Genomic DNA, 213,450 nt, shown 5'->3' with positions numbered 1-213,450 from the left:
TGTGATCGTCTGCAAAGGATTCACATAAAGCGGGGTTAATGTTGTCAGCCTTCATGCCACGTTTGCAGACATCTTTGTGATGCAGAGTTTTTCTGCCAAGAGGCCTAGTGCCTGAAGTTAGCTCCACATAGAACCCATTGGAGTTTCTGCTATCTTCTATTCTAGCCTTCCTACCCGCATCTGGGTCCTTGTTCCTAGTACAATCCTTGACGAGGTCAGCACAAGCATAAGGCTGATGATGACCCCCTCCTTGACTATTGGCAGCCTCTTAGGGAAATTTTAAAAACATGGTCTCATTCTGACCTCACTTAGGGCCTCACTGAGGGTTACCAGTGTAGCAGAATAGTAGAATACCTATGTTATGGTTCTTTGTTATTGGCCCTGGCCAAAGATTCAGATGTGAGTATCTGGGATCTGTAGAAAAAGATTTCCAGTGAAGGTTTGTATAAATTAATACTTTAATACTAAACTGTCTTTCACCTCCTAAGGTGCACTCCTCCATTGTTTCCTGAGACAGATGGATGCTAACAACAAATATATGATACCGTCAGTGCAAATCTGGTTTTAATTTTGCCACCCAGTTGGTTGTATTCCCCTGCATTGTGAGTAACCTCAATAGGGATGCATCAGTGCAAACCATAACGTAGAACACCAAACCAACAACAACTACTTTTTTATATGCCGCCCATCTGACTGGGCTACCCCGGCCACTCTGGGTGGGGTCCAACAAATTAAAACACTACTCTGTTGCACCCACTTAATGTATCTATGATAGGTTTTCTACCCCACCCTTCAAGCGAATTATCAGACTGGCTTCCACCAGATATTATACTAGTATATTAACAAATTACTATGATATACTGGTGGCCCGGGGCGGGGCAGGTGGGTAGCAGTACAGTCCTCAATGCGTTTACTCAGAAGTAGCCTCTGATGTAAACACAACACAGTCTAAGGCACTGCTTTCAGTTTATGCAACTGGATATTTTAGAAGACAGCAAAAGCCACCTCAAACCTAGGCAACATTGATATGCAATAATTGTTTAGGATGGCGACTGCCTTGAGGACCATAAGGATTGGGAAATTGTGCTTCTAAAACACGAGTGGGTGATGGGGTTTAAAAAAATAGTTTTTAAATCATTATTTCATTCTATATGTATACACAACAGAGATGACAATTAGATAAAACTTTAAAAATGAGAAACAAAATTATATAATAGGTAGAATGAATAGTTTACACATGAGTTTAAACAAGTACAGACTATCAACTGTATCAGATCATTAATTATATCTCCAGATTTGCCAGGCTTGTCTTGAAAGCAGGAGCGGTTTGTCCTGTTTTCCCCACTAGCTTTCACAGCGCACGACATGCCTGCCTATTGCAAAACTACCAGCTTTGTTGCTGATACAGGTGAACACATGTAAAAGGCTGACCTACAAACAGGTGTCAGCGAAGGCGGCCTCTCCGGCTGACAGCAAAACGCGCCGGCCCTTCACCCGCCCCCTCTTCCCTTTCAATGAGCTCGCCCGGTGGCTCCGGCCTTGTAGTTTTTCGGAGCCCAGGCTCCCCTACAGATCCCGAGGCTTTGGCATCCGCGAGAAAACTACAAGTCCCAGCATCCCCGGCAGGGGAAAGCCTGTACTACGTGCGGGAAGCAGGGGGTGGGGAAGAGAGGGGAGGAACCTTGGATTCCGCCGAATAAAAGCGTTCCTGTGCCCAGAAAGCCGGTAAGTGTGGAGAGCGGCGCTGTCCTTGTTGGCTGTGGCTGGACGGCCAGATCAGGGGGACAGGGACGGGGCGGGCAGAGGGTCCCCTTTGGAGCATTCCGGCGGAGGGACAAACCTTTGTGGAATCTAGAACGTCGAGTAATGAATGAGAAGACAGCAGGGGGTTCGAAGGGGCCGAAATGGGACGCACGTCCCCGTAGCCCAGTCACGAAAGTAAATTTAGGGTCCTTCCGTATCAAATGTTTCCACCTCACCTATGCGCTGCATTCCTCCCTAGCCCCACTTATGGGGCCGGCTTCTTTCAACGCTCATTTCAGTGTGTCGATCTGCCCAGTAGCACCGTGTCCTGACCTTTTAGTTTTTCCCAGATGTGCTCTCAGCCCCGCTTTATCTTCGTGCCCCCTTTTTACTACCGTATCCAGTCCCCGGCTCGCTTTACGTAAGAACTCGGCCGTTCATTCACCTGCCACCCACTCTCGCCCCACCCACAACAGCCCGCCTGAAATTTCCCTGCTTGTAGGTTGGGGGAAGCAAGATCGGGTGATTTGTCAACAGCTTCAGGTAGTGCTGGCCATGCTGCTCCCATAGTGTCTCCGTCGGAAGGATCTTTGGGAAAAAGAAAGTTTTGCACTGAAGGCAGAGGCCAATTTAGTGAGCGCTGTTTGCTTAACTGGAAAATGTTGATCTTCCTTAAGGATGAACACATTTAGGTTGCAGTCCTGTGCCCACTTACCTGGAAGTAAGCCCCACTGAACTCAATGAAACTTATTTCTGAGTAGGTATGTATTTTGTTGACTATATCTCTTAACCAACGTTCCTAGCATAGCGTATCCAATGCACAGAGATTATGGGAATTGTAATTCAACACCTGGTGGACCACAGGTTAGCCACCCCTTTGTTAGATGAAATGAGGCACAAAGTTCTTCTTGTATGCCTTTAGATGGGCTTGCCACTTGGGCATCCAGCCAGTTGAAAAGTGTATATGGAAAGCCTGTGTTGATGTCTCTATGCCCTTTTTGAAAACTTTTGGCCTTTTTTATTAACAAAAGTTGGCCCAATTCTCCTCCCCAATATTTGTGTTTTTACTTTAAAAAGTATTTCTATACAGCCATATCAGAAAATATCAGGGCGTTGTGCAACAATAAAACATAAAACACCATTAAAAAACATTGCAAATAATAATTAAAGTGACTGGTTAAACAGCTGCAAAGGCCAGTCAGCACAGAAATATCTTCAAGAGACCCCTGAAAGTCAAAAGCGAGGATACCTGTGTACCTTTTGCTGGAAGAGTGTTCCACAGCATGGGAACAGCAGTGCTAAATGCCTTACTTGTAGCTGAGGCCTGTTGGGTGCCCTTAGCGAACACATTTAAATGGTAAGGATTTTGATCATGCTGATATCGTTGCAGGATGGATCTCTGTTATTCTCGCTTCCTACAATTACATGATTTAAATGGTAGAGATAGGCTGCATCATCGTGACTGCAATTGAAACATCTATGCTAGGAGCCCCTTGCTACAGTGGTGCCTTGCTAGACAAAATTAATCCGTTCCGCGAGTCTCTTCGTCTAGCGGTTTTTTCGTCTTTTGAAGCAACCCTATTAGCGGCTTAGCGCTATTAGCGGTTTAGCGGCTATTAAAGGCTTAGCGGCTTAGAAAAAGGGGGGGGGAGCAAAAAAAATCGCAAGACTCGCAATACTTTTTCGTTTTGCGAAGCAAGCCCATAGGGAAATTCGTCTTGCGAAGCGCATCGAAAAACGGAAAACCCTTTCGTCTAGCGGGTTTTTCATCTTGCGAGGCATTCGTCTTGCGGGGCACCACTGTATTTGTCTTTCCTTGCCTTTCTACTGGAAATTAAAGGGCCACCAACGTGGATGGTTTAAAAAAAGGATTGGACAAATGCATGGAGGACACAGCTGTCAACAACTACACACCACAGTGTGTCTCTGAAGACCGGTTGCTGGGAGTTGCAGGTGGGCAGAGTACAGCTGTGCACATGTCCAGCTTGCAGGCCCTCCAAGGGCATCTGGCTGACGACTGTGATAACAGGATGCTGGAATCGATGGGCCATTGGCAGGATCCAGCAGGCTCCTTTTATGTTCCTATGACTCAACAACGTTGGACCTGCTTTCTAAAAGTGTTTTGCTGCAGGTGCTACATAGCATCATATGTGAGTCTGTGGAAACAAGGACTGGAACAATCCTAAACACCTAGCAGAAAACTTCTAGTGCACAAAGTCACTAATTGACACCAACAGTCTTAATAATGAAATGAACTTACACTGGCACTCTGGTTCTCACATCTTTTGCAACAGCAAAGCTTCAGTAGGATTTCTGCTGTTGAGAATCGGGGTGTTAAAAACATACATACATTTACGATTCCCTCCAGGGATGTCATAGTCGCTCGTTTACATGCGAGAAGCACACTGATGCCTTGTGGAAAATTTCCAAAGCAATTTATTCTAACTGTTGTTTTCACCTTATATATTTTTAATAACTCCATTTTTATTGCAAAGAGAAGTTAGCACAAAACCAGGTGTCTTTGTTGCTTAAAAGCTCAGCTGCCACTCTGCACCCCCCCGAAGCCGCCATCCTGTGGTAGGTGTTGCAATTAGTGGAGATGGCAATAGTCGTGATGACACAAATGGCACAATATGGCTTCAGGTGAGAATAAACAATGGTAGCAGATGGAGTTTTCAGGCACAGGTTCTTAAAAAATAATAAAAGGAAGGAGGTGGGGGAAAGAGCTGAAAAGGAAGGTGGATTTCTTTAAAAGCAATTGCTGCCAAAAAAACCTAGGCTTCAACAGCTACTATAAAAGGAAAGCAATAGGAATCAAAATGTTATTCGTTAAAGAAAAATATGGTTTTGAAGGTCCCCACCTACTGAGTGCAAACCTAAAATGGAAGATTCTGTGACCATCCTGGCTAACTTACTTGGTGGTTGCTATAGTTAAGAAAGACTTTGCTGTAAAGTTTAGCCTAGATATGAACAGAGGAGCTTGTCTTGTACTCACTGAGCCTGAGATCATTGATTCATCAAACACAGCATAGGCGCCGACTCCATGGGGCTTGAGGGGGCCCGAGCCCCCTCAAAAATTCGTTTGGGGGGGGCTCAGCCCCCCCAATAATCTCGGGCGGCGGTGGGCGCGTCCGCGGCTTTTATAGGGCGCCCGGCGCGCACCAGCTCGATAACGGGCACCGGCGCGGCGGGGGGCGCCGGGCCGGGGGAGGAGGGCGGCCGGCCTGTCTCCTTGGCAACCCCATTGAGCAGCGCCGGCTCCCCCGGGAGGGCCATCCCCCCGCGCCGCCGATCGCCAACACCGCCGACGCTGTGGCTGCCCGAGCCCGAGCCCGAGCCTGAGCCCGACCCGGAGCCTGAGCCCGAGCCCGAGCCCGAGCCCGAGCCCGACCCGGAGCCTGAGCCCGAGCCCAAGCCCGTCAGTCAGTCAGTCAGGAAGGAAGGAGAAATGGGGAGGGAGACGAGGGAGGAAAATTGCGCGCAGGGTGAAGAAAGGAGAAGGGCGAACGAGACGAGCTTCCAACCCAAAAAAGGGCTGGAAGACTGGGAGGATGCAGGATCGGGAAAGAAAGCGACGCCTTCCCCGCCCGCGACGTCGCCCGCTTGTCATTGGCAGCGCAGCGGGCGCCCAGAGGGGCTGGGCACCGGCGCAGGGCCGCTCCGCAGCCGCGGAGGACAGCTGCGCGGCTAGCAAGGTGTGCCGCGTAGAGCGCGGCCCTTGTGTGGCCCGGTGGCCAGGCAAGCTTGGGCGGGGACCCCCATGCAAATCTAAGACGGGAGAAGAGGGCAGAGCAAAGGGGGTCCCTTCCCCAACCTCCGGCTCTGAGACTTCCCTGAGCCCCAGAAAAGCGAAAGGATTTTCTCTTCTTCTTTTTTTATAAATATTTTATTAAGTTTTCAAATACAAAGTTAGAAATATACACTGAAGAAAAAAGTAAAAGAACAAGAAAAAGAAAAAAAGAAAAAGAAGAAAAGAAAACCAACCATTCAACACATTTTTTATATAACTAACTGGACTTCCTCGCATCTCCCTTACCCTGCATTCTTTATAATAAAGATATCAGCAAATTATTACCTTGTTTCGTACCTTATTTTGTACTTTTCAAATACTATACCTCTAAATTTAACATACTTTTCATCAGTTACTTATATCTTAAATTAAACATAGTATTACCTTAGATTTTGACCTTTCCTTACTTAAAATATAATTTCCTGTTTCCCAAATCTAATTGCTGAAGCTATAGTTTCCGAATCGTGTAAATTTTTAACATTCATACAACTTATATTGTTTTTGTAAATAGTCCTTAAATTTTTCCCAGTCCTCTTCCGTTGTTTCTTCTCCCAAATCTCGGATTCTGCCAGTCATTTCAGCCAGTTCCATGTAGTCCATCAATTGCGTCTGCCACTCTTCCAGTGTGGGCAAATCTTGTGTCTTCCAATATTTTGCGATAAGTATTCTTGCTGCTGTAGTTGCATACATAAAGAAAGTTCTATCCTTCTTTAACACTTTCTGGCCAACAATGCCCAAGAGGAAGGCCTCTGGTTTCTTGGGAAAGGTATACTTAAATACCTTTTTTAACTCATTATAGATCATTTCCCAGAAGGCCTTCACTTTTGGACAAGTCCACCAGAGGTGAAAGAATGTCCCTTCAGCCTCCTTACATTTCCAACATTTATTATCAGACAGGTGATATATTTTTGCAAGCTTGACTGGGGTCATGTACCACCTATAAATCATTTTCATAATATTTTCCTTCAAGGCATTACATGCCGTGAATTTCATTCCGGTGGTCCATAACCTTTCCCAGTCCTCAAACATGATGTTATACCCAATATCCTGAGACCATTTTATCATGGCTGATTTGACTGTCTCATCCTGAGTGATTTTCTCTTCAACCTGCCCTCCATCCTCTTGCAGAAAACTCTTTGCCTGCCCTGCCCGTATCTCGTTTTTGCTTTTTAATTCCACACACGCACCCTTCGGACTTCGTGGCAATCGGGCGCGCGGGTGCGTTTCCTAAGAGAGTGAGGACCCCCGCCTCCTCCCCACCTGCTCCCTCGCCAGCCAGCCAGCCGCGCGCCCTAGCCGGAGAGCCCCGGCCGTCCCCGTCGCGCAATCGGCTGGATCTCCCTTCAGCAGGCCATGCTCACAACTCGGCCCAGGGACCCCCCAGCAGCGGATCTCCGGCCCAGCTGAAGAATCCGGCAACAAGCCCCCTCCTCCCCAATCGCTCCGCCGAAATACGCTCCAAAACCCCCCAGATAGGCTGCCGGCCGCCAAGTCTAGTGGCGCCCTGAGCGAGGGTCTCTCCCCAACACCGCCACCTCGAACTGCGTTCTCCCGGCTACCCGAGCGAACCAGCGGCAGGACCCCGGTATGGGCCCCCCCAATATTTTTTATAAGTTGGCGCCCCTGAAACACAGAACTGCTTCCTTTGATTTGTAATGACTCTCCAAGGTCTCAAGCGGAGATGTGCTACATGAAATCACTTTAACTGGAGATGCAAGGTCTTTAACCTGGTTCCTTCTGCACACAAAGGAAAATTTGACATTGTAATGGGAATGTCTGGGATTCCCAGTCTCCATAGCCAGGCCCATGCACCCTCCATTTCTCTTGTAATTCTCATTCTGCCAACTCATTTGAGAATCTCTCTCACATCTACCCCATCGAGTCATGACTCTTGCTTTATTTCTCCTCAGTGTTTGCTGCCATGGCCAGAAGGGCTTTAAAACTCGCATCGTTGGCCACTGCAGCAGCAGCCACCACTGGGTTTTACCTGTATGGCAACAAGCACCTGGATCCCAACGATTTTGGAGTTGTTCGAGTAGGCAGAGCATTTGCCACAGTAAGTTTCAATCTGGCATCTTGTGTGAGGGAAAGCATAAAGTCATCTTGAAATCCACAGGACTTATATGTCACCATGTAATAAACCTGGTTTGAATATTTCTGGTTTACAGCGGGTGTTTTTCATCAGGAATCCATATTTTAGAGCACTTGTGTTGCGACATTTGATGAAAAAGGGAAACTCGTAAAAGGAATATAGAAGAAATCTATGGAAAAGCTGATATAAAATATGACAGAAATCGTGCAGGAAGTGGGTATCAACATTATTTTAATCGAAAGTACAAAAATCAGTACGCCGGGACCTAGAGATTTCTATTAAAGGAATGCTGTTACCCAATTTACTGAGCACTTCTGTCCTTCCCTACCCACCCCACGCAACAGAGCAGGGATGGGGAGCCTGTGGGTCTCCAGATGTTGCTAAACTACAACACCCATCATTCCTGACCGTCGGTAATGCTGACTGGGGTTGATGGGAACTGGAGTCCAACAACATCTGGAGGGCCACAGGCTCCCTAACTCTGATAGAAGGATATAAGTGTTATTGCTTCTTGAGATGATTGGATGGATTGGTTTAGGTCCACCGTTCTCAAGGTGGAGGGCTATCTTAAGCAAATGTTACAGGTACATTGTGAACACCATTCCTTCTGCTTCCATTCTCCCACAAACCGCCTCTCTAAGTATAAGCTCAGATTTGCATCAGATCCCTCCCCGCCAGCTCACTGGATCTCCAGTAGTCTGGTGTTGCTCTAATTTACATTTGCCACCTTTCTGTTTTCTGAGAGATGGTACGTATGTGCCTTCAAAAGCTGTCAGAGATACATCAGCTGCAGTTTTCCTCGTCTTCGCAGCTCTGTAGGAGAAACATTACCTGCTGCACTTCTGCCCATTGTAAAGTTGTTAAAGGCACAAAACCTGTGTCAGGAATAGGGTGGAAAAGCAATTAGATTGCATAACCTTACAGAGACGAAGCAGTGAAATGATCTAGCAAAGGGGACAATTCAGAAAAGACAGTTTTCTGTCTCCTGAACCATCTGGACTTATGCTTTTGGTGTGTGATAGGATCATTATTTGTTGTCTTGGTATCCAAGCTGCTAAGGCCTAATATTTAGTCACTATGACAACAGGTATGATGTCACTATAGTAGATTGTGATGCCACCATCTTTAGGCTGCTTTCTGTCAGGACTGTTGAGTCCCTTTTTGATGAACGTCCAACAGGCTAGGGCAGACCATGATTTCCACTGAGTTCCTGACTTCAGGTTCTGCATGTCTGAATTAGAAAACCCCTGATCTATTTGTTAGAAAGGTTGTACTATTAAGATTATTCCCTAAAATGTAGTGTTAAAAAAAAAATTTTTTTTTTACACTTGCTCTATATATTTTTAGGTTTGGATGGGCAGAAATTAGATAGGGATCTACTGGTAGATCTCTGGGTGGCTTGTAGGCGATCAGGAAGGGTTTTTGACTCACAACTCTTTGACAAAATGACATTTTCAATTCAGCTGCTGTAATGGAGAAAAGGCTGAAACCTGGAAGGGACTTTTTGGTAAAATCATTTTAAGTTTAGTGAAAACAAATTCCCAGGATGAGAATGTGCTCAGAGACAATCTGACCATTCTGAAGCCTGGCCACTCCTGTTTTATTCAGGTAAACCTGAATTTGGAAACGAGTTCTAAACAAAGTGCCAAAGGTTTTAGGAGGAAGGTGATGACCCAGTGTGCTTGGGGTGCTCTGGTAGCTTTCTGAACTGAGGATGCATTTCTAGACGGGTAGAAGTGGGAGCAGTGAAGCCCAATGGCTTAAGAAAGGACCATACTTCTGGATCAACCACAAACTCATTTTAGTAAGAGCCATAAGATACTTTGCTTATGCTGTTGTTTCTGATTTGTTTTGCAGACAGCAGTTATTACCTTTGACTACCTCACTTCTCTCCGGAGTGTTTCACGTGGGACAGAAGAATATGAGTCTGTCAAATCACAGGTAAAGGGCCAACAGGAGGGGGAGAATACCTTACTAAAGGCCATTTTCAAAGCAAGCCCACCTCATTGCTGACTTTGCAGTCTTAAGGGCTGGAGAAGAAATGGGTTTTACTTCCCACAGCCTGGAATGATGCATAGAGTTGGTAATTCAGCTAGTGCAGATGTGAAAACACAGATTACTTGATAAGGTTAGCAGGAATCCTTGGGTAGAAGGCAGTGGCTACAGGGAAGATCAAATGTGTGTGTGAAAGAGTTGGATTGGGGCATGGGTGGGCAAACTAAGGCCTGGGGGCCAGATTCAGCCCAATCGGCTTCTAAATCCGGCCCACGGATGGTCCGGGAATCAGCGTGTTTTTACATGAGTAGAATGTGTGCTTTTATTTAAAATGCATCTCTGGGTTATTTGTGGGGCATAGGAATTTGTTCATTCCCGCCCCCCCCCCAATATAGTCCGGCCCTCCACAAGGTTTGAGGGACAGTGGACTGGCCCCCTGTTGAAAAAGTTTGCTGACCCCTGGTCATTGGGAGAATGAAAAGGAAAGTTATGTGGATCCAGCTTCCTGAAGAAACGAGAAACGACAAAGCAAACGAAGGACAGCATCTGACGGAGTTGTTTGGATGTTCCTGAGTAGTGCGATTTAAAAACAGAACCTGACACATTATCCATTAAGGATAAAAATTACGATATTTCTCCTGATGCCTTACATTTCTTATCCGGAGTTGCTTCTGTTCCTGGAGCCTCTTGTTGAAGACTTAATGGTGGCAGCTTTGTTCTTTTGTTGGTTTAGATTTCATGCCTGTCCTTCAGCACAAGATTCCCAGGTGGGTTGCAACCATATAATCGTAGAATGTTAACACTGAATAAAATTATTTAGGAAAGCAGCCAATATAAAAGGTGTGCTCACATAAAACTTAACCATTAAGGGCCAAGGGAAGGAGGTGTGTCTTCAGCAAAACTCCAGAAGCTACATAATGGAGATGCTTGATACACTTGCAGGGGGAGGGAGTTCCATTGTTTGGATGCTGCTGCAGAGAATGCCCTCTCTGGGGCCACCATCCGCCCATGTTTTTGAGTGCGGGGGAACTTCCAAGAGAGCACCTTGGAACACCAGAGAGGATCTGTGGGAAGACTTTAAATATTTATTTTAAATATTTTTTAGTCTCCTTTTAGGGTAGCTACTCCCCTGAGGTGGCTTCCATTCAGTATAAAAATACAAACCCAAAATAACAATTGCTGAAGCCATCGTACAATGCTAAAAAATAAAACCGCAAGTTAAACCATGGGGAGATATCCAATGAAGTAATAATCAAGAGTAGACCTATTAACATTGGTGGCTCTACTCTGAGTATGACCTTCTTAATGGGTGGGGAAACTGCATCTGGCCAGTGGTCTTGATCCTTTGATTATTGGGTGGGGCTGGCCACCTGACATCACAATGATGTTTTGTGAGAAGACACTTTGGACTTCAAAGTACAGTGCAGGGCTCTTTGCATGTCTAGGACTGTGGCAGGCAGGGGGTTAATGCTTTCCTCCCCTTTTGTGGACCTGATGCACAATAGCTTAGCTGATGGTGCTATTTGCCCTGGGGAAAAAGGTCCCACTGATGCTAATTGGAGCTTTCTTCCTAAAGCAAATAGTAGCTTTAGAGAAGCAAATTCTATTCGGAATCCCAGTAGTGATGTATGGAAGTGAGAGCTGGACCATAAAGAAGGCTGATCGCTGAAGAATTGATGCTTTTGAATTATGGTGCTGGAGGAGACTCTTGAGAGTCCCATGGACTGCAAGAAGATCAAACCTATCCATTCTTAAGGAAATCAGCCCTGAGTGCTCACTGGAAGGACAGATCCTGAAGCTGAGGCTCCAATACTTTGGCCATCTCATGAGAAGAGAAGACTCCCTGGAAAAAACCCTGGTATTGGGAAAGATTGAGGGCACAAGGTGAAGGGGACAACAGAGGACAGGATGGTTAGACAGTGTTCTTGAAGCTACCAACATGAGTCTGACCAAACTGCGGGAGGCAGTGGAAGACAGGAGTGCCTGGCATGCTCTGGTCCATGGGGTCATGAAGAGTCGGACATGACTAAACGACTAAACAAAACAAGCAGGGGAGGAAAGTGTTAACCCCCGCCACCCGCGTGCAATGATGCCAAGAATTATCTGTTCCCAGCCTTTCTCCATGGTGGCTGCTACTTGCATCATTTAAAAAGTGCACGGTAAATGCAAAGATGCATTTAATGCCATGCCTACTTTGTGCCTGAGAAGATGCTAAGGTAATATACATATTATATTGCCACCTAAGCAACTATCTGGAAAGTTAAACTGAGAGCATCCCAAAAGAGTGATGAAAAAGAAAGAAATGATGGTCAGATTTAGTTATGCTGTATGCAGTTCAGAAGACACCAGGGGGAAGTTGGTTGGACAACTGCTGCCCATCTCACACTGCAGAAAGAAGTGGAAAATCAGTAGAAGTAGCAGCAACAGCAACTAGAGAGTTTTGCAGTAATACATGATTTGCACCCAGATTCATTGGCAACGTGACGTGTGTGTGTGTGTGTGTGTGTGTGTGTATTCTCTTTCTTTCTGGAGGCAGGGGGAGGCAGAGGGCGTGGCGTCCACAGCTCTTGCTCCATTATCCAAATGTGCACACAGTCCTGAGAAGGCTGGTGGCCCTTGCTGTTAAGGGATTCAGATTTCTGAAAAATCTGAAGCTTCTAGACTGCAATCCAGCCGTTCTGGAATCTTCCTTGGCCCTAGTGCAATTGATTAGGAGCAATAATGACCTTGACACCTTTACCTACAGAAGAGTTGATTGTGGTTTCCTTCTGTGCTGCATGCAGCTTGTGGTTGGATGGTTGTTGCCAATAGCCTCCCCCGAAGCTTTGACCCTTGGCCTTGTGTCTCCATGGCCTCATTAACCTCTGTCAGGTGCCGGCTGATGTTTTTTTGGTTAATGTATGGGGGAAAGGCTCAGTTCATCTCAGCCGCATCCTTCTTACTTGGCAGCCTAGTTGTCCGTGATTCAGCATTCAAGCCTTGCCAAGGTTAGTGGTTAGTTAGTACAATGCGTTTCAATAAGATTTTTACTGTGCTCTCTCTGTGTGCCTTGAAACCTGTAGCTTTGAAGCCCCCAGGCTGGCAGTGCTCTCTGTAAAAAATAAAAAATAAAAAATACTTAATTGAAATCCACTTCACTCTCTGGTGGACAGTGTTCAATCAAACCTGTAATCACTACTGGACTTCCTTAAGAAGCTGAACTCTCTTTTTAACCGTAGCAGTATGGCTTCCAAGTCATGGTGAAGGAGAAAAAAAAGGCTGTGCAGAGTTGGAGTATTTGCTTTGTTCCACTTCCGTAAAGAAGCTGCCTTAAACCAGCTTCCTGGTTTTCTTTTCTTTTGTTCTGCCCTGATAATTCCCTCCCCCCAGCCCCCCGTTTATACTGACTGCCTGTTTCTCCTTAGCATTCCCTTAGTTTAGCAATGCTGCCCAAACCCTTTCCCTCTTGAATTGAAATAAAATAGTCCCAATAAACTGGTTCTATGAATCTTCTAATACAGTGGTACCTCAGGTTACAGACGCTTCAGGTTACAGACTCTGCTAACCCAGAAATATTTCCTTGGGTTAAGAACTTTGCTTCAGGATGAGAACAGAAATCGCGCTCTGGCGGTGCGGCGGGAGCAGTGGGAGGCCCCATTAGCTAAAGTGGTACCTCAGGTTAAGAACAGTTTCAGGTTAAGAACGGACTTCCGGAACAAATTAAGTACTTAACCCGAGGTACCACTGTATAATCAATATCTATCGCCCAATGCATCACTGAAGATTTTAACTGCTCATCCTTTGTCTCTCATTCCAGTAATATACGAATTAAGTTCTTAATCTGAGGTACCACTGTACTGGAGTTTCGTATAGGGCTGTAATACGTCTAGGTTTTCCTGGGCACATCTGGGAATCAGGCAGCAAAATGTTGTCCGGGCTGATTTTCGCTAAATCGGCAAAATGTCTGGGAAAAAAATTCTTCTTCCAAAAAATGCTTTTAAAAAATCAAAGAAAAGCCCCCAAATGTTGTTGGGGGAGATGTTCCCAAAAGAAGTTCAACAACTTTGACCCAAAAACAAAGGAAAAAAAGGGGGGGGGACAACTTTGTCCTGATTTTCACTTCTGGGAATACGGCACCCCTAGTTTTGTATGTGCTTCCTTCCAAAACTTGTTTTGTGGTACAGAATATTATTTCGGTGTGCGAGAGATGGAAATCTCTGAGTCGCCATATGAGAGACTTTGCTCTCATGCTTTTAACTAGTACAGGTACACTCTGTTTTTCACTTCTCACCTTGTAGCTGTTGCTTTACCCCTGGAGATGGTGTCTGCTGTGATTGTGGACAATGCCCTGTAATTAATAGTCTGTGCTGCTTAATAGAACAGGCATAAATGGTAGTTGGGAGATAGGAAACCTCAGTGCCAGGCCCGGTCCCTGAGCCTGCTGGGGCCAAACAAGGACATCGTCATTAGGAAACAATTACACAGAAAGAAGATTAAGCAGGGAATGGGCTCCCCATGGGCACCTAGCAGGCTCCTATTTAGCTTCAAGGAAACATCATCAGTTCCTCTCTGTTTTCCTTTCATGTGTGAGCTGCTCTTGCTGCTAATTCTCACAGCCGGGCAGTTCCTAGCATCGCTTTATGGGCAGCAAATTGGGGGACTATTTACTTCTTTCTGTAGGGAAATGAAACCAAACCTGCTTGCTTGGATTCTCCAGAAATATTAAGCAAGCATCTTTCTCCCAGTCAACTCTTTTGGCTTCAGAACTGCTGTGTCAGGGCCATTTGGGAAGGTTAATTATCTCTTTTATTTTGGCGAGCAGAACTGGGATATTCTGTGCTTCTGAGGTACTGGGTTTTTTTGAGCTGAAGTTATCTGAGCAATTTGTTCTGATGCCGTGTGAGGAGCTGCAGCGGGAATTTTTTTATGATGTCAGGAGAATGCTAGGCTGATCCTGCTGAGTTTTTTTGTCTCCTCAACTCAAACTAGGATTTAACTGCTAACAGTACAAATGTACTAAGAATTGGAGGAGACTGAACCTCAGCCAGTCCCTAAAACTGGGAGCACTGCTAACACCAGTAAACCTTTTGATTATTTCTTAGGCAAAACCTGAAGTTTATATATTTATTCATTTGTATGCCGCCCATCTGACTGGGTTGCCCCTGCCACTCTGGGGCAAAGTGGGTCACAGCAACCATATATACATGTGAGAAGCACATAGAAATTTAAAATTGGATCACCTACTATCATAGAAAGATAATTTCTTGATTGCCTGAATAAGCTTGGTGGCACAGAAAAGTTTCCAGCAGACGTTTAAAGGTTAAAACAGAGCATCCCACAGAACTGGGCTGAGGACTCTGGAGGCTCGGTTTTGTGTCACTGTCAGATGAGCCTCACCAACTTGGGGAATGAGCCTCAGATAATTTCAGTGATTGAGCTGGAATATAAAGGTTCATTCAGTCCTAAGGTACCCTGAACGTAAGCTGTGTGGGGCTTTGTAAAAGAATACAATGTCTCCAATAACTTCAACAACCATTCCTCCATATTAAACAATAATAAGTTTTTCCATCTTTGTCCACACAAGAGTTTATCAGCTATGATAATTCATTAAAATAACATTCCATAGTTCTTTACTTATTATGTATTTATTAGTTTGTACCTGGTTCCATATCTTCTGTTCCCATTTCCTGTAGTATTTGCCGTAGTTTTCCATTTTGATTTTTAAAAAATAGTCCATCCATTTACGCTTCTATCCCCCCCCCCCAAGAAAAGTGACAGAGGTTGGATAGCTTTATCAACCGAATTGATTCCAAGTTGTACAGAGAGACCTTTCACTCTCAACGCTATCACTGCCAGCTCAGGATGTCTCTTCATCTCTTCATCCATGACTCCATTCCACTCCTTCAACTTCCCAACTCTGCCATTTGGTTGTTTCATTTCTCTAGTCTAGGCACCTATATGAAGGACTTCTCCATTTCACCATCTGTTGCCTCCAACTTCACCACCTCACCCTCCTGTTCTGGCAGTCCTTCATCCATATTGTTCTCTGAAGTCTCTGTGTCCTCTTTAATTCCACTTTCTATTTCATCTTCCTCTAGTCCGCTTTCATTCACCATTTCACCAATCTCAACCCTAATCGCTTTTATCTGCTTCTCAAACAATTGCTGAATGATGCCAACAGTCAATGGGAATGTCCAACAATGTATTAGCCATACTGTATGTTTTTGATCTTATTAACAATTCATATTCCTTTATGCCACAGGCACGGCAAGGACCTTAATTGCCAGAAATTGGAAAAAAGAATTTGTGCCAACAAAAACGGAATGGCAAGATAAATTACTAAATTATATCGAATTGGCTAGATTAACAGAGGCAATTAGGGGACTCCCCAGACAAGAATTTCAAAAAGAATGGGGGAAATGTAAAGAATACTTTAAAAAACAGTGCCCTAAAATACACACCTGGACTTGTTTCGATTAATGTCTGCAGGAGACTTGGTGGGCTTTTTTTAAAAAGTCATAATTTGAAAAAAATATCACAATAATAATTAATAAAGGAAACAGTTTATAATAATAATTTGTTATTATATATATTTATAATAATAATTCCTCGACAGGGACTCAGGGCGGCTTACAGATAAAATAAGAACAGCTTGAAATATAGGGGGAAATAATTAAAAAACAATTAAATATTAATACACACATATATAAAATTTATTAAAAACATACAATCACAACAAAAACAGCAAGGCACCAGCCCCCTCATTAAAAGCAATCAGTTACCAAATCTGGCGGAAGGACAACAAGGAAGGAGCCACTCTAACTTCTCTAGGGATGGAGTTCCAAAGTCTGGGAGCAGCCGCCAAGAAAGCCCCTCCTGCTTCCCCACCAAATGTGCGTGTGAGGGTGTTGGTATTGGAAGAAAGTCTCAGAACCAGGGCAGGTTCATTTGAGGGAATCTGATTTTTCACATAGCTTCATCATCATCTTCCACAGGCATCCCAAGGCAATGTACAAAATCCACTTCAAATGTGCAAACCTAGATTTCCAGTGTTGCGCTTGTATCCATTCTACAAAATGGTGACCGTCCTGGAGGTGACCATGTCTGTTTGGTTAAAGGGTACAGTTTCAGCCTTTTGAGAGGCTTCTTTTTTTAAAAAAAAAGCAGGGGACATGTTCACTGTGACTTTTAATAGGTACACTTTGGATAAAATTACGCAAATGGTGCCTTGTTGGGCCAGCACCTTTCACTTCAGTCGGCGTTGCTCTTCATTGCCTTCCATCCTGTTAATAGAACAGTTATTTAAACCATATCTGGTTTAATTCCCAAGATAGGATTGAGCTGTATGCCACTCACAAAGAAGATACTTCTCTCTGGTTTGCAGGCCTGCACTTGGTTCTATTTATTTATTTTATTTTATTTAAATAAATAAATAAAATTCTGCTTTCCCTGATTTATTCCCATATGTCACCTCCAGGTGGGGCTGTTCCTTTGTTGTTGGATCAAAGATAGGCCTAATAGATTTATCACCTTAAAGGACTTCGGCCCTTTCCATGACAATTAAAAACAAAGCAAAACTGGTTTTCCATCCTTGGGGCTCTTTTCATGTTTGTCCCAGTTCACTGCCAGCATTGTGATGTCCCCTTCTCTTGGACTGGATTGTGAAGTGGCAGTGGTGGGGATATATCTTTGCCGTGGTGACAGTTTCTCTCTCTTGTTTTTAATCTGGAGAGTTTTGGGGACACGTGGCTTTCAAAGAGGTGTACAAAAATCAATAGCCTACAACAATGCCATATAGTTTTCTATTCAATAAAGATTTCACTGATAATGAGCGCCATGTGTACATTAAAAGAGGTGCGAAGGCATATTTGCAATTTGCCAGTCAGGAGAGCATCAGTTAATCATCTGCCCTGTTAATTCTAGTTTCCTCAATTTTACCCCAATGGAAAATTTTGCATTGTAGGGTGACTCTGGGAAAGTGGTTTTGCCTTGTCTTGAAATCAACCGTAAATGTAAACTGCTCTTTTGCAAAAGGAAGCCATTCGAATGAAGGCCCCAGATCTACCCAAGCCTATAGTTTGATACTACTCTCCCAAATAATAGGGTCTTTGTCCAATAAATGCAGTGATATTACTCATTTGTAGTATAGGATCCAGATTATTGCCTCCACTCCCACTCAACACTTTTTGTGAGATACCAGCACTCAAACTAGAAAAATGTGATTCTGCTCCCAAGCCAGTTAAGGCTATATTAAGCCCAAGTTGTACATAATGGTAAGACAAAGTCCAAACAAGCAATGCCTGACCATTCATAAGCAGTTCACCCACCCTGCTTCTCCCTCTTATGTGCCAAGAGGAAACAAATCACAGTGCTGGCTTAGCAAACCAGCACTCATGGTTTGTTTCTCTCCAAGCAAACCATGACAAGTAAACCAACAACAAAGCAAAGGCTTCCACCAGTGCTAACCCAGTGCTGTGATTTCTTGCCTCCCTGCACAGCAAAAGCTGGGGTGGGCACAGTATGAGCAGCACTCACCAGCGTGCTTCTCATCCCCAGTAAACCATGGTTTGTTTGGACTATGTTAACAAGTGAACTGCACCACTTTGTGGGCTCACCTGCATTACCATTCAAAGGCAGGAGTACAGATCAATTTCTGCACTGTTGGATGCCTCACGGTAGGCTTCCGCTCAGCTTCCCTCCGTGGTTGTGTATCCTCTTCTGTGCTGAAGGGCACAAATGGTTATTAAAAGGGCTGTGTGTGTGTGTGTGTGTGTGTGTGTACAGCAGCACAGTGTTTTTAGCTGTCTGAGTACCAAATGGATTTTTTCAGGCCACAGGAAACATCTCAGATTGCAAAGCAAAGGTCACTGTGCTCTTGTTAGGTGACATTGTACGGATTGTTGTTGATATCTGGACCTCTTGTAGGAGAAAAACTGGTCAGGGACCATAATAAATTTCTATCTATCTTGTAGGAGAAGTCATCCTAGATTCTGAACATCACTTGGGGAGGGGTGAAAGAAGAAAGCAATTCTTAACCCAAAGGGATGGCTCCTAGTGTGTGTGTTTTTAAAGGCAGTGCAATTTATTTAAGAAAACGTACCATGTAGCCCTCCCTACCAGTGTAGTCACAGTGACTCTAACCTCTTTAACTGTCTATGGTTTCTGACAGAAATCTCCGTTTCCAAATAACTATCATAACTTTACTTGGAAAAATAAAACTTCGCAAAAATGAGCAGCTCAGGGCGATGCTCATGCAACAGTTAGTGTTGCCAGATACAACATAGGACAGGGCTCCTAGGCCTCTTATAGTTGTGTAGAACTGGGAATTTCAGCATGTGTAGACTTCATGCCATACTTGCGGAAATTCCCTCTTCTCCACAGCTGTTAAAAGGGTAGGATCCTTGTACCCATTTGTATTGGGCCACCATAGCAGCTGATAAGGGTGTCCATTCAAACATGGGGATGTGCCATAGCTCACAAGCTGTTTGCCAATGCCTTGAGCTATAACTCAGTACCTGGGGTCCTTTAGACATGGTACAAAACTTTCTAAGAAAGCAAAAGTGATAAGTTGTTCTATTTATTATTAGCTATAAAAAGGAATATAAGTTCTCCATCTGTAAACAAAAGTCACTTGCTTTGTAGCCTTGCTTTGAGGAAGGATGAAGGAAGGCATATTTTTTAATTAAAAAATTTCAATATGCTAAAATGAAGATCACCGTTTCATTTTGAGATACAGTGGTACCTTGGGTTAATAACTTAATTCGTTCTGGAGGTCCGTTCTTAACCTGAAACTGTTCCTAACTTGAGGTACCACTTTAGCTAATGGGGCCTCCCACTGCTGCTGTGCCGCCGCCATGCGATTTCTGTTGTCATCCTGAAGCAAAGTTCTTAACCCGAGGTACTATTTCTGGGTTAGCGGAGTCTGTAACCTGAAGCGTCTGTAACCCGAGGTACCACTGTATTTGCACATGCTCAGTGAATTGTTGGTTCAGGAAAGCATTGATGAATTTATACACAGACTATGAGAGAAGAAGAGGAACAGGACTAAATTGTTTCCCCCTGGTACCCTTACCATATAGAAAAGATGTTGGACTGCTGGTATTAGTTAGACCTGTTGTAGCAAGTTAGCCACTGGATCATGTAAAGGATTTTTGCAAGGATTGAATAGCAGACTTAGCATAAATTCTGTGGGCTTCTTCTGCTAAACCAGTGACCTTATCAAAATCTCCCTAAAGTGTATCAGATGAAGGAAGGTGCTTCAGGCTAACACACAATTAGCTTACCTGTCAAGCCAACGTCTTCATTTTACCCTGCTCCGTCAGTGCCAAGGGGATAACTGAAATTGGTATTGGCTTGTAGATGCTTCTCCAAATTAGGAAAGGATCTTAAGGGTGATTCGCACAACCATTGGGTTGATTCATATGTTCGCTGCTTTGAAGCCCTTCTGGTGGAAAGGCTTGACATAGTAAGCTAAATAAATAAATTTAAAAATCGGGTGCCCACTCCTTGCCCGTTGCCAGCTGCTTGTGTGCAGCTGCTGCCACATGCACGCTTAAGCTTTGTATGTGTTACTGCAAATGCTGGGAAACTCAGTTTTCAAGTGTTGTGCAAAAGGCTTAGTTTCACACATGGCAGCAACTGCGTGTGGTTGACTGACAACTAGGGGTGAGCTGACATGGGCAGCTTTTGGAGTGGTTACCCTTCCTGGTTGTGTGAATCAGCCTTCAAGGGTCCACCTAAATGTTGGCAGCTAATCTAAGACCTTGGTTAACCTGCTTAGATGAAAGGTGCACCCTCCCCCCACCCCCAAGCTGCAGCAACTGCGGATTTAATTTGGAAACAATAAAACGGAACTCTGTGTCTGTAGCCTTTGCCTGAATAACTGAATTGTCCGGGTGATTGATCCAGTAAGATGGGTAAGAATGAGTGTGTTTGCTTCTAAATCTAGGCAATCATCTTCGAACAAGGCTATATTGAACTATACTTGGGAGATGGTTACAGGATCATAGTTGCAGCATACAGTACTCTTGAAGGGCACATATGTTAAAAGAGTGGGTAGGTGAGCTAGGCAGTGGCATAAAAATCCTAAAACTGACATTTCCCACCTTCTTCTTCTTCTTCTTCTTCTTCTTCTTCTTCTTCTTCTTCTGCTGTCTTTCATGAACATGGTCCCAACAGTGAGTCTGTAAGTGAGTGTTCTCCAATTGGGGCGCTCACAGGCCACTGTTCTCCAGTTGTCAGTGTTTATACTACATTTTTAAAGATTTGCCTTGAGAGAGTCTTTAAACCTCTTGTTGACCACCAGCATTACGCTTTTCATGCATTATATAGCCAACATGTTTAAAGTACGTTTCCGAGCACAATTCAAAGTGTTGGTGCTGACCTTTAAAGCCTAAATGGCCTCGGCCCTGTATACCTGAAGGAGCGTCTCCACCCCCATCATTCAGCCCGGACACTGAGTTCCAGCTCCAAGGGCCTTCTGGCAGTTCCCTCATTGTGAGAAGTGAGGTTACAGGGAACCAGACAGAGGGCTTTCTCGGTAGTGGCGCCCACCCTGTGGAAAGCCCGCCCATCAGATGTCAAGGAAATAAGGAGCTATCCTATTTTTAAAAGACATCTGAAGGCCGCCCTGTTTAGGGAAGTTTTTAATATTTAATGCTGTATTGTTTTTAACACTCGACTGGGAGCCGCCTAGAGTGGTTGGGGAAACTCAGCCAGATGGGCGGGGTATAAATAATAAATTATTATTATTATTAAAGTCAAAGCTAGATATATCCCTGTGTCTGCATAGAGCAGGGATGGGGGGACTTTTTCAGCCTGAGAGCTCATCCCCTCATCTTATGGAGGCCGTGTGCCATTGGCAGACAAACCTAGAGGTAAAAATGGATGAAGCAATGGATGTGACCCTAAACTTTGTGCAGTAAGGCTACATTCCATCCATGCAAATGCCACAGGTTTCTATACATATACACACACTCTTACACGCATTTTGCCTCCTAGGCAAACAGGAAACAGTTGTTGAGGGAGTACACGGAGCATGTCCAGTGAAGGACGTGGTCTGGCATACAGGTGTAGCTTGAGGAAAGTCCCAGGGGTGGGATAGTGAGGCACGGAGGGCCATATTTAACCCTCAGGGCTGAGGCTTCTTGCACTGGTGTACAGTAGATGGATAACTTAATATATTACATACACTGATGGCAGCAGAAAGCAGTTGTTGTTATTGTTGTTGTTGTTAAAAAACAGTCCAGGACAAACTGGGATCTTTACTTTAAAATAAATTATGTGAGAGCAGTGTTTTTTATCTGCTCCTTACAATTTACCAGGCTTCAGACAGCAGTTGCTGTTTCTTCATCACACGCCAGAAGGAGAGTGAATCTGTTCCCTGTTTGGGGGAAAGTTGAAATGGTGATAACATGCTCATAATGAAGACCAGAATGGCTGTACTCTCCTCTTTACGTCACTGCAGATTTATTTTTTTAAGTGTGGAGTTAGCAACTCAAAGGGGAGGCTTTGGGATGTCTGCTGCTATATTCTGCAAGAGTTAAATCTTCCAAACTGTCGCCAAAGCAGCCCTGCAAAGTTACATTTTATTTCAGAATGTACCCTTAGCTTTGTTTGCTGAGTTCTGGAAGGCTTTGCACAATACAGATGGTCAAGCTATGGCATGGCTTCAGTGGCAGTCATTTGCAAAACCCATGTATGATGATTTGTGGGATTTTAAATAAATCCAAGCCCACAACCTCGCCTTGTAGCAAGTGTGTGCCTTCCCTCTCTGTGTTTTATCTTATCTATCCCACCTTAACTTGCTTGAGATTGAGTAATTGTGGAACATATGTGCAATTAATGGATGTTTCTTAAATATATAAATAAACTGTTGACTGCTTGTAAATTGTGGGACATATGTGTAGTTAATTAAAGAAGAAGAGAGGCATAGATTAGGCCACTACTGCAACAACCTGCCCCCTCCTGCCATTCCCCAGTGACAGATGCCCCCCCCCAAACCTGCAATGCTTTTAAAAAAATGTTTATATTCAGTTGGAAAATGTCGTTTCAATCACAACATGCCCCGTAATTAATTGCATAGCAATTCCAGTGTGCAGCTCTGTCACCCATGATAGGGACAGGGGAATGGGGGAAGGTGTTGATATTTTTGTTGATGGTTGAACATTTGTTTTCCTCATCATTTTGACATCAGAGGTAATTGCCATCCCTGAAATATTTTTCTTGCCGCTATTACAAGGGAACTGTTACGGACAAATTAATTATGAAGTCTCTTGCTATGGCAGATTAATAGGCCGATGGAAGAGATTTCTTCCTGTCTTCTGCAACTTTTGGCTGGCAGGGTGTTGGGCATTTGTGTACTAAAATGTCAGGTTTTTCTCAGACACATGATATAAAGCATGTTATCTATATACAGCAGCAAACTAGCATATCAGTTTGTTGCCGAGGGCAAATTGAAAAATTAAGAATAACAATCTTAATGGGCCCAACCTGACGGTAAACAGAACCTTTCCACTGCAAGCCACTTCCGTTCTTTTTAAAAGCGCTTGTGTCTGCCAGGTTCTTTTTGCAGAAGTAGGTTCTATAAGGCACCACCATTGTGCGTGGTGCTTTACAGAGTACAAAGGGATTGATCCCTGCCCTGAGGGGCTTACAAACCAAAATTTGAGATGGGGAGGGAGGGAACTGGAGTCATGGTGCTAAACTAGGGAAGAATATGCAGGCATTCCTGTTACCTGTACTTAGGCTTAATTTGGAGAGGGAGGATGAGTTAAAGGACCACTTTATCCCCCTAGAATAGGGTTGATCTTCTCAAAATGTTCTTGTTGCATGTTCAAATTCAGTAGGGAAGTCTCTGTCGAGAGAGGAGGTTGATTATGTGATGGAGAAGACAGATACTTTCTGTACCACCAAGGCCTTTCTGATCAGATATTGCCCACACATTTCTTAAAGGTCCCCCTCCGCCCATATTTACAAGAGTTAGAAACCTGCCCTGTTGAAGGAAAACATTATTTAGGCTTCCATGGCAACTGCCAGATTTGGAATCAGGTGCCGCCATGGAGACCAGGCTAGCGTATTCAGTAATATTTCAGACTGTGACTTATAAATGGTATTGAGAAGCAAATTGGCTATTAGCACCAATTTTGCTATTGTTGTTAAACGGAATAGGTTACATCCCCCCCAATTGCTAGATCTTTAATGCAGACAAGTGGGTAGCTGCAATATGAGCCAGGGCATAGTTAAGCTGCTATTCTCCATGCCAGCTTTCCCTAACCTGGTGCCATTTGGGTGTTTTGCACTAGAAATCGCATCCGCCTCAGCCAGTGCACCCAGTGGGAATTGTAGTCCAAAACACCTCGGGGGCATTGGGATTGAGGAAGGCCGCTCCGTGTCAACACTTGACATAATTACATTTTACCCCATTAACCTGATACTTAACCATAGAAGCAAACTTGGAATAGACAGTCTTATTTTTAATTAACCCACGGTAGAACTTATGTATGCTTAAACAGCAGAAGCGCGATTGGGTTAGCAATTAAGGATTTGATAGCTTATTGATTGCTAAAGGAAAGAAACCCTAATAAGCTTTAGTAAACATGCAGATTAGTCTAGCAATCTGCCTTTTCACTGATGCAGCAAGCATAGCAGAACAGAGACATGCTTTGAATGTGGCCAAACCCTTGGCCAAGCAGGGTATTAAGAAATAACAAATTAAACAGTTCATTTAAACAAAGAACAGCAAATTTAGGAACGCTGGAAGCTGCCTTATATTCAGTTGGACCATTGGTTTGTCTAACCCAGTATCGTCCCCGCTGACTGGCAGTGACTCTCTGTGGTTAAAGTGGGATCAAAATGCTTTAAATATATAGTGTGGATAAGCCCATGCTCCCATGGGGCTACCCTACTCATTCTGTACTATACTGTACTATAATTTACTTGGTTCTGGAAAGCAGAATGAGCCATGCAATCAATTAATGCTACAGCCTGACGACAATTGCTGAATATTTAGTGGTGGTCTTTGCATCTGGGGTTTTTCCTGTTATTATTCTGCCTCTCACAGCTACAATAAACCTATCATTAAAATTATGGACTGGTCATTTCTTCGTCAGAGGGCAAACGGGCAAATTTAGCAGGGGATCAAATACTTTCCCCCCTCACTGTACCTGACTTTTTACCATAAGTGGAGCTTCAGGTCAAAGCAGAAGCCCTTTAAAGGAAGTCTATTCTCTCACATGCCGAAAAGAAGTCGTGTAGAGTCTTTAAAAATACCCAGCTGCCCAAGAGTTATTCAGAGTTCTAGGTAAAGCCAGTTTTTTGGTGATTAGACATCTGTGTTCATTGATGCACCACAATCCATCCCATTTCTCCCTCTTACTTCATTAGCATATTAAATGCCACCAAAATACTGACAAATCTGAGGACATTCAAAGGAGAGCAACATAAAATGATCAGGCAGCTGGAGGGATTGATCAGTAGAAAATGGAGTTTAAAACATGGAGGGGGGTAGGTCAGGGGCGGCTAACCTGCGGCTAGAGATGAATGAATCTGTCAGTTACAGTTTTTCTCAGTTTTTCATTTTTCCCCCCCAATCTTCAGGTCAGTTCCTTATATTGACTTGTGATCTTGTTAAAAGCCCACATGAATATTCACCTGTATTTTAATGTGAATTTCTCCTACTTTACACATTTTTGCCCAGTGTGCACATTTTCCCCCTGAAGTAATTTCCTCTCATATAATATGTGTGTTTTAACACACCCTTTTGGTATATATTACCTGGTTGGAGAGTTGCATTGCAAAATTCAGAGAAGTATGAACTTCAAAGGATTTGTGTTTCACAGTTTGCTTATTGCTTCCGATAGTGCAAATTAAGTTGGCACGCCTTTAAATGTGAACCAGACTGCATGTCTCCTTCCTACCTGCAACCTTCCAGATATTGCTGGCCTCTCAAATCCTGTCAGCCTGAACCTGCATCACCAGTAGCAAGGGATGATGGGCTTTGTAGTCAAACAACGTATGAGGAGCTAGAGGTGTCCCCCCCCCGGTGTAGGTCTTGTTTAATGCAGCGTGTGTGTATGTTATTAAAGCTAGTGAACTTACGAATGCAAAGCAGGGTCAGAGCAATGCTCTACTCAGCTTTCCGTTGAAGGGTCAGAGCTTGAACTCCTTGCCTGATTTTTACTGAGGCCCAACTCCCACTGACTCTGACTGAATTTGCACGTAAGTATGGTCTGTTGTGTCTGTTTCTGAATAAGCAGCCGCCTTAAGGAGAGAAAGTAAAAAGCCACTGAGGTGAAGGTAGTTGGTGAGGTTGTTTCTTTGTGTTTTCATGAAAAAGGATTGTGCCAGCAGTTCTCTTCAAAATTTCTGAAGAAGCAAAAGGTCGCCTTCAGTCTCAGTATTTTGCATGTACTGGAAATTTAGGTTTGCACAATTAAGTGGATTAAAGTGTACTGTTGCCCTCCTAACAAATCCACTTAAACAAAACAGCAACATACATTTTGCAGTTAGGAAAGTGATGAGGAAATGCACTGAAAAGTGTGGAATGAATATGCAGTTTGGGATGAATATGCAGTTTGCATTTTTTCTTGCATGTGATAAACTTGACTTTGTTGGGTGCCCAGTTTTAGGAATTACTTTTGCTAATGTTCTTGGTTTTGCACGTTCCTTATTCCTCATTTTCATGGCCATGATTTAAAGGGAACTGTGTCTAATGTATTATTGTTTACAACTGCCTTGAACTGAAAGCTATAGTCACACAGGATCCAGTTGCCTGAAATGCTTTGTATGGTTTTGCTGCGGCTCTTCTGCCTTTCCATATCATCTGTGATGTACACTTGTTCACATTTTAATTTGGCAAAGCAGCACGCACACATTCAAATAAAATGCTTCCACAGCCATGAGGCGGTTGGAGAACCAAACACCGTCCTCTGGACACTTCATTGCTAGACTCGTCAATCAGCATTATTGGCTTCCTCCTAATATGAGGTAATGTCATCCCATTTTTGGAAATCCATTTTGGTTCATGGGTTGCCCTTAATTGGAGAGATTGTGCAAATGACCCTCTGTTCTGTCCTCTAACCTTTCAGCCCCATTAATTTTAGCTGAGCTTGGACCAGTTGGTGGTTTCATGACGACAGATCCTCTGTCTAGAGAACAGGGGAGGTCAAATGTTCCCACCCTTTATGCCTTTCTGAGAGGAGGACGGCAATAAAAATAATAGGCTTTGAAGGCAAGTCCCATGCATGCCAGCTGAAGTATGGTAGGTAGGCTAAGATTTGGAAGATTCAGGGTTGCCAGAGGTCGGAATATTTGAAAGGTTACCATAAAAGAGAGGGAGAGAACAAATGTTCTCAATTACCAATGCAGGCAAGACCTGGGAAGTATCTGCTGGTGGATTTGCAGGAGTCTGATGCATCAAAATATGTGGTGTCTGCTTTCACAGGCAACTCTTCCCACCAGGGATCTACAGACCTGGGACAGTGGCAGCACTGTTTGCTCCATGGACATAACCTAGCCTTTCCCTTTCTTTTGCACGTTGAACCTCTGTCACATCTACATCATATGTTCAAAGCACATGGCTCCCTGTAAGGAACTGTAGTTTACTCACCACAGAGCTCTGAGCACCCTTAAACTACAGTTCCCACAATGCTTTGTGGGGGGGGAGCCATGTTCATTAAATGTGCTTGAAATGTTTTGTATGGATGGGATCTAGACTGGAGTGCAGGAGAGCTGCAGTGGGATTTAGAAGGTGGTGGTTTTTAATTCAGAAGCTTTTCAGTCAGCTTCTCATGTGGTGGCCATTATGTAAAAAAATGTGGTTCACAAGACAATCACATTGCAAGAATGATTGAGGGCTGAGCAAGATGTGATGTAGAGAGAAGAGATCCATGATTAGGATTTCTTGCAGTTTTTGTTTTGCTAATTAGCCGTGTCTTTGGGAGAGGGTGCTCAAGCCTTCTCTCCTATGCCCTTTCTGCAATGTATATATCTCACACTCTTGAAATGCTGTTACCTCCAGAAGAGAAAAGGAAGAGAGGAAGAGCATTGCCAACCTCCTGCATCATATCTGGCTTGACCCTAGTAGAAAGGAAATGATGTTGTATGAATTCAGTTTTAGAGACACAACAGAGACCATAATTCTAAACAAATGCCTTTTATAAATGAGAAAGTTTTACTTGCTGGTTTCTCTGCATAGGAAAAACGAACTGTTCAAGACCAGGATTTAATCCAAACTCTCTAAGCCCGAATCTAGAGTTCTAGTGCAGAGGTGGCTATCCTGTTGCTGCCAAGATGTTGCTGGGCTCCAATGCCTTTCATACTTGACCTTGGCCATGCTGCCTGGGGGCTGATGGGAGATGAAATCCAACATGATCTGGACAGCCACAGGCCAGCCACCCCTGTTCTGAAGACTGGGCTACACTGATAGATGCAGAGATGTTAGGTGGGCTGAAGTCACATGGCTTCCCCAAGGAATCCTGGGAAATGTAGTTTGTCAAGGGTTCTGGGAATCATATCTTTGTGAAGAGGTAAACCATAATTCCCAGGATTCTTTGAGGGAAGCCTCATTCCCTGAATATGTAGAAGTGACCTTTAGCTTGGGTAACTCTGGAATTGGATTACAATCTCTGCCTCCACCCAGTCCGTGTGTCTGAGAATACCATGGGCCGGATAATTGTGAAATGGGCAGAAGCAGCTCAAGAGCACAGTGGTGGACCATGACTTGGTGTCCTGCTTTGTTCTTGAGCAGTTCCCATTTGTTTCACTGAGTCTTGCGCTCGTGAACTGCCCAGTGTGTTATGTTCTTGGGTATGATTTTTTTTTTTAAAAAAAGGCTGGCTTCCAAGATTTTCTAAAGAGGCCTTGTAAGAAGGGTTCAATTGTTGCCTCATTGGGATGTAGATGGGGAACAGCTGCTCCCTATACACATTTCGCCCCTCCCCCTTAACAACCCCTATTGATAACTAATCGCAGCCCAGACGTTTCTATTAGCTATTTACCCAAAATCGAGTTGGCTAATGAAAATGTTTCTAATTAATACGAGGCAGATTAAAACTCATTACAGCAAGGTCGTTGGTAATGAGAGATAATCAGAGCGCAAATGACCGAGCTTGGAGCAAAATGAAGATGGAGCGCGAGCCAGGAAATCGGCACCAGCTGTGTGTGCCTCCAACGGCAAGGGAGGAAGGGAACAGGGCAAAGGGGCCAGAGGATTTGTGCAAGCATTGCTGCAAGCTCGGACGGGCGGTGGCTTAGTCTCTCTCTCCAGGTTCCATGGCCCATTTGGGTTGGGCATGTGCCTAAGGTGCTGTGGGAGTGCAAAGGTTTGCAATAGCAGTGGTGACTTTGGAGAGTCAGGATGGGCTTTTCTCTCTCACACACCCCACCTAAAGGTGACCTGAAGTCCTTCTTAAAAGGCCTCCTTTCTAAGAGAATGGGGGATGACCACTGCAGGAGTTCCATTTCTACGTGTTCCCCATCTGAGGTTGCCTAGATAACAAGCTGCTTTAAGAGCAAAGAAAAGGATTGCTAGAGTGAAACGGCTATGAGTTAGCTGTGCAACCTTTTTCCTACATGAAGATAAATCTCAGTATAAAAACCCCAAAACAAAACAAAATCCATGAGCAGTTTGAAGACAATGCCAAAATTTATTTTGTCACCATCAAGTATTTTGCTGTGGAGTAACTTCCATAGACGTGGCAGTTTTTCAATATAAATAGGAACACTTTTTTCCAGACATGGTGATGTATGAGGTTTTCTACGGGGAGCTTATTTTGTGTAGGAAAAAGAAATCACATTTAAAGCAATTCTTGGGACACATTTATACTACAGAGAAACTTGTCTTATAGTCATTACCTTTCCACAGAGAACTGTGGCTGTATTTGGGGATCTAGGGATTTCTAACAGAATCTGCAGTGTCCTTGCCAAACTACAGTTCCCAAGATCATTTCAGGGAAGCCATTACAGTTACATTGGTGTAAAGCTAATATTAGCTTAAAGCTTATATGACACTAGGCACAAGATTCTTGCACAATCTTAGACCAGTAGTTCAGAAATGTATAGCCCCATCTCCTGTTTTGAGACAGAAACCTTTGTATTTATACTCCCTGAGAAGGTTAGTGAACCCATATAATCACAATTACGTTGTGCTTCATAGAATCATAGAATTGTAGAGTTGGAAGGGACCATGAGGGTCATCTAGTCCAACCCCCTGCAATTCAGAAATCTTTTTGGCTAATGTGGTACTTGAATCCATGACCCTGAAATTAAGAGTTTTGTGCTCTACCAACTGAGCTATCCCACAGGCTCAAATATGTGCTCTGCCAACACATAAGTGCCAACTTCAGTGCCATGTCAGAGGTGCTTATAGTAGGGTTGCTGAGTTGAACAACTTTGAACAATGAATTATTATTTTTTTGCTATTTTTAAGGAAATTTACCAAAAATTCAACACTTCTGTCATGATTTCCATACGCCTGGGTTTCCCCAGACAATTTTAACAATTTTCGTAAATTCTGTCCTAACGCTGTTTCCGATGGACAGATCCCAGGTATGTCTGGGAAATCCTGGATGTATGACAGCCCTAGCTTATGGGGCAAAAAGGTGTAAACTTATTTGACTTTTTTGGGTTTTATTTTGTGTGCTTGTGGGCTCGCGCACCCACCCCCACCCCCACCCCCATATAAAGCAGTGGCTCCTTCAGTGATGTAATTTACTTCTTTTAAACCAAACATTTATTTTTAAAAATAGAATTTGTGGGGGAAAGCTTAATAACTCAAGCCCAGTAAATCCTCAGAGCCCAGAAACCAGAAGGCAAACAAAAGCAACCCAATCCAACATACACCTTGCCTTTTTTGTTGTACCACAAAAGTTACAATTCGTATGTCAATCATGTGATTTCTTGGGCTTGACTAATGCTTTCTATTATTTTGACTCTGACATGGGTGGCACAGTCTCATTTTTCAGTGTCATTGTCCTCGTAATCTATTCTACGTTTTCATTTCTGTCCTTTTGTTTTAATGCACCCAAGCACCCTGTTGCTGCTCCAGCGGCTGCTGTGTTATAAAGAAACATCTTTACTGATCTGAATTCCATCTGCCATGGGGCTGCCAGCTCTCCTAGTGTGTTTGACTCCATCTGGAATTTGCCATAATCTTTTCAAAGTCCAATGTAATGCAGATATATAGGCTCACATTGCAGCTTTAACCAGCCACAACCATGTTGTACTACCTAGTTCTGAGGGCAGAACCACATGTTACAAAAAAAAAAAAGGCACGCATCCCCAAACCTAATAATAATAATAATAATAATAATAATAATAATAATAATAATAATTTATTATTTATACCACGCCCATCTGGCTGAGTTTCCCCAGCCACTCTGGGCGGCTTCCAATCAAGTGTTAAAAACAGTACAGCGTTAAATATTAAAAACTTCCCTTATACTACTGTAACAATATTATGATGGAATAACAGACTACAAAAACATGTGGAACTTGAGATGATGCTCAGATCTGTTGATGTGAAGGCTGTAAGGTAGAGGAGAAGACCCTTAATTTATTTTGTGTTGAAGCCAAGATAAAACTGCATTATCTAGACCAGGACTGGCTCACCTTGTTTGGACTGAGGGTATTTTCCTTAAAACAAAAAAGCCTTTCCCAGCCTGGTGCCTTTTGCAGGTTGTTGAACACCTACTTTCACCAGCAACAGTCAGTACAGTGGTGCCTCGCAAGACGAACGCCTCGCAAAACGAAAAACTTGCAAGACGAAAGAGTTTTCCATTTTTGAGTCGTTCCGCAAGACGAATTTCCCTATGGGCTTGCTTCGCAAGAAGAAAGCCCATAGGGAAATCTCCGGGGACCTCTTTTAAAATGCTGGCGGTCGGGAGCAAAGACTTTCGCCCACCGCTGGCCTTCAGAAGAGGTCCTGGACCTCTTCTGAAGGCCGGCGGGGGGCAAATGTCTTTGCTCCCCCCCCCGCCTGCCTTCCCGGGACAGCGGAGACTTCTCCGCTGTCCCGGGCGATCTTAAAATGCTGGCGGGCGGCATCGAAACCTTCGCTGCCGCCCGCCAGCATTTTAAAATCGCCCCAGGACAGCGGGGGCTTTTAAAATGCTGGCGGTCGGCAGCAAAGTGCTCCTGTCCCCGGAGCTTGCGGGGCGGGAGGTGGGGAGAAGGGCTTTTCTTCCCACCACCAGCCTTCAGAACAGACTTCTGAAGGCTGGCGGTGGGAAGAAAAGCCCTTGTCCCCCCCCCCCGCCTTCAGAAGAGGTCGGGTGACAGACTGTCCCCAGACCTGGTCTGAAGGCGGTTTCCATAGGAACGCATTGATTGATTTTCAATGCATTCCTATGGGAAACCGTGCTTCGCAAGACGAAAAAACTTGCGGAACGAATTAATTTCGCCTTGCGAGGCACCACTGTATACCCAATGGCAGGGATTTGGGAATTTGTAGTCCATTAACACTTGTAGAGCACCAGATTGGGATGGATGTTTCAGATAATGCACAGGTGTTGGCGGGTTGCAGGCATGGTTTTAGAAGAGTCATTCCTCCCAGTGTGAGAGAAACAGAGGAATACCTCGTTTAAAAATAACCAGGGCTCACCAGCCTTTTTTGGATCGTGGGTGCCAGTCAAAGAATGGCTGCCGCGGCATGTTTAACATAATGCAAAATGGCTACCTCATTTAAAAGAGCAGAGAGAGAGAGAGAGAGACCATCAGCACCTCCTGTCAGTGGGTAAAACCACCAACAGGCTCATTTCCATGGAAAAGCTCTTCAAATCTTTGCTCTGTTCAGAATGGAAAGGAGGTTGGGTGTCCAATCCTGGCATCTAGTAAAATGTGACTGTTCAGTGTAGGAGAGGCCAAGCCTCCCTCCTCCTGGCTTCTCTCTGCCCTGCCTAGAGGAGGAAGGGGGCTGGGCTTTGTTGATGCCAGCCCCTCTCCAGAGCCCTTTTGTGCGCCGCTCATCGTTCTGCTGCTGCTCACAAGACACAGGAGCTGTGGTTGGCTGAGCGCCCCTCTTGAGTTGCCGCCATTTAAAGCAGCGCTTCTTCGGAGCCCCTTTGTGCGCCGCTCATTGTCCCTCCTCTGCCTCCCCCCCCCATATAGTCCAGCCGCCCACAAGGTCTGAGGGACAGTGGACCGGCACCCTGCTGAAAAAGTTTGAGGACCCCTGGCTTATGCTGTAGTCTGACCTGCTTGGAGCCTGCCTCTCTCTACCTGGCCCAGGGTGTGGCCTGACAGGCTTCATAAGAACTGCTGTTGTTGCTGCTGCCACTGCCCAACAAGGACTGGGGTATTCGTGAGGAAGTTTTGTCGGGAGTTTTTGCTGTTATTGCTATTAATTATTTGTATCTTTATTTTTATGTGGAAACTGTTCAGTTCGGTTATGTAGTTTTCGTTGTGTTTTATTTATTTTTATGACTACTCTGCTATGTTTGTAACCATGTAAATCTTTTCGTATTGTAAGCTGCCTGGAGCATTGTTTTAACTGTGAAAAGGCGACATACAAATAAAATGATAGTGATGATGATGATGTAGAGTTTATTTGATATACCACTTGATTGTAAAAAAAAAATAAAAATCCATTGAAACAGTTTACAAGAGGAATAAAGCAAAAAAATTACCAGCAATCTCAGTTAAAAACAGCTATTTAAAACATCCAAAAATGATGAAAATTTGCAATAAGTTACAGAGATCAAAACACATGTAAACATTCTACTTATCTGAGTAGGTTTATCTTAACATAAATGCTTTTAGCAGGCACTGAAAAGAACAAAGTGAAGGCATGTGCATGATGTCAATAGGCAGTTCTGAAGAGTGGGAGCTGCCACACTAAAACTCTCATCATCCCTGGGAGTCCAGCAACAGCTGGATGGCCACAGATTCCTCACCCCTGGCATAAGGCAACGTCATATTTTGAACATAGAGCTAGTTTAAAGTGGGGCTGGCAAACCCCCAAGACTGGCACATCTTGCCACAACTTCTAAGCTAAAGCACATCAAGTTTGAATGTGGCAAACATATTTTTGCAAGCAGACATATCAGATAGGTACACCCCCCCGGGGAGCTGGGATTGGTTGCATCTCCCTTTTAAGGAGAGACTGGTTTATGCTGAGACTAACTACAGACACGTTTGCTGTTCTTATAAACCACATTTCTGCATCCTTCTAAGCACGCTTGAGTATCTGTGCTACTATTTGATTGACTGGCTGATTTTGACTGATTGATTTCTACCCCACCCTTCACAGAAAAAGATTTGCCAGGGCACGGTGACTCAGGCAGGTTCGCAGCGCTCTGTGCAGAAATGCTTACAATGAAATTGGCTTTTGTGAATTTCATTCAATGAAAAGGTCAACTTGTATTAAGAGTGAAAGTCAAGAAAATCCCCTGGGCTAAATGCGGTTGGAGATCTAGTGAAGTGCAGGGCTGGCTTTGGATATGAGGGACTCTGGTTCAAATACAATCAAACCTTGGAAGTCGAATGCCTTGCGACTTGAATGTTTTGGTTCCCGAACGCCACAAACCCCAAAGTGAGTGTTCCGGTTTATGAACGTTCTTTGGAACTGGAATGGCTGACAGAAGTTCCCTGGCTTCCGATTGGCTGCAGGAGCTTTCTGCAGCCAGTTGGAAGCCGTGCCTTGGTTTCCAAACATTTTGGAAGTCGAACGGACTTCCAAAATGGATTCCATTCAATTTCTGAGGTCCGACTGTACTTGTGTGAGTGCTGTATGGTTCCTCCTGTTTTTCTAAATAAAATAGCCCAGGTTGTTTCAGTATCTCTTCCTTTGCTAACCTTTATTCCTGGCCTGTTTTCTATTGCTTTTCCTCGAGGCAGGATAGCCATAAGTGACTGCAAATATACCATCAATTTAGGTGACGACACTGATGGTATTTCTTGTGATAGCAGTCATATCTCAGAGGGGAGGGAACTTCATAATTGAGGTGTCACCACTGAGAAGGCTCTCATGTTACAGCATAGCATGTATCAGAATGTTGCAGGGCTTCTCTCATAGATCTTAACAGGGACAGGCCTGGGCAACTCACTGTCTCTCACCCTCACAAGTAAAATGGGAAAGTAAAAGGCCTACAGGTTTGATGCAAGAATAAACAGGGTTATGTTTGCAAAATATTTTTTTAAAATTAAAACAAGCTATATCAGACAATTAATAGTAACGATAGTTCAATCATCACTACTTATTTTATTCCGCCGCTATATTGTGTCAGTCAGGGCATGACAAATGTTTTCCAATATGTTGGGTTTTGACGCTAGTGTAGGCTTCTCATTTCTCAGTGTCACTCCAATTTTAATAAAGCAACTGGCATTATATCATTGGTGCTATCTGGTGCCTTTCATAGTGGCTCACAGTGCCAAAATAAACTGCAATATGGCTTCAAAAATCTTGTTACCCCCTAGAAGTTCCACATCTGCTTTCTGAGCTGAATCTGAATCTAGTGCATTGGCAGATGGTTGGGTATGACATTGTTAAGGTGATCCTGGGCATGCCTACAAGCCGAGCTGGCACAATGAAATCCCATTAATCCTCTGTTGCTCATCCAGTTCAGAAATCCCATCAGGCCCTCAAGACCACCCAGCAGACCCAGGTAACCCACCTCAACTCCTCTGTTTTACAGCATCAGGAATCAATTCGGGCATTTCGGGCCCTGCCCAGTCTATACATGGAAGGAGTAATGACACCTCCTTCCTCTTCAGACTTCAGTTCCAGGCCCTTTTTAATGTGTAGGGCACAGGAGCCAGCCTCTAGGGGCTGAGGGGTCTTTGCCCCCCAATAAAATATTTGAGGAGCTGTGGCTCCCCAAAGTTGATGGGCATTGCCATTCAAATGGTGCGCGCGCACTGCGTCATATGATTGATTATGTGGGGGAGGTCTTACCTGGGCCCCCCAATAATTTATCACCCTTGGGGTGCTAAGCAGAGTTCTTTCCATTTCTTTCTCGTCATGCTGATGACATCTCAATTCACTCCAGTTCTAGTAATAACTATTGGGCATTTGAGTGGAATTCAACTTGGAAGTCAAGTACAGTGGAACCTTGGTTCTCAAACGTCTCCGTTGATGAATGTTTCAGAACCTGAATGCCAAAAACCTGGAAGTAAATGCTTCCGTTTTTGAACATGCCTTGGAAGTTGAACGGCTTCCGCTGCGTGTTTTTCGATTTTCACCATTGAAATTGAGATTCTCCCTTCGCGCCTGGGTTGTCAAATGTTTCAGAAGTTGAATGGTCTTCTGGAACAGATTATGTTCGACAACCGAGGTTCCATTGTACTGGAAAAGTTTAGCGAGTGTCTGATCATTGGCCATGTTTTTGCATCTCATTTACTGATTATTTTCTAACTGTGTGTAGGGGATTTTACCAAAGTCCACTTGAAAATATTCTGCTTAAAAAATCTTCTCTTTTCTCACTGTCTCTAGAATGTTCACAAACTAATAAATTGGAGAGGAAATGGTTTTCCCCTCTCCTTTGGCAAAAGCTATGCTGGTTTGTCATGTATCATATTCAGTGAGGTGATTTATAGCTCTGTCATTAATTATTGTTTCGGCTTGTTTATTTGCTGCTGAAGTAACTGAGAGCCCTGGGATGGTTCTGTAGCTAAAGGATAAAAGGAAAAAAAAAAGGAAAAAGAGGAAACCAAAGTAAAGCATAAAACAGTTCAGGGTCAGGAGATCTAGGTTCAACAACAGATCAACCATCAACTTACAGTGTGACTTTGTGGACAGAAATACAGCGTTCAATAGACTGGTGACTGGGAGTGGCCACTGAGACCATATAATACCGGTCCTGAAAGACCTACATTGGCTCCCAGTACATTTCTGAGCACAATTCAGAGTGTTGGTGCTGACCTTTAAAGCCCTAAATGGCCTCAGCCCAGGATACCTGAAGGAGCGTCTCCACCCCCATCGTTCAGCCCAGACACTGAGGTCCAGCTCCGAGGGCCTTCTGGCGGTTCCCTCTCTGTGAGAAGTGAGGTTACAGGGAATCAGGCAGAGGGCTTTCTCAGTAGTGACACCCACTCTGTAGAACGCTCTCCCATCAGATGTCAAGGAATTAAACAACTATCTGACTTTTAGAAGACATCTGAAGGCAGCCCTGTTTAGGGAAGTTTTTAATGTTTGCTGTTTTTATCAGGTTTTTAATACAGTGGAACCTTGGGTTGCGAACGTGATCCGTGTGGGAGGCGCGTTCGCAACCCGCAGCACCACGTCTGCGCACACGTGTGACACGATTCGGTGCTTCTGTGCATGTGCGAGTGCTGAAACCCGGAAGTACTTCTGGGTTCGGTGTGTCCGTAACCCGAAAATGCGCAACCCGCAGCGTTTGCAACCTGAGGTATGACTGTATTCTGTTGGGAACAGCCCAGAGTGGTTGGGGAAACCCAGCCAAATGGGCAGGGTATAAATAAGAAATTATTATTATTATTATTATCATTATTATTATTATTATTATTATTATTATTATTATTATTATTATTATCACTTGGTTTTCTGGACTGATGAACAGTAGTGTCCTCTGTGTCCATTATCTAGGTGGTGTTGCTACTCAGCAGAGATCAAGCAAATAATTCTTTCAGACTGTGAGCTGCCCTTGATGGTGTTTTAACTCTACTGCCAGAGTCCCTAGTCTGAGTCCCTTGGCATCTTAGATTGTGTTGTTTCAGATCCATCCCAATCTGATGACTTGTTACATTTTAATTGGTCAATTTACCCTAGGCAGTTCTGTGCTCTTGCAGCTTAAACTCTATTATATTTTTTAAGTTGCTGGAGTGAACAGTTCATCTTCTTTATCCCCCATCCTTTCAGATATTTCAAGGCTATCATCCCTTCATATTGGTTTCTCTAAACAAGGCATGGCTGGTTTTTTCTGTCTTTTCGTTAATTCATTACAGAAGCTAGAAGTAACTTGAGCAATAGGAGCAACTTCCAGGGCATTTTCAGAATGAATTGTTTGAGTGTCATTTCAGTGCGCCAGACACTTGCATGCTACATAGGATAGAACTGTGTTAATCTCATTGCTGAATGTTCCTAGTATAACCAACAGGCTGGGAATCAGTAGGATCAGCAGAGTTGGCAATTGCCACCTTTATCCTGCTTTTCTTAGAAGATTCATTGAGGGTTCCTTAACTTACGTCACTCTTGAAATACCATTCTCTGTATTTCCAGTTTAGGGCTACACCAATGCATAGGTTGTACAAGGAAACTCTAGTTAGAACGTAGCCTTAGGGGTTGAAGTAGACAAGATGCCATACACACAATTAGAAATTACATTAATGCCTTAAAAAAAATGAGGTATGGTGGTCCATTTGGGAATCTGGTAGGGGTGATAGTCGATAAGGGGGCTTTAAACCTTTGCTCTCCACTGTACATGATATAAATTCCCTCCATTGCAAAGAAGAGGTGAAGCAGGCCTTGATTTGAATTGGGACCACCACGAGGGGCAGAAAGGTTAGAGCTCTTTCATCCTCACCCTACCCCCGCCAGGGTTTCAGTCTGGATTGGGGCCCCTGCTGCGACCACTCTTTACTGTTTTAAAAGCCATGCAATAGATAATTGTGTGAATGGCATCTTGCTGAGCTTGACTTTTAGTCTCTCTTTAATTCAGTCACGATAATAATAGTAATAATAATAATAATAATAATAATAATAATAATAATAATAAAGTACATAATGCAATCATTGAATAATGTGTAGGATGTTTGTTTTGTTAAGTAGCATTAAATATTATCTGTTCAGTAAATGCTTTGGAAATGGCAAGAAACAAACTTTCCCCCTCAAGTTATTTATTGCATTACTTGCTGGACAGGTTGAAAAAAAGCTAGTAGTTTGAATTGTATTTTGCAGCGTCATGGCCAGGGATGGTTAATTACCACGTCAAGTACACACAATGAACTGCAAATGGCGTTCAAAATCTTCTTTTCCTTGTTTGGCTGGAGTACCTGGCCTTACAACGTCTTTTGTTGACATGGCTGCCATCTGTTCTGTGGCCTGTTCTTCAACCCGAACATTTAAAGGAGGGAAAATGCTCTTCCAGTACCTATTTCCATGTTGGTGACCAGTGTTATAAATCCGCAGGAATCCCAGTGGGACTTGCTCACATGAACTTCCTCGTCTCTGGATTGAGGCAGAATCGCCATATGGTAGAACCATGCTTCTTTTGCAGTGACACTTTGGCTGCAAGGCAATCGGGATGCTTGCTAGTAACTGGCAGTTAAAAAAGATTTTGAGCTTACATTTTAGGAGGTGAATCAACACTGGGGTCAGATGTCTCTTTTGCTCCCTTGGCTCAATCTGGTGCGCTCCCATGCGGGCCTAATTGTGTGTTTGCTTTGTGTGTGGAGTTGGGTGGGTGTTCCCAGTAGCCCTGACACTCTGTACAGTTCCTGAAATTTTGTTGTTGCTGCTGCTGCTTTCTCACCACGAGCAATATCTGGGTTGAAGTGGCATTTCCCCCCTCAAGTGTGTCCAGCCTGCCCTTCCTTTCTCTGAAATGCAAGTTAATTCCGGACAGCTATAGATAGCCCCTCCCTGCTTTTGCTGCTGATCCCCCTCCCCCCGCTTTCTCCTCTGTTGGAGACAGTGTCGAGGACAATTATCCAAGCTGCATAAAAGCTGTTTCCCTGTAATGGGCTGAACTCCCTGTACTGTGACAAACTGCCCAGCTGCTCTGGCTCCATCCCTCTCTCCCCCTCCCTCTTCACTCCCCCCGCCCTGTCTGCACCCTTTCATTTCCAATCCATTCCAAGCTTTCTTTCTCTCTTGATATCTCTGTCACTCCAAACAACCACATCAAGGGAGCAATGTAAAAATGCCCCCTTTTCTAAGGCATGCTGCATATAGCTACTGTACTCATGACCACACATTTCCATGGCAGAAGCTTCCTGCTCCTTGCAAGAGTGTTATTTTTGAGCTGAAAGCTGCCTTTTTGCACACCGTTGCCCAACCGCTGCAAGGGGTTTGCAGAGGCAGGTGCAATGGCAGCTTCTGCTTTCAGCAGCCCAGTGTAAGGAAGTGGTGAGCACCAGGCTTTTGAGCAACTGGAATCCAGATATCTCGCCTGCATGTTTGTGTACCTCTTGAAGGCGGAGGTACACAACTTTCTTCAACCTGAGGTCCACATTCCCTTCTGGGGAGCACATGACGGTGGTGGATGGAGTCAGAGTCAAAAGTAGGTGGAGCAAATTGGGGGCATCATAGAATTGTAGAGTTGGAAGGGACCACGAGGGTCTTCTAGTCCAAGGAATCTTTTGCCCAACATGGGGCTTGAACCCACGAGCTTGAGATTAAGAGTCTCATGCTCTACTGACTGAACTATCTCAAATCAATTATTTTTCCTTTGTACAGTAGGCTAGTTTCTACACACACACACACAATTCCCCTCTGTTCCCCATCAGGGTTCAAGGATGTTGTCAGGGAACTGACATCGGAGCTAGAGGCGGAGGGAAGGCTCTCAAATGATGCTGGAGAAGGGCCCAGCAGGGAGAGAGGCAGCTCAACAGATGGGGAAGCAAATCAGCGCAACACCAGGGATAAAGGGGGGCAGATGGGGGAATCGGCGAGAGGGCTCCAGGACTCTTCACCGGACACCAGCGGGGAGAGCACGGGTCCTCCGCTACCCACGCCCTCCCTGCGCAGAAGACTTCCGCGCAGGGAGAGTAGGAGGAGACTTGGCGTCAAACAACTTTTATGTTGGAAAAGGTTTAAGAAACGCCCACTGACGGATTCTGCTAGCGACTGAGGCAGCCACGAAGTGAAGGGCTGTCCAGATAGAAAGGTTTAACCAGGCAACATAGCCAGGAGAGGCGGCAACTTACGCACGAGCAACCCATACTCATTACAGATGTATTCCAGTAAGGCAAAAATATTTGGGGGGGGGGTTGAAGCAAGGCCACTGAAAGGGGAGGGTGTGTGGCCTGGGGAAGTCTCAAGGGATAGTCAGACCCAGAGAGCTGCATTCAGACCCTGGACCTGAGGTTCCCCACCCTACCTTAAAGCACTGTCTGCATGGTGCTTATTGAGGAGACTAGATGTGGTCATGTAGAACTTCTAATGCCTGCAGTCTACATATGCTTGTAGGTACTGGCCCACATCAAGCCCTGGTCTGCAATTGCAGGGACATCCCAGAGAAAACAGTGTCTGTTTTCCCCAAAGATGTGTCCTGTCCTAATGGTAAACACAGGGAGCCTTATGGTAACACACACCCAGAACAAGCAAAATGGCAGCCTGGGAAGAGAAGATACGGAAATAGGTAGCGTATGGTTTGGAGAAAGGGATTCAGTCAAAGTTTTGGATGTTTATGAGTCTTTCAACCTCCCTCCCTCTCTCCCCCCCTCTGTAGGTGCATCTGCGCTCTGCAGAACGTCTCCGAGACCTGTGTTGTGCCAACCGGGGCACCTTCATCAAAGTGGGGCAGCACCTGGGGGCTCTCGACTATCTCTTGCCTGAGGAATACACTCGCACACTCAAGGTGCTGCACAGCCAAGCCCCTCAGAGCAGCAGGCAGGAGATTGAGCAAGTGATCTTGGAGGACCTGGGCAAAGGGGTATGTGTGACAACAGGCATGTGTTGACTTGTCCGCCAAGCACGAGCAATAGGAACATAAGTATAGCCCTGCTGAATCAGGCCAATGGCCTGTCTAGTCCAGCATCGCACAGGGCTCATCCACACTGCTCCATGCTTTTCAGGCACAGGTCTGGCCTTTCCAGGTTTTGCTGCTTGCTGCATTTCCGCGGTAAAACGCGGGTTTTCCTGAGGAAAGTGCTGGGATCAAAAAAAAGACCTGCTTGGATGCTGATCTGAAAAGCCTGGACTTGCACCTAGAAACATGGCACAAAAGGAAGTGTGGACGAGCCCACAGTGTGTAACCAGATGCCTTTGTAAAACCTGATAGCTGGGCAGGGGAAGAAACCAAGAATTCAATATAAGTTATTAACAGATATTAAAGAAAGAGGGAGCTTCGCCCTGCCAGACTTGAAACTGTACTATGAAGCATCTTGACTTTGTTGGTTAAAGGAATGGATGTTGTTAAAAAATACAGATTTGTTGGATTTGGAAGGTTATGATAATAGATTTGGTTGGCACGCATATTTATTGTATAATAAGACAAAAGTCCATAAATGAGTTGGAAACCATATATTCCGAAGATCTCTATTTGAAATATGGGATAGGTATAAAAACCTGTTAGAACATTAAACACCGCAGTGGCTGTCTCCATTAGAAGCGATGAGTGTAAAAAAGATGAATATGAGTAAAAATTGGGTTACATATGAAAAATTAATACAAAAGGAAGTAAATGGAAAATGAAATCTTATGAAGAGGTTAAAGGATATGTGAATGACTGGCTGCACTATCGCCAAGTCAATGAAATGTTTAAACAGGATTTGAGAGAAAAAGGATTTGATGATAATAAATCAAAATTTGAAATAGAGGTATTGAATAATAAGTACAAAATTTTGTCTAAAATGTATAAATTGCTGCTTGAATGGCATTTGAAAGATGAGGAGGTAAAGTCGGTGATGATACACTGGGCCAAAGATTTTGGGTATAATATACAGTTAAAAGACTGGGAAAAACTGTGGAAAGAAGTATTAAAATTTACTGCATGCAATGCTTTCAAAGAAAATGTGATGAAAATGATGTATAGGTGGTATATTACACCTGTGAAATTAGCTAAAATGTATAAAACAAGTAACAAATCTTGGAAATGTAAAGAAAAGGAAGGAACTTTTTATCACATGTGGTGGGAATGTAAAAAAGTGAAAAACTTCTGGGAAATGATATATAATGAAAAGAAAAAGATGTTGAAATATACATCTATTAAGAAACCAGAAGCATTTTTACTTGGCATTGTAGGAGATGATATTAATAGACAGGATTGTAAGTTGTTTTTATACGCAATGACGGCAGCAAGAATATTATTACACAAAAATGGAAGCAAGAAGAATTACCGACGAAAGAAGAATGGAGGATGAAATTGATGGACTATGCAGAACTAGATAAATTAACAGGAAGGATTCAAAACCTGCAGGATCAAAGATTTTTAGAAGACTGGAGTAAATATATGAACTATTTGAAAAGTAATTGTAATGAACAGATTACGCTAGTAGGACTGCAAGAAGTTTTGTAAGGAGGATTATCTGAAATATTGCAAGAAAGACTATGAGGAGAATTATTAGTTAATGACAATTAAGAGTAATAAAGAAATTAAGAAATGCAGAATAAGTGATAATGGAAAATCATCAAAGGTGTTGATGGAAGTCTAAAACATTGTATAAGAAGTTATGTTATATGACTGTTGGAAATGATATGTTAAAAAACCCAATAAAAATGTACATATATAAAAAAGTAAAACCTGCTAGCTGAACAAGTGTGCAGCAGCCACTCGCAATTCCCAGCCACTTGTATTCAGGTGCAAAATGCCTCTGATTGGGGAGATAGCACATAGTCATCATGGCTAGTAGCCATTGATAGCCTTGCCTTCTATGAATTTGTCTAATTTTGGGTAGTAGAGTGAACTGAAAGCACTAAACAGTGGTTTGTTGCTGCTTTCTGGTAATAATGCACATCCGCTTGTTGCTAAGGATACAGGCATTGTTGGTTGACCACAAACTTGACATGAGCCAACAGTGTGACGCAGCAGCTAAAAAAGCCATTCTGGGCTGCATCAATAGGAGTATAGCATCTAGATCAAGGGAAGTAATAGTGCCACTGTATTCTGCTCTGGTCAGACCTCACCTGGAGTACTGTGTCCAGTTCTGGGCACCACAGTTCAAGAAGGACACTGACAAACTGGAACGTGTCCAGAGGAGGGCAACCAAAATGGTCAAAGGCCTGGAAACGATGCCTTATGAGGAACGGCTAAGGGAGCTGGGCATGTTTAGCCTGGAGAAGAGGAGGTTAAGGGGTGATATGATAGCCATGTTCAAATATATAAAAGGATGTCACATAGAGGAGGGAGAAAGGTTGTTTTCTGCTGCTCCAGAGAAGCGGACACGGAGCAATGGATCCAAACTACAAGAAAGAAGATTCCACCTAAACATTAGGAAGAACTTCCTGACAGTAAGAGCTGTTCGACAGTGGAATTTGCTGCCAAGGAGTGTGGTGGAGTCTCCTACTTTGGAGGTCTTTAAGCAGAGGCTTGACAACCATATGTCAGGAGTGCTCTGATAATGTTTCCTGCTTGGCAGGGGGTTGGACTCGATGGCCCTTGTTGTCTATTCCAACTCTATGATTCTATGATTCTCAACATAGTGCTTCTGTTGCAGAAATACCGCATTTTTGCAGTGCTGAAACTGGAGTATTTTGTCACTGCGAAAATGCAGATTCTTTCCCCTAGCTCTCACAGCTGTTACTGTTGAGATTGCTGTGTGCTATGTGCAGCATAATGTGATTGTCACAGACCTCTGTTGGTTATTGAGTGCACCATTGCTAGCAGTGAGTTATACCTGCCCTTGCTGTAAACGTGCATCACACTTTATAACACAGAGGTGGCTAATCTGTGATTCTTTAGATGTTGCTGAACACCTAACCATCCCTGACCATAGGCCAAGCTTGGCCTATCACTCAACATCCAAAAAACCAAAGTGCTGCTCCAACAAGTACAAAATAACCCCTCTGCAGCCCCACGAATCCAACTCAATGGTGTAACATTGGAAAATGTCGATCACTTCTCCTACCTGGGGAGTTGTCTTTCCACAAGGGCCGACATTGGTGCCAAAATCCAGCATCGCCTGAGCTCTGCGAGTGCGGCTTTCTCCCAATTGAAATGCAGAGTATTTGAGAACCGGAACATTCACAGGGAAACCAAAATGCTTGTTTACAAAGCTATTGTACTACTAACCTTACTGTATGCTTGTGAAACATGGACCACTTATAAACCCCATCTCCAACTCCTTGAAAGATTACATCAACGGTGTCTCTGAAAATTTTTACACATCACTTGGGAAGACAGGTGAACTAATACCAATGTACTGGAAGAAGCAAAGATCACCAGTGTTGAAGCAGTGATTCTTTAACATCAACTTCGTTGGACTGGTCATGTTGTGCAGATGCCTGATTATCGTCTTCCAAAGCAACTACTGTATTCCGAACTTAAAAATGGAAAGCGTAATGCTGGTGGTCAACAAAAGAAGTTTAAAGACTGTCTCAAAGCAATTTTTTAAAAATGTAGTATAAACACCAACAATTGGGAAACACTTGCCTGTGAGCGCTCCAATTGGAAAACAGCCTTTACCAAAGGTGTCATGGGCTTTGAAGACACTCGAACTCAGGACGCAAGGGAGAAACATGCTAAGAGAAAGGCACGTTTGGCAAATCCACACTGTGATCAGAAGCCAATGTCCCCACTGTGGAAGGACGTGTGGATCCAGAAGTGGCCTCCACAGTCACTTATGGACTCAGTGTTAAAACCTTGCTGCAAGATAGACCCAAAAGAGAAAACAATAGAATACCACTAGTAATCACATACAGCTCTCAAGTTAAAACAGTTCAACGCATCATCAGAGATTTACAACATCTCTTAGATTAATCATAGAATCATAGACAGCTCTATGATAGAATCATAGAATCAATGACAGCTCTTTTTCAAAAGCTCTGGAAGGAAAACCTTTCATTGCCTGCAGAAAGCCACCTAATCTTAAACAGCACCTCACACACAATAATACAACAACCAGACCTAACATGGACACTGGCACAAGAGCCTGCAATGAATCTAGATGCCAACTTTGTTGCCACATACACCCGGACAGCATCATTATTGGCCCCAATAACATCAAACATACCATTTCAGGCATATTTAATTGTTCACCTTCCAACATTATATATGCTATCAAATGCCAACAGTACCCTTCAGCTCTCTATATTGGACAAACAGGACAAACTTTACGCCAAAGGATAAATGGGCATAAATCTGACACCAGGAATAATAAAACAGAGAAACCAATAGGAGAACACTTCAATCTCCCAGGACATTCTGTGCAGGATCTTAGAGTGGCTGTCTTTAGTGGCGGAGAGCAGACGGGGGCATGACTGGCGCGAGTTCTGGGGGATGTGGCGCGTGTCCCGGGGGCATGGTGTGCTGCCTGTAGGGGCGTGGCGCACATCCTGGGGGTGTGATGCACGTACTGGGGGCATGGCACGCCGCTCACAGGGGCATGGCATGTGTCCTCGGGGTGTGACGCTCAGCACAGTGGGGGGAGGGCCACAATGGCACCCCACCGGGATCATGGTGCCGGGGGCGGTCACTCCCCCGCCCCCCTCTTCCTCTGCCAGTGGCTGTCTTATTACAAAAGAATTTTAGAAATAAACTTGAAAGAGAAGTTGCTGAATTACAACTCATTACCAAACTAAAAACTATGGAGAGACCTGGTGTGAATAGATATATTGGATTCATGTCCCATTATACATACTAAAGCTAATTTTGGTCACCTATCCCTTTAAAAAGCCATTGCCCTTCCCTGAGGAACCAATTGCCATAACAGTCATCAACAGTTATAAGGTTGAAGCGACCTCGGCTTCAGCATATCTGACAAAGTGTGTATTACACACGAAAGCTCATACCTTGAAAGCTTATATTTAGTTGATCTTTATGGTGCCACTGGAATTATTAAAAAAGATTTTTTCATCTTTCATCCTGTTAGTTATAATTTCATCTTGTTATTATCAACACGGCTATCCACCTGAATCTGTTAAAAACATGTTTATGGAAGACAATCTTACTTGGCTACAAGTGATTGCCAAAGAAGAGAAGAAGAAGAAGAAGGAGAAGAAGAAGGAGGAGAAGAAGAAGGAGAAGACGACGACGACTAGCTAGGACTGATGGGAGATAGAGCCCAACAAAATCTGGAGAGCCCATAGGTTAACCTGCTTTGTTTTAACATCTAATACAGAGCTAGATCTTGGGAGTGTAGCTTGTAAGATGCAGCTGTGGGAGTCTGCTGTTCTTAGCAACTGGAGACAGACAATACTTGCTGCATAGAGTTTCAGAGTGTATTCATGTCTTCTACCTTATTGAGAACGCCCAGTTAGCGAAAAATGGGCTAGGTGTGAATTGTTGAGCCTGGGCTACAGAACAGATACGAGTGGCACAAGTAGAACAAAAATGGAAACCCCTCTCGGGAGCCCATTCACTGGACAAGAATAATGGGGGTCAGTTAAATCTACAATATTCATCTGATTGCCAGCAAACTCAGCAGCTGCATCACTAATGTATCAGTGGGGCTGAGCAGTGTTCATGAGCTAAGGAGTTTGTCTAAAGTGGGTACAGAACAGTTAAATGGGTCGGGTCAGATAAAGAGGCATAGATGGGGCAGTGAGAGACAGTTGGTTAGATGATGTCAGACAGGAGATAGAAGACAATTTGGCAGGCTGCATTGCAGTAAAAATGTCTGAGACAGTATTGATCCAAACCAGCAAATCACTGACGGCCTTCTACCTTATTACCATATGAATGTTTGTGGGCCAGAGTTCATTGACATGTTACCACTGAGCTGCTGAGCCCTGTTTTGCTAGAGTGGGTCCCTTTAAAATTTGCTGCCTTGTAGCTAAGGCTTGGCCACTCCATAGGCGTGCCAGTTTTGCTCAGGCCATTGTCAAAGCAACATCTGTCTTTTGTGGGCGATCTTTTGGGTCTTGCAGATCCTTCCTTTGGTATCTGGAACTTGATATCTGCTTTGTGCTGCTAGAGTGTCTCCTTCAGACCTTGGTGATCATCCTATAGGTCAGGAAACAAGACCCCATGGCTTCCTCTACATAGTGCCCTTTTTGTGAAATAGCCACAGGGTGTTCACTCACCTTTTAATGGGCATCTGCATGATGTCATGTAATGAACAAAAATGTTTATGTTTTCCCTGTTCAGCTTCTGTTTCATGCCTCTCACCGACCTCAGGTGATCCAGCTCCCCCCAAATAATTAACCCCCCCCCAGTTATGGTCTTTATAATTTTCCTTCTCTGTGGTCCAACTCTATGAGTTAACACTGTCACCTTAACCCTTCCCTTTCCAGAGAACATAACCTTTATATCAGTTTTATCCCATCCCTCCCTGCAGTGAGGGAGAGGAAGCAACAATAATTAGCAGTGTAGTGAGGGGAGAAGGAAGTATTTAACACTTTCTGATATATTATTTCGATTCCAGAAGTCTGGAAGCAGGGCTGCTATTCTCCTTCCAGCTTAACACTGAATAGCAGTGACTGGGTGCTGCAAAAATTCCACATCTGGAAGCACCCATTGACAATGGAAGTTGTTAATTCTAAGTGTGCTGCAGAGAGCAAAGTAGGGATGGGCAGATCTGTCAATTTCTATTTCACTCAGTTTCTCTTTTTCCCCGTCTTAAGTTTGGTTCTCCAGATTTCCACATCATTTATCAGCATCTTAATGCAAATTTATCCTAGTATACACATTTTGGTATGCAATTTTACCTAATAAGCACATTTTAAAAAACAACAACAATCTGCCTCAATATATTTTTTAAAATGTTGTTTTCACAAACTTATGCATACTTTACCCTAGCATAGACATTTTTGTACACAATGTTTGGTTAAGAGATGCATTGCAAAATTCAGAAAAGTGCAACTTTTGGAAGATGCCTTTATTTCAGTTTGCAGCTTGTTTCAGAAAGTGCGAATTAGGTAAGTTCGCATTCAAAGGTGAACTGAATTGAATTTCTCTCTCATCCCTAGAGCAAGGGTAGGCATAGAAATGGAACATCAGAGGCAATATAGATGACCTGTGGCAGAACCATGGAACCAGGGCCAGTCTTAACATTAGATGGCTGCCTTAGGTGAGAGGCTGCTGGAGAGAGGCTGGAAGGGACAGCAAGGTGCTGGAGGACACAGCCTGTCCTGCCCCGCTAAGCTAGACTTCAACCCTCACATGTGGTGGAGGATGCTGTCCCACGAACAGTTTTGAACTGAGGTACCATACATTTAAAGCTGTATCCTACCACTTTAAACAGTCATGGTTTTCCTCAGAGAGCCTTGGGAACTATTGTTTGCTAAGGTTGCAAAGAGATCCCTATTCACAATGACAGAGCTACAGTTCCCACAGTAGTTTAATAATTCCTCTTTCCAGGGCAGTGTTGGAATTATAGTTCCGTCAGGGGAATAGGGCGTGTCCTATCAAGTTACAGCACCCATAGCAAACTACACTTCCCAAGATTCTTTGGGGGAAGCCATGATTGTTCAAAGTGGTAGGAGGCAGCTTTAAGTGTATAGTGCAGTTGGCGTCTAAGACTCACCTGCCAATCCAGTCAGCTTCTGTATATGGAATGGAAAGAGACGCCATTTTCCCTCAGTTAAGAACATGTATTGGGGCTGCCCTTAGTAGAATGGCAGGCGCTGTTAAAATGAACTGCAAGCTTTTTTTAAAAAAGTTTTTTATTAAGTTTTAACAACGCAAAGTATAAAAGAAAAAATACAGGGACAAAGACAAGAAAAATATAGAGACACCAAATACATACTACAACATACAACAATACAAACATTAAGCACAAAAATACAAAAATACATACATTAAAAACTAATAATAAAAAGAAAAAACACATATAGGAAAAACACAAAAATTCCCTCTTTCTTAGTTTTATATCTTAAATTCACATATTTTCCTGACTTCCTCACGTCCCCCGTTCTTGTATCCCTTTTAAAAGTTGGTTCAGCAAATTCATAGCCCATTAATTTATCTGTTGTTGGTTTAATCTTAAATTTTACCTTATTGCTAGAACCTAAAATGAACTGCAAGCTTGCGCTTGGTAAAATGCTACACGTGGGCAAGCTGTGCTGGCCTTTTGCTGCACTATAACCATTTCCAGACAGCACTGTCAGCCCTTCCTTTTCGAAAGCCCCCTAATTAACCCCGAATGAAAAACAAATAAATCCCCGTAATAACCACATAAATAGCTGTTGCCGTTTACACCAAGGCCATGGGGTGGCAAGGAAGGCTATGTCAACCATGAGCGCTTTATGGCTGGTAAATCAGATTACTTTTCCCCAACTTCATTTGTGATCATACTTCAAGTCTCTAGGGTGGATTGAGAAGGGTCAGCGATGAAGAATGGGGATGCAGGGTGTGTTGGCGTTTGGAGGTGGTGAGTGGGGTAGACCTACCTGTAATGTAGCGCAGGGTGAAATGCAGTCAGTGCAGCAGGATTGGAACATCTAGTAAATCTGGGGCTGTTTGTTTGTGGTGCAGGAGTGCATATAAAGGAACATGCTGTCATAGGTTCACCTTGTGGAGAGTGAATGATGTTGCCATAGATTGTGTAGTTCAGATAGGCAAGGGCACATCTGAGTAGTGGGCAAGCCCTCAAATAGCCTTTTGTTGGTAATGTGGGTAAAGGTTGGGGGTTGTGGGGTATAGGGAGATAGGCCTTTTCCCAGCCAAGGCCACATTATTCTGCCCAAGGTGTAGCCTGACCCTTACTGAACTGTGACATCATAATTCAATTTATGACCACTACTGGGACTTGCTGTTGAAATAATCCTGCCTGCTTTCTGAACAGTGTTGTGTATGAAGCTGCCTGGTGCTGTGTCAGACCACTGGTACATCAATATTGTCCTCACTGAATTGACTAGCAATGGCTCTCCAGAATTTCGCAGGGGAAATTCACAGCCGGGATTGACTTTGGAACCTTTTGCATTCGAAGGAGATGCTCTTCCACTGAGCCACACCCTTCTACCATTTTAATCAGAGATACTGTGGATTGAGCTTGGGAATTTTTGTCTTCAAGGTGTGTGCTTTGTCATGAAGCCCAGCAGGCAAATATTTGTGCTTTTTAAGTGTCTGATTTGGCTGTGGGTGGGAAGCAACAATAAGTTTTAGAAAGAATGACTAATATTCCAGTTAAAACCATATAAACCAGATAACTCTGCTAAGACCTTTGCCTGCTACCACCTCAGTTCCAGCTGCCAGTAGCTAACACAAATGAAATGTGATTACAGTGGTACCTTGGGCTAAGTACTTAATTCGTTCCGGAGGTCCGTTCTTAACCTGAAACTGTTCTTAACCTGAAGCACCACTTTAGCTAAGGGGGCCTCCTGCTGCCGCCGCGCCGCCACTGCACGATTTCTGTTCTCATCCTGGGTTAGCGGAGTCTGTAACCTGAAGCGTATGTAACCTGAAGCGTATGTAACCCGAGGTACCACTGTATTGCTCCTGGAAGGTGCTCATTTTTGAACCTTGGTGGGTCTGTAAGGGAAGAGAGAATAGTAATAATAATAATAATAATAATAATAATTTAATATTTATACCCCGCCCATCTGGCTGAGTCTCCCCAGCCACTCTGGGCAGGGGAGTGTTAAAACCAGAACAGCGTTAAATATTAAAAACTTCCCTGAACAGGGCTGCCAGAACCTGTGGCAACCCCCTCCCCAATGCTGCTGGACTACATCTCCCATCAATGCCCATACTGGCTGCGGTGGATGTGAGTTGTAGTCCAACAACACACATGGAGGGCCAAAAATCTTTCACCCCTGGGCTGCAGGTAGCCAGCACAGACACTGGCCATTGGAAGCCTCTTAGGAGTACATTGAGTTTGGTTGCGTTTACCCAGAAGAGGAAGAATGTGTATTGTTACTCGATATGTCTTTGATGAATTGATAAACGTATTCGATGAATCTATTCCCTGGTGAGCCCTGCCATACATTAAGTCCTCTCAGTATTATTCATGGCCTCCCCAAAATTGTTTTTCCCCTCACTCGGAACTCTGGGGAGAGATACAAAGGCAATATATTAAAATACGGCACGTGATTTTCTCTCGCTCTGCTTTGGCTGTGTGTGGCTTCTGCGACGGGCCTTTTCTTCTCTCTTGAATACGTTTTCAGCCGCTACTGATCCGCCCCGGTTCCTTTCAGCATTTCAGGCGCTAGACAGAGCCTTCTATGCCTCATTGATTCCCAGCGAGGCAGCTCGAATCCCCGCTCAGCTGCAGACTTTCCTTTCAGCGTTACTTTACCCGCATGGGCAGAGCCAGGGTGATATTTAATTTTAAAGAGACAGAGAGAAAATGACAAGTGTGTGTGTGTGTGTGTGTGTGAGAGAGAGAGAGAGAGAGAGAGAGAAAGGGAGATAGGGAGAGAAATAATAAATGAGAATAGTTAGAAAGATATAATGCAGGAGGGGTATGGGTTATGGTACTGGGTAAGTGGTGTGAGCTGTTAGCTTTGAGGAGTGATTTATATTGGAATGTGGAAACGGTGCTGGGAACCTCCTCTCTGTTGATGGTTTAGGATGGGACAACTGTCTTGGGGCAACATACCAGGGATGGGCAGGGCCAGAGGCAAACACATGCACCACCAGAGGCAAAACTGGGCCAAATAACGAATGTGAATTTTACCTTTGTACAATAAGGCTCATTTCTACACCCGTCCGCACAGTTCTCTCTGGCAATCAAGTGGCATTGTTAGAACTGAAGGCACCTTCTAGTCAGGCAAAAACACTCACAGAGTGAATGAAGCTGAGTCTGAGGTGCCTGGGCCGGTGAGGGTTGTGTGGCCTGGGGAGAGTCCCAATGGCCAGATGCAGAGGATTGGAAGGCCACATTTGGCCCTCAGGTCTGAGGTTCCCTACCCCTACCTTGGGAGTTCTTAACGGTTTTCATTATTTATTTAACAGTGCCATTATATTGCCTGCTATTGGAAAGAAATATTGAAAGCCGTTTCCAGAGATAAAATATACATTAAAACAATTTTAAACAGGGAAACAAAACAAAACAATTTCACAGATATTAGAGAAATTCAGGGCAGAAGGATCCAGTGGTGGTGGCTGGCCGCTAGTGAAAGCCTGAGGAAACAGATGGTTTTTTGGGAGCTCCCAACAGTCAGTTTTGATATTATTTATTTCTTATATTTGTAATACTGCATGTATTATTAAAGCCCTCTTTGCTCAAGCTCCCAGTTCCTGGTCTTCACAAGCAGCAACTATTGGACCTAGATGAGGATTCACACCACCCCCCCAAGTGCCCTTGATTGCCAGAAGGTGCTTCTGGCAAGCCCAGTAAGGCCTGGATGAGCGCTACAGAGCACATGACGGATCTAGAAAAATCTAGAGCCTCATTCCACTCATTTTAGTTGTGCATCACACGGATCACTCTTATTAGATGAAGCCAACACTCTTGGGTGGAAGTCCATTCAATTACTGCTGGGATAAATTTAGCCCATGCACACATTTGCTTGGCTATTGGTTATGTTTTTATATTTCAGAGATGTATTTTTAGATCTTTGAGCGATTGTAATACTGTTTTTTCATGATGCTGGGATCCTATAGGAGGAAGAGAAGGGAAGAAATACACATGACAACAGCAGCAGCAATATTCCGTACTAATATTCAGCATTGTGCTATGGTGAATGTTCCACCTGCACAAGCACTGGAGCTTGCCAGAAGGAATGACCCTTCTCTTCTCCCCTTGTTCACTGTACTGAGGGTTCTCCCAACCCCCTGAGCTAATTTTTTGGGGGGTGCAGGAGTCACGGGGGGGGGGAGAGGGGAAAGCCATGCTGCATATTCAGAAATCCTTGCATAGTGCTTCTGACAGGCCTGCCTAGGTGAATCCCACCCTCTATTTCTAAAATTAATACTCTTATTAATATGGGGGGGGAGAGTTCTACAAACATAGAGGATTAAATGCTTTGCTACATCAACATTTAAAAGCTAAGATGCACTCTAAGGGACACTGATTATGTTTTGTAGTCCTTTAATGATCTGGAGTTAGAGACATCTGGCAATTCAAAAACCAAGGATTTAAAAATACTTATTATCCTGCTGTTCTGAGAAGCTAGCGTGGAAGCCTGGTGGTGCCCAACAACTATGAAAATCAGTATATCTGAAGAATATAATTGATCCTGTAGGAGGTCAAAAAACCAATAAGCAATGGCCGGTCCATTGCCTTTTTTGTCCTGTTGCTTTGACCTGCTGTAAAAATTAGTGTCCAAACTTTTGGCTGTTGTTTAAAAGAATATATTTACAAATGTCCTTTTCATAGTGTATTTTAGAATATATTTACTTAAGTGAAAGAGAAAAAGATTTGCAAATGTTAACATGGAGTTTTACAAGGTCAAATTTGACAATGGGTAGTGAAAATATCAGAAACGCTGTTGTTTTGTGCTGGATAAATAAATTTTGGTAATACTCAAAAGACAGTACAAAAGTATGTGATTAAATTTTAGAGGCCATTTACAAAACGTCTTCAGGTTGAGTGTTTCAGGGTTGACCTCATTTTCAAAGAGTGAAGATTTTATCCCTTATCTGTAGCCCAGCTGTGATGCAAACTGGCCATCTGAGCCAGAGATCCACAGGATCCTAATTCACTGGTGGAACTTGAATTTGGACTGTCCTCTTAGATACCAAGGTGACCTTGCTGATGACAGAAGAAAGTATCGCATGTGAAAAAAACAGAAGCAAGATGACTGTTTGAAAAGTGACCTGTTGTATGGTGCAGTGTGAGCTAGATCTGTCTTCTCCAACATGTTGTTGTTGTTGTTGTTTAGTCGTTTAGTCGTGTCCGACTCTTCGTGACCCCATGGACCAGAGCACGCCAGGCACTTCTGTCCTCCACTGCCTCCCGCAGTTTGATCAAACTCATGCTAGTAGCTTCAAGGACACCATCCAACCATCTCATTCTCTGTCGTCCCCTTCTCCTTGTGCCCTCCATCTTTCCCAACATCAGGGTCTTTTCCAGGGAGTCTTCTCTTCTCATGAGGTGGCCAAAGTATTGGAGCCTCAGCTTCACGATCTGTCCTTCCAGTGAGCGCTCAGGGCTGATTTCCTTCAGAATGGAGAGGTTTGATCTTCTTGCAGTCCATGGGACTCTCAAGAGTCTCCTCCAGCACCATAATTCAAAAGCATCAATTCTTCGGCGATCAGCCTTCTTTATGGTCCAGCTTTCACTTCCATACATCACTACTGGGAAAACCATGGCTTTTACTATACGGACCTTTGTTGGCAAGGTGATGTCTCTGCTTTTTAAGATGTTGTCTAGGTTTGCCATCGCCTTTCTCCCAAGGAGCAGGCGTCTTTTAATTTCGTGACTGCTGTCACCATCTGCACTGATCATGGAGCCCAAGAAAGTAAAATCTCTCACTGCCTCCATTTCTTCCCCATCTATTTGCCAGGAGGTGATGGGCCCAGTGGCCATGATCTTCGTTTTTTTGATGTTGAGCTTCAGACCATATTTTGCGCTCTCCTCTTTCACCCTCATTAAAAGGTTCTTTAATTCCTCTTCACTTTCTGCCATCAAGGTTGTGTCATCTGCATATCTGAGGTTGTTGATATTTCTTCCGGCAATCTTAATTCCGGCTTGGGATTCATCCAGCCCAGCCTTTCGCATGATGAATTCTGCATATAAGTTAAATAAGCAGGGAGACAATATACAGCCTTGCCGTACTCCTTTCCCAATTTGGAACCAATCAGTTGTTCCATATCCAGTTCTAACTGTAGCTTCTTGTCCCACATAGAGATTTCGCAGGAGACAGATGAGGTGATCAGGCACTCCCATTTCTTTAAGAACTTGCCATAGTTTGCTGTGGTCAACACAGTCAAAGGCTTTTGCATAGTCAATGAAGCAGAAGTAGATGTCTTTCTGGAACTCTCTAGCTTTCTCCATAATCCAGCGCATGTTTGCAATTTGGTCTCTGGTTCCTCTGCCTCTTCTAAATCCAGCTTGCACTTCTGGGAGTTCTCGGTCCACATACTGCTTGAGCCTTCCTTGTAGAATTTTAAGCATAACCTTGCTAGCATGTGAAATGAGTGAAATTGTGCGGTAGTTGGAGCATTCTTTGGCACTGCCTTTCTTTGGGATTGGAATGTAGACTGATCTTCTCCAATCCTCTGGCCACTGCTGAGTTTTCCAAACTTGCTGGCATATTGAGTGTAGCACCTTAACAGCATCATCTTTTAAAATTTTAAACAGTTCAGCTGGAATACCATCACTTCCACTGGCCTTGTTATTTGCAGTGCTTTCTAAGGCCCATTTGACTTCACTCTCCAGGATGTCTGGCTCAAGGTCAGCAACCACACTACCTGGGGTGTACGAGACATCCATATCTTTCTGGTATAATTCCTCTGTGTATTCTTGCCACCTCTTCTTGATGTCTTCTGCTTCAGTTAGATCTTTACCACTTTTGTCCTTTATTATGGTAATCTTTGTACGAAATGTTCCTTTCATATTTCCGATTTTCTTGAACAGATCTCTGGTTCTTCCCATTCTGTTGCTTTCCTCTATTTCTTTGCACTGCTCGTTTAAGAAGGCCTTCTTGTCTCTCCTTGCTATTCTTTGGAAGTCTGCATTCAATTTCCTGTATCTTTCACTATCTCCCTCGCATTTTGCTTGCCTTCTCTCCCCCGCTATTTGTAAGGCCTCGTTGGACAGCCACTTTGCTTTCTTGCATTTCTTTTTCATTGGGATGGTTTTAGTTGCTGCCTCCTGTATAATGTTACGAGCCTCCACCCATAGTTCTTCAGGCACTCTGTCCAGCAAATCTAAATCCTTAAACCTGTTCCTCACTTCCACTGTGTATTCATAAGGGATTTGGTTTAGATTGTATCTTACCTGTCCAGTGGTTTTTCCTACTTTCCTCAGTTTAAGCTTGAATTTTGCTATAAGGAGCTGATGATCTGAGCCACAGTCAGCTCCAGGTCTTGTTTTTGCTGACTGTATAGAGCTTCTCCATCTTTGGCTGCAGAGAATATAATCAATCTGATTTCGATGTTGCCCATCTGGGGATGTCCATGTGTAGAGTCGTCTCTTGTGTTGTTGGAAAAGCGTGTTTGTGATGACCAGCTTGTTCTCTTGACAGAACTCTATTAGCCTTTGCCCTGCTTCGTTTTGATCTCCAAGGCCAAACTTGCCAGTTGTTCCTTTTATCTCTTGATTCCCTACTTTAGCATTCCAATCCCCTATAATGAGCAGAACATCCTTCTTTGGTGTCACTTCTATAAGGTCTTGTAAGTCTTCATAGAATTGGTCAATTTCAGTTTCTTCAGCACCAGTAGTTGGTGCATAAACTTGGATTACTGTGATGTTAAAAGGTCTGCCTTGGATTCGTATCGAGATCATTCTATCATTTTTGAGACTGCATCCCAGTACAGCTTTCGCCACTCTTTTGTTGACTATGAGGGCCACTCCATTTCTCTTACGGGTTTCTTGCCCACAGTAGTAGATATGATAGTCATCCGAACTGAATTCGCCCATTCCCGTCCATTTTAGCTCACTGATGCCCAGGATGTCAATATTTATTCTCGCCATCTCATTTTTGACCACATCCAACTTACCCAGGTTCATGGTTCTTACATTCCAACATGGTGCCCTCCAAATACTTTGGGTTTCAACTCTGATCCATCCTAGCCAGCATGGCCAATGGTCAGAGCTATAATCCAAAATATTTGAAGGGTACCAGATTAGAGACGACAGGGCTAGGTGCTACAGAGCCTTAAGATTTCTAGTCTTATCAACCTACTTTTTATTCTACAGAAGAAATGAGGTAGCTGTGGGATTAGCCCAGGTAGTGGAAGCCACGCAACAGAAAACTGCATAGATACCCTTGGCAGAGGGCCTTCTCGGTAGTGGCACCTACCCTGTGGAATACCCTGCCATCAGATGCCAAGGAGATAAGTAACTATAGAACCTTTAGAAGACATCTGAAGGCCTTAAACATCTGTTTAATGTTTGGTTATGTTTTTATATATAAGGTTATATATATAACCTTATATATAAGGTATAACCTTATATATAAGGTTATTTATTGTTTGGTTATGTTTTATATATATAAGGGACGCAGGTGGCGCTGTGGGTTAAACCACAGAGCCTAAGGCTTGCCGATCAGAAGGTCGGTGGTTCGAATCCCCGTGACGGGGTGAGCTTGGTCCCAGCTCCTGCTCACCTAGCAGTTCGAAAGCACGCCAGTGCAAGTAGATAAATAGGTACCGCTCTGGCGGGAAGTTAAACGGCATTTTTGTGTGCTGCTCTGGTTCACCAGAAGCGGCTTAGTCATGCTGGCCACATGACCCAGAAGCTGTACGCCGGCTCCCTTGGCCAATAAAGCGAGATGAGCGTGGCAACCCCAGAGCCAGTCATGACTGGACCTAATGGTCAGGGGTCCCTTTACCTATGTTTTTATATATGTTGGGAAGCCACCCAGAGTTGCTGGGGCAACCCAGTCAGATGAGTGAGCTACAAGTAATAAAATGATGATGGTGATTATGATGTCACTGAACACATGGACCTTTCCTTCCCACCAGTGCTCAGGGCAGCTCTGGCTTCAGGCTTGTGCAAGAGACTTTCCAATGGGTCCTCCTGAATTATGGCCCCTCAGTGAGACCCGCCCCTCCTTCAACAAGAGTGCTCGGCTCATTCATCCACAAACTACTGGTCTCCCAAGTAGTGGGAGAGAATAATGAGGATGAGGGCTTGTCCTGGGTGGGGAGTTTAGCTCAATGGGCCTTGCTTTCCATGGTTTCCAGCAGCTGCCCACCTTGGCTGTGAGAGCTAGTGTGCTAAGGCACTGAACTGTGGCATGAGGTATATGGAGGTAGAAGCAACATGATTTAGGGCTACGCTCACTGTAGCATTGTGTTGTTCCGAAGAGTGGCTTGTTGTCCCTGGATAACCTCGCAGAGAGCCTGCTCAGAATATATTGCCGAAACCTCGTGACCCTCAGAAATGTGAACATTTTTCAAAGAGCAGCCCAGCTGACAAGGTTCTCGGCGGAGTGACTTTTGAGAAGCGGTGTAAAGAATTTAAAACTGGGTACTAGGCACCGCGATAAATTCTTCATTTAACCTCATTTTATCTATGCATGGGCTAATGTGAAATGTAGGTTAGGGGGCACATCTTGCCAGAGGGTTCAAATTCCTACCATTCACTACCTATGACACCCAAACGAAATAATAAATCTAATGGCAGTTGTAAGTATCTCTTGTGCAGGTGGGGATTCTTCTGCACATTTGCGATTTCACAAGACAAGTATTCCACTAGTGATCATACTGAGTCAAACAATTGGCCCATCTCACTCAGTATTAGGGGTCTTGTGGGAAACTGCGCAAGGGTGCATTAGAATTCAGAGAATGATAGAGCTGGAGCCTTGGAGGAGCCTTGGAGGTTATTTAGAAAGGCCCTCTGCTCAGTACAGCATAGTCTATTTTGAATGGCTCCTGATTCTGCCTGTTTTCATCCCCAGCGCTGTGTAAAAACTAAAGTTTACTGATTAAGTAGGTGGTGATGCCAGCAAGAGCTCCTTGGATGAAAGGGGAATGTCTGGCTTCTTTCTTTCTTTCTTTCTTTCTTTCTTTCTTTCTTTCTTTCTTTCTTTCTTCTCTCCTCCCTCCCCACCTCCCTCCCTTTTTAAAGCAAAATGAGTACCGTATTTTTCGCTCTATAACACACACCCGACCATAACACGCACGTAGTTTTTAGAGGAGGAAAATCCGTAGGCATGCCACCCGTAGGCATTCCCTCCATAACACACACAGATATTTCCCCTTACTTTCTAGGAGGAAAAAAGTGAGTGTTATGGTGCAAAAAATACGGTAATTGCTAGTGCTTTGAACCCTGCAGCATTCCTTTCTGTTTGGAATCTTGGGAGTTGAACTACAGGTCTCACAATCTTTCACAGGAAATGCTAAACTGGTCAGGAGAGAACCCCTGGAATCACTGTCTTGAAGTTTTGATGTTGGATGTTTTCAGGCCGAGCAACCTGCTGCTTAGCCAGCCCTTCTCGATACTGTCTCTTTGCTGGTGACCTGCTTTCTGAGGCCATTTCATTTGGATCATATCCTACTGGCTGGGTACTGCTGGACAGGTGGGGAGCAAACCTTCTCTTCACTTGGGGATTGTGCAAACACAAATGGCTGCTTCTCTATCATTTACGTCTTTGGTATGTTTCTCTAATGACATAAAGAACTGACATAAACAAGTTCCTTTTCTTTATGTATATGTAAGCATTCAGGATAATACGGACAGTGATACTATGCTTGACCATTTCTCAACTGCTCTGGCAAAATCTGGACAGTTGGCAGCTCAGGACACCTCCATATTGTCCATATTTTGCGGGAAAGATTCAAGCGCATACCAGGAAATTTTGGTTTAGAAAAGTGACGGGGATAGTGCATTGAAAAGTGTGGAACGAACCAGTGATTAATGGGATGACATAAAATCCTGCAAGCAAATCAGGGCGATTGCAGGATGATGACGCATTGTCACAAAAGCTGCCAGTAAGCAAATCAGAACAAATGCTCAGTGAGGACTGGACAATGTGCAAGCAGATCAGGATGAAGTCTCAATAAACAGGTGGTCTGGGGGAGTCCTCGGTGAATAGGGCAGTCTCTTAGCATGATTCCCCTGGAAGTCCTGCTCCACAGTGACCAGTAGATGGCCAGCTAGATCCACCCTGAACGGGACCGGTTATGGAAGTTGCAGGATCAGCATGCAGAAATCTGGATGTAAATAAACTCCCCGCTTATTTTTGTTTTCCTTTATTTAAAATAGTTCTCCTCTAGTAGAAATCTCCTGGTGAGATTCTTCCTCTTCCTACCCTTCTTTGCTGACAGATATCAATCGTTGCCAGATGCTGGTGTTTTTGGAGAAATTCCATAAGAACATATGCTGAATTAGACCGTTGTGCGATTGACCCCAGTGTGGTCAGCAGCAGCTCTCCACCCTCTCAAGCAGAGATATATTCCCATTACTTGGTACCAGAGGTCTTTTTTTTGGGGGGGGGGGGTTCAGTCTGGAGATTTCAGGAACTGAACCCAGGATTTTGAGTATGCAAAACATATGTTCTCGTCACTTAGTCCAAACTGAGATAATCAAATATTTGTATGCCCCTTTTCCAAGCTATGCTAAGCCAAGCCATTTTGTACATTTTTCTGACATTGTTGAACATCAGAAAAATATACATAATGAAACAGAGCATTTCAAGATAATGCACTTAAAAATTACAATACGTAACAAAATAGTCATTTGCATTTTAACAGGCTAGTCAAAACACCTTATCTTAGTAAAGCTGAAATCACCTACTAATATTTCATAATGAGGCATAAGAACAGAAATACAAGAAAATGGCAGCAAAAATAATGTGTCTTCTCAAAAAATAAAGGTTTTCCACAGCAGCAATTTCTAAACAAGATTGTACACTGATAGCTTCTAGGTCACCTTTCTCCAACCTGGTGGCTTCCAGCAGAGGCCTAGGAAGGTCAAGTGGTACCCGGTGCAGAAAATTTCTTGTCAGTCCCCCAACTGATTTTATTTTTTTTTTGCCTGCAAAATGGTTTTTATGTTATTTCATATTTTCTTACAAAGGAATGTGGATTCTGGGCCTCTGATAACAAGTAGGCGACTATGGACATATACTTAAATCTACAGGATAGATTGTGTTTCGGCTTGTGTTATTTTATTCATATTTATTGTTTATTTATTTAATAAATTTTCTTTTAAAAAACTTTCAAAGTGGTTTACCCAAACAAAAAACAAAAAAAACACCGCAGCAGTAAAATCAAGAAAAAGTAACAATCCTCCCTTAAAACATACAAAAGCTAAAATATTAAAATTAAAATTACTTCAACATCCTAAGCATCTAGGTATGCTTGCCTAAAGAAGAATGCTTTTAGCAGGTGTCCGAATAGAGTCTAGCAAAGGCACGTGCTTTGTTGCAATAGGCGGGGAGCTCCAAAGTGGAGGTACTGTCACAGTAAACAATGCAGTGCAGATGTTATGTGGAACCTGTAGTAGCGCTTGAAACTACTGAAAGGGAGGTTTTATTTATTGTGATTTCACCATGCTCTGTATTATCTGAAAAGGAAAACATTTATTAAAAAACAGGACTGCACAGCAGCAATCAAGTCTCATCATGATCAGTGGGACTTATTCCTGAGCTGATGGTGCATAAGATGGGCTGCAATCCTCTGCACCCCTTACATCCAACTTGTACCTAAAACTCTGCACAAGCCTGCACCAGAGAATTGTAGAGTTGGAAGGGACCCCTGAGGGTCATCTAGCCAAACCCCTGGGGCAATGCAGGAATCTCAACTAGACCAACCCTGACCGATGGCCATCCATCTTCTGTTTTTCCCCTCCGCCAGGACACACAATGGATAAAGACACAACAACGGAGACTGGAGGTGAGGGCGGGAAGCCCAGCGGAGGGTGGGGCAGTAGGGCGGTTCATGAAAAACTTTTTTTTAAAAAAAATGCCTGCTCCAAAGGTCTTATCTTACTAAACTAGGGATTATATAGCTATATCTGAAATTTCATGCATATCAGTGAATATCTTGACCCTGCTCCACTGAACTGAAATTTCACCCTTCACGACATAGGAAAACGGCCAAGTAAACAGCTATTTTTGTGGAGGAGGGTCAAGATATTAACTGATATGCATGAAATTTCCCATATAGCTCTATAATCCTTGGTGTAGTAAGATGAGACCTTTGGACCTTTTAAAAAAAGTTTTTTATGAACTGCCCTAGTAGGGCAGTAAGTGTTCCTTAATAATTTGTCACCCCCTCCATGATGGCACCTGGGGCAGGCCGCCCCCCCTTCCTACACCCCTGTCCTCCAGATTTTTGGGACTCCAGTTCTCATCAGCCTCTACCAGGGATGTCCAGGGGTTAGGGATCATGTGAATATTAGTTGCTGGAAACCACAGGAGGGGAGGGTGCCCTTGTGTTTGGGTCTTGCTTACAGGTTACTTCAATTACCCGGATATTTGTTGGACGTCAAACTCAGCCAAGAGCATAAGGTCAAACAGATTCCTCACTGGCCTTGCAGACAACTTCATTGTCCAGAAAGTGGGAGAAGCAACAAGAGGAACAGCCATTTTAGATCTGGTCCTAACCAATGTTGATGACCTGGTTAGTGGGGTAGAAGTGGAAGGATCATTAGGCGCGAGTGATCATGCTCTTCTGAAGTTTACTATACAGCGGAAAGGAGCAGCCAAGCATACTAGGACTCAATTTCTTGACTTTAAGAAAGCCGACTTCATAAAACTTAGGGAAGTGCTGGGTGAGATCCCATGGACAACAATACTAAAAGGAAAGGGAGTTCATGATGGCTGGGAGTTTGTTAAGAGGGAGATACTAAAAGCACAACGTCAGGCAATACCAATGAGACGGAAACATGGAAGGTGCCTAAAGAAGCCAGGGTGGCTATCTAAAGAACTTTTAACTGAATTAAGATTAAAAAAGGATGTGTACAAAAAATGGAAAAGGGGGGAAACCACCAAAGAGGAATTCAAACAAATAGCCAGCACGTGTAGACACAAAGTCAGAAAAGCTAAAGCACAGAATGAACTCAGGCTTGCTAGAGAGGTTAAAAGCAACAAAAAAGGCTTTTATGGGTATGTTCGTAGCAAAAGGAAGAACAAAGAAACAATGGGGTCACTCAGAGGAGAAGATGGTGAAATGCAAACAGGGGACACAGAAAGGGCTGAACTACTCAATGCCTTCTTTGCCTCAGTCTTCTCCGATAAAGAAAACAATGCCCGGCCTGAAGAATTTGGAGCAAATGATTCAGCAAAGGAAACACAGCCCAGAATAACTAAGGAGATAGTACAAGAATATTTGGCTAGTTTAGATGTATTCAAGTCTCCAGGGCCAGATGAACTGCATCCAAGAGTATTAAAAGAACTGGCAGATGTGATCTCAGAACCACTGGCAGTCATCTTTGAGAATTCCTGGAGAACAGGCGAAGTCCCGGCAGACTGGAGGAGGGCAAATGTTGTCCCTATTTTCAAAAAGGGGAAAAGAGAGGACCCAAATAATTACCGCCCAGTCAGTCTGACATCAATAGCAGGGAAGATTCTGGAGCAGATCATTAAGCAAACAGTCTGTGAGCACCTAGAAAGGAATGCTGTGATCACCAATAGTCAGCATGGATTTCTGAAAAATAAGTCATGTCAGACTAACCTGATCTCGTTTTTTGACAGAATTACAAGCCTGGTAGATGAAGGGAACGCAGTGGATGTAGCCTACCTTGATTTCAGCAAGGCATTTGACAAGGTGCCCCATGATATTCTTGTAAAGAAGCTGGTAAAATGCGGTCTTGACTATGCTACCACTCAGTGGATTTGTAACTGGCTGACTGCCCGAACCCAAAGGGTGCTCATCAATGGTTCCTCTTCATCCTGGAGAAGAGTGACTAGTGGGGTGCCACAGGGTTCTGTCTTGGGCCCGGTCTTATTCAACATCTTTATCAACGACTTGGATGATGGACTCAAGGGCATCCTGATCAAATTTGCAGATGACACCAAACTGGGAGGGGTGGCTAACACCCCAGAGGACAGGATAACACTTCAAAACGACCTTGACAGATTAGAGAACTGGGCAAAAACAAACAAGATGAATTTTAACAGGGAGAAATGTAAAGTATTGCACTTGGGCAAAAAAAATGAGAGGCACAAATACAAGATGGGTGACACCTGGCTTGAGAGCAGTACATGTGAAAAGGATCTAGGAGTCTTGGTTGACCACAAACTTGACATGAGCCAACAGTGTGACGCGGCAGCTAAAAAAGCCAATGCAATTCTGGGCTGCATCAATAGGAGTATAGCATCTAGATCAAGGGAAGTAATAGTGCCACTGTATTCTGCTCTGGTCAGACCTCACCTGGAGTACTGTGTCCAGTTCTGGGCACCACAATTCAAGAAGGACACTGACAAACTGGAACGTGTCCAGAGGAGGGCAACCAAAATGGTCAAGGGCCTGGAAACGATGCCTTATGAGGAACGGCTAAGGGAGCTGGGCATGTTTAGCCTGGAGAAGAGGAGGTTAAGGGGTGATATGATAGCCATGTTCAAATATATAAAAGGATGTCACATAGAGGAGGGAGAAAGGTTGTTTTCTGCTGCTCCGGAGAAGCGGACACGTAGCAATGGATCCAAACTACAAGAAAGAAGATTCCACCTAAACATTAGGAAGAACTTCCTGACAGTAAGAGCTGTTCGACAGTGGAATTTGCTGCCAAGGAGTGTGGTGGAGTCTCCTACTTTGGAGGTCTTTAAGCAGAGGCTTGACAACCATATGTCAGGAGTGCTCTGATGGTGTTTCCTGCTTGGCAGGGGGTTGGACTCGATGGCCCTTGTGGTCTCTTCCAACTCTATGATTCTATGATTCTATGATTCTAGGTTTCCCACAGGCAATTGGTTGGCCCCTGTTAGAACAGGATGCTGGACTAAATGGGCTGTTGGTCTGATCCAGCAAGCTCTTCTTATCATTTTACACTGGAAAGGCACCAGTAGAACTTTAGTTTTCGCACCCATTTGCACCATAGATTGGGAATGCTTTTTGAGCTGAACTTTGCAGCCTGTTAGTGTGTCAGTGCAGCCTTTTAGGGCAAGCCCCCTCTACTGCATGACTCATAATGTAAAATGCAACTGAAATGTATGTGGCGCATAACAGTATTTCCTTGGGCTGCATTGGGACTACTGCCTGCTATTCAGAGTGTCTGTGTAGCACTGTAAAATTGCTTTCTCTCTCTCTCTCTTTTGGCAGTCTTTTCAGCATTACTTGCAAAAAACGTTTGCTTGCTTATTTGTTTAACTGTCCTCACTTTCACTTGCCCTTAATGATGTCATCAGGTTCGATTAGCAACATTGTGTTGTGATGTCACCACTATGTGGCTAATTCAGGATGGAAGAAGTAGAAGAAGGAACTGGAGGAGAAAATAATAACCTAGTAGCAGCTGAGGAGAACAATGGCACTGCATGGAGCTGCAGTGGGTTAGATGGGGAAATCACTCGGTATAAGTGGTTTTCAGGAGAAATGTCCATCCCACAGACATAGCTGCTTTCAACCCCTAAATCAAAACTGGTAAATATTCATTGCAGCCCTAGTATTTTCCCACATCAAATATGGAAGATTTTGCATTCTAATCTCAACTTTTGGGACTTTGGGATGGAGTCTTTTTGTTTTTTGCTTGCCGCCTCAGCTTATGAAACTGAGAACCTCCATCCTTTGACATTTGAAACTTTCAGTATTTGCAGTAGAATACTTGAAAGTGCAGTTGTATTATGGCCTATTAGCTCAAACGCCACAAGGCATTCAAAAATAGAATATTACTGTTTAAAATCTCATTCCTTTCAAAACAGTTTTGATTTTAGGTGCCTGGCTCATGTTTTCAAACCGTTCAGGATCTGCAGTCCTTAAGGAGTGAGGTTAGCCTTTATTGCAGTCAGGTTTCTAGTCAGAGGAAAAACGATGGGAAATAGATTATGCGGGAAGGCAGATGTAATGTTTTTGGAGCGGTGAGGCAGGTCTGGTAGTAGCCTAACAGCATTTATTTTGAACATTACTGTTCCCTCCTCAGTATTGACCTCTGAAAGGAAACAGCAAACAAACCAGAGTTCTGCAACTTCTTACCAACAACCTGCTGTCAATGGCATCAATTGGCTAGTTATTATGATGTCACAAACCCATATCCTATAAGCCAGGAGGGAGGGACCTTTTGCAGGCCGAGGGCCACATGACCTCATTGACAGTGTTCCTGGGGCCACATTCTAGTGATGTGTAGGGCAAGAGGGAAAAATAAGCAGAGCAATGTGACTTCAGCTTTTGTACAGTGGGATGCAGTTCAGCCACACAAAAGGCAGAGGGGGTCTGTGTACAGGGGGTGCTTGAGATATTTCACTACACACTAATTATGCCTAGTAAATACCCTTTCCTCATTCTAGAATGGCTGACTCATTTCAGCCTCTGCTTCCGTTTTGGTGGCTTCTCCTTAGAACTGGTTTTTCATTTAAAAGTCCATGCATTCCATTTCATCACTCTTCTGCCCCAAAGTGAGGACTCGAAGCTATTGGAGTGGGTGGGGCCTGTTTCCCAACCTCCTTTGTTAGCGTCTCCCAGGGGGTTTGTTGAGCTGTCCAAGCATATATCAATAAAAAACACATTTATATTAAAACTAAAATGATGAATAAAAAGGGAGGGGGTGAACCCTTCACATTTCTCCATAATAATGTGGGATATAAAAAGGGAGATTTTTATCAATTATGAACAAAAAGGATTTTAGCCATAAAAAGGTAATTTAAAGAGTCAGAGATAGATGGGAAGGAGCATTAATGTCAGCCAGAACAAATGGGACCACATTAGTCAACTGAAAGGTGGCATCACCAATGCTGCGCTTTCAAGCGAAGCAGCTACTTTCTGGAGCTTGCAGAGGCCTGCCCTACCCTAAAAAGAAGAGAGGTCTTTTGAGGGCAATCTCGGGCACGCTGCTCATTTTAGTGCACAAGTCCTACCTGGTGCTGATGCGGGCATTTGAGGTCAAGCCTGATCTGTATCTCAAGCCAGGCGTGGGGAACCTGTGGCCTTCAAATGTTGCTGGACTCCAACTCCCATCAGCCCCTGCCACCATGTCCAATAGTCAGGGATGAGGGGAGTTGTAGTCTAGCTACATCAGGTGGGGTGTGTGTGTGTGCTACAGCTCTTTTGGCCCTGTCCTAGGACAGAGAAGTCAGCACATAAAGAAAAGGTTCCACGGGGGTCCTAATGCTTTAGGGGTTCCCAAAGTGGTCAGTGCCACTACCTGAGGGGCAGTGTGATAATCTGGGGCGGGGTGCTAAGAGGCAAGGAGGTGGCAGGAGGGTCCAGGAGGTATAAATGACTATCAGACTTTGAAAAGTTGGTATTGCTGGATCCAATTCATCAATGTTGCTGCCTTAATTAAACTGAGAAGACCATGATGTTTGGCTAAATGGACAAGTATCCTATCCTCGTATGTATAAGGTAGCTTTCTTGCCCTGCATGTAAGGTTAGTGGCTGAATTTGCACAAATCGTAGTCTCCCTGACCATCCGGAAAAACATACGATAACACCCGTCAGCCGTGCATCCTTCTCTTTCCCTTTGCAAATTATGCCCCCGGGGAGCAGCGGCAGTGCTGGGCCCATAAGTGCAGATGATTTATGTTAACCGTTGGAACGATAATGTTTAATCTGTAAAGTGCTAATCTATTTTTATGTTGATTATGAATAGGCCAGCTGTGCCTACTTCCCTATTCATAGAGTTTAGCGAACAAGCCCATTTTACAGGCTGGGCTTGGAGGATGATTTACATGCGTGCAGATGCTGCTTTCAGGGGAGTAAATCAGCTGCGCTGTGCTCCCGAAGTGGCGCGCAGGCAGCTTGGCAAGGATAAAGGTGGGAAGGGAAGGGAAAGAAAGAGAAAGAAAGCGTGGACTGAGAAAGGAGGAAAGGGAAAAAGTGAGCGCAAATGGAGTGGAGATGTCAAGGAAGTTACAGTCGTACCTCAGAAGTCCGTTCGACTTCTGAAACATTGGAAGTCAAAGTGCGGTTTCTGTTGGCTGCAAGAAGCTCTTGCAGCCAATCGGAAGCCGTGGAAGCTCCGTCGGATGTTTGGCTTCCAAAAGAACGTTCGAAAACCGGAATACTCACTTCCAGTTTTCAATCGTCTGGGAGCCGAAATGTTCGGGAGCTGAGGTACGACTGTACATTGCACGGCTAAAATTTGTTGCACTAGCCTAACCGTTTAGTTGGGGACCACTCGCTGAACTGGATGCAGATTCTGTGAACAAAAGGGCTTGCTCTGTTCCTGGAAGGGGCTGAGACCCAGTGGGTCTAGTTCTCACACTGTCAAGGAGAGCTCACTGCAGGGGTTGGGATGAGCAGGCGGATATCCGCTTCCTGCAGCACCAGCACCCTGTGAGCAGAGTTCTGCTCCTGGGAACTCTGAATCGAACCCCTAAAGCAACAGTTTCAATAAACAGGTTTTAAAAAGAAGCCCTACACACAGTGTTTATTTAGCTTATTGGCACACACCTAAGTAAGATTAATTAACACAAGCTGCTCTGATGGACTGAAAATAAAATTGCCAATATCATAATGCCTTATTCAAATCTGTGCTTGCAGCTTCCCTTGGAATACAGTGTAGAGTTCTGGCCACCACATCTTAAAAAGTATGTGGCAGAGCTGGGGACATGTTCTGAAAATGTGTGTGGCATGGGGAAAGGAGAATAAGGAGAGTCCCTGCACCCCACTCTCTTATAACAATACGTGGTGGCCTGGTTTGGGGAATGAGTGATTATGGTTCAAACATCAGAGGACTGGTCTTTCCTATCAGCTCTTCTCGCTTCAAAGTGCAGTACTTTTTAATAGAGGTAGTTTAATGGAGCTGTGGAAGATTATGTTTTTAGTAATTCAGTTATGACACATATGGTGATTATACATGCTTTTGTGAAACTGACCTATCCAAATGTAACTCTGCAGCAGCCTGCAGCAGGCTGTGTTACAAATGTAAGAAATGAAAATTATTTCCTTCTACATTGCCCAGTGACTTGAATGCTGATCCTTAGGTCTGATGATTTTCTGCATTGCTTCTTCCATACATGACTATTGCTAGTTTTGATACGCAGGGCTATCTTAAGCATATGCGGTGCCGGGGTGCAGATATACTCCCGATGCCCCCCCCCCCAGGTTGCCCAGTCCCAGGCAGAGGGCGGAGCCAGCCAGCTGCTCAGCGTCTCGCTGGCTCGGTCGTCCCTGAACTTGCGGCGCAGAGCCGCCCGCAGCAGAAGAGCCCGCTGTGGCACTCCGATGGGCGGGCTCTTCCCTGGATTCAACTCTCGGGCCCCGGACTCTCAGCCTGGTGCCCTGAGAGCCCGGCGCCCGGGTGCCCTGCACCCCTAGTGCCTATGGGTAAGATGGCCCTGTTGATACATCATTCATTTCTGTTGACTGATAGCAGAAACAAATGAGCAGAGAGCCCATGTATTGTTTCTGTTGCTAGAGTATACCATTTCTTTTTTAAAATAATAATATTTATTAATTTTACAACAAATTGAACACAACACTACAAAAAACCAAAAAAGAAAAAATATGCAATAATACAATACAATACAAAACAAAAAACTGCAAAACACTAACATACAACTAACAAAACAAAACAAAAACCATTTAAAACACAGTCCAATTTCAATATCTTATCTTTCTTTCACTAATTTCCACGACCTCCTCACACCTCCCTTTTTGTATTCCACTTCTATTAATTGTTTCAGCAATTCCTTTCCATCTTCCTCTGTTTTCTATCCTATAATTGTCTTAACACATTCTAACCTTATTTTTCCCTCTAATGCTCTAATAATCTATTTATACTTAATTCCTCATAACATTTCTACTAAAGCCGTATAACTTCATTCCAACATCTTTCTAACATTCATTAATTTTACAGTATTTCTGTAAATAGTCTTTAAACTTTTTCCAGTCTTCTTCCACCGACTCTTCTCCCTGGTCTCGGATTCTGCCAGTCATTTCCGCCAATACCATGTAGTCCATCAACTTCATCTGCCATTCTTCCCTGGTGGGTAAATCTTGTGTCTTCCAATATTTCGCGATGAGTATTCTTGCTGCTGTTGTTGCATACATAAAGAAAGTTCTATCCTTCTTTAACACCAATTGGCCGACCATGCCCAGGAGAAAGGCCTCTGGTTTCTTAAGGAAGGTATATTTAAATACCTTTTTCATTTCATTATAAATCATCTCCCAGAATGCCTTAATCCTTGGGCATGTCCACCAAAGGTGAAAGAATGTACCTTCAGTCTCATTACATTTCCAACACTTATTATCGGGAAGATGATAGATTTTTTCAAGCTTAACTGGTGTCATGTACCACCTGTAAATCATTTTCATTAAATTTTCTCTTAGGGCATTACATGCCGTAAATTTCATACCTGTGGTCCATAACCGTTCCCAGTCAGCCATCATTATGTTGTGTCCAACATCTTGTGCCCATTTAATCATAGCTGATTTCACCGTTTCATCCTGAGTGTTCCATTTCAACAGCAAGTTATACATTCTTGACAAATTCTTAGTTTTTGGATCTAACAATTCTGTTTCCAATTTTGATTCTTCCACCTGGAAACCAACTTTTTTGTCCAATTTGTATGCCTCCATTATTTGATAGTAATGGAGCCAATCTTGCACTTTGTTTTTCAATTTTTCAAAGCTCTGCAATTTTATTCTCTCTCCATCTTGCTCCAGAATTTCCCAATATTTCGGCCATTTGTATACCATTTCTTACTACTAGTGAGGAAATGACTGAATGCTCCCTTACTAGACGGATCTGTTAGTTTCGCTTCTCTGTTTATCATTTTTCCAGTCTTAAATTCAGGTCTCCACATTTCTTTAGTAGCCAGCAATTTTTAGTAAAAAAAATAACCTCATGAAAATTCAGTAGCATTTTACTGTGACTTTCTCCTAATAAACCCATTTTTTGATTAATATGTACATTTTTGCAAAAGCAATTTCCCCATATATAATGCATTTTTGGTGTGATTTTTACGTATGTGCATTTTTGCACAAACTTTTCCCTATAAATATAATAATAATAATAATAATAATAATAATAATAATAATAGAAGAAATTTTTTGCAAGGCATTTTAAAATTTGAACTGCATTGCAAAATTCAGAAAAGTGTAAATTTTAAAGTATGGCTATATTTTGGTTTTCATTTTGTTTCAGAAAGTGCAAACTGACTTTCTCCTCCATCTCTACTAATAGCAACATAGGAAGCTGCTTCATTCCGTGTCATACTGTACATCTAGCCTAATATTGTTTGCTCTGGCTGACAGTGGCTTTCCAGGATCTCAGGCAGAGGGGTGTGTGTGTGTGTGTGTGTGTGTGTGTGTATGTATATATACATATATAGCTATATCCTAAACTCTATCAAAGCTGTTTACAACAAAGGTACGTAAAAAACATACAGCAGAAACTATATAAAAATAGTTTCTATTAAGAAAAAATAGTTTCTTAAATGACAAAAATACAAAGAATGTATAATATACATGGCATTGCAGTGCTATTTTTCTAGAAAAAGAGGTGCAAGAACTCACTCTTTTTCTCTTATAATGGCAATAGCACCTACCTGAGAAGTGCCGGAACTGAGTTCTGGTGAGTTCCAGCTGGAAAAAATGCCCTGCATGGCAGAAAGATCACAGAGAGCTGAAGACTGGATAGTTCTACAACATTTGGGTAACAAAACACGTGGTTCTGCTGAAGTTCTTGCTTTGGTAGAAAGTGCAAATAAAGTGTAAGTCAGGAGTGAGGAACAGACATTTCTGAACTACAACTGTCACCAGCTTAGTAGCTATGGTCATTGGCCAGGAATAATGAGTGTTTTAGTTCAGTAATATCCGGACTGCTTAATAGTCCCCACACCTGGTGTAAGGTTGTGTTCCTTTCCTTCTCCCTTTGTGGTATAAAAGAGATTATTTGTCAGAGTGACCAGGTAAGTCATAGCCAGGTAAGTCATACTCAGAGTAGGTCTATGTATTTCAGTAGGTCTGCTCTGAGTATGGCCAACATTGGAGATCATGTCCCATTTCCCACTGGCAATCAGGAAATCAAGGCCAGAATCTTGCTTCAGAAATTAAAAGAGAGACTATCTGCTGCTGCTTGCTCTTACTTTTAAAGCACATTTGTTTTAATTGCTGCTGCTGTGAAACTGCACCTTCTGAAAGAGCTACAGTTCCAATCTATCTTTGAGATTGGCAGACACAACTCCATCCTGACAGGCAGGCTAGCGCAAGAAGTGCATAAGATAATATTTCTCCAAAGAGAGAGAAGACAGTGGATTTAATGAGCATTGTTCAGTTCAGGTGGGAGACAGCTGGAGACAGAAGAGCAAATTAGGCAGAGGCAGACTTGACATGGGGGGGGGGACACCTACCCCCCACCCCAGATCTAAAAATGCCTTGACTTTTGGCAAAGGCAGAGTCAGAAGGGCATTGGTGACATCACAGGTCACCAGGTTTTTTATACATGGAATACTGAGGAATTTACTTGGTGTTATATATCATCTATATAATATTTTCACATAATTTTCTCTTAAACCATAACATGCTGTAAATTTTATATCCATATTCCACAATCGTTCCCATGCTTCCACATATACATTACAGTGGTACCTCGGGTTACATACGCTTCAGGTTACAGACTCTGCTAACCCAGAAATAGTGCTTCAGGATGAGAACAGAAATCGTGCTCCGGTGGCACAGTGGCAGCAGGAGGCCCCATTAGCTAAAGTGGTGCTTCAGGTTAAGAACAGTTTCAGGTTAAGAACGGACTTTCGGAACAAATTAAGTACTTAACCCGGGGTACCACTGTATAATCAGTATCTATCGCCCAATGCATCACTGAAGATTTTAACTGCTCATCCTTTGTCTCTCATTCCAGTAATATACGTTTTAGACAGCACTTTAACATTACATTCCAACAGATCTCTCTCCAATTATGATATTTATTCCCCAAACCCTCATTTCCTGTCTCTCTTAAAGGCTTCATTCTAATGATGATATTGTATCCATCATGTTAACTTTCTTGATAAGTCCTTAAATTATTTTAATTTAAACTCTTCTCCCTCCTGTTTTAATAAATTTCTATAAGTTGTCCAACATTCCATCATATTCTTTTTCTTTACCTCTATGGCTTCCAGCGGTGAGAGCCAAAGTGGTATTTTTATCTCCAATAATTTCTTTATACATCTCCCCCCCAATTATATGATTTGTAAATCCTTTGTGTACTTTCACCTTTTCATACCACAAATAGGCGAGCCAACCAAAAATATTATCATGACCTTCTAAATGTCAGATACGTGGATTCTCCAATGTCATCCATTCCTTCAACCAACAAAGACAAGATGCTTCATAAAATAATCTCATATCCGACAGGGAGAAACCTCTCTCTTTTGCATCTATCAATATTTTATATTTTATTCTCAGTTTTACCCCTTGCCAGATACATTTAGAGATATCTTTTTGTCATGCATTGAAACAATTAATCTGTTTTGCCGATCACTGGAAGTGATTGAAACAAAAATAACATTTTTGATAAAACATTCATTTTTATAGTCAACACTTTACCTAACAATGAAAATTTGCAAATTTCTTTTGATATCTTTCCAGGTTTTTAAATAATTATCTTTATATTATTTGCTGTTAACCATACACCTAGATACTTAATTTTTCTTTCAATCTTTAAACCTGACACATCTTGTAAATTATTTTTACTCTCATCATTCATATTTTTTATCAAGAGTTTGGTTTTGTCTTTATTAATCTTAACACCTGCTACATCTCCAATTTTTTTTATTTCTTGTAATACTTTCGAGATTGACTCTATTGGTTCTTCAACAGATATCACCACGTCATCTGCAAATGTTTTTATTTCCATTGCCTCTATCCCACTCATACCTTTAATTTCTTGATTACATCTTATTCTTTGTGCCAGTACTTCTAAAACTAATATAAACAACAAGGGTGACAATCGGCAACCTTGTCTCGTTCTGTTAGTTATTTTGCAATTCTCAGTCAGGAGATTGTTTACTATCAGTTTAGCTGACTGTTCAGTATATATTGCTTTGACTCCTTTTATAAAAGTGTCTTCACAGCTCATATATTCCAAAATTTTAAACATAAAATCCCAGGAAACATTGTCAAATGCTTTCTCTGTGCCTAAAAACATTAAGGCTGCTTATTTTTCATTTCTCACTTGTAAATATTCTATTATATTGATTATATTCCTAATATTGTCCTTTATTTGTCTTCTTGGCAAGAATCTGGCCTGGTCGTAATGAATTACCTCTTTTAATACCATTTCAGCCTATTTGCTAATATATCTGCAAAAAGTTTATAATCGTTATTCAACAAAGATATAGGTTGATAATTTTTGAGCTGCTCGGGATCTCTATCTTGTTTAGGACTTAAAGTTATATAGGCATTCTTCCATAATTCTGGCAGCTCATCTGTATTTAAAGTCATATTCATAATATCTTTTAATAGTTGTATTAGGTAATCTCGTAACTTCTTATAATATATTGCTGATAGACCAACAGGTCTGGGTGGGTGCCTTCCCAATTTTTGCCTGTGAGATTGCTTGCCGGAATTCCATCATTGTCACTGGTCCATTCAAAATTACAGGTGAACTGCATGCATTATTAATTAATACACCTTCAGAATATTCCCAACGATAAGGAATTTTGTTGTATCTCAGTGCATCTGTCAGGTTTTTATAATTTGCTCTTTTCTTTGGGGAGCCAGTGTGGTGTAGTGGTTAAGAGTGGTGGACTTGTAATCTGGTGAACCGGGTTCGCATCTCCGCTCCTCCACATGCAGCTGCTGGGTGACCTTGGGCTAGTCACACTTCTCTGAAGTCTCTCAGCCTCACTCACCTCACAGAGTGTTTGTTGTGGGGGAGGAAGGGAATGGAGATTGTTAGCCACCTTGAGACTCCTTAGGGTAGTGATAAAGCGGAGATCAAATCCAAACTCTCCTCCTCCTCCTCCTCCTCTAACAATCTCATCAGGATTTCTTTCAAAAATATTATTTTCTGCTTCTCGCTCCTGTTTAGGACCTGCATGTAGTGCTTTTTTTCTGGGGGGATGCAGGGGTACACATACCCCTAAACATTTTGTGAATCTAAGTTTGGCCAAATTGAGGGGCAGTATTTCAATGAGTCGGAAAATGAGAGTACCCTTAAACATTATTTTTTTTTATAGAAAAAAAGCACTGCCTGCATGGATTGGTAGCTGCCTGCTGGAAGAAGAGATGATCTACGCTAACCACCTCATACTTCTGGGTGGATCCACATGGCATCTCAATAGGGTTTCAAGATTCCACAGTGCAAATGAGCAGACCCTGCAACAAGCACTGGTCCGCCTTAAATTTTCCCAAGTGAAGGCTATTGCCTGTGCATTAACTTTTGCTGCCCATGTGGGCAGAATTCTAAGCGTTGCCATACAGTTGCCATGAGAAAATGTGTTTACCTGTGTCTTCCCAGGATGAGTGACAGTCTTCCTGCTAAAAGCTATGGGTGGTATTTAACTAGATGTTGCTTGGAGTAAACACATTGAACTGAATGGCCCTATTTTAGTTATCTTCATTTATCTCATAGGGCCTACTCTGCGTAAAACATAGTTGAATACCGCCCTAGGACCTCAAATGTTTGAAAATGACACGGACAAGCTAAATTAAAATTAATAATGCATGTGGTTCACCCGTAATTTGTATTGCTTTATATTAAGCTGTAATCATCACAATTTTTAAAACATGTCACCACTGCAAGCCTCTCAGAAGGAAAGGAGACATAATGTTGAATTGTGGAGAAATTCAGTATCTGGAGAGATAGTAAAGTAAACAGGCCTTGATAGATAAGAAGGTAGCGTGACACAATGTTGGTTTATTTGTCTGGATTTTCCCAACAGTCTAATGGGTGAGCTAGGATTAGTATTCAGGCCAGTCTTCTTAGAGTACCATGGTATACATGCTGTATGTGCACTCCAGCTAGGTATCACTGCTGCTCCCATCTCCTACCTCTTCCCTCATGGCATCATCACATTAGGGCATTGTTATCAGCCCAGGATTACTGATTTTTATTGCTAGCTTTGCATTTTATTAAGTATCTGGCCTTAATCAAGGTTATTCTCTGTGTTTGCCTGAGCACAGATGATAAGCAAGAATAAATTGAGATGGAATAAAGAGCATGTTCCCTGAAGCATCAATTTGTGTGTGTGTGTGTGGGGGGGGGGAATCAAAACAAAACAGGGTAACTGCCAGCACTATGTTGTATGCCAAAGCTGTGCTAAGTGGAAAGCAAGACTGTGTAGTCTTTGCTCGTTAAAAAAAAAAAGAATAATTTTTTATCACAAAAAGCTAAATTTATAAATGATACAAGTACAGAAAATATGCATACATTTATTTGTTTTGCACAGTTTTATTCTGCTTCTGCTCAGCACAACAAACAGGGGGTTATGCTGACCACTAAAGTCCTGTCTTCTGATCACCGGAAAAACAGGCTGTCTTCTGACCTCTTCTTGAGATTTTTTCAGGCATTGCCAACACAGTTTCAAGACAATCTATCCAGCCCTAGTTTGAAGTTTCTCTTCTTTTGTTTGCTGTTATGCACAGTTACTAGGGAGCCTTGTATTTAAGCAGTAGCCTGGTAGCCATATCTGACTAGGAATTCAGTGTAGATGAGTGAGGTGTTTCTTGCAAATAGTTCACTGCACCACTGCAGGTGTTAATTCAGCAGCCTGTTACTGTAAAAGGTCAAAGGTGTGCCCATTTAACGTCTATTTTAGCTCTAATCATTACTGACCATAATTTATTAATTTTATATATTAAATTTAGAAAAGAGCCCAGGTTGGCAAACAGCAAGAGACAAAGCAATAAAAACATCTTAAGAACAATCCCAGCACATATAGAGAGTGGGAAAGATCTCGGCTTAAAAGGCTTGCTGAAGGAGGAAGGTCTTCAATAGGTGTTGAAAAGAAAACAGAATGCCTGTCTAGTATTCAAGGGGAGGACATCGCGAAGGATAGGCCCCCAAACACACAAGGCCCGATTTCTACATTGGGCAGAACGGACCTCCTGATAAGATTGTTTCTGCAGAAGGCCCTCACTCCAGCATGCAGTGATCACTTTGTTATTTAAGGGGTCAGATAACCTTTCAGGTACCCTGGTCCCAAGCAATGAAGGCACCAGGGTGTCAGAGTATGCCTCTGTATACCATTTTCCAGGAATCACAAGCAGAGAAAGTGCTAGTGCACTCAGTCCCTACTTAAGGGTTGCCCATAGGCCTCTGACTTGTCCACCCTGAGAACAGGATATTGAACTAAATGGTATTCGTCTCATCCAGCTGGGCTGTTATCTAGAGAGACGTTCTGTATAGCGTCTCAGTTTGGGGTGAGAAGCAGCTGTATCACCCACATGTTAGAAAATTATTATTTTAAAATACCTAATAGATATGCACTTTTGACAGCCAAGTTAGGGTCTCATCAATTAAGCTCTGCATTCATTAGTCAAGAAGAAGTCCAATCAGATTTCACAGGCTCAGGCCGGCTTCTATAAATTGTGGGCTGTTTGTTCTGACGTATGATGAATTATTCTTCATAATCCACTATCGGCTGCGATAAATCTAATCTTTCAACTTCTGCTGTCTTAATAACTCCTAGGGTAACAATGCAACACTTGATTTCTGAGCACAGAATGCACAAATTGATGGGGGAACTAGAGGATTTCATTTACTGCCCAGGTTTAAAGTTTAGAGTGGCTGTAGCTTGACATTTGCTGCCACAACAAGCCTAGGTCTTGCAAAAGCCTGTGGAATAATAAATCTTTAATTTCAAGTGCTGAGTACAATATATAGTTTGGAATAGGGTCAGGGTCGGTACATTCTGGCGGTGTTCCTTCACAGGAGGATTTTAGGAAACTCCAGAAGCTCCCTGAGACCTGGTGTAGTAACAGAGGAAGCTGCTTTATAGCATCTTACAGTATGTGTCCATCAAGCTCAGGGGGTGGGGAATCTTTTTCAGCCCGAGGCCCACGTACCGCCATTGGCAGCTCACAAGAGCTGCATGCCAGTGGTCTCTAGGTCCAGGGGCAGAAGTAAGTGGAGCATGTGACAGTAGATTACATTCCAGCCACGCAGAAGTCAAAAGTTTGCATCCTTCACTCCATGTTCCATCCAGGCTACCAAGAGGTGTTACCACATATTCCATATAGCGCATATTCCAGCCAGGCAAAAGCACTCAAGCAAGGTGTAGAACAGGAGGTACTGATTGGTGTGGCCTGGGGAGAACCCTGCAGTCTGAATAAAGAGGCTTCGAGGACCAGATCTGAGCCCCCACACTCCTGATGTAGCCCAATATTGTCTACCCCGTTCATCAGCCGCTCTCCAGGGTCTCAGGCTCTGTGTCACAGGGCAGAAGTGTTGCCCCTGATTTAGGGGGAGGTGGGCTTTATACATTCCTCCTCCTCCCTGTTGTGTTGGAGCTGTGGCTTCCGGTGGTGCAAGATACAGTTTTAAAGAGTTTGAGACCATGCTTTCCAGGCTATCTCAAGTACTTCTGCGTTGCAGAAATGGGGTGAGGGTGAGGATATGGAAGGAAGCCCATACTGTGGCAAAGAAAAAAGCAGTGGCCCACATTATGAAGCTGGTGCACTGGGGAGTGTTGGAATATATAGACAGTATATGAGAGTGAGAGAGAATGATTTGCTCTGCTGGGGTCTTGCAGCTCACACTGCTGTGTTATCTCAGCAGCACACCTGTTCATGTAGCTTCTATATCTTCCCCTTCCCCACCATTCTTCAGTTCCTGGAGACTCCACCAATCCTGTTTGGTGCCTGAGCTCTCTCCTTTCCTGGCTTTCCTATGCTTACTTTCCTTATGGTCTATCACTGTAGTGAAGTAGTCACTACTGGCTCCGTTTACACGTAATGCTGAGGCAAACCATGACATTATGTCCAAACTTGGGCTCGTGGTTTGTTTGCCTCAAACAAGCAACACGTTTTAAGCCAAGGACAAATAGTGGTAACAGCTCATGGTTTCAGTTACAGATAGGTAGCCGTGTTGGTCTGCCATAGTCAAAATAAAAAAATTCCTTCCAGTAGCACCTTAAAGACCAACTAAGTTAGTTCTTGGTATGAGCTTTCGTGTGCATGCACACTGTGTATCTGAAGATGTGCGCATGCACACGAAAGCTCATACCAAGAACTAACTTAGTTGGTCTTTAAGGTGCTACTGGAAGGATTTTTTTTATTTTAGCTCGTGGTTTGTTTGGAGAGAAATAAACCCAAGCTCAGGTGTGACAAGGGTGGCATGTCCTGTTTTGCCACTTGAAGCCACCGCCTGGGCCACCCTGCCTGCTGCCTCTGCTGCCAGTGGAGAAGTGATGCCAGCATTGGCATCAGTTTCAGGTGAGACCTCACCGGTTTCAGGTGAGATATTACACACTCTGTGAGGCTGATGATGCTTTTCTGCTGGTGGTGGAGGTGGCAGGGCAGGTGGAGACCCTCTGGGGCCCCACCTCAGGGACACCCGCTGCCTGAGGCCATGGCTTCACCCCACTTAATGGCCTTGCGGGCTTAGTTCACAGCAAGAGCAGGGAGGACTAAAGCGCCCGTGATTTTAGCCTAGCATGCTCTGCTTTCACCTCTAGACCATATGTTTAACTTTGGTTTAAAGTGAAATGCAAACAAGGCCAATGTGTTGCTTTGATTAGATTAGGAAGTGGAAGAAGACGGAGCGCCAGCAATCGTAATGGAGGGTTTTGGCGGGAAACTTCATCTGGCCTTAGCTTGCTAGATCTCTCCACTCATCACTTCCAGACAAAATGGAAGCTGTTGTGCCAAAGAAATATTGAGGAGAATGCACAGTGGAGGCAGCTAGTGTTCTCTGGTAGTACAGACGTTCAAAAAGATCTCTGTGTGTGCTGAATGCCCTATGCAAATTGAGTATATAATTTAGGAGTTATGGGGAGGTAGAAGAAGCCATGGAAGTCCCTACATTCCATTTATCCATGCCCGGTGGATGCTCTGTTCACCATCTTGTTTTACTTCATTACAGCCTGTATGCTTTTCAAATTCACCTCTGCAAACCTATGGGCTAGAGGCTTAGTTTTTTTTAAAAAAAGGAAGCAAGCTGAGATTTTCAGAGTGTTGTACCCCAAGTGTTGAGTTGTAGACAACTAATTTCTACTCATAGTAAACCTGCTGAAATTCATATACCTAAGTTAGGCAGGTCCATTCATTTCACTGGGTTGTATCCAGTGCTAGAGTAGACCCATTGACATTCAGGGGCATGACTAACTTAGGTTCCTTAATTTCAGTGGTCTATGAGTAAAACTTAGCTGGATATCATCCAAAGTGTCTACTCTGAGTAGGACTAACATTGGATATAAACTGGTGTGACAACAAATGTGTGGAATACTCTCTGCTTTACATTTGAGGCAGGACCCTTTACTCAAGTGTAGGTGTTTCAGGTGTAGGTAAAAGTCACTTGCGGCTTTTACCCGCCCAAACAGCACCCTGCCCACGTGAGTAGTTCCCTCAAGCCATGATCTGACTCTCCGCAGAATCAATCATTTGCTTTGGTGAGGAAATGAATAAATCTGAAAGTGAAAAAGAAGAAGAAATAACATCTAGTAAACTGTTTGAGGGGAAAGAAATTCCTTTCTGAAGGCAAGAATGTCAAAAGGTTTGAATCATGGATCTGCTGTAATTAAAAAACACATAACTAGTCGTTTTCAAATGTGGTTGTTCTACTTAATTGATTTTGCCGCCGGAGGAATAAAATAAATAAATAAAAGGCGCCTTGCCTGTGAATTACTGGAGGCGGTTGAGACTCCGTTTGAATCTAATTGCTGCAAATGTGCCAGTTTGTTGCTGGTAATAGTTATTGTAAAAGAAGCAGGGGTGGGGGCGATGGGGAAAGAGAGGCAGCGGTGTGTGAGGGGAGGGAAAGTCGCTGTCAGCAGCTGCATGGAGGCATGTAGGCCTCCTTCAGAGATGGTGTTTCTCTCTCTCCCCTCCCCCCGCAGCTTCATCAACACAAAAGATTTCTGTTGAATGCTTTGCATGTAGGCTCTGCTTAAAAGTGTTTTATTCATATTTAATTGCCGGCTTGCCGCAGCTCCCGTCTTTAATTACTGTGTAAAAAAGTGGGATATAAAAATGCACCAGCATTCCATTTGTTTTCTTTTTTTCCATTTCTGCATAAATTATGTGTTCCTTGACTGCTGGCCCTGGTGAGCAGGCGGTCTTCTTCTAAGCCAACTCTATTGGCCGTTTTTGCTTTAACATTGGGTTGGGCTTGTGGAGGGGAGGCAAGATGGCCCTGGAAGGTTCCCCAGCTATACAATAATATCTCTGAAGGGCAGCTTCTGCACTGGAGCCCCACCGGTGTCTGATAAGCCTCATTTCACACCTACGAGCTTTATCTGACTGATCCAGTTTTGCTTCCTCCCTATGCAGCCTTGTATTTAACAGTTTGCCTGGTAGCCACAGGTGGTCAGGGATTCCATGGAGACCAGAGGGGTAGTGGGGGAGAAACAGTTCCCCTTCTCTGTCAGCTTACATGCAGTGTTTCTCAAATCTGGGCTCCCAGCTGCTTTTGGACTACAACTTCCATCATTCCTAGCTAGCAGGACCAGCAATCAGGGATGATGGAACTTGTAGTCCAACAGCAGCTGGAGACCCAAGTTTGAGGAACATTGGCTTGGAGGAAAATCAGAAGGTGCCTTGTACCAAGTCAGTTGCAGCCATGATGAGATGAGAGCCAGTGTGGTGTAGTGGTTAAAGTGTTAGATGGGGGAGACAAGGGTTCAGACCCCCCACTTGGCCTTAACGCTCAGTGCCTCAGCCCCATCTACTTCACAGGGTTGTTGCAATGACAAAATTGGGGGAGTATATGTCACCATAAGCTCCCTGGAGGAAAGGTAGAATTATTATATAATAAATTACAGTGGTGCCCCGCAAGACAAATGCCTCGCAAGACGGAAAACTCGCTAGACGAAAGAGTTTTCCGTTTTGGAGGTGCTTTGCAAAACGAATTTCCTATGGGCTTGCTTCGCAAGACGACAATGTCTTGCGAGTTCCTGCTGTTTTTTCCCCTCCCCCCTTTTTCTAAGCCGCTAAGCCGCTTATCAGCTGATCCGATCAGCAGATAAGCCGCTAAAAGCCGCTAATAGCGCTAATCCGCTAATCCTTCAATGGGCTTGCTTCGCAAGGCGAAAAAACCGCTAGACGAAGAGAATCACAGAACGGATTCTTTTCGTCTTGCGAGGCACCACTGTATAGTAATTGGGAAGTTGCCATATATCAAATCAGACCTGTGGTCTCCCTCCTCTGTACTGCCTACCTTGACTAGCAGTGGCTCTACAGGGTTTCAGACTCAGGAGATTCCCACTTTTACTTGGAGATGCTGAGGATTGAACCAGGATCTTTCTGCATGCAAAGTTCATGCTCCACTGCTGAGCTTCTCCAAGAAGCTGGTTTGGGTTTTGTGCTGGCTGTGAAGAAAGGAGACCCCCCTGCCTCACAAACAGCATGGAAATGCAGAGGGCTGTCAGAAGAGAGATGGTGTGCTCTGTTCCTCTGTTGCCAGCCTCCTTTGTTGAAGCCTTTCTTTTCTTTCGCTAGCCTAACAAGAGGCTAGAAGGCAAGAGGATGGGGCTTCCCCTCTTCAGTAGCTTTTGTGGACATCTTCACATGGCTACTCTAAATGCAGTGTAGCTTCTGCCTGTTAAATCGTTCCCTGCGATTTTACCTGCTAACTGCCAGGAAGGAATTCCCACCCCGACCTGGCCACAGTGATCCATGCGACAGTCACCTCCAGGCTTGACTACTGTAATTCGCTCTACGCGGGGCTGCCCTTGAAGCTGTCCCAGAAACTCCAGCGGGTACAGAATGCTGCAGCGAGGCTCCTCACGGGGTCTCTGCCAAGGGAGCATACTCACCCTGTGCTTTTCAAGCTGCACTGGCTCCCGGTGGAGTACAGGGTCAGATTTAAGGTGCTGCTTTTGACCTTTAAAGCCCTTCACGGCCTAGGACCCTCGTACCTACGGGACCGCCTCGCCTGGTATGCCCCACGGAGAGCCTCAAGGTCCATAAATAACAACACCCTAGTGGTCCCAGGCCCTAAGGAAGTTAGATTGGCTTCAACCAGAGCCAGGGCCTTTTCAGCACTGGCCCCAACTTGGTGGAACGCTCTGTCTCATGAGACCAGGGCCCTGCAGGATCTGATTTCTTTCCGCAGGGCCTGTAAGACAGAGTTGTTCCGCCTGGCCTTTGGGTTAGAGCCAATTTGATTCCCCCGCCCCCCTTTTTCTTTTTTCTTTTCCTTCTCCTGCAATGAGGCTTCATTTTAATATTTTAATGTTCCATTATTTTAATGTTGTATTTTATTTTTGTTTTTAAGTTGTAATCACTCATCTTGTTTTTATTATTGCTTGTAAGCTGCTCTGAGCCCGGCCTTGGCTGGGGAGGGCGGGGTATAAATAAAAAATTATTATTATTATTATTATTATTATTATTATTATTATTATTATTATTAGTTACAGCTTACCCCATTATGGAGCTGCTGTGACAGGAAAAACTTTGCCTACTATAATTTTTTTCCTGGCATGCAGCTGCTGAAAGCGCAGGAGCACTGCCAGAGCAAAAAGCTGACAACCCTACCCAGACCGACTACCCACTTTCGCCGAGAAGCTTGCCTATTGAAAGGCACACACCTTTTCTGGCTGAAATATACTGAGAGAACAGGAAGCTTGGGTTGCATTCCCCAGGCTGTCAGGGCTCTCCGTCTGTCTATGGTAATTAATGTCTCTCTGCATCCGAAGTATACCTGCGGGCTGTTTCTTAGGAGGCTGACAGCTTCCCTTCTTTCTTCCCCTTGCAGATTAATGAGTTGTTTATAAGTTTTGAAGATGCTCCATTGGGGGCGGCATCCCTGGCCCAAGTCCACAAGGCTGTGCTGCACGATGGGAGGACCGTTGCAGTGAAAGTCCAGCACCCGAAGGTTCAAACACAGAGTTCAAAGGATATACTGTTGATGGAGGTAAATGGCTACATTCATGCATCTGCCTCCATTACAAAACGGACGTGTTTCACCTTTGGCACAGGCAGGCTCAAAAGCTGGGCTGGATCTTCAGAGCTCTGCCAGCACCATGCTTCCTTTTGCTTCATTAAGGGTTGTCTTTAGTTTGTTACATGCATGAGAATCATGGAAGCACAGTCGGAAGGGACCACAAGGGTCATCTAGTCCAACCCCTGGCAATGCAGGCATCTTTTGCCCAGCATAGGGCTTGAGCCCATTGCCTTGAGATTAAGAGTCTCATGCTCTACTGACTAAGCTAAGCTAGGCTCCAGATTTCCCCCCCCCCGATGTTGCGGAAAGAGAAATAACATGGGTAGAAGTTAGTGCTTGGCTAACATTTCTCAGAAAATAATTTTATTGATTGATTTCATTCACGTATAAATCATTTCCCACAAGACATCCCAAAGTGATTAACGGTAAAAACATCAACAAACACATCAACAATAAAAGTAATTCCAAAGCCAATACAGATACAGGGTCCTGTTTGGTCGTGATGGTCCTGTTCTGCTAGCTGAAAAGATGCATGCTAGCAGAACAGAACTTTCCCCCATCTTCTCTGCCCTGGAGACCCTTATAATCAACTCTAGAGGGCAGGGAAAACCTTTGGAGAAGATTAGGGGTGGAGGGAAGAGGAAACAGAAGTGGAGCAGTGAATATAAATGTTTCTTTTGTACAGAAGGCTAGTTTTCTACACACACTCGACACATGTCTCCATGTCTTCCATCCAGTTAAGGAAGGGGCATTATCAGAGTTTTCACCCAGGTGAAAACACTCAGGGTGTGATGCAGGGCCAGTGAGGGCTGTGGCCTGGAGAAACTTTCAAGGGTCAAGCACAGCAGCCTTGAAGGCCACATTTGGGCCCTGGGCCTGAGATTCCCCAACTGTGCATTAAAACACGATAGTAAATCCACATACAGTGGTGCCTCGCAAGACGAAATTAATTCGTTCCGCAAGTCTCTTCGTCTTGCGAGTTTTTCGTCTTGTGATGCACGATTTCCCATAGGAATGCATTGAAAATCAATTAATGCGTTCCTAGGGAAACCGCCTTCAGACCAGGTCCGGGGACAGTCTGTCCCCGGACCTCTTCTGAAGGCTGGGGGGGGGGACAAGGGCTTTTCTTCCCACCCCCAGCATTTTAAAAAACCCCGGGACAGTGGAGGACTTCTCCGCTGTCCGGGCGATCTTAAAATGCTGGTGGGCGGCATTTTAAAATCGCCCCGGGACAGCGGAGGACTTCTCCGCTGTCCGGGTCAATTTAAAAGCCCCTGGGAAGGCAGGCAGGGGGGACAAAGACTTTTGCCCCCCGCCAGCCTTCAGAAGAGGTCCTGGACCTCTTCTGAAGGCGGGCGGGGGGCGAAAGTCTTTGCTCCCCCCCGCCTGCCTTCAAAAGCCCTCCGGGACAGGCAGGCAGGGGGGAGCAAAGACTTTCGCCCCCCGCCCGCCTTCAGAAGGTGTTCCCTCCCCACCGCCCGGCTTCGGAACGATGCTCTGAAGCCGGGCGGCGGGGGCAGGTGTTCCCTCCCCGCTGCCCGGCTTCGGAGCATCGTTCCGAAGCCCGGCGGCGGCGGGAGGAGGCGTTCCCGCCCCACCGCCCGGCTTCGGAGGAGGTCCGAGGACAGTGGGGAAGACGCGCTGCGCTTCCCCGCTGTCCCGGATATTTCCCTATGGGCTGTCGTCTTGCGAAGCAAGCCCATAGGGAAATTCGTCTTGCGAAGCGCCTCCAAAACGGAAAACCCTTTCATCTAGCGGGTTTTCCGTCTTGCGAGGCGTTCGTCTTGTGAGGTACCACTGTACCTGTTTTTCTACCCACCTTTACTCCATCAATCATCATTTTTATTAGATGGGCTGCTTCGACACTAGAGCTTTTTGCGCAGCTTGGGCACCGCTTTTCCAGTCATCTGAAGCCACTTCTGTCATTGGAGCTCACCGGACAGGAGAATAGTGCTCAGGGAGGTAAACTGTGGCTTAAGCCCCCTTCACATGCACACCCCTATCACTGAGAAATTAGAAGCCACTCCCCACATCGAACTTCTCCCATCATGACCTAGCTTGACCTTCAGTGTTGGCTTCTTGTTGCTGCCTGGTACTGCAATGTGGTTTAGGATCCTTTTGGAAACTTACGATGCGACTACTTGGTTCTAGGTCCTTGTCTCAGCCGTGAAGCAAATCTTCCCAGACTTTGAATTCATGTGGTTAGTTGAAGAATCTAAAAAGAACTTGCCTCTTGAGCTGGACTTCCTGAACGAAGGGAGGAATGCTGAGAAGGTGGCCCACATGCTCAGAAAGTTTGACTTTCTAAAGGTAATGGGTGCACATGCAATCTGCATGCAATCTTATGAGTGAGTGTAAGACTGGTGTTCAGCAGGGGCAGTGTTGCTTTTACTTTGCTATTGGGGGTGTGTGGGTGGGGTACCGAAAGTGAATGTAATTCTGCTGATGCTGCTGAATTAGATATCGTAGGGATATCATTGGCCCTCACCAGAATAGCAGGGAAGGGTGTGTGTGTGTCTTACATTGGTCCTGCAGGCACTGCCTGGAGGAAGAAAGAGGTAGTAATTTTTAATGACTAGTTTTGGGCGCCTCAGCAGAAATGGCAAAGAACACAGCTGGGACACTATTCTCTGCACAGCTCAGTAATTTCTGTGCTGAACGATTATTTCAGCCTTGGTACAACAGCTCCACGTAAACTCGGTCCTCCAGGAAAACTGAGTTCTAGAGCAATGGGTGGCGTCTTGATGCACAGAACATTCTCTTGAATTGCCTGACTGCTGCCTGAATATTCAGGCTGAGAGCATTCTGGGGTGGCAGCCAGCAATTCAGAATCAGTCTCAGGACCTGACGTTATAAGCCTGGCAGTGTGGATACTAGGAAGGAGCATCATAACTATTTTGTTAGAACTCAGAATAAGTTTAAAAACAACAACAACAAAATGGAGACATCCCTATCCTGCTGCTGCTGCTGCTTTGCTGAGGCTACCACTTGGCACTGTAAGGAAATAATGTCTGATGCCACAGTTGGTCATGCTGCTAAGGGCATGCTTCACTGGAAGTTTCCTGAACCCTTGGTTTAGTACTACTTTTATTATTATAGTTCTAAACCAGAGGGGGAAGGAGATCCTTCGAGAAGCAAATATCCTTTTTGCTCTTTTCAGCAGAAAGCTAGTTGCATGGCTGGCATTGACAGTGTCCTGATCTCCTTTGATCAGCTGGGGGTGAGGGTGGGGATCTACCATTCTGAACAGTTCAAGATTTCTTTGCAGGGTTCAAAGATAGGGAATCAAACCTAATAATCATCTTAGGGCTTGTTGCTGCTCCTTAGGACAGATTTCAAGTCGTCCCCCCACACTCTGAATTTATTCTTATCAACTACAGTGGTACCTCTGGTGACGAACTTAATTCATTCCAGAGGTCCGTTCTGAGAACGTGCCTCTGGTGCGCAATTTCCATTCGCATCCTGGGGCAAAGTTCACAACCAGGAGCAGCTACTTCCAGGTTAGCAGAGCTCGTAACCTGAAGTGTTCATAACCAGAGGTACCACTGTACTAGGCCGTCAGAAGTCCCCTTTCATTATTTCCTCACAACAATGGAAAGGAACTGAAATAAAAGTAAGAGCAGGGGTTGTATTCCTTAATAATTTCTCAGTAGTGTATCTCTATGATGTAGGCATTTGAATAGCAGTTGCTGGAAATCGCAAGTTGGGAGAGTGCTGTCCCACTCATGTCCTGCTTTTGGGCCTGCCATTTTGGCATCCTAGTTTTATTGTTGCAAACGGCTTAGAAGGCATTTTGGCATGTCAGGGGTATAGAGATTAAATCATCCCCATCGTCCGCCTTTGGTTGACTGCTGTGAGACTAAATGGGCTTTGCTCTGACCCACTGGGACTCTTCTTATCTGTGTGTATACATACACACACACACACTCCCCTATAGCAATCTAAGCCAGTGCAATCACACATGGTTGCCATGTGCACACTAATATGAGTATACTGCTACCATAGGTATAATCCAATACATAGATTTGCATGTGTGAAGATAGTGGCTGAATTTCCTCAGCTGCCAACTTTGTAGAGTGCTCATATACTGATGCTGCCACATTGCTCCTGCACATAGACCTGTAGTGGTCTGTGCACTTGCCAGGTTCATGCCTTCATAAATGATTGTAGGCCCCTGCACAGGAGCAATGTTGCAGCTCCTACGTCGTATGAGCCAGGCTGCTCCCTCTGTGCTGTGTGTGTTCCCCCTCTGCTTTTGTGTACATTCATTGACATACGTACTGGATATTGCAAACAGGCACACTTATGCAGGTGTGTCTTTGCCTACATAAGCACTTGTGCAATTTGCTGCTACCCTTTTGTTTCTCTCAAAAAACATTAGGCAAAAGCCTTGCTCATACATTCAGAGCCCCATGAATGTAAGAGGAGCCTAATGAATCAGGCCGCTGGCCCATCCAGTCCAACGCCCTGTTCTCATGGTGGCCAAACAGATGCTAGCTCTTTCAAAACTTGATTGCAGCCCAGCGACGCTCTGCAATGATTCTTCCATGTGTAATGCTAAGCAAATAGGCCTTAAAAGGGCACAAAAGGCCAAAGGCTGATGGCTTGTTCTAAGCGAATGTTTATCAAGAGTGTTGCGCCTTGGAGAGCAGCTCTGCTGCTGCTGTAACAAGTAAGAGAGTGTGGAGCAAATCCCCATGGAGACAGCCAATCACATCCTCTCTGGGTTAAAGAGCCACTGCAATATCGATTCAGGGAATAATAACAAATTGCTGCAAAAATGGCTAAATAATAGATTTCCCCTGTCCAACCCGTCGATTCCAAGACGTTTTCATCAACCCCAAAGGCAACAAGGGAGTTGTTTCCTGGTAATTCCCCCTACCCCCAGAGTTAAAAAACCCCAACAACGACACCCATAGCGCAGCAGGGAAGTGGATTTCTTATCATGAACCCAGTTGAGGTTGTAAAGCCAGAGATAAATTGTTTCCATGTGCAAGCATTAAGGCCAAATGTCTGTGCATCATTTAAGCTTGCCAAGGACTATGACTTTGTGCGAGTGAGACTTATGCACAGCTTAATAAGGACCATTGACTGCTGCTGTAAATTTTGGAATGGGGATAAATGTTGACACAGGGTTAAAATAAGCTACAGGCTTGGGGCTCAGTGGATTTAAGAGCCAGCGCATGGTAACAGCAGGGGCTGGGGAAGCTGGGAATCAGTGTGCTATCAATGGCAACTAGCCACAATTGCTATGCTCTGCCTCCACAGTTGGAGGCATCAGTGCTGCTGAATACCAGTTGCCAGAAACCACAGAGTAGCCAGTTCTCTTGTGCTCAAATCCTGCTTGCTTGTTAACCACGGGCACCTGGGAGAACAGGTGGGGCATTGGCCTGATCCAGCAAGCTCTTCTTCTGAACAGGGCTACAGCTTTAGGTACCTTCCTTTCATTTTGCATGCATGGCTTCAGCAAGTATTCTGCAATGTGCCATAGTCTGAGAGAAGGTGAAAAGTGCTGTAGTTCTGTAGACCTTGAGAAAGTGAGTTTGCAAACCTAGACTAAGGGGCAGTGGCACAGAAATGGAAATTTCTGTAATTTTGGAGCTATGTTTTTTTTCCAGGGCAGAGGCTCCCCACTCCGCATGAAAAAGAAGTTGGAGTGGGGCATTGAAATATAGTTCTCTCAATCCCAAACATACCTGATTATTTTAACAGGCAAGTGTATGTGTATAGTTGGAGTAACTAACCTTTGGCTCACCTGATGTTGTTAGAGTCTAGCTCCCGCCAGTCCCAAGCAGCATGGCTGATGGTGAGGGATGATTGGAGTTGTAGTCCTAAACTTCTGGAGAGCTATAGGTTAGCCAACCCTGGTGTATAGGATTCAGCCTACAATCTTGTACACATTTACATGGGAGTAAGGAGCATTAAATTCACCAAGATTTTGTTCATTCATTCTTTCACTTCATAAATAAGTTTCAGTAAGCAGAGCAAAGTAGTTGAGACATCTCTCTCTCTCAATTTTCTACTTTCCGTTCTTTACCCAACTGGTGCTGTGATGGGAGTAGTTGGAAAACCACAGTAAGAAGATGAAAAAACACCAGGGGGAGATAATCAGTAATTGGCCAACAGTGGTTGGAAGACAGCTGTTAGATGCACCTGATAGAAAGACCAGGAATGAAGATCAGTTAGCACATAGGTTTATGGAAGGCGGTGTAAGACTCAAAGAAAGGGATTCTGGCAGCTAGGCCCAGGTGCCTTATGCTCTGTGCCAATCTAAACTCACCTTGCCATGCCTTTTCTTCTCCTTCATTGCTGACAACTGGACCTTTGTTTCTTGCTTGCTTTTATCAGATTACATTGCATGCCTCAGGGCCTTCAGACATGTGGTTGCTCCCTTTGGGCTTTGTCCACTTGCCTGCCTCAGACTATCTTGCTTACCTGGAACGTGTCCAGAGGAGGGCAACCAAAATGGTCAAAGGCCTGGAAACGATGCCTTATGAGGAACGGCTAAGGGAGCTGGGCATGTTTAGCCTGGAGAAGAGGAGGTTAAGGGGTGATATGATAGCCATGTTCAAATATATAAAAGGATGTCACATAGAGGAGGGAGAAAGGTTGTTTTCTGCTGCTCCAGAGAAGTGGACACGGAGCAATGGATCCAAACTACAAGAAAGAAGATTCCACCTAAACATTAGGAAGAACTTCCTGACAGTAAGAGCTGTTCGACAGTGGAATTTGCTGCCAAGGAGTGTGGTGGAGTCTCCTACTTTGGAGGTCTTTAAGCAGAGGCTTGACAACCATATGTCAGGAGTGCTCTGATGGTGTTTCCTGCTTGGCAGGGGGTTGGACTCGATGGCCCTTGTGGTCTCTTCCAACTCTATGATTCTATGATTCTACCTCTGGCCCCTTCAGCTGCCATCGCCAGGAGTCTCTGGCCTATCCATTGAGCTGCTTGCAGGTCTGATCTCACTTGAATCCTGACAGGCAGATGAAATGGAAGATGCCGCGACTGAAAATGGTGCTCTGTATGCAGGAAGGGACTCTCTCAGGATTTTTGCAAGGATCCTCCTATTTATGAGGCACTACCCCCCCTGCCAATAGCTGATGTGATAGCCTGGAGGCCTGTGCATGGGTCTTGTCAGCCTGGCTGCATCTGTGCTCAGAGGGACGCTGCTGAAATACAGATTAGGATTATTTATTACTGACAGAACAATGCTATGTGTGCACTGTGCATAACAAACAAGAGATGTGGGCTCTCCCCTGGACGGTGGTTTCTGCAATTCAGACATATGCAACAAGTTGTTGTTGTTTAGTCATTTAAAGGTAAAGGTAAAGGGACCCCTGACCATTAGGTTCAGTCACAGACAACTCTGGGGTTGCGGCGCTCATCTTGCTTTATTGGCTGAGGGAGCCGGTGTACAGCATGTGACCAGCATGACTAAGCCACTTCTGGTGAACCAGAGCAGCGCATGGAAACACTGTTTACCTGGAGCGGTACCTATTTATCTACTTGCACTTTGACATGCTTTCGAACTGCTAGGTTGGCAGGAGCTGAGACCGAGCAACAGGAGCTCACCCAGTTGCGGGGATTTGAAACGCTAACCTTCTGATCGGCAAGCCCCGCGTCCCTCTGTTTAGTCATGTCCAACTCTTCGTGACTCCATGGACCAGAGCACACCAGGCACTCCTGTGTTCTGCTGCCTCCCACAGTTTGGTCAAACAACCTAAAAAGGATTACACATTCACCATGCTAGGTGCACAGGTCGCTGCAGATTCATGACATGTTCAGACACACATGTGCAGGTCTTTGATAATGCCATGTCCTCAGGTGAATCCAGGCACACTTGTATAATAAGTATGTGAACATATAAAAATGCCTTAAATTGAATGAAACCATTGGTCAGTCAGTATTGTTTACATTGACTAGCCATCGCTCTTCAGGGTTTCAGACAGGATTTTTCCTGTGACTTACTTGGAAGTTACAGGGATTGAACCAGGGATCTTTTGCACACAAAGCATTTGCTCTACTACCAAGCTCTGACTTATGCATAAGGACATAGAAGAAGAGCTTGCTGGATCAGGCCATTGTCCATCTGGTCCATCATCCTGATCTCACAGTGGCCAACTAGATGCCTGTCAGAAGCTCGGAAGCAGGACCTGAACACAGCAGGACTCTCCCCTCCTGCAGCCATCAACTGGTATTCAGAAGCATACTGCCTCCAGCTGTGGAAGTAGGAACATAAGTAGCCACTGGTAGCTTTCTCCTCCATGAATGAGTCTCATCTTAATAAAACCGTCCAAGGTTGTGGCCATCACAGCCTCTTGCCAGTGGCAAATTTAGGGGAGCACAGCCAGTTTGGTTGCACTGGGTGCACAGCCTTGGGGGCACCACTTGGGATGCCATAACTGTTACTTAGAATGGGTGCGAGAGGCACGGGGGCACTGAATATTGGCATCACACAGGGCGCCACTGAAATTTGAGACCCCAAGGTCTGCCACTCCTCTTGTGGGACCAGATTCCATAGTTTAGCTGTGTGCTGTGTGAAATACTTCCTTAGTGCTCAAAGGCTTATAACCAATGTCAACAATGTCAACTTGAGATCAGTGGACTTTAGCCCGCTATTTTCAGTGGATTTACTTACCATTATACTTAGCTGGATTTCACCCAGCTAAGTTTGGAGAGTGAGTTGCATCTGTCTGTTAAGCAAGCAGAATGTTACGTTTACCGGAAGTTAGTTCAGCTAGCATAGCATTGAGGAAAAGTTAGTCAGGCAAGTTTGCTCCATTTGAAAACCAGAAAGATCCAGCTTGCTTGAACTGGCATAGAAATCACTGACTCTGCTTCTGGGCCGCTTAAAGAAAAAACGCAATATGCTCTGCTTTTCCTCTAAAGCATGAGTCTGCAGAATTCTGGGACCTTTCCACTGTGTCTCTTATTTATCATTCGGGTTTTGGTCTGTAAGGTGGCTGGCTGGTTCCTACAAGAAACAGAATGCTGGCCTTTATTTTACAGAGCCGATAGAGTAAGGAAACCTGATTCACAGAGACTAAAAGGACACCCCAAGATTTCAACCCTTTCCTCACATTTTGGCTTTCATAATCATTCCAACCATATGCTTTCTGACACATTCAGACACACACACACACACACACACACACACACACACACACACGATGGTACCAGGACCAAGATGGAGAACTTACAAAGGTGGCCTAAGACATTTTGCTGCTTGAGGCAAAGGACAAGATGGCACCCCTCCTTTCCATGCATACAAGCTGTCTAGCTGTTGATTCTTGTTTCAATGTGGGTGATGAGACAGTGTCCTCTACTACGTTTGAGGGCAGCAGGCTAGTTTAAGGTATGCAGGGCAGGTTGCTTGGAAGGAACACAGAATTCTGTCCTCCATTACTTCCCTGTCTCTCTCTGTATCAGCTGCCTGAGGTAGCAGCCTCCCTCTGCCTAATGGTAGGGCCTGCCCTGAGTGCTTACTTATGTCAAGTTATGATAAGGCCTTTGTCAAATGTTTTGTGTGTTCTTCCTTCGAGGACTTGGATGAGCTCATTTCTCCTACTTCTTGGCACTTCATGCATATACACTTTCTCTTCTGTTCCCCTTAATCACACGGTGTTCAGAGAGTTGTATTCTTTTTTCAGATCCCTAAGATTTATTGGGAGCTCTCAACAAAGCGTGTTCTTTTCATGGAGTTCATGGAAGGTGGGCAGGTGAATGACAAGGCCTACATGGAGAGAAATTGCATCAATGTCAATGAGGTAATGTTCCCTCTGTCCAGATCTGTCCGTCTTTCTATTTACCCATCCATCCATCTGGTATTTATAGGCCATTCCGTAAACATTTTACATTAAACAATTTAGAATGTGATAGCAATAAAAACAAAAGATGTAGGAACCCTTTCTGCATTCCACAAAAGCACTATTTTTGGCCCACAAAATGAAATGAGTGAAGTTTCAGCACAGCTTTACATACAGTTCCATGCTTTGTTAATAAGTCCCAGTTCTTTCTTTTAATTTATTTCCTAAAGGAAAGATGTGTGCTTAGAGATGTCATAGTCTGTTCCAGATGTGGTCATATTTCATTGCCTGGTGAAATGATTCCTGTGTACTGGGTGCACACAGCTGGCTTTTGGGGGATTAAAGTGTTTGTGTCCGATGGGAAAGGAACCTAGTCTTTATTTGCAAGAACTGGGCAGGTTCAGCCTGCCATCCTTGCCTTCCTCCAAGTCAGTGAATTCTGATTGAATCACTGCTGCCTACTTTCCCCCCTGTGTGCTATTGATGAGTGTCGAAATGCCATTTGGTTGACTAGCTATCAAAGAGCTCCGGCACAAAATCAATTGTACTTAATCTGTCTGTCCGCCTGTCTCCGGAGTCTGGACGCTCCCTCCTCTCATCTTTTTTTATTCTGTGGCAGAGTTCACTCCGCGTCAATTATAGACATTCCAAAATATATCCAGAGGGGGGGATATAGTCATGTGTTCATTGCCCTCCAAGAGGTTATGTCTTTATTTTCCTACTTCCCACTAGAAGGAATTGCTCACAGATGTAAGTAAGCTCACACAAATCACATTAATGCACTAATTGCCAGTAGCATGAAGGGAAATTAGTACTTAGAACCATTGCCTCATTGCCTTCCTATGCTTCCAAAGCTATCATTTAGATGCACTGTATATAACAGTTCCTAGCATTCCTGTCACATTCTGGTGTGACTAAGAAACCCTACCATGTGAACTGTTTGATGGGGCCATGCAAATGAAGGGGCAGGATTGTGCAGAGAAGAGTTGACTTGGGTCTCTGTGTCTGCTGTCATTGAGTTCACCAAGGGCCAGGGAGCAGATCCAGCACCAACCTTTGTGTTGACCCTGAGTGCGGCACTTTTCATTCCGATTACATGTTTGCTGTTCATTCCTGTGTAGTAAAGGAGAGCCATTCACTTGGGGACACTGTTGCAGGGAAGGCAAAAGCTCTCACTGACAACATGGGAAGACATATTGTCTCACACTATGCAGAGGTCCTTGATATTTACATGGCTATTTTATCTGAGAGAGCAAAGTTAGATTTATTCCATCTTCTCAGGTCTTTCTTGCTTTGTCGCTGGGGAGGCTTGCAATTTTGGAGGTATAATTTGTTAAGGTTACTGGTTATTTGTACCCCCAAGTATCTTAATTTTGTATGGCAGAGTTTTATCTTTGTGATGTTAGTGAATCCGTTTTGGATATGAGAGGGAGTGTTGAAACACATTGCCTCAGATTTAGCAAAGTTCACCTGAAGGCCTGATACCATTGCAAAAGTACTGAGTTCTTTGATCAGTGTGGTTGCTTTTATAATGGGGTCTGGTGTCGTGATCATCAGGTCATCTGCAAAGCGCCCTAATTTATTTGTTTCAATTTTAATTCCACACCCTTAATATTAGGGGCTGCCCGGAGTCAAATTGTTAAGGCTTCCAGGACCAGGATGAATAGAAAGGGAGAGTGGGCATCCTTGTTTTGTGTCTTTTTGGATTGTGATGGTGGTGGAGTCCCATATTGTTGTTTTTGCATTTAGTTGAGGCTTGGGAGTAAATTTGTTTGAGGGTTTGTCGTACAGAGGTGTCAGGGGTTCAGGAGCAGAGGCAAGGGCAAGGGAGGAAACAGAGAGCGAGGGGGAGGAGGCAGAAGAAAGGATGAGTGATGACGACGACCCGAGATCTCCGAGTCTTTCCAGTGAATCAGAAGATTCACAGAAAGGAGCACCAGTGGCCAGGGCAAGGGGGGAGCCTAGGGGGACACCCCAGGAGGAAAGGGCCAGAGGGAGCTCAGAGGGGAGCAGTTGGAAATCGGGACCAGCGTCACCAACAGAGAGCAGGGGAGAGGAAGGGAGTCAGGTATCAAGCGCTGGCAGCTCACAACAGGAGGGAGGGCACAAGTCAGGAGTGGCCACACCTCCATCGGGGAGCGAAGAAACGGTCAGACGGAAAGTGGAAGGTTGGGCGCGCGCGCCAAGTTCAAATGCACAGGAAGGTGGCGCAGTAAGCAGCCCGGAAAGGGAGCCAGGTCCTAAAGCCCGGCGCAAGGAGACAGAAGGGTCCGGGGGGTCAGCGTCAGAAGAGTCCCGGAAGGAAGAGACCCCGGGGGGCAGAGGGACCCAGAGAAGAACAGTCAGGCGGAAAAGGTGGAGTAAGGCTAGGATATTAAGTTGGTGTACAGGAGGCGGGGACCCAGACAGAGCTTCGCCGATCTAACCATAAGACGTAGAGTTGCACGCAGCAGCTTGAGAATGGGAACTGTAACTCAATAAAGACTTTTACTAAATGATCGCTGGCTAGCGTGATCCTCTGTGAGCTAGGATCGGGGAGCAACTCCGACAGTAAGCTCTGTCTCTTAAATTGTGGGCATCTACGGCCTCACGGAGAGGAGAGAAAGCGGGTGCCTACTAGCGAGCTCACGAACGGCAGACAACATGACGGCTGAACAGCAGATAGCGGAACTCAGAGAAGCAGTGACACGACTGAATGCCGAGGCACTTGCATCCAGGAAGAGAGAGGAGGACGCAGCTGCCGCCTACAGGGATCTCCAGGTCAGGTTGGAAGTGCTTACGAAGCAAGGGGAACTGACACCCAGAAGGGAGGGGATTGGATTGGGAAGAAGAACAGGCGGTCTGGTCTCTCACTTCGATGGGAATCTGCAACAGTACCCCAACTTTAGAGCAGATGTAATGTGTGCACTGCAACTGCTGAACAAAGACTTTAGAGATGAGCAAGAGAAAGTGGGGTTCATCATGTCCCATTTGCATGGAGATGCTAAAGCATGGCTGCGCAATTTGTGGAGGGATAAGGATCCGGCGCTCCAAAATGCGGATGCCTTTATTAAAGCGATGGATGGGTGTTTTTTATCAAGCATTGACGTGGATCTTGCTCGGCAGCAGATACATGGACTGAAGCAAGGGAGGGCCAGCGTAAGGCAGTACCATGCCCGCTTTTTCGCTTTGGTCAGTGCCCTGGAATGGGACAGAGATTCGGCTCCTGTAAGAGACCTGTTTTGGGAGGGATTGCACGGCTCGGTTAAAGATGAAATTGCGAGGGGGGAGAGACCCCGGACCACGCAGGAGATCGTTCAGAGGGCGCTGGCGGTGGGGGTGCGGCTGGAAGAACGTCCGTGGAGCAGGGACGAAGGGCGTGGAGGGCGCGAACCAGCCAGGGGCTCCTACTTCCTTCCCAGAGAAGCAGCGCGTGCGCAATCCACGCCTCCGCCAGGAGGAGGAGCGGAACCTATGGAGGTTGGAGGTGCAAGGGCTCAGTCAGCAGCCAGAGCCCTAGCACCGGGAGCAGTGAAAGCGAAGCCTCCTAGAGGGAACAGGAAGTGTTATATCTGCGATGATCCACAGCATATGGCGAAAGAGTGTCCCCGGAGGCTCCACAAGCACACTGCAGCCTCAGCAATGGTAACTGCAGCAACGCAGCAAGGAGAACCACAGCAGGGAAACGACGCAGTCTGGCTGGAGGAAGAGGCACTGGGGCCCAGCCAGACGTGTCAGTGAAGCAGTCCCCAGAGATTTTACAGCCCATGGACCCCCTCCCGCCCAAGCCAGTAGTGAGGCTCACCGCATCGCTCCAGCTGCCCAATGGAATCACCATGGACGTGCCAATTACCATCGACTCAGGCAGCAATGCGGACTTTATAGGGCAGGACTTTGTCGACCGGCACGCCATACAGTTGCTGCCTGCCACGCTGCCCCTGCAGGTTGTCACGGTGGATGGCAGGGAGCTGCTAGGGGGGCAAGTGGTGAAGCAGACGCCACCAATGGTGATGCGACTTGGGAATCACAGGGAAATCATCAGCTTCAACGTCACTCAACTATCGGACACGCCCATTGTATTGGGCATGAGTTGGCTGGACAAGCACAGCCCGACGCTGGCTTGGTACCAGAGGCAGCTGACCTTCGGCTCTTCCTTTTGTGCTGAACACTGCATCGTGCCCCGGCAGGAAGGAGAGGAAGAGGAGTCACAGCTGCAGCTAGGCACGCTGCAAGCGGTTCCCCACAAGTACGCAGAATTTTTGGAGGTTTTCTGCGAGAAGGAGGCAGACAGGCTACCCCCCCACAGACCATATGACTGCACAATTGACCTGCTGCCGGGGGCGGCGCTGCCCAAAGGGAAGCTGTATTCCATGTCTGAGGACGAACTGCAGGAACTCAAAGAGTTCATAGATCATAATTTGGAGCGCGGTTTCATCCGAGAGTCCAAGGCAGCGGGGGGCAGTCCTGTATTCTTTGTTAAGAAGCGGGACACGCCCCAAAAAAGGCTGGTCGTGGACTATCGCATCTTAAACAGTGTGACCAAGCCATCGGACTTCCCCATGCCCCGAATCGACGACCTCCTCGCAAAGGTACGGAAGGGCAGCGTGTTCACCAAGTTGGACCTGCGAGGGGCGTACAACCTCATTCGCATGCGGGAAGGAGATGAGTGGAAGACAGCCATGTTCACGCCCCTGGGTACCTACGAATATAGAGTTATGCCTTTTGGATTGCAAAATGGCTCCCACGTGTTTCAAGCGTTCATGCATCACGTGTTGGCGGGGCTCCTCTACAAGACGTGCGTCTGTTTCTTGGATGACATCCTGATCTTTTCGGAATCGCAGCAGGAGCATGACAGACACGTCAAGGAAGTGCTGAGCAGGCTACAGCAGCATAGGCTTTACGCCAAGCTGGAGAAGTGCCAGTTCGACGTGACGGAGGTGGATTTCCTGGGCTACAAGTTGTCTGACAAGGGGCTCGCCATGGACAGCGCCAAGGTTCGAGCAGTGTTGGATTGGAAAAGCCCACGCAACCGGAAGGAGGTCCAACGGTTTGTCGGCTTCGCGAACTTCTATCGCAAGTTTATCAAAGGCTTTGCTATGCAGACGGCGGCCATCACGGACACGCTCAGCTCCAAGAAAAAGAAGTTCATCTGGACAGAGCAGGCGGAGCAGTCCTTTCAGGCACTCAAGCGGCTCTTCGCGTCGGAAGAGCAGCTGCTTCATGTCAACCCCAGCAGGCCGATGAGGGTGGAGACAGACGCCTCGGACAGAGCCGTGGGAGCAGTCCTGCTGCAGAAAGACCCGCAGGGGGCTTGGAGGCCGGGAGCGTTTTACTCCAGGAAGCTCAGCAAGTCCGAACAGAACTACACCATCTGGGACAGGGAGTTGCTGGCCATTCATGCAGCGTTCAAAGCGTGGAGGCACTTCCTGATCGGCGCCAAGCACACGGTGCAGGTCTGCACGGACCACAAGAATCTGGAGCACTGGCGCACGGCACAGTTCCTGAACCAGAGGCAGATACGTTGGGCTGAGTTCTTTGCGAACTTCGACTTCCGAATAGAGTATGTCCCAGGGGACACCAACATCATGGCGGATGCTCTCTCCCGTAAGCCGCAGTATCTGGAGGAGGCAACGCCAGCGGCCGCCATGCACATCTTCGCACCAACAGTGTGGGCGTGCGCTGCGGCAACAGTTGACCTGGAGGCGGTGCGACGAGCGTTGCAGGATGACTCCTTCGCGCAAGCAAAGATGGCAGAGGTGCACAGGGGCACGGCAGCGACCGACGAGTTCCAGCTGCGAGATGGATTGCTCATCCGTAAAGGGGCCATCTACGTGCCGGGAGACGAACTTCGCGCCAAGGTACTGCAGCAGCTGCACGACGCGCCCACTGCCGGGCACTTTGGCAAGGAGAAGACGATGGAATTAGTCGCCAGAGACTTCTGGTGGCCCGGAATGAGAGGGGAAGTCGCGGACTATGTGGCGAGGTGTGACACCTGCCAGAGGGCCAAACCAGTGCACAGACCGCCGGCCGGACTGTTGGAACCGCTGCAAACTCCGTTCGAACCATGGGAGAGAGTGGCCCTGGACTTTGTCACAGATCTGCCCAGCTCGAGGGGCAAGACGGCCGTGCTGGTGGTGGTGGACTTGTTCTCCAAGATGGCACATTTCATTCCGTGTGCTAAGGTGGCCACGGCGGAACAAACCGCCAAACTGTTCATAGACCACGTGTTCAAGGTTCACGGTCTGCCGCGGTCTATTCTGTCCAACCGAGGGCGACAGTTCATCTCGAATTTCTGGCAGAAGCTGATGGGCTTCCTGAACGTCAAGATCAACCTGGCGTCGGCTAGACACCCGCAGACCAACGGGCAAGCGGAGCGGGTCAATGCCATCATGCAGCAGTACCTGAGATGTTATGCGAATCAACAGCCTGCGACGTGGGTGGATTACCTGCCTCTCGCCGAGTTCGCCTACAACAACACGAAGCACGTGTCCACGGGGGTCACGCCGTTCTTCGCCAACAACGGGAGGCACCCCAGAACCTTCCCGGGACTGGAAAGAATGGGGGAGGGGGAGCCGCAGACAGCAGATGCGTTCGCGTCGGAGTTGCAGGAGGTCCACGATCAGCTGCGGCGGCACCTGGAGCTGGCCAAACACGCATACAAGGTACAAGCGGACAAACACAGAAGGGTTGGCGAAGAGATCCATGTGGGAGACTGGGTCTGGTTAGCAGCCCACGCAGTGCCGGCCAGGTCGTTGGCGAAGAAGAAACTAGGGCATAAGCAACTGGGGCCCTACCAAGTCGAAGAGCAGGTCAACCCGGTGGCTTTCAGGCTGGCGCTTCCGGAGGGTTCCAGGATGCATCCGGTGTTCCACAGATCGGTGCTCACTCCCTACAAGGCACCTCACAGATTTCAGGAACCAGGCACGGCACCAAGTCCACTCCGAGAGAGAACCGAGCAAGGGGGAGTGGCACAGGAGGAGCGCATCAACGAAGTCACAGAGATTTTGGACTCTAGATGGGGGGAAGAGGGGGTAGAATACTTTCTCGCCAAGGAGGGCACCCCGGCCAGTGCCAACAGCTGGGTGCCAGGCTACGCTCTAGACGAACCTCTGCTCAAAGAAGAGTTTCATGCCTTCTTCCCACACAGGCCCATGCCAGCAGACTTTTTCGACGACTGGCTTTTCACGCCCACGCTTTCAGCCAGCACGTTCCGGGGGTTCGACTCGGACGAGGAACCGACATGCGACGCACGTTCCCCGGAGGGGTCACCCTCGGGATCTGCCTCAGAACCTTCGTATTGGTGGGACGATAGACCAGAGGAGCAGTGGCGCAGGAAGTGGCTGGAGGGTCCAACCCGAGCAACGCCCCCAGGAGGAAGCGAGGGAGAGACGGACATGGACGTATTCGGGGACGACCCGGGTTTCGAGCACGGCGGCACAGAGATGGAAGCGGAAGTGACCGTCGTCGACGAGAGCAGGGAGGAAGAACCGGAAGACTTCAGATGGAGGCCCGCCACGGGAAGCGAACTGTATCCGACATTCGTCCCCATGACACGGCAGCACCCAGCTCCCGCACCGGAAGGAGGGGAGGGGGGAAGAGGGGGCTTCGAGGGGGGGATGGATGTCAGGGGTTCAGGAGCAGAGGCAAGGGCAAGGGAGGAAACAGAGAGCGAGGGGGAGGAGGCAGAAGAAAGGATGAGTGATGACGACGACCCGAGATCTCCGAGTCTTTCCAGTGAATCAGAAGATTCACAGAAAGGAGCACCAGTGGCCAGGGCAAGGGGGGAGCCTAGGGGGACACCCCAGGAGGAAAGGGCCAGAGGGAGCTCAGAGGGGAGCAGTTGGAAATCAGGACCAGCGTCACCAACAGAGAGCAGGGGAGAGGAAGGGAGTCAGGTATCAAGCGCTGGCAGCTCACAACAGGAGGGAGGGCACGAGTCAGGAGTGGCCACACCTCCATCGGGGAGCGAAGAAACGGTCAGACGGAAAGTGGAAGGTTGGGCGCGCGCGCCAAGTTCAAATGCACAGGAAGGTGGCGCAGTAAGCAGCCCGGAAAGGGAGCCAGGTCCTAAAGCCCGGCGCAAGGAGACAGAAGGGTCCGGGGGGTCAGCGTCAGAAGAGTCCCGGAAGGAAGAGACCCCGGGGGGCAGAGGGACCCAGAGAAGAACAGTCAGGCGGAAAAGGTGGAGTAAGGCTAGGATATTAAGTTGGTGTACAGGAGGCGGGGACCCAGACAGAGCTTCGCCGATCTAACCATAAGACGTAGAGTTGCACGCAGCAGCTTGAGAATGGGAACTGTAACTCAATAAAGACTTTTACTAAATGATCGCTGGCTAGCGTGATCCTCTGTGAGCTAGGATCGGGGAGCAACTCTGACAAGAGGGATCGAAATTCATAATGGTTAATACTGCTAGTAGGTATTTCCATTCTAAGCAATCAAAGGCTTTAAGTATATCGAGGGATATAATTGTCAGTGAGTTTTTAGTTGTTTTGCTATGATTGATCAGATTCAGTAACTTCCTGATGAGATTCATTATGTTGCGGCCAGGGACAAAGCCAGCTTGGTCTGGGGCTATTACCGTATTTTTCGCTCTATAGGACGCACTTTTTCCCCTTCAAAAATGAAGGGGAAATGTATGTGCGTCCTATGGAGTGAAGACGCCATAGCCCCGCGACCCTCTGCCGGCTGGAGAGGTGACGCGCGGCTATGGCAGGAACTTCTACAGCCCTGTGTCACCTCTCCAGCCGGGAGAGCGCACACGCGGGGCTAAAGCAGCCCCCCGCGACCCTCTCCCGGCTGGAGAGGTGACGTGCGGCTATAGAGGCTGCTGCCATAGCCGCGCGTCACCTCTCCAGCCGGGAGAGCGCGTGCGGGGCTAAAGCAGCCCCTGCGACCCTCTCCCGGCTGGAGAGGTGGCGCGCGGTTATTGAGGCTCCTGCCATAGCCGCGCGTCACCTCTCCAGCCGGGAGAGCGCGCACGGGGCTAAAGCAGCCCCCCGCGACCCTCTCCCAGCTGGAGAGGTGACGCACGGCTATGGCAGGAGCCTCTATAGCCGCGCGTCACCTCTCCAGCCGGGAGAGCGCGCACGGGGCTAAAGCAGCCCCCCGCGACCCTCTCCCAGCTGGAGAGGTGACGCACGGCTATGGCAGGAGCCTCTCCGCTGCGCCTTTCCGCTGCTCCCTGACCTGCTCTTTGGGGCTGGTGGTGGGCTTCCCCCCGCCAGCCCCAAAGAGCTGGTCGAAAGGAACCTGAAGCCTGGAGAGCGAGAGGGGTCAGTGCACACCGACCCCTCTCGCTCTCCAGGCTTCCCAGGTAGCCGCCTGAACGCACCTTAAACGGCACCTTGTTTTAGAGCGGGAAAACAAGAGGGGGAAAGTTCTCCCCCTCTCTGTACAGCGCCTCCTGCCGCTTCACTGAAGGGGCGCTGGGCAGAGAGGGGGAGATTTTTTTTTTCTTGTTCTCCCCCCTCTAAAACAAAGTGCGTCCTATTGTCCGGTGCGTCCTATGGTGCGAAAAATACAGTAGTTTGTAAAAGAAGGCTTTTAGGCGATTAGCCAGGATGGGTGTGAATATCTTGCAGTCCTGATTTATCAGTGAGTTTGGGCGATATGCTTCTACTATGAGGCTATCTTTGAATAGTTTTGGGATAGAGACTATTTTGGAGGAGGGCCAGGTTTTGGGGATGATGTCATGTCATTAAATAGGCAAGTCATGTAGGGCGCCAGGGTTTCCTTGAATTTTTTTTATAGAATTCTGCTGTGAAAAGCAACTGGGCCTGGGACTATGTAAGGTTTCAGATTTTTGAGGACCATTTCTAATTCCTCTGGGATGATAGGACTGTCCATGAATTCTCATTCCTCTGCAGTTAAAATTGGCACAGATAGTCCTGCTAAAACTTTTGATTTCTTGCTCAGATGGGTTCTGGGAGGGGTATAGATTAGAGTAAAATTTCGCAAATGATTAATTGTGTTTCCATCTTTTTTTAGTAATGCAGTGTTTTCTTGTTTTAAGTGATTTTTTTCCTGCACCTGTTCGCTAATAGTCTGGAGTTTTCCCCTTCATACTCGTAAAATCGTTCTTTTGAGTATAGGATGTTGATCATTGTTTTATTAATTTCTAGGGAGTCAATCTCCCTCCAGTAGGGATATTCTTACATTCTTTAGGAAATATTTGTGGGGAAGGTTCGTCTGTGAACGGCATAGCCTACCTGTTAATAATATGAGCTGTGTGTATTTATGTGTGTACTGTTTTTCCACACATGCACACCCACACCCTTAAATAAGCTTAATATGTATAAATATATAGAGGGGAGAGAGCGCGAGTTAGTGGTGTGGCCAATCTATAAAAGGGGGCCTCAGCCATCACTCAGTGGTAGATCGCATGCTTTGTCTACAGCATTTATTTATAAGACACCTTTCTTGATCGGGTCTACCACCAAAAAACCAAAGAGATCTCAGCCTGGAGAAAAACTCTTCCTGGGGTCTTGGAGAGCTGCTGCCAATCAGAGTGGGATGTGCTGGGCTTGTCTCTGTGTAAAGCAATTTCATATGCTTTCTAAGCTCTCAGTTTTTCTCAGCTTTGCTACCTCATATAAATATATGAAAGTCCCTTTTACTGGCTCAGAACATTGTCCCTTCCACCCAGCAATGCCTACTCTGCCTTGCAGTTAGTCCCTTAAGTCTTTCTCAGCCCTGCTGAGTGCTATTTTGTTCTCTTTTTTTAAAGAACAAAAGCAGAGACTGAGTATGCTGGGGATTAAACACGGAGCCTCCTCTATGTTCTAGCACTGATCTGCAGTCTCTCTGTGGACCCACAATGGCAAGCATGCCACCTCACTTTCCCCTGAAAGAAGCCTTGCCATTTTTTTAATTTTTTTGCTGGGAGGGGCTCAGAGGAATCTGTGCTAAGCAGGCTTTCTTTTGTAGAGCAACACAGCCTTGAAAAAAGCAGGCTGAGCCTCTCTCCTCTAAATGGAAAGGATCCCTGAGGTGAAAGCTCCCTTCAAACCAGGTTACTGACATTTACTTAATGCCGTCTGTAGCGGGATTATCATTAAAGCTGCCCAAAAGCACATTAATCTCCCTGGATCCGTCCGAGCGCCGGACTGTAATGGCATTTAATCAGAGAAGCCTTTGATTTCTAAAGACAAGTGCAAACACTGAGATATCTGCCTGTGGAACAGTTACTTATTCATGTGCGAGTGCGGCCTAGAATGAGAACATAGCTGGAGGACTAAGGAAAGGCGGGGAAAGAACTCGAGAAGACGCATCATGAATGTAGAGGGCAAGGCAAAGGGAAGGAGCAGGGACGTGTGTTTGGGAACGGAGATCTTTAGGCAAAGGGGCTTTCCTTGGATCAGGCGGCCGGATAGCGTTGCATAATATAGAGACAAGCGCATGGCAGCTGGTTGAATGTATTAAGATCAGAGAGTAGCCAAGTATTCTCACTCTGGTCTCCAGCCCCTGTGGTCCAGGGGCTAGAAGGATATTTTTGCATATAATTCCTCAGGCTCCATCACAAAAACGATGTTACAGAGCTGCAAGGGCTTTGTAGTTGTAGAGCGCATGAACTCAGCTGTAGTGGTCACATTACGTCCCGAGAAAGGAGATACATGAACGCAGCAGGTGGGTGGAAATTTGCAGACCAAGGGCAATATTTCCCTTTGGACGACCTTCCAAGGGCCACATGCTGGTGGTGGGCCTTAGTTGGTGGTGGGCCTTAGTACACTAGGCTAGCTTCTTTCTGGGTCCTCCATCCAGGCAAGTAACAGGCGTTTGCACAGTTCAAGGACACACATTCAGCCAGGTTGGAGGTGTGAAATAGAGCAGTGACAATAGAACTGAGATGAAACCTTCCCTCAAAAGTGATGGTGATGACGATGAAGTGTAGGTGGGCAAGACACAGTTATAACATCAAGAACCTTAAAAAAACCCAAACTGCATTGAATTCTTTAAGAGACCCCAGTAACCAAAATCACATGTAGTTTTATTAAGAATAAAAGAGAAAGGAGGATGTGAGTGGACAAATCAAAACTCTGAAGCAAAAGGAGCTCTGTGGCTCAAATCTGATTGATCCCAAGCTGTTTATTTACAATACAACATTCTGGACTCTTTACTCTCTAAGAGTAAAGCAGCAAGGACAATGAGCTGCACATTTCCTGATGGTCAGTGATAAATAAGGGACCCAGAGGCTAGCAGCGAGACCAGTGGTCCCTGATCTGAGGCACAAGGACAAAGGCTTGCATCCCACAGTTCACCTTTAAGGACTCTCTCACCCACGTTGGTTTGAGTGACAGCTGCCATTGCAGTCACCAGTCAGAACCCAAGTCACATTCGGCAGGTAACTCTTGTGTTACCTGTTGAGAGGTGAGGGGATGCTCGATGCCTCCTGAGATCAGTGGGAGATGGCGACCTTGGTGTTAACTGACAACCTGGATTTCCCCCAGATTTCTGCAAGACAGGCTCAATAATTGATCTATGGATTTGGAGGCTTGGTGGGAATTAGATGCTGGCCTTGCTTGAGGAAAATGGAGGACCAAGTAAACAGGGTTTTGTCAAAATAAAAAATTCCTTCCAGTAGCACTTTAAGGACCAACTAAGTTAGTTCTTGGTATGAGCTTTCGTGTGCATGCACACTTCTATGTGTGCATGCACACGAAAGCTCATACCAAGAACTAACTTAGTTGGTCCTTAAGGTGCTACTGGAAGGAATTTTTTATTTTGACTATGGCAGACCAACACGGCTACCTATCTGTAACTGGAACCATGGAAGGGTTTTGTCAGTACATGTGATTTTCTGCTACCACCCCAGAAACACAGAAATAATATGTTATGTTCTGTGATGTGTTAGAGAGATGGTTCATGTCAATCAAAAATTCTGATTCAAGTAATAAAAATGTAAGTGCATCATCACAGGTATATGTGCTCTGTATCGCAGCTATTCTCTTCCCCTCCTGCGTGACGACTGTGAATTCAAGCTTTCTCACAGCAGAGTTTTGAAGCCTTTTTGTTCCCTCTGTAAATAAACAGTCAACAGCCTTTTGTCCTTCCTTAAGCCTCCTTTTCTCAAGATCTCAAAGCACCCCTTCAAACATCAGTGGACTTTGTCAGGAAATGGCAAGATTCTGAAACTGGCTTATAAGATTCTACCAGCTAAGAACATGACAATAGCTTGCTGTACCAGGTCAAAGGCCTATCTGTTCCAGCTTCCTGTTCTCACAGTGGCCAGCCAGATGCCTGTGGGAAACCAGGGAGCAGAACCTGAGCCTAAGAGCCCTCTCCCCTCCTGTGGTTTCCAGGAACTGGTATTGCTGCCTCCAGCTCTTCAGGCAGAGCATAGCCATCATGACTAGTAGCCATCAATAGCCCTCTCCTCCATGAATCTGTCTAATCCTCTTTTAAACCCATCTAAGTTGGCCACCATTCCTGAGAGAGTGAGTTCCATCATTTGATTATGCTCTGCATAATCTGTCCTAAACCTTCCAACATTTGACTTCATTCGATGCCTACAAATTTTAGTATTATGAGAGATGGGATGCGGGTGGCGCTGTGGGCTAAAGCCTCAGCGCCTAGGGCTTGCCGATCGAAAGGTCGGCGGTTCGAATCCCCGCGGCGGGGTGCGCTCCCGCTGCTCGGTCCCAGCGCCTGCCAACCTAGCAGTTCGAAAGCACCCCCGGGTGCAAGTAGATAAATAGGTACCGCTTACCAGCGGGAAGGTAAACGGCGTTCCGTGTGCGGCTCTGGCGAGCCAGAGCAGCGTTGTCACGCTGGCCACGTGACCCGGAAGTGTCTCCGGACAGCGCTGGCCCCCGGCCAATAAATGTGAGATGGGCGCACAAACCCCAGAGTCTGTCAAGACTGGCCCGTTTGGGCAGGGGTACCTTTACCTTTACCTTTAAGTTGGCCACCATTCCTGAGAGAGTGAGTTCCATCATTTGATTATGCTCTGCATAATCTGTCCTAAACCTTCCAACATTTGACTTCATTCGATGCCTACAAATTTTAGTATTATGAGAGATGGAGAAAAACTTTTCTCTATCTACTTTCCCCATGCCTTGTATCATTTTTTTTTTATAAACGTCTATCATGTCACCTCTAAGGGCTCATTCACACTTCTGCTTGTCCTGTGCCTGAAAAGCACAGGGCTGAGCAGTTTTGCCTTTGACCCACCGCTTTGCCCCCCTGGAAAACCTGCTCTTTAGCGCTAAATCAGAACAAACAGCAATCCATGGAAGACCTGATTGCTGTTTGATCCAACTTGGCTTGGTGGGTGTTCGCAGGGGAAAGTGACAGGGCGAATGGAAGTGTGGATAACTCCAAACTTGCCTTTTCAGTTTAGAAAAAGGCAAGTAAGGGCTTATCCACAGCCCAAATGCTGCAACCATTCTTCATAGGGGAGTCACTCCACCCCCTTGATCATTTTGGTGGCCATTTTCTGAACCTCTTCTAACTCTGCAGTTAGGAACTGGGAGCACTGAAGAAGCAGAGTTTGCCCTCAGACCTGAAAGCAAACTGGACCACATCGCGAGATTCGAAGCTAGGAAATCCTACTGCCATTCCCTTTACCATCAGTATATTCTTTCTTGTCATATGCCATCTCAAGTGGGCTGATCTGGGCTGTCAAAGTGGTACTGGTGAATCACTGTTGCAGCATGCCAAAAGACAGGCCTAAGTTGGCCAGAGACCGTAGAAGAGAATCATGTGAAAATGGAACGACTGCTTTGACCCATAGTATAATGATACTTTAGGAGGCACATGTTGAGAGTGTGGAACTCAACTCCTGCCTTGAGAATAAAAGTCTCGATCTGCAGCATGATGCGGTAGTACAGATCTGAAATAAGGTAGTAGAATGGATTCTGACATGTGCTGTAAATTAGATATCAAAGACTGGTTTGTTGTTTTTTATGCTTTCCTAGATAAGTATCACATCAGGGAGAAAAGTTTAATTTTATTTGGAGTTCATTTTACCTGAGGTAAAATGGCACCTTCCCCTCCTGCAATCTGAAGTTGAACAATTCGTTCTTCCACATCATTTGTTTACAAGTATAGACCAAGTTGAAAATGCTGGTTCTCTGATTGTTTTTTTTTTAAAAAAAACAATGGGCCTTTCTCCCCATCACTGATGAACCAGGGTTGTGGGGCCAGTTGCCTAGTTGTACACATTGCTTCTTTGCCTTAGCCAAACTAACTTTGCAACTGCAGTGCAAATCTACCTCCATAATTCCTCACCAAAATATTGTTCCTTCTGTGCGTTGATCTACTGTCCTGTTTTCTGATGGTGCTTTCTATGTGGTTCCATGAACAAGGGATATTGCAGATGAGCAAGCAAGTAGTGTCAGGGCCCCTAGATGTCACACCACCTTGGCTAATTTCACACCAATGTGACTGCGGACCTGCAATGGCAGGGTGTTCGTTTTTTTAACCATGCTCGCTAATCCTATTAACCTTCGATTAAAGTTCCAAAATCAATGCTATTCTTTTGGCCTGAGGAGGTAATATTGAGCCCTGAGAAATGAGCTACCTCACGACCTTTACTTTTAATGAGATCAATAGAAGTTAGTGTCGCCGTCTCTTAAAATAATTGGCAAATATTAGGGCTGAATTCGGGCCAACAGCTAGTATCTGTTCTAAATTGAAAGAGACAGGAATAAATAGAGGAAAGACACAAACAGATCTGGTCTTGAGCTCCTTGTTCCATTTAGGATTTTCGAGTGCTCAGTGTAGATGATATGGTCAGCACAGGCGCCATTCCAGAGGTAGGTAATGTGAAACACCCACAAGACACAATTGTGCACTGGTTCACATATTGCCAGGTTAGAATTTATTGTTGTTTAGTCGTTTAGTCGTGTCCGACTCTTTGTGACCCCATGAACCAGAGCACGCCAGGCACTCCTGTCTTCCACTGCCTCTTGCAGTTTGGTCAAACTCATGTTCGTAGCTTTGAGAACACTGTCCAACCATCTCGTCCTCTGTCATCCCCTTCTCCTTGTGCCCTCCATCTTTCCAAACATCAGGGTCTTTTCCAGGGAGTCTTCTCTTCTCATGAGGTGGCCAAAGTATTGGAGCCTCAGCTTCAGGATCTGTCCTTCCAGTGAGCACTCAGGGCTGATTTCCTTCAGAATGGATAGGTTTGATCTTCTTGCAGTCCATGGGACTCTCAAGAGTCTCCTCCAGCACCATAATTCAAAAGCATCAATTCTTCGGCGATCAGCCTTCTTTATGGTCCAGTTAGAATTTTACTCTTAACTATAAATCAGTTTCTGGCCCTCAGTGGTTTGAGTTAAGCAATGGGATACCCAACACATACCTTAATTAGCTTAATGATTGGTGTCCTAGAAACCAGCAGAGCATTGTATTTTCTCTGCAAGGTCCCTTCCTGTGCCCTTTAGAAATTGTGTTCTCTGGGAACTGCAGGATACCTGAGCTGCCACAGGTCTGGGATTCCTGAAGGGGTGCAGATTCTTTCTCAGTGACATCTTGCTGGGAGTTGTCGGTGGCAGAATCTGTTAACCGAGGGCCACTAAGTTGCTTCTGGTCAAGCTGGCAGCCAACCAGCGCCCCCAAGGCCACTGGGCACCTGTCCTCAGGTGGGAAGGCTTTCCTACCCTGGGCAGCCTCCCTACATGACACAGGGCAGCTTCCAAGGTGCAGATGGAGCCGTCTTAACAGCTGCAGTTATCCCTTTCCTGCAAACTGCTCTGGCTTTGCTTCACTTTGTTCTTTCCTATTTCCTGGATTTGCAGAGCCCAACATACAAATTCCTGGCTTGGATATCATTTTCCCCATGTCAACTGATGGCATTTTGCTGCAGGTGCACATACCGTATTTAATGTTATTTCTTTTGTCTGGAACAGCAGCTATAGGAGATTGGTTCCTTGAAACATTGCCGGGTCCAACAGTCACTGTCCCAAGCACCAAAGTTGAAATAGGTTGGAGTTTTATTTGACAGGGCATCAATCCTACAGATTTATTCGGATGTAGTAGGCTGTCTTTTCCCTAAGGAACCTTGGGAGCTGTAGTCCTGTGTGTTGGGAGATGGGGATTGCTGACAGACAATTCTGTAGTGTAGATATACCCACTGGAGCTGTGAGGGAAAAAGATAAAAAGTCAGGTTCCCCAATTATTATTTTTTTTACTGGTTTGTCCGCAGTTTGCAGCATCCCCAGTTTCTGCTTTGATCCCAATACAGATGAAATTCAAGCTTTTTTTGCTTTGCACTGATTGGCCGATTGGTCCAGAGAATTAAATGTTGCAGCTGCTGTTCCCTAATTAAATGAGCATTCATCCTGTCATTAATACAGTGTAATATTTTGACATTTATCTTATCTTTTCTTTTTTTAACCATTGGATTTTGTTCATGCCTGAAGGCAAACTCAAAGGGAGGCAAATACAGCCAGAGTAAACTTTTGAGTGATATTTCACTGGAAATTGTTATTCTCCAGTCTCTTGACAGGCACAGATTCACAACTGGCGTCAGATTTATTAGCACTTTAGGCTAAATATGTACCTAACTGTCCATTTAAGATCTTCAAGGGCAGATCTCCTACGGGTGCCTCCACCATCTAAGATGCCAGAGAGGGACCCTTCCCAGTGGTGGCACCCCAGTTCTCCCCAGAACCCACTTTATGGTTCTACTGATGCCAGGCAAAGACCTTTTATATCTTGCCAGCCTTATTAGATGCACTTTTAAACCTGCCAACCATTTTACATTTATTACCTTGTAATTGCATCTTAATTGTTTTATCCGGTTTGTACACCATCCATGGTATGATGATCAAAGAGCGGTATGAAGCCACCAAGAGTAAATAAATGCAGACTCTCCTGCAAATTCACAGTTGCATAGGCACAGTCATAAAGCAGCATATCTGAGCAAGCATATTTGGATACACTGGCATGCACAGACGCTTTACCATACTTGCTTTCTCACAAGCGCACCCAGAGGCTCCTCACCTTGAACAGGGAAACCCACAGGGAGAGATGGGCTTCATAGCTGGGTGACATTTGTATGCTGCCTCTCCCCACAGACTGGGCCCGGATAGTGCCTCTTATTACTGCAGCCTTGTGATTAATGTTGATGAACGAATTTAAATTTCTGTCCTTGCTCCCTCTGCCGCCTGGCCCTGATGTGCTCAGAATTGCAGCAAGCTGTCTGCTTTCTGGGATGCAGCACTGGCAGGAGGAGCATGTGTCTCTCTGCCTCCTGCCACCTCCTTGAATAATGAGCAGTGCACCTCATGGCCAAAGGCACAGTCCACCCCACTTTGCACAGAAGGCGTCCACGAGGTCTCAGAAGATGGTGGTTTTCCTTAAGAGGGAAATTCACGCAAGGTCAGCTGCCATTGTGGTGGGATTCCTCCCCTTCAGGCTTCAGCTTCTGAATGCAAACTGTTGCCTGGGATTCCATAAAGCAGCGCAAAGGCTCTCAGCCTTGGTCCACAAAACACGTACAATTGCAATCCTAGGGTGCCAAAACTTGTCCTCCAATTCTCAGGTTTTTCCTCCCTTCCTCTGCAAAAGAGTTTCCCTGCTTTTCTGCCTTGTTCTTGAGGCACTTGAGAATTTCTTTAGGATGCTTTTAAGTTCACTATCTTGTGAGATGACGAAGGTTGTTTATGGGAGGCGGAGTTATTGTTTTGTGCTGTTTTTAACTATTTTGTGCTTCTATCCTGTATTTCTGTCTTGTGAACGACCCTGAGCTTTTCAGTTGAAGGGCAATATATAAATTTTAACAACAAACCACCACCACCTTGGTCATCTAAAAGGCTATAGAATATTAATCAGTCATTGGTCTGGTATAATGAAGGCACCAGGTGAACCTCCCTGGGGACAGCATTCCATAAATGGCGAGCCGCTTCAGAAAAGGCCCATTCTCATGTTGCCATCCTCCAGATCTCCCAAGGTGGAGGCACATGAAGAAGGGCCTCAAAGGATGATCACAAAGTCCAGGTTGGTGTATATGGGGAGTGGCAATCCTTGAGGTAGTTTTCTTCCTTGTAAACATTTATGCAGCACTTTGCAGCCTCCCTGGGTGCCTGCGCTTCCTGATCTGGAAAAGCCCCATGGGAGCAATTACTTTACAATGTTTCCCCTGAGCTTTAGCTGAGGCATGTTGAGGTTGGAACTTAACGGGTTAAGTTCTTCCCATGATGCCACACCATTCTGACGTCAATTTTGGAAGCTTGGGAGGGGCTTGGGAAGAGTAAGCCAGTCCCACTCGGTACTTTGTGGGGAAAGGATGCAGTTTTGTCATGGCTGCAAATAGTCCTGGAAATTCCTGAGAAATGTTGGAATAAAAGCTGTAAATAGACAAACCTGGACTGTGTGTGTTTGTCTGGAAGCCAAGCTACATGACAGTTTTACACCGCTGTGTAATCTCTGCTACGGCGTGACTGAGAGATCGGAGCAGAGCGTGCGGCAGGAGAAGTGTGCCGGGCAGTAAAGAGCTAATTGAGGATCGTAAATCAATTAGCGGGAGTCGCGCCAGATCAAACAAAATGCACAGGTTATGGGTATAAATCACCGCTTGTAAAGCTGTCGCTGGGGCTGCTGGAATGCTTTGAAGTTCTGCGTTCGGAAGCAGTGGCGCTGACGGAAGCGGGGCCTGTGTCTGAGGCAAGCAAGCAAGCAAGCTGAAAGACGCTGTTGCTGAATGCTGTGGAGCTGTGAGCTGAGAGCAGCAAGGAAACGTTTCTCCACGCCAGAAGAGCTGGTGCTTTCGTAAGTACAGCTTGGGGCCAACTTGGGAGAACCGGGAAAACATGGCAGATGGCCAGGAGGTGATTCAAGCTCCGTTTGAACAGCTTGAGGAACTCACCGCCCAAGCGTGGAATACCTGGGCAAGATGGGTGAGAGCGTGGTTCATAGCCACGGAGGTTTGGGACATTTCCCAGAGGGAACCAGTGCAACTGGTGGACAGAGATGCAGGAAAGCTGAAGTCTGTTTCTCTGGAGGAGAAAATGCAGAGGGAGAAAGCTATGAGAGCTGAGGTCTGCATGTTGAGAGCAGGTGTTCATGCAAATTTGCAACATCACCTGGAAAGCATTGAATCTGCGTGTGAGGCCTGGAGTGTGCTGAAACGTCTGTGTGAAGGCTCAGCAGGAGGCCTAGAGCAGATGGAAGCTGATAGCCTAGAGATGGCTGGAGCCCCTGTTCCTGATGATTTAGCCTCAAGGAGTGCTAGTGAGCAAGTCGGGGGGGCGGAAAGTTCCAAAGGCAAGTTTGAAAAGTTTTCCACTGAATCTGCTGGAATGGAGCGGCAGTTCAGGGGGGGCGGATCTGGCAAGGAGTGCTTCTCCGGAAGAAGGAGAAGGAGGCCAGCTGGGAGGAGCCCCAGGCAGTGTTTTTCCACTGGATTTCGTCGGTGCTACGTGTGTGGATCTCACGGTCATTTCAAAAGAGACTGCCCACAGAGAGCAGCTGCACAGGAAGGCTTCAAGGACACCTTCCATGGAAATCAGTCGGGTTTCCATGGGAACCAGTCTGGAAGGGGAGGTCAGCGTGGGAACGCAAGAGAAGGACGAGGAAAACAACGTCAGGAGACTTATCAAATCACGGCTAGTCTGCCGTTGGCTGAAGACAGCCGTGGGACAAGCCAAAAGCTAAGTTTTGTTATTGACTCTGCAGCTAATCGCAATTTGATTCCAGAGACACCTGCTGTCGAGAGGTGGAACTGCACGGCAATTCCTGCCGGGAAAACTGTACTGTTTGCAAATGGACAGAAAAGAAATATGACTAATGCTGTAAATTTGCATTTTTGTATTTTACAGGAAACGTTGGAGTGTTGTACTGTTCCTGGGATGCAACACTGTCTTTTATCTGTGCCTTATTTACTGAAAAAGGGATTTACGGTTTGTTTTCAGGGTGATGTGTGCACAATCTCCAAAGGAGGGAGGATGCTTGCCAAGGTTAAAAAGGGGCAGAATGATCTCTTCATTCTTAAAACGTCTCTGGAGGGTGGTGGGAATGCTGGAAAAGCACAGGTGCAGTGTGCTAAGGTTCCCAGTCATGTGCAAAAGTTGCACAGGTGCACAAAAGGGTGTGAACTCCGGAAATGTGGGAGAAGGATCTCCACCAGGGTGCAAGGGTTCAAGAGCGACCGAGGGTCACAGTTTACTGGGTCTGCTCTGGAGGAGTTTTTCAAGGAAAAGGGAATACGTCACCAGGTGACGGGTGCAAAGTCTCCTCAAGGGGAGGAGAGGGAGGCAGAGGCTGATCCCGGTGATGGGGACCAGGTCCAGGATCAGGGTTCAGAACCCGGTGATGGGGACCAGGTCCAGGGTCAGGGGTCAGGGCAGGTTTGGACATCTCCAAGGGTTGTGAAAGGAATGTCCAGGTGTGAGGCTTCATCTCCGGTAAGCGTAATGGAGAAAGCTCACGGACGGGTTGTCAAGTCAGAGGGGGAAAAGTCTGACGGAGAAGACACAACTGCTGGCCCAAGTGGGTCAGAGGGTTTTCAGGTCACGGGTGCGTGGGAAAGTGTCGCACAGTGTGATTCTGGGAGTGTTGAAAGGGTTCAACAGGTGCCTGGGAAAGATGCTGGGAAGGAGCACAAGGCAAAGGGTAAGGTGTTGAGCTCAAAAAGGTCTTGTCAGAAGGTGCAGCAAGGGGGGGTGTTGAGGTTGGAACTTAACGGGTTAAGTTCTTCCCATGATGCCACACCATTCTGACGTCAATTTTGGAAGCTTGGGAGGGGCTTGGGAAGAGTAAGCCAGTCCCACTCGGTACTTTGTGGGGAAAGGATGCAGTTTTGTCATGGCTGCAAATAGTCCTGGAAATTCCTGAGAAATGTTGGAATAAAAGCTGTAAATAGACAAACCTGGACTGTGTGTGTTTGTCTGGAAGCCAAGCTACATGACAGTTTTACACCGCTGTGTAATCTCTGCTACGGCGTGACTGAGAGATCGGAGCAGAGCGTGCGGCAGGAGAAGTGTGCCGGGCAGTAAAGAGCTAATTGAGGATCGTAAATCAATTAGCGGGAGTCGCGCCAGATCAAACAAAATGCACAAGGCACAGGCATTCAGGGAAGCTGCAGAGCACAGACCACTAGTTGTTGAATGAAAGAAAAGATGCTCACCAACACCCCTTGGCCAGTTCAAAAATAAAGTCAGCGTAACAAAAAACGTGGATGAGACTTTTGGTAAAATTTTCCATCCCCCTTGATAACCAAATGCAGTTCCTTTCCCATTTACTGATGGAGAATGGTTAAAAAAACCACACACACGCATGCAGGATAAATGTTTGGCACAACACTAATCCATATTCCACCAGCTCCCTTTCCTGAACACCCAATGCCTCCTGGGCCATATTCTGGCCTCTTTTCTAAACACAAGTAGAAGAAGCTGACATTGAAAGCATCCTTTATGAGTTTGTCTTCACTCTTCTGTTTGCCCGACTCAGCCCACCCTCCTCTACTCTAGTGGCAGCCCTGGGACCAAGAGATAAGTGCTAATTAGATTAAAGATGCTGTCAAGGGCTGACCTCTCTGGGACTATAGGCAGAGGCCCTAGAGGGCATTGGCCTCTGGCACTCAGCCATTGTGCATAACCCAATAAAGAAGTAAAATATACCAATTGCTCTCTGTTCCCTCAGGGAGTTTTCAATATTTGATCTGCTCCCAGCCTTCTGTGCTGAGTCAGCTTCAGATCTGAACATTCTTTCCACTGCCTGCAAGTCAGCTATTCCACGACTCTTTCCCTTCTGCCTTTAGATCCCATTCTTATTTTCTATGGGTGGCCTCTTTGGTTGCTAACCGTGCCTGTAGTCTATGCCGCAACCTTAACTTTGTTTTTGGCTGCTGAAACTGATTCCAACAATGGATCCCAGTGACTGCCGGCCTATCCTAGGTTTTTAAAGCTTGCATTAGTTCGCATACCTCTAAGCCCTAGGGAGTAAACATTGACATTATGACCCACGCCCGAGCTGTCATCAGTCACCACAGCTTTTTTATTATTTATTTATTTTAAATGATATTTATTATGCAACTTATAAAGAATCAGAGCCTAAATTTGCTTGTTTACCAAGTCCTTCCCAGTTCCTTTTCTCTTTTGCATTGTGTATGTTAGACCGTGTTGTGTTGTCAATCTCTGCATGACACATAGTAATAATGACAACAGTAATATATTGTTAATAATGGAGTATAGCACCTCTCAGGCCCATCATGAATTTGATCATAGGAGTTTAAGAAGATGCTTCTATCTTTTCTGATTTTACACTTTAATTTTGAGTACAGTGGTACCTCGGGTTACACACGCTTCAGGTTATGTGTTTTTGGGTTGCGCACCGCGCCAAGCCTGGAAATACTAGAACGGGTTACTTCCAGGTTTCGGTGCTCGTGCATGCACAAAACCACCAAATTGCGACCCGTGCGTGCGCAGACGCGCCGCTGCAGTTTGCGAACGTGCCTCCCGCACGGATCACGTTCATAACCCGAGGTTCCACTGTATTTATAACAAGAAGTTTTTCAATATATCTAATCACTTTATGTCTGCCATCCCGGTAAAAGACCACTTGGGAGTTTCCAGAGATATGTTTTGATCTGCTAGTTCAGTGAAGGGGACTGTTTCAACTGATACTGTAAAAGATACCTCTGCATGTATTTGCTTGTAAGCACCTGGATATGGGGCTACCTGGAGGAAAGAGGTCAAGAGTTGATGATGGGTTGTTTGATATTTTGTATGAAAACAGTGATTGCTTTATTAAACTTTAAACCAAAAAGCAGAATATTATAGGATTAAGTGATGATGATGCCAATGAATGGCAGCAACAGGTCTAGCAGATTTAGTTTGTTTGCAACCTTCTGTGATGAAATAAATATGCAAAATTAGAATCATAGAGTTGGAAGAGACCACAAGGGCCATCGAGTCCAACCCCCTGCCAAGCAGGAAACACCATCAGAGCACTCCTGACATATGGTTGTCAAGCCTCTGCTTAAAGACCTCCAAAGAAGGAGACTCCACCAGACTCCTTGGCAGCAAATTCCACTGTCGAACAGCTCTTACTGTCAGGAAGTTCTTCCTAATGTTTAGGTGGAATCTTCTTTCTTGTAGATTGGATCCATTGCTCCGTGTCCGCTTCTCTGGAGCAGCAGAAAACAACCTTTCTCCCTCCTCTATTAGCTGCAGCCCTCCAGCGCATGCTACATTCCTGACCCCAGTGCCATCCCATCAGTGTGCATGAAGCTTGTGCATGCTTGGTGTGGTGATCCATGCAATGTGCTCCAGAATCCTTCTCCTACACGGACGTATTGGGTCAGAGGTTTGTTGCTGGTGCCTGTGCAGACTCTTCATCCCTACCCCAAAACACTTTGAAAGTTGGTTGCTTATACTATGTGCTTGTTGATGTGTTAAGGATGTTTTGTAATAATTGTCTTTTAATTGCCTCTTGGGCAACCTGCTGTGGGGCTGTTTATGTCTTGCTGGGGGAAGAGGTTGGGAGGCAATGGCTAATGTGTGTGTGCTCTTCTGACGCATAAGGGAGGGAGTGTATTCTCCCTCCCCAGTGAAAGTGAGATGCAGAACTCTGGGACCCTTCCCTGCCTCTGAGCATAGCTGTCAACTTTTCCCTTTTCTTGAGAGGAATCCTATTCGGAATAAGGGAATTTCCCTTAAAAAAAGGGAAACGTTGACAGCTATTCCTCTGAGCTAGCTTTTAACTTTAATAAAATGGTGTGGCGATAAGGGGATGATTGGGGAGAAGGGTTGATGAAGGGGGATCACAGGCAGTGACAGAATGATTTAAACAGCCTCATAGTGCTGCTTCATCTTTGCAAACATCACAAATCAGACTAACATCTGACTGAGCAAGGAGGTGTGGCAGTAACAGCAAGGAAGGGGCAGCGAAAGTCTGATGTGCATTAGAAGCAGGAGGAGGGAATTGTGGCTACTATCAGAAGAGGCATTTATATTATTGGGAAAAACATTTTCCATGGCGGTGTGATGGCATCACATCAGAGACAAGCAAATGCTCACGGGTTGTGAGAGTGGAACCAAATATTATGGTGAATGTGGGGCTTCCACTGAAACGGGCAGCCTTGAGTCAAGTTCTTGCTCCCTCTTAGTCATAGTAATGTCCTGCAATACCACTGTGTGTTTTCTTCCCCTACTGCTGTTTTCACAGGCAGTTCTACTCTGATTTCCCATGACAAAAAGGAGACCAGCAAACACTAATGGGTATCTTTAAAATTATGAGTGTTTGCTATAATGGGGGGGAGGGATTGAACCCACCAGATCTTTTGGTCACAATAAGCATATTTGTTGAAACTATAGTGTCTGTTAAAAACAACAATTTCCTGCATTATCTGCCATATTAATTATGCTCACCTATGTTAAAGACAGTGTTCTTGCATCCCTTATGAATGCAACCTGTGTCTATCTCACTGAAACTCATGAGGAAAGGTTGATACACTTTGTCTCCACTGGGGCCACTTCTCGTACTTCTTTCTATCATTTTTAGGCATGCACATAATATATTTTAAGTATAAATGCACACACATATTCACAAGGACACTGCATCTCTCTGTTGAGTGACCGTTCAGTTTTATATCTCTGTACTGTAATATATGAAGCTGCACTCTGCTGGGCATTTCAGTTCTGCTTTTCGTGATTCCCCTTTCCACCTTCTTGGCTTCCTGCTAATTCCTGCACTCTCACCCATGTTAAATCTTTAGGTAGATGCTCGCACATTTGCCCCCTCCTTGGGGAGCCATAAGAATGTGAGGAGGGTGCCTGCATTTGCTACCTACCTACCATAGATACTGGGAGCAATTCAACATGGTGCTAAGGTGATGGTCCTGTCAGGTCAAACATTTCATCTGGCAGATGGAATGGTCCCCTCTCTACTCCTCCTGCACACTCTTCTGAGGTTTTTCATCACCCCCTCCTAGTAAATTTCAGGCATGCATAGGGGAGGAGAGGAGGGAACGTCCCATTACACAAACATAACTTCTTGCACAGGGCTTCTGCTTACAGATAGGTAGCCGTGTTGGTCTGCCATAGTCAAAATAAAAAAAATTCCTTCCAGTAGCACCTTAAAGACCAACTAAGTTAGTTCTTGGTATGAGCTTTCGTGTGCATGCACACTTCTTCAGATACACTGAAACAGAAGTTGCCAGATCCTTCTACATGTATATAGTGAGAAGGTGGGGAGGGGTATTACTCAGAAGGGTGGTGGGAATAGGAGATTGGCAGATAGCTGAGATGAGCCTGTTGACGACTCTTAACGACTGTAATAGGTCTTACAGGAAAAGGCAAGGGGTGAAAAGGTGAGAAATGGCTTAGTTATGTATAATGGGATAAGAATACAATGTCTTTGTTCAAACCAGGTCTCTCCATGGTTTTAAGTTTGGTAATGAGTTGCAATTCAGCAGCTTCTCTTTCCAGAGGGCTTCTGCTGACACCGATACTGATTAGTTGAATCCTGCCCTTTGTTCCCTGGCACGCTGGCTCCCCTGCCCATAGCCCTGTTGCTTCTCAGAGTCTTACATGGTGCCCCCCTTTTTTGTTCAGATATCTTACAACTTGGGGAAGATGTACAGTGAAATGATATTTGTCAATGGCTTTGTGCACTGTGACCCACACCCTGGCAACGTGTTGGTGAAGAAGTGCCCAAGTACAGGCAAGACACACATTATACTTCTGGACCATGGGCTCTATCAGGTAAGCAGAGAGCAGTGAGAGGACATGGGGAGAGAAGGAGGGCTGCCCGTACTGAGGTCAGAACTTTGCCAGGAAGAATTCTTTTGCCATGGTAGCAGATGGCAATCTTTGTCTTTCCCAGTGAGGTTTCTGTATCTGTGTTATTCTGGTTTAGGAACCAGAACGGATTAAGAGGAGACGGGTGCTGAAAGGCAGGGAACAGGCAGGCAGTAGGAGAGGCATGGGAAGGAGTCCACAACCTGCTGCCTTCCAGATGCTGTTGGACTACAACTCCCATCAGCTGTAGGCAGCATGGTCGGTGGTCAAGGATGATGGGAGTTGTAGTGCCACAGTATCAGGGGAGGGTACCAGGCTGCAGAAGGCAGATCTAAGGTGAGGGTGCCTGGGTAGCACCAACTTGTAGCTTGTGGGCTGTGGCTCATAGAGAGGAGGTGGGCAGCTGTCTCAGCTGTGGGAATGGCTGACTGACTCATTAGGAAAGATAAGCTACGGGGCCAAGCAGAATGGGTTAGCAAGACTGTCAAGAATATGAGCTGCTGGACCCACAGCAAGGAGGGCACCATATCCATATTCCACCTGGGGTGCAGCTTAGAGCTATGCTGGAGTAGTAGCCAATTGTCTCTGTGTGAATTAAACGAGTGACACAGGCCAACCTATTTCTTATTCATAGTTGTCACTTAATCCCAGCTCTCTTCTTCTCTTATAGAATTTTGTATTTTCTGTCCATAATGTTATTTAAAGGTGCTTTGTGGGAAATTCCTCCTCCAGGTCCTGTCAGAGAACTTCCGCTTGGACTATTGCCGGCTTTGGCAGGCCTTGATCAAATCTGACATGAAGCGTGTCCAGAAATACAGTCGTCGGCTGGGAGCGGGCGACCTGTATCCCCTCTTTGCCTGCATGCTCACTGCCAGGTCTTGGGAGTCAGTCAACAGGGGCATCGACCGGCTGCCAGTCACTAAACAAGAGGTACATCTTTTATTATAGCTGTCTAGTAGGTTAATGTAAGTAATAAACAAGGAGACTGCCCTAAGAACATTCTAGTGAACAGTCATAGATACCGCAATTAAAGAAGGTCTGCATAGGAGCGCAGCAACCTGCCTTATAGTGAATTAGTCCATGTATCTCAGTACAGTGGTACCTCGGGTTACATACGCTTCAGGTTACAGACTCCGCTAACCCAGAAATAGTACCTCGGGTTAAGAACTTTGCTTCAGGATGAGAACAGAAATCGTGCTTCGGCGGCAGCGGGAGGCCGCTTAGCTAAAGTGGTGCTTGAAGTTAAGAAAAGTTTCAGGTTAAGAACGGACCTCGGAATGAATTAAGTACATAACCAGAGGTACCACTGTATAGACATACCTCAGATATATTGCGGATTATGTTCCAGACCACTGCAATAAAACGAATATCGTAAGAAAGCGAGTCACACAATTTTCTTGGTTTCCCAGTGCATATAAAAGTTATGTTCACACTATATTGAAGCCTATTAAGTGTGCAATAGCAATAGGGGTGGGAGGGTAAAACCTGGCTCTACTTCCGTGGCCGAAAGAGGCGGGGCAAAGGGGGCGCTTCCTTCCTCTGGAGCAGCTGGGCTGCACCCGTATCCTCGTAAGGAGCAACAGGAACAACTGTGTGGTGGGGACAGGCTCCTATAGCCTTGTCTCGAACCCAGCAGCACAGTAACAGCTCCTCTGGTCCTTCAGTTTGGGGGGGGGGAATCAATATCTGTGAAGTGCAATAAAACAAGGTGTGCCTGTATTGACTGCACTGACTGGCAGGAGCTCTCCAGGGTTCCCCACTGCCACCTTTCCCAGTCCTACCTGGAGATGCCAGAGAATGTGTGCCCTGCCACTGAGCTATGACCCTTACCCAGTTCTTGTGCTATATCTTATGCACAGGCCCATGTAGGAGAGCCCAGGTTTCTCAAGAGGGAAGAGCTGTCCCTCAGTCTTAGAATACATTTGCTGCATGCAAAAGGTTCCAGGTTCAGTTCCTGGCATGTCATATTAAAAAAATGCTCCGTTTGGGAATGATCTCTGACTGAGACTGTGGAGAGCTGCTGCTGCCTGGAATGGACTGCACTGGACTTGATGGACCACTGGTGTTGTTCTGTATAGGGCAGCTTCATGTGCTCAGTCATTTAGATTCTCCTTTGACTCTCTTCTGGATTTTACTAATTAGCATGCTAGCTGCTAGAGGACGTGGAGATAGCTTCTGTGTTTGTGAGATGTTCACCAGTGCTCTGGATTCATTGAAATGCTTGCAGAGTGTGATGGGCAGGTGTCTCTAGCAACAGACCACAGAGGGTGGGTTTACACTGGCCATACTTCCTATTCGTTGGACCTGGGCTTCTATTTGTTGAGCTCTGGATTGGCCTTCCCCAACCTGCTGCACTTAAATTGTTTCGGACTATGTCTCCCATCTGGCCCAGGCACCATGGCCAGTGCTCAGAGATGATAGGAATTATAGACCCAAACATCTGAAGGTTCAGAAAGGCTGTTCTACAGATCAAGCCCTCTTTGCAAAATCTGTGGTAGCTGCTTCTAGATTATGGATCAGGGATTATGGATCAGCTCTCCATTGTGAACCTTTCTCATCCCTATCTCACCTACCGTCTGACTGTGCCAGGATGTGGAAATCCGGACGAACGCTGCCATGTACCTACCTCAGATCACCAAGCTGCTGAACAGCGTCCCCCGTCAGATGTTGCTGCTGTTGAAGACCAATGATTTGTTGAGGGGGATTGAATCGGCTTTACAGACACGGGCCAGTGCGAGCTCCTTCCTCAACATGTCACGCTGCTGCATTCGAGCTGTCTCCACGTGAGTTTCCTTTGCCGCATGAGGCACGATCCTCGGCTGTTGTTTGGCTAGTGATTCCTACTTCCTGGTACCTTGCAGAGGAGCTAAAGAACACATGTAGGCCAGAATTCAAATGCATCTGGATGTGGAAGATTTAGCCGGACCCAATCACTGCTGTTCTGTTTTAAGGTGGAAGTGGAATAGCAACTCCCTTTTGAATCTTTTAACGCTTTGTAGCCAAATGGGTAGTTCCCCTTTCCCCAACACCATTATTACATTTTTTTTGAGGGGGGGGCAGAGTTAATTGGGATTATTATTTGGGGGTAAGCACTCCCTCCACACCTCGCTGCACTTCAGATCATGATTGTCACCTGTGATTTGGAGGCGGGGTGAGCAGGGAGGAAGAAAGAAAAAAATATAAGGTAATTCTATTTGGAAAGGGGCAACATGATAGAGCTGACTCCTAGAGGGGAGGAGAGATGGACCATAGAAAATGAAATGGCTAGAGCACAATCTCTACAAGCTATTACGGCCTACAGGATAGAGGCCAGAACAGCTGTGAGATGGGCCATCTCATCTAGGCCACAGGAATCTGAGCAGCTGTTGCATTGTGTAAAAAACAAACAAACAAATTTCTGAGCTCAATAAAACTGAAGCTGAATAGGGGAAACATGAGAAGAGGATGTTTTGATCACTATGTTGTGCAAAAAAGTGAATGGCAGAATGTGGCTGTTCTACAATACGTGTCCAGAGTGTGGAAATAACATTGGTGCCATGGAACGTTTAACATCCTGAGGTGTCTTCAGCCATCTTTATAAATCTCCTTTAAGATGGTGCAAGCAGAGGGGAAGGGTTGAGAAGTTGCAGGTTTGGGGGGTGGTTCTTTATTGAGTAATGAATTTCTACCCCCTTCCTCCCCTTGTTAAGAGGGGGCAGTTGGTTTGCTTCCTCAGTTCTGCCTTCATTGCTGCCATATGGTGCCCACTGTAGAATTGTCCAAAGTTGGCAAAGGCTACTAGTAACACAGGTGGAGGTGGCAGGTGGAATGAAAAGGTAGAGGCCCGCCTGGTGTTTGTGAAATACTTTCCCAAGGGAGGCTCACCTAGCACTTTCATAACATAACTTTAGGTGCAAGGCAAAAACATTTCACTGTAACCAGCCCTTTGGCTGATCAACATTCGATATCCTTTTAAATGTATTTGTGGGAGGACAGGGGGTTATTGGTTAGTTCTTGTTCTTGCTTTTAATATTTATTTTGTGTCCTCATTTTGCATTTTTATGTTGTGAACTGTGATCTTTGGATGAAGGGTGGTATATCAATTTAATAAATAATAATTTTGGCCCAAATGGGGTCCAAATGTAAGCCAGCAGAGACTGGGGCAGTGTATTTCACTTGACCCAAATTTATGAATTAGTTCACACAGTAAACTCCACCAGCATTGCTCTTTCACTGGCTTCCTGTTGCTGGGCTTTGTCCCTGTAAGATCTGTATCTGCCCTACCCCTCGCGGACTAATTTCGAGATCTCCAAATTGCTGCAAGATCTCACACGTTCCTTTTCTGTGTTTTCTCCAGGCACCAGAGGAGCAAGAGTGACTCACTGTACAGGAAGGCACAGATATCCATCTCTGAGGCCCTGAGCTTGTGGCAGATCAACTTGTACGAACTTTTCCTGCGGCTGAAGGGGTCCCAGCTGGGGAACTGGGTCATTGCTTTCCTGAGCTGGATGCACCATTCCCCGTAGTGACATGAACTGGTGGCAGAAGCTGGGCCTGATTATATCCTTGCCTTTCTCAGCTGTGGCATCTTGTTTCTATTTATTCTGCTGGAGTTTTCTGGGTCTGTTTTCATGTAACACACGGTGCTCTCCTTGTTGCCTTTTGCAGGGTCACTTTCTTTCTGAGGCAGAGAAGGCGAAATCACAAAACAGCATCTAGAGCTCAAGGGAGCCAGAAGTCTCATGCTTCCAGATATAGTTCAGGATGGTGGCAGCTTAGGGAGAAGGTTGCAAATTTCTCTGTCCGCAGATATCCAGCTGAAGTCCTAAAGAACTGCACAGGACCAACAAGCTTCTAACAATACCATACAGGTTTCCTGAGCAGATACTGCAGAATCGTTGCATTAATTCCCCTTCAGTTCTGCTGAAATGTTCCAAAACAAAATGGATCTCAGGTAGGCAAAGAACTGAAAGTCGGAATGTCTAAACAGAACTCCCACTTCTGGGAGATTTTGAACGCAAAGGCTGGGAGTGAAACCAGTGAGAATTTCTTTTCTAATTCTCACCCTACCCCTCTCCGGGTGACAGTTTTTTTAAAAAACAACCACAACCACAGACATGTCTACTAGCCATGGAATTCAAGTAACCTGTTTTGGGCCTCTCTGGTTGTGAGGTTTGGGAAATTTGGGGACATTTTAATTGCCTTAATTGCCTGAGATGTAAACTAGAGGCAGCAACACCAACCTGCATTGGAAGTGTTCAGAGAGAGACACTGTTGAATGGCAACACATTATTGTCTGAGAACTCATTCACAAGTCAGTGCTGGTCATGTTTTGTGTATTTGCAAGGGGAAATAAATAAGAGCGTCCTCCCTTTGGGAGGTAAAAAGAGCACATGTGCCTATTTGGGTTTTTTTTTAAAAAAAAACAACAACCTTTCTCACAAGGGTAACCTGTCTCTCTTGTGTTGGCAGTGAAATTGGATCTATTCACCAGCTCCACAGATGGAAGCAACCATCCTGAAATCCTATAAATATGGACCTACTTTGCATAAAAGGGTTTTCACTAATGCATCTTTCTTGAGTCTATAAAGACAGTTTGATAAAGGAGGAACAATAGACTTGTTCCCATAATAAAAAAATATTAGACTTTGCGACCATTAATTAATGACCATTTAGAAATCATTATCATCCTCCAACTGCTGTAAATAGCTGAAGAGCACTCACATATAGAAAATCTGCAGGAATTCTCAATTTAGAGATTTGTTCCAAATGTAATATGACTGCACCCACTTTTTACTTGTTTAAAAACAACAACCAAAAAACCCACAAAACCTTTTAACATGTACAAAAAGTCTGCGAAATTTTCCATGATACCACTGATAACCAGACATCAGATTATAAATTAGTTTCAGTTTGTTTTTTGGGGGTGTGAAGGACCATTCATGATAGACATTTTAAAGATTCTCTTTCCAGTTCATTGATATAAATCTTTTAGGTATATTATACCACAGCCATTGCCAGACTTTTGTTGTTATTGCTACCCCTAAATCTTCCCACCATTTTATTTGACAAGCCATAGGTCTTATCAGCTAAGAGATTTAACACTGAATAAATTCTACCAATTTTACAACCTTCTACTGTACCAGGTACACGAAAGAGAATACTTTCAAACTTATGTTAGATCTCTCTGACTCTGACTGAGAGCTGCATTTGACTGAGGGTCAAAACAAAACATCTGATTGGAAGGTATTGGGGGAGCTGTTGAATTCGTCCTAGCTTTTGATTGCTCAACAATGCCGCTTTCAATAAAGTCCTTCAGGAACATTCATCCTTTGGTCCTCCTCCAAGCAGACACAAGGCCACTTTTCTGTTTATATGTTACAGAAACATGAGGAATGCTGGAAGTGCTCAACGGGATTTTGTAGACATGCCAAAATTAAAAGACCACTGTTGCACATTTCCTCATGTCTTAGTGAATATTGTATTATAGCATATGGTTCGTGAAAGGGCTAGAGGGCTGTTTTATACGAAGGCACGCTGTTTTGTCTATCTAGCCCAGTATTGTCTTCTTTGGATGGCAGTGGCCGCTCAAGGTCCCAGGCAGAGAAAGGTTTCCCCCATCACACCCTGCCCAGTCTTTTCAAATGAGAGTGCCAGTGATTGAAATGGTGACCTTCTGCGTGCTCCTCCGATAGTGAGCGGGTCTAGAATCAAAAATTAGGCGGGGCAGCAGATGTACCACTGACCTGTGTATAGTAGGCTACACACCATGTAAAAAGTCAGTGGTCCTAAGTATACACATGCCCCTCTCCATCAAGCTATGCAAGAAGCATTGTGACAGTTCTAGCAAGGCAAGAACACTTTGTAGAGGGGATGCAGAGTAAGTCCAGTGATGGATATGACCCAGGGAGATTATGGGTGAGAGGACCCTCCAAAGTAGTCCTTTTTTCCCTCGGGGGGTGGGCAGAAGAGGGAGAATTGATGAACACCTTTTCCCTCCCAATTATGCTAAAGAAGCATTAATGTCAGCTGAGTGACACTGCCAGATATCTCCCTCTTGTTTTTTGTGTGTTTCCTCCCCTGGGTTTTAATGTTTTATGCCTGAAACTAGCTGTAGGATGCCTTCTTGGTAATGAAGAGAAGGCTTTAAATATTTTTCAGAAGCGATCCCATTTTTTCCATCAGTGCTCACACATTCCTGCAAGCAGGCATTTCAGCTGGAGCTCTGAGGGCTTCCGAGTGCCCCAAAGTTCCCCTTTTCTCATTTACGTGCCATGTTCTTTCCCAGCAGGAAAAGAGAGATAAATGGGAAGTTCCACTCTCTTCTTGTGTTTGAAGGAGGAACAGAGAGGAGGGGGAGTGTGTAAGTCCGAAGATCATAATCACATTTTAGATCAGATTTAGGCGGTCGCCTGAATTGGGCCTAAGAGCTGAAATCTGTCATTCATCTCTTGCTTTTGCCAATAAACTAGGTGGTCTTAAGAAAGCCACAGTCGCTTAGCCTTTGCCCTCCCCCTGAAGTCTTCTCTAGAAAATTTTGGCTTAATCAAACAAGTTGTTATAAGGATTGCAACAACATAAGAGCAATGCTTTGAGCAGTCAAAAGCACAGAATTGATTATTATGGTTAGTCATTCAACCCACATTTCACGCATGCCAATTTGGTTGTGTGAACTGGCCCACACTGTAATCCTAACAGATTTCTGTTTAAACGTCATGCATTTCTTTTCTGCAAATCCAGATTCCTGCCTTGTTACAGCTAATGTGTCAGAACTGGAACTGCTTAAGGATCTCACTAACTAAGCTGGTTTCCTTTTGTGGTAATAGCAGAAATGCAAAAAAGAACTTAGCCTTTTGTGTTACCAGATGGCAGCTTTCAGGGTTAGCATAATAAAGGATCTCCCTAATTCATTTTGTCTCCATTTTGGATTCTGGAACGGACTATTCGAGATCAACTCTTCCATGTTCCATATTTTGGAATAAGTTCTTACTGCTCACTGAGAACATCTTTCTAGATGCCTGCTGTTTGCACAACAAAGTCTAACCTTTCAGGGGCTACTTTTCAAGGAAAATGACATTTTATTTGGACTGTTCCTTCTGTCTCCACTGACTCCCTCTGCTGGCCAACAACATAATATCAATCAAAGTCCAGGGCATAAAAACGTTTGCAAATCCTGCTGGCAATAAAAACATATTCCAGATGCCAGTGTTGCTTTAGAAAGAAATTCTAAGCACACGTCTTTGCTTCCTTCAACTCCCTCTTCAGAAATCATGTTCTCCCAGAAACACTTTAGAACAGCCCCTGGTCCTAATAGGCCCCATGGCAACTAAATCAGTGTATATGTAATTGAAGTCATCACATTTTCTTCCCCTGTCTTCACTCCCCTGCCTTCCTCTGTTGTTTCTCTGTGTCTATTTTAAGATGTTAAGCCCCTTGGGGCAAGGACCTGTCATACCTGTACTTTGCAAAGTGCCATGTCTAGAGATTGTACCATAATAGCAATAATTTCCAATTTATACAAAATGTAAAGGTAGCCAAGCTGACACGTAAGAAAAAAATATCCAAAATGCATACTGGGACAATAACTTTATTAGGCATATCAGAATACCATAAAATAACATGTGTGAGCTTTTGAGTTCCTCGGAATGGCTGATCTCGTGTTTTCTCCTTTCCCAGTGGCCTGGGTGCAGCCTGAAACTTGCAAAGCACTCAAAGGAGCCTCATTTGAATGCCTGCTATCTCTTCACACACTTTGCCCTAAGACTCTAAACAGATGCCGACAAGGATAGCTTGAACAACAAGCCTGCACACCCACCCTGCTCAGCTTCTGCTTTTTGGCATCTGGCCTGACGGGAGTTCTGGAGCAGGCAAACGCTTGCACACTAGTTTCTGACATGTTGGTTGGCTCAATAAAAGTATCGCCCTAATGTGGATTTTGGCTTAAGCATGGATGAAGTGCAAAATATGGCAGAAGTGCAAAATGGCCAAAGAGTGGAGTAAATGTGCTTTAAATAAATAATAAAGAAGTTCTTCATTTTTGTACATGTATGGGAACTCTTGCACATCCATGCAACAGATGTGAATGATAACCGTGGGTTAATATGGGAGAAACTAAAGGAGTGCTGCCAGAGAAACCACTGCAGTGGAACTAAACTTAGCCCCTGCTCAGTGAACCCAGTGCCTGGGATAAGGGGCAATTTTATTCCCTGCATAGTTACAGTGTTTATATGCATGGAATTGTAGAGTTGGAAGGGACCCCGAGGACTGTCTATTCTAGTTCAACGCCCTGCAATAAAAAGATAAAAACAGAAGTATTGTGGGTGAGCATAACACGTGTGACGGGACTCACAGAAAATAGGGGTAACAGCAAGTAATATACCTTATCCAGAAGCCCTGGGCTCAGTGTCAGAATCAATACTTATATGCTTGCAAGAGTTAAGCTCTCCCCTCTAAGACCATCACTTTTTCAGGAAACAGACGTATCTTACCTTTCCCTAGTCTGCTGTCTCGTGGGGAGCTTCAGTTGAGAGCAACGTGGAGTATGAGAGAAATTGCTGGAGCCTCACGCTGCTGATTTGACCCATGCAAAACCTTTACCTTAAATAAGTGTCTGGGTCTCATTGACTTCTATGTGAAATGGGAGAGGGGAGTGCATGATATGCAAAAGAGATACACACATGAAATGATCCCTTTGAAATGTACAATTTAATGTTTGTTCCTTAATACTATTGCTGTGCCTGCATGAGGTGAATAGGGCAAATTCCCACATTTTTTTGGGGGGGGGACCAACCTTTATCCACTACAAATTGCATGGTGTCATAAATTAAGTCATAGTGGGCATCAGTGTTTTTTTCTGGAGTCAAACTCATCTCTGAACAAAGTGATTAACAGGATTTCCTGGTGGCCAAATTGTTTACCGATGAAATCCTCCTTGCACTCTCTGGAGCCAGGAAGTCCGATGTTGCACTCTTATGTCACAAGCAGGTTAAGGATTGAAGAGAGGTTGAGTCTACAATGCAAGCAAGGTCGGTGCTGTGATCCATTTAACTGAGCCAGAGAAAAGTCAGGGCAAGCAAACCTCCATTTCATCCTGAACCAGCAAGAATTACCAAGAGAACAATTAGGACTTAGATCTCAGTGCAGGGCTTCTATTTTACAACTCTTCAGCCTGATCTTAAAAAGGTTTTTGTTTTTTTAAAACCCAGGAACAAGAGCTAATGTTCTCTGTTCCACATCAAAGAACTATGATCCCATTTGATGTCTGCAAGGCCTGCCTTAGGGCATGGCATTGCTACTTCAGGACTATAGAGCTACTTGCCTGTGGATCTTGCAAAAATTATACTGTTGCTTTCTAAAAAAGAACTTGAGGGCCTTTTTATCCCAAATGAGAAAACATTGCTTGTAAGAGAATGGCACTGATTGGCTGGGGAAAATAGAAGCATGAGGATCTGCTGGATCAGAACAACAGAAGCATGAGGACGTATGAGTTAGATGGATCAGGCCAGAGGTTTACATGGGTCTTACATTCTTCTGTTTTATCTAGTCCAGTATCCAGTTTCTCCTGATGGCCAATCAGATGCCCATCAGAAACCTGCAAGCAGGATAGGAGGTGATAAATGATGAATGGATAAATGAATGAATGAATGACTATTAGGCAACCTAAATACTTATTCATGGAGTATGGATCCTTATGCAGTTTAAACGACAGCATCCACATATAAGAGGGAGGTTATCAGTGGAGTCTCAGTGTTTCCGGAAACACAGAAATCTTTAAGCGGAAAACTCTAGAGAGATGAGAACGGAGCATGCTTAGCATCTACAGAAGCTGGAGTGTTGCTGGGATCTGGGAAAGAATGGAAAACCAGAGGTGAGAGTTGAATGGAATGGAAAATCTTGGAAAAGGGCACAGCTGGCTGGCTGGCTCTGTGAGCAGGAGCACTCTACATTGCAGTCCACTTGCAGTAGCTGTAACTGGAATCATTTGCTGGCAAGCAAATAGCAGGGGATGGCTATCATCATCATGCTCTGCCCCCTGAGCTTTTAAGGGCATCTGGCTTAGACAGTTTTGGGGAAAGACAGTGATCCTGAAGTATTTATTTCTCAACAGTCAGAGCTATCCTCCAGGAGTTCTTGGCCTATCCCTGAAACTGGCAAGGAATACTGGCGGCAGAAGAACAAAAACTGCAGTGACTTTACTCAGAGGCCTGTTGCAGAGAGTTTATCCAGTCATTGCACAAGACAGCTGAGGCTGATGCCCCGATGCACGCAATGGGAAACGGCACTTCACAGAATTAATTTGCGGAGTACATTGCCGCACGTCGTGGTTAAGGCCACCGGCCAGATGAGTTTAAAAATGGCTACTGACACGTGGCACAAATGGCTTATTATCCAATAAACAAGGGTCTTATGTATTTCAAGTAGAGCTGTACATGCAGCAATGTAGTCCGTAAGTTAATTATGTGAAGTACTACTACTTTCGTCCTGAACCGACTGCCAGTCAATTTCATCGCATGACCCAGAGTTCTAACGTTTGGAAATGGAGAGAGGATAATTCTCTCTACTCAATCTCTTATGGTTAATAATTTTAATAAATATGTATCATGTCCCCCCTGCCTTGGGGCCAAAATTGATGGAACACAAGGGATGCACAAACAGCCTCCGTGTGTGTGTGTGTGTGTGTGTGTGTGTGTGTGTGTGTGTGTGTATACACGTTTAAATGCAATGCAGCTTCAGGCTACTGCATATTTGATTAGAACAGTGGGGTGGAAAGCTTAATTCTTTGTCTGTATGGGCTGTTTCCTCAATCAAAATTCACTCAGCTGGTTTTCCACTTGCAAGGTCTCCATATGTTTCCCCCTGCAGGGAGAAAAGCAACACAAGGGGAGTGGTTTTGATGGGAAAGGGCTCAGCAATCTCCCCCTACAATCAAATTCACAGCCCCCTCGCCACCTGCATCTTAAATCCAGAAGACTGTCATGACATTTCCTGGTCCAGTCTAGCTCGGTCCAAGTCATCTTTTCTTTTTTACTAAATTGGGAAGTTCCATCTTACGGGAGGGTGATGCTCTGCTTGCTTGATCATTGTAGATGCTCTTTTTGGTATTTTCTCTGGCTCTACAGTATTTTTTGTGGGCCATCACATGCATGGCTCAGAGGCAAACCTGGCTTTACCACTGAGCGCACACTTAGCAGCGAGCTGCTGCCAGTCACAACTCCATGATGAGTATACCTGTGTATATAATACAGCTGCTTGCATATGTGTTGCATTCATACACATGCTTATTAAGCTTGTTCCTTTGGCAAGGCTGGCTGAGCTATGGCCCTCCAGATGTTGCTCAACTACAACTCCCATCCTCCCTTGCCATTGGCCGTACTGGCTGGAGCTAATGGGAGTTGCACCTCGGCAATATCTACTACAATGCAAGAGGTGGCATTTGACTTTTTACACTAAAGGAACATAAGTGTGGAAGGGCAGTGCAAAGCCACAGTTTCCTTGTGCTCCGTTTCCTTCCACAGATGCAATTTTGGAACTTCTTTCGAAGTTGGCATTTCCAGACTTGCATTTGAGAATGAGGGCCAACTAGATGTGGTGTTAAATGTTCCTTTGCATTTAACAAACACTTTCTGAAAAAAGAACTGCAAAGAGCTGCTGCTTAGGCATGTGTGATAGCCCTTTCTCCCTCTCTTTTTGGTCCTGGGCTAAGCTGCTATTTGCATTGGGTGGAAATCCCCCAGCAGCTGCTATTTTCTTTTTTTTTTAATGTGCACATCAAATCACAGAATCACGGAGTTGGAAGGGACCTCGAGTGTCATTTGGTCCAACCCCCTGCAGTGCAGGAATCTCAACATGTGGTCTAATTTGAAACAGTACCAGACCCTGCTTAGCTTTGCAAATGTGCTAGCAGTTTTATTGCTGCATGGAAGGACACCTTCAGCGCCACATCTCGTTAGGCCCCCGAGCAACAAGCTGACTCGGGGAAGAGCCACGGCACAGTGGCAGAGCACATGCTTTGCATACAGAAAGTCTCATGTTCAACCCTGACAGCTCTCATTTAAAGGGTACAAGCAGGGTACAAGTGATGTGGAAAACCTTTACCTAAGATTCTAGATTGCTGCTCATAGTAAGGGATACTGGGCTAAGCAGATGGGCAGAGTGATTGCCAGTGGCTTTGGAGTGGGTGACTCAGAGCGATGTGGTGGCATGGGAGGTGAAAAGCTGGTGTGGTTTCTTCATAGTTTTTCACTACATCAGCTCTAAGAGGCCCAAGGAACGCTGCCTCCTCCTCCATAAAACACCCTGTTTCAGGGTTTTCTAGTTAAAAGGTAAAGGTAAAGGGACCCCTGTCCATTAGATCCAGTCACGGACAACTCTGGGGTTGCAGCGCTTATCTCGCTTTACTGGCCGAGGGAGCCGACGTACAGCTTCCGGGTCATGTGGCAGCATGACTAAGCTGCTTCTGGCGAACCAGAGCATTGCATGGAAACGCCGTTTACCTTCCCGCCGGAGTGGTACATATTTGTCTACTTGCACTTTGAAGTGCTTTCGAACTGCTAGGCTGGCAGGAGCTGGGACCGAGCAACGGGAGCTCACCCCGTCGTGGGGATTCAAACCGCCGACCTTCTGATCGGCAAGTCCTAGGCTCTGTGGTTTCACCCACAGTGCCACCCGCGTCGCCATTACTCAAATACAGTGCTATTTTTCAGGGAGGAGGGGTGCCAGAACTCACCATGAATGCCTCCCTTGTTCTCTTATAATGGCAGTGGTGCCCACCTGAGAAGTGCCAAAACTGAGTTCTGGCAAATTCCGGCTGGAAAAAAGAAACCCCTTGCTCAAACAAGTTGTGGTGCAGATAGCTTTCTACATGCCTGGCTAAATGCAGGGGCTTCCTGTGATACAGCCCACCTGTCAGGGACTGTGCAGAGGAGGAATGGTGGAGACCGCTTCCCCAGTCTGACTCTTCCAGAGAAGAAGGAGACAGTTCAGAATTACAACAGGGGTTGGAGGGAGGTCACAACTCAGAGGCAGATGAGGGGGAAAGCTGGAAAATAATAGGAGAGGAGGAGGAGGAGAAGGAAGCACCACCAGGAGAGAGACCGCTGATGGACTCATTGTCTTTAGAAAGCATTCCAGACCCCCCCGAACCCGGCAGGCATTGAAAGTAGGAGAGCAGAGAGCTCAGAGGCAGAAGGCACAGCTCAGCCACCATAGTGATGATGTGCATCATGGGAGAGATGGAGGGGGTAGGGTTTCACTCGGAGCAACACCATTACTCCAAGAGGCTGCATTTCTAAGCCTGTCTCTGTGAATATTGAATAAAAAGCATCGGTAAGAACTTTCCTTGACTTATCCATTCCTGGCAACCTACTGTGGGGGGTTGGATCCTCTGACTTCTGACACCACCCACTGGTGGTGCCACTCTCAGAGAGGCACCTATACACCATCTTATCCCCCACCCCCAGCTGTCTGCATCAGGGCCGGTGGTGGTAGGATTGTGCTCAAATAATCTGGTGGTATAAATTCCCCTACTCCTTACTGGCTTCTGATGGGTGTAAAGTGGGAGTCTTGTAATAAATATCTCCCGTCTCACATTTCCAGCCTCCTCATAGTAGTTTTTTGGAGGGGAAAGGGCATAATTCCCCAGCAACTTATTTCTTGCAAGCCCCATTAACATGAACAAGAGTTACGCAGAAGCACAGCTGTTCATTTTTCAGCAGGGTGCCTGCGGTTCACGTAAGACTGAGCCCTAAGCTGCGATGGCATACGGAGCCACTATCACCTTCCATGCTTCTTTGGAGAGACCTCACCGGAGCCAGGATACACGGCGAGCCTCGTACAGCAGTAGACAAAGTAAACCTGAAAGGGCCAAATGCTGTTTGCTTCGTCTAATCCCTAATCCTTCTGCGTTAGCCGCTTGAGGTGGTAATTACCATTCCACTTCTGTCCACGGCTCGGGGAATTATCTTTGGCTGATTTGCTGCAATGTTGCAATGTCCAAAGCAATAATAACTTTGTTGGCATTCCAAACATGAAATGAAGTCTATTTGAAAAGCAGCACGAGGACTCGCATGGGTCTCTACGCGGCAGCTGATATTAGTACTCCAGTTGGGAGAAGTGAAAAGGGCATCTGGGAAGGAGAACAGAAAAACAGAAGTGCTCTTTGGAGTAAATAATATCAAGCAGAGAGTTTGATTTACATGTGTTAAACCTTTCTGCACTAGATTTATCCATTTGCGCTCTAGCTTAGATGTTCTAACAGACAAAATAGATCTGATAACTCAAGAGATTCCCCACCTTGTAGGCTAACATGCTTTCACTTTGAATGTGATTTTTCTGAGGTTTTCCTTCCTCTGCGGAGTTTCAAAGCTTGGCTGCTTTGTTTCTCCCTTCCTTTCATGCAACTTCTTCATCTCCCTCCCCCGCCCCCTGTGCATACTTGTAGACCGTAGGAGTTGTCAGTTGTGTCAGAATGATGAGATGTCAGATAAAAAATAAAAAAAAAGCATGCTGGTTTTGCAGTCTAGGAAAGGAAGAGCAGAGCTTGCCTTTTCTCCCAGGCTCCTCAGATGCAAGGGTCTCCGGGAGGTGGGATAATCTGGAAATGTCTGGCCTTGCAAAGCATCTGCCAGGCTGCTGTATAATAATCAAGGTAAGGAGGTTGCCCTTTTAGGGTAATTGTATGCAAATTTCTCTTTGGTGCACATGGCAATAGTGGGAGGAGGCGCAATGTGTGCACTGGCTGAGGGTAACCCACCTGTGTGAACCCACCTGTTGCTCTCCTTAATAGGAGGTGACAAAATGGGTCATATGCAGATGTCTTCTTCTTTGGCGATCATTCGTAGACGAGTAAGATTGTCTTCCATGAACATGATCTTATGAACACAGTCCGTAGGTGACTGTGGAGGCCAGTTCTGGATCCACACTTCCTTCCAAAGTGGGGACGTACGTTTCTGGGTGGGAGCTGATCACGGTGAGGGTTTGCCAAGCATGCCTTCATTTTGTCCTGAGTTTGAGCATCTTCAAAGTCCATGACAACTTTGGTAAAGGGTGTTCTCCAGGGTGCACAAGCAGGCAGGAGATACATTCACCTCTCCAAGCTTCCTTATTGGAGTTCACTGCCTGGCCCTGGAGGCAAAGGCTCCAGCATGCAGAATAGCCCGCAAGGAATTTAAGAAACATACTGATGCCTCCCCTGTAGACACCACAAAATGCCGGGGATGTTTAAGTTACATGGCTTGGAAGTTGTGCCTCAGTGAGTTGCTTCCTTGGCTTCTCAGTGTAGCTTCTCAAGGAGAGGGAAGGGCCGGTGGAGGCAGGGAGGTTTGTGTGGGGTGCGGGAACAGCAGTGGAGCCAGTCCAGTGCCCCCACCACTTGCACCCGCATCACACTGACTTCCCCTTCACTTGGCTACCAGCAACCTCTGCACTGGGAAATCAGGTAAGCAATGCTGCCTCCCTCTGCTCAGCTCAGTGGCTGCTTCTGCAATTAACCACCAACTTGGTCAATGGTTCCTGATGTAGCATTCCATGTTGTTGGACAGCAACTCCCTTCAGCCACAGCTACCTTGGCCAGTACTATCTGGAGGGCACCTCACTGACTTCCCCCCAACGGACAGAACCCTTCTAGCCAGAAGTCTGGTGATCAGGAAGAACCAGCTCCCTCAAAGCTCCTCCTATATAAATCTTAAGACCGATGACTACTGTTTGGTTTGAGTGCATTCTCATCTAGTGAAGTTGATCCGCTGTAGGATTCCCTCTAGTGGCTTCTCAGGGCTTCATTCCAAAATCAAGATGGCGCTTGAGATGAGGGCTACAGCTTTGGTTTAGCCTCATCAGATCGCCCCAATTTGGGTCCTGCTTCAGTAACATGTGTATGGATTTTGGTGTAAGCTGTGGGATCCCTCTCAAGACCATCCTGTTGTTGGCGTTCAGCACTTAATTGCGTGGGGAGTTCCCGCCCCCCCCCGTGGAAATAAAGACACATGACACAATTATTAAGGTTAATGGGCTAAATAAGGCCACAACTTTATTGGTTACAGGTGTTGAGTGGTATTGGCTTAGGCATTGGTCCTAACAGACTATATCCGGCTTCAGCCCATGCGCTTGAAGTCCAGGAAGGGTTAACCATCAGTAGGGATAGTCCTGCTGATGCACATCAACTAGGAACTCCCCCAGTGTCACCTTAGGCCCTCACCTCCATAGGCTTAGGGCCACGCCCCCCCGAATCCTTTATCGGACTACCCTTCAATATGTGGGGCAGGTGTTGGTGCTTCCTCCCCTCTTCCATCTACAAAACAATACCAATACCAGGAACAGCTGGTATGCGGGAAAAGAGGGAGATCCCCGGCTGCGCCTGCGTTTAAATCGGGCAGGCCACCCCCCCACAGCCAGCTGATTGGCTGGCCAGGGGGTGATGTGGTCGGGGATTCCCCCAATCGCGCAGGGGCTGGGCCGTGACGCCGGCAATCCCACCTCCTCTGCAGGGCGGAAGTGGCTCTATTCCACAACTATGGATGTATGTATGAAAATGGGGATCAGTCCATATGATGGCTACAGCTGTGAAACCTTGCATTCAGTGTCCCATCACTCCACCCCCGGCCACCTCTCTGGCAGCTAAAAGGAACCTTTGAATGAGAGCTTATTGTTTTCAAATTTGCTCGAAATGACTTGCTCTCGTTGCTGGTTGGACTAAAGGGGCCTTCGTATACGGATGAGTGTGTCAGAGCACATTTTACTTGCAAAATGCGTATTAAATGTTTCTTGTTCATGTACCTGCAGTTCTCAAGATTGTGATCGGCTGAAATAATTGCTTTTTTTCCGAGGATGGGTGCCCACTGGAACTGCTTGCTGCGAGGTGTTAAGTCCTGCAGAGAGACTAACCTCATGTCAGCTGACACCCTAATAGTGTCTCCAACTTTAATAAAAGGAGGATTGAAGCAATTGCTAAGTGGTTTCTGAGAGATAAAGCTATATGCCAGGAGCACATTAATATATTACTGCCATTAAAGAAATGATGGAAAATAGTAATTGTACCCATTGTTATCACTATCTTGTCCTTCAACGTGCTTTAAAAACAATCCATCACATTGATAAGGCTGAACGAAACTCCTGGCACTTAATAAATAGAGGGAAGGATCTTTCTCTCTCTCTCTCTTGAGGCTTTTAGTTTTCAACACAGGGTATGCAACTTCATTTCCCACTTCTATCCTGTAGTAGAATCATGCCTTGTGGATGCCAGATCTGTCTTTGCAGCAGGATTCCACTTCCTTAGCCTCCCTTTGCTGAAAAACTTGGGGGGGGGAGGAATACCCTTTGCCTGAACAAAAGGAATTCTGAGCAAGATTATGCCAACCCTCCGTAGGCTGGGGAATTTATTTTGGTGTATCAATGCATCTTTGATACACTTTAACAAGCCAGATGGGCCTGGAAGAAGGTGGTATCCAGTTTTAGCTTAGCCTTGGGAGGTAAAAGTCAGCAGAGAAAGCTTTGTGTTTCTGCTAGCTGTGGGCAAGATGCAAATGTTCAATAAAACAGTCGTGTAATCTTGCTAAGAAGGAATTATTGGCTTCTTTAGCATGTATTTTCCAGAGAATGAGTGCTGAAAAAAGAAAAGCCACTAAAAGGCCTATTAGTGATTGCTACTCAACACCTAGTCCAGAGATAGTCAATGTCAGCATTTGTTATTTTGGCTTTGCGCTTCTGTTTCAAAGAGGAACTTGGCTAGCTACTCTGTGGGCATCTTTTTCATATGCAGAAGAAGCCAATGTGGAAGTATTTATTTATTTGTTTATTTATTATTTATTTCATAAAATTTATACACCACTTGATTGAAAAACAAACAAACTCTTGAAGCAGTTTACAAAATGATAAATTTATAGATCAGCTAGGAACCAATAATCCACTAGAGGGAAGTAGGGTGAGGCAACAGAGGCAATGGGAGAACAATATCACCTCTTACTCCTCTCCATTAGTCTTCAGCATAGGGCCTATGACTTACCTCAGGCTCAGCGGTTAGAGTCAAGTTAGGAGTCATTACTGTCCCATAAAGTGCAATAAGCACATCAGCTATAGTCACAGTAGGCAACTACCACATCTACAGTATGTCAGGGATGAAGGGGCTGGAGTCCAACAATATCTTGGGGGCCAGAGCTCCCCTATCCCTGGCTTAGATCATTCCTGACCTGACAAACTTGTTGTCCTCCAAATATTGTTGAACTCCCAGCAGTAAACCTTGGCTGTTGACCATGCTGGCTGTGGCTTATGGGAGTTGGAGTCCAATGACAGTTGGAGGCCACGATGTTGGCTACCCCTTATTGGATCCAGCAGGGCTCTTATTACGTTCGTAAGAAGTTCAACCTCCCTTTCCCCCAAATGATGGTGAAGAAAGGCAATGCCCATGAAAGGCTGCAAACAGATCCTTGGGGTGGAGTTTGGGGAGAAGGTGGAAACATTTCAGCCTTCCTGAAAGCATACCTTTCACCTTGAAAACATTCACAGGCCCCACTTAAGATCTGCAGCTTAGGCCACATTTATATGTATTGTATTTGTAAACATCCTCAGGGGTTATTGGTCTTTAGGATAGATGTTGACCATGACCATGAATTCTGCCAGTTGTTGCTAATATCCCAGCAGCTGAGAACTTCTGTTCTTTTCAACTCCAGCCAAGCACCACAGGCTACTGGACTTCCCACTTTTCTGTGTGTTTCCTAGGCCCCACCTAGCCCGTTCTTCTCAGATGGCAACAATAAATAGCAAAGACAAAAATTACCTTGCTACCAAGTTAAATCAGTGCAGCTGAGCTCTCTCCCTCCCTCCCCCCATAGCACTTACCTGAAATTAGCTGTGGTCGGCGTTTTTCAGAGGTGAACCTGGTTGCGATTATGAATGCACTTCTTGTTTGTCTTTTCACTGCTGAAATCCTGTCAGTGAGGAGAAGTGATAATAGCATGCTATTAAGTTCTTTCTGTATAATGTAATTCAGGAGTCAGGAGGCTGTTTGGTCATTTATGCCTTTGAAAAGCTCAGAATAATTTTCAGTTATTATCTTCCATTTTAAAGAGCCTGTTTCAAATATCAATATACAGACCACCACCCCTCTACCTGCTGCTTCATGCTCTGTTTTGTGATTTCCTTGCATCTATTATTCTTATGTGCTCTGAATTTCCAGGGATGTCAATTTAAAAAAACAACACAAAAAACAATCCTGCACCACCTTTTCCCTTAGTCACTTTTTTATATTGACTGTAGCAAGGGACTAATATTTATTTAGTGCCTGTAAACTAAACTCAGAGTTTCATGCATCCTGGAAATCAAACACCCATTGCCTGTGGTAGCCATGAATGCTGGCTCATGCCTCTTTAACAAAAGAAAGGCCCCGCTCCTTGTCAATTCCTGTCAAATCGAGCAGCCAGGCTTATAACCAATTTAATGGGAAGTTTATTTTCCCCCAGTGCCATCTGATAGCCATTAAAATAGTTGGTTGAGTATTTAGTGCCATTTCTGTTAGGTTATTTATTGAAAGTAGAAATGCTAGAGGGGGTGGGTAAAGCCATGGGGCTAATTCAGGAGCAAGATTAGCTCTGGAGAATGTAGGGTTATATTCTGTTTAGATTACAGGTGTAATGAATTTAGGTACTGAGCTTAGTCCTAGGGACACATCAATCCATATCAATGGATTGTCGTGATTTGTCATTTCTCCACGTTCTACAGTGGCACAGTCACAATTAGTCCAGCAAAGGCAATGGAAGGATGAGGAGCAACAGTTTCAAAATGCAACATTTTTGGTCTGTTGTGGCATCTGGGAGCAGAGTGCCCAGTTCTGGGTACCACATTTTTACGAGTGGCATTGACAGACTAGAAGAAAGGACAGAAAGCACAGCAGAGGATGGAACTAAGCACAGAGCAATATAAGTCTCTCTGTCTCCAGGTTCCAGCATCAGCCAACACATCCTCACACACAGCCCTTCTTGGCCTATTGTTAAACTTCACTGGATATAGGATCACAGGCCTGGAAGGGACCAGGGATATCATCCAGACAGACCCCTCAAACCTATAACAATAAGAAGAGCCCTGCTGCGTCAGAACAAAGGCCCATCTCAACCATAATTCGTTTCTTGCAGTGGCCAACCAGATTCCTATGGGAAGCCAGCAAACAAGACATGAATACACAGCACTCTCTTTGGAGTCTTTGGGGAGGGCCTTCACCAAGAACTTTTTGACAGTTTAAGTACACAAGGTCTACTGAACTGCTCCTACGCATATGCTTATTGACACTCTGAATGAACTAAAAGTTTAGCCAGGCAGGACTTAGCCTTGCAGAAGTCGTGCTGGTTCTTCTTCAGCAAGACTTCTTTGCCTCTGTGCCTGGTAATTCTGTCTTTAATAATGCTTTCAACCTGTCTTCCTACAAAAGATATAAAGCTAACCACCTGCAGTTTTCCAGATCCCTTCCCAGTCGCTGGGTATGGAGGCTGATAGTAGGGAAAAGTTACATATATTTTTTAGGTTCAGCAGTTTTACATTTGAGTTATTTAAGAACTCTTCAGGTAGATGCCATCTGGACCCAATGATTTGTTTAATTCATTGTTGTTGTTAATAATAATAATAATAATAATAATAATAATAATAATAATAATAATTTATTTATACCCTGCCCATCTGACTGGGTTTCCCTAGCCACAACAGAATATTAAAAACAAGATAAAACATCAAACATTAAAAACTTCCCTCAACAGGGCTGCCTTCAGATGTCTTCTAAAAGTCAGATAGTTGTTTATTTCCTTGCTATCTGATGGGATGGCATTCCACAGGGTAGGTGCCACTACCGAGAAGGCCCTCTGCCTGGTTCTAAGGCATAGAACCAACTCTTGTCACCACTACTTGCCCGGTTCCTCAGACTCCCCTCCTGAAAAAGCGATTTCCAGTACAGGGATCTGCGCTATACATTCTGCGGCAAAGACAGATGCATAGAATTCATTCAGGTTTTTTGTAATCTTCTGTTCGTCCTTTAGTACCCCTTTGACTCCTTTGCCACTCAGAGATCTAACCTCCTCTGTAGACAGTTTCCTTCCTTTAATGAATTTAAATGCATACATTTTTATGGTCGGTCTTAATGTTCTTCATAGAATCATAGAATTGTAGAGTCTGACCCCCTGCAATACAATATGCTCCTCAATTTTTTGTTTGTTTGTTATGCACCCTTTGTTGTCTGCTTGCGCCTTTTGTTGTTGTTGCTGCCAGAGTTTGTGTTCCTCTTCATTCTTCTCATTTGGGCTGATCTTCTGTTTTCTGAAAGATACTTTCTTGCCTCTAACAGTTTCCTTGTCTCAACACACATTTTGCTTCTGTTTTCACCCAAAAGGAAAACAGTGCCCAATCTGGTGACAAACAATGCAAGGAGGGAGCTGCAGCCCAAGATAAGAAAAGAGGTGGTAAGAGAACACCTAACTACTGTTTTTTAAAGCAGAGGTTGGACGGTCATCTGTCATGGATGCTTTAGTCAAGATTCCTACATTTGCAGGGGGTTGGACTAGATGACCCTCTTATTGTCCCAACTCTACAATTCCATGACTTTATGATATTCCATTAACCACCCCTTCAGCCTCTTGACCTTGGTGATACCCTCTTGATCTGTGGTATACATTGCAGATGAGCTTCTTTTATTGTGGTTACTGGCATTTCCAAGATCCATCTTTTTAAAAAGGAAGCTTTTGTGGACAGCTAGACCCTACTTTCATTTTTAAATGGGTCAATGAGCCACCTGGGAGATCTCAGTGCTTTTGAATTGCTGAAACTAAGCAAATGTGGCCCCAGTTCCCGGATGAGAGACCCTGAGAGCCTCATGTACGGCCCTATAAATGTTCCGAGGAATAGTGTGATGAAATTAAAGTACACAGCATTCCTGCCAGTATTGTCTGGTGCTAGTAGAAAGAGAATGAATTCCTCATTTCATAGCCTGTGTTTATCCCTCTGAAGAGTCTTCAGTGCACACGGCCAGATGCTTATAAATAAGCCTGTCCAGTCCAGTGTCGATTGCAGCAAAGCAGGAGACACACATAGATACCAATAGGTGCTGAAGGATGATCTGACTCAGAGATGGCGGACTAGTGTGTCCTCTGACTCACTCTGAAAACCATGCAGGCAGTGGCGTAGTGTGGGTTGTCAGCACCCGGGGCAAGGCAAGTAATTTGCGCCCCCTAACCCGTGGATTTTAGCATTCGAGAGTGAGCACGCCCCCCCCAGATGTTGCGCCCGGCCCCCCTGCACCCCCACGCTACGCCACTGGGGCTGGGGACGAGCGAAGGAGCCAAGGACCCCCCCAAGGCTCATCAGGAATTTATTAAATTTATTATTTGCGGAGCCCCCGCGGGCCGAGGCAGCCGAAGCCCCCTCCCCTCGGGCGCCTCCCGGCCCCCTCCTCTCCTTGGGCTGTAGGTGGAGCTCCAGATCCGGGCTTGGCGAGCGCCTCTCCTCCTCCCGGCCGGGTCCGGGGGCTTCCAGCCGTGCTCTGTCCTCGCCCCCCCCTGAGACTTGCGCTGAGAGCCAGAGCCAGCGGCGCCCCCTTTTGCCGGGAGACCCTCGCCCGCCCGCCGGCTTCCTCTCGGAGGGTTTTGGGGAGCGCAGGGCGCGGCGAGGCCCCTCGGAGCTCTCCTCCCTCCCAGTCGGCAGAAGCAGCCGCCGCCTGTGGCTGGGCCGAGGGGATGGCGTCGGCGGCGGGGTGCGGAGGCTGCCCGTGCCCGGCCAGGCGTCGGTGGCGGCGTCGGCGCTGCTGCAGCGGCTGCTCCTCCTGCGAGCAGTGAGCGGAGCGCAGCCGCAGCGGTGGCGGGGGGGGCGCTAGGGCGCAAGGCTGGCGGTGGCGGCGGGGAGCCCGGCGGAGGAAGGAACTTGTCCCTTCCCTCTGGACTCGCGCCCCCTCAGATGTTGCGCCCGGTGCGGCCGGCACCCGTGGCACCCCCCACGCTACGCCACTGCATGCAGGTATCAAAGGATGCTTGTGAAGAAGGACCATAGCTACTGTAGAGCATCTGCTTTCCACGCAGAAGGTCCTAGGTTCAATCCCAGGTGGAGATGTGGAGGCGAAGGCAGTCAAATCCTACCACACTGGACTTAGTGGGCCAATGCTATCTGGAACAGGGACACCCATATGGTGCTCTTCAGATGTCATTGAACTCCAGCTCCCATCAGTCTCGGCAAGCATGGCTATGGTAGAGCAACTGAGGGGGGGGGGGACAAAAAGGAACTGCATCAAGGGCAGCATTTTTGCTCTATCCATGAAAAGCTGCCCTTGCCAGATTCTAGAGTTGCTAAAGGTCCTAGAGTCCGGTTGTCCTTTGCATCGATCGCCCTCAGAAGAAGAAAGTGGGTGGAAATGGATGTTATAGGACATGTGAGTGGGCCCCATGCTGCAGGGATAAGTTGGGTTGCCAGGTATGAAAGAAGCTCCTGTCACAATAGACTTATGAGCTATTCAAAGTATAAAATAAATGATGTGAACATTAAAATAGAAATAGTAAAGGTAAAGGGACCCCTGACCCTTAGGTCCAGTCGTGACCGACTCTGGGGTTGCGGCGCTCATCTCGCTTTATTGGCCGGCGTACAGCTTCCAGGTCATGTGGCCAGCAGGACTAAGCCGCTTCTGGCGAACCAGCCATAATTAAATAGTAGTATGTTGTTATAAACTGTTGTGGAGAGGGGACTGCAACTCAGTGGTGCTGAGCACATCTTTTGCATGCACAAGGTCTTGGTATCAATACATGGTATCTTTAGGTAGAACTGGGAAAGGCTCCTGAGGTGGCGTGGAGGAGCCTCAGGCCCTGCCTAGGTCTCAGAACTGTCTCCAAGGCTGACTTGGCTTGACAACCTGAGCATTTTTGCCTGGCTGGAATCTGTCCTTAAACCCTGATCATACTTCTTACTTGTCTGGGGGGGGGGTGAGTCTCTGTAGAAACTAGCCTACAGTGCACAGGTAAAATTTACATTAGTTGCTCCGCCCACTTTTGCATCTGGCCCCACCCACCACTGGCATGTGGCCCTTGAGAAGTTTCCCAGAAGGGCATGTGGCCCCAGGCTGACAAAGTTCCCCACCCCTACTGTAGAGACAATACTGAGAGGCAATAGAAGACAACTTTCTCTGTGGAGAAAGCAAAGTAACGGCAATTATTCCCTTGTTCTGGATGGGTTCCTTCTGCCCCTCTGACCGCAGCCTCTCTAGATGAGTTATAGGTCAAGCTTGATGTAGCATCACTCTTTTTTATTCTGCCTTTCTCAAGTGGGTGCTTCAATGTGTGCGGTTAATGGATATTTTTGCTCTGAAATAGCCCCCAGGAAAGAAAACAGGAAGGCTCCTTTGCAGATGCAACTACAACACCAGCCTACACTGCAGGCGTGAAAACAGATAGATGTCTCCGAGAGAATGCAGCAAAAATTACCATCCCAAACTGATGTACTTAAAAACAAAACAAAAAAACAGTCTCTTCTCTGCTGTGTACATTCATAGGGCAATACTAGAAAAAGGAGAGTTTTATTTCAGTAAGTTAATTGGAAATGGGCGATGAACTATCAGACTAAACATTGCCTCTGGGTCCTGGAAAATGCTTTGCTATCCCTGCGTAAAGAGGTGGTGGTGGGGGAGAGACTCAAAAGCTAAACACTGATTTGGTTCTTTGCACACCAAGTCTGAGGTTGCTTTTTTAGAAATGTCCTTGCCTTCACTCTTGTGTTTGTGTGCTCTCCTCCCCCAGCCCCTTTTCAAGCAAATTGCCACTGCTGAGCAGAAACTTTGTCCTGGGCAAAATTAACATTAACTCCTCAGGCAAATTAAAGCTTTCGGAAGGCGTGGCTAGCAATGTGGACACATCCAAGACATTTCACTGCTTGCCCTGAAGCAAGATGGGCAAGATGACACCCTTTTCCTATTCCATATGCACAAATTGCCCAGATTGTCAGCCAAATCCTGTTTTAACATTGGTGATGAGACACCATCTTCTACCACACCTGAGGGCAACAGATTGGTTAGGAGGCACAGGGCAGGCTCTGTGGCAAACATAGAGACTCCAAGACCTATTGCTGCTCACCTCCCCCTTCCTCCATCCGCCCCCTGAGGCAGGTGCCTCACTTTGCCTAATGGCAGGGCGTGCTCTGGACACACAATTGCTTATACTGTATTGGTAATTTTCTACACCAGGATTGGGGAACCTCAACCATTGGCAGATGACGGGATTTCAAATTTCTCTGCGATGCCAAAATTCATTGCCCCTCCGCCTCTCACCTCCTGTTGTTCATCATCAATGACAGTCCCCTAAATCTGCCTCAGCTCTCCAAAGAGCCGGAGAAGCACCAGGGTCACATGGCAGCAGTGGCATCCTCACAGTGGTGGTGCTTTTGCTTGCCAGAATGAAGATGGAGCAAGGCAGTGCCCAGGTCAGGAGAGCCACAGCCCTGCAGTGTGATTAATCTGGATTGCTCGGTGAGTACAGAGACACAGGCCAGAATGACTACTCAGCACTGCCCTTGGACTCACTCTGAGTCCCAGCAGGGTAGCCTAGAGGTGACACTAAGCACAGTTCCCACGTACACTCCCCAGTTCCCCCACCCCAATGCATGCACACTGGGGGCATTATAATCAACCTGATGGCACACTGTGGGCCCAGCCATTGGCCCAATGCCACCAGCTGGGCCACAACCTTACCATGCCCTGCCAGGGCTTTGGCAGTTCCCTCTGCATGCCACAAACTGGCATCAGGCCAGGAGAAGGATTTGCCTTTTAAATTCATTTCAGTCCTCTTTTTATTATCCGTTTTTCGACTTTATGCTGCATCATATTTTGCTACTTCTTATGTCACTGTGATTGAATTATAACTTTTTTATGTTGTAAGGTGCCCTGAGAACTTTGTCTGCAGGGCAGTCTATAAATTCTGTTAATAACAATATAAAATATTACACTGGATCCGCGCACTGCATCAGAACCCCACTACTATGTGCCCCAATGCATGTGTGTGTGTGTGTGTGTGTTGCATGCTCTACCCTGAGCATTTTTACTCTGCCTCCAGATGCCCTTGCTTGTAGTCAATCTCTTGTTAAGGTGCTTACCAAGCCATAGGTCTTCCATGTGGAAAGGAACACCAAGGTGCTTTTCCAAAACCTGGTGCCCTTTGAGATGAGAGAAAGATTCACTGTCTCTGTACAAGCTGAATTCCCTAAAACACAAGGCTGGGGAGAGACAGCTGTTTCTAAGAGAGCTAGAATGATTTGCAAGAGGCATCATTTCCCCTGTGTACACACACATTTTTTTTTGTCCCACCGTCAGCTCCTGTCAAACAGTTTTTACAGGTTTTTGAAGCAGCACAAGAAAAACCCTGCCAAATTGGTTTACCAGTTAAAACTGGGATGTGTTTACACATCACAAGCAGCGATCCCTCTTCCAATTCTCTCACAAAAAACCCCTCTTCAATTTTTCACCTGTTACACTTTGCATCTAGTCATAGAAAACCGAAATAGAGTTTATTGCATGTACTGGAAGCATTTGGGTAAGGACAGCGGGAAATGGATCTGTTACATAGCAAGATGAATTATCTGTATGGGTCTAGCCTACACAGGATTCTATACTGCTGATATCACCATTACTTTCCTGCATGCTAGCCTGCGGTTGGGGTTGCTGTGTCACATGGAAGATGGAGCAAGTTTCTTTCCTCCTGCTCTGGAGTCTACGACCTGAACCAATGGCTTCAAGTTACAATAGAGGAGATTCCAACTAAATACCACTAAGAACTTTCTGAAAGCAAGAGCTGTTCAACAATGGAAAAGAATCCCGCAAGAGGTGGTGGACTCTCCTTGCTTGGAGGTTTTTAAGAAGAAGTTGGATGAAATGTAAAGAGATTGAAGGTACATTCTTTCACCTTTGGTGGATGTGCCCAAGGATCAAGGCCTTCTGGGAAATGATATATAATGAACTGAAAAAGGTATTTAAATATACTTTCCCGAAGAAACCAGAGGCCTTCCTCCTGGGCATAGTGGACCAATCGGTGTTAAAGAAGGATGGAACTTTTTTAATGTATGCTACAGCAGCAGCAAGAATCTTCATCACAAAGCATTGGAAGACACAAGATCTACCCACCTTGGAAGACTGGCAGATGCAACTAATAGACTATATGGAGATGGCGGAAATTACTGGCAGAATCTGAGACCAGGGAGAGGAGTCGGTGGAGGAAGATTGGAAGAAATTTAAAATTTATTTGCAGAAATATTGTAAAATTTTTGAATGTTGAGGACATTGAAATGAGTCGCAGGGGCTTTAGCAACAAAGTAAAATGTAAGATTGAATTATTAACAGATAAATTAAATAGGATATGAATTTGCTAAATTAATTTCTAAAAGCGATAGAAGAACGGGAGACGTGAGGAAGTCGGGAAAATAAGTTAATTGAAGATGAGAAATTAAGAAAGAGGGAGTTTTTGTTTTTTATTATTATATGTGTTTTTATCTTTTTTTTCTTTTTCCTTTGATGTGTTTATTGTTTGCATTTTGGTATTGTATTGTTTTTTCTTTTTGGTGATTTTGTATTTTCTTTGTCTTGGTGTATTTTCTTGAGTCCTTTTCTACTGTGAAAATTTAATAAAATATTTATTAAAAAAAATAATTAAGAAGAAGTTGGATGGCCATGTTCCATGGACACTTTAGTTGAGATTTCCGCATTGTGTGGGGCTGGACTAGATGACCCTGGGTGTCCCTTCCAACTCTACGATTCTCTGCAACCCCAAATTAAAGGGCCATCTTGTAACCATACTGGCTTGCAATAGGTTTCCTGAACACCAGGGGACAAAGAGCCACACCTCCGCTTGACACACCGTGATGGTGTTAAATTTGCATGCCCAATTTTTCCTCGGAATCTTCCTTGATGTCTGTTTTGTTAACATTCAAAATAACCACTGCCGCCTATGACTTCATCCCTCTATATCCTCAGCCAATCAAATGGCAAGAGTCGGAATGAGAAGTTAGAGCATGTGAGAGTGCCAGAGGATTTTAATCAGTCCTGTTTGTGGCAGTTGGCCAGTTGGTTGATGGGATTATCTGTCCCTCGCATGAAATGATAATCTTCAGAGGAACAGACTAGGAGGAGGTGGCAGTGGAGTTAATCTCTCTTAAGCAAGGACAGCACCATAGAGGGAAGCCAAGGGGAGCAGGAATCTAAGAAACAGAACTGCACTCAAGAGGAGATGATATGTAGGAAAAACTAAAGCAAATGGGCACACAGGAAACCTAAGGACTGTTGGCTGTGAAAGAGAGCTTTTACCATTCCTTTAACTCTTATAATTGCCTTCCCAAACATCTCCATATGAAACAACTGTCAAGGATCTGGCCTCTTTGAGCCCACAACCAAGTGCCGGCTGATAAATTTGTGACCTTTTGCTAATGAGAAGGAAATAGCATTCAGTACATCCCATAGAATAAGGTAGCTGCTGTGGCCCTCCAGGTGTTGTGCTACTTCAGCTCCCAGCATCCCCAGCCAGCATAGCCAATGGTCAGGGGTGATGGGAAGTTCTGATGAAACACAGGATCTCCATTCCTGGCCTTGAGTCAGCTGTTTCTGCCTCTGCTAGAAAAAAACGAATAAGAAAACCCTGAACTGCCAAAAGCTGATGAAGACCCTTCAAGAGTGCAAATGGCAGAGATGTTAACAGAAATAGATTTTCCAGCCCCTAAAGCTAGGCCAAAATTTACACTTTTGGCCATGTACCTTGGACTGGAAGGGTGTTGGGAAATTATTAGCTTTGTTGTACATGCTTAGTGATGCTGCTGGTCCTTCATTTTTGGGGTGAATTCTTAAGGCACATAGAAAAGCAAAACCTTTCAAATAGAGGGTCTGCAGTCTCCCATTTGCAGCCACACAGGCCGTTCCCCAAACGAAAATGACTTCAGAATATATGGGTCTCGTTTTGTGCTTGGTCAATTATCTGATACTGCCAGCAAAATGGATCATTTCCACCAGCTGTGGTGGTGCTATTTATGATATGGATGCCTGCCCACTAGACTAAAAGCCCATTAGCTCGTTTTACAAGCCAATTCTGATTATAGGATTTATTTTTTTTAAACACTTCATATTGTAATTTCCAATTTGACACAGATACGTGCTTCTTCTTACTATCATCTTTGCCTTTCCCACGTTTCAAAAAAGGTGAGGCCTACTATTTTTTACTTCTCAGTGTTTACAGGCACACCTGAGGAATGTGGAGGTGACATCTCTCTTCTTCTGCCACTCCTTGGTGCAGAATCCTAGAGGCAGCAGTCCGCAGATGTACTGAGCAAAACATGAAAAACCAGGATTAACTGAGAAGAGAAATCATGGGAGAAATATGGACATTTGTATGTCTCGCACAAAAGCCCAATGAGGAAAAAGGGGGAGGGGGACACATTGTCTTGGCAAGCCTTTGGTGGAATTCAAGATGGATCCTCGAACAATAGAACTATGTCTGAGGCGGAATGTGTGGGAAAGGCAAATACCTATTTAATTAACCTGAGACTGCGAGGGGCATGTAGATAATGGCAGTAGAAAAGTCCCTCCTTCTAGGACTGCAAAGAACCGGAAGAAAAGGGTTTCTAGAAACCATCCTGCCATTGCTTACAGATGGGACAAAATGGGAGCCAGGCCAGCCTGCTCTTATAATAATCAGGAGCTCGTTAAGAATTCTAATCGGGCAGAAATATTTTCCCGTCAGCTCATTACAAACTATAACAAGGTCACAGCTCTGGGTTGTGGATGGCTTTTTCTCCTGCTAGAGATAATGAGTGTGTCTGCTGTGAGAGCCTTTGCTGGGTTGTTTGTTATAATATGCAAGGAAGTTGGCATCCAGACGGCAGCTTCCTTGCCTGACTGATTTAGGGCTTTAGCACTAAACTAGAGGTGTGCGTTTTTGTGCTTGTGTGTGTGAAGTTGCCTCAAGGCAACAGTCCCAAGCAGGGCAGGGGTTTTCTATATCTTTTACTCTTTGGGCCATGCCACTTAAACTGGTCATTATGAGACCCCCAGTTTACCACTTGGGCTAGCAATGATTAGCACAGGAATCGATGCAGTCCCTAGCTGATACTATATCAGCTCATCTAGCATTTGAAAGTGAACAAAAAACAAAACAACTTCTGTTTGGAAATGCAAAAAAGAAAGATGGGTGGGGCAGGCAATAAATAGGAAAAGGCTGCCAGAACAGTTGGCTTATCTTCAGAGGTTAGTACTGCAGAGTCAGTGCAAATAAGACAAGGTGTGCCATGAGGGGAAAAGGACATCTTCATCTTTGGGGCTGGCCCACCCATGAGGCAAGGGAAGGCAACTGCTTTAAATTCAAAGTGTTGGTGTTGACCTTTAAAGCCCTAAATGGCCTCGGTCCAGTATACCTGAAGGAGCATCTCCACCCCCATCGTTCTGCCCGGACGCTGAGGTCCAGCGCCGAGGGCCTTCTGGTGGTTCCCTCACTGCGAGAAGCAAAGCTACAGGGAACCAGGCAGAGGGCCTTCTCGGTAGTGGCACCCTCCCTGTGGAACTCCTTCCTAGCAGATGTCAAAGAGATAAACAACTACCTAACATTTAGAAGACATCTGAAGGCAGCCATGTTCAGGGAAGTTTTTAATGTGTGACTTTTTAATGTATTTTTAATCTTTGTTGGAAGCTGCTGAGAGTGGCTGGGGAAACCCAGCCAGATGGGTGGGGTACAAATAAATTGTTGTTGTTGTTGTTGTTAACAGCAGGACCCATAGGGGCAGTAGTTCCAGCCTCCAAGGAATGCATTGCCTGCCGCTGCCGCCATATGCTCCTTGGAGGTTGGCTCTGCTACCTCCGTGGCAGCCCCCCACCCCAATATTGCTTCTACAGCGGCCTCTCAGTGAATATGAGGTGCTGCTGGTATCCTCTCACCCCCCAGGGAGGAAATGGCAGGGGTTCCCCTCTGGGGTCTCCTGAGCTCTATGCCCATCCAGTGTGATTCAGAACAGGCTTTCCCCCTTTGCAGCAGCCTTTGATTCCCACTTCAGCTGTTGGGTAAGGTTGATTTGATTGCTTCCCTTGTTCTTGCAGTACCCCTTCTTTCCTGGCAGGGAGGCACGCCACTTTGTAGTTTGCCTCAGGTGCCATAATGTCTTGAGCAAGCCTTGTGTGAACAACCCCATTGCTGAATACATATGACCAGAGCCAAGGAACTGGACTTGTTCAGATCAGTAGCACATGGAAATTAGGGTTTCCTTCCCTCTCTCTGGTCCCAAGTTTTGTTGTTTATAGTGTGGATTTGGGGGGCAGATATTGTACATTTGGAAAGCTGATAATATACAATTGGAAAAATGGGGGTGGGGGACTAAACGCTTGATGTGTTACGTATTTAGAAAGCACTTAAATGCTGTATTGTTTTTAAAACTTGATTGGGAGCCGCCCAGAGTGACTGGGGAAACTTAGCCAGATGGGTGGGGTATAAATAATAAATTTTTATTATTATTATTAAATGACAGGCAATGTGAGGGACAGAATGCCCACAAATTATATAAGGGTAGAATGCATTCAGTTTCCATACTTAAACTGACCTTGTTCTTTTTGGCCAGAACCTACTTCACCTTCACCTTTAGGCAGGTAACACTTTGTCATAGCCTTGTAAATGCCCTCAAAGTACTCCTGTTTTTGCACCTGATACTTCTCTTGCTCTCTGTGTTACTGCAGCCAATGCAAAATAGCTGGTCTGGAGCTCCACTTAGCCCACGGTGGCATAGTATAATGGAAGTAAAATTAGGAGTTTTCTGCTTCCACAAATAGTTGTGCCTTGGTTCTACTTTTGAACTCATCACTTGCACTAAAAACATATTTAAAAATTGATTAGTATATATTTGCCATAATATATGGCTAAAACTGTATAAAAATAATTTTTTAAAAAAACAATTAAATGTTAATAGAATTAAATCAATTTATCCATCTATTAAAAATACAGATAATCACAACAAAAACAGCATGGTGCCAGCTTCCTCATTAAAAGCAGCCAGTTTATAACAGAAGAATAATTTTGCTTTCTGTGAAAAAAATCATTTCTGATTTTAGTACAAAACTGGAATAAATTGGCAAAACCAGGTGAATAAAAGGTAGTATTTTGACACTTTAGGTGTATATTTTTAGGACCCCTCTTATTTTTATGATTGTAAGTTGTTTTAAACTCTTTATAATATTATGTTTTAAAGTTGTAACCAGCTCTGAGACCTAAGTGAGAAGGGTGGGTAGTAATAATAATAATTGCAATAAAGAGTACATCCACAACAAAATAGGAAGAAGCTTTTAAAGTTCCTGTTGCATTCTCTAACGCTGATACAAGTTCAGAGTTTATGTGCCTTGGCCATATTATTTGAAGCAGCTATTTGACTTTTTCTTGCTGCTTTTCTTGCTAGCCGAGTACAAGTTCCACTGCCATCTACTGGCAGGGAATTCAAAACTCTGTGTAACCAGTCCTACCCTGGAAAGAAAAATGCCTGTTTTATCCTTCAAGGGTGAGGCCAAATTAAATTTGGGGTGGAGGCAAGAGAGCTGCATTTGCTTTTTCACGTGTCTCCTCTGCTTGTGTGTAAAGTGAGTGCTGGGGGTGTCTAATTCTTGGATCCAAAGGTCTGCTTAGGTGAGGGGAGCTGCCTCCAGCCTCCTCCTCCTCCACCTTACCTTGCTGTTCTCCAAAGTTTCAAACAGTACGACCCCCACCTTGCACTCCCAAGGCATTTTGGTACTGGAATTGAACTGCAGGAAAACTGCCTGCAACAATAAGTATGAGTAGGCTAGGCAGGTGGGGGGGGGGGGAGGGAAGGATTCTGCTCCCCTCTTCCATATGCATGTTTTGGTACTTGTAAGAATTAGACACCCCTAGTAACTGGCTCAGGAATGTAGGAAGCCACCTTATACTATGGCAGACCACCAGTCTATCTAACTTACTCCAGGCACTTTCTCTGCCTGAAATAGACAGACAGTGAGCATGTGCAGAGTATCTCATCCTTTATCATTCAGTAAGCAGAACTAGCCCACAGGAATTTGGATATGTGGGGGAATAGCTTCCAGGTATGAGGATGTGATGTTCGGACAGAACTGGGCTACAACAATTATTTTTCTTTTAAAAGGATTGCCTAAATTTCTAAAGCTGCACATATATATATAAAGGTGCATTGGATACCATCCTCTAAAGCACAGCATCTTCATTATGTGACCAAGCACTCAGAAAGATGCCCACCATTCTGCATGCTTAATCCCACATTTATGCAGCAACCACCATCCTCTTCCTTGGTGGTTGGTGCCTGTTTAAAGTTCTCTGCAAAGTTGCAGCAGGCAAGGATATTTTTATTTCTAGAGCACTCCCCCACCCCCACACCTGATCCTAGACTAGAGTATGCCATATACATATGAAATCATTTCACAAGATCTGAGTCTTCCCCGCTCTCTTGCGTTTATGAAGTGCTGCTCTCAGAATTCTCCCCTCGCCTTGGCACCTGTGCTTTCCACCCACTTGGCAGAGACCGAGATGCCTACAGAAGCTGGCCACCCATTCCTTAATGAGCCTTCAGCAACCTGATTCTAGAAATCTCATTTGTGTTGCCTCTGGATGGCACCTACTTCAGGTTACTCACACAGAATGTTTTCAGGGAGCATTTATGTGAAGTTGCTTGCTGATTTCAGGGAGATATATGAATTCCTAGATTACCGTGACTCACAGTGCTCCAAAAGCCACTAGTGTGCAGTGAATTCATTTCTAGGTTTTTATTATTCTCTGCATGTAGAAATAAATCACCCAGCCAAGGATGCCGCAGATTTTCAAGTGGAATATAGGGAACTGCTTTCAGCCAAGTCAGGCCCTTAGTCCATCAAACTCATTGTCTTATGCTGACGGGCAGTAGCTGTGCAGGATTTCAGAGAGGGGGCGCATTTGGAGAAGCTGGGAGTGGAACCTGTGATTCCACCCCCCCCATGCAAAATATGTGTGCTGCCTCTGAGCTACTGCCCTTCCAAGGGTGGAGGTATTTATGTGAAAGGGAAATGTAGACATGTGAGAACCATGGGTGTAGCCAGGGGGTGGGGGGCAGGCAGACCAAGTAAATAAATAAAAATACTTAACTAAAAGTAGAAATCGTAGAAAGGTTTTGACAGATTTTTCTGAGCACTTGGGGTGACAATAAAGTAATTTGAAGCAACTGTTGTTGAGACATTTCTTTCTGAATCTGCTAGAGAGGATGGTGACAGGTGGGTGTCCTGCACCCCTCCCCCCAAAAAATAAATAAATCCTGGCTACGCCCATGGTGAGAGCCAACATACTCAATTCACTAAAACAGGCTTTGGCAGCATTTAGAATAGTGTTGATTGCTTAGAAAAGAAAAATTAAGAACCTGCATTTTACAAAGTCAAAAATACCTGATATGCAGAAGCACCATACCTGGAGGAATAAAATTTATTCTATTTCTGCAGTTTGAAGCTGCAGTTTTAACAAATCGACGTGAGTGTTAAAATATTGAGTAAATGTGAGAGTGCAAATGTGCTTCCACTCCTTGCCTAAAACCTAAAGTCAGAGGCTGCCTGGAGTCATTTCTCATTGGTGTGCGCTCCCAAGTTACCAACTTTCCTGCACCTTTAAGAGCAGGGGAACAATGCAGTTTCACAAAGGCAAGCCTTCCCCATTGCATTGCCTCCCAGGCCAGGAAAAGGGGAGAGAAACACATGTTGCAATTCTGTATATAAAATGTTGGCAAAATTTTGAAAAATTCAGATTTGGGTTAGGAACTGGAAGATTTAGGGAGTGGAATTATTTGGCCTAGCCACTAGGTGGTGGCGTAACTCTGAATGTGACAGAAGTGGATGGCAAGTATGTGGAGCAGCAAAATGGATGGTTTTTCAAACAACCGACCTTCCAGCCCAAGACCTCATTATAATTAAAGCAGAACAGTAGCCACCCCTCCTCTTCAAATACATAACCCAATAACATAGTTTGCGTGTGCACACAAAATGTGCAAAGGCCCCTGATGGCATAGTGGTTATGGTTGCCAGATGCAAATAAGAAAGGCTGAGCAGAAATAATAATAATAATAATAATAATAATAATAATAATAATATCCTCTTTGCTGCTATTGCTCTGCATTAGCATAGTGGGGATAATACCGGTATTATGTTCAACTTTCACACATTGAAGGCCGAATATAAACCTGCTGTAACACTCTCTCTCTCTCTCTCTCTCTCTCTCTCTCTCTCTCTCTCTTTCAAAGTGCCCATAATATTTCAATTTTTTCAGGACCAAGTTGTTAGAGGGCTATGAAGAGTCCTTGCTTTCTTGTCAGCAAAAAGTACCACAGGGGGGCTCACTGTGTTCTTTCAGGAGGTGAGAGGGAGATTGTGTGCCCTCATTTATAGAGGTTGGTCCTCTGTTTGAATGAATTTTCGGATCCACATTCAGTTTAATGATAGGAAACGCATAAGAAAGGAACATGGGGTCCTTATCACCTGGACAGCAGACTGAGCAGATGCAAAAGCCACCTGGTCAGTCTATGATGAGATACATATTGCATTTCTAGTTAATTATCATAATTATTTCCGGATCTGTATGGGAACATGCCTACTCAGAAGTAAGTAGGCAGAATCCCACTCTCCCTGCATTTACTCTAGACACAGAGTGACTTTGTGAAAGGGGTTCATGGGCCAGGCCATTCAAACAAGAACACTCCCCACCAAATCATTGGACCCAGTAAACTTGGGAGCCAGCCATTAAGAAAGCTACAGCTATATTTTGAAGCTCCTGGCAGGATAACCGAGGGCCCTGTATACCTGAAGGAGCATCACCACCCCCATCATTCAGTCCAGACATTGAGGTCCAGCTCCGAGGGCCTTCTGGCGGTTCCCGCACTGCAAGAAGTGATGTTACAGGGAACCAGGCAGAGGGCCTTCTTGGTAGTTGTGTCCCCTTGTGAAATGCCCTCCCATTAGATATCAGCGAGATAAATAATTATGTGACCTTCCATAGACATCTGAAGGCAGTCCTGTATTGGGACACTTTTAATGTGTGATGTTCTGTTGCATTGTTGCTGTTGTGTTTTTGTGTATTCTGTTGGAAGTTGCCCATACTTTTGGGATACAAAAATACCTTCTTCTTCTTCTTCTTCTTCTTCTTCTTCTTCTTCTTCTTCTTCTTCTTCTCCTCCTCCTCCTCCTCCTCCTCCTCCTCCTCCTCCTCCTCCTCCTCCCCCTCCTCTTTAATGAAATAAAAGCTTCAGATAGCCACATTCCTCATGTGCCACAGTACAAGACTTGCAATGAAATATTTATTTGCCTGGACAAGAATCAAGTTTATTATTCCTGAGATTCCCCCCCCCCCCATAACTGACAGTTATAAGATGTCATTAACAGATAGAATAACTGTAACTTGGTAACATAATAATTGAAAGTTACAGTAAGTTGCGAAATAAGGTAACAAATTGCTGATATTGTTATTGCAAAGAACGCAATGTTGGGAAGATGTGAGGAGGTCTAACTGGTAGTGACATATGGAAAGATGATTCGATATATATTTAATTCTTTTTTTAAATTTTTGTTTATCTTTAAAATCTGTTTCTTGTTTCTTGCTTTGCATCTGAATTTGTGAACCTATGGAAAGAAACGCAATAAAAATTTATAAAAAAAAAAACAGATAGAATAACTGAAGATCAGAATAATATTACCCTCTATTGATGCTATTCAAAATTAAATGTAGGTTTGTTTATTTGCTTTCTGATACACTGAGGTTTAGAAAACTTGGATGAAAACCCCAGAGACTGTAAATTGAGTTGTCATCTGAACATTCCTCCAATCACTTGTTCAGATTCCATTCACTTAGAAGTGAGGATGTTAAAATCTGAACACAGCTCAAGAAAGGATTTGTTGCTGTTGTTTTGAGCAGGTGATTCTGCCCCCTGCTTTAGGACTGACCCCAAACACCTTTCCTCTTAGGCACAGTGGGGGAGTTCACAACCCCAAAATGAATTAGGACTTAACCCAAATTACCCACAAATTTGTGGCCTTGTCTCAGGTGGCAAATATAAGGGGACATTTCCTTGAGATTTTCAGAAGAGGGAATGAAATTCACGAGCTCGCTATTAGCTGTAGTGATAAGAGTCTTCCATTTTTCTTTCTTTCTTGCTGTAACAAGTAGCAGTAGTAATAGAACACATCTTTTAAAACCCACCGTGTTGCTTCCCCCAGAATCCATTACTCTAAGGCGTTTGGGGTGGGCAGAAAAGGTGTCTGCCATCAAACCATTGACTCTTACTGGTGGCTGCCATTTTCCTACCCATGATGCCACACTGAGGACATGACAGGGGAAATAAAATGGTGGCCAGCCTGTTGAACAAACTGTTCAGCAGCAAAGGAAAAGGGAATGTACCTATTGCTGTTTTTTGGTTTTTTTGCTGCTGCATTGTTTTTATGTCATGGCTATTTATTTTCCCTGTTCAACACGGTTGGTTAGTTTGGTGTTTTTTTTTGTTATTAACTGAAGATTGATTTTGTTGCTGTAACTTCATTTTGATCTCCTTTGTAACCCACTATGATTTCTATTTGAAGAACATACTTCTTTTTTTTTTAACCAAGAAGCAATAACTGGAGATGCTGGGGTCTGAAGATGCAAAATAATACTATTACTGCTACTGCTATTACTACTAATAATAGATCACAGAATTTGCATTTTTTTGATACAGTATTTGCACTGTCTTCTTGAGCATAGAATAATACATACAGTTCTGGTCAGTATTGATGCTGAAGGTCAGGGTAGCCAACATAGTACCTTTCAGGTGTTGTTGGATGCCATCAGCACCTAGAGCAGGCATAGGCAAACTCAGCCCTCCAGATGTTTTGGAACTACAACTCCCATCATGCCTGACCACTGGTCCTGTTAGCTAGGGATGGTGGGAGATGTAGTCCCAAAACATCTGGAGGGCTGAGTTTGCCTATGCCTGACCTAGAGGGTGCTATGTTGACTTCCCCAATCTATGGCATGAGTCTTGACCAGGATTCCCAACATGGGAGCTGTAGTTGAGCAACATCTGGAGGGCACTTCATGGGCTAGCCCTGTTACAGATAGACAGTATCCAGCTAGGGTCCAGGACAGCAGAGTGGCAGCAGAAATAGCCCAGCGACAAACTACTACCATTTGAAAGACAGCCTTAAAGAAGGCACCTGCAGCACATGAGATTGTCCGGAGTCACCTGTCTCCAGGAACTCTTCTCATTGGGAGACTTTTGTGAGTGACCTGAGAGACTGTTTGGAACCCGGAGGTTGAGAGGAAGGGTGTGTCAGAAGGGAAATGAATTGATATAGATTTATCTATATTAGTAACTTTGTATTGTTGTTGATGTCAGCATACTTTGGTCTTGAGAGATAATGGCTCCAGGGGTGAAGTCAAACTGCTGTAGAATCACAGCGCCTGCTGTGGCTGCAGAGATTGGGAACTTGGAACTGCTGACTCCCTTGTTGTTTTTGCTGTGTCAGCAGCACCAAAGTGACCTCTCTGGGGCACAAGCCCTGGGCAGTGTGTATGGAGGTCCTGGGCTGCCCAGGTAACCAGACTGCCATCCACCCTGCCCTCGCTGGTGTGTACATTTGGCACCAGTTTGGCTGCAGGAGTTGCCAGAAGGAATGTAACATATGTAACTGTGTGGTTTTTTGTAATATTTTGATTAAATTATTGCTTCTTTTTTGTACACCACTTAGATATCTATTTTTATATATTAAGCAGTATAGAAATTAAATAACCAACCAACCAACCAATCAATCAATCAATCAGTCAGTCAGTCAGTCAAGCCTTAAGGCTTCATGGCTATGAATGCAGCGTCTCTCTATATGAAGTGGTGCCAAATTACCATTTGAGTGAAATACTGTGGCTGCCACCCTAAGCAACTTTGCTAGGATTGCTCTGTAAGGCTTGCAGGCGATAATTTTCCATGTTTGGACATTTACAGTGTCTGAAGGCTAGCAAGGCTCCGAATGGCGCATGTGCTGTGGGTATAACAAAACACTACATGTTCTTTGGACAGTACCCCCCTTCTCAGCCTTTTCATTTATGTGTCCTGTTCCATTTCCAAGGAGGTCAGACGATAAAAGGCTTTCCTTTCTTTTTCGGTCATGCTGCTGGGGGCCTATTAGAGGTCTCCCCATCAGTAAATAGGTGGCAGTAGAATTGGGGAGGGGGTGGGAAGGATGAGTCGCAAGCACCTGTCACTGCTTGAAAGCTTCTTGATTACTGGGGCTTTGCTGCTTTGAAAATTGCCAATTTTGATCCCCTTTTCTCTGCTTCTCTCCCATCCCACTCGGAGCTCCTCTCTCTCTCTCTCCTTTTAAAAAAATGTCACTGAGCGATTAGATTTGCAAATAAGCAGGCAGGAAAACAGCAACAAAAGGGAGCTGGAACTGAGGAGCAAGCAGGTATAATTACTGTAATTAACTCGAGCAGCAGGGGCACAGCCAGAGTCAGTAGCAAGCAAGGCAGTTGCTGCTGAGAGAGAGATAGCACAGGCCAGTGACTGGAGAGGAGACAGTGGCAGACAGGCAAATGTAGGCATCCCATTCACACCAACCTCCCTTATCTGACTCAACTCCTCTGGGAAGGAGCAGCTTCAAATGGCCACAAGCAAGGTCCCCGGACTACAGAGTTGGTCGAAGCATAATCCACATGTCTGGACTTACCTGATTCTGTACAGCAGCTTTTGCCAATTTGAAATATTTTTAGAAATGTGACTTATGACTTAAAATATTTGCACAATTTTGCTTTCAGCATGGTGTAAGGTGTTGGACGGCAGGGCAGGACCCAAATGTGCTCCTTTGGGTTTTTCAAACTGGCACAATCCACCGGAAAAGTCACTTGCCCAAGGCGTATGGAAACAAGCAGGTAATGTGCAAGATCAAAGTTTACAGTGTCATTTTTCTTGTGTTTAGTTTTGCAGAATCAGACAGAGAAATATTTTGGCAGCGTCGGGAAAAACAAGCAAATCTAAGTAGCATGCACTCCCTTAATGTAGTCAACAAAGCCCTTCAGATAACTATGTGAACCGTGTGTGTGTGTAATAAATATGAATAAAAATGTCTCTGGAATTTTATTGCACCTCTTTTAATTCACCAAACTTACTTAGTTGGATGGATTTAAATGTGCGTGGCATCTATTCACCTCCCCCCATTTGCATTTGCAACCAATTTAACTGTGTTGGGAATAAAACAACATTCTCGTGTTTCTACTTAAGCAACACGTCAACAACACAGAGAGATACAAATATCTCTGCCTAACTTGCTGAGCTGTACAGTGACAATGCCTAGTACAACTATGGCTGTGTAGTTAGCCACCTGACGAGAAAGACATGAGCACACAACTTGTTAAGTCACACTGTCAACAACGGTGGTTGGCAGGCGTTTGCTCGCCTTACGATGGCACTGCATGTGGTACCCAGAATCCAAAATGAGTTTGCCAGCAATTTTTCTGTCTTCATTCTGGATTTATGGAGGATATGACATTCTGTGATTTGAGACTGTTGCCACATGGCCTTGTCTACAGATGCTGTTACACACGGCCACCCAAGGAAAACACGTGGGGATCTTTCACCAAATGCGCCATGGCAAGAACCAGGTTTTCTAAAAGGGGGAATTAGCAACATAAAAAGCCAGAGTTTAGAGTAATCAAAGTTGTGCCTTATTTCTTTTACAGATAGGTTTGAACAAAGACATTGGATTCTTATCCCATTATACATGACTAAGCCATTTCTCACCTTCTCACCCCTTGCCTTTTCCTGTAAGACCTATTACAGTCGTTAAGAGTCGTCAACAGGCTCATCTCAGCTATCTGCCAATCTCCCATTCCCACCACCCTTCTGAGTAATACCCCTCCCCACCTTCTCACTATATAGAAGGGTCTGGCAACTTCTGTTTCAGTGTATCTGAAGAAGTGTTCATGCACACGAAAGCTCATACCAAGAACTAACTTAGTTGGTCTTTAAGGTGCTACTGGAAGGAATTTCCTTATTTCTTTGTTACCTTTATTTTCAGATAATGGAGGTCAAACATTGCTTAGAGAAATAGTCATCTTCAAGCTTGCAGAAACAAGCTTGTCACAGAGGTTACCATTAATGACAGATGACAGAGATGCTTCTAGGCACCCGCCCCCCAAAATATGTACCTGTTTCATATATATATATATATATATATATATATATATATATATATATGCAGGTTTTGGTGTCTTCGGGTGTCTTCCCGTGTAAGAGTCGGGGTGTCTGGGTGACGTTTCGACGAGGTCTCACTCGTCATCTTCAAGATCTTGAAGATGACGAGTGAGACCTCGTCGAAACGTCGCCCAGACACCCCGACTCTTACACGGGAAGACACCCGAAGACACCAAAACCTGCATTCCTGTACCCGTGAAAATCTACGAAAGCATATATATATATATATATATATATATATATATATATATATATATTCAGTTAGTGAAACATGCCCACAAAGGGAATACAGAACTTAACAGTTCTCCAGGAAAGAAAGGAAAATATCAGCTGATGGTTGTGGTCTTAAACATTCCAATATAGGCAGTCAAATGAAAGTGTCACTTTCTCTCCACAGGATTCCATGTATCAGTGGAGGGGGAATACAGTGGTACCTTGGTTTACGAACTTAATCTGTTCCGGAAGACCATTCTTAAACCAAAGCGTTCTTAAACCAAGGCATGCTTTCCCATAGAAAGCAATGGAAAACGGATTAATCTGTTCCAGATGAAGATGAAAAACATCCCCCAAAACAGCAATTTCACATGAATCTTACTATCTAACAAGTCCATTGATCCATAAAATGAAAGCAATAATCAATGTACTGTACTGTAAAATCAATAAAACAGCATTGATGATTAAAAAAAAAAGAAAATGTGATTTTTTTTCTTACCTGCACTGATGATAGTCATTGTTTGGATGGGGGGTCAGGGTGTTCTTCCAGATTCACAATTGGTGACTCCTCTCCTGCCATTCCGTCCCTTGCTTTTTTTAACACCACTTCCACCTGGTTCAGACTCACTGGATCTTTTCCTTACCTTACCTTTAAAGAGTGTAAACCTGTGGTAAGGTCAGCCCTTATGCTGCGCATCTCGGAAGTGGATACGGAGGGAGTCAGTCGATGGGAAACAGGTGAGGCAGCTTCTGCCTCAAAGCATGATCTAGCTGGGAGTTGGATCTGTCCATAATAAAAGGATCTCTGGCCGTCCAGGTATTGTTGGATTCCAACCCCTATCACCCATGGCCTGGGTGTGTGGCGGGGCCTACCTCTGTGCCACGGCATGGCCTCCCGAGGCCTCCCGAGGCCGGAGCCTGCATGTTCGCATTCCCCCAAAAAATTGCAAACCAGAACACTCATCTCCGGGTTTGAAGTGTTCGTAACCCAAATAGTTTGTAAAGTAGGCTGTTTGTAAACTGAGGTACAGTGGTACAGACACTTCAGGTTACAGACTCCACTAACCCAGAAATAGTACCTCGGGTTAAGAACTTTGCTTCAGGATGAGAACAGAAATCGTGCGGTGGTGGCAGCACAGCAGCAACGGGAGGCCCCATTAGCTAAAGTGGTGCCTCAGGTTAAGAACAGTTTCAGGTTAAGAATGGACCACCAGAACGAATTAAGTTCTTAACCTGAGGTACCACTGTACTATGCCCAGTTGTCTTAAGTCAGTAAAATGATACCATGTTGTATAGAAGGCATGAACAGATCAATGTTCCTTTTGTGAGATGGTTAATTTGTTGATAAGCATGTCCATACCATATGCAAAGAATATTTGAACCAGGCACCTTGAAATAACTTCTTGAGGGGGACAGTTTCCCAGTGGCAGGGGAGCATGATTTGCAATAACCTAAGGATTATTTCAGGGTGAAGCACCCCAAGCGGAAACTTCCAGTTACTTATTCATGGGTTTATTGCCAAGGAAATGATATAAATGGTGTGGAGGGATCATGCTTGAAAATAGTTTGTGTGGAGTGGAGAAGTCTTGGACTGGATATTATGTTTGGGTGGCTTTCTCCAACCTCTCCAGGTGTTTTGGACAACATTTCCCATTTAGCCAAAGCCAGCATCAGGAGGGCATCAGGTTGAGTAAGGTTGTACCAGTGCATTTCAAACGTAGTGATCAAGCACCTGGGTGCTGCTGCTGCTGCAGCCCCAAATCATTTTCCATGAGCTGGTTCTGCAAGGTTGAGTAAGGTTGCACCAGTGCATCTCAAAGGGGCCTTGAGTCTCTGAGTCTCTGGGTGGAAGTAGTGTACCAGATTGCTCAAGGCTTATCTTGCATTGCAAAGCCCTCTCTAATAAAACTTCAGTCTAACGGGTTACCCAACAAAGCTGAATGGTGGGAGATGTGGGACAAAAACCTCCAGCGTATCCAGGTAGGGTTCTGTATTCTTCCTGCCTGAAACCCAGGAGAGCTTCTGTTAGTCGGTGAAAAATACAGTGCTGAGTAGGGCCTTGGACTTCTGCCCCAAACCGTACCCTGATACTGCCACTGCTAGAGATATTGTGTGGAAGCCAAAATGAAGGTTTGGGCATGAAATGATGCTAGTGTGTCTAATGAAGGATGGATTTGGGGCGTGCCGGTGATAATTTTGGTGATCGGAGTCATGCAAGCTGAGAACCAGAAACTAATATACAGTGGTGCCCCGCAAGACGAATGCCTCGCAAGACGGAAAACTCGCTAGACGAAAGGGTTTTTCGGTTTTGCGTTGCTTCGCTAGACGAATTTCCCTATGGGCTTGCTTCGCGAGACGAAAACGTCTTGTGCTTTTTTTTAAAAGCCGCTTGAAGAGGCGCAGTTGCGACGGACCGTGCTTTGCAAGACAAAAAACATCGCAAGACGAAAAGACTCACGGAACAAATTATTTTCGTCTTGCGAGGCACCACTGTAGTTGGTTCTGTTCCACTTGCTATGGAAACACCATTATTTCCTCTCTATTGCAGAATCTTCTAGTGATAGCACCAGTGTTTTATAGCAGCTGTGGGGGCTCTCTGGATCCTTTGCATGGTTTGACATTGGGGTGAAGTTGGATCCCATGCCCAGGAGACAGCAAAAAGTTTCGTTGTGCTGCTGGACCCTGTCCCTTACTCATCAATGCAGCAGAAGATTGGATTGGGCCGTTAGGCTCCTTTCTGCGTCTCTCCCCCCCCCCAGCCAGTGCTGAAAATAAAGCCAATCAAACTAGGTCAGGTATTCAAATATTTGGATTAATTTGGTATTCAGCCCAGGTGATCTGCCTCATGTCTTTTTTTTGCTGTGCTAGCTGTGAGAAAGAGTACTTCCCTTCCCACTGATTTAACCCGTCTGGTTGTTTGACTCTTTATCTGTTGTGCTTTTTTGCTGCTGCTGCTGCTGCTTCTTCTTCTTCTTCTTCTTCTTCTTCTTCTTCTTCTTCTTTTATAATTCAACAGACGCAGAAACTTAAGAGCTTAACACTTTGCAGGGAACTGTCAAGGAACCTCAAATTGCAATTTTCTGCTTTTCTCGTCACCAGGATAATCGGATGATAAAAGGCAGAAATGCTGATTTCCCTCCTTTACATTAAAATAAGTAGTGCATTTAGGTATTTTTAGAATGTAAATGCGACAAAATGCAGAAGCTGCTAAATATAGCCACCCCAATTCTCTCCCCCCCTTTCAATCGCATCAGTGAAAAAATGCCCCCCATGTCTCTGTGAAGGAAATGGAACAACCCAGGAGTATTTGATGGGATGGGGGCGGGGGAATCAGAGAACCACTTCTGTAGCATTATCTCAGAATTATAGTGCAATGTTATGCTGGGCAAGACTCTTCTGGAAATCTGATGGCACATTTGTTATCTTTGCCAATAGGACAAACTCCACTAATACTGGAATGGGAACTGTGGGGAAGGGTCATAACTCACTGGCTCATTTGCATGAAGGAGATCCCAGATTCAACCCCAGCCATATCCTTGGTGTAGGGCTAGAGAGTCCTCTGCCTGAACCCCTGGAGAGCCACCAGTAGCCAGTGCTTACCTGCCAACCGCCCCAGAAAAAATAGGGCATCCCGTTTTGTTTCATCGCGCGAGGACAGCAGCCAAAATGGCTGCCGCAATCTTGTGTGATTTTGGGCTGCACTTTTGTCATGCATGCCTCCGTGTTTTGGGGCGCTGTGCCTTAAAAAAGCACTTTCTGTGGAGGACACACACACAATTTTGTGCAGGTCATGTAACTCACACAGGAGTGTGGACCTAGAAGATGGCATCCCAGATATGGGCTGCCTTGTGTTGGAAGGTATGGCCAGTGTGGTCCATTGGTAGCAAACATGGTGGTCTCCAGCTCTTGGATTACAACACCTACTTTCCCTGACCATTGGCCACACTAGCAGGAGATGATGGGAGCTGGGGTAGGCAATACTGAGCTCAATGGATCAATGGTCCACCCTGGTATGAGGCAACTTCCTGTGTTCATGTAAGTGAGCAAAAATGTGACCATAGTGTACAGTATTTGTGGTAACAGCAAGACATTACACTAATTTCACCTCAGGGTGTTTTCGTGTTCCCAAGGATACATTCCCTGAGAGGCATGGCCTACTAAATGCAGTTGGCAGTGAAGAAAGGGGTTAGAAGCTTGACCAATGGCAGAAGCCATCTTGGCTTCCCTGTGTATATCATGTGGGTTAAGCTCAAGTGCACGAAGCAAGAAAGACCCAAGTCTGTGAAAGGGTAGCTCAGTCCTAGTGGGCCTCTCCTTTCCCCCTGTTTCTTTTCTGAAGGCAGAGGCTGACTCCAGCTCTTCTCTCTGCCGGATAGGCTTGTCACACTCCATTAAGTCAGTCATGTCTCACAGCCTGGGCTTGCCACTCCCCGCACCCCCATTTGGTTTGTGATGTACAACAGGGAAACACAAAGGCTTTGCTAGGCCAGGGCCTTTTCTTCATCCTCTCTCTCTCTCTCTCTCTCTCTCTCTCTCTCTCTCTCTGCCTTGCAAAACTGACAGGAGTAGGAGCAATGTCAGATTTCAGTGTGTTTAAAAAAGAAGAAGCAAGGAAGAAAAGAGAGAAGGGGAAGAAGAAGCCCGAGTAGCTTATTTTTGGTGTTGAAGTAGCATTCTCCAGCAATCGGTCCTGGTGCAAAGGGGCTGAGGTGCTCCAACGAGAGGTCCCTTAAAGTGTTCACTTCTCTGTCACTGGGCTGTGCATTGGGGCCCACTTGCAATTCATGGCAGGAGCCACACAGTAGAAGTCATGTAATGTTTGCTTTACAAATGTGACCGCTGTTATAATTGCTAGCTCTGCTGGACACTAGCTGCTTTGACTGTGTAAATGACAGTTAGATTAGGTGTGTTGGGCTCCCCCTTATCTGGCTCCCCACCACCCCATTTTAGCCAAGTAATCCCCTCTGTACTCTTCTAGAAACAGTAGCTGCAAAAGGAATCACAGAAGGTAAGGGGGCCAAACCCCTTCTGCTTCCCCAGCTTCATACCCTCCAACATTTCTCCGATGAAAATAGGGACGTCCCATCCCGTAATGATAATTTTACTATTTATACCCCACACATTTTACTGGGTTGCCCCAGCCACTCTGGGCAGCTTTCAACATATATAAAAACATAATAAAACATTAAAAAAGCTCTTCCTTATACAGGATTACCTTCAGATGACTCGGGGGTCGGATAACTCTATACCCGCCAATGGAAATAGGAATGTCCTAAGGAAAAGTGGGACTGCACTGGAAAAATTAGAAACTGGGACGGCTTCTCTAAATCAGGGACGTCCCTGGAAAAAGGGACTGCACTGGAAGTGAAAGATGGTGACAGTGATATACAGTCATACCTCGGGTTGCGCGTTTTTGGGAACGGGTTACTTCCGGGTTTTGGCGCTCGCACATGCGCAGAAGCACAAAATGTCACCATGCGCATGCGCAGAAGCACCTAATTGTGTCACATGCATGTGCAGATGTGGCGTTGCGGGTTGCAAACGTGCCTCCCTCATGGATCACGTTCACAACCCGAGGTATGACTGTACTATAAGTTTTTACTGAGCACCATTTCACATAGCACAGAAATGTGAGACATGTTTTGGTGGGAAGTGAAGTGGTTCTATCATCTATCTATCTATCTATCTATCTATCTATCTATATCTATCTATCTATCTATCTATCATCTATCTATCATCTATTTATTTATTTGGAACTCCCTCCCTAGGGAAGTTTGCCTAGAACAACCACTCCACGTTCCTGAGCTATTATCTAACAACATGGTTTTAAATGTCATCTTACGATCTGCTCAAGGGCTGAAAAATCCTTTGATCCTAAAAGAAAGATTTACTTAAATGAACTGATAGCACTTTTATGCTTCCCATTAACAGTATGTTTTGGGGAGCAGTGTATGAATAATAATAATAATAATAATAATAATAATAATAATAATAATAATAATAAATTTTATTTATATCCCGCCCTCCCCAGCCGAAGCCAGGCTCAGGGCGGCTAACAACAATAAAACAGTACAAAAGTACAACATAAACAACATTCTAAAACCATTCATTATAAAAATTAATTAATTCAAGCCACTAGCTTGAATTGGGCCAGAGCTCTGCAAAGATTGCCGAGGGAGGGAGTCAGGCTGTGCCCTGGCCAAAGGCCTGGTGGAACAGCTCTGTCTTGCAGGCCCTGCGGAAGGATGTCAAGTCCCGCAGGGCCCTGGCCTCTTGTGACAGAGTGTTCCACCAGATCGGCGCCACAGCCGAAAAAGCCCTGGCTCAAGTTGAGGCCAGCCTAACTTCTCTGTGGCCTGGGACCTTCAAGATGTTTTTATTTGAAGACCGTAGGTTTCTCTGTGGGGCATACCAGGAGAGGCGGTCCCGTAGGTACGAGGGTCCTAGGCCATATAGGGCTTTAAAGGTTAAAACCAGCACCTTAAACCTGATCCTGTACTCCACCGGGAGCCAGTGCAGCTGGTATAGCACCGGGTGAATGTGATCTCGCAGCGAAGACCTCGTAAGGAGTCTCGCTGCAGCATTCTGCACCCGCTGTAGTTTCTGGGTCAGTCTCAAGGGCAGCCCCACGTAGAGCGAGTTACAATAATCCAGTCTGGAGGTGACCGTCGCGTGGATCACAGTGGCTAGATCAGGGCGAGAGAGGTAAGAAGAAGAAGAAGAAGAAGAGTTTGGATTTGATATCCCGCCTTTCACTCCCCTTCAGGAGTCTCAAAGCGGCTAACATTCTCCTTTCCCTTCCTCCCCCACAACAAACACTCTGTGGGGTGAGTGAGGCTGAGAGACTTCACAGAAGTGTGACTGGCCCAAGGTCACCCAGCAGCTGCATGTGGAGGAACGGAGACACGAACCCGGTTTCCCAGATTACGTGACTACCGCTCTTAACCACTACACCACACAGCAGTAAGGAGCCAACTGCTTAGCTTGGCGGAGGTGGAAAAATGCCGCCTTTGTTATAGCTGCAATCTGCGCCTCCATGGAAAGGGAGGTGTCGAAGATTACACCCAAACTCTTAACGGACGGTGCTGGCACTAATTGCGCCCCCGCAAGAGATGGGAGTTGCCCCCCCAATCCCATATCGCCCCGTCCCAGCCACAGGACCTCTGTCTTCGAAGGATTTAGCTTCAACCGGCTCCCACGTAACCATCCAGCCACAGCTTCCAAACATCTGGTCAGTGTGTCTGGGGCCGAGTCAGGATGGCCATCCATCAACAGATAGAGTTGGGTGTCATCGGCATACTGATGACAACCCAGCCCAAAACTCCGAACAAGCTGGGCGAGGGGGCACATAAAGATGTTGAAAAGCATCGGGGAGAGTATCGCACCCTGAGGTACTCCACACACCAAGGAGTGGCGCGATGACAATTCCCCCCCAAGCGCCACCCTCTGTCCCCGACCAGAGAGAAACGAGCGCAGCCATTGAAGGACTGTGCCCTGGATCCCCACGTCGGCAAGGCGGTGGTCCAGAAGTTCGTGATCGACCATGTCGAAAGCTGCTGATAGATCTAGAAGAATCAGCAGCCCCGACCCGCCTCGATCCAGCTGTCTACGAAGGTCATCTGTTAGGGCGACCAGAGCCGTCTCGGTCCCATGACCAGCGCGGAAGCTGGACTGGAATGGATCCAGAGCCGATGTTTCATCCAGAAACCCACCAAGCTGTTCAGCAACCGCTCTCTCAATCACCTTACCCAGGAACGGAAGATTCGAAACCGGGCGGTAATTGGATAGATCTAAAGGATCTAATGATGTTTTCTTTAAGAGCGGGCGCACCACTGCCTCCTTCAGTTCCCCTGGGAATGTCCCCGTGCCAAGAGACAAATTGATGATATCCCCCAGGAGGGCCCGCACCTCGTCTGGACACGCTCTAATCAGCCAAGACGGGCACGGGTCGAGAGGACAGGTGGTGGGCTTTCCAGCTCGGAGGAGTCTGTCCACATCGGCTGGGGATATCCGGTCAAAGTGGTCCAATACTGGACCCGAGGACAGTCGAGGGGCCTCCAGTTCTTTTATTGTATCCAAATTGGCAGGGAGGTCATGGCGGAGCGACAGGACCTTCTCCGCAAAAAAGCTCGCAAATGCCTCACAGCTATGTGTCGAATTGTTATTTAAATTTGGCTGTCCCTCAAGGGACGTTAAAGACCTGATTATACTAAGTAATTGCGCTGGGCGAGAGCTAGCGGATGCAATGGAGGCCGAGAAGTATGACTTCTTAGCAGCCTTCACCGCCATCTCGTAGGTTTTCATAAAAACCCTATAAGATGTTCTTGAGGCTCCGTCACGGGCACCCCGCCATACTCGCTCTAGCCGTCTGAGGTCCCGCTTCATTTTCCGGAGCTCCTCGGTAAACCAGGGAGCCCGGTTTCTGCGGGGTCGCAGAGGGCGCTTAGGTGCGATCTCATCGATGGCTGCCAGGAGCTGGGCATTCCAGCCCTCAACAAGCTCAGTCAATGAGTCGCCAGGGGGAGCAAGGTCCCGCAAGGCTTGGCGGAATCTCTCAGGGTCCATCAGCCTCTGCGGGCGAGCCCAAATTGGCTCGCCACCTAAGCAGGGTGGGGGTGGAAAGTCAATCCTGGCTTTCAGAGCGTAGTGATCAGACCATGGCACCTTCGTCGAAGGAGACATGATCACATCTATACCGACGCCAAAGATCAAATCCAGCGTGTGGCCTGCTTGATGTGTGGGGCCCGAAACAAACTGGGAGAGCCCTAGTGTCGCCATGGAAGACACCAGGTCCAGAGCCTGTGAGGAGGGAGTGGCATCAGCATGGATGTTGAAGTCCCCCAATACCAATAGGTTAGGGAACTCCAAGGCCCAGCCGGCCACCGCCTCCAATAGGCCTGACAGGGTGGCTGCTGGTGCGCTAGGTAGCCGGTACACCAGCCAGACAGCCAAGCTCTCCTCGGAGCCCCACACTAGGCCAACACATTCGGTGCCGGGGATCGATGGCAATGGTAGAGCCCTGAAAGGACAATCTTCCCGGATTAATAATGCCACCCCTCCCCCCCGGCCCACAGTCCGCGACTGGTGGAGGACAGAGAAACCTGGGGGTGCCATCTCTCGTAAGGTAACTGTTGTCCCTTCGCGCACCCAGGTCTCCGTCACACAAGCCAGGTCGACCCCCTGCGAGATAAAGAAATCTCGCAGGGTGGCGGTTTTATTGCCTATAGACCTGGCATTGCACAGCACCAGTGACGGAGGTGAGTAATCCTTGCTCACCCTACCCTCGTCCCTCGGGATGGGGCGCAGATTGGAAAGGGTATGAGCATATCCATATCTCGATCCCCTTCACCTGTAACATCTGCCCCCACCGCCATACCTCCCTCGCCCCACTACGGTAGCAATCCCAGGCCTCATAGTGGCCTCCATTGATGGCAATTAATATTATTCTTTCGCAGCCTAGAACAATAAAACCTTAAAACAATAAAAACAAAAAACAAAAACAACCCAGAAAACAATAAAACAATACAAACAAAAACTGCAAAAATTACAAATTCATCAAAATCTAACAAATTCCCCAGCCCACCCAAACATCCATCCCACCCCCATATATAGAATCGAAAGGGAAAGGGAAATATTAAAAGACAAAAACAAAACAAAACATGTTAAAAAGAGCTCTGCACTCCTCCGGGTCCTCCTGGGCAGTAGCAGCATCAATGGCAACAACCATCCTTGTGAGGCCCCACCCTGGGCCAGATAGTAAGTGGCAGGAGCAGTCCTTGTGAGGCCTGTCAGGCCCTCCCTAGGCCAGGTGGTAAGTGGCAAGAAGGAGCAGGGCCCTCAGGCACTCACGCAGGAGAGTCTTCCTGGGCAGCAGAGCAGTCCTTGTGAGGCTCCAGGCCCCGCCCCAAGCCAGATGGTAAGTGGCAAGAGCAGGGCCCTCAGGCACTCACCACAGGGGAGTCTTCCTGGGCAGCAGAGCAGTCCTTGTGAGGCCCCAGGCCCCGCCCCAAGCCAGATGGTAAGTGGCAAGAGCAGGGCCCTCAGGCACTCACCACAGGGGAGTCTTCCTGGGCAGCAGAGCAGTCCTTGTGAGGCCCCAGGCCCCGCCCCAAGCCAGATGGTAAGTGGCAAGAGCAGGGCCCTCAGGCACTCACCACAAGGGAGTCTTCCTGGGCAGCAGAGCAGTACTTGTGAGGCCCCAGGCCCCGCCCCAAGCCAGATGGTAAGTGGCAAGAGCAGGGCCCTCAGGCACTCACCACAGGGGAGTCTTCCTGGGCAGCAGAGCAGTCCTTGTGAGGCCCCAGGCCCTGCCCCAAGCCAGATGGTAAGTGGCAAGAGCAGGGCCCTCAGGCACTCACCACAGGGGAGTCTTCCTGGGCAGCAGAGCAGTCCTTGTGAGGCCCCAGGCCCCGCCCCAAGCCAGATGGTAAGTGGCAAGAGCAGGGCCCTCAGGCACTCACCACAGGGGAGTCTTCCTGGGCAGCAGAGCAGTCCTCCCTCCATTAACTATAAACCTACAACATAAAATCACATAAAATTGCAGCTATAAAAATACAACAAGACAAACAAATTATTACATACCCCTTCCTCTTTATTTAGAAAGTGAAGAGTTATATCTGACTGATATGTTCACATTAGTGTCTTGAAGCTCTGCGAGGTCATTGCTGTGTTTTCAAGTCACTTTCTTCCACTGTTGTTCACCCCAGAGCAGCAGAGTTAGTTTGGGGCTCATTTGGGAAGGGGTGTCAGAGAAAGAAGGGGCTTGGAAATCTGTGAATCTAGGTGGCACCTAAGACTACAAAAATAGAAATCTGCCCAAAGACTTGCTCCGACCATAACGCTTTGAAAATGGAAATGAGATTTACTACTGCCGACTCCTTCAGATGGAAAATGAATGACAACCTGTTAAGAGATCAAGAGATCGTAAAGAAGGCCCAAAAAACTCTAAAGGACTACTTTGAAATCAACTTGAATACCTCGGTGGAAAAAAGAATTATCTGGGACGCAAGTAAAGCTGTTATGAGAGGGTTTCTGATACAACAGAATACAATCAAGAAAAAACTTTGGAATAGTAAAAAAGATAAGATATTGGAGAAGATAAGTGATGGAGAGAAAAAACTAAGAGTGAATCCAAAATCAAAAGAGACTTTAAGAGAAATCAAATTTCACCAGTCACAATATGCGAAATTGATTAACCAAGAAGTGGAATGGAAAATCAAACAAATGAAACAAAGATCTTTTGAATCTGCGAACAAATGTGGGAAACTGCTCGCTTGGCAGTTGAAAAAGAGACAAAAATTAAACTACGTTACCAACTTAGAAGTTGAAGGGAAAAACTTTCAGAAACCGGGAGAAATTAGAAAGTGTTTCCAGAAATATTTTAAAAAATTGTACACACAAGAACCCGAGGAGGCAACTGAGATAGAACAATTTTTGAAAGATAATGGCCTACCAAAATTATCTCAAGAGAAGAGATCAATCTTGAATTGTAAAATAACACAACAGGAAATCGAGGATGCCATTCAGAATATGCAATTAGGCAAATCTCCGGGTCCCGATGGACTTACCTCCAAATACTACAGGACTTTAAAAGACTATTTGATGCAACCATTAATGGAGGTTTGCAACCAGATTATGGGGGGAGGGAGGGCACCAGATACGTGGAAAGAAGCATTCATCACATTGATACCTAAAATGGAAACTGAAAAGACTCAACTTAAGAACTATCGCCCCATCTCACTCCTAAATGTGGATTACAAAATATTTGCGGATGTCTTGGCTAACAGATTTAAAAAGGTATTAAATGCAGTAATCCATAAGGACCAAGCAGGCTTTCTCCCAGGTAGACATTTGTATGATAATACCAGGAACATTATCGATATTTTGGAACTTTTACAAACAAATATTAACACCAAAGCGGTGTTAATTTTTATTGACGCGGAGAAGGCCTTTGACAACATTTCTTGGAAATTTATGAAGAAAAACTTGGAAGGGATGGGAGTGGGAAGGGGGTTTGAGAATGGAATAGAGGCAATCTATTCTGAACAAAAAGCTAAGTTGATAGTGAACAATGTGGTGACAGAAGAACTTCATATTGAAAAAGGAACACGCCAGGGGTGCCCCCTATCCCCTCTGTTGTTTATTTCAGTCCTGGAGGTTTTGCTGAAAATGATAAGGGAGGATCGGCAGGTACAAGGAATACGGGTCGGAGCGAAACAATATAAACTGAAAGCATTTGCAGATGACTTAGTTTTAACATTACAGGAGCCAGAATCTAGCACAAAAAGAGTTTTGGAATTGATTCAGAAATTTGGTCAGGTGGCGGGTTTTAAGTTGAATAAACAAAAGACTAAGGTGTTAGGGAAAAACTTGACGGTTACTGAAACAGAGGGGTTTCAGAGGGAAACAGAACTAAACATTGTTAAAAAAGTGAAATACCTGGGGGTCAATCTGTCCTCCAAGAACTTGAATTTATTTAAAGACAATTATGAAAAATGTTGGTCAGAAGTTAAAAAAGATCTAGAAATCTGGTCAAGATTGAAACTATCCTTGTTAGGCCGAATTGCAGCTATAAAAATGAACGTTTTGCCAAAAATGTTGTTTTTGTTTCAGGCTTTGCAGATCGTGGACAGAGTGGATTGTTTTGGAAAGTGGCAGAAGGATATTTCTAAATTTGTCTGGCAGGGCAAAAAGCCCCGAATAAAGTTTAAAATATTAACTGATGCAAAGGAGAGAGGGGGGTTTGCCCTGCCGGACTTAAGGTTATATTATGAAGCTGCGGCCTTCTGCTGGATGAAAGATTGGATTTTATTGGAAAATACTGATGTCCTAGATCTGGAAGGCTTTAACAATTCGTTAGGTTGGCATGCGTATTTGTGGTATGACAAGGGGAAAACACATGGAATGTTTAAAAACCATATTGTCAGAAAAGCAATATTTATGGTCTGGAAAAAATACAAAGACTTATTGGAAAGTAAAACTCCGAGGTGGATTTCACCAATAGAGGCCAAAGCTCGGAAAACATCCAATATGGAGGCATATTGGCCGAAATATTGGGAAATAATAGAAAACATTGGAGGTAATTGGAGGTTGCAGAGCTTTGAAAAATTAAAGGATAAGGTGCAAAATTGGTTACATTATGCCCAAATTAATGAAGTTTTTAAGCAAGACAAAAAAATAGGATTCCAGGTGGAAAAATCGAAACTTGAGACAGAGTTGCTAGAACCAAAGACCAAGGTAATTTCGAGAATGTACAACTTGCTGCTTAAATGGAACACTCAGGATGAAATAGTTAAAACAGCCATGATAAAATGGGCTCAAGACATTGGTTACAATATCATGTCAGAAGACTGGGAAAAGTTATGGACCACCGGTATGAAGTTTACGGCATGTAATGCCTTGAAAGAAAACATTATGAAAATGGTATACAGGTGGTACATGACCCCAGTCAAACTCGCTAAGATATACCATTTGTCTGATAATAAATGTTGGAAATGTAAGGAGGCTGAAGGGACATTCTTTCACCTCTGGTGGACGTGCCCAAGATTGAAGGCCTTTTGGGAAATGATCTATAATGAGTTAAAGAAGGTGTTTAAGTACACCTTTCCCAAGAAACCAGAGGCCTTTCTTCTGGGCATTGTCGGCCAGAAGGTGTTAAAAAAGGATAGAACTTTCTTTATGTATGCTACAACTGCAGCAAGAATTCTTATCGCCAAGTATTGGAAGACCCAAGATTTGCCCACACTGGAGGAGTGGCAGACGCAACTGATGAACTACATGGAACTGGCTGAGATGACTGCAAGAATCCGGGACCTGGGAGAAGAGGCAATGGAGGAGGATTGGAAAAAATTCAAAGACTATTTGCAAAAGTATTATAAGTTGTATGAAACATAAGATGTCGTATGATTTAGAACGTTAGCCCCAGCAATGAAGTTTAATTATTTAGGAAATTGTTAACATTCGGGAAAGAACCAAAGTTTAAATGGGTTAAATGATATCAGGTTATATTTTTAGAGTAAACGGAGAACAAGAGATTTAAACTTAAATTGCAATTGAAAATATAAAGAAAAACACGAAATAAGGGTATAATTTGCTGATGACTTTATTATCAAGAATGCACTATGCGGGAGACGTGGGGAAGTCCAATGGAAATCTGAAATAAGTTATTGAAATGGATGTTATTTTCTGTTCTTTTTTCTTTTCTTTTCTTTTATTCTGTCTTTTCCTATTTGTAATTTGGAAAAATGTAATAAAAATTATTATAAAAAAAAAAGGAAATCTGTGAATCTAGGACCCACAGACACATCCCCCCAATGTCCTGTTTCTGGGCAATTTCCTCTTCCAGTGTCCTCTGACACACTGAGGAGGCCTCTTTCTCCATCCATGGACATTCCTTGCCACCAGCAGAGAGGGAGTTTTGTAGCATCTTAGCCCTCCATCCACACCTGCCTCTACCTACTCTCCCAATTAACCCAATATCGCTCCCTAATTCTTGTTTGTCCTTAGGGACTGTTTCTCGAGTGTGTCCCTAATATCCCACTATCTGCACTTTCAAGAAATAATAGAAGACATTTTTGTTCCATTTTGTGTTCTGTATTGTTTTAAACTGGGACTTAAATTTTTTTTTTTTAGCAATTCTAGGTAAAGGTAAAGGTACCCCTGCCCGTACGGGCCAGTCATGTCCAACTCTAGGGTTGTGCGCCCATCTCACTTAAGAGGCCGGGGGCCAGCGCTGTCCGGAGACAGTTCCAGGTCACGTGGCCAGCGTGACGAAGCTGCTCTGGCGAGCCTGCACCAGCGCAGCACACGGAAACGCCATTTACCTTCCCGCTATAAAGCGGTACCTATTTATCTACTTGCACTTAGGGGTGCTTTCGAACTGCTAGGTGGGCAGGAGCTGGGACCGAACGACGGGAGCTCACCCCGCCGCGGGGATTCGAACCGCCGACCATGCGATCGGCAAGTCCTAGGCACTGAGGTTTTACCCACAGCGCCACCCTTAGCGATTCTAGTGCATCTTTTATTTTGCCTTGAGATGTGTATATGAAAAAATAAATAAGCAAAATCTGAAAAGCCATCTTAGTGGTGTGTACTGTTATCACATATCTGGTAAGTTTTATTTTTCAAAATAACTTCCACAATTTCTTTCCAATATAGTTGTGCTTTTTGCTCATTCCTGCCACCTATAAAAATTGTCCGCTCACAGAGAAGTGCATCTCCAAGATAAACTTTGCTTCATTTTCAGGCTATCAAATACCTATGATAAAAAAGTTGACATGGGTTTCCCTTAGCAGAGAAGAGGTTGATATTTCAAGTATTTTACTTTAAAAAAACCCCAGCAGTGCTCCCATTTCCTCCTAATTTATCTGTACTCTGCAACAATTACTCCATTTAACTTCCAGCGCTTAACATTTTTGATTCTCTTTTATTTTTGTCCATCATTAACAGAACTTTAAGCTCTGCCCTTGTGCATTGTTCATTGTCTTTTGATTTCAAGAGTTGGCAGCCATTTGGGATGAGACCTCTGCTTTCTTAGACTTGCTCCCTCTTCCCTACATAAAGTGTTGTCTGCTGGTTTGTTTTGCAGTGGGGGGGGCACTAGGCAACAAAATGGCTGATATGAGCTGTGTGGACTGTGGGCTGTGTGGCAGAATATATTACTCCACCTAAAAAAGCAGGAAAAAAGACAGGAATACAAAATAGTGCAGGTATCCCCCCTCCCCCGCCAATCAATAACAAAAGGACATCACACTAATAATAATTTTATTTTATTTTATTTATATCCCGCCCTCCACAGCCGAAGCCAGGCTCAGAGCGGCTAACAACAATAAAAGTAACACAGTTTACATAAAACCACAATCAATTAATTGAAATGCATTCTAAAATCAATTCATTCTAAAATCAATTCAAAATCTAATTAATGGCAACCATTGGGCTAGAGTTCTATGTGGATTACCGAAGGAGGGGGTCAGACTGTGCCTTGGCCAAAGGCCTGCTGGAACAGCTCTGTCTTGCAAGCCCTGCGGAAAGATGTTAAGTCCCGCAGGGCCCTAGTCTCTTGTGACAGAGCGTTCCACCAGATCGGGGCCATGGCCGAAAAAGCCCTGGCTCTGGTTGAGGCCAGCCTAACCTCCCTGTGGCCCGGGGCCTCCAAGATGTTTTTATTTGAAGACTGTAAGGTCCTCCGTGGGACATACCAGGAGAGGCGGTCCCGTAGGCATGAGGGTCCTAGGCCGTATAGGGCTTTAAAGGTTAAAACCAGCACCTTGAACCTGATCCTGTACTCCACCAGGAGCCAGTGCAGCTGGTATAGCACTGGGTGAATGAGATTCCGCAGTGAGGACCCCATAAGGAGTCTTGCTGCAGCATTCTGCACCTGCTGGAGTTTCTGGGTCAGTCTCAAGAAAATCTCTTTGCAACTCTCCTCTGCCCAGAACAGAAGGGAAGGAGGGTGTTCTCTGTTGACAGTCAATAAATATGAGCTTGTTTAAAGGGGTGTCTTCAATGTAGGAGAGGCTGAGCGGATGCAAAAAGCGACTGAGCAGCAAGGGTATACAGTCACGAGTATTGTGGCTTTCTGAGGGGATATTTACCGAGACCTTCCACTGGTGCCATAGGAGGTATTGGTGACTTCTGCCTTACACAAAGCCAACTTAGTACCGTAAATAAATGGTGCTTGCCTTGCCTTAAAGAGTTCTGCCTTGGCACTCTGAAGCCCTGGGATTGTAGCTGCAAAAACTCCTGGCCTCCACCTCCCTTTCTTCTTCCTCCAGAATGTGGTTCCTTGACCCCTGCGCATTAAGTGTTTCACTAAATGATGACGAAGTGCGTTGCTGGAGTTCACTTCAAGTGCCTGGGGATCTAAAATAAATACCACCATGTAATAGATTTTTATCCACTGCCTTGCTGTAATCCCTGTCTGAATCCCTTCCAAATAGCAGTCGGGCGGCTGCTCGTACAAGTCAAACATTGATTCAGCTGCCTTTCGGAAGGTATTCAGGAAAGGAGTCGGGATAATGGGATTTCTTGGCTGCAGGGAGAAGGGTTAAATTCTTTTTATGGGGCTCCATACAATAGTCTCTCGGCCCGTTACATGCACGAGGAAGAGGAGGAGGAGGAGGTATTTATAGAAAGGAAAATTGCTTAAGCAGTGAAAGTGGCAACTTAAGGAGCTCTCCTGCATTTCAAGTGGGATGCAAAGACCAAGTAGCTCAGTGCCTGGGCTGGGGAAAGCATGGAGAAAGGCATGCAAAAGAAAGTTGTAGCAAATGGGGTACCAGATGGGCAGCTCTCCCTCCCCACATATGATACTATGGCACATCTGTTTAGAAATTAGCCATTTTGCTGCAAAGAAATATGCAGAGGCATGGATATGAATGCCCAATGTACTTTACAAACACTCAGAAGTAAGCACCAATGAATTCAATGATGCTTACTCCCAGGACATAGGATTGCAGTCATTGTGGTACTCATTAATTGGGTATTATGATACATACTGCTGTTCTTTTGTGTGTTTGTGTCTGTTGGTCTGCCCGTCTGATTATCAGTCTATCTGTCTATCTACTTATCTACCAACCTACCTACCTACCATCAGCCATGGATAAACACTTTGGACTCTCCTTGGGGTGTGGCTATGGGGCGTCTTAATTTCAAAATTTCCCACTACAACACTGACCTCCCTTATTGCCTGCAGCATCATTCTCTGCCATACTGTGTGGCTGTCCTCGCACATTAGCCTGGGATGGACTTCTACAGATGTAGTCACGTTGATAAAATAAGATGAGGCTGAACACGAGACTGGTGGACCCATCGTTTTGCAGGCTGCACCAGCCTTTTCAGATGGGCAGAGGTTCTACATGACCAATGTGATGGCAGACTTCATTCAGCAAAAGGAGGGAACAACCCCCTCGCCGTCACCTGCATGTTGCATTAGAACTCTGGGAGTGTATGATGATTGCTCATGATTTTGAATGTGAGTTCAGCAGGGCAGGAACATTTGCCCTATATTTTGTTCAGCTATGAATACAATATTGATGATTAAAATAACACCCCATTCTCCCTCCCACAGTATCAGCCCTATAACATAGCCCAATGGAGGGTGGGGATTTCTTGCAGCAGTGGTCCTGGTGATTCTTTTAGACGAGAGAACTACCAAGATATGCTTTGGGGAGAGGAGTTGCAGACTACCCTCTTTTTTATGTCTTGGATGACTGCCTTCAAAAATTACCATGTGTGATGTCCTGGGATTCGGACTCGGATGCTGAACCTGAGGGATCCCAGCCTGCACAGGATCCCCCGCCTCCAGAACCAGCTGAGCCAGGGCTGGGGCATGAGCCCGAAGGGTCCTCACCTGTGCAGGATCCTCAGGTGCAGGCATCAGCTGAGTCTGCTCTGGCTCCTGAGGTGATGGAGGACCCATTGCCTGCAGGTGCTCTACTCTCAGCCCCGAGGAAGCTGAGGTTGCCTCTGGGTCCGGTAACCCTCCAGCCTCTCCTGGGCTTCAGAGGCTCAGGGCAGAGAGGCAGAGGGAACTAAGTTCCCACAGCAGGAGGAGTGCTTGCCTCCAGGCCAGGAGAGGTGAGTCACCAGAGGATCGGGGCCGCCCTATGCCTCGGGGCAGATAAAAGCCACCCAGCCCCAGCCCCAAGTTCTGGGAGCAACATTGTTGTTTGCTAGTTCCTCCTGAACCCTGTCCGGCCTGATCTCCTGACCTGCCCTGGCTCCCTGCTTGCATGCCTGTTCCTGACTTCACCTGACTCCCTGCCCTGCACCCAGCTCCAGCTACTATGGACTGCCTCCTCGTTGCACCTTTGACCACGGACTGGACTTGGACCTCGCCTCTCGGGTAATCCATGGGACCAGCACACCACGGGAAAATTATGGTGGCTGCCATTTCCCACCAAGGAATTCCCTTCCCATGATACTATGCTATCACATAGCGTCTTGCTGAGGGGATGTTTGGGTGTTGCCATCAGCCACTGGGAAGCATGTCACTGGTAAGTGTTTCATTCCCAAACATACCCCCGGTGACCCAGCTTAGCTGACTGCAAAATGGGTAGTGAAATTACGGGGGAGCATTCCAGATCAACTTTAAGCAATTCTAATCTACGGCTTCCTTGATGCCACAACTCCTCTCAACTCTGCTTGAAAAGGGCCCTCTTCCTTAGTGTTCTTCCTAGGGTGAGGTTGTTTCTGAGTTGATGGTTTTTCACATAAATTTCATGAAATGTACAGTAGCGACACTACTCCTTTGTAATACTTAAGGTGTGATCAGTCCAGCACAACTACCTTAAGTACAGTGTAGGTAGAATGATGCGATTTGTCCCTAATTCGGATTTGACTGCTTGTGATGACTCTTTTAAAGCTCTTCTTCATAAAAGGAAGACATCTTTGTGGGCTTTTTTTTTTACACCGTTAACTAAATATACTGTATTTTTCATTACAGATGCCTTTTACTTGGTGTACACACGTCAGCTTTGCTTGACACTATTGAGAGTGTTAACTGTTTTGAGGTGGCTGAGAAATTATGTGAAAACTCTGAATTATGTGTGGCTGTTCCTGCCTTGTGGCAGAGAGATGGTACTAGAAGGATGGGCACTCTGATTCTGATACATGATCATCAGATCTTAAGCATCCATGGGCACCTGGTTATTAGTGTGAAAACCATCCTGGCCTTTCCTCACACTATAAATACATCACTGAGGTGAACTATAAATAAAACCAGCTGAATAAGATCTGATTCATGAAGAAGCTATGAAGAGCAATGTGGTCCATGAGCTCAAGTGCAGGAAACCTAAACCCTGATGCATATTTCCTAAAAGAGAAGTGTGCAGAATCAGTGCTGTAACTAACCATTGCTGCACCCGGTACAAACCATATATTGTGTGCCCCCGCCCACTATGGATGACTGTTTAAATTTGAACCATAGCTTTTGAATTAGAATGAAGTAAGAAATGTCACAATAAGTGGCGCTTGGTAACATGTTGACTTGGTAAGGCTGCAATTTTTAACTTTGCTGTTTTCATCACAATAGGACTTGCACAGCACTTATTGAGGAAAGTGTGCCAGTACTCATGCTCAGAGTGCCACTTTCACTTCACTTTCACCCTCCATCATTCTATGCACATCTATGGACAAAGAAAGAAGTTCCATGCAAGAGGGCCCAACTCTGATTTTCAGGCAAGATTGACTCCATTTCTCTTATTTAGAAATTAAGCCATACCATGTGACATGGGTTTTCCAATTCATGTATTGAGTACACCTACACATGCATTGCCAAAAATCTAAACAAGCACACAAACTTTTAAGATGTGAGTTGCACTGGCATGGAGTCGCACAAGCTTTCCTTACCTAAGAAGCTGCTTCCTCCTCCCTCAGCCTCCCCTGCTGGAGGCAGATTCTCTCTCCTTCTCCATCCTCTGAGCTAGTTTGAGTCGGGGGGGGGGGGAGTTTAACTATTGTTATATATTTATTTATACTCCGCCTTTCCCCCCCAACAGAGACTCAAGGCGGCTTGCAGATAAAAATGAGAACAACTAAAAGCATGGGGAGGGGGGAGGAAAATAATTAAAATATAATTAAACATTGATAGAATTAAAACTATATATTCTTTGCTGTTTAACAACTTCTTCCTCCTCCTATGATGATGATGATGATGATGATGATGAAGCCCCTGCCCTTTCCCCTTACAGGGACTCAAGGTGGCTTACAGAAAGAAATGAGAACAACTAAAAACATTGGGGGGGGGGAATCATTTATAGACAGTTAAACATTAATAGAATTAAAACTATCTCTATATAGGATCTATTAAAAGCATACAGATAACTACCACAAAAACAGTGCAGCACCAGCCCTTTCATTAGAAGTAGTCAGTTACCAAAATCCTGTTGCAACAAGAGGGACAACAAGGATAACTCTCTTGCCGGATCTGCGGCGGCCCTTCTCTGCTCCTTCTAATGCAAAGCTAGTTCCCCCTGACTCCATCTATTTCTATAGATAGAGCATAAGCTGTTGATTCTGCCAGAGTGGAATCAAGGAAGTCTATGCCTATGCATTGCCCCAGCTTACCATTTTCCTCTTCTAGAGTCCCCAGAGCTATCTTATTCTCTGGTGCTGTTTTGGCCCTTCAAAACACCCCCCCCCCAGTAATGAAAGTAACATGCAGCATCCCCATGGCACACTACAATTCTGAGCCCAGAATTTTGAAACAAAATGCTTCCAGGGAGCCAGTGTGGTGTAGTGGTTAAGAGCGGTAGTCTCGTAATCTGGGGAACCGGGGTCGCGTCTCCACTCCTCCACATGCAGCTGCTGGGTGACCTTGGGCTAGTTACACTTCTTTGAAGTCTCTCAGCCCCACTCACCTCACAGAGTGTTTGTTGTGGGGGAGGAAGGGAAAGGAAAGGAGATTGTTAGCCACTTTGAGACTCCTTAAAAGGAGTGAAAGGCGGGGTATCAAATCCAAACTCTTCTTCTTCTTCCATGGTGACCTTTGTTCACACACGCGTTAGTGCAGGCTTGGTAACAAAGAATTATTAAGTACACACATTGCCCACTTTACAGAAGGAATGTAGAAGTCACTATTCGTTTTCAAAGGAGTTCCCCCTTGTGACATGCCTCATTTTCTATTGGTGAGAATTTGGAGAGTATCACAGAGGCAAAGAGTGAGCTTTGCTGTTTGAGTAGATGGTGCATCTCTCCGAAGGACGGAGAGTACGTACCAGGGATTGTTAACTGAACTGAGCTTGCTGGAGGAGACCAAAATGAAACCAACAGGGTGATAATGCACACACGTCTGGCTTCCTTCTCTTAAGAATCATGGTCAGGACTGAGCCAATGAAAGCTCTGGGGTCATCTCAGGAGCACGGAGGGGAAGGAACAGAGCTGTCCACTCACAGAGAGAATGAGAGGCTTTTGGCTGTTCAGCACTGGAGAAAGAAACTGACTCGCCTGGAGCTTGCAGCCTTGCTTGAAAATGATGGAGGCTGACGGATCTGGGATTAATCTAAAAGTTTCAGCTCTTTGCACACCAAATGGAAATTTGCCTGGAAACCATAGTGTGTGAGCCGAGAGTCTCATCAAAGACTCTGCTGGGAAGTGAGACCTCGTGTTGGGGCTTCCCTGCACCCCCATTTTCCGTACCCTAATGCTTCAGTTGCCAGCATGCAGAGCTAGAAATCAAATAGCTTCCCTTTCTATACAAGTTTGCCGACATCATTTCCTTAGCTAAATGACTTTTAAAAAGGAAAAAACAAAAACCCTCTGTAATTAGATGTGAGGGGCTATGCTGCACAGACCATTCTTAGCATCTGCAACAGTACCTAGTTACCAGATTGCGCACAGTCCCAGCAGATGGAGGATTAAAAGGGACAATTACGATGGCAAATAATTGTGCCTGTGATGGTGATCCTGCATTTAAGGGAAAACACAAAAGTGCACCTGCAGCATCAAAAGCAGAGTTGTAATGAATCTTGCTGAGGCAGATTTGGATGTTACCCCTCTCCCTCCCTCCCTCCCTCCCACCCTGCCAAGCCAGCCCCCATTAAAACATTTTGGCCACTGTCCAAAGTCGTTGTGTGCAATTAATACCCATTAATATCAATGGGACCGAAGGAGGCATAATCATGGCTAATTTCTCGAAAGCAAGGTGCAGAATTTGAGTCTGTTTCGCAACCAGCGATGGGTGATTTGATTCAGTTCAATTTAAAACTGGCTGGGGAAGCATTCATGAAAAGCTTATCTGTTGTCCATTTAATTCTTTCCCAGCACATAATGTTAGCGCATGCACTCTGATGGGACCAAGTGCAAGCTCCATTGAGCATCAGTTGGCTTTGGGGTGCCTGGTCTGCTGGATGCTGCCTTCATGCTTAGAATCTTGTTTAGCAATCTGAGCTGGAGAAAAGTTTTGCAAAGAGACGGGTATTTATATTATGAGATTGGCATTAGGAGCTTGACAAAGTCATATGCCATATCAAAGAATAACTACAGACTTTTGCAACAGCAGTCCTTCTTTCCCCTCTGTACTTTTTTTTTTTAAAAAAGAGTTTATTGACAGCGGACGAAGGTAAGAGGATCACAAAAGAAAGCAATGTATCAACATAAAGTGACACAGAGGCTTTGAAACAAGCTTAAAGATCAACTTATTTTATGTTGCTTTTCGTAGAATCATAGTATTGTAGAGTTCTCTAAGGAATCTCTTAAGACAGAGGGCCATCCAACCTCTGCTTAAATGCATCCAGTGAACAAAGGTCCACCACCTTCCGATATAGACTAGTCCACTGCCGAACAGTTATTTACTCAGAAAGATCTTCCTGCTGTTTAGTCAGAATCTTCTTTCTTGTAACTTGAAGCCATGGTTTCGAATCCTACTCTACAGAGCAGGAGAAAAAAAACATGCTTGTTTCATCCTTGAAGATGACTATCATATCTCCTCTAAGCCGCACTGCAGACAGTGGGACTTGAACTAGCATGTTTAGGATTGCACTGGATTAAACTGCTCACCCCCTAGCTGTTTCTGGTGGTGCTGCCACCCTCCACTTATGGAATCAAGGGAATTCTCTATTGACTTGCAAGGGGTGAGAAAAGCTATATCCTCACAATTGTTGGGGGACAGAAGTAGTAGAATTGGACAATTTCACCTTTTAAGAATCATTTTACCCTAAGGGTTCTTGGTGGGCTACCAGCCATTTTTTTTTTGGGGGGGGGGAGGCCCTGCAGTTTGTTCTATGCAAGTTAATGGAGAGAGATCTCTAGTCATTACACTACACGAGTAGGGGGAAAAACTGGCTGCTATCCTAAGTGTTTCTAGTGATGAGAAGACACCTCCCCCAAATAGACATGTTTGGGTCTGCAGCCTCTCTCCACCACAAGCAAATGGAGCAACTTTTACAGAGGAGCAGACAAAAGTGGAGGGAGGAGAAAGCAAGCCATGGATAACAGGGAATGACTATGATCAAGTGGTTACATCTTCATCTTCTTTGTTGATCGCTCTATAGCAGGCTTCCTCAACCTCGGCCCTCCAGATGTTTTGAGACTACAATTCCCATCATCCCTGACCACTGGTCCTGTTAGCTAGGGATCATGGGAGTTGTAGGCCAAAAACATCTGGAGGGCCGAGGCTGAGGAAGCCTGCTCTGTAGTGAGTGCCCTTCTATGCATCCTTCTTATTGTGCATTCATGAATATTTGTGCTCAAGACAGTATTAAGGCTGTTATCCACAATTCTGCTTCCTATACTGTTTACATCTGCAATGGTTCAAGGTAGACATACTGTTTCATTTGTTGCACTAGAAGAACAATAATGTGGTGAAATTGGGAAAGCATTGCAAAACAACAAATACAGCAGAATGTGTGGATGCTCCAGTGTAAATCCATCCCAAATGCCCTATTATTGTGTCAATGGCATGTTGCAGAAAACACCCTCAAGCAAACAGGAGCCTGGAGGGAGCCAATGTTAAGAAAATGCCATGATTTGTATATGCACGTTTCTTTGATCATTGACCTAGTGAGCATGAAACTGTCACTATTTGGAATCTGAGTATTATTAATTATTATCTAGTACCATTTACCTGGCATATTGCAGAGTAATGTATGCAAAAAATAAAAATAAAAAAGGCAGGTCCTAATGTCATGAAAGAAGCGGCCTTTGGAATGCTGATAGATCCCACTTATGATTAAAGAGAGAGAGAAAAAAATCCCTACTAAATGCCAACAACGCCATCAGCCGCACCCACCACAGTGCCAAAGATTAGCAAACCAGCAGAAATAACTATCATTACCATCAACTGCTCCAAGACACAGACAGCCCAGAATATTCTGTTCCAATTCAACAATACCAACACAGTCAATGTAAACATAAAAGGACTGAAAAAATCACATTGTAGTGAAGAGCCCAATCTTTTAATTTACTGTGTCATTATGGGATGTATTATTTATATGCATACAAAATATGTTTGGGCATGATTTTGTTTAGCAATGTATACCATGTAGCTGATCTGATTATTTTAAAGACAAAGGGCCACAAATAAGCTGGTGGAAAGTACCCCAGTTGTGTTGATTGGTGTGGAGCGACGCCCGTTTACGCCAGTGGAAGAGCTGGCCCACTTATGTCAATCTCTAATAGAAGCTTGTTTGTATTTCTAATAAGCCAAGACATTTTGATTGTGTAATCAGCTCTGCATTCTTCTCTCTGCCTGCGCAGGGTATAATTGTAGCTCTTGGATGATAATTGTTATTAAATTATTAAATAATGGAGGATTGGAAGGTCACTTTAAGGTTGTGCTTTGCAGACTTCTTTGGTCTCAAGCGATGAGGGAGAAAGTACCATTGAATTGAAATGGGAGTGCGTTGGTCTGCTGAGCACAAATTGCACACACAAGCAATTGTGAGTGTACCAGTGCCATTTCAAAGAAATACAGTTTGCCTCTGGAAAATGCACCTCCTTTTGACACTAGCAGCTCAGTCATTCTTGCTTCACTAAACTATAGACTGACTCATGCTTTTGGGAGGACACCATGATAGTTTTATCCCAGTTCCCAGGAATATTTAGAAGGCCCTGACTGCAAAACATTAGCAGTCTTGCTCTGTGGTCTGGAACAAGGGACATTGCACTGTTCACTAGGCTTTATGGTCACTCCCACAAGTGACACAGAGAACATCTTTGAATAGCTAACATCTGAAGGAAATGAATGAAACTCATGAGCATCTTTGATGTAGTATGAAAAATGGCCACCCCTCACCCCCTCCATTAGAATGGGACCATTCTAAAAACAGTTCTTTGAATGCTGGTGACAACTAGTTTTACAAACAGGACAAACAGAAGATGGGGGTAGAAATTGGTGGCCCACAGACTCATTCTCTCCCAATCCTGCAAAATGGACTGGCAAGAAATCATCCACATATTTGGCAGTTCCTCTGCATCTAATATATAGAATGAAAGAACACCCATTAAATCCCTCAACCCCCTTGAAAATAAGGCAAACATAACAGGAAATGCTGTACCTCACTCATGAGCGGTTGACTGGATTTTTCTTTCTCCTTTTTTATAATATTCAAATGAAGTTCCTTTTCTCATTAATTGATGGAGAATAGTAGGAAAACACACTGGATAATTTTTTTTGGCGCAGCACTATCTTGGAGCAACACAGAACTCTGACCGAGGGAAAGTCCCAGCAGGGTACATATGTAAGTTCCATTTTGAACTGTATTTTGCATCTTAAACTTCCTCGATCAAAAGTATCCCAGTAAGCCTTTGTCCCCCTAGAACAGGTGCCTAGGCTTGCTGGCCCCTTGCCTGGGATCTCTGCTCATCTGTGTCTTCATATGTCTGTTTCCATAAAGGTTGAATCTTGAAAGGCTTATTCACAAGCCTATTCCCTGAAGGAAGGCCAGTCAACCCTCTCATTCCCAACATGTAGTAATGCTTGATTAGATTCAGACCCAGTAAGAGGAGGTCAGCACTGCTGCTTCATGCCAAGGAGAAGAAAGGAGGGAAGCCGCTCTCCCTCAGTGTGGAGCCCTTTCCTCAAATTTAATGAATGGATCCCTCTATAAACAAGTTAAAATTAAACCAATCAAATTCAGTTGCTCAGTTACTTTACAGCAGTTCATTATTTGGTACAAACGTAAGGATCTATACAGCTGTACAGACCGATTACTTGAGTGACTGCCTTATCTTTTATGTAAATACCCTGTAGGTCACTGGTCTGTAGGAGAGCTTCTTCTTCAAGTTCTATAGATATCAGAAGACTGTTCCACCATAATTGAGAGCAGGGCTTTCAATGTGGCTGCCCCTGTTCTGTGGAACAGCATTCCTGTTGAGATACGAACAGGCATCCACTATCTGTGCTTCTCAGAGACACTTGAATATATTATTGTTCTGACAAGCTTTGCCAGTTTGAGTGAATATGTCTATGCCATGGCTGTCCACTTTTTCTTGTTTTAAAGTTCACCTTCTGTTGATTTTTGTGCAGTTTGTAACTGTTTTTTTTTAGCATTTTAAAAAAATGTTTTGCAGCTTCCACAAAATAGTTCCATGATTCTAATCTATGTCAACTCAGCACAATCCTAAGCATGTAAGACAGACTGAATTCAATTGGGCTTTCTCTCCAGCACACGAGTGGGAAATCTCTGGCCCACAGGATGAATTAGGCCCCCAACTGGCTCACCAGCTCATTTTGGGCAAGCCATGCTCTCCTGCCTACACCTGACATCATATAGGACATCAGGTGTGGGGCGAATGAAGCCACGGCTCGGCCAAAGGGGTTTGCAACCACATTGTTTTGCAAGCACCGACAATCAGCTGATTGCTGGGGCTTGAATAGTTCAGGACTTGCCCTGCCCACCTACCCAGCTTGACCCACTGGTTGTGTGGGAAATCAGGATTAGCCCGCCAATCCACATAGAATTGCAGCCTTGTTTCCTTGTCAGTGCCCAATTCTGCACATGTTTACTTAAACATAAGGCCCACTGAATGCAGTGGAGCATGTTTCAAAGTCAGTATGCATCAGACTGCAGCCTTAGAAGAATAAAGCACGCCAAAGTTATTTTTCCTGTTTTATTATCTCTGACTCACCTGCAAATAACCTGGGTCAAATGGAGCCCCTTCAAACAAATGACGTGTGTGCTTGACACACTCCAGAGTTTTATGTTTATATTCATCTCCACCAGAGTTGTGTTTCAACTCAGGTCAGCTGGATCTAAGTCACTCACCAAAGCCAATCTTTAATTTGTTTCACAATGATGAAACAACCCCTGATAAGATTCCGCTGCCTTGATGTTATTTCCATTGCATTGCATTCCCTGCTTGAACAAGCCTCCTCTGTGGAATATATATATCCTTCCACCTAAGCAACTATCTTGCCCCCCTCTTAGTTTGTCTTTTAATTATTATTTAAATTATTAATTGCTATTAATCCTGAATGAGTTCATGATGGGGTCTACCTTTAAACTCCTGGACCCCTGCCAAGCTGTGTGTATATAATATTCCTTTCGTCATAAACCAGTCCTTGTAGCCCTTCCATAATTTATGGCTGCTTTTCTCTGAAGTACCTCAAAGTTATCTGAATAAATTCTGAGGCTGAAAAACCACAAAAGATTCAGCAAAGGAAGGTGAGTGACTTCAGAGTCTCTGGCTAGGAGGGGATTCTTTAGGAATGTCAAGAAAGCGATCAGAGGCCATTGGCTTCTTTGAACAATCAACATTACTGCAAGGCTACATTCAGACACGGGGGTTGTTTTGTTTAATTTCCCTGGATATATAATACTTTCCCAGTTGCTAACGTTCCTTTTACACTGCAGTACCTGCTGCATTATGGAACTGTGGTTTTCTGATCAATATGCTGCCATGTCACGCTAGATCGTGGAACTATGGGAAACAAATGTATGCGGAGATACTGCCCCAAATTTTGTTTGGTGATTTTCTGGATCAGCAGGTTTGCAAACAGACTTTTTTCCCCCCTTCCTGGAAGCAGTTAACATGAAAATGAGCCACTAAACTTCCAGTAGTTTCCGCTGGATTTCCAGAAGTGACTTCTGCATCGTGTGAAAGATTGCATAAAAGGCAAAACAAAACAATTAAGTGAGGAAATGTCAAGAAAGTGGAATAAAGTGCTTTCTGAACGTAGCCTGTGTTTTGGCGGAGGCAGGAATGGATAAGCATATTGAGCCCATATATTAAGATCATCTTCAGAGTCTGTCCTCCATGTGCCTCCACCATCCATGATATAGGGACCAGTGACCAAAAAGAGAGTCCTTCATTCACAGTACCACATTTGTGGACTTCCCTCACCTACCTGGTACCCACATCTTTTCAGCTCTAAGCCAAAACCTGTCTAGTTTAAATTAGAGCTGAAAAGATGTGGTTCTCCCCCCATCCTATTTGATCCTCACCACAATCCTGAGAGGTGGGCTAGGCTGAGAGACAGTGACTGGCTCAGTGGCTCAAGAACACTCAGTCAGTTTCATGACCGAGTTGGGATTTCAACCCTGGTCTCTCAGGTCACAGTCCAGGACTTTCACATTTCTTGGCATGAGGTGTTTGAGCTGTTGTTCTGTTCAGTGCCTATTTGAATTCTCCCTCTCCCTCTCTCCCTTGCATTCTTTGTAATTTGCTGGATTTTATGTAAACAACCCTGGAGGCATGTCTGAAGGATAATATATAAATTTAGTAAGTGAGTAAATCAATGCAAATATAGGACCGTTCTGACTTCATTGTGTAGACAGACAAGCCATGTTTCATCTTTCCTCTAGCTGTGTGGTAGCTCTCATCAAATAGCTGTGGAAGAAACCCCTTGTCATTGGAAGTGTGCTATCATGGCTATTCCCAGATCCACCTGTGGGATTTTGGGGTCACCATCTTGCACCTCTCTCCTGTTTTTATGGCACTGGTATGCTAATAGGGCATCACTATCTCCTCTGAAACAGCAAGTCTGCCCATCCTCACCCCACTGCTACCAGTGAGGATGTGAGAGACATCTGTGAAGAAGCGATGGGACCTGTCTAGGGCCATTTGGAGGTGGTTCGGCTATCTAGTTTGCTTACTCAAAGGAGAGGATGCTTGGCACTCCTTTGAGCCAGTGTGGTGTAGTGGTTAAGAGCGGTAGTCACGTAATCTGGGAAACCGGGTTCGTGTCTCCGCTCCTCCACATGCAGCTGCTGGGTGACCTTGGGCCAGTCACACTTCTGTGAAGTCTCTCAGCCCCACTCACCCCACAGAGTGTTTGTTGTGGGGGAGGAAGGGAAAGGAGAATGTTAGCCGCTTTGAGACTCCTGAAGGGGAGTGAAAGGCGGGATATCAAATCCAAACTCTTCTTCTTCTTCTTCTTCTTCTTCTTCTTCTTCTTCTTCTTCTTCTTCTTCTTTATAAGAATGGGGGTGGTGGAGCTGCTTTGATATCCTGTGTGAGCTGTATGAGCTGATCTGGTATGGAGCATATGGTTACATGCCTAGGACTGATAGGTAGAGAGAGTGAGCAGTGTGTTTCTGTGTAGTGCAATTTATGGAATCTGCGTCTGCAGGGACAAATGAACTATTATTGAAATCTTGGGTTCAGAGAAGCCTGTCATCCCCCCCCCATCCGTTAACAAATACAGTAACATTTAGTCTATAACTATGCGGGAGAAATAATAAAAATAGGATTCTCCCGATTCACCTTGCATCTACACTGAAGAGTCATTGGCCTTGTTAAAGGGGGGGGGGGACCTAACAGCAATTCTTTATTCCAATGCCTTTCAAGTGCCCTCCCCTACATAATGAATTGCTTGAGAATTGCTGCACATCAGCATCAACACCATTTTTAATTTGAATTTGCAGCACTTCTCAGGAGAGTTCTACGAATCTTTAGGTTGAGGAAGGCTCTAAAAGTTCAGCAGTATCTGTGGTTCCAGACAGCCAGTGTGGTTGTGGTAGGTTTAAATTTCCACACAGCCGTGAAGCTCACTGAATGACCTCAAGTTAGCATCACAGTTTTTCAGCCTAATCTACTTCACAGGGCTGTTGTGAGAATAAAGTCAGAGGACCCTGTGGAGATAGCCCTCAGCTCCTTGGATGAATGCAAAGGCAGGAGACCAATGTGACAAACACCCTGCTGCAAAATGATTGCTTTCAAAGCCCTCCGTTTTGCACCCTTGGTGCTTCCTCTATCCTGCCTGCATCAGAGTGAACATGCATTGGAGGTTTTTGCTGATTGATAGGAGGTGAGATAAAATGCTTTAGCCTGGCTGTGCGGGCGCAGAAGAGTGTCTGCCTGTCACCAGGTGTTCAGACAATAAATCACTTGGATTTACTCTCCTCAGGACACTATAAGGCTGGAAGTGTAAACAATGTGGCTGTGGCAGTGATGGAACATCACAATGACATCACAATGGGGGCAGCATGTCATGTGCTGACTCTGTGAGATGCATCCAAGTTGCGCAGGAGTCTCCAGGTAGGGTATCAATTAGCAGGATGTTGGGGGAACTTGGAGAGGGAGGAGAAAATACCCATTCATGGGGCCACATTTTATTTCAGTTTTCACCTGCTCCAGAACGAATGCAAGGGCTGCTGATCCAATTTTGTTTTGTGCTCCTCTAAGCTCGCAAACGTTGATAAATATTGTGGAGGCTCAAGCAAATGCGTAGCATGCGTATGTTGAGAGCCTTCCTTTCCCTGGAGCCACTGTTACTGAAGCAAATGAAACAAGAACTCTGTTAATAATCCTACTTGGCACTTTTAATCTTCAAAGAACTTTGCAGATTTTAATGAAATCACTTGCCTTTCAACAAACTCAACAAGAGAGGTGGGGAAAATATAGAGAACATGCAGAGACCCCCCTAGAATTATTCTGAAAGTGGAATTCGAGAGACACTGGGTCTCTTCCTTTTTTTTTTTTTTACCCATAATGTTTTATTGATTTTCATACAGTTCAACACATTCAATTCAGTTTTAATACAACTGACTTTGACTTCCCATCCTTACTTCCATGATGCTTTTGTTCAGATCCTTTATCTGCTACCATAAATACAGTACCTTTTTCTAAAACATATATCCTACATTACATTCCTTGGTCCCACTCATTCTTTTGCTTATAGGCACTAGGTCTCTTCCAAGGGGTGCAAAGACTAGACTTCCTTGCCAAATGCTAGTTGCATTCCCTTCTCTTGGGCTACATTCACACTAGTTGTTTAAAGCACTATGATAGCACTTTAAACACTATGGCTTCCCCAAAGAATTCTAGCAGCTGTAGTTTGTTAAGGGTGCTAAGAGTTGTTAGGAGACCCATATTCCCCTCCTAGAGCTATATTTCTCAGAGTGGTTTAACAATCATTCCCTATTCACAGTGAACTCAAGGAACCCAGCAGTTTCATGAAGATGTTCAAAAACTGTGGGAGGTAAGTTGGGCCATTGCAGGACTCCATAAGCCAAAAAAGATCAGCTGAAGTTGGAGTCTACCAACATTCCCATTCTTGGACCAATCCTCCAGGCATGATGGGAACTGCTGCCGAATAACATCCTTTCATTCCTTCCCAGCTAAGTGGAACCTGAACAGGTGCACTACACACTACAAGAGTCCACTAAATATGGTAAAAGAAGTGTGAGTAGATGATTTATTTATTTGCTTACTTGCTTGCTTGTTGCAGGACCCACTACTAGTAGTAGCAGTAGTAGTAGCCATGGCTGTTTCTGCTTTTGTGCTGAGTCAGCTGAGGACATTCCAACATTTGTTTGTTTTTTCCACTTACGTGCTGTTCACACATCCTCCTTTGCCTCCCATAGCTCTGGCTGTGAAGGCGCAATAGTGGCCTCATTGATTCTTCACCTCCTGGAATTGTACCATGTGTGCCAGTGCAGTGTCAGAATCAATATCGCAGGCTTCGTGCAGAGACTGTGCTGGGGCCAAAAGAAGCAATTTGCTTACTGGGCAGGTTGCAGTGAGATAATATTGTGTCAGGAGGTGAGGCTGCAGTAAGAGTGGCAATAAATGCTTCTTTTCCTCAACAAGGAGAAAGAGGGGATTGATCAGCTTCAGCTTCAGATCCTTCTAGAGATAAAATGGAGGAACAATAATTTCGATGTACTAATGCTCCCTTAAGGGGAAGCCCTTGCAGAGCTTCACACCCCTCACTCATTGCAGGGGTGGCAGTGGGGCAGCATTTCGCCTCAGGCGGAAAAACATCTTGGGCTGCCCCTGCTCTCTGGCAAATCAATCTGAGCTTCACTCGCAAGTGGCTGTCTGCAGGCAGGATGTGTAGAGTGCTATCTGGCCTCTTTCTGTGTTGTCCAGCTGCCCATCTCAACCCGTCCATTATGCTGATCCAACACTGCTGAAGGAAAGATCCAGCTACGTATGAGCAATATTCTACTCCAAGGGCTGCAAAGATGTGCACCCCTCTACTCATTGCTCACTCAACCACAGCATGGTGCCACAGCACAGCTGTTCTGGGTATTCACTGGGTAATACTGCGGCAGTGCCAGCTGGGCTGAACTGAGACAAAGATCAACATGGGAAACAAACTATGGTGGGTATCACCAACTGGAACAACTGCTTCAGAGTAATGAAGCACATTATTACTGTAATGCACAAATACAGCACAGAGGAGAAATGGTGAGGAGGACTTCCACTCAGTCTTGGCTCAGCATACCTCTTCACATCAATCAATCAATCATTTTCATAGAATTGTATATTTTAATTATATTTTAATGCTTGCGTAGTAGGCTTCTAAGTTATCTGCAAGTACAAAAACCAATTTTGGCATTAAGCCATCTATAATGTATTATTTCTTTATATATTTTCTAATTGCAATGAGGTGTTGAAAACAGGAAGTCAAATGCATATAATAAACACATGTGCACGCATCTTTCAATATGCAGCCCCATTTTATAGCTGAGAGACACCAGGGCACACCAAAATGTGGGTATCATTGCTGAATTGGGACATCTGGAATACATGCTTTCATTCATATAGCACCGGCATATGATGGCCCTTTAGCATAAGATAAAAGCTAAGATTTCGCTTCTCCAAAATTAGGGTCCAGATAGAAAGTGCATTTGTTACGTTCTTGGAAAGTTTGCCCAAAATATGTGGAAGCCATGCAGCAATCAGGGATGGGGGAGAAATTTGGTCCGGTTCACATTTTAATGCAAATCTATCTAATTCACAGTTCCCAAAACAGTAAGCAAAATAAAATAAGCTTTGCTTTAGTACTTACACACAGCAAAGGATACCCTCCATGGAGGAACTGTTAACACTTCACTGGTATCTTTGCATATTGCTGGGAAAACTCTCATTCATGCAAGTTTTGCCTATGTGCTTCTCCAGTGAGCATTTAGCTATATAGGAATCATGGCTACAGATTTTGTTCTATTTTGGGGCCATGTCTTTGAATGCCTTGCATTGTGGTGTACAGGAAAACAAGAGAGGCGCACACATGCTTCACATGCTGGAAATAGAAATTCCACATTTATAGGCTGCTTGTTGCTTTCTCACAGCTTCTGGCATGCTTCAGTCTGCCAGTCACAGTGAACACAGTGTCCTGGGAGGGACGATCATTGTGAACAGATGGTCCCACGAGGGACAGACAGATGGCCCAGAGACTGGAGGCTTCTAGGGATTTGATGGAACAGAGAAATCAGGCCCTATTTCTCACTCCAGGGTTCCATGCTAGGGACAGGCTAGAGCCCACCTTCCACTCCCCCACCTTGTCACCTCCAGCAACTTATTGTCATTTGTGCTATTTAGTAGGAGCTAGTTAGTGCTGGTGCACTAGATCCCAGTGGTAGAGCAGTGCTCACCCTTCTGCTCCGCCTGTGTCTTCAGAGCAGAAGACATTTAGCACAGGAAACAATGAAACAAGCAAGGAAAGCACCATTTCTTTGGGTTTCCCAGGTAGTTCACAACATTGTTTCAGACTACTGCCTTAGCAGTGCAAGCCACATAGTATTGAGACCAGAGACCCAAACCTTTCTGTTAGTCACTCGTCATCTCAAGCTACTTGTTCTCTTCCTAGGAGATTGCATGACACACATAACTCACCAGACTTGGCATCAGATGTTGAATTCCTCATACAGTGGTACCTCAGGTTAAGAACTTAATTCGTTCCGGAGGTCCGTTCTTAACCTGAAACTGTTCTTAACCTGAAGCACCATTTCAGCTAATGGGGCCTCCTGCTGCTGCTGTGCCACCGGAGTATGATTTCTGTTCTCATCCTGAAGCAAAGTTCTTAACCCGAGGTACTATTTCTGGGTTAACAGAGTCTGTAACCTGAAGCGTATGTAACCTGAAGCATATGTAACCTGAGGTACCACTGTATCTCTTTGAAAAGGGGGGACATGTTTCTGGCTTTGAAAACAAACTGGGTGGGTCAGAGCTTCTGGGATCTTAATTGGGGCATTCAACCCACGGCAATTTAATCTCCAAGGGGTCTCCAGGGGAGAAAAGAATCAAATGGCTCTTAGGTCACACAGCTGCAGCACAATGCAATACCTTTGGACATCTAACTCTCTGCTGCTTTGATTGAGAATTTGGGCTCTGGCAGTCCTCACTAGGGATAGAAGGTTCTCTCAGCTTTGATTCGTTCCACTTCTCTTTTCCCTAATCTCAAATTCAGTTCACATTTGTGTAGCAACTAGTATTAAGAAAACCACACCCCTCGTGTAAATTCTTTAACGTTTTAGTGCAGTTCAGCAATTAGTATCTTGCGGAGCAGTCAGGGGGGTTGTCAAGTGAAGTAAGCAGTGGGGCAGAGCCCCCACAGTACCTAATGAATGCTTTTAGACACACATTGGTTGGAGAGCTGTATCACAACATTCAGGTAAGTGCAAATTTCAAAGGATGGCTGTGTTTCAATTCTCATATTGTTTCAGAAAGTGAAGATTTTATCGTTCTTTGAACAGAATCAGATTTCTTCCCCATCGCTAGTCCTCAGCTTCTGCTGGAGGTTATGAGATCTAAGTTAAGCTATTGCAGGGACTCCGACATGTTGGCTAAGCCTGGGAGCTGTCCCAGGTCCTGAACTTCTGGGTCCCCTGCTGTTCCTAATCTTGTTCTCCAACTCTGTTAAGTGCAATGCAGAAGTTGCTTCTGAGTGACTCTGGCTGATAGGCAGTACCCATGAGTTCTAGCTTACTGTTCTGGAGGCATATAGCCTATCCAGACATAGGGCACAGCAAATATGCACAACAGGTCTGCTGCTTCATGGTTGATGGCAGCTCTCTTTCATCTTCGTTTGCCTCCCTTCTATGTCCAGCAAGAAAAGAAAAAAGAGGCAGGCCTCTGCTAGACAAAAGCAGGAAACGAAACAAAAAACCAATTGCAAATGTACAGAAAGAATATATAATAGAAATAAATCACAAATAACAACAAACAAGAATAGCACGTGCATCATGCGCTGGTGCAAATTGATGTAACACACAGTAGGACATAAACAAAGCAAATGCTCAATATGCATGTACAATAATTATGAATTCACTAGTTAATATAGTGATTTTACAGAGTAATTATAAATTCACATGCTGGATATAATTGTTTGATGGATAGCCTGCAAAGATCCATTTTGAGAAAGTCGTCAGCATAAACCATCCATGTATTATGAGAAGAACGACAATTGGAATCAAATATGAGGCATACATTTATTTATTTTTTGTTAAATGTGGAATTTATTTCCCCAACAATGCCAGCTACATAGCATTGTGAGTTGGGTGGTAGACCTCAATTTTAGTGCCTCCCAAGACCTCAAGCCAGGAATATCTGCTCAGACACATGGGCACCCTTACTAGTCAATCTCTTTATAAGGTGATTTTTCTTATTTCATCAGTAACTTTTTTTGGAACGATTGTTGATCTTATATTTGCCATCATCAAGATTCAGGCTTTTTTTTAAAAAAAGAAATCACTAGGGCAGCACTTTATGTTTACAATCAATCAATCAATCAATCAATCAATATTGTTTTACTGTGAGACAAAACACAGGCCTATTTTACTGGTCTTTGTTGAGGTCAGTTTATAACAATTGGGCAGTTATGCTATGACAAAATCCATATGCAGTTCTCTCTCTCTCTCTCTCTCTCTCTCTCTCTCTGTGTGTGTGTGTGTGTGTGAATGGGTTCACAATTGGCTTACAGGGCACCATGTTGGCAGAGCACTATGATGAGGCCTCATAGTGACATTTACATATTTGCCCCAGGGTGACTGGACCAAGTGGCAAAACAGTTGAGGGGAACCCCTCCTCACAGACCCTTGAGATTCATGATGGAGATTCCTCAATCTCCACCGCCCTTATCAGCTACAATCATTACTCCAGGTTTTATTGTTGAACTAGAGCTGCTATCAGCCCCAGCCAGCATGGCCCATGGTCACAGATGATCAGAACTGGCACCAAAGATTTTGTGCGCACCAGAGTGTCTATCCAGGTCAAGACTCTACTGTCCATAAAACCTCTGCTTTACCTTGCTACTAACCCAACTGCACATTGATCTCTTAAACTGTATGCAACATAGCACTACATCTATGGTTCCATCAGGACAAAGATTTTCCTTTAGCAATGGAAACTTTCCTCTCACTTTCCCCTGCATCCCTCAAATCTGCTCTAGGTTCCACCCAACCTTCTGGAGTTCTGCCTTCAAGTACTGCCTCTTGACTCAGGAAGTAACTATTTGTACATTATCAAGGCTTCATTGTTCCTAGGTCTGCTTCTGCCTTCCTTGAAGCAGACTAGAGTGCCCTGTCACACTGTTTGGTAATTGCTGGTGTGTGTAGTGTGAATATGCAGAGCCAAACTACCAGCTAACTCCGAGTGTCCCATTGCAAGGCACAACTGCCCAAAGGGTATGGCTTGTGGAGGATGCTTGCTGTGGCCACAAGTGTGAATTCCACAGAATCTTAAATTTCTTTGACACTCAGTGTCAGGGAACTGACATCAGAGGAAAGGGAGGTGGTAGGGCTCCCAGAGACTGGGAGAGAGTCAGCAGCTAAAGCAGGGACAAGGAGGGGGAGCGAGGGGTCTCTGGAGGAGGATCTCAGTAATGCTGAGAGAGACGCAGCAGCCCAGGCAGGAAACAGCAGGGGAGAGAAAGGGGTGAGAGACACTTCCAGCGAAAATAGCGGGGAGGTGTCAGAAGCAACTGCAGGGAGACCCATGCTTCGCCGGAAGCTGCCACGTCGTGAGTCCAGGAGACGCGTTTCCGTTAAGGAACTTCTTTGCTGGAAGCGCTTCCGCAGGCAGCCACTGTCAGACTCTACTAGTGACTAGAGCAGACATGTCTGAGGAGCTCTGTCACACACAGAGGTTTGTGGAGCCGCACAAACTCTGAGGGGGCACAATTTTAAGCACAAGCAGCTAATCATCCCCTGACAGCAGTCTGACAGTCTCTGTATGCTGCCTGTGCAGGAGAAAGCATCATGAGCAACCCAGCCGGAACCGGAGAGGCAGGGGTTGGAGCTGGTCCAAGCTTGGAAGAAAGGTATCAAGCTCTGGAGGTCCAACTTGCGCTGCAGACGGCGAGGCTCGAGGAGAGAAGGGCTCAGGATGCTGACAAAAAGGGGAGAACCACTCAGTTCCCCAGAAAGGTACCAGGATTGGTGCAGAAGTTTGGGGGGGACCCCAAGGATTACCATGCCTTTAGGACTGAGATGCAATATGCCCTGAATGTGCAGTTTGATGAGTTCCCTGATGAGGAATCGCGAGTTGCTTTCGTAATTGGGCATCTTGAGAAGGGGGCGCGGGACTGGGTTCGACCCCTGATGGCAACGCACAACGATATCCTAAAGGACACTATGAAATTCTTTCGTGCAATGGATATCATGTTTTCCAGTGATATTGAGGAAGGGGTGGTGCGCAGACAGCTAATGGCTTGCAAGCAGGGAAGCAGATCTGTCCGTGAGTACTGGACTGAATTTACCATGCTGATTCACAGATTGGGGTGGGATTTATCGGCAGCACCCATTCAGATGCTATTTGAAGAAGGTCTTTCTTCAGCTGTGAAAGACGAGCTGGCCAGGAGCCCCAGGGCGGTGTCTATGGATCAGCTGACCAAATCTGCGCTGACCATTGGAGCGCGCCAGGAGGCAAGAGCCTTGGAGAGGCGGGAAGGGAGAGGGGAACGTTGGAAGGAGTTACGCATTCCAGACATTCCTGAGCCAGCTTTCCCGCCGGCAGAGCCGATGGAAATCGGAACAGCCCGCGCGCGCGCAGTTTCAAAGCCCAGTGAGGGGGCGAAGAAGGAGGGAAAGGGAGCCCGGAAATGCTATCTCTGCCAACAGCCAGGCCACTTTGCCAGAGTCTGCCCCCAGAGGAAGGAATGGCAAGGGATGGTGGGAGCAGTTGAGGGGGGAGAGCAGGGAGAAACGGAGCAGGTAAAAGCCAACGCCTGGTTGCCAACGTCAGGGCACTGCAGCCAGGCCAAAGAGCAGTGAAAGTGCCCGTGCCAGAAGCTCCTCGACCTGCTCTAGTGATTGAAGTGTCGCTAGAGCTGCAAAATGGACACCCCCTAAAAATAAAGGCGCTGTTGGACTCAGGCAGCTCCTGCAATTTTATGAGCAAGGAGTTTGCTGCTGAACATCAGATACAGACTATCCCTTTAAGCAACCCCCTGCAGGTGACCACGATCGATGGCAGGGAACTGTTGGGAGGAGGAGTTAGCTTGCAGACCGTCCCAATGATAATGAGGGTGGCAAGGCACACAGAACTGATAGCGTTTAATGTGGCCACCTTGGGAGGCGCTCCCATTATTTTGGGAATGAGCTGGCTAGCCTTACATGATCCGCTGGTGGGCTGGCATCAAAGAGTGGTTTCCTTCGGTTCAGCACATTGCTTAGAACACTGCAGGGGGGAAAAGGGGTCAGCAGGGGCCCAAGCCACCCTAGCAGGGACTGAAGTAATGGGGAAGGGGAAGGTGCCACCACAGTATGCTGATCTCAGCGACGTGTTCAGCGAGAAGGAAGCTGACCAACTACCCCCGCATAGGCCCTTTGATTGCCAGATCAATTTACTCCCTGGAGCACAGCTTCCTGTAGGCAAGTTGTATGCCATGTCAGACAGGGAAATGCAGGAGTTGCGAGCGTTCATTGACAAGAACCTGAAGAGAGGCTTCATCAGAGAGTCCAAGGCAGCGGGGGGTAGCCCAGTGTTTTTTGTGGATAAAAAAAACACGGACAAGCCGAGGCTGGTATGTGACTTTCGGCGCCTAAATGCAGTGACAGAGCCGGTGGCTTTTCCTATGCCCAGGATTGATGATATTTTGACCAGGGTGCTAAAAGGAAAGATTTTTACAAAGCTGGACCTAAGGGGGGCGTACAACCTGATACGTATAAGGAAAGGGGATGAATGGAAGACCACCATGTTCACCCCTTTGGGGGCATTTGAATACCTCGTTATGCCTTTTGGATTACAAGCAGGCTCCGCGTGTTTTCAAGCCTTCATGAACCACGTACTGGGGCCTTTGCTCTACAAGAATTGCGTGGCCTTCTTAGATGACGTGTTGGTGTATTCGGAGAATGAGGAGCAACATGTGAGAGACGTCAGAGAAGTGTTGAGCAGGCTGCAAGCCAACAGACTGTGGGTGAAACTGGAGAAGTGTCAGTTTCATACCAAGGAGGTGGAATTCCTGGGGTACCGCTTGTCAGACAAGGGGTTGGCCATGGACCCCGGCAAAGTTCAAGCGGTGCTGGAATGGAAAACACCCAAGACCAAGAAGGATGTGCAGAGGTTCCTAGGGTTTGGAAACTTTTATCGTAAGTTTATCCGAAACTTCGCCCACCTGACGGCGCCCATCACGGACTGTCTCAGCAGTAAAAAGAAGTTTGTTTGGACGGGGGAGGCGGAGCGAGCGTTTGAGGAACTGAAAAGGGCCTTCGCCTCTGATGAACAACTTCTACATGTGGATTTACAAAAAAAGCTGAGGGTCGAAACAGACGCTTCTGACAGAGCCATAGGGGCGGTGCTTCTTCTGCAGCCGGGGAAGGAGGGGTCAGAGTGGCGACCGTGTGCCTTCTTTTCGCGAAAGCTGAACAAATCTGAGAGGAACTACACGGTGTACGACCGGGAACTTCTTGCGATTCATGAGGCCTTCCGGAGATGGAGGCACCTGCTAATTGGTGCACAACAGAAGGTGCAAGTGTGCACGGACCATAAGAATCTAGAGTATTGGAGAACTGCGCGAGTGCTCAACCAACGGCAGTTGAGATGGGCCCAGGAGTTCTCCAAATTTAACTTTGAGATTTGTTACGTACCAGGCCCGGAGAACGTTAGGGCGGACGCTCTCTCACGCAAACCTGAATATTTGGAGGGAGAGGGTGCACCCGAAGAGACCCATGTCATTCCCGAGGACCGCTGGGTGTGTGGGGCGGCATTGGTGGGGCAAAGGGAACTGGTAGAGGGAACGGTGCAGGATGAATACGCCCAGGACAAACTCAGGGGTCTCAGGAGGGAGGGAGACAAACCCGGGGGTTTTGAGGAGAGAGATGGGGCGTTGTACTACAAGGGAGCGTTATACATACCTGAAGGGGAATTGAGGGAAAAGGTACTCAAGCAACTGCACGATAGCCCCACAGCAGGGCATTTTGGGCAACACAAAACCATGTGGCTGGTTACCAGGGAATTCTGGTGGCCCAAGGTCAGGGAAGATGTGCGGGAATATGTGAGAGGGTGTGACCGATGCCAACGAGCCAAGGGGGAGAGGCGGGCACCGGCAGGTTTATTAGAACCACTACCCACGCCGGAAAGGCCATGGGAGGCAGTGGCAATAGATTTCATGACTGATCTGCCCAGGTCCAAAGGGAAAACAGCCATCATGGTTGTGGTAGACCTGTTAACCAAGATGGCCCACTTTATAGCCTGCTCACATGCGGTCACAGCGGAAGAAACCGCTAAATTGTTTGTGGAAAATGTGTTTAGGCTGCATGGCGCCCCCTTGAGGGTGGTTTCTGACCGAGGGAAACAATTTACTTCCAGGTTCTGGAGGAAGCTCATGAGCTTATTGCATGTAGAGGTGAATTTCTCTACTGCCCGTCATCCAGAAACCAACGGGCAGGCGGAAAGAGCTAATGGTGTCCTCCAGCAATATTTGAGGTGTTATGTGAATGACAGAGAGAATGATTGGGTGGAGAAGCTGGCGTTGGCAGAATTTGCCTACAACAATGCAGAGAACGTGTCCACGGGGATGAGCCCTTTTTTGGCTAATCACGGGTGTCATCCCCGAGCCTTCCCAGGAGGGGAAGGGGAGAACTGGAGCGTTCCAGCCGCAGAACAGTTCGTTGAAGAAATGGAAGCGATCCATCGCCAGCTCCAACTTAATTTAAACAGGGCGAAGGAGGAATATAAGAGGCAGGCAGACAAAACCAGAAGGGAAGGGGAAAGCATTAGGGTGGGGGACCAGGTGTGGCTGTCCACCCAAGGGTTACCATTTAAAGGAGGTTGTAAGAAGTTAAGACCCAAAAGACTGGGCCCATTTGAAGTCACGCAACAGGTCAACCCAGTGGCTTTCAGACTCCGGTTACCGAACCACATGAAGTTGCACCCAGTGTTCCACAGGTCGTTGCTGTCACCGTATATAGGGGACAGAGAGGGGAGGGTCAATAGGGGACCAGCTATGGAGGAAAAAGAACACAGCTACCATGTAGCGGAGATTCTCGATTCCAGGTGGAAGGGAGAGCAAGTAGAGTATTTGGTAATGTGGGAAGGGGAGCCGGAGTCGGAAAACACCTGGGTCAGGGCAGAGGATGTAGATGACGAGGTTTTGATTGAAACTTTTCATCAGAGATTCCCTCGAAAACCCCAGCCAGTGGCGAGGTTCCGGAGGGAATACTTCGCCGCCACCACCGACGAAGAAGAAGAGTTGGAGGGGTTCTCTGATTCCGAGGTGGAGGAGGATTCAGCGAGTCGGAACGAAGACCGATGGAGGGAAATGTTCGAGACGTCTGAAGATGAAGAGGATTCTTTTCGGGGTTTCAGCTCCTCACCGCCCAGAGGAGAGAGTAGGGGCGGGGGAGAAGGGGGCCCTGGAGGGGAGGTGGATGTCAGGGAACTGACATCAGAGGAAAGGGAGGTGGTAGGGCTCCCAGAGACTGGGAGAGAGTCAGCAGCTAAAGCAGGGACAAGGAGGGGGAGCGAGGGGTCTCTGGAGGAGGATCTCAGTAATGCTGAGAGAGACGCAGCAGCCCAGGCAGGAAACAGCAGGGGAGAGAAAGGGGTGAGAGACACTTCCAGCGAAAATAGCGGGGAGGTGTCAGAAGCAACTGCAGGGAGACCCATGCTTCGCCGGAAGCTGCCACGTCGTGAGTCCAGGAGACGCGTTTCCGTTAAGGAACTTCTTTGCTGGAAGCGCTTCCGCAGGCAGCCACTGTCAGACTCTACTAGTGACTAGAGCAGACATGTCTGAGGAGCTCTGTCACACACAGAGGTTTGTGGAGCCGCACAAACTCTGAGGGGGCACAATTTTAAGCACAAGCAGCTAATCATCCCCTGACACTCAGCTTACATTTCTAGTTTTCTCACTTGTTCAACTTGGCAAAAGAAACCTGCATCCTCCTTCTGGCATGTATATATGCAGACATTCTTTAATCACATAGTTGTGTTTTGTAAATCTGGCAAACATTCTCACCTTGCAGCATAAAAGAACTCAGACATAAAATTTAGACTAAAAGCTGTTGTAAACCCAGTCTTCTTTCCTTTGCTTTGTCAATCCAAAGTGCATTAAAATTAAACTCCTGTGCTTCTCAAAGCTGCCTCTGTTATTATTGGAACTGATGCACATTTACTATAGCCAATCTATTTTTATTTGAACCACTTATGCTGTATGAAACCGAGCATAATAACTCAAGTCAATACAGATATATTTGTTTTTATTTAAACTTATAAGTGTGCTAAAAGCAACAAATGTTTTCCCCACTGAAAACCAATACAGATATATAATACATAGAGAAGATATGCAGCAATCAAATCAGTGGTGTCCAGCTGCTCCAGGGGCTGTTTTAAGAAACCATTGCATCTTATTTTGGACAAGTTTAGGAAACCAAAGTTAGCAGAAGCTGCATCCTGAGCGCAGTGAGTGGTATCTGGAGTTGGTCCCTTTTAGTAAAGCTGCTATGAGTAAGCAGGGAACTACTCATTACTAGGAGAACTAAAACCAGCAGGGGCAATTTCATGAGATCAGCTTGGGTCTGAAGTAGGAATTCAGCCTATTACACCTTGGCAGAGAAAGACCTTCTAGAATTTGTGGAAACTGTTGTGCAGTTTACTTTTTGTTCACATGAATATCCTTCCATTTAGTTAGGCCATGCATAGTAATCAGTGGTGCACATGTGAGCACACTTCCCCCCACAGCAAATGATCCTAGATACACTGTGCAACATTCACTTTTGATAACAAAAATACTAGTTCACAAGTTGCATATTGTTTCCTAGGTGCATTGCATAGATCCCACCCCTTTTGAAGAGAGTTGCAAGTGTGCTCAACTTCCACCTCAAAAAGACTGTTCTAGGATGGGGATGGATACATGACTTAATTGTGCATGGTTCCTCAAGTATTATTTCATTTATTTATTATGTGCATTAATATTCCATCCTGAAGGTGTGGACCAAATAAATAAAACCAAAAAGAGACCATACGAAAACTAAAACCAAAAATTGACAATAGAATTTAGACCTTGACCAGCCTGTTCATTTGGTTCTCCATTTAAAATCCTCTTTTACCTTTTACCTATAGCTATTATGCTGCTCAGAGCAGAGGTCGATAACATGAGGGCCACCTCCAGATATTGTTGAAGTTCAACTCCCATTAGTTAGCATAACTAATGGCCAGAGATTATGGGAACTCCATACCTTGGGCTTAGAGAGATGTTTAATAAAACCATAGAACTGTAGAGTTGGAAGGAACCTTGGTTATCATCTAGTCCAGTGGTTCCCAATTGGTTGACCATGGACCCCAGGGGGTCTGCGTAACCCACCCATGGGGTCTGTGGCACCATTCACATAACAAAATACCATAGAGATATCAAAAATTTCAAAATATGGAGTCGTGGCTTGACTTTTGCAAAAAGGGGTGCTCAGTACTTAGCTATTTGGGAACCACTGATAAAGCCCAACTCCCTGCGATGCAGGAATCTTACATGGTCCCCTTACATGGTCCCCCATACTGGATCCCGTGGAACTCCCTTCCATTAGAGGCTAGACTGGTCCTCTCTCTACTTTTCTGTTGCTGGCAGACAAAGACAGGTCTTTGGCCACTAACTGCCTGTTGTGAGAGGGTCTGCTGTTGTTTTGTTTTGTTTTGTTTTGTTTTGTTTTGTGTGTTCCTTTAAATGGCTTTTTCAGTGCTGATTTTTAATAGGGGGATGGAAGACGTTTATACGTATGCATGTGTGAGGAAGTGTCAGTGAGGAAAGGCATGGTTTGCACCTCTGGATCAACCCATGTTACCCTCAGTTTATAAAGATTCAGCAGCAGATTAAGTTCTGATGTTTCCACGTCTCATTTGGCCTGAACCCAACAATTGACACTGATCTCACATGATTTTTTTTCTCAGCCCTTTAGAAGTCTGATTTCCAAGCCGTCTCCCACCCAGGTGGTGGTGGAAATGCCTACTTTAGAAAGGCAGTGGAGCTTCCTAATGTGTTTTCACAGCAGCTGCTCATGGGTCCCTCCTGCTGTGAGTCAAGAGGTTGCCCTGCAAAGTTGGATGGTGTAAAGGCTTCCATTGCTGTGAATCTTTGCCTCTCATCTCTGCTGCTTTCACACCTCAGTGGATCTCGTTCTTCCTCATGCCTTCACCACTTATATTAGCATTTCTTTCTCAACTGAGGAGCCTGGCATTCAGATAACGCCATATTCCTTTGTCCCAAATCATTCTCCCTTTCCTTCTCTCCATGTTGCAGTGAGCAAGGAATACTCCTGTGTCAAGTTAACCATGAGAGACAAGGTCTGAGCAGTACAACACGAGGAAAAGAAGGGAGACAGTGTCTGAGTTCTGGCATTAATAACACCCATACCTCCACCTGTACAAATACAGTGAGCTGCAATTAATCCTGTGGCTAGCAGGGATCCATGCCAACATAGAGTCTCTTGGTGTTAAACTAAATCTGAATCTCACATTGACAGTATTGGGCATCGTTCTTCTTAAAGGTAAAGGTAAAGGGACCCCTGACCATTAGGTCCAGTTGTGACCAACTCTGGGGTTGCGGCGCTCATCTCAATTTATTGGACGAGGGTCATGTGGCCAGCATGACTAAGCCACTTCTGGTGAACCAGAGCAGCGCATGGAAATGCCATTTACCTTCCCGCTGGAGCGGTACCTATTTATCTACTTGCACTTTGACATGCTTTCGAACTGCTAGGTTGGCAGGAGCAGGGACCGAGCAATGGGAGCTCACCCTGTCATGTGGATTCAAACCGCCGACCTTCTGATTGGCAAGTCCTAGGCTCTGTGGTTTAACCCACAGCGCCACCCGCGTCCCTATCATTCTTCTTACACAGTAGCTAAGTGCTGGTGGTAGAGGATTGGCTAATGCTGGAATGGGGAAGCTGTGGTCCTCCAAATGCCATCAGATTCCAAACCTGTCTGTCTCCATCAGCAGGGCCTATAGTTGAGGATGAGCCACAGCCATCTCTGATGTGGCAGATGATGGGAATGTCCTTGGAGAGCAGCTGCCAGTCAGAGCAGACAATGCTGGGAGGTGTATGGACAAAAGGTCTGACCTGGTATGAAGCCATTTCCCATGTAATCCAAGCTATTCATAACAGGAGAGCAGAACAATCAAAACTGTAGGAAAACAGCATAATTTATGTCAGGGTAAGTTATTCTGAAGTCACATACACCTATGACACACTCCATTTGGCAGTGAGGCTACGGCTGGATGAACTGAGCATGGCAGAGGGAAAGCAAGCCATTAAAATAGGGGTTGATTTACACCACCCCTTTGGCCAGTGTAGCTTCTCCTAGGTTGCTAGATTATGTGACCAAGCACAACAGAATATGGAAGAGGGGAAACGGGGGGGGGCAGGGCCCCTACAATATTTTCATGAAGGGGGATGGGCCCCCACAAAATTCCACAGTGGTCCTCAAAAGGATGCGCCAGGACTAAGATGCTTGCGGCGTCATTTGGAGGATTGCCAGTGTGCCCTCCTGGAAGGCGCTCTGGTGATCTCTACCTGGGATGCATGGAAAGAAGCATCTTCCCTCTGTGCATCCCTTTGACTTCCCCACAAAGGTAAGGCAGCTGGCAGTGGGTGAGGGATGGTGGGCTGAGTTGGCCTGGCATGGTTGGGGGGAGCATGATGTCATGCTGCACCGCCATGATGTTGTGGGGTGGGGTGCATTGGTGCCACAGAGGGGTAAGTTTCCTGCTGCGCTGTCCCCCCCCCATTTTTGAGACTTCCCACAGCCTAGGCTTAGCGAGCTTTAACTGGCCTATGCTGACACATCTCTGGCTGAGTTTGGACAGCATAGCCCTTGTTGGTCCAGACCCAGTCAGAGATCTGTCTATTCCAAACTCCACTCCTCCTGCTGGATCTTGGGTCTGGATTGCTCCCTGATCTCCACCATGTCTTCTCTTAACCATCTTTGCCTCCTTTCCCTCTGTGTTGCAGTGACCAAACAATGCTTCTTTGTCAAATTCCAGATATGGCTCTCCCCTTGAATCTTTAGGGGCAACTTTATGCTGAGTTTTCCATTACAAAAGGAGGAATATTATGTCAAATATTTACTAAAATACGAGCTTCAGCAAAGGGCATATTTTGTTGCTATACCCCCGCGCTCATTCTTCCTTTGTAAAGTCTCCTGCCCATTCTTTTCATTTCCTGCTTCGTTAAGGGAAACAATGGTATTCCCTACCGTGCAAAAAAATCTGCTAAGTTTACCCAAGAGAGATTCTATAGCGGGGCAGGATAATGTCATCAATACTGAAAACTAAAGCTTCCTCTTCTTGTTCATGCCTGTCTTTTTAGCTCACTTTGGCTTGCCCATTTACTCCCATTTTTGCAGTCTTCCCCTCCTTGCAAAAAGAAAAAGGAAAAAAAAGAGGATCTTTATGAAGGAGAGTATTTATTTGAAATGATGAGAGGAAGCAAACAAGATAAAAATGGAGAGATAAGTGACGAGACGGGATTTCAGTCCTGGCCTAGGTTTCAAGTGAACGATTGTCAATACTAATAACATAAACCTAACTGTGAAGGGGACCCAATACACAGTGGCTTGGGAATGCTTACAGACATCTGAAAATTTAATCACAGGGTGCCATCAGAAATGTAGCCAGTGTGTCTGGAATTTGGGTTTAATGCATTTGTTTGAAATATTCTACATTGGCGAGGAGGGAAAGTGCAGGAGACATTTGCATGAGATGCAGTTGCTTTTCTGTGTGTGGAGAAAAAAATGTGTCTCCTGTACAACCATAGAAACAAAGGAGAGATAACTTACCTTGCGTTCCACAATAGTTGTGTATGGTCCACGTGATGAAATTTGGCCACATCTGTAAAATGGGCGCCCCCTCCAAATAAGATGAACACTTAAGTTCAAGTGTAGCCAAGAACCACCCACTTTGACCTTGAAGCCCTACAAGCTGCATATTACCTCCAAGTTTAGAAGCTGCATGCCATTGAACACTAGATAAGGGGAGGCAAAACAGGGCAAGGCTCTTGTTTTCAGGTCTTGCTTGCGGGATTTCCTGGGGCATGTGGCTAGTCACAGTGTGGTAGGATCCAGATCAGGGTGAAAGATCTTTAGCCCTTTCCTGCCCTGCTGCAGTTTTGATTCAGATCCATCTTCCATACTTTCTATTTGTTTTGGTCAGAATACTCATTGAAGCATATGGGAGATTCCCTCCTTGCCTTAGGGCAAACAGAAGGTGCAGGGGCCCTGATCTTGATCAGGACTTCAGTGGGTGGGCAAAGGGTTCAACCTTCTAGCCCTGGGCCACCTGGGCCAGCAATCCAGTTTTAAAAAACATTCATGTGCTCGCTAACCCTTGGCTCTGAGGTCACACCATGAAAATGCATAGCTACTGGCTGATGAAGTGTGTCTGGTGGGGCTGCTACTACATAGTGCTGCTATCTGCATAGTGCTGTCCCAGATGCTCCTCACACTCAAGTACTGTCATGGCTCTGAGGAACAGGTGGAAGAGGTGTTGGGAATCTGATATGAGATACAAAGGCAGTGGAATTTGCTTCCAGAACCAGTCACCACATGGAAGCAGCTTAAGGTCCAAATAGTTTTCTGTTGCAGAAGATAAGGCTTAGTAAAACAGTTCCAGACATAGATATATACAGCTTTTAGGCTTTTGCATGCAGATACATGCAAGTACAAAGTATCTCCATTGTTCCAAATACACTCCAGCAATTCAGGACATAACACTGGACATGGAACACCAACAGAGGGAGCAATTTATGGGGTCTTGTACCCTCCCATGAGACAGGAGCCAGAGCTTGAGGATGGGGAGCTGTCTGAGCAGTCGGAGATGAGGGAAGAGGGCAGGATGTGCCAGGAACAGAGGGAGAGACAGTGTCTAAAGGGAGGGGGTCAGCCGAACCCACTTGCCCCCTCCCCTACTGTCTCCCTGGACCAGGAGGGACTAGAAGAGGCAGGCACAGCAACAACTTTACTGTAGGAGAAGTCACAGGGTGCTTTCACTCACCGTGCCAATAAATAACTAAACTACCTGCTGTTTGTCCTGCTTGGACTGTGGCTCAGGACAGGAACATCTTCATAGTGCCAGTTTGCATTTCTTAGTGCAGAAAGTATTGATCTCATGTGTAAAGATTCTTTTCTATTTGGATTAATACAGGAGGATTCTCGAAGCTACTAGAGGCTTCTCTGTGTGAGAGAAGCAGAGGCAGAAGGGTTAATGATGGTTTGGGTTATACCTTCTGGGAAACTGCTTTGAAGTAGTTCTCTTATCTCTATTCTGCAGAGTCATGCTGACTATAAATATAGGCCAGAAGGAGCCTGGGTCTTTTCTCTTTCTCTCTATTCCTTCTGGTGTGGTGTTTCTGTTTCTGTATAGTGTTAAGGTTTAGTCTTCTTGTAAGTTTTTAAGTTTTGTAAGTGCTGCAACTGTGTATGGACTGAGTCAATCCTGATTGTATTGGATTTGATAAGCATTACGCTACATATGCCTTCAGCACATGTAAAAGCTCCGCTGGATGAAATATTGCCTCTGGTCTATTTTTTGGAAACCCTGCTAAACTCTGCAACATGTTTAAGTTTTTTTCTCCACACTTATGACACATAGTGCTGAACTGGGTATTCATTTACTATCTGGTGCACCTTGTACTGCTCAATAATAAGTGTGGAATTTCCCACTCAGACATTGGTGTGGTCCTTCCTTGACCCTCTATGAGAAGGTACTATCCATCTGTTTAACCCCTCAGCTCTGGATGGCAAAGAAAGAAAACTACTCTGAAATCTAAATGTTAACTTTGCAGCTCTAAGAATAAATAGATAAATAGATAAAATCCTCAGAAACCTAGTAGATTTCTAGGCCTGCACCCGTGAAAAAGTGTTGTTGATATTAAAGGCTCATTACCTCAAAGAGGAATAAACAGAAGTCATTTATCATCATCATTATGATGATCATCGCCATCATCATTAGCGCTGCCATCTTAAAGTCAATCTCACACTTGTCGTTGGATGGAAGCAGATTTTAATGTGTGCTTATCACAATTGTACATAGCGAGGTTTTGCATGCAACAGATTACTTTGTGACATTGAAAATAAGTACATTTCATAAACAGTAATGGAGCTGAAACACAGCTTGATCCCAGCAAGGTACACAAAAATGATTAGAGCCTGAAATGAGAAATTAAGTTTCTTTTAAAACAAAGGACACAAAAGTTATTCACTGTGGTAAAGCTAAATGAGAATGTGCTTATAAAAAAATATCTCCTTCAGTGACTTTCTCCCATAATGTCTCATTGTGGCTCAGTGGATAAAGTATATGGATTTGGAGGCGGGGGGGGGGGGAGGTTGTCCGTGAAGCTCAATCATTGGCAAGGGCCAAGACACAATCACTCAGAACTAGCCTACCTCAACCAAGCTGACTGTGGGCTTAGGTGAAAACTTTTAAATGTACTATACAAAGAAGTGATAGTAACATGAGAAAAGCATTAGCTGCAGGTGTAATGACTTTTTTTTGCCTTACGAGTATTTAGAGGGCCTGTCCTATCATTAGACAATGTGAGGCA

General features: G+C 45.2%; 1 protein-coding gene and 1 long non-coding RNA gene across 4 annotated transcripts; one reads left to right on the top strand and one right to left on the bottom strand.

Moving 5' to 3' along the window:
• Positions 1 to 858: 858 nt before the first annotated feature.
• ADCK1 (aarF domain containing kinase 1) lies at positions 859 to 125,789 on the top strand. 3 transcript variants are annotated; one of them, XM_082233357.1, is made up of 11 exons: positions 863 to 1,725; positions 7,444 to 7,589; positions 9,483 to 9,566; positions 40,946 to 41,149; positions 83,763 to 83,921; positions 86,103 to 86,261; positions 93,600 to 93,716; positions 120,236 to 120,385; positions 121,154 to 121,351; positions 123,011 to 123,204; positions 124,758 to 125,789. In XM_082233357.1, exons 2-11 carry the CDS (start codon positions 7,455 to 7,457, stop codon positions 124,924 to 124,926), a joined length of 1,569 nt encoding a protein of 522 aa, XP_082089483.1. In that variant the 5' UTR covers positions 863 to 1,725; positions 7,444 to 7,454; the 3' UTR covers positions 124,927 to 125,789. The 3 variants fall into 3 exon arrangements, with proteins under 3 accessions (XP_082089485.1, XP_082089483.1, XP_082089484.1); XM_082233359.1 differs by lacking the exon at positions 93,600 to 93,716 and having other exon boundaries at positions 859 to 1,725; XM_082233358.1 differs by lacking the exons at positions 863 to 1,725; positions 7,444 to 7,589 and adding an exon at positions 9,082 to 9,132.
• Positions 38,348 to 45,133, bottom strand: LOC309538948. The gene is made up of 2 exons (XR_014222538.1): positions 44,283 to 45,133; positions 38,348 to 38,781 (listed from the first exon to the last, which is right to left on the bottom strand). It is a non-coding gene; the product is annotated as an uncharacterized lncRNA (long non-coding RNA).
• Positions 125,790 to 213,450: the final 87,661 nt, after the last annotated feature.

Source organism: Podarcis vaucheri, assembly GCF_965113315.1.
Source record: "Podarcis vaucheri genome assembly, chromosome: 1".
Lineage (NCBI taxonomy): Eukaryota > Metazoa > Chordata > Lepidosauria > Squamata > Lacertidae > Podarcis > Podarcis vaucheri.
Note: the sequence above shows the minus strand (reverse complement) of the source record. Positions and strands in the feature narration are given on the sequence as shown.

What these genes read in the sequence shown, in the direction of transcription:
- ADCK1 (XM_082233357.1), top strand. Translation starts at nt 7,455, where the DNA reads ATGGCCAGAAGGGCTTTAAAACTCGCATCGTTGGCCACTGCAGCAGCA. An exon ending in TGGACCATGGGCTCTATCAG is followed by an intron (nt 120,386 to 121,153) that starts GTAAGCAGAGAG and finishes TTCCTCCTCCAG; the next exon opens with GTCCTGTCAGAGAACTTCCG. An exon ending in TGCCAGTCACTAAACAAGAG is followed by an intron (nt 121,352 to 123,010) that starts GTACATCTTTTA and finishes TGACTGTGCCAG; the next exon opens with GATGTGGAAATCCGGACGAA.